This window comes from Carettochelys insculpta, chromosome 28 (assembly GCF_033958435.1).
Source record: "Carettochelys insculpta isolate YL-2023 chromosome 28, ASM3395843v1, whole genome shotgun sequence".
NCBI lineage: Eukaryota > Metazoa > Chordata > Testudines > Carettochelyidae > Carettochelys > Carettochelys insculpta.
Window position 1 is genome coordinate 15,440,627 of NC_134164.1, and position 281,520 is coordinate 15,722,146.

General features: G+C 54.0%; 4 protein-coding genes across 10 annotated transcripts; 2 read left to right on the top strand and 2 right to left on the bottom strand.

Moving 5' to 3' along the window:
• Positions 1–29,109: 29,109 nt before the first annotated feature.
• On the top strand, positions 29,110–66,511 carry GJC1 (gap junction protein gamma 1). 5 transcript variants are annotated; one of them, XM_074978840.1, is made up of 4 exons: positions 29,110–29,231; positions 51,734–53,538; positions 64,760–64,834; positions 64,973–66,511. In XM_074978840.1, the coding sequence occupies exon 4, from the start codon at positions 64,991–64,993 to the stop codon at positions 66,170–66,172; it is 1,182 nt and encodes a 393-aa protein (XP_074834941.1). In that variant the 5' UTR covers positions 29,110–29,231; positions 51,734–53,538; positions 64,760–64,834; positions 64,973–64,990; the 3' UTR covers positions 66,173–66,511. The 5 variants fall into 5 exon arrangements, with proteins under 5 accessions (XP_074834941.1, XP_074834940.1, XP_074834942.1 ...); XM_074978841.1 differs by lacking the exon at positions 51,734–53,538 and adding an exon at positions 39,406–39,441 and having other exon boundaries at positions 29,121–29,231; XM_074978839.1 differs by lacking the exon at positions 51,734–53,538 and having other exon boundaries at positions 29,112–29,231.
• Positions 66,512–113,972: 47,461 nt separating this feature from the next.
• Positions 113,973–166,962, bottom strand: ADAM11 (ADAM metallopeptidase domain 11). Of its 2 annotated transcripts, XM_074978772.1 has the most exons (27): positions 166,820–166,911; positions 166,574–166,721; positions 150,864–150,940; positions 149,963–150,029; positions 144,269–144,354; positions 143,931–143,990; positions 143,042–143,069; positions 136,675–136,741; positions 135,847–135,914; positions 135,338–135,412; positions 134,862–134,933; positions 134,551–134,717; positions 127,347–127,431; positions 126,925–127,015; positions 126,289–126,340; positions 126,083–126,182; positions 125,621–125,692; positions 125,135–125,227; positions 124,598–124,678; positions 124,285–124,335; positions 123,883–123,946; positions 120,886–120,985; positions 119,910–120,029; positions 118,413–118,581; positions 115,743–115,857; positions 115,164–115,254; positions 113,973–114,265 (listed from the first exon to the last, which is right to left on the bottom strand). In XM_074978772.1, exons 1-27 carry the CDS (start codon positions 166,909–166,911, stop codon positions 114,217–114,219), a joined length of 2,340 nt encoding a protein of 779 aa, XP_074834873.1. In that variant the 3' UTR covers positions 113,973–114,216. The 2 variants fall into 2 exon arrangements, with proteins under 2 accessions (XP_074834873.1, XP_074834872.1); XM_074978771.1 differs by lacking the exon at positions 143,042–143,069 and having other exon boundaries at positions 143,924–143,990; positions 166,574–166,764; positions 166,854–166,962.
• An 18,601-nt stretch (positions 166,963–185,563) lies between these two features.
• DBF4B (DBF4B-CDC7 kinase regulatory subunit) lies at positions 185,564–213,886 on the bottom strand. Of its 2 annotated transcripts, none has more exons than XM_074979007.1 (11): positions 213,668–213,886; positions 212,223–212,417; positions 210,294–210,344; positions 207,412–207,481; positions 205,676–205,746; positions 200,880–200,916; positions 194,265–194,310; positions 192,738–192,845; positions 188,694–188,820; positions 188,064–188,188; positions 185,564–187,523 (listed from the first exon to the last, which is right to left on the bottom strand). In XM_074979007.1, exons 1-11 carry the CDS (start codon positions 213,791–213,793, stop codon positions 186,173–186,175), a joined length of 2,307 nt encoding a protein of 768 aa, XP_074835108.1. In that variant the 5' UTR covers positions 213,794–213,886; the 3' UTR covers positions 185,564–186,172. The 2 variants fall into 2 exon arrangements, with proteins under 2 accessions (XP_074835108.1, XP_074835106.1); XM_074979005.1 differs by having other exon boundaries at positions 210,261–210,344.
• A 6,990-nt stretch (positions 213,887–220,876) lies between these two features.
• On the top strand, positions 220,877–237,321 carry CCDC43 (coiled-coil domain containing 43). Its single transcript, XM_074978876.1, has 5 exons — positions 220,877–221,062; positions 229,727–229,814; positions 232,740–232,875; positions 233,747–233,805; positions 235,755–237,321. Exons 1-5 carry the CDS (start codon positions 220,895–220,897, stop codon positions 235,940–235,942), a joined length of 639 nt encoding a protein of 212 aa, XP_074834977.1. The 5' UTR covers positions 220,877–220,894; the 3' UTR covers positions 235,943–237,321.
• Positions 237,322–281,520: the final 44,199 nt, after the last annotated feature.

Below are 281,520 nucleotides of genomic sequence, written 5' to 3' on the forward strand. Positions count from 1 at the left end.
TCTCCAGGTCAGCCCCCATCAGTACATCTGCCGGCAAATGGCTGTGCACGCCCACTTCCTTGGGGCCTTCCTTCTTCCCCCATTTCAGGTGCACCCTCGCCATGGGCACCTTGAAAGGGGTCCCATCAATTCCTGTTATCGTCAGGTGGGAATCGGGTATCATGCGGCCCGGTGCCACCACCCCGGGTCGGGCCAGCGTCACGTCAGCGCCTGTGTCCCAGAACCCCGTGACCTTTTTCCCGTCTACCTCGAGGTGTTTGAGACACTTGCTCCACAGAGGTAGCGCTGCCCCCACTCTGTAAACTGGCCTCTGAGCATTTGGTCCCCCTGAGGAGCTGGTCTGTGGGGCGGATTCGGCCCAAGCCGAGTGCCCATTGTCAGCACCACCCGCCTTGGCCGCCAGCCCCTCTGACTTCTGGGACCCCACCCAGTTGACTCCATGACCCCCCGGCCTGCTCAACCTGTCTGGGAGCCTGGGGCACTGGGCTGCTCTATGCCCCTTTCGCCCACAGCGGTAACAGCCTGGGTCTTGTTGTGTCCCTCGGGCCGGCTGCTCTGTCCGGGCTCTGTTTGGCTCTCTGGGGGGTGGGTGGCTGTCCCCTCTTTCCTGGGCTTGCCCAAGAGGTGGTCCCCTCTGTCGTACAGTTAGGGACCGGTCTCTCTGAGATTCTCGGTTTCTCCAGGACTCCCTCTCCCTCCGGGACTCCCTCTCTCTCCGAGACTCCCTCTCTTTGTGGGGCTCACTTTCAAACCTGGCCCGGCTGTTTGTGAAGTCATCTGCCAGTTTCCCTGCATCGTGTGAGTCCCCTGGCTTCCGGTCCACGAGCCACACCCTCAGGTCAGGTGCGCACATCTCGTAGAATCGCTCCCTGACCGCCAGCTCGATCAGGTCCTCTACGGACTGGACTCCCATTCCGAACGCCCACTTCTGGTAGTATTGCTTCAGGCGGGCAGTTGTATCTACGTGGGTTTCCTCTGGCCTCTTCTGCGCCTCCTGGAACTTCTTCTTGTACATCTCCGGAGTCAGCCCGAACTTATGCAGCAGGGCCTGTTTGAACCGTTCATAGTCCCCAGGCTGCAGCCCCACCAGCTGGCTGAGCACCGCTGCGCCCTTCCGGCCCAGCAAGGGGGTGAGGTGCCGGAGCCACTCATCTGGGGGAACCTCATGCAACTCACAGGCTCGCTCGAAGGCGGTAAGGAACTCGTCCATGTCCCCTGGGTCCTGACACTGGGCCAGCACACGCGTCTCCAAGTGACTGGCCACCCCGAGCCGTCTGGCCCTCTCCCCGCTTACCGCAGCTGGGGCCTCTTGGCGTCTCGCCTCTGCCATGGTTCGCTCATGCTCCCGCTCTCGCTCTCTCTCCTTCCGTTCTCGTTCTTTGTCCTCCCGCTGTGTCTCTTGTAGCTGGCGCTCGTGCTCACGCTCTCTTTCTCGTTCCTGGCGCTCGTGCTCACGCTCTCTTTCCCGTTCCTGGTGCTCCAGTTCCTTTAATTTCACCTCGAGTTCCAGCCGTCGCAGCTCTGCGGTGGGGGACTCTGCCCGCGATGGACCACCGCTAGCTGAGCGCGACCTGGCGGGCACCGCGTCTGTCTGACGGCGTCGAGCCCCCGCTCCTGTCGGAGAATCCGAAATGCTTCCCGAGGCTGACCGGCCACTTTCTGCCGGGACAGGCTCTGCCCCCCCGGATCGGTCATTCTCTTCCAGCTGTGCAATCAGCTGGGCCTTGGTCGCCTTCCCCACGGTCAGGCCCCTCTCTCTACACAGCCCCGCTAGCTCTGCCTTCAGGAGTCGGGTATAATCCATCTCCCCGCTATCTCCCGGGGTATCCACTCACCAGCAGCAGCTGCAGGAATGGCTCTGTTCTCCCTCTGACTCTTGTGAGACTCCTTCCTTCTCTGGTGCTCAGTCAGCCACTGCTGGGAGCTCATCCGTGAGTGCAGTGCATCCCACTGCTGACACCAGTGTGATGGGGTTCAGGGGTCCCCCTGCACTGCACCCCGCCCGCTGGCAGGAGAGACTCTCACTCAGCAGGCACAACAGCAGGTTTATTAGGCAACAGATGTCCAGTTTCTCACAGAAGCAACAGCATAGCAGCCCGAGACAGTCCTTCCAACCTGTCCTGGGGGGAAGACCCCGAGGGGTGCCCCTCTGGGGTGTAGCTTTCCCCTCCTCAGGCTGGCTGCCTTCCAGCTCTCCCTTCTCCTCGCCTCTAACTGCCGCCCCCGATTCAAAACCCAGCTCAGCTCCTCCCTGCTCTTTGTTCAGGCAGAGGTGTTACCTGCCAGTTGTAGCCCCAGGGTCATCCTTAGCCACTGGGAGCTGCTGCTTGCCTCGGACATCCAGCCTGACTCACACATGCACCCCCCCCACTCCATCACAGCCCCCAGTATAGAAAGGCTGTGGATGTACTGGGGCAGGGTCAGCGGAGGGCAACGAAAATGATTAGGTGGCTGGAGCACCTGGGCTATGGGGAGAGGCGGATGGACTTGAGCTTCCAGCCCCCAGTCACACTGCCCGAATCTGGCAGGGAGGGACCAGCCAATGATGCAACAGGATGCGACTGGAGCCAGTCGGGGCAGTGTGCGGAGCCCCTTTTCTGCTTGGCTCTGGCCTCAGCACTGCAGCTGAGCTGATGCATGCGACCTGCTGGACACTGCTAACCACCTGCCAGGGCCTGTCTGTGCTCCACACCGTCTCCTTGCCCGGCTGACGCTCCCCAGCTGCCTGGCCCCACACAGCTTGGCAGAGGGGCAGCACGGTGCCCAGTCGCGGCACGGCTCTGAGGGGGGAACAGGAGGCCTCTCGCAGCTCCATCCCGCTATGGGTGCACTAACCACAGCAGCTGTGGGTGAGGACAGAAGCTCTCCCCTGGCACTTGGTCTCCCTGGCCCAGGTCTGGGAGTGACAGGAGGCCCTTGGGGCTGGTCCCAATTTGATGAACCTCCCTGAGTGCTCCAGGGGCCTCCAGCTGCCCCCGCCCCCGTCCCTCTAGGTGTAGCAGCCGGATGGCGCTGGAGCAGCCCCAGGTACCCAGCATGACGGCTTCAGCCACCCAGGCCCAGGCAGCCCTGGATTGGGGCACTGGCACCTGCATCTTTCCTGCGGCTGGGAGCCCAGCGGCTGAGGTCCCAGGGGCTCTTCTGGCTCGCACGGCCATGGCTGAGCTGCTGGCTGAGGACTGCCCTGTGGCGTGGGTTTGTTTCATGCTTCCCGCCAGCTGTGCAGCTCTGCGTCCTGCAGCAGCGCCCGCCCTTGGCACCAGCAGAGCAGGGGGCCCCAGCCTGTGGGCCCCGGGGCTACTAGCTCTTCCCCTCCACTGGGCTATGAGGCTGGTCCTGTTCACAGGCCAGACCCCAGCCCTCGTGGGAAGCCCAGAGCTGCTCGGGGGCAGCATTTTTCACTTCTGTGCCCTGGCCATGCAGCTCGTGGGACGTGGGCAGGGCAGGTGCTAGAATTACTCTCCTGGCTCCAATCTGACCTGCCCCAACCCTGCCGCCCCTTCCAGCCCCTCGCTGAGTCGCAGGGGCACTCCAGCTCACCAACAGGTATGGATGGGGGCACATGCCTCCTGCAGGACTTGGGTGGAGACAGTGCCTTCGTGCTCAGGGACCCCCTGCCATGTCCCTCACCTGCTTCCCCTGCAGGCCAACAGGCGCCATGAGCCCCCTTTCCAACCCTCCTGCGGCACTTCCTTCGCACAGCCCCCCACAAGCTGTCAGCCATGGCCCTGCACAATCACAGCTCCCTGGTGCACAGCCGCAGGACTGGGCCTGCCCCTCCTGTGCCTCCTGCCCACAGAGCAAGCCCCACAACCCCCTCCCCCTGCGGCCCCACTGCGGCCCAGAAAGCAGCAAGGGTCGCCCTTTGGGATGAGAGCCTCGGATGGGGTCCAGAGGTCCACAAGCTCTGCACCCCGTCCGCTGGCAGGAGGGACTCACTCAGCAGGTAGAACAGGAAGTTTATGAGGTGACAGATGCCCAGCTCAGCACGGGTGTCAGTGCAGCAGTCAGAGACAGTCCTTCCAACCCGTCCTGGGGAGAGGAGCCCGAGCGGTGCCCCTCTGGGGTGTAGCTTCCCCCTCCTCAGGCTGGCTGCCTTCCAACTCCCTCTCCCCCCAGCTCCTAACTGCCGCCCCCAATTCAAAACCAGCTCGGCTCCTCCCTCCTCTTTGTTCAGGGCTGAGGTGTTACCTGCCAGCCCAGGTTATAGCCCCAGGGTCATCCTTAGCTGCTGGGAGCTGCTCTGCTTGTCTCCCACATCCAGCCTGAGTCCCACACATGCACCCCCCACACTCCATCACATCTCTCCCCCCTTCCAGACCGCACTGAGCAGGGTCACTCAGCCAGTGACCTGGGGAAGTTCAGGGGCCCTCCCTGCGTGACAGGGCATCGGCTATGGTGTTGTTGTTCCCCTTCACATGGACCACTTCCATGTCGTAGTCCTGCAGGAGCAGACTCCACCGCAGGAGCTTGGCATTGGCCCCTTTCATGTGATGCAGCCAGGTCAGGGGTGAGTGATCGGTGTACACGGTGAAACGCCGTCCAAACAGGTACGGCTTCAGCTTCCCCAGCGCCCACACCATGGCCAGACATTCCTTCTCTATAGCTGCGTAGTTCTGCTCCCGGGGCAGCAGCTTCTTACTCAGGTACACGATGGGGTGTTTCTCCCCCTTGTCATTCACCTGCATTAACACAGCCCCCAGCCCCACGTCTGAGGCATCGGTGAACACGAGGAAGGGTTTGTTGAAGTCTGGATTTGCCAGCACTGGGGCCCTGACCAGAGCCTCCTTCAGCGCGCAGGGGGCCTCTTGGCACTGCTTGGTCCAGACCACCATGTCAGGCTTCCCCTTTTTACACAGCTCCGTGAGGGGGGCTGCGATGGAGCTAAAGTGGGGCACAAACCTCCGGTAGTACCCCGCCATCCCAATGAAGGCCTAGACCTGTTTCTTAGTCTGGGATGTTGGCCAATCTCTGACAGCCTCCACTTTAGCTGGCTCTGGCTTTAAGCAGCCGCTGCCCACCTTGTGGCCCAGGTAGGTCACCTCAGCCATCCCCACCTTGCACTTCCCTGCCTTGATAGTCAGACCAGCCTTCTGAAGTCGGTCCAGCACCTGCTTGACTTGGGACACATGGTCCTCCCACGTCTGGCTGAAGATGCAAATGTCGTCCATGTAAGCCAGGGCAAAGCTCTCCATCCCTTTCAGTAGCTGGTCCACCAGACGCTGGAAGGTAGCGAGTGCCCCTTTGAGGCCAAAGGGCAGGACCAGGAACTCGTAGAGCCCCACAGGGGTGATGAAAGCTGACTTGAGCCGGGCATCTTGGTCTAATGGCACTTGCCAGTACCCCTTGGTGAGGTCTATGGTGGTGAGGTAACGGGCTCCCCCCAGCTTGTCTAAAAGGTCATCAGGCCTGGGCATGGGGTAGGCGTCCGATACAGTGATGGCGTTAAGCTTGCGATAGTCCACACAAAACCGAACAGACCCATCTTTTTTAGGGACTAACACCACGGGAGAGGCCCAGGGGCTGGACGAGGGTTGGATCACCCCCAGAGCCAGCATGTCTTCAACCTCCCGCTCTATGTCCTGAGCCGTCTTCCCTGTGGCTCTGAATGGCACACACTTGATAGGCGCGTGGGTGCCTGTCTCTATTCGATGGACAGCCAGGTCAGTGCGTCCGGGTCTGTCCGAGAACAGCTGTTGGTGCGAATGCAGCACCTCCTTGATCTCCGTCTGCTGGGCAGGGGTCACCTGGTCTGAGAGGGGAATAGACTCCAGCAAGGAGCCGGCTCCAGTCCCTGTGAGCAAATCCACCAAGGGATCATCCCCCTGCCCCTCCCAGTGTCTGCACACGGCCAGCACCAAGGTCTCTCTGTCCCAGTAAGGTTTCATCATGTTCACATGATAGACCCGGTGGCTGTGGGCCCGGTTCGACAGTTCCACCACATAATTCACGTAATTTAGCTGTTTGACGACCCTGAAGGGCCCATCCCAGGCCGCTTGCAGCTTGTTCCGCCGCACAGGTACAAGGACAATCACTTGATCCCCGGTGGCATAGGCTCGGGCCTGGGCGTTACGGTCATACCAGACCTTTTGCTTCCTTTGGGCCCTGGAGAGGTTCTCCCTGGCCTGGCCCATGAGCTCGGTGAGTTTTTCCCGGAAGGTCAGTACATACTGTACCACTGACTCCCCTTCAGGAGAGGCCGTCCCCTCCCACTCTTCTCTGAGCACGTCCAAGGGTCCCCGTACCCTCCTTCCGTACAGCAGCTCAAACGGGGAGAACCCCGTGGATTCCTGGGGCACCTCCCTGTATGCAAACAGCAGGTGGGGTAAGTACTTGTCCCAGTCTTGGGGTGCTGGTTCATGAAGGTTTTCAGCATCTGCTTCAGAGCTTTGCGACCGGGTGCTGGCAAACAGGGTGCGTGCTAACAGGAGGGAGTTTGGAGAGGCTCTCCTGGAGGAGGAGAAGGAAGGAGCAAACTAAAGCACCTTGGGGTAAGTGGCTGCTTATATTTGGAGGTTTTGGGCTTGTGTGTTTGTTTGGAGTTTGTTTGTTTGGAGTGCTGAGCTGAGTGTGTGTTTGTTTGTTTGAAAGGCCGTGTGCTCAGGCAGGCAGGCAGGCAGGCAGTTGGAAGCTGATTAGGTTTGAATTGAAACATCGTGTGCTGATTGGCTGAGCTGTAAGCAGAGGGAGGAGCTATCAGGGAGGCTGAGCACTTAAACCCTGCTAGTAAGCGACCAGGGAGCTTTGCGACCGGGTGCTGGCAAACAGGGTGCGTGCTAACAGGAGGGAGTTTGGAGAGGCTCTCCTGGAGGAGGAGAAGGAAGGAGCAAACTAAAGCACCTTGGGGTAAGTGGCTGCTTATATTTGGAGGTTTTGGGCTTGTGTGTTTGTTTGGAGTTTGGAGTTTGTTTGTTTGGAGTGCTGAGCTGAGTGTGTGTTTGTTTGTTTGAAAGGCCGTGTGCTCAGGCAGGCAGGCAGGCAGGCAGTTGGAAGCTGATTAGGTTTGAATTGAAACATCGTGTGCTGATTGGCTGAGCTGTAAGCAGAGGGAGGAGCTATCAGGGAGGCTGAGCACTTAAACCCTGCTAGTAAGCGACCAGGGAGCTTTGCGACCGGGTGCTGGCAAACAGGGTGCGTGCTAACAGGAGGGAGTTTGGAGAGGGGAGTTGAGAGGGGGAGCTTGGAGGGAGCCAGTGACTTACTTCTGTTGCCCTTAAACTAAATCCTTTATAACAACCTCTATCTGAAACATTTAATTAACCCTCGTATATAACTAGAGTAGGAAATGGAGGCAGAAGCCCAGCAGCAGAGTGGGGGCTATCCTGTTTATTGTGTCGAGTGCAGTATGTATGACTACCTACCCTGTGGGCGGGTGGCGTATGTGTGCGCTCGATGCAAGGAGCTCCTGGCCCTCAGAGACCGAGTGCGTGCTTTGGAGGCCAGGGTGGCTGAACTGGAGGAGCTAAGGAAGGCAGAGGTGTTTGTGGATGAGACTTTCCGGGACATAGTAGGGCTGTCCCACCTCCAATCTGACAGTCCTGAGGCTGTTACGGAGGATGAAAGGCTCAGGGAAAGAGAGCAGTCAAGGGGAGCAGAGGGAAACCATCCCGTAGTTGGGACCCTCCTTCCAGAGGGTGATGATGTATCCTCTCGTGCCGAGGATACTTCTCCGGGGGAGGGAGCGCCAGCTGTTAGGAAGAAGCAGGTTTTAGTAGTGGGGGATTCGATCATTAGAAATATAGATAGTTGGGTTTGTGATGACCGGGAGAACCGTATGGTGACTTGCCTGCCTGGTGCGAAGGTTGCGGATCTCTCGAGGCATCTAGACAGACTTATGGGCAGTGCTGGGGAGGAGCCGGTCGTCGTGGTACATGTTGGTACCAATGACATAGGGAAGGGTAGAAGAGATGTTCTGGAGGCCAAATTTAGGTTACTAGGAAAGAGACTGAAATCCAGAACATCTTTGGTGGCATTCTCTGAAATGCTTCCAGTTCCACGAGCAGGGCCAGATAGACAGGCAGAACTTCAGAGTCTCAATGCGTGGATGAGACGATGGTGTAGGGAAGAGGGGTTTAGATTTATTAGGAACTGGGGACACTTTTGGGGTAGGGGGAGCCTATACAGGAAGGATGGGCTCCACCTAAATCAAGGTGGATCCAGACTGCTGGCATTAAACATTAAAAAGGACATAGAGCAGTTTTTAAACTAAGAGGTGGGGGAAAGCCGATTGGTGCGGGGGAGCACCTGGATCGGACGGAGACTTCTCTTACACGAGGCTCCATAGACAGGGATTCCCTAGAAGTTAGTCAGATAGGGAACGTGGGAAATAATATATGGGCAAGATCAGATGTGAAACAATCGTGCATAAAAAAATCCACCACGTCTGTGAAAGGCGGACATATAAATAGTGGTAGTTTTCTAACATGCTTTTACACTAATGCTAGGAGTCTGTCTAATAAGATGGGTGAACTGGAGTACCTCATATCAAAGGAGGAAGTTGACATAATAGGCATCTCAGAAACATGGTGGAATGAGGACAATCAGTGGGACACTATCATACCGGGATATAAATTATATCGGAAAGACAGAACAGGTCGTGCGGGTGGCGGAGTGGTACTATATGTGAAGGATAATATAGAATCAAATGAAGTAAAAATCCTAAAGGAATCAAAATGTTCCATAGAATCATTATGGATAACAATTCATTCCTCTAATATGAATATGGCATTAGGAATATATTACCGACCACCTAACCAGGACAGTGATAGTGATGCTGAAATGTTAAGGGAGATTAGAGAGGCTATCAAAATAAAAAACACAGTAATAATAGGAGATTTCAATTATCCCCATATTGATTGGGTGCATGTCACCTCAGGACGGGATTCAGAGATTAAATTTCTTGATGCCTTAAATGACTGCTTCTTGGAGCAGCTAGTACAGGAACCCACAAGGGGAGAGTCGATTCTCGATCTAGTCTTGACTGGAACGCAGGATCTGGTCCAAGAGGTAACTGTTACTGGACCGCTTGGAAATAGTGACCACAATATAATAACTTTTAATATTCCTGTGTTGGGAAGAACACCGCAGCGGTCAAACACTCTGGCATTTAATTTCAAAAAGGGGAATTACACTAAAATGAGGAAGCTAGTTAAACAGAAACTAAAAGGTAGAGTAATTAAACTAAAATCCCTGGAAGCTGCATGGAAACTGTTTAAAGACACCATACTAGAGGCCCAACTTAAATGTATACCCCAAATAAAAAAACACAGTAAGAGACCTAACAAAGAACCACCATGGCTAAACAGCCATGTTAAAAAGGCAGTGAGAGAGAAAAGGGCAGCTTTTAAAAAGTGGAAGTCAAATCCTAGTGAGGAAAATAGAAAGGAACATAAACACTCCCAAATTAACTGTCATAATGTAGTAAGAAAAGCCAAAAAAGAGTTTGAGGAACAGCTAGCCAAAAATTCAAAAAACAATAGTAAAATGTTTTTTAAATACATTAGAAGCAGGAAGCCTGCTAAAAAAGCAGTGGGGCCCTTGGATGATAAAGATATAAAAGGAGCGATCAAGGAAGACAGTGCCATTGCGGAGCGATTAAATGATTTCTTTGCTTCAGTCTTCACGGCTGAAGATGTTACAGAGGTTCCTAAATCTGAGCCAGCCTTTTTAGGCGACAAATCTGAGGAACTCACTCAGATTGAAGTGACATTAGAGGAGGTTTTGGAATTAATTAATAAGCTGAATAGTAACAAGTCTCCAGGACCAGATGGCATTCACCCAAGGGTTCTGAAAGAACTCAAATGTGAAATTGCGGAGTTATTAACAGTGGTTTGTAACCTATCCTTTAAATCCACTTTGGTACCAAATGACTGGAAGACGGCCAATATAACACCGATATTTAAAAAAGGCTCTAGAGGAGATCCTGGCAATTATAGACCGATAAGTTTAACATCAGTACCAGGTAAATTAGTAGAAACACTAGTAAAGAGTAAAATTGCAAGGCACATAGAAGAGCACGAATTGTTGGGCAAAAGTCAGCATGGTTTCTGCAGAGGGAAGTCGTGTCTGTCTAATCTATTAGAATTCTTTGAAGGGGTTAATAAACATGCGGACAAGGGGCACCCAGTGGACATAATATACCTAGATTTCCAGAAAGCCTTTGACACGGTCCCACACCAAAGGCTTTTATGTAAATTAGGTGGTCATGGGATAGGAGGAAAGGTCCTTTCATGGATCGGGAATTGGTTAAAAGACAGAAAACAAAGGGTGGGAATAAATGGTAAATTTTCACAATGGAGGGGGGTAACTAGTGGTGTTCCCCAGGGCTCAGTCCTGGGACCGATCCTGTTCAACTTGTTCATCAATGATCTAGAAAATGAGGTAAGCAGTGAGGTGGCAAAGTTTGCAGATGACACCAAGTTGTTCAGGACAGTCAAAAGCAAAAGGGATTGTGAAGAACTACAAAAAGATCTCAGCAAACTGAGTGATTGGGCAGCAAAATGGCAAATGAAATTTAATGTGGGTAAGTGTAAGGTAATGCATGTTGGAAAAAATAACCCAAATTACACGTACTACATGATGGGGTCAAATTTAGCTACGACAGATCAGGAAAGGGATCTTGGAGTTATAGTGGATAGTTCTCTGAAGACATCCACGCAGTGTGCAGCGGCAGTTAGTAAGGCAAATAGGATGTTAGGAATTATTAAAAAAGGGATCGATAATAAGACAAAAGATATCATACTTCCCCTATATAAAACTATGGTACGCCCACATCTCGAGTACTGCGTGCAGATGTGGTCTCCTCACCTCAAAAAAGATATATTGGCATTAGAAAAGGTTCAGAAAAGGGCGACTAAGATGATTAGGGGCTTGGAAAGGGTCCCATATGGGGAGAGGCTAGAGAGACTGGGACTTTTCAGTTTGGAAAAGAGGCGATTGAGGGGCGATATGATAGAGGTATATAAAATCATGAATGGTGTGGAGAAAGTGAATATAGAAAAATTATTTACCTTTTCCCATAATACAAGAACTAGGGGACACCAAATGAAATTGATGGGTAGTGGGTTCAAAACTAATAAAAGGAAATTTTTCTTCACACAGCGCACAGTCAACCTGTGGAACTCCTTGCCCGAGGCGGCTGTGAAGGCCAGGACTCTATTAGGGTTTAAAAAAGAGCTTGATAAATTTTTGCAGGTCAGGTCCATAAATGGCTATTAGCCAGGGATAAAGTATGGTGCCCTAGCCTTCATAACAAGGGCAGGAGATGGATGGCAGGAGATAAATCACTTGTCTTCTGTTCTCCTTCTCTGGGGCGCCTGGCATTGGCCACCGTCGGCAGATGGGATGCTGGGCTTGATGGACCTTTGGTCTGACCCAGTATGGCCATTCTTATGTTCTTATGTTCTTATGTTCTTATGAGTCCCATTGAACCTCTCCACCAGCCCATTGGTCTGCGGGTGGTAGGCTGTGGCCCAGGTGTGCCAGACCCCACACTTGTCCCACAAGCTTTGCAGCAGGGCCGACATGAAGTTGGACCCCTGATCTGTGAGGACCTCCTTGGGGAACCCCACTCTGCTGAAAATGGACAGCAGTGCATCTGCCATGGTGTCAGCGTCGACAGAGGTCAAGGCCACAGCTTCTGGGTATGTCATGGCAAAATCTACCACCACCAAGATATATTTCTTCCCAGAACACGTTGCGTTACTGAAGGGCCCCACTATGTCCATAGCCACTTTCTGGAAAGGCTTCTCTATGATGGGCAGTGGCCTCAGGGCAGCTTTCCCCTTGTCCCGGCTCTTCCCCACCCTCTGGCAGGGATCGCAGGACAGGCAATACAGACGGACAGCTGCAAAGATCCCAGGCCAAAAAAAGTTCTGTAACAACCTTCTCCTGGTGCGGTGGATCCCCTGGTGTCCTGCAAGTGGGATATCATGGGCTAGGTGCAGCAACCTGCACCGGTACTTTTGGGGAACCCCCAGTTGCCTCTGGACCTTCCATAGCTCCGCTTTGCGTCTGGGAACCCACTCCCGGTACAGGAATCCCTTTTCCCACAGGAATCTCTCCCTGCAGCCCTCCCCCAGCTGTGGAGCTGGGCTGAGACTGGCCAATTCCCTCAGCTTCTGCAAGGAGGGGTCTCTTTGCTGCTCTGCCTGGAACTCTTTGGCCGGGGCAGAGGCAGAAGCCACTTCCCCTTCCCTGCCTGGCTCCTGGACCACCAGCCTGTGAGACCTGGTTTTTGGGGGCCCCCTTTCTCCCAAGGTTGGCCCCTGAGGCTTCTGTGGCTTTGGCTGGGTATCCACCCCCGAACCTGGGGAGAGCACCTCTCGCCTCCTTTGGCTGCGGGTCAAGACCAGGGCACGAGGTCGTTCACCTGGCCAGTGCTCCAGCTCACCCCCCATCAGTACATTCGCCAGCAAATGGCTGTGCACACCCCCTCCCTGGGGCCTTCCTTCTTCCACCATTTCAGGTGCACCCTCGCCATGGGCAGCTTGAAAGGGGTCCCGTCGATTCCCGTTACAGGCAGGTGGGAACTGAGCATCATCCGGCCCGGTGCCACCACCCTGGGTCGGGCCAGCGTCACGTCACCGCCTGTGTCCCAGAACCCCATTGCCTTTCTGCCATCCACCTCGAGGGGTGTGAGACACTCGCTCCGCAGAGGCAGCGCCGCCCCCACTCTGTAAACAGCCCTGTGCATTTGGCCCCCCTGAGGAGCTGGTCTGTGGGGCCAGCTCGGCCCAAGCCAAGGACACACTGTCGGCACCACCCGCCTTGGCTGCCAGCCCCTCTGGCTTCTGGGACCCCACCCAGTTGACTCCATGACCCCCCGGCCTGCTCAACCTGTCTGGGAGCCTGGGGCACTGGGCTGCTCTATGCCCCTTTCGCCCACAGCGATAACAGCCTGGGTCTTGTTGTGTCCCTCGGGCCGGCTGCTCTGTCCAGGCTCTGTTTGGCTCTCTGGGGGGGGGGCGGCCGGCCCCTCTTTCCTGGGCTCGCCCAAGAGGTGGTCCCCTCTGTCGTACAGCCGGGAACTGGTGTCTCTCAGATTCCCGGTCTCTCCAGGACTCCCTCTCCCTCCGGGACTCCCTGTCCCTCCGGGACTCCCTCTCTTTCTGGGGCTCCCTTTCAAACATGGCCTGGCTGTTTGTGAAGTTGTCCGCCATCTTCCCTGCATTGTGTAGATCCCTGAGCGTCCGGTCCTCGAGCCACACCCTCAGGTCAGGTGAGCACATCTCGTAGAATCGCTCCAGGACCGCCAGCTCGACCAGGTCCTCTACGGACTGGACTCCCATCCCGAACGCCCACTTCCGGTAGTATTGCCTCAGGTGGGAGGCCACATCTACATAGGTTTCCTCTGACTTCTTCTGCGCCTCCTGGAACTTCTTGTACATCTCTGGAGTCAGCCCAAACTTATGCAGCAGGGCCTGTTTGACCCGTTCATAGTCCCCAGGCTGCAGCCCCTCCAGCTGGCTGAGCACCACTGCGGCCTTCTGGTCCAGCAAGGGGGAGAGGTATTGGAGCCATTTGGCTGGAGGAACCTCGTGCAACTCACAGGCTCACTCAAAGGCGGTAAGGAACTCGTCCATGTCCCCTGGGTCCTGACACTGGGCCAGCACACGCATCTCCAAGTGACTGGCCACCCCGAGCCATCTGGCCCTCTCCCCGCTTACCGCAGCTGGGGCCTCTTGGCGTCTCGCCTCCTCCATGGCCCGCTCGTGCTCCTGCTCTCGCTCTCTCTCCTCCCGCTGTCTCTTGTAGCTGGCGCTCGTGCTCACACTCTCTCTGGTTCCTGACGCTCACGTTCTCTCTCCCATTCTTGGGCTTCCAGTTCCTTTAATTGCACCTCGCGCTCCAGCCGTCGCAGCTCTGCAGCGGGGGACTCTGCCCGCGATGGACCACCGCTAGCTGAGCGCGACCTGGTGGGCACCGTGTCTGTCTGACAGCGTCAAGACCCCGCTCCTGTTGGAGAATGCGAAATGCTTCCTGAGGGTGACCAGCGACTTCCTGCCAGGACAGGCTCTGGCCCCGTGGATCGGTCAGTCTCTTCCAGCTGGGCAATCAGCTGGGCCTTGGTCGCCTTCCCCACGGTCAGGCCCCTCTCTCTGCACAGCCCCGCTAGCTCTGCCTTCAGGAGTCAGGTATAATCCATCTCCCCGCTGTCTCCCGGGGTATCAACTCACCGGCAGAAGCTGCAGCACCACAAGGCTCCCAAGAATCGCTCTGTTCCACCTCTGGCTCTTGTGAGGCTCCTTCCTTCTACTGTGCTCAGTCAGTCGCTGCTGGGAGCCCACCCACGGGTGGAGTGCATCCCACTCCTGACACCAGTGTGATGGGGTTCAGGGGTCCCCAAGCTCTGCACCCCGTCTGCAGGCAGGAGTGACTCTTGCTCAGCAGGAGAACAGGAAGTTTATTAAGTGACAGAGGCCCAGCTCAGCACAGAGGTGTCAGTACAGCTAGCAAAGAGTCATTCCAAGACATCCTGGGGAGAGGAGCCCGAGGGGTGCCCCTCTGGGGTGCAGCTCCCCCCTCGCCAGGCTGGCTGCCTTCCAACTCCCTCTCCCCCCAGCATCTAACTGTCGCCTCCGATTCAAACCCTGCTCGGCTCCTCCCTGCTCTGTGTTCAGGGCAGAGGTGTTACCTGCCAGCCTAGGGTACAGCCCCAGGGTCATCCTTAGCCCTGGGAGCTGCTCTGCCCGTCACACACACATCCAGCCTGAGTCTCACACGCCCCCCCTCCATCACAGAGCCCCAGCGTGCTGGGCAGTGGTCGTGTGGAACTAGACTCTGCGTGCCGTGGGTCGCCCCCACCAGTGTTTGATTTAAAAGCGGAGCTATAAACTGACCCTGACTCTGACCCTGACCCACGTGGCGGCTGAGCAGCTGGTAAAAGGTATCTGCAGAGGGAATTGTGGCAGGCAGGTGTTTTGCCAGTGGTGCTGCAGGGAGCAGCGCCCAGCCCAGTGCTCCTTAGCGAACTGGAGCCGAGCCAGGGACCCTCCCTGGGCAGGGCTGCAGACGGCACCACGGGGGCAGGGGGAGCCAGGCCCGTCCCTGGTCCTTGCAGGACTTGGGTGCTGCATGAGCAGGCCATGTGGGGCTGTGGGTTTGCAACCCTCCTTCCAGCCGGGCTGGAGATGAGACCAGCCCTTGTGGGCCACGGGGTCTAAGAGGAGGCACAAGGCCTGAGCTCGGCCCTGCCAAGCCTCACACAGCAGGTCCAACGGGCGCACCCCAGCTCAGCCAAGAGGCAGCGTGGGGGGATTGCACTGGGGCCCGTCCGCGCACCAGTCCCTGCAGCTGGCACACGCCGGGCTGGGCCGTCATGCCCCTCTGCAGCTGGACCCTGCAGCAGCCTCCGGAGCTGCTGAGCAGCCAGGCCCTGCCTTGCTGGGACACGCTGGGCACTGGCAGGCCTGACCCAGGGCCCCGCACTTCCTGGGGGAGGAGAGTCTGCCCTAGTGGATCTGGGAGCCAGGCATCTTCCCTGGCTTGTCTGGCCCATTTCCCCCTCTCCAGTTCTACCCCCAGCCCACCCAGAGGAGCCGAGCTCATGCCCCAGGGAACAGCCGCTATGCCCTGGGTCCAGGCACCCGGCGGCATGTGCAGCTCAGCAGGCCGGGCGAGAGGCAGGCTGTGTCGGGCACAGCTGTGAGAAACTTGAGGGGCTGCACCAGGGGAGCACAGCTGGGGGGGCAGCCCCTCTGCAGACCCCGGTGGAGAATCGGGGGGCCGCACCCCGAGCCCCAGTTACCTTTGCAAAGAGCTCCTTGCTGCAGGCTCATGTCACGCCAGTGTTCTGGGCAGAGGCTCTGGTCCATGCTGCTCTCAGGTCCCCCCCAGCGCTGCCTGAGGAGCTCCGAGAGCCCTGCAAAGCCGGTCAGTGTCCATGCCCCTGGGGGAAACTGAGGCAGGGCGGTGGTGTGCTCAGGGTCACTCAGCAGGCCAGTGCCGGGAATAATCCCCAGGTCTCCCGATGGCCAGGTCTGTGCGCCACCCACTGGGCGACGCTGCCTCTCGAGACCTCATTCGAGCACCCGTGGCCGTAATATCTGCACCCCCGTCTCCGTGGTCTCCGGGCCGATGTCTCCTGCTCCGCTGTGTTCTCTGGGCGAGCGAGGAGCAAAGCTGTGAGTGGGGCCGGCCGGGGGGCGGTTCTGACCGAGGGGGAGCCTGACACGTTTCCCTCCCCCATGCCCTTTGCTGCTGTTCCCACCAGGCTGGGCCGGGATGGATGTTTACAGAGGGACCTGGGGGGCCAGCTGCAGCTGCCAACGTCCTGTCCCGCCCCGGCTGCCGGGAGCATGAGTGGAAAATGCGAACTGACTCCCAGCCCCTCCCTGGAGAGCAGAGCTGGAGCTGGGCCCAGCCCGGCCAAGCCCAGGCCATGGGAGGTAAACAGCCTTTCCTAGCTGGGCTCCCAGGGTGCATCCGCGGGGGCGGGAGTGAGCGAGGCTTCCTCTGGCTGCAGCCCAGAGCCACGCCTGCCCTCGGGCGGGCCGAGCAGGGCCGGGGCAGGAGCCCCTCCGGATGAGCCCTGCAGCCTGTGCCTGGCACGTCCCCCCTTCCCCACCCACACCTGTCGCTCGTTTCCTGCACCAATGCCTGGCTGCTTCCCTCGCGCCGGGAGCTCCTGGGGGGGCGGATGCCCCTGCCCATGGTCATCGGACTGTACGGGGCCGGATGCCTGGGCGACAGGCTGGACCAGGTGCTGTCCTGGGCTGGCAGATTGGCCCCACTCACTGTCCCCATCACAGTAACCCGGGGGAGCCCCTGCACTGGGCCCCGGAGCCTGCAGGGCGAGCAGCGTCCCTGTGAGCTGAGCGCTTGGGAGACTCAGGAGCTGCCAGCTGACTGGCAGAGCCCCACAACCGGCAGCCTGGTTCTCTGGGTGGTGCACATCTGCACCGGCCTGGCTGCACACAGCAGCATTTATCCCGCCTGGGGTGGACGCAATTAAAGGGAGCCCTGGGAGCAAGCGGCCCTGGGTAAAACGGGAGCCGCGCTCGCCCAGGCCGCCTCCGGCTGTCGCTGCTGCTGCTGCAGCTGCAGCACCGCGGGCAGGTCGGGGCGGGCGCTCTCGAGGCAGCCGCCTGGGCCCGTCTCAGCAGAGCGAGCTGCTCCCCCTCCCCCGCAGCGCCCCACAAATCGAGCTGGCCTGACAGCTGCTCTTGCACCCGGGGCAGGAGGCCCCACGTGCCTCCCCAGTGACGGGCCCCGGAGCCTGTCGTGCAGGCGTGAAGGGGGATTCCTTGGCCGTCTGCCCCAGGATCACCCTGAGCCCTGCTCCGTCCACGCCCCCAGGGTGCCCAGGCTTGTCCCTGTAACATCGCCCCTGAGGCCTGGGCAGGAGCCGGTCTGCAGGGAGAGCACTTGTGCCGGTTCCCTTGTGTAGCACCCAGAGGCACTGAGACCTCACCTGGGCTGAGTGAAGTCTCTGCTCTACAGCCGCAGCTGAGAGCCAGGTGGCCTTTAGCTCGTGGGATAGAGTGCAGGGCTCTAGACGTGGTGCCCGTAGGTTCTATTCCTGGGGCCGGCAACCCAGGTCTGTTGGCATTACACTTGCTTAGGCTGATCAGCCTGTGGTGCACTGAGGCCCAGGCAGTGGCTTGCTGGGGGAGTTGTGTCAGTGCTTTCAGAGCAGCGCAAACCAGTCTGCCACCTGCCCGCGAGGCCTTTGTGGAGCAGCTGGCTGGGCAGCAGGGCAGAGTGGCAAGTCTCTGGTTGTGGGGATGGGTCTGGCAGCTGCTGGGCAGCCCTGCATGCAATGGGTGGTTGGGTCAATGAGTGCATTCCTAGGGGGCAGGGCCTTCCCACCCTGACTCCACTGCTGCTGCCATAAGGGCATGGAGCCATCACCCAGTGTGGCATAGGCTGAGTTGGGATTGTGTCAGTATTTACTAGGTGCAGAAAGAGGCCCTGCCCCAGGCCAGGGCCCCCCTGAGCTGAGTGCTGCATGGGCAGAGGGAGAAATGGCCCCAGCCCTGCAGAGCTCCAACAGCCTGGGAAAACGGGAGCATCTTTGGCCTTGGGTGGGAAACTGAGGCACAGCCTCCCTTGCCCACAGTCCCATACGCTGCGGGGAACTGAGCCCAGCTGCCCCATGCGCCAGGCTAGAGCCCTGAGCCCTGGCCAGCCTCCCTCCAACTGCACCTCACTTTGCACAGCCCGAATGGAGCCTGTCTGCACTGCCTGCCCTCTGCCCGGGGAGTGTCCTTGGGGTGCTAGCGGGAGGAGGTGCTGGGCCCCTTGCATTTATCCCACCAGCCCTTAGCCTAGGGCTGTGCCTCTCTCCCAGGGGCCCTGCAGCTGGGGGCAGGCAGATCCCACCCTTGCTGCTCCCCACCAGGCGAGATTCTCTCCCTGCTCCTGTCCCCCAACCCCTTCCAGTGCAGCCCTGGGACGGGAAGCCCCAGCTTGGCAAGTCCAGTGTCGGGGAGCAGCCGTATACCAATGGGAGGAGCGTGTCCCAGCCCCCGCCTGCTCACCCCAACTGACCTGGACTGGGTGCCTGCCTCCAGCCTGGCCTCTGAGCTCTTAGGCTGCACGTTGAGCCTCTGCCTGGGCTGCTCTGTGGCTCGGAGCAGAGCCAGACAGTGAGACGCCGCCCCGGGGGCTGCCGGCTTCATTAAGTGCTCGGTTGACACTCTCCCCAGGGGCTGCAGATGGGCAAAAGCAGGCCGGGCAGAGGCCACGGAGCACCCTGTCTGTGGGGCAGGATGGAGCTGCTGAGCCGCTCCGGGCTGGGTGGGCCATGGCTGCTTGCTCAGCGCAGGCACCCAGTGCTCGGCTCCTGCTGCACCCGAGTGGCAGCGGGTCGGCAGCACCTGGGACCCTAGAGCTGCCCCCACACAACACATCCGGCCTGGGCCTCGCGGCTCTGGTGCCTTTCCTGGAGAGCAGCGAACGACCCCTCCCTGTGGCTGGCAGGTTCCAGACAGGGAGACAAGCCCAGAGCAGGATAAGACTGGGGCAGCATCAGGGCTTTGCCCTGGGTCCAGGCAGGAGGGGCGGCTGCAGAGCCATTCGGACGGCTGCTTTCAAAGGGGCTGATGGGCACTAGCCATCCCCAGCCCTCGGGATTCAGGGGTCTGACCCCCCATGGGGGGCCTGCCTCTGGCTCTCCGAGGCCCAGGGAGGCTGCACCAGCCCAAACGAGTGACTGGAAGCAGCATTAATGAGCCTTTCTGTGATCACACCCAGGGTGCCTCTGCCAACGCAGGCCCCCGCGGTGCCATCCCTCTGGGCCACGCTAGGAGGGCGCTGCAGAGCCGGGGCTGCCAGGGGCTGGGAGTTTGCACCTGGCCCGGACACCCTGCCCTGGTGGCGGGGGGGCGCTGTGAGCCCCCAGTGCTGAGCCTGGCAAAGGGAGGAGCGAGGCTTCGGCGTTAGGGAGCCTCAGTCTGAGCCGCGGCACGGGGAGGCGAGGCGAGCCCAGGGCAGAGCCGCCCTTTGGCCAGGAGAACCCGGGCTAACGAGGGCCGAGGTGCCGCTGTATCCCACGGCTGCAGGCTGCCTCGCTCTCTGCTGACAGCCGCCCTCGGAGCAGGACAGGGAGCTCGCAGGCCCTCCCGCGTCCCTGGAGCGCGCCCGCCGAGGCGCTGACGTTAACAGGAGCCCAGAGCCGTGCGCGCCTCCCCCAGTGGGGAGCGAAGTCACCTCGGTGCTAGGCAGAGCTCTGGATTTGTACCGACTCTGCTACGCCTGCCCCAGCCGTGCCCTGGGGACCTGGCCCTGCAGACGTCTGACGCTGTTCTGAGCGCCCTTTGAGTGGCTACTCTCCTGCTCTCCGAACTTCCAGCTGCCCAGGCGGAAAGCAGCTGGGACGGCAGGTGACACCCCCCAGCAGCCCAGGTCCAGGGACCACCTGCCATGGCCAGCAAAGCGGTCGGTGAAGCTCAGGTGGGTTTGCTGCCAGCGGCCTCGGCCATGGTGAACGCCAGCACCCGGCAGCTGCCCGGCCTTCCCTCTGTGGAGACCAGCCTGGCCAGGGTGGGCTACCCGTCGCCGGGCTGCAGGCTGGCCACCAGATGGGCTGCTCAGGGCGCCGGTGAAGCCCAGTCCAGAGCGAGCCCGGCACGGAGTCTGCTCGTGTTCGGCCAGCCCCGGGCTCTGCAGATGTCCCCTGGCGTTTGGGCTGACACCTCGTCACCCTGGCTGTGCGCTGGGGCTTCCCCAGGGCTCTGCTACCGCCTCTTCACCTCCAGCATGAGGGAGCCCTGCTGTCCCCCAGAGGTGAAGTGCTCAGGGTCACCAGTGAGTCTCCTCCTGTCCCTCCCACCGCCTGGTCTCTGCTCAGCCCAGGGCAGCTGAAAGCGCTGGGGCCAGGCCCCTGCAGGCCCCCGACCCATCCACGTTATCCCAGGGCAGGAGCGTGGCAAAGGGCTCTGGCCCCTGGGCAAAGCGTGCCTGGCCACATCGCCGTCCCCAGACAGTAGCAGGGTGGGGACAGAGCCCACGGGGCAGGGAGTCGCCCCAGGGGAGTGGGAGGGGTGGAGGGGAGCGGCGCTCACCAGGGAGCTGGGGGAAGCGCCCCAGGTGATGTGTCGGCTGCTGGGAGCTGGATGCGGGCAAGGGAGAGGCAACTCCAGGGCTGGCACCTCGCCAGGGACTGGGACCATTTTACCCCAGCCCACCCCAAGGCCACATGCCAGAGCAGGCAGGGGACCGTTCCCGGCGGAGGCAGAGCGCCCCTCCCACGGGAGCGTGGGCCGGTCTCTGGCGATGGTGCCTGCCCCACAGCGCAGGGTGGGAGCCTCACAGCCTGCAGCTCCTGGCTGGCGCAGGGCAGTGACTGCGCTGGCTGGGTCAGCACCAGGCTGCCCCGAGAGGGGAAGGGCCCCGGGTGCCGTAACCAGGTGCTTCCAGCTGGGACAGGGAGCTGACCTGGGGTCAGCCCACAAGGAAAGCTGGTCCTGGTCCTGGCCCTGGGCCGCTGCCAGGAGTAAAGGCAGGTTCTGCTGGCCCTGCGGCATCAGGCAAGGGCCTCGGCCGCCTCTGCCGGGCAACAATGAGCCAGTGGGGGGACAGAGTGAGCAGGGTGGGGCCTTGGAGAAGGGGTGTGACCATGGGCAGGGGGTGTGGCCTCAGACAAAGGGCGTGGCCTCAGGGAAGGGGTGGGGCCTTGGGTGTGGCTCAGAAATGGGTGTGGTCTCAGGAAGGGGAGTGGCCCCAGGGAAGCGGGTTTGTTCAGGGGAAGGCTGGAGCTGGGCTGAGGGAAGGCCCACGGGGGGGTGCAGGAAGCAGGAGGCCGTCCCAGCACCTCGGCCCTTGGACGGCCCGGCACTGGCCGCGGGAGGAGAACTGAGGCTCCCCGAGCCCAGGCAGAGGCCCTTTGCCAGCGCTGGGAGCCTGGCACACTGTGCCACCCCGCTCCACACAGGCACCTCTGCCAGGGCCCACGTGGCCGCCCTCCCCACAGGGCCAGCGCCTCAGGCCGTGGCTGTGGGACGGGGCAGGCGCCACGCAGGGGCCCCACCCAGCAAGACGAGACAAGACAAGGCACGGCCTTGAGGGGCTGAGGGTGCTAGCCCTCCAGCACCCATTGCTCGGCGACAAGCCTCCTTGCGGCCTCCCTGGAAGCCTCCCCTGGCCAGCAGCAAGGCCCGGGCCCCTGGCTTGTCTCTGCCACCCCAGGCTCCCACTCAGCCGTGTTGGCAGCCCCCCCAGCCTGTGCCAGGCTCTGCCCGCCAGCCAGTGGCCCCCCACAGCAGGAGAGCCGTCGGCAGGTGGGCGCAGCCCATGGAGCACAGGCGCGGGCTGGGCGTTCTCCCGCTGGCCGGGGGCAGCCACTGCCGGCGAGAGAAGAGACGAGTGGGGCACAGCTGGAGCACACGTCTGTCCTGCTCCCTCGCCCGGCTGCACCGCGAACCCAGCAGCTAAAACTGGAGCCGGCTGCCCCGGCAAGGCAGCGCCTCGGCCGAGCTCGGGCCTGTGCCGCAGGCCCCGCCAGCGCTGCAGAGCAGGACACGCGGAGGCCACCAAGACACCGGCAAGTTCTGCCGCCGCCGAGCCGTAGGCCCTGCAGTCCTTTCCGGGCCAGCTCTCCGCCAGGCCCAGGCGCGCCCGGAGGGACGCAGTCCAACCCCGCTCCCTCCCGGTGCTTTGTTGTGTGTGACAGTTGGCTCCCAGGGCCACATCGTCCACCGGGCATGTCCACGGCAGACCCCACGTCCCGGCCTGGCTGCAGCCAGGGAGGCAGCACTGGCGGCAGCCGGAGGGGAGCACAGCTATATACAGACATCCTGGAAAGGGCAGCCAAGGCAGAGTGCTGGGAAGTGCCGGTTCAGTCCGCGTCATGGCAACACCGTGCTTTCCCAGGCGCGAAGCCTCCCAGGGCACCAGCCTCACGCCCTGGGTCCAGAGCCCCCGGTAATCTGCCTGGGCCACTCCCTGCCTCGGGAGGCTGGTGGCAGTCTCAAGGGAGAAGAGCATGGTCTGGAGCCAGGCCAGAGATCCTGGGGCAGTGTAACCTACTGGTTACAGCAGGGTCAAAGGTGCCGCGTGCTTGAGTTCTCTTGCTGGCTCTGGGACATCTGGAGGGCACATGGGCCATTACTGAGGCCTGGGCTACACGAGCACAGCTAGAACAACACAGCTCCTGGGTCAAGAACTGTCTAATAGATGGGGCTCAAACTGTCCTTGTAACTAGGACGTAATCACTGAATCTGTTCCAGGGGGGTGGGTCCCACAAATCTCAGTCCTAGGGGCTGTGCCAGCGCTTCTCAGCCAGCGACCCAGGGCACTGGGGAGCCACGGGCAGGTCTCAGGGTGCTGCCCAGCACTGCACTTGAGGGGGCTCAGCTCAGAAAGCTGAAGCCCCACTGCATGAGGAGAAGCCTCAGTTTTCCAACCAGTCACTTACCTGCTTATAGTAGCTCCACCTAGGTTGTATTTCCCTAGTTTGTGTATGAGACATCATGCAAGACAGTGTCAAAAGCCTTACTAGAGTCTGTATCTAGCACATCTTCCACTTTCCACCATCCCCACGGTATCTTACCCTGGAGAAGAAGCTGTCACGCTGGATTGATATGGTCTGGGGTTTGACACATTCATGCTGCCTGTTCATTATCACCTTGTTATCTTCAGGTGTTTGTAAATGGTTGCTTATTTGCTGCATTATCTTTCCAAATACTGAAGTTAAGCTGATTTGTCTGTAATTCCCCGGCTTGTCCTTGTTCCCTTTATGTAGATGGGCACTCGCTGTGTCCTCTTCCACCTTCAAGAACATCTGCCTTCTCTGACTTTCTGAAAAGAATCACTAATGTTCCTGGTATCCCCCAGTCAGCTCCCGGAGTATTACAGGGTGCATTTCCTCAGGCCCTAGTGACTTCAAGAGTAATTTTTAACTTGTTCTTTCCCTGTTTTAGCCTCTGTTCCTACTTCCTTTGCACTATGTGAAATGCCCAATCACATCTAACCTTTCTGGTGAAAACTGAAAGAAAAAAGCCATTTAGCACTTAAGCTGTTTCCATATTTTCTGTTTCTGCCTCCCCACATCCTCCCCACTTAGTACTGGGCCTTCTCAGGAAGGAGACATCGAATGTTCAACGACAAAGGGGGGGATTACAGAGGAGAGGGTCGTGATGCTGAAAAGTAGCTTATACTGGGTCACAAATTAAATTCCCCCCTCCCCAACAAGCTGATGCCAGGGCAGGAGGAGCTGGTATCATCACACAGGGGGGCCTTGACGGCAGTGTCACATGTAAGATGGGAGAGGGGCGGCCTGCTCCCCTCAGCGCTGGGCGGGTCTCAGCTGGTGTACTGTGTGTGTGTCACTTCAGGCAAGATGTGGACAAACTGGAGCAAGTCCAGAGGAGCGCAGCAAGAACGCTAAAAGGGTTTGAATTCCCGACCTCCACAGAAAGGTAGAAAATGCTCAGCCCCGAGAATGGGGGCGGGGAGGCACGCGGGTAGCAGGAAGAGCTCCTGAGACAGCCGAACACCTATCGACATCTCACCGCAGGGGTCTGTAACAGACGTCAAATACATTAAGGGCTGTTCTAAAGTGTTCCCTGTCCTCACTGGGAGCAGGACAGGGAGTAACTGGCTTCATCAGTAGCAAAGGAGATTTAGGTTAGATATCAGGGAAACCGTTCTGGACATAAGGGTAGGTAAGCCCAGGAACAGGCTGTTACCCAGAGCAGAGTGGTCCCTCAGTGGGTGCAGGGCCTGGGGCAGACATCTCTTCCAGGACCAACCAGTCACTTCCAGAGCTGACTGCTCCGGCCAATCACGCTGGCCCACCGCGCCCTGCAAAGCCCAGGGCCCTGAGTGCGCACTCCTCTTTGCCCTGCCTTAAGGCAGTATCTAAGTCAGGGCAGGCTGCAAAAGAGAGAGCGGATGCTCCAAAACTGAGGGTTAACACTGAAGATAAATTCACTGACCAGTCACATCCCGCCTCTGATTCCTCACACTGGCTACCAAGAAGCTGAAAAAAGACTCACAGCCCCCTGCATATCAGTCCAGTTCTCTGGCTCCCCACTAGCACACAGGTCCAGTAAAGTAAGGAGTTATTTAAAACGCTCACTATACAAAATGTTCTGCTGAACTCAAAGGACCAGCCACTTTACCACGTCAGCATCAGTTAGGCTCTTACCCAAAATACCACATGGCCAGCCAATCCTTTAGTGGCTACAAATACTAGTTTATTATAAAGAAAAAAGAAGCAGAAGGTTGTTCAATGGTAAAGCAATCAGATGCAGAGATGTCAAAGTCCGTGTGTCAGGTTCTTAGCGGTGCTGGTGAATTTGCTGTCATGGAAGTCCCTGTGGAACATGGCCCAGCTTGGCTGGATCCCTCAGCCTTTTCTTCAGACTTTTAGTTATAGAAAATTTGCTCTAGAGGTAAGACGCAGGAATGGAGACGAGGAAGCTGCCTTTTAGAGGTGTTCATCATGCAGCTTGTGTGTCCTTTATCCCAAACACAAGTTGCCCAGCAGGTGGCATGGAAAAGCCTGGAGTTCTCTGTCCATAGGCATAGCACATGCCATGTTGATTCCAAAGGCGTGTACCCCAGTTCTTCCTCTCGGTGGGTTTATTGTCCAGCTGGGGACAAGTGAGGCAGTGCTGATGCCAGCCTGTCTGGGTGTGACACAAGCACAGCTCTGAAATACAGTTGTACCATACACCCCCCTAACTCACAGCCCAGAGGTGATCCAAACGCAGAAACAAGATTATCAGACTTAGCAGCTTAGAATCTCAGCAAACTGAGTGATTGGGCAGCAAAATGGCAAATGAAATTTAATGTGGGTAAGTGTAAGGTAATGCATGTTGGAAAAAATAACCCAAATTACACGTACTACATGATGGGGTCAAATTTAGCTACGACAGATCAGGAAAGGGATCTTGGAGTTATAGTGGATAGTTCTCTGAAGACATCCACGCAGTGTGCAGCGGCAGTTAGTAAGGCAAATAGGATGTTAGGAATTATTAAAAAAGGGATCGATAATAAGACAAAAGATATCATACTTCCCCTATATAAAACTATGGTACGCCCACATCTCGAGTACTGCGTGCAGATGTGGTCTCCTCACCTCAAAAAAGATATATTGGCATTAGAAAAGGTTCAGAAAAGGGCGACTAAGATGATTAGGGGCTTGGAAAGGGTCCCATATGGGGAGAGGCTAGAGAGACTGGGACTTTTCAGTTTGGAAAAGAGGCGATTGAGGGGCGATATGATAGAGGTATATAAAATCATGAATGGTGTGGAGAAAGTGAATATAGAAAAATTATTTACCTTTTCCCATAATACAAGAACTAGGGGACACCAAATGAAATTGATGGGTAGTGGGTTCAAAACTAATAAAAGGAAATTTTTCTTCACACAGCGCACAGTCAACCTGTGGAACTCCTTGCCCGAGGCGGCTGTGAAGGCCAGGACTCTATTAGGGTTTAAAAAAGAGCTTGATAAATTTTTGCAGGTCAGGTCCATAAATGGCTGTTAGCCAGGGATAAAGTATGGTGCCCTAGCCTTCATAACAAGGGCAGGAGATGGATGGCAGGAGATAAATCACTTGTCTTCTGTTCTCCTTCTCTGGGGCGCCTGGCATTGGCCACCGTCGGCAGATGGGATGCTGGGCTTGATGGACCTTTGGTCTGACCCAGTATGGCCATTCTTATGTTCTTATGTTCTTATGAATGTGGTCACAGATACCTCATGAGGCACATCTGACCAGATTCCTTCCAACTTCATAATATCGGTATCACTACCTGTGTAAATAGTCTCCCATCCTCCACAGGGCATCACACAGACTTCCAAAGAAAGTACATCTGTCACCCATCTTTGGGTGACACGTACACCTGTCCAAGACGGTCTTAGTTTACTTGGTCCAGTGCAGGGACTGGACTTGATGAGCTCTCGATGTTCTTTCCAGCCCAACATTTCTGTGATTTTGTCTTTCAGTGTTACAGCTGAGAAACGAACCCAAGAATCCAGCCACCCAAAGCCCTAATTTGAAAGCAAGAGGTGATATTGAGCCCCAATTAAATCAAGAGAAGTTTTGTCATTGGCTTCAAAGGGGCCAGGAATTCACCAAGAGAATACTGCATCTTTTTATAATGAAACAAACTAATTAAAACACCATATTATTTATTTGAGGAAAAAATTCCTGGCTAAGAGAAATCTTTATTTATAGATCTGAAGACAGAACCTCAGTTGATGTAAACGGTGATAACTCTACTGAACTCAATGGACCTTTGAAAACGTACATCTCTGCAGAATCAGCTCACTCCCTGCATGTTAAAATACAGCAAAGAATCCTAGTTAAGAGCTGAATGGAGAACATGGAATGTGGATTCTATTCCCAACTCAGATACTGACTCTGTGTGAGATGTTATGCCTCAGTTTTCTTATCCGTGAAGTGGGATTAATGCTACTTTGCTAGCTTTGTAAAGTGCTTTAAGATCCTTGGATCTTTTCTCGGGGCATATATTTTAATTTTAGAAATTGACTGTCTATTTAAATAAGATAGTTTGTTTTAAAAATCACCTTGACACTATTTTGAAATGAATGATTTTGACTTTATGAATGAGACTTGTATCTCATATTGATGTAATAAACATCTGGAAAAAAAAAAACTTACCAGTATCACTGCAGTGTTCTAGCAAAATTCTAACTTAGGCACTACATCCTGTCTTCTTACGCTATGCCTGCAATTTCAATTGGATACAGAATTCTTCTGCATTTCCCACCTTAAAGTGTAGCATTCTCTGCTAAAAAGCTGCTCTCGAACTCTGCAGAAACTCTGCTGTTTCTGTGCTGACTTACTTTATGAAAGGACTACAGTATAAATAAGGTACTAGTCCTGTCTTCTTCTTCTTCTTCTTCTTGCTGTTTCATATTTAGTGTCCAAACGACTGCCTAAGCAGAAAGATGCAGTTTAGTCCCAGGATATTAGAGAGCCATGGTGGGTAAGATGACATATTTTATCTGATCAATTTTTGTTGGTGTGAGAGAGATGAGTTCTGCATGTCTTGAAAACTTGTGTCTGTCACTAACAGAAGCTGGCTCAGTAAAATATATTACGATCTCCCACCCTGTCTCTCTGCTAAGTGGAGAGAAGCTAGTATAGAATAATTACTTTTTAAAATGTTTTATACAGTGCTTTTGTTGTAAGAAAAAAATGAGGAGCTGCTGCTCAGCTGACTCCCCACCAGCCAAGGTGCCACAAGTGCGGCACAAGGACAGCACTGGCTTTATATCTGTGGAGAGGGGGACAACTGGTAGAATATTGTCTATCATCCACTTTAGAAATGTGACTCTGGCTGTGAGTTTGTTTGTTCGAGAACTGCTAACAGTGAGAACTAGGACCCCACATTTGGTAGGCAGCTTTCCCTTGTTACAACTTAAAGCAAGGCCTGGGTTTGGTTGTGCCAGGACAACGGGATGTGCCTGGAGTCTGACTGTTTCCCATTCAACGGAAAGGGAGGGGTCTGATAGGGGGACAGTTATGCTCCCCAAGGGACGGGGGCAATTATACCGCAGAGGGACCGCAAGAGGGTGGCCGCACCAGTAAGAGAGCGGCCAGCTGAGGCCTCAGGACACAGGAAAGTGGCTCCCCTACCCCAAAGCCTCAGTCCAAACCATCCTCCTCCCTGGTCCTTGGCCCCAGCACTGAACTCAGGAGTGGGGGAAGCTCCAGCACCCAACAGCTGTGCCATTGTGCCCCACCCCCAGGAGGCAGCTGCCAGCCAGGGTTGGGCAGCACAGTCCCCGCTGCCACACCACCTCCCGCTGGAGGAGGCGCCGGCAGAGCAACACAGGCCAGGACCCCTGGGGAGCAGCCACCAGCTGGGACCAGGGAGCACAGGTCTGGCTGTACTGACTCCCTCAGACCCTACCTGTTAGCTGCCCTGAGCCCCTCCCCCCGCCTGACTCCTGCAAGCCCTCACCTGGGCCCCCCACACCTCCCAGTCCCCTGCCCACACAACCTGTACACACCACCCTGCCATGCCCCGGGCCCCCACCAGCCCTGAGCAGCAGCGGTACAGCTGCTAGCTTGTAATAAATTGCTTTCACCAGAAGATCTCGGGTACCAGCGTTTGCGCAGAAGCAAAGGAGAAGGGATATCCGGAAATAGAGGGCGTCCAGATTCCCAGCGGGACCCAGCTCTATGTAAATCGCTTAGGGGTCTGCAAATGAGAAGGTTGAGACCCCCAGGTTTAGAAGGCTGAAAGAGCCAAGTCCGTTGCGCCGTGTGCTGTAAGTGCGGGTGCTCAGAGGACTCCTGAGGCGCTTGGCGGCTGGGGAATACCTGTGCCGAGGTTGGCCAAACCACGGGATGAAATTAGCCGAGAGAAACGCCTTGCAAAGCGTAGCCGGCTTCAGGAAAGCCACGTGCAATGTGGCGGGAGATTACAAACATGTAGATGACACCATGTGCAAAAGCAGGTATCAGGCACGCTGTGTGCAACGACTCTCAGGTGTGCATCTGGCACCGCGCGTGCAAACACCCGACCGTGCATCTGCACTACGCGTGCAAACACCCAGCACTTCGTGTGCAACTGGCACCGCGCGTGCAAACCGCTGCGGCCGGCGGGCTCGGAGTCCGCGCGCCCGGAGCTGCGCATGCGCCGCGCTGCCCTCCCCGGCGGGGGGCGGCCCCGAGCCTGCCGCGCTACGACCCGGCCCCGGCCCTGGCCCCGGCCCCGGCCGGCTGAGGGAGCGATGGGGGCAGGGGCGGGTCCCGATCCCCGGGTCCGGCCTGGCCCCGCCCCGCCGGAGCGCCCGCCAGCCCGGTGAGCGACGGGGGGCAGGGGGGCTGGTGGGGGCGGCGGGCGGGGGGCAGGGGGGCTGGTGGGGGAGAGGCGGGCGGGGGGCAGGGGGGCAGGTGGGGGCGGCTGGCGGGGACAGGGGGGCAGGTGGGGGGGAGGCGGGCGCGGGGCAGGGGGGCTGGTGGGGGGGAGGCGGGCGGGGGGCAGGGGGGCAGGTGGGGGGGAGGCGGGCGCGGGGCTGGTGGGGGCAGCTGGCTGGGGCAGGGGGGCAGGTGGGGGGGAGGCGGGCGGGAGGCAGGGGGGCTGGTGGGGGCAGCTGGCTGGGGCAGGGGGGCAGGGGGGGGAGGCGGGCGCGGGGCAGGGGGGCTGGTGGGGGCAGCTGGCTGGGGCAGGGGGGCAGGTGGGGGGGAGGCGGGCGCGGGGCAGGGGGGCAGGTGGGGGGGGCGGCCGGCGGGGGCGGCCGGCGGGCAGTGAGGACGGGCATCCAGTGCATGTCTGAGTCTCGGGGTGGTTCACCAATTGCTCAGCAAAGCCAGTGCCGGGCACACGCAGACAGCAGCTGCCTGCCCGCGCCATGAATTACTCATAGGTGGGTTTGCAGGGGGTAAACAGGAGATATTCCTGCCTAGGGACCCCCGGTGGGCGAGTACCAGCCCTGTAGTTCTGGGATGGAGATTGTGGCAGCTGATAGACCAGGGTCAAACCCTGTAGGGCCAGTAAATACCCTGCTGATCACATGGATGTGATTCCTGCAGGGCGCTGGCTCTGGCCAGGGAGAGGGTGTGAAGAGGGGGAGGGAAAAGGGGGACCTTCTTGTCTCTTATAAATATGTAGAGTTTGGAAAGCAGCCCCACCCCGGCACCGTTCACAGCGCTCATGGATCATTTATTACGAACCGCTGTACGCAAAGGGGGTTATGGATAAAGTGTGGGGCTGCGCACAGAATCTTCAGATGGAGGGAAGCTGGTAAGTAACAAATTTGGAGGAAGGTTCTGATGCAGGAGAGAGCCAAGCTGGAGTTAGTGTCCAGAGTGAGCCTGGCAGAAGTCAAGAGGGGAAACTCTTAGGATGGAGCAAGCCATCTAGCTAGCAGCACAGTTTTTCCTCGTGGGGGCTCCCCATGATTCTATGGAGTTGGCAATGAGTTTCTTCTGCTAGGAACCTGTTGGTCCTGTTGCTTTCACACACTAGCTTTGGTGAGACCAGGTGAAGAAGTGAGGGCAAGTTTGGCTTGGATTCTGTTTTGTTGTGTTCAAGGTAATAAAGCTATGTTTATAATTTAAATTGTAATTTTAAATTGGTAGCACAGGTTTTTGTGTGTAAAGAAACCTATCAATCAACCCACACTTGTGCTTTTGGGTGAGGGTTGAAGTTGTTGGGATGTGGTGGTGTTAGCAGGTTGGTCAGTGTTTGGTGGTAGATCAGCATTGTTTTTTTCAACAGCTTTGTATCACTGTCTCTATCATGGTTGCAGTTTGCTTCCCAGTGGTTATATTTGCACACATGGGGTCTGAGATACCTGCTATTGTAATTAGAGGGGAGTGAAAAGATTAATAAAATTTTATTGTCTAAACTACTCTGCTGAAATAATTGTCTGGGAAAGGCTAGAGCTAGAAAGAGACTGGAGTGTCCTTTTCCCATCATTACTGATAATTGTTATAAAGATTTTCAGACTCCAGTATGAGAGGAAAACCCATAGTATCCCCCTGGAATTCAATCTGTCTGTACAGATTGAATAAGGGGAGGAGGCAGGGGGCTGTGCTAGGACATTCTCAAATAGTAACAGTGGAAAATGACTTTCATGTGTTTCAGCCTCTTCTGGCAGTATTTTGTCAATAGCACTTGCATGTTCACTCTAGTTGAAGTAGATGCTCAGAGATGATTATTTCTTCAGGTTCAACAATACAATTTTGAGAACCTTGTCCTCTTGACGTCTCCTTGCATTGAATTTAATGGTTTTTGCACTAGGAACCAGTGAGCCATGTGAGTAAATTTTAGCCGTATTTCTGTGCTGCTTCTGTCTTACCCTTTCCAGTCCACTTTTCTTACTTTTGAATGTGCTGGAATTTGAACAAAAGCTTGTTGTGATCACAGAGGTGAAAAGAAAGCATTAACAACATAACAGTAAATATAGTGAATTCAGCCATGTAAAATCATTCTGATAAAACATTCTCTTTTGTAGCAATGTTAAAAAGCAGCCTTAAATTTACTATTTTGAATTTAGTCTTCATAATTTTTATTTAAAAGGAAGATTTTGAAGTAATCTTAGCTGATGAGTGTGGGCCGAGTATATAGTGCTGTAGTTTTTCTTGTCTGAAAACATCCCAAAGTGCACCAAAGAAATTAGCTGTTGTTGATGTAATTTGATCATTTGAACTGTCAATAACTTGAAGTTTATTTTATCAAATTAATTCTCTGGACTATTAATAAATAACTACTAAAATGTACAAAAATAGAAAGTTTCAGGGAATAACCTGTACTAGATTTAGGAGGAGATTTTCAAAGGCAGACAAGGCACCTAACTTAGTGAAAATCAATAGGAATGAAGAGCCAACTGTAATTTGAAAATCTTTCCTTTGGATTTTAAATGTGAAAAATGCTTGCTTAGCGAGCAGAGAGAGAGAGAGATTCTTGTTGCATGGAAAACCTAAGCAGCTGACGCACATTAAGACAAAATGGATTCCCGAGCCAAAAAGTGTAGGAGAAACTTCTAGTTGAGAGACTACAACTGAGAAGGTCTTTTGTTAACACAGGCATTCTTTACTGAGCACCAAGACTAAATCTTTCCAAGTTCAGAACTTGCAATGTTTTTAATGATCTGTCTTTGCAGATTTATGTGACAGTGTTAAATGTTTGATGTCGCTCTTCCATAAATGCCATCTGGTTTTGTGGGTGGGAGGGTGGGCAGGCAAGCAAAGCTATAGTTTTATATATGAAAAAGGATTTTAGATATTATTTTTGAAACAGGCTGCTTGGCCATCATTGGAGGGAAAACTTCTGTGTTAGCTCTGAGTATTTGTATCAGATTGTGTAGGGGGACCAGACAATGGACTGGTGTTCAGGACATGCCCCCCAGAGGTACCCAGCTGCAGCTTGTCTGCTGTCTGGGGAAGTACACTATCCAACTAGCAGTGAATATGCCAAATGACTATTATATTATGGGCCTATAAACTTTAACCCTTGACTGACTCTGACTTACTTGCAATGCAATCTCTTTTCTGCATAAAACAATATTTATTTATATGGATGTTTTTGGAACTGGGGGTAATAACATCATTAGCATTTGCCTTTTTGCATCATAGAGAATATTTCCTTCAAATTACAGGGTTACCTTCTCTTGGTTCCAGTATGTACAAAGAAGTCTGTAATGTCCATCTGAACAGCAATAAGCAAATGGCCCTTTAATGCTCTTTCTTTCAAGGATGCATTTCTGGAAGCACGTCTGTACTACCTCTCCCCATCCCCACCCTGACCTCCAAAACAACCTTCAAGTGTGTGGTGCACGTACAAATCCCAGCATGGGAACTTGATCTCTAGGGTTTTTGGACCAAATTTTAAATGGTACCAATAGCGTCAAAATGAGGTTTCCGATAAATATCTTAAATCCCCTTTTCTTACCACATTTGTGTACAACTCTGAGACTGGTGAGCTGAGAAGAGCAGACACTGTTCCCAACCTGAGTTTAGCAGTAGTGAGCAGCACCATCTGACTACTGCTTCTCTCTGTGCCTCGACAGAAAATGTGGAAATACATAGTGGCACACTCTTTTCTCTGCCTCCTGAAGGACTACTGCACAGTCTGTCGTCTTCTCCCTCAAGCTCCCTGAAGTGAAGAAGGCATTTTTTCTGACTTCATGTAATGCTTAGCGGAGTAATTTAAAATGCAAGGTGTGAAAAGTTTTGTGTTTCTGTATGCTAAGAGGGGTAGATTTTGGGTGAGCAACTGCTTTTTTTCCCCCTTGTAATGAAACTATATACCATGCTTTTTCTCAAATTCAAGTTCTCAACTTTATTCTCAAGTTCGATGCTTTGCAACTACATCCTAACAGAGTTAACAATTACCTTAAGCATTACAAAGACAGCTTCACCATCTTTGCTATTGATAGGCATCTTAAGCAAGTCAGGTAATAGACACTTGCAGCCAGTAATTTTCTTCTCCCTCTTCCCCAGCCTTCACTCCCCTTTTGTTTTACATAGCTGATTTGTCAGTTTATCTCTTTTTCTTTTTTTTCTATTTGTCTGTTATATTTTTGTCCGACCAGTTTACTTTCATCAGAATTTCCAGATCTGAAGAAGTGGGTCTGTCCCACGAAAGCTCATCACCTAATAAATTATTGTGTTAGTCTTTAAAGTGCTGCATGACTGCTCTTTTGTTATATGCCAGGGGTCAGCAATCATTGTGAGGCGGAGTGCCAAAATTTGACCTTTTGACCTCCAGGTATGGTGCGAGTGTCGGTGATACTTTTTAAAGTCCCTAATAGTCCTACTTCCCACAACTTCATTAATGAATGAAGAAAGATGCAGCACTTTACTGTTTAGTGCAGTGGACAAAAAGGGTTAGCCAGCATGGCCCTGGGCCCCTCGTGCCTGCTGTCTGCAAGCTGTGCATGGAGTGGGCTGGGTCGTGCTGCTGCCCCAGCCCCATTCTTTGGCCCTGGCCTTGCATGCATGCTCTGGTGAGGGCCCTGTGACTGGGGCGCTGTGATGGGGTTCAGGGGTCCCCCTGCACTGCACCCCATCCGCTGGCAGGAGTGACACTCACTCAGCAGGTACAACAGGAGGTTTATTAGGCAACAGATGCCCAGTTCCTCACAGAAGCGACAGTACAGCAGCCAGAGACGGTCATTCCAACCCGTCCTGGGGAGAAGACCCCGAGGGGTGCCCCTCTGGGGTGTAGCTTTCCCCCTCCTCAGGCTGGCTGCCTTCCAGCTCTCCCTTCCCCAGCCTCTAACTGCTGCCCCCGATTCAAAAACCAGCTCAGCTCCTCCCTCCTCTTTGTTCAGGGCAGAGGTGTTACCTGCCAGTTGTATCCCCAGGGTCATCCTTAGCCACTGGGAACTGCTCTGCTTGTCTCAGACATCCAGCCTGACTCTCACATGCACTCCCCCTACTCCATCACATCTCTCATGCACTCCCCCCACTCCATCACAGGCTCCAACCTCAGCTCACGCTCCCGTGGGGGCCACACATCAGCCCCGCACTGTGGGAAGAGCTCTGTACCCCAGCCCTGTGCTACGGTGAGGGCTCCATGGTGGAGGCTCTGGCCCCAGCCCCGCACCATGGTGGGTGTTCCGACCCTGTACTACCAACCCCCCCCCATGCTGCATGAGAGAGGAGGGGCGGGGTGAGAACCCCCAGGCATGTGCCACTCTAAATCGGCCTGCGTGCTGAGAGTGGCACACAGGCTGGGGGTTGCCAACTTCTGCTGCATGCGGTACCAATGACAGCAATAGATTCTGTGGTCCGGTTGTGGGGAGGGGGAAGAAATGAACAAGGATATAATATGCTAGCATCTGTTTTAAGACTTTGAAACATCAATAGCAGCAAGTTTTGCTTGGGCAGATCAGAATAGTTTTAAACTAGCTATGGCCTGAGTAGTTGTAGAGAACCCTGAGGTTCTTTTGAAATGATTGCTAAAAGGCTCTAAATAGTGGTTCTCAATCAGGGCTGTGCAGGATACAGAGCAAAGTTGCAAGTGTTGTTCATGAACCAAGTCAGATGTTCATTCAGACTGATTCACATTTTAGAGTCTTTGGCTGAATTACATCTATTAGATATCTTTGTAAAAGACAATTTCCCATCTAAGCAAACTTTCTTCCCTGTTCACTTTGTCTTTCTTCCTATTTAAGGAAGTGGGTTTTACCCTCAAAAGTCAGAACCTAATACATTTGTTAGTCTCTAAGGTGCCACGGGACTGCTTGTTTGTAAAGTTGCAGACTAGCCTAGCTGCCTCACTAATTTGACTGTAATGCTTTGCTCTGAATTGAAATGCCACATGCCAGCTCTTGGCCCCACTTCTTTTGGTTGGTTTGAGAAATTGCTTTTATCTAATTATAGAGAAATCTGTTTTAAGAAACCATCAAAGATTCCACACACATTGAGTACAGTTTTGATATTAGACCCACTTCCGTTTGGCCACCAGTTTCTGTTAGTCTTGAGCGAATGGTCTCTTAAAAATGCTTTTTGCGGTGTTTCACATCAATCCAACTTTTCAAAACTTATGAAAGGAATTCTTTCTTAGACAAAGAAAGACTGTCTGTCTGATAAGGATTGGATTCTTGCACATGGTTTACTAAGGTGTGATGTGTGTGTTTGTTCTGAGTGTGGGATAGAGAACATAGGAATTTTAGATGTTTTGTTTTTTGGCTCTTTGTGTTTTGGCTTTTCAGGTTCAGAAAAACATAAAACGAATCATGAAATCAGATATTGCAAATATTCAAAATTTAATCACAAAATGAAAATGAGGGTAAAAGACCACAAAGTCTTTATGAACTATTCTAAATTATCATGCTGCCAAGTGTGTGTTGGTAACAGAAAACAGTGATATTCTAGTGAAATGATATTTTCAGAAGTAAAACTTTTTGGATGGGGGATTGTGTGTGTAATTTGAACTTTGAGGCTTTTCTCTGGCAGCATACAATACCTACCATTGCACCGTAGCAAAACCACCAACTGCATTTTACTTGGAAAAAATGTATATTGTTTAGTTAAGGGCTAGCTATCCAATATATTGGACTATGGCCTACTAAATATTAAGCACAATGGTGATGTTTACATTAATGTCTTGGGATTTATGAGACAAGGGGAATTAGAAGCTGCTTTTTTAAAGCTATAAGTAAAAATATATATTTGAGATAATGAATGGTGTATATATGATCATAGCTGTGTAAGAGGAAGTGCAATGGAAAATTTGAGTCAGCTTAGCTGATGTTTGAGGCATTTCCCTATGGAGTCACTGGACTGAAAAAAGTTTTATGTGCTTAAACTTGAACAGATGCTTCAAAACAGGCACACAATCTATTCCCATGTACGTTTAAAGTTAGCAATTCCATTTATTCTGCCAGGATTAATTTGTGAACACTTGCGTTTTAAATCCTTGTTTTCAGCGTCTTTTAATTCACCTCCAAGGCCCCAGTTCAGGAAAGTCTCTAAGCACGTCAGTCTTTAAGTGATCCAATTGATGTCAGAGGGATTGCTCACAAACTTAAACTTAGGCATATGTTTAAGTAACTTGCTGAACTGGGATGTAAGTTTCCACATAGGAAATATCAACGAAGGGTCCTGTGGCACCTTATAGACTAACAGAAAAGTTTTGAGCATGAGCTTTCGTGAGCACAGACTCACTTCTTCAGATGCTGGTCTTGGAAATCTGCAGGGCCAGGTATAAATAAGCCAGAGCAAGGGTGGGGATAACTAGGTTAGCTCAGTCAGTAAGGGTGAGGCTGACTACCAGCAGTTGATCTGGAGGTGGGAACACCAAGGGAGGGGAAGCTGCTTCTGTATTTAGCCAGCCATTCGCAGTCTTTGTTTAAGCCAGAGCTGAGGGCGTCGAATTTGCAGATGAATTGTAGCTCAGAAATTTCTCTTTGGAGTCTGGTCCTGAAATTTCTTTGCTGTAGGATAGCTACTTCTAAGTCTGCTACTGTGTGGCCTGGGAGATTGAAGTGCTCTCCTACGGGTTTTTGTATATTGCCATTTCTGATACCTGATTTGTGTGCATTTATTCTTTTACGTAGAGACTGTCCAGTGCGTCCAATGTATATAGCAGAGGGGCATTGCTGGCACATGATGGCATAAATTATATTGGTAGATGTGCAGCTGAATGAGCCCACGATGGTGTGGCTGATCTGGTTAGGTCCTGTAATGGCTGTAGACAATGGATCAATGAGCTTCCATCCCAGACACACCACACGATCCATTGTCTACAGCCAAGCACTAAGATATAACCGCATTTGCTCCAACCCCTCAGACAGAGACAAACACCTACAGGATCTCTACCAAGCATTCTTGAAACTGTAATACCCACCTGAGGAAGTGAAAAAACAGATCAACAGAGCCAGACGTGTGCCACGAAGCCTCTTACTACAGGACAAGCCCAAGAGAGAAACCAACAGAACACCACTAGCCATCACCTACAGTCCTCAGGTAAAACCTCTACAGCGCATCATCATGGATTTATAACCCATCCTGGACAATGATCACCCACTTTCACAGGCCTTGGGAGGCAGACCAGTCCTTGCCCACAGACAACCTGCCAACCTGAAGCAAATCCTAACCAGCAACTACACACCGCACCACAGTCACTCTAACTCAGGGACCCATCCATGCAACAAACCTCGTTGCCAGCTCTGCCCACATATCTACACCAGCAACACCATTACAGGACCTAACCAGATCAGCCACACCATCGTGGGTTCATTCAGCTGCACATCTACCAATATAATTTATGCCATCATGTGCCAGCAATGCCCCTCTGCCATATGCATCGGACGCACTGGACAGTCTCTACGTAAAAGAATAAATGCACACACATCAGATATCAGAAATGGCAATATACAAAAACCCGTAGGAGAGCACTTCAATCTCCCAGGCCACACAGTAGCAGACTTAAAAGTAGCTATCCTACAGCAAAGAAATTTCAGGACCAGACTCCAAAGAGAAATTTCTGAGCTACAATTCATCTGCAAATTCGACACCCTCAGCTCTGGCTTAAACAAAGACTGCGAATGGCTGGCTAAATACAGAAGCAGCTTCCCCTCCCTTGGTGTTCCCACCTCCAGATCAACTGCTGGTAGTAAGCCTCACCCTTGCTGACTGAGCTAACCTTGTTATCCCCACCCTTGCTCTGGCTTATTTATACCTGGCCCTGCAGATTTCCAAGGCCAGCATCTGAAGAAGTGAGTCTGTGCTCACGAAAGCTCATGCTCAGAACTTTTCTGTTAGTCTATAAGGTGCCACAGGACCCTTCGCTGCTGTTACAGAGCCAGACTAACACGGCTACCCCTCCGATACTTGACACATAGGAAATGCAGTTAAATACTGTATTGTTTTCTTAACATATGTTTTGCCCAAATAAGGATATGGGATTGGTTCTCAACTTTCACAGAAATTAGTTCCACCTTTTAAGGTACAGGTTTATCAGATAACAAAATTATAACAGTGTATGACATGTGCCTGGGCTGCTGGTTAAAAACACTCATAGGAAATGCAAACTTCCTAGCAGGCAATTAGCAAGTCTTACATACCCAACTGTCTTAGTCAAACAGCACATATTTGGTGCTGCTCACTACATGATTCATTGTATGTTATCATTCAGCTTTGCCCAAGGCTCACCTGTACTCTGATCACTAATCCTTGTCCCTCAGGGTTATTTTAAAACTTCTCAGTAGCATCAAACAGCTGCCATTTCTCGTTCAAGAAACGGCCAGTTGGAGAAGTGATTTCTCTTCACTCCCCAAAGGTGGAAATGTGTTCTGGTAAAAGGAGCAGAACAAATGACAGTCAGCACTGGATTAATAATAAGATATTACCTGATTGCCATATTTGCGTTTGAGAAGGAATTTTTTCCTGAATCGGATCGTCCAGGACCCTGGGGGAGGACAGGTTTCATCGGTCTCTGCACCATGGGATTTAAACTAGTGTGAATGGTGAATTCTCTATAAACTGAGACTTTAAACCATGAATTCGCAGCAATGATGAGAAGTCCTGTGGCACCTTATAGACTAACAGATTTATTGGAGCATAAGCTTTTGTGGGCAAAGACCTGCTTTGCCCACGAAAGCTTATGCTCCAGTAAATGTTAGTCTATAAGGTGCCACAAGACTTCTCAATGTTTTTGCAGATACAGACTAACACAACTACCCCTCTGATACTTGAAACTGTGAATTGAGGACTTGAGTAACACAGCTGGGGTAATAGGAGTATATTTCATAGGAGGGTAAGGTTCCATAGTCTGTAATATGGAGGAGATGAGACTGGATAGTCATGTTGGTCCCATTTGCCTTCAAAGTCTAGGAGCTGAGTACAGTTCAATAGCTGATGAAAGACTGGACTTAGGCACTTTGTTATTTGAAAGACTCCTGGAAACTCCTGAGGCATTAGGCTGTAATAGTATGATATTATTTTGGGATGGCCAATTTTTGTGTCACTTTATTCGAGGATTCTTAAATTTTTTACGTCTTTTTCCTCTGTCTGTGCAGTTGGATTGCTGTTACTAAAGGAGCTGGGCTTTACAGGTGAGGGGATGTGAAAAGTACACTTTTTAAAACTGAAATCAACTGACGTGTTATCTAAGGAATGAGTGATAGTTCCATTTGGCATGCCACCTTTATTGGCACTCACATGGGGAGCTCTGAATACCTCATTAGTGATTGGCCACTTGTGACTAATGTGAATTGCTAGCTTATTAATAAAGCACCTGTCCATGTATTCTCCACTGATAAAGTACACCAACGCTCCCCACCACATCCCGCCAGCCCCGCGCATTCTCATTCCCTCTCTTAGTTTCATTCATGGTCTAGAACAAGGCTGTGCTATCTAAAGGACCTGAGTGATGCATTACATTTCTAGGGTGCCATTTTTATTTTGAAGGTTAATGGTGACTCCTGAAAACCTTACTTATGCATATGCAGTAAACTCTTCCATATCCGGCACCCTCAGCACCGGGAGGTTGCTGGATATTAAATATTATGGGTAATAGAGAGGATCCCTTCTCCACCAGTTCTCTGACAGCAGGGGCTACACTACCTCCGTTCTCCCTTGTCCAAAGCCCTCAGCAGCCCAGCCATTGGAACTCTGCCTCTGTCTGGGCATAAGCAGCTCTCAGCCACTCAGGGCCCAGCCGTGCTGGCTCCACGTGCTCTAACCACCTGTCCCATCACTTCCCCGCCAGGGGTCAGTAGCTCCCCAGTGGCTCAGGCTGCTGTGGGGAGGGGGAGGAAGGGGGGCAGCAGCTGTCTCCTCGTGCTCTGGCCACCCATCTTGCTGCCTGGTCACAGGGGTTCAGCAGCCTCCAGTAGCTCAATACCCAGGCTGTGCTGCTGCAGGGGGCAGGGGCTGGCATGTGGTGGGGGCGCTCTCCCTTCCCACCCCACCCACTGGCAGTAGTTGCCAAGCAGCCCTGGAGCCTCTGCAGCCCAGGCCCAGAGAGGGATAGGGAGCAGCGGATGCAACAGCCTCGTCTCAGCTCCCCACATGCATCCCAGCAGCAGCCCGTGCTTAAGAAGGGGAAATGGCATCGATGTCTCGGGCAGGATAGGATCCCTTTGCTGCCTGCGAGCAGCATGTCTCCCCAGAAAAGGAAGAAACATAGTTGCAGGGTTAATGCCTGGTGGCAGTGCCAGTTATTTGAGAGTGCCAGTTGATTGAATACCAGTTAAAATAGAGTTTACTGTAGTCAGCCCTACTCATATAATTAAGTGTAGTAGGACCAGGCCAATTATTGGAAGAGGAACTTCCAGGAGATGGGTGTGATGATGCCTCCCTGCTGTCCAGTTAAACAATTGTATCAAATTGAAAGCACAAGCCCAAAGTTAACACTGACCAGGATTTGTGGGCATGAAGTACATTTGCCTTTAGTCTGTTCTCTCTTGTATAAAACAATTTCCTTTGTGATTGTATTAAAGTAAAAACAATCTTCCAGTTTTCATATCAAACATTTTTCAATATTTTTAAGAATACTGTGTATGCTTTGGGTTAAAAGCAGACACCCATTTAAAGTAGGTGCCTCAGCTAATGCAGATATTGAGGTTAAAACACTTTTAAAAGTAGAAATACTCTTACAATCGAAAACTCAGAATGCAAGTTTAAAAAAACTTTATTAAAATAAATCCAAGTGTACAAAGCTGTGTGTGGGTTTCTACTCCTTCAGTCTAAAAAAAAAGTGCTTCTCCATTCCCAATTCACATTTTTCTGTGTTCCCGCTGCCCCCTTCACTTGAACTCTGCATCTCTGCATTTTGACATTTCCAGGCCCCAATTCAGCCTATTTTGTATTCTTTGATCTGATCTACTCCCATTGCAGTCCATGGCAAAAGTCTTCCTGACCTCAGTTTCAGCAAGATGTGGTGTTCAGGGTGGTATATATATTACCTGGAACAAATCAGTGTGCTGCATTCTGAAAGAGGTGGGAAGTGAGATTCAGCTGCGAAGCAAATACTAATCAAGTAATTGTGACTTGTCTGCTGTTAATTACCAGTGGCACAGTTGCTTTTATGTTGTTTTGTTCCAGCTGGTTGGTTTGTGTATGTTGTTTTTATGTCTAGCACATGCATCCTGAGTTTTGCTGTCTTTTGTGCTCTTCTTGTGACTTGTCTCATGTGCACGAGGAAATTAACCCATGGCTGATGATAGTTATCAGCATGGAACCCCCCTAAACAGCACAGATGAAGTGATGGGAAGGAAGCTGTTTTCAGCACCCTTACGCAATTGGGACCTGATTCCATCAAATGAGGCAAGTGGAAATTTCCTGGTGTAGATGATATCTGAGAGACGATAAACCAACAGATTATCAGTGCTTCCTTTTTGTTCCCACATCCTGCTGGCAGCCATTATGGGTGAAGAGCTCACGCCTGTCCTCTCTCTTTCAGAGGGAATGAGGTGGAAAATGTAGCCGGGGATCAGATCTTTGTATTAAGCAGGCTTGCTGATGTCTCAATCGGAGAGCAGTTACATTGGTCAATACAGACCAATGCTGTTACCCTTCCAAATTACTGGTAATTCTGTTCTACCAGGTAAGGTGCACAAAGGGCGATCACCTGTATTACAACAGATAGTATGGATATATGTTGAATCTTTTAGAAGAAAGAACACTCTAGAAAAGAGATTTTAAAATTTTATTCTACTTTTACTGTCTCTGCTCAAGTTTTCATTGTTGTAAAGCAAGTAGGAGATTATTTGGATCCATATTTCATAGTGTAAACCTGGCCAGTCTTGGAACTAAAATGAGTTCTCTGAGGACCAGTGTTTCCTGTGAGAAGTGCGCTTGTGTGGCCACTGGGGAGAGATTCGTATGCCGCCCAGCTGATTAGCAGAGTCCCTTTGGCTAGATTTTGTGTTTCTCCTGGTGGTGCACATTTCAGCGTGCCTCAGTGCACATAAAAATATATTCTGCACATGGATGGACACGGACGTGGACGGACAGCGCCTCCTTGAACTCTGCTCCCAACATGACCTCTGCATAACCAATACCTTCTTCACCGTCAAACTCCAGCACAAAGTTTCGTGGCGACACCCAAGATCTAAACATTGGCACCAGCTTGACCTCGTCCTCACCAAATGCAGCCGTTTAGGTAATGTCAGGGTGACGCGTAGCTACCACAGTGCAGACTGTGACACCGACCACTTGCTCATGTGTAGTAAGGTGCACGTCCAGACGCGAGGATTCTTTCACTCCAAAAAGGACGGGAGGCCGTGCATTGACACTGGCAAGACTCGTGACCCTTCAAAAATATGCGAGTTTGTCCAAGCGCTTGAAGAGGCCTTGCCCCGTCCGGATGACGCTGATATCAGCAAGAGATGGGAACAACTACAGGACGCTATTTATAATACTGCGATATCTACCTTTGGGAAGAAGACAGTCAAGTCTGCTGATTGGTTTGAAGCCCACACTGAAGTGCTGACACCCCTGATTGAGAAGAAGAGACAGGCACTGGCTGCATACGGGTCCTCTCCCACTGAGGTGAACCTGCAGGCGCCCCAGTCTGCTCAGAGTCAAGTGCAGCAGGTTGCTCGGTGGTGTGCCAATGATTACTGGCTACAACTCTGCTCCAAGATTCAGCAGGCCGCGGACACTGGTAACATGCGAGGAATGTACGATGGGATCAAGCAGGCCATCGGTCCATCACAAAGAAAGACTGGCCCACTGAAGTCAGCTACAGGCGAGGTCTTGAAGGACAGAACCAAGCAGGTGGAACGCTGGGAGGAACACTACTCACAGTTGTACGCCAGAGAGACCGTAGTTGCAGAGAGAGCCCTGAATGCCATTGAGCCTCTGCCCACCATGACTGAACTCGATGCTGAGCCCACCTTGGAGGAACTCAGCGATGCGCTAAAAGCACTCTCTTCTGGAAGAGCCCCAAGGAAAGACAGTATTCCCTCAGAAATCCTCAAATGCGCCAACGGTACCCTAGTTTCAGAGCTGCATGGGATACTTTGCCAATGCTGGAGAGAAGGCAGCATACCGCAAGATATGAGGGATGCTAACATTGTTACTGTCTACAAGAACAAGGGTGACAAAAGCGATTGTAACAACTATCGCAGCATCTCCCTTCTCAGTACTGTGGGGAAGCTGTTGGCATGTGTTGTTCTGAAGAGGCTCAGTGTTCTTGCGGAGAAAGTCTGCCCTGAGTCTCAGTGTGGGTTCAGAGCTGAACGGTCCACCATAGACATGGTTTTCTCTGTTAGGCAACTACAAGAAAAGTGCAGGGAGCAGAACAAACCTCTGTATATTGCCTTCATCGACCTGCCCAAGGCATTTGACCTCATCAGCAGAAAAAGTCTGTTCGCGATTCTGGCTAAGATCGGCTGTCCCCCAGCTTTGCTCAGCATTATTAGGACCTTCCATGAAGGCATGAAGGGGACCGTCATATACGACGGATCCACATCCGAACCCTTTGAGATTCTCAGCAGAGTGAAGCAGGGGTGTGTGCTGGCTCCAACACTGTTCAGCATCTTCTTTGCAGTTTGCTCGAATATGCCTTCAGAACTGCTACAGAGGGCATCTCTCTCCGCATGAGAATGGACGGCAACCTCTTCAAACTGTTGAGGCTTAGAGTGAAGACCAGGGTGCTTACGAAGCGTCTAAGGGAGTTCCTGTTTGCTGACGATGCAGCTATTGCTGCTCACGCTCAGCAGGAACTGCAGTCACTCATAACTCACTTTGCGGATGCATGCATGGAATTTGGCTTCACAGTCAGCTTAAAGAAGACACAGGTGATGGGCCAAAATGTGGGTAACGAATCATCTAGCAGCATGCTAGACTACGAACTAGAAGTCGTCCATGAGTTCGTGTACCTAGGCTCGATGATCTTGGACAACTTGTCGCTTGATAGCGAGATCAACAAGCGCATTGGAAAAGCCGCCACAACATTCTCCAGGCTGACGAAGAGAGTATGGTCTAACAATAAGCTCACTGTACACACCAAGGTGCAGGTCTACACAACCTGTGTTTTGAGCACACTGCTGTACGGCAGTGAAACAGGGACTTTGCGCTCAAAACAAGAGCAGCGGCTCAACACATTCCACATGCGCTGCCTTAGGCGCACACTCGGTATCTCCAGCATCTGAAGAATATGTCCAGCATCTGAAGAAGTGAGTTAACTCACGAAAGCTCATGCTCTAAACTTTTCTGTTAGTCTATAAGGTGCCACAGGACCCTTCGTTGCTCTACAGATCCAGACTAACACGGCTACCCCTCTGATACTCGGTATCTCGTGGCAGGACAAGGTCCCCAGTAGCGCAGTGCTTGAGAGGGCAGGCACCGCCTCCATGTTCACCCTTCTCAAACAGAGGCGTATGCGCTGGCTGGGCCATGTCGCACACATGACGGATGGCCGAATACCGAAGCACCTCCTCTTCGGCCAACTGGCGTCTGGAAAGAGGCTGAAAGGGCGACCTAAATTGCTCTACAAGGACACATGCAAGCGTGACCTCAGTGCTCTCTCTATCAGTGCAAACACCTGGCATTCGCTGGCCTTAGACAGGCATGCCTGGAAACAGGGAGTGAAGGAAGCTCTTGCTATGTATGAAACTACCTTGGTGAAGGAAGTGGAAGACAGGAGAGCCCTCAGGAAGAGCCCTTGATACCAGAGTGACATCTGCCTACTGCTGCTCACAGTGCGGAAAGGACTGCCACTCCTGGATTGGATTGCACAGCCACAGAATACGCTGCTCGAATCAGTCCAACTGGGGTGCAAACCCATGATCCCTCGGGATCGAAGGATGCCTACTACTATATGGATGGAAAAAAATAAAGGGTGCATTGCTGAGAACGTGGCTGGAGCTCAGAGGCTGGCTATATAAGAGAATGTATGTTGGCTCCCCCCCCTTTTTTTTTAAACTGAGTTTTTAACGATTTGCTGCATTCTGGGTTGTGTGTTTATGGAGTCCCTTTTGTAAGGACAAACTACAGATCTGATCTGACTGCCACTTACATTTCTGTGCCCTGATTGCTCAGTGTGTCTATACTGAGGCTGAAGTTGAATAATAATGTTACTAAGCAGTAATTGTGTCCCATGTGGCACTTCAGATGAAGTGTGTATACATGTGCAAAAAAAAAAATCCTTTACTGAATGTTAAAGTTGTATCAGGATATATCTTATCCAGCCAAAATCTTGAAAGTGTGGAAATAAGAAGTTAAACAAGTCTCTTGTCTTCTGTGACATTTTCACGTTGCGACAGTGCTCTTGGTAACATGCTCCAGCAGAAAGCATTTGCTTCCTCTCTCCTAAAAGTGCTTTCACTTTGCTAGAAAACCTTAGCAGTGACTTTGTATGTTCTTTTATCTGCAGATCAGTGTATCTAACTGTTCCCCCATGTGCAGTTGGTATGTATTAAGTTTTTGGAGCTTACTGGGAGGTACATTGCCTTACTTATTAATAAGGGTGGTGAAATTCGTGGCAATATAAAGAGCACTGAGTAGAGGTTTGAAATGACACAAATCCAGGCTTATATCTTAATGCAGTTTTTCTCCAGGCTATGGGATATGGTTCATACATGTATTTTCCTTCTTCCCCTTCTAAATACAATGGATTGTCCTGTGTCACTTTTCTTTTTGGTTATTTTAAAAAATGAAAAATCATCAGCCAAGGCAAAACAAATATTTTAGATTAGCACATGAAGAATGTAGGGACTAAAGCGTAAGATTTCTGATATGTTATAAAAAGGGATCCAAAAAGGATAGGTGGCTCAATCAAACTTTTAGAAAGTGATAATTTTGGAATTTTTCTACCTAGTCTCCACCCATTTTTCATTTAAACCAGCATAAAAATTCTGATATTACTCAACTGTTCCATACCATATTAAGGTTGTTTTTATTTTATGAGTCTTTTAGAAAATAAAGGTTTTAAAACTCCTGTCTGACTAAAATTTGTGTCCCAATGTTGACGGTACAGTCCTGAGGGAATCCTGTAGTTTTACTGTGGCTCCACATGCAGCAATTGCAGAATTCCCTCAGGGCTAACTGTATTCCAGCAACCAGCTGCACTTACTATTCACTTTTTCCAAAACAGAGCATGTGGTACAACTGATTTAGTGGAACAGAAGCTTAAGATAATTCTGGTATTTAATAGCATTTACAAGGAAACTGAGGCAGAAGGCCAACATTTTTTGTGGAAGGAATGGAGGATTTCCCTTCCCAACCAGTTGCTTTGTTGATCTCCTCTTGTACCATTAAGTTATTTGCACTATACATTGAAACCCTTCAGTTACGTGGGCGTTTTGTTCCTGCAACCCCCACCTCAAATTTTGTGCAAGTTCGGCGGGGGTGGGGGGGTGGAAATGGGATCCAGGCTGCCCTTTAGTTCTCAGCTCCCCTCCGCTTGTGGACCTGGGAAACTGAACAGCCCACGAGGGCTTCTCCCTGCCGTCCCTCAGTGGCGTGGCTTAGTCAAGCCCAGGCAGCTAGGTGAGCTAAAAGCCTTCCCTCTTCCTTCCCCCAGGAGCACGGTGGTCAGGTTGACAGCCATGCGGCTGGGAGAAGGCAGGGAGAGGGGCTGCAGAGCAGCATCAAGTTGTGCTTAACTCATGTTAAAGCAAGTTACGTGCACCTTGAAGCTGCGTACGTCGAGGTTTACTGTATTGAACTTTGGAAAGAATGCTCATGGGCTAAACACATGGTGTCCATGTACTCCTGTAGGACAGCCACCTGGTGTGTGTGCCAGATATAATGTAGCTCAGAAAATTCTTCTGATGTTTTGTTATCACAGTGTAGTTGTCTTTTACTCTCATGAGTACATGTCCCCTCCCGGCACCCTGCTCATAAATCACTCTGGTATACAGTAGGGGTATAAAATCCCATTTAATTGGTTAACTGGTTAAATGTGATGATTGGTTAATCAATTAAAAGGGGAGCAAGTGGGGAGAGGCTGGGCTAGAGCAGCTTCTGCTGTGGCTGGGTTGGAGCAACCCCTGACTATGACACAGCCGCAGTGGACACGGGCTGCTCTGGGTGGCCGTTGCGCCCAAGCTCACCTCTGACAGGGGCTACTCTGGGCAGATGAAGCAACCCCTGTCCACAGTGCACCCTGTAAGGCTGGAGCAGCCCACTGCCTACAGTGGGCAGGGAGCTGGTAAGCATCATCCATTAGGTGTGTGCTTATTGGTTAACCTGTTAAGCTTTCACATCCCTAGTGTACAGACAACGTGCAGCAGATGAAGTACTTGTGAAGAAACCCATTCAGCTCATCTTGCTGGTGGCAACTACCCTGGTCAGAGCTCATTACTTGCTGTAGAAGGAGTCTTGCACCCCTGTACTGTGGTAGAGGTTTAGAAACTTTCCTCTCCTGCAAAGTCTAGACCAGCAGAGATTTCAAAGGGCTGAGCAGCCTCTTAAATCTGGGCTGTGTGCTCATATACAGACAGACTTCTCTGACAGCTTAGCTCACAGAGGTCACCTTAGTGACTGTCACCTGGTGTGCTGATCATACTACTGCGCCTGCCCACTTGCCGTCTGGGGTGTCCCACCAACCTGTCCTGCTGGACCGGAAGCTCTGGTCTCCCCCAGCCAAAGCACAAATTTGGGGTAACAGCTCCCCAGAGAGCTACACAGATGCTGAACCAGCTCAGCTCTGGGAGGTCTCAGCTATAGGGATTCGATAGCACCCAGGAATACACCCCTTAAAAGGGACCAATCCCCCCACCTTCTGCCCCCCCCCAATAAATTCATCTTACTCTTCATAAAAATTTTACATGGAGAGAGCTCTTAAGTTCATAAGAAATATTTTTATCTCTTTGTGTATGTACAGTGACATTTACAAACATTATTCATAAAATTCTGTTCCTTGCAAAGCCCATGTACCCCATGTGTTCAGCTCTTGTTTATAGGCAGGATGGGATCTAAGGTACAGTAGAACCCCAAGATACGTGCAGTCAAGTTCCACATACCTCTGTTTAATGCGACTCAGGGTGGTGGGGAGCTGGCGCCTGGCTCTGGGCTGCCCGCCACTCGGGAGCCAGGACACTGACCAGCACGCCGGTGCTGGTCAGTTTCCTGGCTCCTGTGAGCAGGGGGGAGCCAGGCTCTGGGCTGCCCATGGCTCAGGAGACAGGAAGCCGACCAGCGCTGTGGTGCTGGTCAGTTTCCTGGCTTCCCCAAGTAATGTGAAATTTGACTTACTTGGGGTTGCACAAGAACACAACCTTCGCATAAGTCAGGGGTCCACTGTATCATGAACTTCAAATGTTACAGGGAAACGATGTTGGGAATCAACAGAACCTTGTTACAATGCCCAGAGTCTGAAGGCAGAATAAGACAAATTGTCGAAGGTCTGTTTGGGAATCTTCTCCAAATTGATGTTGACAGTGTGGCTTTTTCTGAACCATTTTCAGTTTTTTACATGTCATGTGCAACTTGCAATATAGACTGAATAGCCCAGCTGTTGGAAAAACAGCAGTGTTTTAAAACTGTAACAGAATCTTCACTGAGAAATATTCTAGAAGCGCATAAATACAAATTATTTTGATAGGGTGCCTTTGGTTTTATGTGAATCTATTTTAGCTGTGTAAAATCATCTACTTTAAGGCTATGGTTACACTAATGAGTTTTGTCGACAAAACGGTGGTTTTGTTGAAAAAAACTCAGAGCATCTACACATAAAATGCGTTTTGTCAACAGAAAATGTCAACAAAAAAGCCATGTAGATGCTCCAGGACCCCTTTTGTCAACAGAGCGGATCAAAAGATCAACCCACTTTTATGGGTAGACACAATCTGTTGACAGTTTGGTTGGAACATCTCTTCTGACAGTAATTTTCTAGACTGATCGCTATTGTGTAACCGTAGCCTTACTCTTTAATAACCCTTGGGTAGGTGGCTCCAGGGATTAATGGTGAGTTGAAATCAAATGCTGTTTTATGTCACTATTGAAGAAAGCTTAATAATATTACATTGTCTCTTGCCAGTCTCCATTTATCAACGTTGCAAGACTCCTACACAGTTCTGCTTCCATTGTCTAATTCAGGAGGGACTTGGAACTGAATTGCAGGTCTATAAAGCTGCCTTGCTTTGTTGGGAAAGTTTGCACGGTGCCTGTATTGGGTTCAGCACAAGCCAGTGCCTTTCATTCCCTCTCTTCATGAGCAGTAAGATCTTGCCAGTTTTTAAATGAAAGAAAAGGAAGCCACTTCCCTTCACCTCAAGCGCTTGTACATACTGTGATCTCTTATGTTTGAACAGAAATGAAGTGTGAATGGATGGTCATAATTAGTCATTTTAATTGGCCTTTGGGGCCACTTTGTGTTTCATTCTGAATGTATTGAAAGCTCGTTTGGTTAGCAATGAATTTACTAAATGTTAACACCCACATTCTTTTTTCATAGCACATAGCTGCTAAATTGTCTGAAAGCAAAATGAAGTGAATGTGATTTGAAGATCATGAATGAACCTAATTTAATTGGGTAATATGTGATAAGATGTGGGTAGTGAAGGAATCCCCCTACTAGAGTGCTTTCTTCTTCAATGATTGTTAGATGTGCAAATGAGCAAGCACCCATGCAATTTAAGACTGAATTTTTCAAAGTAGTGCAAAAGAATTAGGTGCTTGTGTTTTATTAGCATTCAGTGAGAAATTGGCAGCCTAACCCCTCTTAGGCTCTTATGGAAAGTCCAACCCCCTAGGTAGGTAAGTAGGTCTCTTGGTCATATATGGCTTTTACAAGGAGTAGGGAAGCGCCAGTCCACATCTGGACTGCGGCTTGCCTGGATCCAGATCCCGAAGCTTGGGGCTCCCCTCCTCAGCATCCAGCTTGCCAGGGGGTGGGGAGCCCTGAGCCTTGTGGACCAGATCGGGTACGCCAGCTTTGCTGAGTGGGGAGGGGCTTCTTGTAGCCCTGCTGCTGTTCCCACCACTTGGATTGTATGGAATTCTGGCCAATCAGAGCAGCAGAGGGTGGTGTCTAGGAGCGGTGAGGAGGAAGACGCAGAGCCTTGTGGGTCTGTACATGCTACACTGATAAGTTACACCCCCGTCGCTCAGACCCTGCGCCCCCAGACAGCTCCTGTGCCCTGCTTCCCACTCTCACCCTGCTTCTACCCTCTCCCTTCCAGAACCCCACCCCAAGCCCTCCTTCACCCTTCCTCTCACCCAGACCCCACATGCCCAGCCTGCTCCTGCACACCCACATGCTGTGCCCGCCACCCCTTTTCTGCACCCCCTCATTGTCAGAGCCCCCAGCCCTCTCTTGCACCCCACTTCTGCCCAGGTCACCCACACTGCAGCCTGCTCCTTCTCCCTCCTTTCCTCCCAGCCCCCCAATCCTACCCCACTCTTACACCCTTGCTCCCGCCTAGCCCCATCTCACACTGCATTTCACCTGTATGGTCAGTAGCCCCCAATCCAAAAGAGGTTCCCTGTCCCTGTCTTAGAACCAGGGGAAGGTGGGCAGAATGTGGTGAAGTCTACACCAGGGAAGCTCTGTCCTCCTTGTAGCGGGAAATGTATGACTGTGTAGATCTGTTCCCTGAACTCTGTACATTGGGGCGTGTGTGGAGCAGCTTTACTTCTACTCCGTGGCCTCAGAACTGGGTAGATTCCACTCCCTGCCCAGCTGCTGCCCGACCCTTTTGTGCCAAGCCCATTTGGTCAGGCTCGGGCAAGCAGTAGGTTTGGCCCATAGAGTGTTGACTCCTGAGGAGCTTCTCCAGGGTCTGTCTTCTTCAGCAAAGTCAGTGAATAGTGGAGCTAATGTTATAAGTCACAGCAAACTGCCAGAGATGTCACACTAATTCTCCCAGCTCTGAGTCTGTTTATGCCAAGTCCATTTTTCAGTTCCTCCTCAGACAGCCATGTGAAAGTAGGTAGGCAAATTTGATTAATAATGGTGAGGGGGGAGAGAGAGCCAGAGAAGATGATCATGCTGACTGTATTGTCTACGCTGCCCGCTCAAAGCAGCCCTCTGCTGTTCTAAGTGGTGTTAGGAACTTATGACAAATACAGGGAATGAAGGGTTCTCTCAAATGCCTTGTGTGGCGTGACGTAAATTAGTGGAAACAGCTGACAGTTTGCCTTTTTCGGATGGGTGTCACTGTCTGTAAGCCTTTGTTTCAAACAATCAAGAGTTAGTCAGTTAAAAGTTCCCAGAACAGCAAATGGGGGTTGGGGAGAGATTACTATTGTAGCTGAGTGCTGCAGTACACATGTTGTGAAGGCAGGGACACGAATTCTTTTACTGCAGTCAGTTTAGTAAGGCTACTGAAAGATACCGTCAACTTAAAATCACACTTTTATTTGTAATTTTTTTATCTTCTGTTTTTTTTTGTCACCCCTCCGGTCACTATGGTTCTCATCTCCGTCGTTTGGTGAACACCAAGCCAGCTTGTGAATGTCGCGGTGCGGGAAGAGAGTCCCTCTGATGACTGAATTGTTGACTGAACAGAACCCTACACGTCTCTCACCGTTGTCATTCATGGTGGCACACCCACGTCTGCCCATGGCCCTGTCACAGTGTGTGTTGTTTCCCACTTCAGCAGTCAGATCACCCATAATGAGAGTAAGGTCATGGTGTGATGTAGACTCCATTTCTGCCTGAAGCTGCTCGTAGAAGGTGTCTTTAATTTCTTCACTACTGTCATTGGTTGGGGCATAAACCTGGATCAGGGTGATGTTCACTTGTCTTCCTTTCAGTCTGACCGTCATCAATCTGCCGTTGACAGGTTTCCACTCTGACGAGCATTTCTCAATCCCCTTCTTAAGGATAATGGCCACTCCCTCATAATGTTGGTCATCATCTCAGATGCTGTTGACAAGTCTCTGAGGAATGAACAAGCTGGATTTTGCAAGGAAAGGAGCTGTATAGACCACATTTTCACCCTGAGAAACATCATAGAGCAGTGCACAGAGTGGCAGAGACAGTTGTACATAAACTTTGTCGATTTTAAGAAGGCTTTGACAGCATACACAGAGAGAGCCTGTGGCACATTCTGAGAGTCTACGGAATCCCTCTGCAAGTGGTCCAGCTCATCAGGAGCTTTTAGACCAACTTCACGTGCAGCGTGGGATACTGCAATCTGCCCGGGGTCAGACAGGGGTGCGTCATGCCTTCACTACTCTTCAACATGGTGATCGACTGGGTGATGCGGAGAACAGCAGCAGATGCATCAAGGGGTATCAGATGGACACCCTTTTCCACACTGGAAGACCTTGACTTTGTGGATGACCTTGCGTTGCTTTCCCACACCCATCAACACATGCAGGAGAGGACACAAGGCCCATGCACCTTTGTATGCCAGGTTGGACTAAGAGTTAACCAAAGAAACCCAGAGACTGTGACGCCCAACAGATTCACCAGCACCAATTAAGATAGATGATGCAGACTTACCCAGTGCAGAGAGCTTTGTGTACTTAGGCGGCAGCATCCATCATGATGGAGGCACCGAGAACAGCATCCAGAGCAAACTAAGGAAGGCCAGAAATGTCCTCAGAAGTATGAACAACGTATGGAGATCTACATGCTACAGTGTCCACACCAAGCTTAAGTTGTACCAAAGCTGTGTCATATCGACACTACTATACATCTCAGAATGCTGGTGGATGACAGAGTGCAACTTTGCCATGCGCTCGTCCTTTCACACCACTAGCCTTCTCACGATACTTCGCATCTTTTGGCCGAAGACAATCTGCAACCACAACCTGCTCCTGCGATGCCACTAGGAAGATATGACCACTATCATCATGAGAAGATGCTGGAAATGGATAGGGCATGTGATGAGAAGGGAGGCAGATGCCGTTGTAAAGATAGCACTTCACTGGATGCCTGAAGAATGATGGAAACGTGGGAGGCCCAAGACAACATGGTGACACACTGTTGAGGCAGACGTAAAGAGAACGAACTACAACTGGGACACACTGGAGAAAAGGGCCAAAGACAGACAGAAGTGGAGGACCTTTGTTGCTACCCTACACACCAGTGGGCGTAACAGGCTTGAACTAACTAACTAATTGATCACTATAACTGACTGTTCAGAGAAAGGGGTTTTTATTATGTTTGGGCATATGAAAGTTCGGTGTCAAATTAGTCTGCTTCCCATTTTCTTTATATTGTTTTGACACACAGCAAGATTGGTTTTTTAAAAGGTGCTGTAAAATCACAAAAAAGTTGGCAGTGGAGGGAGGAGTCAAAGGTAGGAAAAGCAACTGAAAGGACTTAATTCTAAATTTGCTAGCTTTCATGATAAGCATTTTAAAAGTAGTGTTCCGGTTTCCTCTGTTGTACTGTATCCTGGTCTGTTTCAAATATGGCTTCTCTGTTTTCAGCTCTTGGGAATTTTGAATGAATATTGATGCAGAATGGACATTTAAAGGCCAAATTCTGCTTGCAATCTACATTTACACCCGTGTAGCTTCACTGACTTAAATTTTAAATGTAGATTGTCGCTACTTAAAGTAAACTTAGGGACAAATTTTGCTCCAAGACATCCTCCATTGAAAAAGAAAATGCATTTCATGACTCACTAGCCAAGATGCTAACTAGCATCATCTATGGTCCAGCTGTGCAATGACAGTTCCCAAGTAACTAAATTTGCATGGTTTAAAGCCAGAAGGGAGAATTAGGTCATTTCACCATTATGCTGTGTTGAGTCCAATAACATGTTTGACTAAAACATATCTTCGAGAAAGGCCTCCAGGTTTGATTTGAAGACATTAAGAGATGGAGAATTCTGCACTTGCCTTAGTACTTTTTTTCCTGTGGTTAATCAATCTCCCTGTTATAAAATGGAACCTTATCTCTAATTTGAATGTTTGTGGTTTCAGCTTTCAGCCACTGATTCTTGTTATGCTTTTCTTTGCTAGATTGTAGAGCCCTCTGCTACCTTGTAGTTTTTGCACATTCATTGTAATCCTGTCATCTCTCAGTCTCCTTTTGGTAGTCTAAATCGTGGGTGGCCAAACAGTTAGGGACTAAGAGCCATGGATAGAGTGCAGAGAGCCACGTATTATGTATTTGTTTTTATCTATCTTATCTGTCAGTCAGATTGATAGATATGTGGCTCAGTGCCCTCCCCCAGAATCAGGCACTCCCAGCTCCCAGCTGTAACTCAGTCCCTCACCCTTCCTCCAGAATCAGCCCCAGCCCCTCCCAGTCCCCTCCCCTGTTCTAATGCAATGCCTTCCCCCAGAGCCAGGCACCCCCATCTCCACCTGCTCTAACTCAATGCCCTTCTCCTCCCCCAGAACCAAGTACCTCCCTCTAATTCAGTGCCCTCCCCGAGAGCCAGGCACCCCTGCCCACTCTAAACTAGATGCCAGTGACTCACTGGAGCCAGCGCTGCCCCCGTGCATTTCTCTCACCAAGTGCTGCGGTGCATCTGCAGAGCGGCAGACAGAGCTCCCTGCATGCGGCTCCAAGGAGGGGCCACATTTAAAGGCTCAGAGATCCACACGAGGCTCTTGAGCCATGGGTTGGCCACCCCAGGACAGACTGAGCTCTCTAAGTCTTCCCGTTGTAAAACATTTCTCCAGCTCTGTATCTTCATTGATCCTGTGTATATACATCTCAGGATTGCTTTAGCCAGTGTGCCACATGATTATACTTGGAGCTCATGTTGAGTTGTTTGCTTATTATGACCCCATTGCTCCTTTTCAGGGTTCCTGCTTTCCAGGATACAGTCCCCTATTCTGTAGGTCTGGCTTGCATTTCTTGTTCCTATATGTAGAGCTTTGCATTTGGTGCCTCAAAACTAGAACAGGGTGAAGATATTTTGAGAAGTAGTAAATTTGCCAAAAAATGCATTCTTCAGAGCATCAAACCATTCTGAAATGAAATGGGATTTCGTTTGGCCATATAGCTGATTAGCTCACAGTGTGAAAACTACCTGAAAATGACTGAAACAAAACAAAATATAATTTTTGGTGAAATGAAGCATTCTGTTTGACCTGAAGCAATAGAATTTTTCCATCTTTTGTTTCTGTTGGATGAGGGGCTAGACTTGGCCTTGGAACCAAAAAAATCAATTATTCACCAGCTTTGATTAAAATTTCTTTTGGTTAACTAGATCTAGCTGACCAGGCAATTCATGCTGCTTTGTGTGGTTGCCCTATCCTCGTCGTTATTTACTGTTCTCCCAATCATTGTGTCTTCAAATTTTAATCATCAATTATTTTAGATGTGGTCCTAGATCATTGGAAGCCATTTAAAAACACCTCCATTTGGTGAAGGTTTCCTGTTGGTGACCATTTTGAGATCTGTTACTTCTGCAGTTCCTAATCCAGTTAATATGCACACTCTTGATATTCAAAGCCTCCCCTCCCCTCAACAAGCAGTTCTGTAGCAGTGTAAAGACTAACAATTTTATTTATTATTTAATAAAATTGTTAGTCTTTAAGGTGCTACAGGGCTGCTTGTTTTTTTGGTTTGGTTTGATTTTTTTTGAAGCTACAGACTAACACGGCTGCCTTGTGAGTCTTTTGATACTGTACAGTGCTAATGTTTTAACCATAATGCCATGCAGTAGGAAGTCAGATGCTTTACAGATGTCTTAAACCTATTCCGTCTGCATAGTTACCTTTATCAACCAAACTTGTAAGCTCAACAAAGAATGAAATTCGCTTTGTCTGACCTGACCTTTCCAAAAAACTGTGTTGCCCAGCATGAAAAGGAGAAAGAGTTGCGCTCTATGTGAGGGAGCAGTATGATTGCTCAGAGCTCCAGTATAAGGAGGGAGAAAATCCAGTTGAGTGTCTTTGGGTTAAACTTAGAGGCGCAAGTAACAGCGGTGATGTTGTAGTTGGTGTCTGCTATAGACTGCCAGATCAGCGAGATGAGATAGATGAGGCTTTCTTCAGGCAGCTAAGTGAAGCTTCCAAATCACAGGCCTTGGTTCTCATGGGAGTCTTTAATCATCCAGACATTTGTTGGGAGACCAATACAGCAGCACACAGACAATCCAGGAAGTTTTTGGAGAATTTTGGGGATAACTTCTTGGTACAAGTGCTGAAGAAACCAACCAGGGGCCCTGCACAACTTGACCTGCTGCTCACAAACAGGGAAGAACTAGTAGGAGAAATAGAAGTGGGTGGAAACCTGGGCTGCAGTGATCATGAGAGTGTAGATTTCAGGATCCAGACAAAAGGGAGAAGGGTGAGCAGTAACATACAGACACTTGATTTTCAAAAGTGCAGACTTCGACTCCCTGAGAGAACTGATGAGCAGGCTCTCTTGGGAAACAAAGATGAAGGGGAAAAGAGTTCAAGAGAACCGGCCGTGTTTTAAAGAAGTCTTACTGATGACACAGAAACAAAGCATCCCACTGCATAGTAGGAAATAAAAACATGGTAGGCAGCCAGCTTGGCTTAACAGGGAAATCCTTAGTCAGCTTAAACTCAAAAAGGGTGCATATAAGAAATGGAAATGTGGACAGTTGATGAAGGAGGAGTATAAACATACGGCTGGAGAATGCCGGGGAGTGATCAGGAAAGCGGAAGCACAGTTGGAACTGCAGCTGGCAAGGGATGTGAAAAGTAACAAGAAGGGTTTCTACAGGCATGTTAACCCATTTATTGTTATCAGAGAAGGTGTGGGACTGTTACTGGATGAGAGCGGTGACCTAGTGACATATGATGTAGGAAAAGCTGAAGTACTCCATGCTTTTTTTGCCTCGGTCTTCATGGACAAAGTCAGCTCCCACACGACAATCCTAGACAATGCAGTATGGGAAGGTGGAGGGCAGCCATCTGTGGGGAAGGAACAAGTTCTGAGCTATTTAGAAAAAGTAGACATACACAAATCCATGGGTCTGGATTCAATGCACCCAAAAATACAGAAGGAATTGGCAGATGTCATTGCTGAACATTTGGCAACTATCTTTGAAGACTCTTGGAGATCAGGAGAGATCCCGGCTGACTGGAAAAAGGCAAACCTAGTGCCCATCTTTAAAAAAGGCAAGGAGGACAATCCAGGGAACTATAGACTGGTCAGCCTTACCTCAATCCCTGGGAAAATGATGGAGGGTATCCTCAAGGAATCCATTCTGGAGTACTTGGAAGAGGAGAAAGTGATCAAAAGTAGCCAACATGGATTCACCAAGGGCAAGTCCTGCCTGACCACTCTGATTAGCTTCTATGATGAAGTAACGGTCTCTGTGGATGTGGGGAAGTCAGTGGATGTGATATACCTTGACTTCAGCAAAGCCTTTGATACGGTCTCCCACAACTTTCTTGCCCATAAGTTAAGGAAACATGGATTGGATCCTCAGACTATAAGATGGATAGAAAGCTGGCTTGACAGTTGGGCCCAACGGGTAGTGGTCAATGGCTCAATATCTGGATGGCAGTCGCTTTCAAGCGGAGTGCCACAAGGCTCAGTTCTGAGGCCAGTGTTGTTCAACATCTTTATTAATGACCTGGAAGAGGGACTGGATTGCACCCTCAGCAAGTTTGCAGATGACACAAAACTAGGGGGAGTGGAAGAGACATTGGAAGGTGTAGAGAGAATCCAGAATGACCTGGATAAATTGGAGGACTGGGCCAAAAGAAATCTGATGCAGTTCAAGAAGAAGTGTAGAGTCCTGCACCTGGGGTGGAAGAATCCTAAGCATTGTTACAGGCTGGGGACCGACTGGCTCAGCAGCAGTATGACGGAAAGGAACCTTGGGTTTATGGTGGATCAAAGTCTGGATATGAGTAAACAGCGTGGCCTTGTAGCCAAAAAGGCTAATGGCATACTAGGGTGCATTAGGAGGAGCATTTGGAGCAGATCTAGAGAAGTAGTTGTTCCCCTCTGTTTGGCTCTGGTGAGGCCATATGTGGAATATTGTGTCCAGTTTTGGGCCCCCCCAGTATAAAAAGGATGTGGATTTGCTGGAGCAGGTTCAGCGGAGGACAACAAAAGTTATTAAGGGGCTGCAACACATGACCTATGAGAATAGGCGGAGGGATTTGGGCTTGTTTAGTTTACAGAAGAGAGAGTTAGGGGTGATTTGTTAGCAGCCTTCAACTTCCTGAAGGGGAGCTCTAAAGAAGATGGTGAGAAACTGTTCTCAGTGGTGTCAGATGGCAGAACAAGGAATAAATGGTCTGAAGTTCAAGAGGGAGAGGTGTAGGTTAGATATTAGGAAAAAACTACTTCACCAGGAAGGGTGGTGAAGCACTGGAATGCATTGCCTAGAGAGGTGATGGATTCTCCATCCCTCGAGGTTTTTAAGTCCCAGCTTGACAAGATCCTGGCTGGGACAACTTACTGGGGGTTGATCCTGCTTGAAGCAGGGGCTGGACTAGCAGGGGGCTGGACCTCCTGAGGTCCCTTCCAGCCCTATGATTCTATGAATTATATTAATATCTTTCAGTCATGTTTTCATTGCATTCTCTATCAGTTTTTCCCCCATTATTTTGCCAGGTTTTTTTGCAAGACTAGCCATCCTACAGTGACCTCAGTCATCAGCTTGTCCTGTCTGAATATTGGCATAACATTATTATTCTTTCAGTCTCATGGTATTTTCCCATTATTTTAAGATTTATTAAAAATTAACACCAGCAGGGAAGCTATTGCCTCAGCCAACACTTGGAGGGCTTTTGTGTACACGTTATCTGGGTCTGTTGATTTATGTGTGTTTATCCTCAAAAAGGTTACCTAAAGAATATCATTGTGTAGCTTGATGAAAGCCTCTCTCTTTCACCAACAGAAGTTAGGCTAGTATTTATCTGTAGAAATACTTTATCATCCTTGTGATATGAGTCTGTTAGCATACTTCTTTCCAAGTACAGGACAGAAATATTTGTGGAACACTTCAGCTTTTTCTGCACCATTTTTATTCTGTCTAATAATGGCTGTATACCATTGTTAGGATTTCTTTTGTTCCTAAAATACTTTAAAAAATCCTTATTGTCCTCAACCTTGCAGCCATGGATTTTTCCTGATTTCTTTAGCATCCCCTAGTAATTTTCTACTTCATGTTGCTTATAATTGCTTATAATTTATACTGATTATGATTTATTTCCTCTTTTCATACAATCATAGAACTCAGTTTCACACATACAGAATGGGGAGAGACTGTCTAGGAATAATTACAGCAGAAAGGGATCTAGGGGTTATAGTGAACCACGAGCTAAATATGAGTTAACAGGTGTGTTGTGAACAAGACACAAGAAGTCATTCTTCCACTCTACTCTGCGCTGGTTAGGCCTCAGCTGGAGTATTGTGTCCAGTTCTGGGCACCACAGTTCAAGAAAGATGTGGAGAAATTGGAGAGGGCCCAGAAAAGAGTGACGAGAATGATTAAAGGTCTAGAGGATGTGACCTATGAAAAAAGGCTGAAAGAATTGGGCTTGTTCAGTTTGGAAAAGAGAAGATTGAGAGGGGACATGATAGTGGTTTTCAGGTATCTAAAAGGATGTCATAAGGAGGAGGGAGAAAACTTGTTGTTCTTGGCCTCTGAGGATAAAACAAGAGGCAATGGGCTTAAACTGCAGCAAGGGAGGTTTAGGTTGGATGTTAGGAAAAAGTTCCTAACTGTCAGGGTGGTCAAACAGTGGAATAAATTGCTAAAGGAGGTTGTGGAATCTCCATCACTGAAAATATTTAAGAACATGTTAGATATATGTCTATCAGGGATGGTTTAGACAGTATTTGGTCCTGCCATTGGGGTAGGGGGCGGGACTCGATGGCCTCTTGAGGTCCCTTCCAGTCCTAGCATTCTATGATTGTATGAATAGAGCTGGAAGAAACCTAAAAAGCCATCGTGTCCAGACACCTGCTCCACTGCTTCCCTGGGTAGACCATTCCAATGCTTTACCACACTCCTAGTGAAAAAGTTTTTCCTAATGTTCAACCTGAACCTTCCCAGTCGCATCTAGAGACCATTGTTCCGTGTTTTGCCATCCATGACCACTGTGAACAGCCCCTGTCTAGCCTCTTTGCAACCTCTCTTCAGTAAGTTGAAGGCTGTTATCAAGTCCCCCCTCAGTCTTCTCTTCTGCAGACTAAACAGACCCAATTCCTTCAACCTTTCTTTATGGGTCATATGCTCCAGCCCCCTAATTATTTTGGTCACCCTCCACTGGACCCACTCCAGCGTATCCGCATCTTTCCTATAACTGGGGGCCCAGAACTGGACACAGTATTCCAGGTGCGGCCTCACCAAAGCTGAATAAAGAGGAATAATCACTTCTCTGGATCTACTGGCAATGTTCCTCTTGACGCAACCTAATATGCCATTATCCTTCTTGGCTACAATGGCACACTGTTGACTCATGTCCAGCTTCTCGTCCACTACAACTCCCAGGTCCTTTTCTGCAGAACTACTAATGAGCCAGTCAGACCCCAGTCTGTAACAATGCTTGGGATTCTTCCAGTCCAAGTGCAGGACTCTGCACTTGTCCTTATTGAACCTCATCAGATTTCTTGCAGCCCAGTCTTCCAATTTGTCTAGGTCTCTCTGGACCCTGTCCCTACCCTCCAGCATATCTACCTCTCCTCCTAGCTTAGTGTCATCTGCAAACTTGCTGAGGGTGCAGTCCAACCCCTCGTCCAGGTCATTGATAAATAAGTTGAACAGAAATGGACCCAGAATTGAACCTTGGGGCATTCCACTAGAAATCGACCACCATCCTGACATCGAGCCATTGATCACTACCCGCTGGGCCCAACCTTCTAGCCAGCTTTCTATCCATCTTACTGTCCATTTATCCAATCCACATTCCTTTAACTTGCCAACAAGAATATTGTGAGAGACCGTATCAAAAGCTTTGCTAAAGTCAAGATAAATCACATCCATTGATTTTCCCCTATCCACAGAGCCAGTTATGTCATCATAGGAACTAGTCAGACTGGTCAGGCATGACTTGCCCTTCCTAAATCCATGCTGACTATTCCCAATCACCTTGCCCTCCTCCAAGTGCCTCAAAATGACTTCCTTGAGGAGCCCCTCCATGATTTTTCCAGGGACTGATGTAAGACTGACCGGCCTGTAATTCCCTGGAAAATCCTTCTTCCCTTTTTTAAAGACGGGCACTACATTTGCCTTTTTCCAATCATCCGGGATCTCTCCCAATCTCCACAATTTTTCAGAGATAACGGCCAAGGGCTCGTCAATGACATATGCCAACTCCCTCAGAACCCTTGGATGAATTAGGTCTGGGCCCATGGATTTATGTACATTTAGCTTTTTTAGATAGCTCCTACCTGTTCTTTCCCCACCAAAGGCTGACAACCTTCATCTCACAGTGCATCACATATCACATTAGTCCGGGAGCTGTCCTTGTCCGTGAAGACAGAGGCAAAGAAAGCATTAAGTACTTCAGCTTTCCCTACATCATCTGTCACTGGGTTACCTCCCTCACCCAGTAGGGGCCCCTCACCCTCTCTGATCACCTTCTTCTTGCTAACATGCCTGTAGAAACTTTTCTTGTTATCCTTCATGTTCCTCGCAAGTCGCAATTCCAGTTGCGCTTTTGCCTTCCTGATAACTGCCCTACATTCTCGAGCTATACATTTATATCCCTCCCTAGACATCTGTCCAAGTTTCCACTTTTTGTAAGCTCCCTTTTTGTGCCTAAGTTTTCCAAGGATTTCCCCAGTAGGCCAGTCTGGTCTCCTACCATATTTACTTCTCTTGCTGCGCATTGGGATGCTTTCTTTCTGCACCTTCAATAGGGCTTCCTTAAAATAGTGCCAGTTTTCCTGGACTCCTTTTCCCTTCATGGTAGCATCTCAGGGGATTCTTCCCATCAGGTTCCTGAAGGAGTCAAAGTCTGCTTTTCTGAAGTCCAAGGTGTGTAATTTATTGCTCTCTTTCCTTCCTTTGGTCAGGATCCTGAAGTCTACCATCTCATGATCACTGCTTCCCAGGTTGTCACCCACCTCTACCTTCCCTATTAGTTCCTCCCTGCTTGTAAGCAGCAGGTCGAGCCGTGCATGACCTCTGGTCAGGTCCTTCAGCACTTGTACCAAGAAGTGACCCCCAACATTCTCCAGAAACTTCCTGGACTGCTTGTGTACCACCGTATTAGTCTCCGAACAGATGTCAGGGTAATTAAAGTCCCCCATGATAACGAGAGCCTGCGATCTGGAAACTTCTCTCAGTTGTCCAAAAACAGCCTCATCTACCTCATCATCTTGATTTGGCAGCCTGTAGCAGACACCAGCCACCACATCTCCAGTGCTGCCTACACCACTAAGCTTGACCCATAGATTCTCAACAGGCTTTTCTCCTTGTGTGTACTGGAGTTCCAAGCAATTGTAGTGCTCTCTTACATACAGGGCAGCCTCTCCTCCTTTTCTCCCTTGCCTGTTCTTCCTGAACAGTTTATACCCTTTCATGACAGTGCTCCCAGTCATGCAAGTTATCCCAATCAAGTCATAGTTCTTGGAGTGGGCCAGGGCTTCTAATTCTTCCTGCTTGTTACCCAGGCTTCTGGCATTGGTGTGCAAACACCTTAGATAAGCAGTCGATCTCCCTGCCCTCTCTTCTCGAACCAGGGGTCCACCTTTGTTGTACATTCCTCTTTGCATTTCTTCCTGGCTTCCAAGTTCCTTTCTCCCCTCAGGGTTTTGGTCACTGTTCCCCAGCGAACCTAGTTTTAAAGGCCTCCTCACTAAGTTTGCAAGCCTACTTGCAAAAATGCTCCTTCCTTTCTTGGTTAGGTGGACCCCATCTCTACCCAATAATCCTTGCACGCAGAACAGTGTCGCATGATCGAAGAATCCGGAGCCCTCTCTCTGACACCACCTGCGTGACCCTGCATTTACTTCCTCAGTTCGACGGTCCCTACCTCGCCCTTTCCCTTCGACAGGAAGGATGGACGAGAACACCACTTGTGCTCCGAATTCTTTGACCCTTCTTCCCAGTGCTACATAATCCGCAGTAACCCGCTCAAGGTCATTCTTGGCCGTATCGTTAGTTCCCACGTGCGGAAATAGGAAGGGGCAGTATTCTGAAGGCTTGAGCAGCTTTGTAAGGCTCTCAGTCACATCCTGAATTTGAGCTCCCCGTAAACAGCACACCTCACGAGATTCCAGGTCTGGTCGGCAGATGGATGGTTCAGTCCCTCTTTCTCTATTTGTTATATATTCCTTTTTTCCTAACTGACGTTGCCTATTAATTTCATGATTACTTGAAACATGAAACAACAAAAATTTCAAAAATCAAATGGAGAGAGAAATCTCTAAGCTGCAGTTTGTTTGCAAATTTGACTCCATTAACCATGGATTAAACAGAGACTGGGAGTGGCTTGCAGCTTACAAAACCAGCTTCCCAGCCCTGGCTGTTAATATCTTCCCATTAGACTCTGACAAAGGCTCACATCCCCCTGTCTGATCTGACTTGCTTTTTCCTCTTTTGATAAGTGCTGTTGATACTGGGCGATTTCCACCTTGCTGAATAGACCTTGTCAGCTCTGGCCCTCTCTCTTACTGGGACCCCACTCTTTAAATACACCTCTGAAACCACCCCACCCCTGCCACTCATGCATCTGATGAAGTGGGTCTTTGCCCACAAAAGCTTATGCTCCAAAATATCTGTTAGTCTACAAGGTGCCACGAGACTGTTTGTTGTTCTCAAAGCTACAGACTAACACAGCTACCTCTCTGATACTTGTCGTGATTATTTCTGTCACTTCTTCAAATCTTTTGTGCAATGAATGGGAAATGTTATACTTACATTAGCCTCTCTAGGAGCCTAATTCAAATAGTGAAGTTGTCAGAAAGACTCCCATTGACTTTATTGTACTTAGAAATCTGGCCTAGGAATAAATTCCCTCTAGAAGTAAAGGTGCAGATATGTTTCTATTACAAGTTCTTGTCTGTAAGGATGTGCTTTCTAGTGTTCTTTAGCTTTCTCTGTACTGTATTTTTCCAAAATGGATTTTGTTAGATCTTTTTTTTTAATGCCAGTGTACAAGAGAGATGATTAAATGTTTTAGTAACAGCATACAATGAGATTTGGATATTCAATTCCTATTACATTCATAATAATTGGGCTTTCAATATCTTGTAAGCTCCTTTAGAGAATTTCAGCCCAGGAGCATATCTTCGCTAAGGACAGTGATCGAGCCAGTGGGGGTAGATTCATAACGTCTATAGTAGGCACAATAAATTGACTGCCGAATGTTCTGTGAATTCAAGTATTCCACCCAAATGAGAGGAGTAAGAGGAATTTGATGGGAGAGTGTGGGCTGTTGACTTATCACTGTGAAGATACCGCAGTAAGCAGACCTGAGCACATTATTCGCATAGCTGTAGTTGCGTAACTTAGATTGACAGCCCGCAGCAAGATAGGCAAGGCCTGAATTTCTAAACAGTCATTTTTATTCAAATATAAGATCAACATGTTTGTTCTGCCTTTTTGAAATAACCTTGGGAACAGTTGATTGTGGATTGAGACTTAAGAATGTTGTTTGTTCTATTTGTAGTGGCATCCTTGAAAACCTATGAAGGAAGCTTAGACTCATCAAGCAAATCGGGCTGGTAGACATTCTGGATAATAGGTGAGACAGCAAAAAAGTATAAATATAGAATTTTTGTATGGAAGATTAAATTTCCTTCTCCCTTGTCTAGATATTGGCAGTGTTAGTGCTGAGCATTTTAAATGCTTAACATCTCTCTGTCTCTCCTTTTTTTTAAAGAAAAACTATTTGACCATCATGAGTTGGAGCTTCTTGACCCGTCTGTTAGAGGAAACCCACAATCATTCAACATTTGTTGGCAAAATTTGGCTGACAGTTTTGATTGTCTTTCGGATTGTCCTTACTGCTGTTGGAGGGGAGTCCATCTATTATGATGAACAAAGCAAGTTTGTGTGCAACACAGAACAACCAGGATGTGAGAATGTTTGCTATGATGCTTTTGCTCCTCTTTCGCATGTGAGATTTTGGGTATTTCAGATAATTCTTGTAGCCACTCCATCTGTGATGTATTTAGGCTATGCCATTCATAAAATTGCCAGAATGGTGGAACATAGCGAACCTGATAAAAGAACCAGGAACAAAACCTTTTCAATGCGCTGGAAACAACACCGTGGCTTGGAGGAGACAGAGGATGACCATGAAGAAGATCCAATGATGTACCCAGAAATAGAGCTAGAAAGCGAGCGTGAGAACAAGGAGCAGCCAGCCCCTGCTAAAGCTAAACACAATGGCAGGAGGCGAATCCGAGAGGATGGGCTCATGAAAATCTATGTGCTGCAGCTGCTGTCTAGGACCATGTTTGAAGTTGGCTTTCTTGTTGGTCAATATTTTTTATATGGGTTCGAAGTCAGCCCAACATTTGTGTGTAGCAGAAAGCCATGCCCACACAAGATAGATTGTTTCATTTCAAGACCCACTGAAAAGACCATTTTCCTGTTAATAATGTATGGTGTAAGCTGCCTGTGTTTACTTTTGAATATCTGGGAAATGCTTCACTTGGGATTTGGTACAATCCGAGACACATTGAACAATAAAAGAAAAGAGCTGGAAGACTCTGGTACCTATAATTACCCTTTTACTTGGAATACTCCATCTGCTCCTCCTGGCTATAACATTGCAGTCAAGCCAGATCAAATCCAGTATACTGAATTGTCCAATGCCAAAATGGCCTACAAGCAAAACAAAGCTAATATAGCTCAGGAACAGCAGTATGGCAGCAATGAAGAAAACATTCCAGCCGAACTAGAAAATCTACAGAGGGAAATTAAGGTGGCTCAGGAACGTCTGGACCTTGCAATCCAGGCTTACAATAACCAAAACAATCCCAGCAGTTCCAGAGAGAAAAAATCCAAAGCAGGCTCAAACAAAAGTAGTGCTAGTAGCAAATCAGGAGATGGAAAAACCTCTGTCTGGATTTAAAGTTGCCTGAACTTGTACCTATCTTAGTTTATGATAACCAGCAATTCACTGAATTGTTACTTTCATTAAGTAAACATTCGGCTCTGTTTATCTTCAGGGATACTGTTGGCTAGTGATCCAAGCTCTCAAAAGTGTTTATGAACATGCCCTAGAGTTACGGAATTTTATTCTTTTGTCTTCAAGGTCAGTAGAAGACCAGGTATATTTAAATCATTCTTGTTGAACAGTTTACACTGTATGTACAGTATTATGGTACATTTATTATGTACAGTTTTTTGTATTTGTACATTGGACGTTTGCAGTTATACTTTTTATATTAAAAGAAAACAATACAGGTAACTTCGCATTTTGCTAGTTCTGTTACTGTGGTCAACAGACTTATTCTTCTCTTTTCTGTTTTAAATATGAAGCTCTGTCCTGTTTTTCAGAAGTGCCTTGTACGTGCACACAGGGCAAAGGGTGCTTCAGTTACCTGGGAGTCTTTTTAGGGTTGACTGCTTGAAGCAGAGTTGTCACAGGGTTGGAGAATATTTGTTAACAGTGCCACTGGTTACATCTTTCTACAGTTCTATGCACCTCACAAAATGGAAATGTCATATGCTAACCAGAATGCCAGAATGTTGCACCCTCTGGTTTAAATTATTTAGATAAACATATGTAGGTTGAAAGGCATCAGTTCAAAGCAAGAATGCCATGCATAATTGGAGAGGACATGATTTATCCAATAGGGGCAAGAGAAACTTAGATCTGCTATAAAATGTTCTTTTAAAATGCGCAGAAATAGTGTGCATTCAATAACTCCATGACATATATGCAAAATCCATGATAAAGTGTTTGTTTCTTAAGGTCTTGTTATAACGCAAAAAACAGTGTAGGCATTACATTGTTATAGTAACTTCTGGATTACTGGGGTTTTTTTAACAAAATGGTCTGAGTTTATGTAGTCCTTGTAAAGTGTATTTGTAATGTATTATATTAGAAGGAAGCTTTTGAGAGACACCCTCCCCAAATAAAAACCAACCAAACCTTTGTATATAGGAATACATTGGAAACTTGGTAAAGATGCTTCACCCCCAAGCCCTCTTTCTTCCACTGTGTCCTAGGAACTCAGCTCAGACGGAGCAATATGTAAATTTCTGCTTGAGAGACTAGTTGGATTTAGCATTCTGAGGGCTTGGCATTAAGTTAAATGTATAATTAGAAAAAGGAGAACACAGTATTCCTGCCTTTGGCAGTGTCTTTGTGGCAAGGGCAAGCATTCATGTTTGAGAGATGCCAATGAGTTGTATATGCCTATAGCTGCTGTTTACAATATAGCCAAGGCCGCGCTCTGTTTTCTGTTCTGTGAAGTTTTACTTCATTTAATATATTGGGGGGGGGCGGTATACTGGAGGAAAACTCCTGTTCTGTTGTGAGGCTCCCTCTTCCCCATGCCACCCTCGATATGCTAATCAGGAGCACAAAGCAAGAGCTGAGCCAGTAAGGGAGCTTGTTCCCCATTGCAGCAGAGCACTTCAGTACATAAGTCCATTCCTGTTCATAATGCACCGAAGCATATGATTAACATTAAAATTAAACTAATGGGACATAAGCGTATCACTGCAGTGTCTTGCTAGGGGACAGTTTGTGAAACTGAGACTTGAAAGTACAGGTTCCCTAGCAGGCCAGGCTTTTCCCTCTTGCATTCTCTCCTGAGCGTTATTAGTGTTCAGGTCGGTCTACATGGCAATGAAAGAACCACATCAGTGAATCTCAGAACCAGGTCAACTGACTCAGGCATGTGCTGCTGGGCTAAAAATAGCATTACATACACTGCTGCTCAGGCTGGAGCCTGAACTTTGAAACCCAGTGATGGGGGGTGAGAATCTGGGAGGGCTTAGAACCTGGACTGCTGCTAGAGTCTGGACATCTGCGTAGCTATTTTCATCCCTGTAGCTTGAGCTGATGTGAGTCGCTCTCAGCTATTTTTACTCTGTAGATATTCCCACAGGGACTGGTCCAGCTCTCATTAAAGTCAGTGGAAAAGCAGCATTCATTTAAATGGGACTGGGATAGAACCCTTCTTCCAAAGAGCAGCCCAAGCCAGTACGGAGCCCTGTAGGTGAGGGTCAGGACCAGGTTCACAATGGCAGGCTGTGTCTGTTCCCTTCAGGCTGCTAGAAGCTCTATGTGACAAATATTAAACTTGCTTGCTGCACTCTTCTTCTCTTGTCAGTCTGAGAAGTGAGTGTCTGGTGTGTGTATTTTAGTACTTCATCCCTACAGGATAGAAGTTCTTGGGGATGGCCAGTTTTAAGTGAAGAATAAACCAGGCTGTGTAGTCATCCTTAACACAGCAAGTGAAATTCCAGACCACATGGTCAGCGAGAAGCAAGAAATGGGTTTGTGTCACTGTGGTGGAGAGACAATAACAGTGATCTTCTGATTAAGAAGCAGGAATCTGAAGGGGAGTATGAGATGGAGGGTGGACAGAAGGGCTTAGCCAGTGGGAAGATAACCAGTGATGAGGCATCTGGGTGAAAAGCAGTGATGTCTGAAAGAACTGGGGAAACACATTTGGAGCCTGGAGATAAACATTATCCACAAATGCTGCAGCTTGGTTCTTCTCCCCAAGATCCCAAGGGCTTATACTGTTCTTAACCCCTTGTAGTTACTTCACATGCTGTCTAATAAGCAGGATTGCAATAATTTAAAATCCTTTGCCCTGGCAGTTATTTACATCTCTGGTACCAGTGCATTATACCTGTAATTTTAAATTATCTGACAGTCACTTACTACCAGCTGCTCCATATGCTGTCTGTATCAGTCATCATTGCTTATTTTTTGGGTGCAAGTCATCTTTCCATTTGACCCTAAACAATTATCTGTTTAAAAGCATAGCTCGTGCTTATCCTGTGAGATTTCCTTCAAAAACAGGAAATAATCCCATTCCTTTACTGCTCTGTTTTGTTTCAAAATATATACATAATTTGCACCACGAGCACTGAGCTCATTCCAAAAATGCAAAATAATTGCACTTATTTTTTGCATCTATTTTGTATTTCAATTTTGTAAGAAGTGCATAATTTACATGAACCCACGTCTTTGCTACTCTCTAGATGGATGTCTTTAAAGCTGTACATTTTCATGTTTATGATGACATTGAGTTTCAAAGAACATTTTAACTTTCCCTTGGAAGAAGTGTCACATACTTTGCTTTAAAATGTTGCCCTCTATGGAAAAGGCCAGGAGGTTTTGGGTAAAATCTGGTACATCTGAAATAAACGTTCAGGAGACTTTAAACAAAAAAAAAAAAAATCAAATATCACTTGGAGTTTATTAACAGAATTCTGTATCCGTAGACCCAATTTTGAAAGCAACTACCTGGCATTTGCTAAAAATCCACTCTGGATTCTTCTCTCAGTGGTGTGATATGGATGTGCCTGTGTGTTGCGATGCTTTGTTTTTTAGCTCATAGACCCACATCTTGGAATTTTTCTTGAAGTTGTGTTGGGATTATTTAAAGTCATGTGGAGTGGAATGTGCATTAGAAACTAACAGGGCCTTTTTCCAAATGACTGGCGGTGCAGAAACCACTGGGCCAATAGCATATAAAAAAACTTCAAACTGTGTGGGGGCATGTCTGCAGCAGAAACTGAAGTCGACCTCTGTTAGGTAACTACTGTGGTGGCTGACATCCACACTACCCTTTATCGGTTGGTAGGGCACTTCCTCACTAGGGCTATGTCTACACTAGAAACATCCGTCGACAGACGGTACTGTTGACGGGGAAATCTCAGCAGAACCTCTGTCAACAGACTGCATGGACACCCGACTTGCTCTGTCCACGGAGAGCTGCCAGACTGCACTGCCCTCTGGTGCTAGAAAGCAGAATGGCAGCTCTGCAGAGAGGGCTGCCCAGCAACTGGAACCCGGTGTTGAAGGCACAGAGATGAACAGCTTTCACGGGAGAGACCCACTTCTTCAGATCACGACCATACCAGAGCAGACTCAGTGTTTAAGGCACAGAGATTAATTCTGAGGCTGTCCTGGTGTGGCTATGATCTGAAGAAGTGGGCCTGTCCCACGAAAGCTCATCACCAATGTGATGGAGTGGCGGGAGTCCGAGTGAGAGTCAGGCTGGATGTCTGAGGCAAGCAGCAGCTCCCACTGGCTAAGGATGACCCTGGGGCTACAACTGGCAGGTAACACCTCTGCCCTGAACAAAGAGGAGGGAGGAGCCGAGCTGGTTTTTGAATCGGGGGCAGCAGTTAGAGGCTAGGGGAAGAGAGAGCTGGAAGGCAGCCAGCCTGAGGAGGGGGAAGGTACACCCCAGAGGGGCACCCTCGGTGTCTTCTCCCCAGGACAGGTTGGAAGGACTGTCTCTGGCTGCTGTACTGTCGCTTCTGTGAGAAACTGGACATCTGTTGCCTAATAAACCTTCTGTTGTACCTGCTGAGTGAGTGTCACTCCTGCCAGCAGACGGGGTGCAGTGCAGGGGGACCCCTGAACCTCATCACAGAGGTCTATGATGGACCCCTGATCTGTGAGGACCTCCTTGGGGAACCCCACTCTGCTGAAAATGGACAGCAGTGCATCCGCCACGGTGTCAGCGTCGACAGAGGTCAAGGCCACTGCTTCTGGGTATCGCGTGGCAAAATCTACCACCACCAAAATATATTTCTTCCCCGAACTCTTTGCCTTGCTGAAGGGGCCCACTATGTCTATAGCCACTTTCTGGAAATGCTCCTCTATGATGGGCAGTGGCCTCAGGGCAGCTTTCCCCTTGTCCCGGCTCTTCCCCACCCTCTGGCAGGGATCGCAGGACAGGCAATACAGACGGACAGCTGCAAAGATCCCTGGCCAGAAAAAGTTCTGTAACAACCTTCTCCTGGTGCGGTGGATCCCCTGGTGTCCTGCGAGCGGGACATCGTGGGCTAGGTACAGCAGCCTGCGCCGGTACTTTTGGGGAACCTCCAGTTGCCTCTGGACCTTCCATGGCTCCGCTTTGCGTCTGGGAGCCCACTCCCGGTACAGGAATCCTTTTTCCCACAGGAATCTCTCCCTGCAGCCCTCCCCCAGTGTGATGGAGTGGGGGATACCTGTGTGTGTGTGGCTCACAGAGGGTGTGGGGCTCCTGCTGAGGGTAACCTGGATGACCAGGTAACACCTTTGTACTGCAGACAAAGGAGGAGGTGGAGCCTGAGGGGTTTGAATTGGAACTGGGAGTTAGGAAGCAGTTAGTCTGGGCTGAGGGAGAGAGAGACAAAGGAGGGGGCAAGGCCCCGGCTCTGGGGGCCCCTCGGGGCGTCCTCCCCCCAACATGGATTGGACTGGCTGTCTCTGCCGGCTGTACTGACTCCTCTGTACGATGCTGTGTCCTGTCGGCTAATAAACCTGCTGTTTTCCTGCTGAGTGAGAGACTCTCCTGCCTGCGGACGGGGAGCAGAGCTTGGGGGACCCCAGAACCCCATCACACTGGTGTCAGGAGTGGGATGTTCTGCACCCCGAGGATGGAGCATCCAGCAGTGAGTGACCGGGGCCCTGAAAGAAGTGGGGCCTGCGAGACCCAGGTGTGCTGAAGGGCAGTGAGGTGCAGTTCCCCAAGGCGGAGGGGCCTGCGGCCGAACCCCAGCAACTGCGGTTGTGGTCCTCGAGAGGGGGTGTCACACCCGAGGAGGGGTTACTCCTGGGAATCTGTTGGAGTCGGTCCCAGAAGCTGGAGGGGCCGAGAGCCCAACCCCCAGGAACAAGTGACCCCTGAGGAGGCTGACGCCGAATGAGTCCTTCCCAAGACAGGGTGCTCATGGTCCCTGAGAGCGGGTGTCACACTGAAGAAGGGGTTCCGCTGGGAGTCTGTTGGAGTCGGTCCCAGAGGGCAGAGGGGCCTACGGCCTAATCCCGGGCAGCTTGTGACCCGCAAGAAGCCTGGCACACTGAAGGATTCTTCCAGGAATTGTGGGGTGCAGAGGGCATCAGCCTGAGAGCCTGCAACCACGCTGAGCAACTCCGCTGTGAAGTGGCAGCACCTGGAAACCGATGCGAGATTAAAGCAGCTGGACAAGGCAGCGTGGATGTGCAGTGGCAGAGCTAAGGGCTGGGGAGAATCCTGCAGAGGTGAGCCCGAATCGGGGCAGGAGACCCTGGACTGCCTGGAGCTCTGAACCGAGTGGCCTGCCGCAGCTCAAGGAGGGAAGGAGCGATTCCAACCCATCATCTACTAGTGGCCAAGACAGACCTGCGGACAGTTTTCCAGGCCTGGGCCGAGGAAGGTGCCTGTGTGTCTGTGCAGGAAAGCAGCTTGTCCACTGGGAATGGCAAGTTGTCTCTGAGAGAAGCTGCTTCACCTTCTATGTGTGTGTGGAGACCAGCCGGGGGGCTGGGAGAAAGAAGAAAGTGTCTCCCATTGTCTGTGTTGAACAGCAGCAGCAGCAGCCTGGGGAGAGAGCAGAGCCTGCGTTTGGAAAAGGTGCCAATGAGGAAACTAGCCCATTGTCTGAGGAAGATTCCCCAGCCTGGGGTGGCTGGAGAAGGATCCACCAGAAAAGAGCATTCCAGGTGTGTCTCTGAATCCAGCCATGGGGGCTGGAGCAGAGGGAATGGCTCTGGGATGGGCAGTGGTATCCCTGCTAAGGACACTGGTCCTTGGTGCAAGAAAAGTGCTTCTGCTTCTGGGGAAGTGAATCCTTTGCCTGAGCCTGTGGGGGCTCGAGATGGAGCCAAGATCCCAGAGCTGGATCTGAGGGCAGCTGAAGCCCAGATGGGAAGTGGGCCTACCTCTGTGTCTCTCAGGGGGGATGATGCTTTAACTTGGTCTAATCCAGTTAGGATCATCAGGGAATCCCAGAGACCAGACGATTCTGGTACTTGTTCTTTGCCTGATGCTGAGGTGTTACTGGGAGGGGGTGAGAGGACTCTGTCCTACCAGAGTCGTCCTCTCGCCAGGACACAAGAACAGACGGGCAATGGAGTTACGCTGACTGATGAAGATAAAGGAGCTGGTAGCAGAAGGGAGGAAAGGGATCCTGACCTTCTGTCCGGTGGTACTGGCTGTCTGCCTGGAGGCGGATTACGTGGGAATCTGCCTAATGGGCCAGAAGTGATCCTGGGTGTAGGTGAAACCCAGGAGCTGGTTGTGGCTCAAGGGAGCAGTGCCCCTGTGGAGCCAGACAGGGGTGAGTTGTTGTTTGGGGGAGCTCTTGAGGAAGAGAATTTCCCTGAAACTTTTCCTGACCCGTCTGTGGGGACTGCAGAAAATGGGAGTGAGGTGGAGGAGAGTGAACAGAAAAGGTGCTTGTCTGTAAGAGCCAGAGCAGCCCTTTGCCTGGGGAGAAGTTTGTTTCAGCTCCTGATGGCCAGGACCTGCCTGAGTGTGAAACCACTGGCTGTGCTCTGGAAGGGTCCAAAGCAGGCAGTGTAAAAGTTTCTCAGGAATTGGAAGCTGGTGCAAGTAAAGTAAAAACTATCAGGGAATGTGAGCAGCCCTGTGAGAACAAAGTAAAACAGCTGCACAGCCAATCTCTGTAGGATGCAGGAGAGCGCCAGCAATTCCCCATCTCCAGATGGTGGAAACACTTATATTCTTATACTGGATTCGACTTCTGATTCCATGGGGAGGCAGTAGTTGGAGGTGGAAGGACGAAGGAGCTGTGGGCCTGGTGGGCCAGTAAGGGATAAACAGGGATTCCTTCATGTGGATTCTGCATCTGGGACTCACAAAACAGCTCTCAGAAAGCAGTTTGGATTGCAAATTTCCAGGCTGGCTGGGAGGGGGCCGTCTCCCTGAGATCATCAATGGCCCAGCTCTTGTTAGAAGGGAGGGCACAGCCAGAGAGATCAGATTTCCACCCCAGGGGGCAAGGGAGAAGATTAGAACTTGATGGTGCTAAGAAAGGCTTCAACCATTTATCCCCAAAATACCAGATTCTCAAGGAGGTTACACAAAAGTTGTGGTCTACCAAAGAGCAACGTAAATGTGCAGTTGCAATGGGTTTGTTCTGTTACTCACGCTGACTGCTTTATCCAAGGGGTGCTGCTACCAAAAGCTGTAAAATTGTACCATGTACTAAAGGTTTAAAAAGAGCCATGTAACATAATAACATTGATGTAGAAGCATGAATTGTATGTTGAAGGAGTCTGTAACTCTGAAATGTCACCTTTGTTCCCTGTAACTAGTCTTGCAACCTCTGACATGAGAAGGAACATTCCAAACCTATTGTGTGGCATGGAAGGGGAAACTGAGGCACACAACCATTGCGGTGGTCTGGCTGAATGCCAAGGATAAAAGCATTTGTACCTTCCGTTACCGGACTGTAACTGAATTCCAGACATTGGCTGGAGCAGCTGTATGAACTGGTGGTAAGATGGGGCAGGACCCAGACCACAAAAGACCTGTTTAATCTGTTGGTGCTGCAGCATCTGTATGGGCTCTGCCCGCCCGACTTGAGAACGTGGCTGACGGACCGGGGCCGAAGCAGGTAGACCAACCAACCCAAGGGAACTAAAGGAACTTGCCCGGCTGCATCACATGAAAAGGGCCAATACCAAGCTCCTGAGTTGGAGCCTCCCCCAGCAGGATTATAACATGGAGGTGGTGCACATCAAGGGGAGCACTGAGGGTGCAGCCGATGCCCAATCACGAGGGGAGGGCCCCAAACTTCCCCAGGTCACTGGCTGAGTGACCCCGCTCAGTTCGGTCTGGAAGGGGGGAGAGATGTGATGGAGTGGGGGATACCTCTGTGTGTGTGTGTGTGTGTGTGTGTGTGTGTGTGTGTGTGTGTGTGTGTGTGTGTGTGTGTGTGTGTGTGTGTGTGTGTGTGTGTGTGGGGCTCACAGAGGGTGTGGGGCTCCTGCTGAGGGTAACCTTGATGACCAGGTAACACCTTTGTACTGCAGACAAAGGAGGAGGTGGAGCCTGAGGGGTTTGAATTGGAACTGGGAGTTGGGAAGCAGTTAGTCTGGGCTGAGGGAGAGAAAGACAAAGGAGGGGGCAAGGCCCGGGCTCTGGGGGCCCCTCGGGGCGTCCTCTCCCCAACATGGATTGGACTGGCTGTCTCTGCCGGCTGTACTGACTCCTCTGTACGATGCTGTGTCCTGTCGGCTAATAAACCTGCTGTTTTCCTGCTGAGTGAGAGACTCTCCTGCCTGCGGACGGGGTGCAGAGCTTGGGGGACCCCAGAACCCCATCACACCCAGCTGTGGAGCTGGGCTGAGACTGGCCAGTTCCCTCAGCTTCTGCAAGGAGGGGTCTCTCTGCTGCTCTGTCTGGAATTCTTCGGCTGGGGCAGGGGCGGATGCTACTTCCCCATCCCTGCCTGGCTCCAGCACCCCTGGCCTGTGAGATCTGGTTTTTGGGGGCCCCCTTTCTCTCAGGGTTGGCCTTTGTGGCTCCTGTGACTTTGGCTGGGCCTGTACCCCTGAATCTGGGGAGCGCACCCCTCGTTTTCTTTGGCTAGAGGTCAGGACCAGGGCACGAGGGCGTTCACCTTGCCAGTTCTCCAGGTCAGCCCCCATCAGGACATCCGCCGGCAAATGGCTGTGCACGCCCACTTCCTTGGGGCCTTCCTTCTTCCCCCATTTCAGGTGCACCCTCGCCATGGGCACCTTGAAAGGGGTCCCATCAATTCCTGTTATCGTCAGGTGGGAATCGGGTATCATGCAGCCCGGTGCCACCACCCCGGGTCGGGCCAGCGTCACGTCAGCGCCTGTGTCCCAGAACCCCGTGACCTTTTTCCCGTCCACTTCGAGGTGTTTGAGACACTTGCTCCACAGAGGCAGTGCTGCCCCCACTCTGTAAACTGACCTCTGAGCATTTGGTCCCCCTGAGGAGCTGGTCTGTGGGGCGGACTCGGCCCAATCCGAGTGCCCATTGTCAGCACCACCCGCCTTGGCCGCCAGCCCCTCTGGCTTCCGGGACCCCACCCAGTTGACTCCATGACACCCTGGCCTGCTCAACCTGTCTGGGAGCTTTGGGCACTGGGCTGCTCTATGCCCCTTTCGCCCACAGCGATAACAGCCTGGGTCTTGTTGTGTCCCCCGGGCCGGCTGCTCTGTCCGGGCTCTGTTTGGCTCTCTGGGGGGTAGGTGGCTGGCCCCTGTTTCCTGTGCCTGCCCAAGAGGTGGTCCCCTCTGTCGTACAGTTAGGGACCGGTCTCTCTGAGATTCTCGGTCTCTCCGGGACTTCCTCTCCCTCCGGGACTCCCTCTCTTTGTGGGGCTCACTTTCAAACCTGGCCCGGCTGTTTGTGAAGTCATCTGCCAGTTTCCCTGCATCGTGTGAGTCCCCTGGCTTCCGGTCCACGAGCCACACCCTCAGGTCAGGTGCGCACATCTCGTAGAATCGCTCCACGACCGCCAGCTAAATCAGGTCCTCTACGGACTGGACTCCCATTCCGAACGCCCACTACTGGTAGTATTGCTTCAGGCGGGCGGTTGTATCTACATGGGTTTCCTCTGGCCTCTTCTGCGCCTCCTGGAACTTCTTTTTGTACATCTCCGGAGTCAGCCCGAACTTATGCAGCAGGGCCTGTTTGAACCGTTCATAGTCCCCAGGCTGCAGCCCCACCAGCTGGCTGAGCACCGCTGCGGCCTTCTGGCCCAGCAAGGGGGTGAGGTGCCGGAGCCACTCATCTGGGGAAACCTCATGCAACTCACAGGCTCGCTCGAAGGCGGTAAGGAACTCGTCCATGTCCCCTGGGTCCTGACACTGGGCCAGCACATGCGTCTCCAAGTGACTGGCCACCCCGAGCCGTCTGGCCCTCTCCCCGCTTACCGCAGCTGGGGCCTCTTGGCGTCTCGCCTCTGCCATGGTTCGCTCATGCTCCAGCTCTCGCTCTCTCTCCTTCCGTTATCGTTCTTTCTCCTCCCGCTCTCGCTCTCTTTCCTCCCGCTGTCTCTCTTGTAGCTGGCGCTCGTGCTCACGCTCTCTTTCCCGTTCCTGGCGCTCGTGTTCCCTCTGCCGTTCCTGGGCTTCCAGTTCCTTTAATTTCACCTCGAGTTCCAGCCGTCTCAGCTCTGCGGCGGGGGACTCTGCCCGTGATGGACCACCGTTAGCTGAGCGCGACCTGTTGGGCACCGCGTCTGTCTGACGGCGTCGAGCCCCTGCTCCTGTCGGAGAATCCGAAACGCTTCCCAAGGCTGACCAGCCACTTTCTGCCGGGACAGGCTCTGCCCCCCCGGATTGGTCACTCTCTTCCAGCTGGGCAATCAGCTGAGCCTTGGTCGCCTTCCCCACGGTCAGGCCCCTCTCTCTGCACAGCCCCGCTAGCTCTGCCTTCAGGAGTCAGGTATAATCCATCTCCCCGCTATCTCCTGGGGTATCCACTCACCAGCAGCAGCTGCAGGAATGGCTCTGTTCCCCCTCTGGCTCTTGTGAGACTCCTTCCTTCTCTTGTGCTCAGTCAGCCACTGCTGGGAGCTCATCCGTGGGTGCAGTGCATCCCACTTCTGACACCAGTGTGATGGGGTTCAGGGATCCCCCTGGACTGCACCCTGTCCGCTGGCAGGAGTGACTCTCACTCAGCAGGTAAAACAGGAGGTTTATTAGGCAACAGAAGCCCAGTTTCTCACAGAAGCGACAGAACAGCAGCCAGAGACAGTCCTTCCAACCTGTCCTGGGGAGAAGACCCCGAGGGGTGCCCCTCTGGGGTGTAGCTTTCCCCCTCCTCAGGCTGGCTGCCTTCCAGCTCTCCCTTTTTCTAGCCTCTAACTGCCGCCCCCGATTCAAAACCCAGCTCAGCTCCTCCCTGATCTTTGTTCAGGCAGAGGTGTTACCTGCCAGTTGTAGCCCCAGGGTCATCCTTAGCCACTGGGAGCTGCTGCTTGCCTCAGACATCCAGCCTGACTCACACATGCACTCCCCCCACTCCATCACAACCTAATAAATTATTCTGTAAGTCTTTAAAGTGCTCCTGGACTGCTTTTGTGTTTTGATAGTCCTAATTGCAGAGTTATGTCGAGACTTTGTCCACAGAATGCTTTAAGTGTGTGGCCGTTCCCTGAGTTGTGTCAACAGAAGGCCCTTTCTGTCAACAATGCTGTCTAGTGTAGACCCAGCCTAAGAGTGATCCCAGCAACTTGTGAGGAGCAGAGGATGGCCCTCAGCTCCACATACAGCCTCTGCGGGGAGCCCAGCTGCTCTCGTCCAGGGCTTTTGGTTCTCTCCACTGGGACCTGGTTGCTCCCTAGTCTCCCAGTGAAGAGCTCTATGCCTGGAGTCTGGGTGGCTTCTGGGATCCCCACAGGGAGTTGGGAACCAGGGGGCAGCAAGGCTCCAAGTGGGGCAGGTACAGCTCAGCTGTGAGGAGGGGCACAGGGGACAACCAGGCAGGGAGTGGGACAGGTGCAGCCTGACAGGGAGCAGGGAGCTCAGACCCAGGAGACTTCTAGGATCTTGCTGGAGTCCCCCCTCCAACCAACCAATCCCACCCCAGTGACAGCCCAGCTTTCTTGTCTCCAGCACAGAGCCACAAAATTGATAAGAATGAGAACAGACAGCTGATGTGAGAAACTCAGTGTCAATATGGACATAGTATCGCCCTAACAATGATATAGGCCCTTTGCCTCTTCCGGAGGTGGAGCTCGGATGTCAAGGTAGAGCGCTTACATCAGCCGGAACAAGGCTGTCACATGCGCACTGACATAATTAGGTTGACATAAGCTGCTTCTCATTGACCCAGCTGTGTTGTGTAGACAGGCCTGAGGGGCTGTCTTGGACAAGAGGGACCCTTGCGGAAACATTTGCCTGTTTGTGAATGGGTACATTGAAATCTGGTGGTGGAAAGTGCAGTGCTAGCTGCAATAGCTGAGGCTGAACTTTCTCTGCCCACCTCCCTCTTTGAAACGCCTCAGTCTGGCATGCCAGTGCAATCTATAGGTCAGTGGTTTGAGCATTAGCTTGCTAAACCCAGGGCTGTGTGTTCAGCCCTTGCAGGGGCTATTTAGGGGTCTGGGACAAATAGATTAAACAAAAAAAAATCTGTCGGGGTTGGTGCTTGGACTCAATGGCCTCCCATGGTCCCTTCCAGCTCTGCGAGGTGTGTATCTCCACAGATTTGTGAGCCAGCCTTTGTAGGCGCATCCAGTGTCCTCCCTCCTTTGAAAATTTGGCCTGGGGTATATTTGCTGCTGTGTGAATAAAGAGCCTGTAGCGAGGTTGCCATGTTGGAAGAGTTGTGTGGCAGCTTATTAGTAAAATGACTGGTGAAAAGAGGGAGAATGGGCAGCTTGTTCTTAGCAAAGCTCATGGGTTAATATAGACCTTCTCTGTTGTCCTCAGAGTAAGAAGTGACTTATAGCTGAGGACTTTATTTCTCTACTTCCTGGGGCACTTTGCATTCAGACCTGCTGCTGTCCATGTCCAGGGCAGGACTCTCCCAATGACTTAAGCAGGCAGGTTTCCAGGGCTCAAGTATGTAATTATATCAGCAGGACAGTAACCTCCCCCACCTTCCCCCCATCCCCCATATGTTAAGCTACGCCTCCTTTTAAGTGTTTGTCGACTCGTGATCTAGTTCAGCCAGTACTCAAATGGTATCTGGTTATGTTGCCAAGATCCTTGCTTTGGGAGCACATTTTCAGAACTAATTTTAGGCATTTCCTCTTACCTTGAAGAAAAAGTAGCAAGTGCAGGACTTTACCTGGCATGTGCTTGCTGGGAGGTTGTCTGATGGAGAAAGGCTCGGTCTTGTGGTCAGAGGACAGAAATGGGAGCCAGGATTCCTTTAGGTCTCAGCCTGGCTTTGATACCTGGACTCACTCTGCATCCTTGAGTAAAGCTCTGCCTTGTTTTCCAATGAGATTGTGTGATCTACCTCACGCAAGTGTTATGAGCACGAATTGGTTGATAGAAAGCACCATGTAAGTGCTTTGCATTCGGTAAAGAGTAGATGTTTCCTTTTCCTTCATTTTTAGTTACATGCTTGTTATTGTAGTTACACACATGCTGTGACATTCTAGCTCAATTTGTAATCAGATTGACAACTGAAGAATGCACAGAACTGGTCTGGTAACCAGGTAGCTTTGTGGACTGCTAGTCTCTGAATTGAGTGCGCTCTCCTTTGCAATGTGTTGGTTTTATTACCACTGAGGCGTAATGATTCCTGGAAGAGGTATATCCTGTATGTTTGTGTGTCTATAAATTGCCTCAGTCAGTAAAAGCATTCTCCAGCAGCATGGGATAAGTCTCTGGCATTTGGATGCTAGTCCTCAAGGGAGTTGTATGGCTTGTCTTTCATTTTCAAGGATCAGGGTTTGTCATGGAGGTCGTGGATTCCATGACTTTCAAAGACCTCTGTGACATGTTCCACTTCAGCCCTGTGTCCTGGGACTGCAGAGGCCCTGCAGTTGTTAGCCACTGTGGCCCCAAAGCTCTGAGGTGGACCTTGCAGCTGTCAGTGAGGACTAGCTTCCTGTCATTCCTTCCCTTCACCACCCACCCCCACATCAGCCCCCTCCTCCCATCCTCCCTTCTTTTAGTAAAAGTCACAGACTGACTTCTGTGAATTTTTGTTTATTGCCCATAACCTGCCTGTGATGGTTACTAAAAATAACCGTGACAAAATCTTAATCTCCACCTTTTGTGTACATCATGGGGAACCTAAATGTCTTGGCCTGGAAAATAGCATCCTGCTTTCTGTAACATGAGGCTGTGCTTTTGTTCGTGAACCCTCCTTTCTAATTAATGTGCAGCCAGCCATTCCTTTTCATGCCTTAGGAATGGGGTTTGAGGCACCAATTTAGCTCTAACCCTGGGCACTCTATTTGAAGTTGTTACACAATTTGGGCTGTGCTCTCTCTTTTGTGGTGAGTGGATTGTGCTATCCAGCATTTTGGCAATGGAATCTGGCTTGCCTTTCCTTACTAGGGTCCTGTTTGTGCTCTCATTGATTTCCCCGAACACAGTAATGAGGCCCTAATGCCAGAGTACTGTGTCTGTTCAGTGACCAACCTCCCCAGAAGCAACCCTGAATACAAATTATAAACAAGATGTATAAGCCTATATTGAACAAAAGCTGCTTCTCAAGATGACTGCACCCTTATTCTCCAAAACATCTAGTACTGTGTGTGTTGTAAATTATATAACTACACACCCCAGGTTCTGAACTATCTTTTTTGTTATGTTTTGCAACTGATAACATGGGTTTTCATTGCAAGCTAGGCAAGAAGCCCTCTGCATTCTCTCAGCATCCAGTCGAAAGAAATTCACTGCATGTGTGAAAGAATTGTTCGTTAGTTCTGAATACATTTTTCAAAGATTTGTGGTTTGTGTGTGTGATGGGGTTCAGGGGTCCCCATGCACTGCACCCTGTCCACTGGCAGGAGTGACTCTCACTCAGCAGGTACAACAGGAGGTTCTTCGAGTGGTCCCTGTGGGTGCTCCACAATAGGTTTCGGGCTCGCCCAGCACCGCAGATCGGAATTCTTCTAGCAGTTTCTATTGGATCGCGCATGCGCCGACACGCGCCGCTCCCTTGCGCGCTCCCAGCCATGTGCCCGATCCAGTCCCCGCCAGTTCCTTCTCAACCGCCACCAGCTACAGACGAAATCCGCTCCGGCTAAAGCCAGAGACAGATAAGAGAGTTGTTTTTACGTGTAGTTTGTTTTTGTCACTATCCAAAAAAAAAAAAAAAAAAAGAAGAGAGAGAAGAGGAACGAAGGAGAGAGGGGCGGACAAGAAGGCTAGTTAAGCCGTCCGCTGCCCCGCAGGCCGGTGACTGTTATTTTGGGTTAGAAAGCACTGATTAGTGGCTAAGTACCCTATGAACAGTAAAGACTCATCGCGATGGCCTGCTCGGGGTTTAAGAAGTGTGAGTCATGCCACGAAGCTATGCCGGCCTCCGATGGGCAGAGTGAATGCATTCACTGCCTGGGGGAGTCACACGTTACCCAGAAGTGTTCCCACTGTGCTAAGCTTACAGCCAGGGCCAGGAAAGACAGAGAGATGAGGCTCAAAATGATCTTGTTTGATAAGGCCCTTCAGCCTGAGCCGCCAGAGAAGCCTCACGCAGAAGGGCCCTCTGGGTTGCATAAAAGGAAGGCGTCTTCTTTGACCCCCTCTGTGCAAAAGAAGAGGAAACTCTCCCTGGCTCAATCCTTGCCGGCGGGCCCAGCGGGCAGGACGAGCGGAACGCAAAGCCCCCAGCCGCGAGCTCATGAAAGCGGCAGCGCAGCAGCGCATGTGGCAGAGGCTGAGCCTCCGATTACACAACAGGTGGCATAGAAGGCACCGCGAGTGCCAGCGAGGCAAGCGCCGGAATCGGCGGCACCAGCCCCCGCAGCGCCGACGGTGCAGGGGCACCCGGCATGGAGCCTATCGGCGCCGGAGGAAGCTACCCGCACGGCTCTGCCGCTGACTGTGCCAAGCCCAGCGCTGACAACGGGGCCGGGATCCCCAGCACGGGAAGGGATGGCGCCCACCCCGCAGGGGAGGGGCAAGGCAAAAACAAAAACTCGGCACCTCAGTCCATCTCCAGGCAGGGCCGCGCTGCCCTTATCTCCTAGCCCCACCCCCCCACCCCCCGAGATACACACGCCGCACCGACGGGCTGTAACTCCACCGGCTTATTTAGGGCCTCCCTCTCCGTTCCTCCAACCAATTTTGCCGTGGCTTGGGCCACCTTCACCATTTCTGGGCATGGATCCCCTTGAGTACTATCACAAACCAGCTTCACCACTATCTATGTCATCGCGGAGGTCCCGCTCTCCCAGACATCATGGGTACACTCCCCGATCGCGGTCCAGGTCTCCATCACCGGGCCCTTGCCCATGCTGCTATGGTCATCCTCATCATGCTGAACACAGACACCGCAGGTCTAGATCCAAGGGCAGGTCCTCCCCTGCTACTCGTCAATACTCCCGTGTACACTGTCACTCTGGGACGGGAACACAGTTGTCTCAGGGGGAATTAGGTCCAGAATCCCGAGACTTCCCTTCACAGTACTCCAGGGAGCAAGTATATCACCGAACTCGGGAGCCAGAGGATTTGAGAGAGGTGTACCCCAGTGGTTCCTCCTCATCCTCCCCAGATGAAGCCATGGCCCCCGGGGATGTTTCCCCCCTGGATGCCCTTAAACAATTCCAGGAGCTGTTCAAAAGAGTAGCTTTCACGCAGGACATTCAAATAGCAGAGGTGCAGGAGAAGCATCATAAACTCCTGAAAAATTTGAGACCCCCGGCTTCATCTAAAATTGCTATCCCGCTGGACGAAGCCATTATGGAGTCAGCCACTAACATATGGCAGACCCCGGCCTCTATTCCACCTACAAACAAGAGAGCAGATAAGAAGTACTTCGTCCCAGCCAAGGGCATGGAGTTCCTCTTTAGTCACCCGCAGCCCAATTCTTTGGTGGTTGAATCGTCCCAGCAGAGGTCGAAGATGTCTCAGTACAAGTTGGGGGGGTTGGATAAAGATGCTAAGAAGCTAGAGCTGTTTGGCAGGAAGGTATAGTCCTCCTCTACCCTATTATTGAGAGTGGCAAATTACGCGGCACATCTATCAAACCACAACTTTGACAATTACTCTAGACTCACTCCCCTCATGGATTCACTCCCGGAGGACAAGAAGCCAGTGTTAAAGGCGATTGTCCAAGAGGGCTATGCGGCATTGCGGATGGGAGTCCAGATTGCCCTGGATGTGGCGGACACAGCGGCACGTTCAACAGCTGCAGCAGTGGTAATGCGTAGGGAATCCTGGCTCCAGATGTCTGGTATCCCCAGGGACCTACAGGCGAAGATTGTGGATTTTCCCTTTGATAAGCAAAAGCTGTTTGCGGACTCGACCGACTTGGTCCTCCACTCCAGCAAAGACTCGAGGGCCACACTTAGGACCTTGGGTATTTATACTCCCCCATACAAGAAGAAGAAATTTTATCCTCAGCAAAGACGCTACGCTTACCAACCACAGCGTGCTCAATATCAGCGAGGCTATGACCAAGGGCGCCATCAACAGCAGCAGCAATACGGGACCCCCAGGTGACGTTCTTAACAAAGCCGTACGCCCTTGGGGCAGGCCCAGAGACAGCAAGTTTGACGGGTATGTCGGGGGCTGCACTATCAACACCATTGCTCAATGCCACTCTCATCTCTTGTTCCATCATCACCTCAAACCGTTCCACTCCCGATGGCAAAAGATCACCACAGACAAATGGGTGCTAGAAATTATAGCCACGGGTTACACGATCCCTTTCCAGTCACTTCCACCGACGAAGCCTCCCGCCAGGCCTCATCTCAGGGACGCTGCCCATGAGGCGAGGCTCAAGCAGGAGGTGGATCACCTCATGTTCATAGGGGCGGTGGAAAGAGTGCCAGAACAATTCCAAGGGAAAGGTTTTTATTCACGCTACTTCCTAACAGAGAAGAAAACAGGAGGCTGGAGGCCAATCTTGAATCTACAGGGCCTCAACTGTTACTTGCGCAAGCAACGCTTTCGGGTGATCACAGTTGCCTCCATACTTATGGCACTGGACGATGGAGACTGGTTTGCAGCCCTCGACTTACAAGACGCTTACTTTCATATAACAATCCACCTGGCACACAGACGCTTCCTCCGCTTCACGGTCGGCAGGGAACATTTCCAGTACAGGGTTCTTCCATTCGGCCTATCCTCGGCACCCGGAGTCTTTACCAAAACCCTGGCAGTGGTATCAGCCTACCTGCACAGGCAGGGGGTGTTTATTTTCCCATATCTGGATGACTGTCTGCTGAAAGGGGCCTCAAAGGCAGAGGTCTTACATATGATATGCGTCACCGTGAACACGTTTACTTTGCTAGGCCTAGTTATCAACCTCGCAAAGTCAAAGACCGAACCCACACAAGATAAGCCTTCATTGGGATGGCGGGGTACTACCGGAGGTTTGTGCCCCACTTTAGCTCCATCGCAGCCCCCCTCACAGAGCTATGTAAAAAGGGAAAGCCTGACAAGGTGGTCTGGACCGAGCAGTGCCAAGAGGCCCTCTGCGCACTGAAGGAGGCTCTGGTCAGGGCCCCAGTGCTGGCAAATCCAGACTTGACAAACAAACTCTTCCTGGTGTTCACTGATGCCTCAGACGTGGGGCTGGGGGCGGTGCTAATGCAGGTGAATGACAAAAGGGAGAAACACCCCATCGTGTACCTGAGCAAGAAGCTGCTGCCCCGGGAGCAGAGCTACGCGGCCATAGAGAAGGAATGTCTGGCCATGGTGTGGGCACTGGGGAAGCTGCAGCCGTACCTGTTTGGACGGCGTTTCACCGTGTACACCGATCACTCACCCCTGACCTGGCTGCATCACATGAAAGGGGCCAATGCCAAGCTCCTGCGGTGGAGTCTGCTCCTGCAGGACTACGACATGCAGGTGGTCCATGTGAAGGGGAACAACAACACCATAGCCGATGCCCTGTCACGCAGGGAGGGCCCCGAACTTCCCCAGGTCACTGGCTAAGTGACCCTGCTCAATTCGGTCTGGAAGTGGGGAGAGATGTGATGGAGTGGGGGGAGTGCATGTGTGAGACTCAGGCTGGGTGTGGGAGACAAGCAGAGCAGCTCCCAGTGACTTAGGATGACCCTGGGGCTACAACTGGCAGGTAACACCTCTGCCCTGAACAAAGAGGAGGGAGGAGCTGAGCTTGGTTTTGAATCGGGGGTGGCAGTTAGGAAGCTGGGGAAAGAGGAGCTGGAAGGCAGCCAGCCGGAGGAGGGGGAAGCTACACCCCAGAGGGGCACCCTCGGGTCCTCTCCCCAGGACGGGTTGGAAGGACTGTCTCTGGCTGCTGTACTGTCGCTTCTGTGAGAAACTGGGCATCTGTTGCCTAATAAACCTTCTGTTGTACCTGCTGAGTGAGAGTCTCTCCTGCCAGCGGACGGGGGCAGTGCAGGGGGACCCCTGAGCCCCATCACAGCTCTCCATTCAGAGGTGACTAATGTGGGGTGTTCAGGGGAGACACCATCCCTGTGCCCTCTCCTGACTCCTGCCCAGCCCTTACTCCTTCCCCTCCTGTCCCTGCTGAGCCCTGTTCCACGCTCTCCACCTCTTGCCGCAGAAGCGCTGCGCCACTTCCACGATTGCAGGGGCAGGCGGTGCCGTGGCGTGGCCGCAGAGCGGTGCAAGCTAGGAAACTGCGCTGTTCTTGGCCGTGCCATTCTCAGGGAGAGGCGGGACGGCCGCCACACTCCCCAGAGGAGGTGCAGTGCAGGGGGGCCCTCAAGGGGGCACGTGACCCCCCTCCACCCACGTACTCCCCATGCATCACCTTAGTCTCCATTGGCCAAATGGGGAAGTAGTGCTTTGGGGGGGTCCTTGTTCCCTCACTTTGCAGTCTCTCGAGGGCAGGGTCGTTCTCTCGGTGTGGAACAACACAGCAACAGTTTTGGCTCTGGATACTCCTGTGGCCTGAATGAAAATACAGGACAGGAGTGCATTAGCTAGTCCCTACTCTAGGGAGGCTATTGAAAGGAATGGATGTTTTCCCTGCGTGTGATATGGAGCCTCTTGTAACTAAGTTGTTTCTCATTGTATGTCGGCTTGCTCCACGCTTGGTGTCTGCTGACTCGCATTGCAGATGTCTGTACACCTGTGTTCACAAACCATGAGCGGAGCTCACAAAGGACGGGTCAATCAACAGCTCTTAGCCAGGAAGGGCAGCGACGCAGCCCCACGCTCTGGGTGTCTCAGCCTCTCACTACTAGAAGCTGGGAGTGCGCTGTCAGTACTCTCCCGCTCTGAAGCCGCCGCCATTGGCTGTTGCTGGAAGACGTGATACTGAGCTAGACGGACCATTGGTCTAACCCACTATGGCTGTTCTGATAAGCTTTTTGCACTGAAAATGCTACAGCAGCCCAGCTGTGCCCGTGCAGTGATTCAGCGTATACACAACCTACATGGATGGGGCGGAGGCGGTTGTCCCCCATCCCCCCTTGAGAGGCAGTAGCTATGTCAACAGGAGTATTCTTCCGTTGACCTAGTGCTGTCTACACAGGGACTTCGGCTGGCTTGGCAGCACCATTGAGGGGTTTGGATTTTTCACGCTCCTGAGCAACATAGTTAAATCAACTAATTTTCAGTAGGCTTTCTGCTTGCCTTTGGGCAGGTGAGGGGGAAGAAGACAGCGCAGTTAGCACAGGACATAGACTTGGAAACTTTCATAGCATGGTGTGATGGGGTTCAGGGGTCCCCCTGCACTGCACCCCGTCCGCTGGCAGGAGTGACTCTCACTCAGCGGGTACAACACAAGGTTTATTAGCAACAGAAGCCCAGTTTCTCACAGAAGTGACAGCATAGCAGCCAGAGACAGTCCTTCCAACCCGTCCTGGGGAGAAGACCCCGAGGGGTGCCCCTCTGGGGTGTAGCTTTCCCCCTCCTCAGGCTGGCTGCCTTCCAGCTCTCCCTTTTCCTAGCCTGTAACTGCCGCCCCGATTTAAAACCCAGCTCAGCTCCTCCCTGCTCTTTGTTCAGGCAGAGGTGTTACCCGCCAGTTGTAGCCCCAGGGTCATCCTTAGCCAAATCGCTTATGTTGAGAAGTAACAGTAATGCTGTGAGTGTTTGACTGGGTTTTACCTTTGGAGTGCAGTTATCCCCGAGAATGACAAGGCAGATTCCATGTGCAACTGACTGTCCACAGCCCATCAGTGCTTCATGGCTACCAAGTGGTCCACGCACTTGAAAACTGATGACGCAGAATAGCCCTTGGCTCCTCTTTGAGTGGGTGCTTGTGTCCATCCCATCCAGGTGCCGGAAGGTTTTCCCTCAGAGGTACCAGCAGAGGACCGCCTCCAGCAGCCCCTCGAGTGACGCAAATATGCCGTGCTGCATGAGGCGCCGCCGGATCCCTTCCTCCTCGCCACCAGGGGTAGTGCTTGGAACTGCAGCGCTGCAGGCCTTTGCTGTAGCTCTCCTAGTGTTAATCCCCCAAGGCCGAGGACAGCTTCCAGCCCATTCTGGGCCTGCACAGCCCGAACTGCTTTCTGGTGAAACTCAAGTTCCATGTGGTCTCCCTGACCTCCACCCTTCCCACTCTGGATGCAGGGATTGGTATGCTGCCCTCGAGCTCAAGGTGGTGTCTTTCCACATTGTGATTTTCAAGGGACACCGGTGCTGCTTCTAGTTTATGGTAGGTGCCAACCATACCTGTAGCTCTGGCTACAGCCCGGCAGGTATCTATGAAACGTATGTCACCAGTAGCAGCTAACCGGGGGCAACAGGGCATTCAGGTGTATCCGTATTTGGACAGCTGGCTGCTCACGGGTGACTCCAGGTCCAATAACCACAGGGGTGTCAACCTCCTGCTTTGCACCTGTTGCCAACTGGGTCTGCTGCTAAATCACAAGAAGTCAGCATTAGTGCAGCTGCAGAGGATGGAATTCACTGGCGCAGAGCTCGAGCTGATGACCTCACCCAGGACATTGCTGCATTGTCAGATCTCATCACAGAAGTGTCTGCCTCTCTGCTGACCTCTGCCAGGGTCTGCCTTCATATTCTGGGCCACATGGCAACATGCACCCATTTGGTGCACCCTGCCAAACTCAGACCGCACCCTATACAGCAGTGACTGGCATCAGTCTCCTGGCCCTTCAGGCACCCCTGAGTTGGGTAGTGACCATCCCAGCAAAGATCCTAGACTCGCTGATTCATGGCTCATCCCAAAGGATCAATTCTTTTTGGATGGGGTGTAATGAGCAGAGCTCCTTGTAAGCAGCACGCCTGTGCAGTCAGGAGCCATTCAGATGCCACACAGCTGATCTGCAGAGCGCCCACGTCTTGGGTGGGTTTTTTTTTGTTTCTGTGGGTGAGGCCATTTGCACAGGCCTTGGTGCACTTAAAAGGTATTCCACACAAGGATGGAAAAGGTTAGAGTGAGCATTGACAAGTCATGGAAAGCCGAAAAGCAACAACCAGGCAGACGTACTTGGCAAAGTGGACTAGGTTCTTGGTGTGCGCCAGACAGAAAGGGGTTTCCCCCTTAAACATCTTCCAGCCAGCTTGGACTAATTCCTCCATGTGCAGCATGAGGAGCTGGTGAATGCATCAGTTAGGGTATGCTTAGGAGCAGTCTTGGCTTTCCATTTGCCAGTTCAAGGCCACCAGTGTTTTCTTATGATGTGTGTGATGGGGTTCCAGGGTCCCCCTGCACTGCACCCCATCCGCTGGCAGGAGTGACACTCACTCAGCAGGTACAACAGGAGGTTTATTAGGCAACAGATGCCCAGTTTCTCACAGAAGCGACAGTACAGCCGGCAGAGACAGTCCTTCCAACCCGTCCTGGGGAGAAGACCCCGAGGGGTGCCCCTCTGGGATGTAGCTTTCCCCCTCCTCAGGCTGGCTGCTATCCCGCTCTCCCTTTACCTAGCCTCTAACTGCCGCCCCCGATTCAAAACCCAGCTCAGCTCCTCCCTCCTCTTTGCTCAGGGCAGAGGTGTTACCTGCCAGTTGTAGCCCCAGGGTCATCCTTAGCCACTGGGAGCTGCTCTGCTTGCCTCAGACATCCAGCCTGACTCACACATGCACCCCCCCCACTCTATCACATCTCTCCCCCCTTCCAGACCGAACTGAGCGGAGTCACTTAGCCAGTGACCTGGGGAAGTTCGGGGCCCTCCCTGCGTGACAGGGCATCGGCTGTGGTGTTGTTGTTCCCCTTCACATGGACCACCTCCATGTCATAGTCCTGCAGGAGCAGACTCCACCGCAGGAGCTTGGCATTGGCCCCTTTCATGTGATGCAGCCAGGTTAGGGGTGAGTGATCGGTGTACACGGTGTAACGCCGTCCAAACAGGTACGGCTGCAGCTTCCCCAGTGCTCACAGCATGGCCAGACATTCCTTCTCTATGGCCGCGTAGCTCTGCTCCCGGGGCAGCAGCTTCTCACTCAGGTACACGATGGGGTGTTTCTCCCCTTTGTCATTCACCTGCATTAGCACCGCCCCCAGCCCCACGTCTGAGGCATCAGTGAACACCAGGAAGGGTTTGTTGAAGTCTGGATTTGCCAGCACTGGGGCCCTGACCAGAGCCTCCTTCAGCGCACAGAGGGCCTCTTGGCACTGCTCGGTCCAGACCACTTTGTCAGGCTTTCCCTTTTTACATAGCTCCGTGAGGGGGGCTGCGATGGAGCTAAAGTGGGGCACAAACCTCCGGTAGTACCCCGCCATCCCAATGAAGGCCTGGACCTGTTTCTTAGTCTGGGGTGTTGGCCAATCTCTGACAGCCTCCACTTTAGCTGGCTCTGGCTTTAAGCAGCCGCTACCCACCTTGTGGCCCAGGTAGGTCACCTCAGCCATTCCCACCTTGCACTTCCCTGCCTTGATAGTCAGACCAGCCTTCTGGAGTCGGTCCAGCACCTGCTTGATTTAGGACACACGGTCCTCCCACGTCTGGCTGAAGATGCAAATGTCGTCCATGTAAGCCAGGGCAAAGCTCTCCATCCCTTTCAGTAGCTGGTCCACCAGACGCTGGAAGGTAGCGGGTGCCCCCTTGAGGCCAAAGGGCAGGACCAGGAACTCGTAGAGCCCCACAGGGGTGATGAAAGCCGACTTGAGCCGGGCATCTTCGTCTAATGGCACTTGCCAGTACCACTTGGTGAGGTCTGTGGTGGTGAGGTAACGGGCTCCCCCCAGCTTGTCTAAAAGGTCATCAGGCCTGGGCGTGGGGTAGGCGTCCGATACAGTGATGGCGTTAAGCTTGCAATAGTCCACACAAAACCGAACAGACCCATCTTTTTTAGGGACTAACACCACGGGAGAGGCCCAGGGGCTGGAGGAGGGTTGGATCACCCCCAGAGACAGCATGTCTTCAACCTCCCGCTCTATGTCCTGAGCCGTCTTCCCTGTGGCTCTGAATGGCACACACTTGATAGGGGCATGGGTGCCTGTCTCTATTTGGTGGACAGCCAGGTCAGTGCGTCCGGGTCTGTCCAAGAACAGCTGTTGGTGTGAATGCAGCACCTCCTTGATCTCCGTCTGCTGGGCAGGGGTCAGCTGTTCTGAGAGGGGAATAGACTCCAGCAAGGAGCCGGCTCCAGTCCTTGTGAGTAAATCCACCAAGGGATCATCCCCCTGCCCCTCCCAGTGTCTGCACACGGCCAGCACCAAGTTCTGTCTGTCCCAGTAAGGTTTCATCATGTTCACATGATAGACCCGGTGGCTGTGGGCCCGGTTCGACAGTTCCACCACATAATTCACGTCATTTAGCTGTTTGACAACCTTGAAGGGCCCATCCCAGGCCGCTTGCAGCTTGTTCCGCTGCACAGGTACAAGGATCATCACTTGGTCCCCGGTGGCATAGGCTCGGGCCCTGCCGTTACGGTCATACCAGACCTTTTGCCTCCTTTGGGCCATGGAGAGGTTCTCCCTGGCCAGGCCCATGAGCTCGGTGAGTTTTTCCTGGAAGGTCAGTACATACTGTACCACTGACGCCCCTTCAGGAGAGGCCGTCCCATCCCATTCTTCTCTGAGCAAGTCCAAGGGTCCCTGTACCCTCCTTCCGTACAGCAGCTCAAATGGGGAGAACCCCATGGATTCCTGGGGCACCTCCCTGTATGCAAACAGCAGGTGGGGTAAGTACTTGTCCCAGTCATGGGGGTATTGATTCACGAAGGTTCTCAGCATCTGCTTCAGAGTCCCATTGAACCTCTCCACCAGCCCATTGGTCTGCGGGTGGTAGGCTGTGGCCCAGGTGTGCCGGACCCCACACTTGTCCCACAAGCTTTGCAGTAGGGCCGACATGAAGTTGGACCCCTGATCTGTGAGGACCTCCTTGGGGAACCCCACTCTGCTGAAAATGGACAGCAGTGCATCTGCCACGGTGTCAGCGTTGATAGAGGTCAAGGCCACTGCTTCTGGGTATCGCATGGCAAAATCTACCACCACCAAAATATATTTCTTCCCCGAACGCGATGCCTTGCTGAAGGGGCCCACTATGTCTATAGCCACTTTCTGGAAAGGCTCCTCTATGATGGGCAGTGGCCTCAGGGCAGCTTTCCCCTTGTCCCGGCTCTTCCCCACCCTCTGGCAGGGATCGCAGGACAGGCAATACAGACGGACAGCTGCAAAGATCCCTGGCCAAAAAAAGTTCTGTAGCAACCTTCTCCTGGTGCGGTGGATCCCCTGGTGTCCTGCAAGCGGGACATCATGGGCTAGGTACAGCAACCTGCGCCGGTACTTTTTGGGGAACCACCAGTTGCCTCTGGACCTTCCATGGCTCCGCTTTGCATCTGGGAGCCCATTCCCGGTACAGGAATCCCTTTTCCCACAGGAATCTCTTCCTGCAGCCCTCCCCCAGCTGGGGAGCTGGGCTGAGACTGGCCAGTTCCCTCAGCTTCTGCAAGGAGGGGTCTCTCTGCTGCTCTGTCTGGAATTCTTCGGCTGGGGCAGGGGCGGATGCTACTTCCCCATCCCTGCCTGGCTCCATCACCCCTGGCCTGTGAGATCTGGTTTTTGGGGGCCCCCTTTCTCTCAGGGTTGGCCCCTGTGGCTCCTGTGACTTTGGCTGGGCCTGTACCCCTGAATCTGGGGAGCACACCCCTCGTTTTCTTTGGCTACGGGTCAGGACCAGGGCACGAGGGCGTTCACCTTGCCAGTTCTCCAGGTCAGCCCCCATCAGGACATCTGCTGGCAAATGGCTGTGCACACCCACTTCCTTGGGGCCTTCCTTCTTCCCCCATTTCAGGTGCACCCTCGCCATGGGCACCTTGAAAGGGGTCCCATCAATTCCTGTTATCGTCAGGTGGGAATTGGGTATCATGCGGCCCGGTGCCACCACCCCGGGTCGGGCCAGCGTCACGTCAGCGCCTGTGTCCCAGAACCCCGTGACCTTTTTCCCGTCTACCTCGAGGTGTTTGAGACGTTTGCTCCACAGAGGTAGTGCTGCCCCCACTCTGTAAACTGACCTCTGAGCATTTGGTCCCCCTGAGGATCTGGTCTGTGGGGCGGACTCGGCCCAATCCGAGTGCCCATTGTCAGCACCACCTGCCTTGACCACCAGCCCCTCTGGCTTCTGGGATCCCACCCAGTTGACTCCATGACCCCCCGGCCTGCTCAACCTGTCTGGGAGCCTGGGGCACTGGGCTGCTCTATGCCCCTTTCGCCCACAGCGATAACAGCCTGGGTCTTGTTGTGTCCCTCGGGCTGGCTGTTCTGTCCAGGCTCTGTTTGGCTCTCTGGGGGGTGGGTGGCTGGCCCCTCTTTCCTGGGCTCGCCCAAGAGGTGGTCCCCTCTGTCGTACAGTTAGGGACCGGTCTCTCTGAGATTCTCGGTCTCTCTGGGACTCCCTCTCTTTGTGGGGCTCACTTTCAAACCTGGCCCAGCTGTTTGTGAAGTCATCTGCCAGTTTCCCTGCATTGTGTGAGTCCCCTGGCTTCCGGTCCACGAGCCACACCCTCAGGTCAGGTGCGCACATCTCGTAGAATTGCTCCACGACCGCCAGCTCGATCAGGTCCTCTACGGACTGGACTCCCATTCCGAACGCCCACTTCTGGTAGTATTGCTTCAGGCGGGCGGTTGTATCTACATGGGTTTCCTCTGGCCTCTTCTGCACCTCCTGGAACTTCTTCTTGTACATCTCTGGAGTCAGCCCGAACTTATGCAGCAGGGCCTGTTTGAACCATTCATAGTCCCCAGGCTGCAGCCCCTCCAGCTGGCTGAGCACCGCTGGGGCCTTCTGGCCCAGCAAGGGGGTGAGGTGCCGGAGCCACTCATCTGGGGAAACCTCGTGCAGCTCACAGGCTCGCTCAAAGGCGGTAAGGAACTCGTCCATGTCCCCTGGGTCCTGACACTGGGCCAGCACACGCGTCTCCAAGTGACTGGCCACCCTGAGCCGTCTGGCCCTCTCCCTGCTTACCGCTGTGATGGAGTGGGGGATACCTGTGTGTGTGTGTGTGTGGCTCACAGAGGGTGTGGGGCTCCTGCTGAGGGTAACCCTGACGACCAGGTAACACCTTTGTACTGCAGACAAAGGAGGAGGTGGAGCCTGAGGGGTTTGAATTGGAACTGGGAGTTGGGAAGCAGTTAGTCTGGGCTGGGAGAGAGAGAAAGACAAAGGAGGGGGCAAGGCCCCAGCTCTGGGGGCCCCTCGGGGCCTCCTCTCCCCAACATGAATTGGACTGGGTGTCTCTGCCTGCTGCACTGACTCCTCTGTACGATGCTGTGTCCTGTCGGCTAATAAACCCGCTGTTCTCCTGCTGAGTGAGAGACTCTCCTGCCTGCGGACAGGGTGCAGAGCTTGGGGGACCACAGAACCCCATCACAACCGCAGCTGGGGCCTCTTGGCGTCTCGCCTCTGCCATGGCTCGCTCATGCTCCTGCTCTCTCTCCTCCCGCTCTCGCTCTCTCTCCTCCCACTGTCTCTCTTGTAGCTGGTGCTCGTGCTCACGCTCTTTCCCGTTCCTGGCGCTCGTGTTCCCTCTGCCGTTCCTGGCGCTCATGTTCCCTCTGCCGTTCCTGGGCTTCCAGTTCCTTTAATTTCACCTCGAGTTCCAGCCGTCACAGCTCTGCGGCGGGGGACTCTGCCCGCGATGGACCACCACTAGCTGAGTGCGACCTGGCAGGCACCGCGTCTGTCTGACGGCATCGAGCCCCCGCTCCTGTCGGAGAATCCGAAACGCTTCCCGAGGCTGACCGGCCACTTTCTGCCGGGACAGGCTCTGCCCCCCCAGATCGGTCATTCTCTTCCAGCTGGGCAATCAGCTGAGCCTTGGTCGCCTTCCCCACGGTCAGGCCCCTCTCTCTGCACAGCCCCTCTAGCTCTGCCTTCAGGAGTCGTGTATAATCCATCTCCCCGCTATCTCCCAGGGTATCCACTCACCAGCAGCAGCTGCAGGAATGGCTCTGTTCCCCCTCTGGCTCTTGTGAGGCCCCTTCCTTCTCTTGCGCTCAGTCAGCCACTGCTGGGAGCTCATCCGTGGGTGCAGTGCGTCCCAGTCCTGACACCAGTGTGATGGGGTTCAGGGGTCCCCCTGCACTGCACCCCGTCCGCTGGCAGGAGTGACACTCACTCAGGAGGTACAACAGGAGGTTTATTAGGCAACAGATGCCCAGTTTCTCACAGAAGCGACAGTACAGCCGGCAGAGACAGTCCTTCCAACCTGTCCTGGGGAGAAGGCCCCGAGGGGTGCCCCTCTGGGGTGTAGCTTTCCCTCTCCTCAGGCTGGCTGCCTTCCCGCTCTCCCTTTTCCTAGCCTCTAACTGCCGCCCCCGATTCAAAACCCCAGCTCAGCTCCTCCCTCCTCTTTGTTCAGGGCAGAGGTGTTACCTGCCAGTTGTAGCTCCAGCGTCATCCTTAGCCACTGGGAGCTGCTGCTTGCCTCAGACGTCCAACCTGACTCACACATGCACTCCCCCAACTCCATCACAATGTGAGCTACAGGTTCTTGACAGGTCGCGAGAGGCTCTTTCCACAGGTTTGAGCCCAATCCCTCAAGGGGGTATTAACCTGGTCATTGACAGGCTATGGGGCTGCACTCTGAATCCATGGCCTCCAGCTCCCTCTCACACTTATCATTGAAGGTAGCCTTCTTAATATAGTAAACCCTCATATCGAGCAGCTGGGGACCGAGGGAGTGGTTGGTGGATCATAAAATCATAGAATTCTAGGGCTGCAAGGGACCTCAAGAGGTCATCTAGTCCAGCCCCTTGCCCAAAGCAGGATCAACCCCAACTAAATCATCCCAGCGAGGACTTTTGTAAAGTCGCAACTTAACCTCTAGGGATGGAGATTCCACCACCTCTCTCGGCAACACATTCCAGTGCCTCACCACCTGCCTGGTGAAATAGTCTTTCCTAATATCCAACCTACACCTCCCATTCTGTAACTTCAGACCATTGCTCCTTATTCTGCCATCCATCACCACTGGGAACAGCCTCTCTCCATCCTCTTTAGAGACCCCCTTCGGAAAGTTATAGTGGATAGTTCTCTGAAGACATCCGCGCAGTGTGCAGCAGCAGTTAGTAAAGCAGATAGGATGTTAGGAATTATTAAAAAAGGGATAGATAATAAGACAAAAGATATCATACTTCCCCTATATAAAACTATGGTACGCCCACATCTTGAGTACTGCGTGCAGATGTGGGCTCCTCATCTCAAAAAAGATATATTGGCATTAGAAAAGGTACAGAAAAGGGCGACTAAGATGATTAGGGGTTTGGAACGGGTCCCATATGGGGAGAGGCTAGAGAGACTGGGAATTTTCAGTCTGGAAAAGAGGCGATTGAGGGGCGATATGATAGAGGTATATAAAATCATGAATGGTGTGGAGAAAGTGAATATAGTGAATTACCTTTTCCCATAATACAAGAACTAGGGGACACCAAATGAAATTGATGGGCAGTAGGTTCAAAACTAATAAAAGGAAATTTTTCTTCACACAGCGCACAGTCAACCTGTGGAACTCCTTGCCCGAGGAGGCTGTGAAGGCCAGGACTCTATTAGGGTTTAAAAAAGAGTTCGATACATTTTTGCAGGTTAGGTCCATAAATGGCTATTAGCCAGGGGTAAAGTATGGTGCCCTAGCCTTCAGTACAAGGGCAGGAGATGGATGGCAGGAGATAAATCACTTGATCATTGTCTTCTGTTCTCCTTCTCTGGGGCACCTGGCATTGGTCACTGTCGGCAGACGGGATACAGGGCTGGATGGACCTTTGGTCTGACCCAGTATGGCCATTCTTATGTTCTTATGGTCTTAAGTTGGCAGCTGCTATCAAATCACCCCTCAGTCTTCCCTTGTGCAAACTAAACAAGCCCAATTCTCTCAGCCCCTCTCATAGCTCATGTGCTCCAGGCACCTAATCATGTTTGTTGCCTTCCGCTGAACCTGCTCCACTGCATCCACACCCTTTCGGGGCGGGGTGGGGTGGGGGGCAGAACTGGATGTAATACTCCAGATGTGGCCTCACCAGTGCCGAAGAGCAGGGAATAATAACGTCTCTAGAGCTGCTGGAAATGCTTCTCTCATGCACCCCAATATGCCATTAGCCTTCTTGGCTCCCAGGACACACTGACTCATACCCACCCTCTCATCCACCATAATCCCCAGCTCCTTTCTGCTGCACGGCTACTGAGCCCGTCAGGCCCCAGCCTGGAACAAAGCTTGGGATTCTTCCGTCCCATGTGCAGGACTCTGCACGTCTCCTGGTGGAACCTCCTTGATTTCTTTTGGTCCAATCCTCCAATTTGTGTAGGTCACTCTGGACTCCATTCCTACCCTCCAGTGGCGGGGGGGACTCGGGGAGAAGGGAGGTGCAGGAGGACAGGATCTCAGGGGAAGGGATGGGGGTCTGGGAAAAGGGCGGTGCAGGAGGGCAGGACCTCTGGGGAAGGGATGGGGGTCTGGGAGAACGGCGGTGCAGGAGCACAGCACCTCTGGAGAACATGTAGACCACCTTGGGAAGGGAGGCCAGAGCTGTGCCTTGTCTTTGAAGGAGGCAGCATAAGGCAGCTCTGATATCGAGGTGTGGAGTTCAGAGCCCATCCTAGCGGGTGTTAATTGTTACAGCAAATTCCTTCCATCGTGCAGAACCCTCCCGTAACCCACACTGTAACCAGCAGGAAACTTTCGTTGCCTTTTTCGAAACTACCGTACAGTGACAGAAAATGCGAACACAGGAAATCCAGCGTCGGTCTGCAGCGTAGGGTGCTCCGGCTGTGGGTAAACAGAGCTCGCGCAGACATTCGTGTTTCTCCCGTCATAGCTCGTCTTGTTTTTCTTGAGTGTTATGCACTGCTACGTACACGTCTCCAACCTAGGTCCTGCCCTCCTGCACCGCCCTTCTCCCAGACCCCCATCCCTTCCCCAGAGGTCCTGCCCTCCTGCACCGCCCTTCTCCCAGACCCCCATCCCTTCCCCAGAGGTCCTGCCCTCCTGCACCGCCCTTCTCCCAGACCCCCATCCCTTCCCCAGAGGTCCTGCCCTCCTGCACCGCCCTTCTCCCAGACCCCCCATCCCTTCCCCAGAGGTCCTGTCCTCCTGCACCGCCCTTCTCCCAGACCCCCCATCCCTTCCCCTGAGGTCCTGTCCTCCTGCACCTCCCTTCTCCCAGACCCCCATCCCTTCCCCAGAGGTCCTGCCCTCCTGCACCGCCCTTCTCCCAGACCCCCCATCCCTTCCCCTGAGGTCCTGTCCTCCTGCACCTCCCTTCTCCCAGACCCCCATCCCTTCCCCAGAGGTCCTGTCCTCCTGCACCTCCCTTCTCCCAGACCCCCCATCCCTTCCCCAGAGGTCCTGCCCTCCTGCACCGCCCTTCTCCCAGACCCCCCATCCCTTCCCCTAAGGTCCTGTCCTCCTGCACCGCCCTTCTCCCAGACCCCCCATCCCTTCCCCTGAGGTCCTGTCCTCCTGCACCGCCCTTCTCCCAGACCCCCCCATCCCTTCCCCTGAGGTCCTGCCCTCCTGCACCGCCCTTCTCCCAGACCCCCCCATCCCTTCCCCTGAGGTCCTGTCCTCCTGCACCGCCCTTCTCCCAGACCCCCCATCCCTTCCCCTAAGGTCCTGTCCTCCTGCACCTCCCTTCTCCCACACCCCCCATCCCTTCCCCTGAGCTCCTGTCCTCCTGCACCGCCCTTCTCCCAGACCCCCCATCCCTTCCCCTGAGGTCCTGTCCTCCTGCACCTCCCTTCTCCCAGACCCCCCATCCCTTCCCCAGAGGTCCTGCCCTCCTGCACCTCCCTTCTCCCAGACCCCCCATCCCTTCCCCTGAGCTCCTGTCCTCCTGCACCGCCCTTCTCCCAGACCCCCCATCCCTTCCCCTGAGGTCCTGTCCTCCTGCACCTCCCTTCTCCCAGACCCCCCATCCCTTCCCCAGAGGTCCTGCCCTCCTGCACCTCCCTTCTCCCAGACCCCCCATCCCTTCCCCAGAGGTCCTGCCCTCCTGCACCTCCCTTCTCCCACACCCCCCATCCCTTCCCCTGAGCTCCTGTCCTCCTGCACCGCCCTTCTCCCAGACCCCCCATCCCTTCCCCTGAGGTCCTGTCCTCCTGCACCTCCCTTCTCCCAGACCCCCCATCCCTTCCCCAGAGGTCCTGCCCTCCTGCACCTCCCTTCTCCCACACCCCCCATCCCTTCCCCTGAGCTCCTGTCCTCCTGCACCTCCCTTCTCCCAGACCCCCCATCCCTTCCCCTGAGGTCCTGTCCTCCTGCACCGCCCTTCTCCCAGACCCCCCATCCCTTCCCCAGAGGTCCTGTCCTCCTGCACCTCCCTTCTCCCAGACCCTCCCATCCCTTCCCCAGAGGTCCTGTCCTCCTCTGCTTCTTCCTGCCCCTTCCAGTTGCTCCCCTTTACACCTGGCAGGTGGTAGTGACACTCCCTTCTGATTTTCCCGGGGGGACTGTGCATCTCCTCACAGCTTTCTGGCCGGCTGTTCCTTTGGGGTGCGGGGGCAGCCGCTGTGCATCTCACTTTCTGCAGCTCCTGTACCTTTATGAGACCAGCAGCCTGAGAACGTGCTCCCTGGGCTGACCCATCTCCTGGGAGAAGCTGCTCCCATGCTAACCCTGGGGGGGGCACCATGGGGAGGTGCAGCCCAAGCTGTTGTGTGCCAGATCATTGTGCATGGCCCAGACACAGGGCTGCCCCAGCGCCCCATTCGCTGGGCTCCTCCTGCTTTTCCTGTCCTCCCTGCTCTTGCACGCTGTCTGGCAGCATCTTCCCCTGCCTGTGCTGGCAGCCGGGGAAGGCGCTGCAGGGGACAGGGCAAGCGGCTGAGGATTATGGCTGTAATGAGCCGGGGCTGCTTTCACCCCCTCGGCTAATGCAAGGACATTTCCCATGTGGGGCCCCAGACAGCCCAAGAGCAGAACAAGGAGGGCCCTGAAATCCCTGGGGTGCCATGGCGCCCACTGCACCCAGAAGGGGGTGTGTGAGCCAAGGGCCATGGAGTTCCCTGCATGCGAGGAGCCAGCTGTGCCACAGGGCCCCTGCCTGGCGCACCCGGAGTGCACAGATGGGGGCGAGGGGGGGAGAGCAACACGCCCTAACCTGCCTCCAGCCATGTGGAACAACCTTTATGTGCCCTGAGGCCTGGACCTCACCCATAGACATGGCTCTTCAGCTGGTGGTGACTGAATCCCTGGGGGAAGGGGACCCAATTTCTCCTGCCTTCCTACAGCCGGAGGAGTGGGATGTCTGGGTCCTGAGCGCCCCGTGGACCCCGAGGGGAGCTCCACGGTGTCAGCCTTGGATTTCCTGCAGCTGCCAAGCCTGGGAGTTCTGGCCCAGGTCCAAGTGTCGCTGCATCTAGCCCCGGCCAGAGGCACTCAGCTGCCAGCGCCCCCATAACAAACCCCGTGGCCCAAAGCAAAACTCGCAGCAGATGCTGAGCCCGCCCCTTCCCCAGGCCCAGCTCGTTCCACGGCCAGGACAGGCCTCCCCGCCTCGGGCCTCAGTCTCTGCTGCTCTCCTCAGGATGACAGTGCCTCTGGGCGCGCCTCCTGCCTGGCACAGCTTGGCCCTGCCTGCGAGTCCCTGCACCCAGCTGCGCTGCACCACAGGGGGTCTGCAGGACTCGGTGTGTGGCACCAACCTGCACTGGCCCGGGGGGTGGGGGGGCGGCTGTGCTCCAGGGCTCTTTAGGATGGATGCGGGGGGGGGGGGGGTCCCTGCTCCTTCCCAGACCTGTTCTCTGGGTCTGTTGGCACCAGCCTCAGCTCCCTCCACCTGCCCCTTGCATGGCCTCTCCTGGTCAGCAGCGTGCGCCCTGCCCCGCTGCCAGAGGCTGGCAGCCCAGGAGATCCCACAAAACCCAGCAGGCTGCCTGAGCCACTGGTGCACTGCTCCGCCCAAAGCTGGGCAGGGACTCAGCCCCAGGGGAGAGCAGGGACTCCACCGGACCCAGAGCAGAGCAGGGCAGGGCAAGGAGGCAGGTCCAGGCCCAGGGCAGGAGGCAGGATCGGGCCCAGGACAGGGCAGGGAGGCAAGGCAGGGCTGGGCCCAGGGCAGGAAGCAGGGCTGGGCCCAGGGCAGGGCACTCACACTGTAATCAATGCACACAACCTCTGATGAGGTTTCCCAGTTCCCAAGAGGCACCCTGGGTGCTCCAGGGTCCATTTCCCGCCCCCACCCGGTCTCACCAGCCTGCCAGCAAGGGATGTGGCGGGTTGGCTGCTGCCAAGGAGCCAGCCAGCCCCGCCCCCAAGAGGCCTGTGCCTGGCCATGCCGAGGCCGAGTGCAGCCAGCTGGCCGGCAGTCACAGGCACAGCACCAGGGGCATGGGCTGGGGTCCGCTACGGTCCAGGGCCATGTGCCGAAGGGGGTGGGACACTGCACCTCCATCCCGGGGCACGGTCATGCTGCACGTGGCAGGGTGGGGGCTCAAGCGTGAGGTGGTGCAGCTATTTGGGGGGCGGGGGCGGTGCGGGTGGGGATGGGGTGGCATGTGGGAAGAACTGGCCCAGAGCACAGCTGGCTTTACAGGCCGGCTTGCCTCACAAAGCCTCTATCTGCAGCCTCCCTAGGCAGCCCCCAGCCGGCCACGCTCGTGTTCACGTTCGCTGGTCTGTTGCTCACAGAGCCTGGGCCACGCTAGTCTGGCTGGCACTCACCCCCATAGCAAATCAGGCACCCCCCCCCACCCCCCACCCCCCCCCCAGCCCATAGGCCACACAGTCCCACCCGGGGCAGCGCTATGGAGTCCGACCAGTAGGTAACACTGCCCTATAGAGAAGCGCTACCCCGTGACTTGGCTCATAAAGTCCTACTGCCCTGGGGAGCGGGAGGATGTGCTAGACTCCAGCCACTAGGCCGTACTGCCTGTGGCTCAGGCTGACTCTGCCGTCAGCCCCTTAAAGGGACAGCACTCCTCCTCTTCTGCAACCCAGGCGCCCTTTCACTGCCGTTTGAGGCGTTAAGAGGCACTCCCCCACCAACAGCACCGTTCTAAGGGGTAAAAACCCTTTACTGCACTGCTAGGCTTTGGGAAGAGTGCAACATAAACATGCAGTGACATTTTATAACCATGGCCTGCACGGACACCCCCCCCCCCCCACACACACAGAGTGTGTCCCGGTTGGGGGCCGGGGGGGGGGCAGTAATGCTCTTTATTGTGAACGCACGACATGGGGGTGGTTACCCTACCATTGTGTCTGTGCGGTTACATACGACGGACTCGGGAATAATTACTTTATGGCGGGGCCCACTGTATTTAAAACAGGTGCTGGTGGAGCAGGGCAGAGGGCACAGATTTCTGTGGCTGGGGGCTAGCCTGGCTCCCTACACATTAAAGCCAGAGGCCGGGCAGGGCAGGAGGGCAGTTCGGGCAGGGCCTGCCGTCTCGGCCCACCGTCCCAGGGCTGGCCAGAGCGGAGAGGCAGCTGCGCAGCTGGGGCACTGCCAGTGTGGGCAGAGGGCAGCCAAGCTGTCCGGCTGGGGTCCTGCCACATGGGGTGGCGTTGGGGTGGGGTCCTGGGCCCAGCTCATCTCCCTCACGCTCACCCGGCTGGGACCTCAGGCGCAGCACCCAGGGCCTGACACGGGTGTGTGTGTTGCATGGGGCTGACGCTACCAGCTGCCTCACAGCCCCTGTCCACTAGTGGATCCCGGTGCCCAGCAGTGTGAGTTGGGGGGGGGGTGGCGCCTGCCAGCTGCCTCCTGGGGAGCTCTGGGGTGTCCTGCACGTCCCCCCCCCCCAAGAGAGGCTGAGCTGGGCGGTGGGAGACGTGGCTGAACAGCTCTGGGCACCCCCAGGAGGTTGGGGGGGCTCTGCACCCTGGCAGGGCCAGCGAGGACAAGGTGCTGCACGGACCCGGAGCCCCCTCTTGTGGTGGCTGGTGGGTGAAGCACATCTGCCGGGCCCGGTGTTGTGTCGTCTCCCCAGCCGCGGGGCCGGGGCAGGGGCAGGGGCAGGTCTGCCAGGGGCAGCCAGATGTCGGCCACAAAAATACCGGACACAAGCAGTGGGGGGTGGGGGTAGGGAAAAAAGTGCATATTCCTCATTACTGTCAAATTGGTTCATTAGATGCTTTATAAAATCAGTTAGTTATATGGATAAATAACACTTTCACCGGGAAGTAACAGCGCAACCAATTTACAAATAACATTGAAAACATTTAGGGAGTGATGAAAAGAAATCAACTGTATCTGCATTTAACTTTGATTCAAACAAAACTACATAACATGCACAAAATTCCATCCAATTCAGCACTGTGAAGCAACCCACTTTACCAGATCGCAACACAAAAACATGTAACATAAATACTGACTTTAAAAACAAGAGAAATTATGGATAACAGGGCAGAGCCTCAGCACCAGTCACAGAGCAGATAACCGAAAAAGCAGACGATCTGTTAAAGCTCCACCTAATAACAAAAGAAAACCCCACAATGACAAACACAATTTTATGTAGGCTTATGTACCACAGAAGAACACAAAAAGAAGTTTTTTTAATGTAGCTACATTGATCAATATACTATGTATTTAAAAATTAAAATGAGGCCTCCAGAAATTAGTGAGGGCAAACACACAAAATATGACTGTAATATAAAATATTTAGAAATTGAACAATAATATTTCAAATTGGATTGTGCAGGTTTTATAAGTTTTACTTCAGAACAACTGCACGGAATGTTGAAGAAAGTGCAGAGTTCACTTTTTACTGATTTCACACACAATCTATTTCTGTCATTGGTCCGTACGTTGTTCATTATACTAAAAATTCTTTCTAGGCCCACATTCGAGGCAGGAATTAATGTACAATACTGAAACCATTGCAACAAACTTGGAGCTGATTCTTTACTTATGAAATGCTTCCACTTACCTAGGGACCTTGTGCCCTGAAGGGAAATACATAACTGCATCCTAAGCATGAACAAGACGACAACATCCAAATTTCTCTAACTTTGTTGAACGATGGAGATGTATTTTGATTTGCCAGGTTTGAAACACTAAAAGCATGCTAGATCAAATTATCGAAAGACAACCACTTCTCTAGGTAACTGAGGGCTCTCGTCTACATGTTCAGTGCTTCTTTTGGAAATGTATTGATTAAGTGGACTGGTAAATAATTTTTGCACAAGCAAATGTGACACATGCCAAAAAATTTCTCGGCAATTTTTTTTTTTTTTGGCAAAGAACTGTAGAACTTTTCCACACTCAGATATATATCACAAGGAAGTGTAGACTGATTTTCCAATTTGAGCAATGTATCGTGGAACAACGACATGAAAAAGTGAGTGAAATAAAGGTAAAGCTCTAAAAATGTTGGTTGTTCATTGCTTGCCACTTCGTCTTCCTGCTCAGAAATAATATTCCACACTGCCATATGACAATCATCAGAGCCAAGCGAAAGAAAATAAGCTTTTGGTGACTGCCAGGTCAATAACACTTGCTCGACTCCATTAAACAAACTAAGCCGTGGAGTCGGAACACGCCTAGTGCCTTTGTGGAACTCGGACTCGCGAAATTCAAAGTATTTCAACTCTTCTCAGGTTTTAGCTGAATTAGAAAATTCTGCAAATGCTTTTAAAACGAAGTTTTCAATGTCAAAGGACAAAAACCTTCAAAGCACTTTTTGCCCATTTGTGTAAAATGGGGTTATTGCAAACGAGCTGCAATAATATATATGTGTGTGTGTGTGTGTGTGTGTGTGTGTGTGTGTGTGTGTGTGTGTGTGTGTGTGTGTGTGTGTGTGGCTCACAGAGGGTGTGGGGCTCCTGCTGAGGGTAACCTTGATGACCAGGTAACACCTTTGTACTGCAGACAAAGGAGGAGGTGGAGCCTGAGGGGTTTGAATTGGAACTGGGAGTTGGGAAGCAGTTAGTCTGGGCTGAGGGAGAGAGAGACAAAGGAGGGGGCCAGGCCCCAGCTCTGGGGGCCCCTCGGGGCCTCCTCTCCCCAACATGGATTGGACTGGCTGTCTCTGCCTGCTGTACTGACTCCTCTGTACGATGCTGTGTCCCGTCGGCTAATAAACCTGCTGTTTTCCTGCTGAGTCTCCTGCAAGAGACTCTCCTGCCTGTGGACGGGGTGCAGAGCTTGGGGGACCCCAGAACCCCATCACACATACGCCGATACATTTGTCACCATTACTCCTTTTTCATTCAGCACGCAACACAGTTGATCTTCGATGGACTGGGAATCTTCAAATGAATTGTCATAAAAATCTAACATTTTGAAACAAACAAAGTCCGTCTGAGGGGTAAACTACTGTAGAGCAACAGGAAAAATTTTAATTTCCTTTGTCAGCTGCATTGGTAGCAATGCAAAGGGGATGCCATTCTTTGTTTGAAAGCAGTTTGACTGAGAAAGGAAATGAGACATTATTGACAACAGCAGAAGCTTTTGTGCGTCCAGCTGTCACTCCCTTGACAATTTCGGAGTCTTCAGTTAATTGCTTCATCACTGGGGTGCTGCAGTCTTGAGCGAGAAAAGAAATGTGATGCTTCACTCCATGACGAACGTGTCAGTTCAGCAACACTTACTTTTTCACTCTGTGCCCTGTCTTTGATGACGAGGAAGGAACGCATTCTCTGGGACGCAGCTGGGGTTAGCGTGCTGTGTTGACGAGTTAATGCCATTGTATGCTACAGTACAGGACAAACTGCACATTTTGCGCCTGACTTCGTTTTGTCATTGTGGTCCGTAACAACCCAAGAAAATTTAGTTTCCCAATTTTCTTCTCTCTCCTTTTTGGCGCTCTTGGCACATGAAGTTGAAAGTGTATTTTCAGGAAAATTGTGATCGTCAAGGGATGGAACAGGTGAGCAGCCAGCCCCTTCCCCAGCTGGGATGGGAACCGGCTAGCGAGGGATTCCCAATACCTAAGACACAGCAGCGGCAGCCAGGAGCAGCAATTTGCACAGTGGATTCACAAGCTCAGACTCTGCATGTGCTACAACTTTGCCTCCGGCTCCTGCACCGTACAGAGGGTGAAAGGCTACAGGCCCATAACCCTGAGCTTCTAGGTATTACAGCGCAGCCTTTCCTCCCCACCCCGCCGCTTAGCAACCCCGGCTGCTCCCCGGAAGCTGCTGCCCCCCAGCAGGGACTGGGGAGGACTCTGCCCTGAGCTCAGAGAACGGGGCGGGGACGGAGAGCAGTGGCAGCTCCTGATACCGGAGGATGGAAGCCAAGGCAATGAGGTGTCCACTCTCCAAATCCCTGCAGTGCCTCCTGCCAGCGTCTAACCCCCTCCGCCCCACTCTCCCACCACCCCAGGGTTCCTGAAGCACCCGGGGGGGGGGCCTCCGTGCTGGCAGCGCCAAGGCCTGGAAAGCAGAACCGGGGCTCGCGTTACCGTAGGAGGCGGCCGCAGCGGCAGGTCCCTTGAGTCCGAGCGGCAGCACCATGCGCCTGGCCGGGGGCACTGCGGAGTGGTGAAGTCACCGCAGCGCCGCACCCCCGCGTCCCCGACAAGGGCCGCTGCCCAGGTGTCTGGCCCGACGCCCCAGCACACTGTTTGTGCCAGCTGGAGCAGCGCTTCAGGGCGTGGTCCAGGCGCAGGCGGCCAGCGAGGGGCGCACCAGCCCTTAAACAGCCAGGGCGCCCGCCGGCCGCTCAGCAGAAAGGGCGACCTTGTGGTCCAGGCCCTGGCCTGACCCGCAGCTGAGGCTGGCTAGGTCAGGTCATGGCTTTGCTTGGGACTCGGCCATCTGCGTTGGGTGCTGCCGGCTGAGCACGTGGGAAAACCTCACCTGCCTCTAGGGCGCGGAGCGAGACCTGAGCACCCCCACAATGTGCCTAAGCTCGCTGGGGGTGGGGGGGGGGGTTGGGCGCTGGGAGACACAGGCCTCGCGCCCCCCCCCCCGCCTGCCGGCTGGCTGCCTTAGCCAGCAAGCATGTCCGGGCAGGACTGGCTGTGCGCCTGGGCCCTTGGCGTCTCTGGGCCCTGCTGGGATACGCCTGAGAGCAGCTACTGGCTCCTTCTTAAACTTACCTCTGGCCTACCTGCACCTTCACCACCGCTGGCAGGGCCAGGCTCTGCCCCCTGCTTCCCCAGCAGCACCCGGGACCTCACCACCACCCTCAAGGGCCCCTAAGGTGCTCAGACCCCTGGGTGAGGTGGGCCCCACTGGGCCTGGTGCCAGGGGACTCTGCTGGTCAAAATGGAGGCATAGCTGGAGGGAGTCAGGCTGGCCAGAGCAGGGGTGGTGAGTGTTAACTGGGAATGGGGGGTGGGGGCTATGGGAGCTGGGAAGGGTGGGGCTAAGGGGGGGATGGGGCTGGCTGGGGTGGGATGGGGCAGGCTGGGAATGCGGGGGTGGGGCTACTGCAAGCAGGGCTGGGCCAGGGTGGGAATTGGGGGTGGGGCGTATGGGGGGCAGCCTGGCTAGAGTGCAGGGGCTGGGCAGGGTGGGAGTTGTGGCTGGAGAATATGGGGGACAGACTAGCCAGTGAAGGGGCTGGGCAGGGCGCGACTTGGGAGTGAGGAATATAGGGGGAGTTATGGGGGGACTGGCCAGAGCGAGGGGTGTTTGAGGGCGGGGCTATGGAAGGCCGCAGTAGGGCTATGGGGGCGGGGCTGGCCAGAGCGAGGGGGGGGCTTGGGGGTGGGGCCGGGGGCACCGTGGGGCGGGGCTCCCCCGGGCAGGGGCGGCTCCATGGCACCCCGGCCCGGCCTGGCCACTCCGCCGCACGTGTTCGCGTCCCGCAGTCAGAGCGCCCAGGGCCCGGCCCGGCCCCTCCGCTCCGCGGCCGGACACGCGGCGAGCGGCCTGGGGCGGCTCCGGGCACGAAGGCCGTTGCGACAGCCCCCCCGCCCCCGCCGGTACGAGCCGGTTCCCACCTCCCCGACCTGACACCCCCCCGGGCGGTCCAGTGTGTTCAAACCTCCCCCCCCCCCCCCGCCGGCACCGCCCCGCACCCCCCCCCTGCACGCAGCGCCCCCCCCCCCCGCCCCTAGCGCAGTGACCCCCCCCGCTGGCAGGTGGCACCGGGCCGGACACAGCGCAGGGCGCCGCGGGGCTGGGCCGGACCTGGAGGCGGCCCGTGCGGGGGGGAGGCCGAGGCCCGGGCCCGGGCTCCCGCTGGGGGATCTCACGGCGCCCCCGTCGCTCCTGGGGGCAGAGCCTGCGCCCAGCCCCGGTACGAGGGGCCATCCCCGGGGGCCCCCAGCAGCGCCGCCCGCCCGGCTCTGCAACCCTCCGCCCGAGGGGGCTGGCGGGGGTCCGCTGCGCCCGGCCCCGGCTGGAGCCGCCGGTGGGAGCCTGTCTCCAGCGGCGCCCCCCGCAGGGCCGAGTCCCCGGTCCCCCTGCAGCCGAGGGCAGGCTGCGCCCTGCCCCCCAGAGCAGTCCCCTGCCCCGGCTCTGCCTCACCGGGGCTGCCGGGCCCCAGGCCGGAGCGCCGCAGCGGTGGACGCCAGGCAGCTGCCGGCTCCGGGCAGCGGGGAAGCCGCTGAGCCCCCGGCAAGGATTTGTGCTGAGCGTCAGGCCTGGCCCCGGACGCGCCCTGGACAGGCAGCTCACAGCCCAGCCGCGCATCTAGCGCGGGGCGGGGTCTGCACTGAGGCGGGGTGCGGGCAGGGGACCGGGGGCCGGGGCGGGGGTCTGACCTGGAGGAGGGGTGCAGGGCCCAGGAGGGGGCTGGTCAATGGGGTACCCGGTGCAGACTGTGGCCAGGAGGCCAGTGCCGTGCGCTGTGAGCGTCCGGCTGCGGAGACCCTGCGCGCACCGGAGGCGCCCGAACACGCGGCCCCAGCAGCCGCTCCCTTTGCGCAGCCGGCGGGGGGTCGAGAAGCAGGCGGCTGCCGAGCTGCGGGTGGGACCGGCCGGTGGACTCCACAGCTCTGACCCAGGGCTGTGGCTGGAGACGGGCCGGAGCACAGGCTGGTGCGGCTGGTGGAGGTTCACGTATGGGAGCTGTGACCCTGCCCCGGGTGGGGCTCAGCACCGGGGGGTGCACACGCCGCTCGCTCCCTCTGACCCCCTGCGCTGGGGGGGAGCCTCGTGCAGCGCTGCCTCCCCGGACAGCCCTGGGCGGCATCGGGCCCACGCCGCGCGGATGCACCTTTGGGGGGGGGTTGGTGTTCTGTCCCCACCGCCACGGAGCACTCGGGACACGCGCACACCGCGCGCGCTGCGGGGCCCTCGGCCGCGTTCTGCTGGTGCGGTTACGCGCGGAGCTGCCCGGGCGCCAGGGGCGAAATGAGGCGTGAGCCGGATCGGGGGCAAGGCCCTTGTGCTGCAAACGCTCTTTATTGTGAATGGCCTTGAAGAGTCCAGAGGAGCTTCCCGGCCGCCGGGGCTGGAGGTGCTGCTCGCGCGGGGCTGCCAGCTTCACCGCGCCTGGCTGCAGCCTGCTGCGTGGGGCACCAGTGTGCAAATCCAAGCCCGTTGGTGCCTGTGCGGCCTGCAGCTCTCGTGCGCGGTGCTGGGGCAAAGGCACCCCCGGGGGCTCTGCCGAGGAAGGGGAACATGCAGCCCGCTGGGAGCCAGAACCACCTGGGCTCTGGCTTCCTCCTGCTTTGTGGCCCAGGCCCAGGCCAGTCCTCCTGCCTCGGGCTCACTCCTCAGGCACAGAGCTGCAGCCCAGCCAGGGTGTGCTGGGCCCGTGGATGCGCACCGGGACCACAGGCTGTGCGGGAGAGACACCACAGGCCTCTCTGTCCCTACAGGCAGGACCTGGCACAGAGGTTGGCCAACACCCAGCAACAGCCCTAGCCCCTGCGATCCCACCGCCTGGAACCCCTCCCCCATCAATGAGCCCAGCCTCCGAGCCCCACCCCCACATCCCGACCCTTGCACGTGGGCACCGGTGGCACAAGCCCCACCCAGCCCGTCTCCACTGTCCAAACCTGGAGGAACTGCTGCTTCTCAGCACCTGCCAGGCCCCCACCCAAGCTGCCTTCACCCTCGTTGCCAACCTCCGCCCCACCACCCCGTGCACCAGCGGGGCCCAGTGTCAGTCAGGGCAAGGCTGAGCCATCCCCTCTGCAGAGCTGTCACGGCCGAGCGCGGGCTTCTGCCCACACCGGAAGCGGCAGCACAGGAGGTGGCGCTTTACGCTGGGTGTTGTACCTGCAGGATCCAGGGCTAGTTGCTCACCATCTGGACGATGCCGATACCTGACCCACTGCCTGGATTCAGCACGATCTGACCCAGTGCCATGTCCATGCAAGGGCAGTACAATGGGGTGCACGACCCCAGCAAGCTCTTTGTAGCCAGGGCCATGCACTGGCGCGACACCCAAGTTTCAGCCTATGGCGCAGCCCCTCCAGCCTGGCTGCGCTGCCCCACCCGTCCTGCTGTGGGGCTCTTGTTTGGACCCCGGCAGACACAGCAGCACTGCAGGGTTGGGACAGCAGAGCTATGCCAGAGGAGCCGCATGGTGGGGCTGGCAGTTCACTACGGAGAGGGCGCAGGCAGTGCATGGGGCCCCAGTGTGGGAGTCACTTGGATGGCCACATGGATTCCACTCACACCCCACGGTGTGGAACTGGCGAGGACGTGGCTGATCTGTGCGTGTGGCTGGCACCATCCCGTCCACGCATCGCTGGAGCAGGTGCCTGGGGCCAGGCCCAGTGCGAAGGTCGGGCACTGGGCTCAAAGGCACTGAAGCAGACACCCCCCCGCGCCCCCACGCTCAGTGTGGGACCAAGTCTGCAGCCCACATTAGCCTGCATCCTCCCCAGGCTGCTGCTGTCTGCCCCCACACCAATGGCAGGTAGAGCCGCCTGGTCTCGCTGGGCCTGGCCTGTTCCACCAGGCTGTGCTGGAGACAGCTCGGGCCTCGCTGCAGCCATGGCCCCCAGGTTCGCAGATGGTCCCAGGTATCCCCGAAGCCGACGGCTCTTTCCTCTGGGGGGGCCTGGCCCATGCTTTGTGTGCACAGGCGCCCCAATGCAGGCTGCTGCTGAGGTAGTGAGCCAGGGTCTCCGTGCGTTTACTGCAAGCAGCCGAGAGGGCCTGAGTTCAAGTGAGGCACCAAACACTGACTCAGCATCCACAAAACATGTGTCCCCAGCACAGCTGAGCCTGCCAGCTGGGAGAGCTGTGGCCTTAGGCACCTCCGGCGAGTCCCCACTGGCTGCCTGGCTAGGCCCAGCATGTTGACCGAGCAACGCCTGGAGGGGCCCGTTCTGGCTCAGCGCCAGCGCTGGCTGCCATGATCAGCCCCACACAGAACCCCGACAGCAGCTGGGCCCCAGAAGCCACGTGGATGAGTGGCACCTTGCGCACCAACCCAAGCTGGCCCCACAGGCCCAATCCTGCCGTCGTCCCCAAGTGCTCAGAGCTTCGGCCACACTCCCACCAGCAGAGCCACCAGCAGACCCAAGTGAGCTTTGCTGCTGCCAGTGGAACTGCTCTCAGTGGCCCCAGGCGCACCCCAGCTGACCGATCCGGCCGCCAAGGCCCGACTCCCCAGGCTTACGGGCTGCCTGCCCCCCCCCTCGCTCTGGGGGCCAGGCGACGCTGGCGCGTGGGCAGAGGGGTTCCAGCTGGTGGGGCTGCCTGGGCTCCGGGGAGCAGCACAGGTCACAGCTCTCCTCTTGTGCCCAGCCAGAACGGTGTTGGGGAAGTTTGTACCCAGGCCAGCAAAGCCCCCGGCCTGAGCCCACCCCCAGGGCCGGAAACCCCCCTGAGCGCCCCTCACCAATGGCCAGGAGGGGGCTTTGCCGGTGCTTTTAGCGTGGCCTGCTAGGCCAGTTCTGCAGTGGCTGAGCTGAGGGCCCTGGACTGGGCACAAGCTTCACCCGGCCTTTCCCCAGGGAGTGGCAGTGTGTCATTCCCCCACAACAACCTACCCCCCCAGAGGCTCCTTTGGCCCCCAGACCACCCAGCCACACACAGCAGGTGCCACTCAGGGGGGGCAGGGCCAAGGCATTTTGCCTCCAGCCTCACCACTCCCAGTCTGGAGGCCGGGACTGGCAGACACACAGCTCAGGCTCAGTGCAGTTCAGGTGAGGTTGGATGGACCCGCCTCTTCTAGGCAAGGTGTGCAGGCCTGGGCAGAGACGGCAGTGCCAGCATCATCACACCCAGGAGTTGTGGGGAAACTGAGGCACAGGTAAGGGATGTGATCTGCATGAGGCTGCAGAGACCCCAAGAATCCTGACTTTGCCCAGCCCCTGAGGCTGGGGCGGGGGGGTTAGCTGCTAGCCGGAGGAACCCTGCTGTGCAGCAGGCACCACCAGGTGCCAAGGGGCAGCCACCTGCCATGGCCGTGGCTGCAGTGGTGTGGCTGTGTGGGGCCAGGAGCCAGCAATACAATGTGGGGCTGGGGGGGGGCGGGGAACGCTGGTCTTGGCCCCTTGGGTGTTGGGGATGCCAGGAGCCATTATCACACACCACATTGCATGGCTGGCTGGGTCCCACTCATCCCTGTCCTCAGGACTGCGGGGGGCTGTGTGGGGTTGTTGGGGGCGCCAGGGGGCTGTGCAGGGGGCCAGCAGGCTGGGGAGTTTGGTGGGCTGTGCGGGAGGGAAGAGGGCTGGGCGGGGCTGTGTGGGGGTGCTGAGTGCCCATGCGAGCAGACCCCTGAGATGCTAGGGCTGGGCTGGGCTGGGCAGGGCTGAGCTGAAGGCACAGCCACACCTTCGCCACCCACCGGTCCGCAGCCCCCGGTGACACGAGAGTCGAACCCCCTCTCCTCGCGCCCCCAAGTGCCCAGCTCCAGGCTGCCCCTACATTCACTGTGTTGCTTTGCATGGGACACGCCCTGGCAGAATCCCAGGCCCCGGGGTCCAGGCAGCTGTGGGCTCAGGGGTGGTGCCGGCCCCTCCCGGGCGGCCGCAAACAGCACCTCGCCGTGCCAGCACAGCGGGGAAGAGGGCGGGTCCCTGGCTGGCTGGGGCCGGTACATTCGTGGTGGCGGTGCGGTGCCGCGGAAGTGGAAGCTACATTCAGGCAGGGCCGTGCGGCTGGCGGCCTGCAGAGGAGCCAGGGTGCACGAGGCTGCAGCCCTGCGCCCTCCAGCCCCTGCAGGGTGAGGCTGGCAGCCCCCGGCCGCGCCCGGCACTGGGCCGCAGCGGAAGACATCGTCACTCAGGGGACACCAGCTGGGCACAGCGCGAGGCAGTGGCTGGTTGGGCGTAAGGCGCTTTCGGCCCTCCCCGGCGCAGGGCTGGTGGCAGCCAGCTGCCAAGCGGGGGCCAGGCTAGGCCCCTCCCGACCTGCAACAGAGATGGGCGGTGCGGTGTTAGAGCTGGCAGCACGGCCTGGGGAGGGGCCGGCCAGCCCCCTCCCCCAGAGCAGCAAGGGGCCCGGACGCCAGGCTCTGATCCTGGGTTACCCGCGGTGCCCCACACGCCCCGGGAACCCCTGAGCAGTACTGGCCCCAGGAGCAATGGGCCAGCTGGGGTTGGGGGGGCGGGCAGGTGCTGGGCTCTCCTGGCCCTACCGCTGCAGTGAGGCTCCAGCACCGCCAGTCTGGCGAGGTGCAGGCTCCAGGCACCAGCCAGCCAGCACATCCCTCCACCACATGCTGGCCCCACAGCCCAGCCCCAGCTCTGCCTCCAGCATGACCCAGTACAGGCCCCTGCTGCCAACTGGACGAGGTGGGGCTGGATCCAGCCACCCTCCCCAGGGCTGGAGCACAGCTGGGGAAAGCAGCCTGGCCTGGGGGCGAGGGCCAGCAGCTCTGGGGTAGCTCCGGCCTCAGCTAGTGAGCCAGGAACCCCTCTCCCCACGCCCGGGGCAGCCACATGGCCGGGGGGTGAAGGACGAGGCACACAGATGCGCATGGCCCCGGGGGGTGAGACGGACACACAGACACAGATGGAGGGGGGAGGACACAATCCCACCCGCCCAGTCCCTGCATGTGAGTGGGGCGCACAGAGGGAGACTGTCAGGCGCCAGGCGCTGCTGCGGGCAGGGAGCGGCCGCTAGGGCACCGGAGGAGCAGAGGGCAGGACCCCTCCCTGCCCAAGAGCCGGTGCCCCCGGCAGCATGGGGCTGATGATGCAGCACAAGCCAGCAGTGGTGCAGCCCATCCCCAGAGCCCCAGCCTGGCCCTGCCCAAGCGCCGCAGCTGCAGAAGGGCTCTGCTGCCTGCAGGCTGGAGGGAGCCCGCAGGGAGGGTTGTGCCCATGCGGAGCTGGCAGCTGAGCCGGGGCTAGGCGTGGTGGGGGCAGTGGGGATGGCCCGAGCAGCAGGTTCCAGGCAGGCAGGCACAGTGAGGCGACGGTAGCATGGCAGCAGCCGGAGGAGCGCATGAGGCGGGATGGGATGGTGGTGGGAGACAGATGGGGGGGCTAAGCCAGCCCCGGCTGAGCAGGGTCGTACCTTCCTCTGCGGATGTTCCTGGCGGGGCGAGAGGGGAGGGCCACAGTTAGCGAGAGCTGGCAGGTGAGTCTGCCTGGCCCTACCCCGGCGGTCTGTGGCCGTGTGCCAGGCCAGCTACCTTGGGGGGCGCCGGGCGCTGGCTGGGCTGGCTCTGCAGCTGGGGGTGGGAGACTGGACCCAGGGCTGCTGGCGCGAGAGCTGCCCTGCACTGTCTGATCCCTGCAGCACGGGGCCGGGGCCAGCTTGCCCAGGGAGCGCTGTCACAGCCCTGGGGCTCTCGCGGCGGCCAACAGTGGTGTGTGGGTGCAGGACCTGGTCTCCCGTCACCCCTCCACAGGGTCAGGGCAACAGCGCAGTCTGGCCAGGCAGGCCGTGAGCAGCAGGGCTCCCCCCTTCTCCCCTGCCCTGCCGGAGCACTGGGAGAAGGGCCAGCTCCCTCCTGCCCATGGGGCCAGTGTCCCTGCCCCCACCAGCTCCATGCTGCTCCTTCAGTCCTGATGCCCACCTGGCCCCTTCCCAGGGCACTCTGCCATGCCAGGCTCACGGCAGCCAAGCTGTCCCCTGGCTGGCAGGGCGCAGGCATGGCCCCAGAGAGTGGGGTGCCCCCAGGCTGGGCAAGCCCACGACGCCTCTCCAGGGCCCCTCTCCCAGCTAAGGGTCAGCTCCCCCACACAGGGACAGGGACAGGGACAGGGACAGGGGATAGCTGGGGGGCCCTCCCTGGCCCTTGCTGCCCCACAGGGATCCAGCACGAGGGCCAGGCCCTCTCTCGCCAGCCGTGGGCTCCTCCCACAGGCCAGGCTGGCCACGCTCATGGTCACGGCGTGCCAGGGCTCCCTCCTCCGGTGCTGCGCAGTGCCAGCCTCAGGCCACAGCAGGCCCAGGAGAAAGGCTGCAGCCCGCAGCGGTGACTTACTTGAATCCCCAGCCTGTGCCCCCGAGGACAATGGCGGCCACCAGCACGGCGCCAGCGATAGAGCCGATAATGATGTTGGTGCCGCTGGGACCTGCGAGAGAGGGACCCGGTCAGGGCCTGGGCGCTGCAGCAATGGGGCCCTGACGGGGTGCTGGGAGGGGCAGTGCAGCCCAGCTCTGTGGCCAGCTGTGCCCAGCCGTGCCACCCCGGCTCCCTGCAGCCAGCCCTAGGGATGCCACCGGGCAGCTGCAGGCAGCAGGGGGCGCTCTCCTGGGCACCCGGCCCACGCCCTCCCCACGGCATGGCGGGCTCTGCTGCCCTTTCGCGACCCCAGCCAGAGTGTGTGGCTCTAGGTCTGGGGCAAACGCACAGTCCCTGCCTCTGCTGGGGAGACAGCCCCAGCTGAGCTCCGGCCGACCCAGCAGTGGCATGGTTTTAGGGATAGCGGGTTGGCAGAGGCCAGGGAGCTCGGAGCTGGGGCCATGGCTGCTGGGGCAGGCTGGCTTGGCGGGGGGTGCAGGGCAGGACTCCACGTCCAGCTGCAAGCAGCAGTGGCTGGCACTGCCGTGGGGCACGCACCCTTGTAGCGCTCGGTTTCGCCGGTGGGCTTGGGCTCCGGGACGGGGTCGTACATGCTGCAGTCCTTCCCCGTCCAGTCGGCCTGGCAGATGCACTTGCCCTCGCTGCTGCAGACCTACGGGAAAGGGAGGCAGGTGAGGGGTGCAGGGAGCCGGGGCCTCCCTGCAGCTGTGCTGGGGCACTCTGCTTTCTGACAGCTCTGCACCTCCATTCTGGGGCTCCCCTGGCAACACCCTCTAGACTGACTGCCCTGCGCACCAGAGTACCAGGGCCCCGCCAGCCACCTAGTCTAATCCACTGTCCTGGGTGGTGCTGGGACCAGGGCTCTCACAGCGTCACCATGCAGCGCCCCCCTCAGGCAGCAGCGCGTGCGCACCTTGGGAGAGGCCAGGCAGCGCGCTGCTCCCGGAGGTGTGTGTCTTGGGGTCCCAGGGGCAGTGCAGGTGGGGGTGCCTCAAGCAGTCATCTCTGCGCTCCCGGCTGGCATGTTACCAGAGTTTACAGTAAATGGGAAGCCGCTTCTGCACCTGCTGTGTTACATCTGCACCAGATCTCAATGCCAAGTGAGGTGTCTGGCGAAAGCTGGTAATTCACTGAACCTGCCTCACACGTCCAGATCAGCACCTGTCTGAGAAACATGCTGGAGCTGGGACCCGTGGGGGGTGTGGTCACCTCCCAGCCAGGAAGATGGGCTAAACAGAGACTCAGACCTCACGCCCCATCTCAGGAGTTTGCCTGACGTGTCACCTGGGAATCAGCCAATGGCAGAGGCCCCCAGCTGGGGAAGGACAGCTGACCGAAGCATGTACCTCTCCATCGCCCACGTGACTAAGGAAGGGGTTTTCCCTCCGCAGGGAGCTGAGCCTGGCTGTGGCCATCACACCGTTAGTCCTGGAAACACTGCTCTCAGCCTCCGCCTTGGGAGCAAGAACATCTCTGCTATGAACTGAAGCCTGCATGGACTGAGGATCCCTCCCTCAGAGGACGTATGTGCAGAGACTTTCAAGAGAGCAGCTTGTACCATCGGCTGTGGCCTGCACCAATAGCTCTGACTGAAGTGTGTAATTTAACCACTCTCACCCTCATTCTCTTTCTCTCTTTCTTAATAACCCTTTAGATGTTAGATTCTAAAGGATCGGCCCAGTGTGCTGGTTTGGGTAAGATCTAAGCACACACTGACCTGGGGACATGGCTGGATCCTTTGGGCTCCAGAAGATTGTGTGTGGATTTGGTGAAATAGGTCTGAGTAAGGAGGGTTACTGGTTTTAGGCACAGGAGCAACTGGAAGATCTGTGGGATTTGCTTGTGTAACTTCTGGCTGGCCAGGGAGGCTGGCAGAGGAACTTTCGTGGGTGGCTTGGTTCACCTCACTGAGAGGGAATCTCCAGCAGGGCTGTAAGTAGCCCTGGCTTAAGCAGTTTGCCTAGGCGTGACGTGACTGGATTTTTATATTGGCTATGGAAGCCATTTCATGTGCCTAGCTTATCTATTGGCCCCAGATATTGTGCCGGGGGCCGTGTGAGGTGTCTAATGAAAGCTGAGCATGCCCTGGACCTGTGCATGCTACAGAAATGTCTGTGCCAGGTTTGCAGGTGGAGTTATAGATTTTAGCTCTGTAGTTGTACTAGGAACATTCAGAGCCCAAAGTGCACAATGGGAGGTGCGATTGCCAGCCCAGCCAGAGGTTTCTGACTGAGACACAGGACAATACACGTCTAAGACCTTGAGACTGTCTCCTGGGATTCATCCAATGGCACTTTGCCAGAGCAGCTCATCTGGGCCAGGTGACTTTCGACCCTCAAGGGCCAGATGGGAAGAAGAAAGGGCTTCGTTGCTGAACGCAAGAGAGAATTGTGAGTGGACCAAGCAATGTCTATCTCGGATCTTTTGTCTTTTTGTACCTGGGCCTGTTTCTAGGGGTCCGTGTTCAGCATGGGGACCCCAGCGGCCGGATCTACAAAGCTCCAGTAACAAACCAGGGAACCGGAAATGGACTTTCAGAGAATTTCAAGAATCAGCAAATAGTGTCGCTGGCCTGCATCAGCAGCTGTAATTGATGGATGTAAAATATCGCATTAACAGTTCTTCTCTCTAACCCTGTTCTTCCTCTTTTATTAATAAACCTTTAGATATTTAGATCTAAAGGACTGGAGGGTGTGGTGGTTTGGGTAAGATCCAGGTATATATTGACCAGGGTCCAGAAGAATCTGTGTGGAGCTGGTGAAACAGGCTTATGAGCCCCTCACCTGAATTTGATCTGGGCTGGTAGAGCAGCTGAGAAGTCTGTGGGTTTGCTTGTGTGGCTTCTGGCTGGGCAGTGGGGCTGGCAGAGGTGCTGTGGAGGCTGGCTGGATTTGCCTTAGTGAGAGGCAAATCCCAGCCTGGGGCTGTAAGTTGCCCAGATTTTAAGCAGTTACCCTGGAGTGATTTCTCCAGCTGTGCCCAGAAACCCCCTCCTATCACACTAGGGCCATGTCTACACGTGCCCCAAACTTCAAAATGGCCACTTGCATGGCCATTTCGAAGTTTGGGGCACATGTAGATGTAGCCTCTGTTTGGCGCTCTCAGCAGTGCCCAGGGAAACCCCTGCGTATTCCACAGGCTGTGAGGTTTCCTGCCACACGCACAGGGAGGCCTGGCAGGGCTGGGCCCAGCCCAGCACGGACTCACCCCGTGGCTGAAGCAGATCTTCCCGTCCCAGCTGCTAGGGCAGGAGCTGAAGTTGAAGGCTGCTGCTGGAAGGCATTTGTGGTCCAGACACAGCATGTTGGGGCCGCAGGGCGTGCCGTCCTCCACGTAGCTCAGGTCCGAGCCGTCCACCAGCTGGACGCGCCCACCTCTGGGGAGAGGGAAGTAGCTGCGGGAGGGGCAGGTGACGCTGCCCGTACCTGGAGGTGTGGCTGACGTGTCTGAGGCGCCACGCTCCAGTGGGGGTGCAGGCATGGGGGCACAGCTGGGTCAGTCCCAAACCCCTCATGTACCACAACCTGCTGGGAGGATCATCCACCGCCTCCCTTGTGCAGCTGGGGGCTCGGCTGACTCTGGCTGGGCAGTTACCGATGAGCTCCCTAGAGCAGCCGGCGCTGACTGACACCCCAGAGCAGCAGAAAGGGGGCTGGAGCAGAGGGTACAGGGCACCCCACTGCCGTGCGAGAGCGCTGCCTGTTGGTGACACCCAGGCATCCCCGGGGGCCCAGCCAGGCTGCTGGGCAGAGGCCAGGGCAGGCTCCCAGCGAGTGGAAGTGCATGTGGGTAGGGCCCAGGGCGTGGACCCAGTTCTCTGCAGCGAGCTGCGAGCGGGCTGGGGCAATCAGTGAGGAAGCTGGAACACCCCACGCAGGGTGAGCAGCCGGCCTCACCCAGGGCTGCCCAGCGAGGGCACCGGCAGGACGCTGCCATTTCCAGGTGATGGAGGAACTGCAGCGAGGGACGTGCCCCTCCCAAGGCTGGGGGAAGCTGCAGCGCCCAGCACCGAGCGGCAGTTCACACCTGCCCTGGCCTGCGTCTCCCTGGTGCCTGGCAAGGGCTGAAGCCCAGAGCTTTGGGCCACAGGAGCCCTGCGCCGGGGTCACCTGCCCGAGACAGGGGTCTGCAGCGCACCTGGAACCCCAGAGTAGGTTCATCGACGTCCTAGGTGAGGGCTGTGCGCAGCATGACCCCGACTGACGCCCGCGAGGGCCACAGGGAGATGCTGGCCGCTTGCGGGCACCATGAGAAGGCAGGGCAGGCTGGGAGCGCCAACCGGAGCCCTAACGGCTGGCTCAGTGGTGCTGTCAGGAGCCCCTGCAGCCGTGCCCAGCGGCAGGGGCTGAGCAGCAAGCGCCCAGCGTCAGGAGAGTTAGCACAGGAGAGCCCTGTGCCAGGCTGTACGGGCAGTGCCCACAGGGGAATCAATGGGCCTCGCAGGGGTTCTCCCGAAGCCCAGGTCAGCTGCCCCCGGCCTACACCAGCCAGAGATCGTGCCAGGCCCTGGGCGGGTGCTCCCAGCGCGCACTGCGGGATCAGGCAGGCGCGCTGAGCTGGGCGAAGGCCAGGAGCCAGTCACGCTGCGGCCAGCCTGGCAGAGGGAGAGGCGCCTGCAGGCCCCCCGGCCTGCCCAGGAGCAATGCTGAGACGTCCGCCAGGGCCCCAGCACTGGGGAGGGCCGGGGGCTGCAGCCACGCCCACCTGCAGTCGATGTACCGGTTCTGGTGGTAGAAGGTCGTGGCTGTGACGTCGCCGGTGAGCTCGCCCAGCCGCGGCGTGCCCGACAGGTTGGTGCAGAGCAGTGACCCGCACAGGACGTCTCTGCAAGGTGCAAGCAGAGGCAGCGAGGTGGGCCCAGGGCAGGGAGCCCAGACTGGCCGAGCGACCCCTGCCCCCTCCATTCCAGCCTGCCGAGCACTACCCTGCCCTGCCCTGCCCTGCCCACCCCATCCTGCCTGGCCTGGCCCAGTCCCAGCCTCACCTGGTCAGCAGCACCCCCACCACCACCTGCCACCCTAGCTGGCCAGGCCCAGCCTCAACTGCCCCACTTGACCCAGCGCCACCCACCTGGCCTAGCCTTGCCCACCCCCAGCCAGCCGCAGCCCAGTCTGCCTGGCCCAGCCTTGCCCACCCCCAGCCAGCCACAGCCCAGTCTGCCCGGCCCAGCCTTGCCCACCCCCAGCCAGCCACAGCCCAGTCTGCCCGGCCCAGCCTCGCCCACCCCCAGCCAGCCACAGCCCAGTCTGCCCGGCCCAGCCTTGCCCACCCCCAGCCAGCCGCAGCCCAGTCTGCCTGGCCCAGCCTCGCCCACCCCCAGCCAGCCACAGCCCACCTCACCCAGCCTTGCCCACCCCCAGCCAGCCACAGCCCAGCCCTCCCAGCCCACGCCCACGCCCACGCCCACGCCCACGCCCACGCCCACCCCGCCTGGCTCAGCCCAGCCCAGATGCAGGAGGGCAGAGCACAGGCAGGAGAAGGAGCCCCAGCAATGCAGCTGCCAGTGGCTGCGGGGCCATGCAGAGTTGCCAGGCTGGCGCTGGGGTGTGGGGGTGAGACCCTGGCACAGAGCAGGTGCCAGACAGGCGGTGGCAGTGAGGGGGGAGGCCAGCGCAGGGGAGCAGCTGGCATGGACAGAGGGTGGGGCAGTATCACCCCAGCAGAGTGGCCCCTCACTTACTGCTTGCTGCACTGCACCCAGGCCGGGCCCTCACGCCCACAGTTCCCCCTCGCGCTCCCTTCCACGTTCAGCTTCTCGTAGCAGAACCTGTCGGCCGCAGCTGGGGCGGGAGGGAGGGAGGGGCGGGATTACCCACCAATACGGCTCTGCTTTCGCCCTCACCCTCGCCCTCCCCACCGGCGCTCTGCCGGGCCAGCCGAGCCGTGTGCTCCTGGCACAGATGGGCTCAGCCCCCCCAGAGCACAGGGGCCCAGAGCAGCTGTGTGGGGCGGCCATCACGCCCGCTCGGCGCGCACAGCCCTTAGTGGTGTGGCAGGCCCAGGCCAGAGCCACGCACAGAACCAGGCTTCCCAGGCCCCAGACCTGCCCGCTGCAGCAGCCCAGCTGCCCCCGGCCCCACGGCTGGGATTTCACAGGCACACAGAGAGGAAGCGGGTGAGCAGGTGAGTCGCTCACACGGGGTGTGAGGTCCCTGCTGGCCGGGACCTAGGCGACCAGGTGACCTTTGCTTCCCGGCCCAGCTAGACCGGGAGGGGTGGGGCCTGGCTGGTTTGGAATTAGTTAGGGGGAGTTGGGTGGGAGAGGAGCAAGGGAGGCCGGGCCCCAGGCCTGGGTTCCCTCTGGGGGCCTCCTCCCACCCACAATATGGGTTGCACAGACCACAGCTGGTGTCTGTGCTGACAAGCCTCTGCCACGCTGCATCCCTGTCACCGAACAGCCCTGCTCCCCAGCCTGCTGAGCGCAAGTCGCCCCAGCTGCGGGCAGGGTGCAGAGCTTGGCGATCCCTCAACCCCGTCACAGCCTGCGCCTGGGGGCGGAGGGTTAGAGGGCCGCCCAGTGAGATGCAGCAGTGCTGCTGCTGGGGCAGTGCACCAGGAGCTTCCCTGGCACAGACTAGTTCACAGGGCTGGAACCAGGAGCTGCCACCTCACACTGCACAGCACTGCACTTGTTGCTCCCGGGGCATCGCCAACGCACTGTGCACTGCACAGCACTGCACTTGCTGCTCCCGGGGCATCGCCAATGCACTGTGCACTGCACAGCACTGCACTTGCTGCTCCCGGGGCATCGCCAATGCACTGTGCACTGCACAGCACTGCACTTGCTGCTCCCGGGGCATCGCCAATGCACTGTGCACTGCACAGCACTGCACTTGCTGCTCCCGGGGCATCGCCAACGCACCTCACACTGCACAGCACTGCACTTGTTGCTCCCGGGGCATCGCCAACGCACTGTGCACTGCACAGCACTGCACTTGTTGCTCCCGGGGCATCACCAACGCACTGTGCACTGCACAGCACTGCACTTGCTGCTCCCGGGGCATCGCCAACGCACCTCACACTGCACAGCACTGCACTTGTTGCTCCCGGGGCATCGCCAACGCACTGTGCACTGCACAGCACTGCACTTGCTGCTCCCGGGGCATCGCCAATGCACTGTGCACTGCACAGCACTGCACTTGTTGCTCCCGGGGCATCGCCAACGCACTGTGCACTGCACAGCACTGCACTTGTTGCTCCCGGGGCATCACCAACACACTGTGCACTGCACAGCACTGCACTTGTTGCTCCCGGGGCATCACCAACGCACTGTGCACTGCACAGCACTGCACTTGCTGCTCCCGGGGCATCGCCAACGCACTGTGCACTGCACAGCACTGCACTTGCTGCTCCCAGGGCATCACCAACGCACTGTGCACTGCACAGCACTGCACTTGTTGCTCCCGGGGCATCACCAACACACTGTGCACTGCACAGCACTGCACTTGCTGCTCCCGGGGCATCGCCAACGCACTGTGCACTGCACAGCACTGCACTTGTTGCTCCCGGGGCATCACCAACGCACTGTGCACTGCACAGCACTGCACTTGCTGCTCCCGGGGCATCGCCAACGCACTGTGCACTGCACAGCACTGCACTTGCTGCTCCCAGGGCATCACCAACGCACTGTGCACTGCACAGCACTGCACTTGTTGCTCCCGGGGCATCACCAACACACTGTGCACTGCACAGCACTGCACTTGCTGCTCCCGGGGCATCGCCAACGCACTGTGCACTGCACAGCACTGCACTTGCTGCTCCCAGGGCATCACCAACGCACTGCAAAGTGCTGCACTTACTGCTCCCTGGGCATTGCCAACGCACTGCACAGCGCTGCACTTGCTACTCCCTGGGCATTACCAACGCACTGCACAGTGCTGCACTTACTGCTCCCTAGCCATTGCCATCGCACCGCACAGTGCTGCACTTACTGCTCCCTAGCCATTGCCATCGCACTGCACACTGCTGCACTTGCTACTCCCTGTGCATTATCAACGCACTGCACAGTGCTGCACTTACTGCTCCCTGGGCATCGCCAAAGCACTGCGCACTGCATAGCGCTGCACTTGCTGCTCCCTGGGCAATACCAACGCACTGCACAGCGCTGCACTTGCTACTCCCTGGGCATTACCAACGCACTGCACAGTGGTGCACTTACTGCTCCCTAGGCATTGCCAACGCACTGCACAGTGGTGCACTTACTGCTCCCTGGGCTTTGCCAACGCACTGCGCACTGCACAGCGCTGCACTTGCTGCTCCCTGGGCATCGCCAACACACCGCACACTGCACAGTGCTGCACTTGCTGCTCCCTGGGCACCGACCCCACTCAGCACCCACGCCAGCTCATCTCACTACAATTCTGCACCCCTGGCCATCATCATCATCAGTCCCTTGACCGAGGTCGCTGGGGCGCCTCTGAGGCATGTCTTGGGCAGATTTGAAACCTGGAGGAGCCCATCCCTCTACAGGTGGCCAGAGCCCCGTTAGCCTGCGTCCTGACGGAGGCAGTTGCCTGTGCGCACCACGAGGAGGTGGGGTTCACTTGTGTGGACTCGGGTCATCAGCAGGCTACAACTTTTCGCTTTTCACCCTCCTGCAGTGGGGTGAGCCCGCTGATCCTGACGCTGCTGGCTGCAGCGCCCAGCGTGCACCACACCTTGCAGACCAGGCACTTACCATGCCCCCAAAGTGCATTGCACTGTCTGTCCCTGGTTTTGCACCTGCCCCCGTAGCACCGGCCCTGTGGAGCAGAGAGCGCTGATTTCACACCACAGCACTGGCAGATGTTGCCCTGCTCCAGGTCCTGCGTGTGCTCTGTGGTGCAGGGACTGCAGCCAGGAGCAGGCACAAAAGAGCTCATGGGAGCAACTGTACCTGGGGGTGGCCATGCAGGGGGCGGGGGCTTGTCTGGCTGTGGGCTTGGGGCCATGTGGCAGGGCACAGGCCTGTCTCATCCCAGCTGTCCAGGATACTGGCACAGCCCATGGCCACCAGCCTGTCCGAGGGAGCGCGTATGGGTCAGCTGGGGCAGGGGCAGGGGCATGGGCGGGCAGCACCTGCTCTCTGCAGGGCTGTTACCTGCTCGTGGTCGCAGAAGTAGCCGTCCAGTTTGTGCAGGTTGGGTGGGCACTGCAGAGACAAAGGGAGTTTCCATGGGCCCTCTCCCACATGGCTCTGCCAGTGCCCCCCAACCTTGGCCCCTCCACACCCCCAGGTCTGCCCCTCAGTCCTGGGCCCTGCACCTGCTCTGCCTAGGCACCCCAGGCTATTGCAGGGCCAGGACTGGGGCTCGGGCGTCAGGCAGCCGGGAGCAGCGCCAAGCGTGGCACAGCCTGTGTGCTGAAGGCAGCAGCTGCCAGGCAGCCGCCCAGCTGAGCCCCAGCCCCCTCACCTGGCTGGAGTCCCCGGTGCAGCTCTCTGGGATGTCACACTCATTCACGGCCTCCCGGCATGGCGTGCCCCGCAGCACATACTGAAAGACACAGGAGCAGAGGCCACGACTGGCACCAGCACTGCTGAGTCTCTGGGGCAGAACTCCCCCTTGAGGCTGGCTGCCCCCCACCACGCCGGGCTGTGCCAGCCAGGGCACAGGGACGGGAAGGGTGTGTGCTCAGCCCCAAGAGACCAGTGCTGTGCCCCCGGGTCTCCTGGGCATACCATCTGCAGGGGGCCACCGGCAACTCGCTCCCAGTGGACGGAGGGGCCCCTTGGCTGGCTCTGGCCCTCCCTGCCCTGCAACTGAGCCAGGACCCCAGGGTACCTCTGGCACGGGAAGAGTTCGCTAACAGCCGGGCCTGCTCCTGGAGGCTGCTGTGCTCAGCTGGACAGGCCCTGCCCCGCACCTGTGGCCCCATCAGCCTCCAGTGCCGCAGGCTGGGGCAGCCACAGGCGGGCCGGGTGCAGGGCAGGACAGCGGCCTCCCCCTCACCTGGCAGTCTCTGCAGCACAGCCCGTCGCTGCACATGGCGTCGTGGGTCAGGGTGCACTTCTTGCAGCAGCTACCTCCGCCTTTTGCACACTCCTGCCAAGGACAGACACAAGCAGGTGCCCCAGAGCGATGCGGCGCCCCGGGGGGCAGTCAGGGTGAGCCTGTGGGCTGCAGGGTGAAGGCTGCAGTGCTGGCTCCAGAGGGCTCCCCCATGCCCAGCTGCCCTGATCTGACCCATCCTGTCCCTGCCTCCTCGGTTCCTGAGTGCTGGATGCTGGCAGGGAGCAGCAGGGCCAGGCCCTGGGAATCCTGCCCGTGTCTTGGCTCCTGCTGAGCTGCAGGGTGGGGCCTGGCCCCAGGGTGCACCCCGAGGCATGACAAGGGCCCCAGCATCCCAGCCCCCTCCCCACATTACAGCCCAGCCCCCTCCACAGCAGTCAGGCTGCAGGGGCTGACAGCTGGCACTGCCCCGTCCGCAGCTCTCACCGTCAGCGAGCCACAGTCGCACTCCTCTCCGGCCTCCACAAAGCCGTTGCCGCACTCGGGGGGGTCCAGCAGCTGCAAGGGGCCAGGGAAGAGAGAGGGGCAGCTGCTTGTCCCTGGGGCTGCGCAGACACAGGCGACACACCCCGGGCCCAGCGGGACAGGCAGCAGGTGTCTCCAAGCCCTTCCGGGCACCTCTCCTGGGCTGGGCTGGGCCAGGCCCTGGGGAAGGCCGTCTGGGAGACCAGCGTCTCACGCTGCAGGAGCCTGGGGGTCCCTGCCCGGCCCCACTGCTGGGGCCTTTCAGACTGGGACTCGGTCGGCTGAGCAGGGGCTGTGCTCAACTGTGGACACTCACGGCCCCAGCGCCCAGCCAAGGGGCACGGCTCTCACGATGGTGCTGCCCAGCCTGGTGCAGCAGCTCTGCCCGGGACGGAGGAGTCCAGCACGCCCAGCCAGGGTTACCTTGAGGGGCTTGTTGAAGAGGCAGCTGCCTCCGCCCTCCTGCAGGAACTGGCCGTACTCCTCCACGCTGCACCGGGAGAACTTGCGAGGGAGGTAATACCTGCCGAGAGGAGCCAGCGCCGCCTTAGCCGCCGCCCTCGGTGCCCTGGGATTGGTGCCCGGGGCGAGGCGCTGCCCCTCCAGGCGCCCCCCAGGACGGGACTCACCCCGTGTCTTCCATGATGCAGCCCAGCCAGGAATCCGGACACCGGCAGTCCCCTGCAGAGAGACAATGGGGAACCCTGGCACCAACCTCAAGCCTGCCTTGTAACTCCGCCAGGGGCTTCCAGAAAGTGCCCCCTCCCCCGGCACTCCCCAGGCGCCCTGCATCCTGCAGCAGGGCTGGTCGCCTCAGAGCCAGGAGCTGCGTGTCTGCTGCTCACACTTGGGTGGGACGCCGACCCACCCAAGTGTGCTTTAACCCCCCTCCCCAGCCCTCCTGGGCTCTGTCCCCGGCCTCACTAGGCAGGGAGAGTTGCTGTGAAGCCAGCACTGGGGTCCCCCCAGGACCCAGCCCAGCTGAGAGCACACAGCCAGGAGCTGAGCTGATGGCTCACCTGCAGGAGGTACCAGTGCCCCAGCCCCTCCCGGGACAGGGGGTCAGTAATGGCTCTGAAGGACAGGTGCCAGCACTCTGCCCACAGCCCCAATACTTTGCCATCAGGCCTGGCCTGGCTGTCCCTGCTTAGCCCAGGCTCAGCCTGTGCTGGAACAGCTGCAGCCTGGGTCCTTGCCACATGGACAGCAGTGCCAACCAGCATTCCTACCGGTGCCAGTGCCTCCCCTGCCTGCTCAGCGCCTACCTGCAGCGCTCCGGTGCTTGTTCCACATCATGCCCATGTTCTGCCCCAGGGTCTGAGCCAGTGTCACAGCCATGGCACCGACGTTCCCGTACTGCGGGCAAACCACGGAGCCGTCAGAGCGGCTGGTGTGGAGGCGTTCCAGCAGCCCCGGCTGAGCGCTCAGCCCGTGGGGGCCTGGACTCTGCAGTGCAAGCCTGAGCTCCCAACAGCCTCTCCACAGCCCCCACCCCCAGGTCCTGCAGCCCCACATCCTCCCAGAATCCTGCCCAAAAGCCCATGCCCTCTCAGTCCTGCAGCCCCACAACCCCACGGCCTCTCTCTGCTGGCCCCATCTCCAAGCTGAGTTTGCCTAAGGGTCCAACTGCGTGCAGAGGATCACAGGGTCCTCTCCCCCAGCACAGGCAGGACCCTTCTGTACTCACCTCGTTGACACCCCCACCCCGGGAGAGCGAGCAGATGCCTCCGACGTAGGCGGCCCCACTGCGGCTGCTCTGGAACGTCCTCCCGCTGCACGGGAGCACAAAGAGAGGCGGTGAGGCAGTGGCAGCCCAGCTGCATGGCTCTTTCAGTCCCTTGCACCAAGGCGTCAGCCCGGCAGGGAGCTGGAATCGTACAAGAGACCTCAGGAGGCCATCGAGTCCACCCCACTAAATGATCCCAGCCAGGGCTTTGCCAAGCCAGGCCTGACAGTCCTCTCGGGAGGGATTCCACCCCTGCACTAGTAACCCGGTCCAGCGCCTCACCGCCTCCTGGGAAAGGCTGAGGAGAAAGGGAGAGACTGTACATGGTGACAGCCCACCCCCCCCCCGCCCCCGCGCCGTAGGGAGACTGGCTTGTGACTATAAATATGCAGAACTCGGGGATGCTTTGGACAAAATACCCCACGTGGCCCCCCGTGGTACACGTACAATCGGCTGGATCTGCGTATTCCAGTTTGGTGCCTGGCTCGTTCTTCTGCCGTAAGTGAGAAACACAGCACCCAAGTCTGTTTATCGTTTTCAGTGTGGAGCCATCACTCCTGACCCACCCTAGTGACTGGGTGATCAGCGTAACGACTTGTAAATGGCCTTTCCTGTCCTGCAGGCCTAGAAGGTGGTGGGTGCTAGAAAGACCCGTCATCATCTAATCTGATAGCTTTCTTTGATAGGATAACGAACCTTGTGGATAGGGGAGAAGCGGTAGATGTGGTCTACCTAGACTTTAGTAAAGCACTTGATACAGTCTTGCATGATATTCATAAGAACATAAGAATGGCCATACTGGGTCAGACCAAAGGTCCATCCAGCCCAGCATCCCATCTGCCGATGGTGGCCAATGCCAGGTGCCCCAGAGAAGGAGAACAGAAGACAATGATCAAGTGATTTATCTCCTGCCATCCATCTCCTGCCCTTGTTCTGAAGGCTAGGGCACCATACTTTATCCCTGGCTAATAGCCATTTATGGACCTAACCTGCAAAAATTTATCGAGCTCTTTTTTAAACCCTAATAGAGTCCTGGCCTTCACAGTCTCCTCGGGCAAGGAGTTCCACAGGTTGACTGTGCGCTGTGTGAAGAAAAATTTCCTTTTATTAGTTTTGAACCTACTACCCATCAATTTCATTTGGTGTCCCCTAGTTCTTATATTATGGGAAAAGGTAAATAATTTTTCTATATTCACTTTCTCCACACCATTCATGATTTTATATACCTCTATCATATCGCCCCTCAATCGCCTCTTTTCCAAACTGAAAAGTCCCAGTCTCTCTAGCCTCTCCCCATATGGGACCCGTTCCAAGCCCCTAATCATCTTAGTCGCCCTTTTCTGAACCTTTTCTAATGCCAATATATCTTTTTTGAGGTGAGGAGCCCACATCTGCACACAGTACTCAAGATGTGGGTGTACCATAGTTTTATATAGGGGAAGTATGATATCTTTTGTCTTCTTATCTATCCCTTTTTTAATAATTCCTAACATCCTATTTGCCTTACTAACTGCCGCTGCACACTGCGTGGATGTCTTCAGAGAACTATCCACTATAACTCCAAGATCCCTTTCCTGATCTGTCGTAGCTAAATTTGACCCCATCATGTAGTACGTGTAATTTGGGTTATTTTTTCCAACATGCATTACCTTACACTTACCCACATTAAATTTCATTTGCCATTTTGCTGCCCAATCACTCAGTTTGCTGAGATCTTTTTGTAGTTCTTCACAATCTGTTTTGGTTTTGACTGTCCTGAACAACTTGGTGTCACCTGCAAACTTTGCCACCTCACTCCTTACCTCATTTTCTAGATCATTGATGAACAAGTTGAACAGGATCGGTCCCAGGACTGACCCCTAGGGAACACCACTAGTTACCCTCCTCCATTGTGAAAATTTACCATTTATTCCCACCCTTTGTTTTCTGTCTTTTAACCAATTCCCGATCCATGAAAGGATCTTTCCTCCTATCCCATGACCACCTAATTTACATAAAAGCCTTTGGTGCGGGACCGTGTCAAAGGCTTTCTGGAAATCTAGGTATATTATGTCCACTGGGTGCCCCTTGTCCGCATGTTTATTAACCCCTTCAAAGAATTCTAATAGATTAGTTAGACATGACTTCCCTGCGCAGAAACCATGCTGACTTTTGCCCAACAATTCGTGCTCTTCTACGTGCCTTGCAATTTTATTCTTTACTAGTGTTTCTACTAATTTGCCTGGTACTGATGTTAAACTTATCGGTCTATAATTGCCAGGGTCTCCTCTAGAGCCTTTTTAAAATATTGGCGTTATATTGGCCATCTTCCAGTCATTTGGTACCAAAGTGGATTTAAAGGATAGCCAAAGTGGATTTAAAGGATAGGGTTAGGGTGGATTCAAAGTGGATTTAAAGGATTCCTATCAAAAAACTAGGCAAATACAATTTAGATGAGGCTACGATAAGCTGGGTGCATAACTGGCTGGATAACCGTACCCAGAGAGTAGTTATTAATGGTTCTCAATCCTGCTGGAAAAGTATAACAAGTGGGGTTCCGCAGGGGTCTGTGTCAGGACCGGTTCTGTTCAATATCTTCATTAACGATTTACATATTGGCATAGAAAGTACACCTATTAAGTTTGCAGATGATACCAAGCTGGGAGGGGTTGCAACTGCTTTGGAGGATAGGGTCATAATTCAAAATGATCTAGATAAATTGGAAAAATGGTCTGAGGTAAACAGGATGAAGTTTAATAGGGACAAATGCAAAGTGCTCCACTTGGGAAGGAACAATCAGTTTCACACATACAGAATGGGGAGAGGCTGTCTAGGAACAACGACAGCAGCAAGGGATCTAGGGGTTATAGTGGACCACAAGCTAAATATGAGTTAACAGTGTGATGCTGTTGCAAAAAAAGCAAACATGATTCTGGGATGCATTAACAGGTGTGTTGTGAGCAAGACAGGAGAAGTCATTCTCCCGCTCTACTCTGCGCTGGTTAGGCCTCAGCTGGAGTATTGTGTCCAGTTCTGGGCACCGCAGTTCAAGAAAGATACGGAGAAATTAGAGAGGGTCCAGGAAAGAGCAACAAGAATGGTCAAAGGTCTAGAGGATGTGACCTATGAAGAAAGGCTGAAAGAATTGGGCTTGTTTAGGTTGGAAAAGAGAAGATTGAGGGGGGACACGATAGCAGTTTTCAGGTATCTAAAATGGTGTCACAAGGAAGAGGGAGGAAACTTGTTCTCCTTGGCCTCTGAGGATAGAACAAGAGGCAACGGACTTAAACTGCAGCAAGGGAGGTTTAGGTTGGACATTAGGAAAAAGTTCCTAACTGTCAGGGTGGTCAAACAGTGGAATAAATTGCCAAGGGAGGTTGTAAGAACAGGTTAGATAGATGTCCATCAGGGACGTTTTAGACAGTACTACGTCCTGCCATCGGGGCAGGGGGCTGGACTCGATGGCCTCTCGAGGTCCTTCCAGTCCTAGTGTTCTGTGATTCTATCATCGTGTCTCTTGGGACTGGAAGCCATTTTAAGCCAGTGTTTTTCCATAGGGCAGGGGTTATAGAAGGAAGGTTCCCTGCCTATGGCAAAGTCTATGTAAGCAATGGGAAGCGGTCAGGTTTTGTCATCTGTCTGCCAGGGGGACTGGGTGGCAGGGGGAGGGAGAGCTCGGTGGCTTGAGCACTAGCCTGTTAAGCCCAGGGCTGTGAGCTCAGACCTTGAGGGGCCATTTAGGGATCTGGGGCAAAGAGTTTAAAAAAAAAATCTGCCAGGGATGGTGCTAGGCCCTGCTGTGAGGGCAGGGGACTGAACTCAATGACCTCTGAAGGTCCCTTCCCGCTCTATGAGACAGGTACATCTCATATAAGAGAAACAACCGGCTCTGAAATGCTGCTGACCCAAATCGAAGGAAGAGAACTGCTCTGGTTTGAAGGTTTTCCCTGACAGGGTTCGAAGCTCTCTGCTGCCTGCCTCTGAGCAACCCTGGAGCTAACAACGCGCTTTCCTTTCATTTCAGTTTAGTGACTTTCTTTGTTTCCACTCAAACACTGAAACCTGCTACTTCCGCTTAATTAAACTCTTGTTTATGATCAAGGCCAGTGTAAATAATTGTTACCGGGGCAAGGGGACACCACCGGGCACATCTTCCTTTCACTGAGGCAGGGGGCTTAGCACATGAGAACACAGGAAGGACCACGCTGGATCAGACCAAAGGTCCATCTAGCCCAGCATCCTGCCCCCCAGGAGTGGCCGGTGACAGGCGCCCCAGAGGGAAACGGTTACTCTGTGATTCTGCGAGACGCGCTGCTCATCTCTAGTCGGGTTAGGCGCGTGTGCTGAGTGTGACTGTCAGAAAGTTCCACCCCAGCTGCCACCCACTGGGGCGGCTGGGGAGCCCCCTGCGGTGCTGCTGCTGAGGAGCCCTATATACGACCCTGCTGACCCGACACCCCTCAGTTTCTTCTTGCTGCCTACTCTGCCAGTGGGGCAGGAGGGCAGGCTTGGAACACACACCAGCAGCACACCCTGAAGAGCAATGGCGACAAGAGGGAAGCACTTGCTCCTGTCTATTTAAGTTAGGAGACTCACAAGAAGGGGTCAAAGTCACCACGTGGCTGACCCAAGGACAGTGACCCTGGAAGACTGTGTCCCATCTAGAGTGCTGCACGACAGCGGAGTACGACATGCAAGCACACGCTGTCAGAGACCACGCGGTGGCACGACAGACTGCCATTTCCAGGTGCGCCAGGACGGTGGCTGAAGAGGCCCGAGGCTGGGAAGAGTGTGCCGTGACAGGTGGCAGGTGTCCCCCTAGCAAGGCCACAGCACGTTCGCATACAGGACGTGATGCAGGAAGAAATGCACTGTGACAAACCTGAAGTCCCTTCATGCGGCCAGCAGCAGTCGCAAAGAGCTGTGAGCTCTTGCGGCAGGGCTTGGGCTGTTTGAGAGAGAAGCAAGCGCCCTCCTCACATCAAGAGTTCAAGTGATGTCCCATTGGGAGCCATGAGGTATAGCACAGAAAAGGGAAGGAAAATGTCCTGGACGGTATGGAGGCCAGAGACCACCTCCAGGAGGAAAGCTGGATGAGGGCAGAGCTGGATGTGGTCCTTATCAAACGCTGTGCATGGGGCTCTGACTCGGAGCTCAGATACTCCCCTGGCAGAGGTGATAGCCACCAGGAAGGCTACGTTCCAGGAGAGGTAAAGGAGGAAACGTGGCTAAGGGTTCAAAGGGGGGACCCATGTGCACCTGGAGGACCAAGTTATGGTCCCAGGCAGGAGATGGCTGGCCGGCCAGTGGGTGAGGGAGGCCCATACCCTTGAGAAAGCACCAGCCATGGGATTAGCAATAACAAAACACTGGTCTTTCCCTGGATGGAAGGCCGAGATGGCCACCCCGTGGACCTTGAGCGAAGAAGAGGCAAGACCCTGCTGCTTCAGAGAAACACGGCAATCCAACACCTGCGGGACAGAGGTGCACAGAGACATGAGGTCACGCTGATGACACCAGCAAGAGAAGCATGTCCAATTTCTCAAGTCTGACTGCTGTGTGGATGGCTTCTAGCTGCTGAGGAGCACCTAACGCACGACTGTTCGACAGGGTTTCACCACGAAGCCGCCACACCGCCAGGTGAAGGGAGTGAAGGTCGGGATGGTGGAGATGACGGCAGTCCTGTGTGATGAGGTCCAGAAGCAGAAGAAGCTGAGTGGGAGGAAGCTCTGAGAGCACCACCAGCGTGGGATACCAGTGTCAATCAGCCCAAGTCAGGGCTACCAGGATAACGTCCGCCTGGTCCCTGCAAAGCTTGGGGAGCTCCTTGTGCACAGGAGGGAAGTGGGGAAGGGCAGAAAGCCGCCCCGAGGCCCACAGAGTCAGAGCGTCTCCTAGGAGCTGGGACTGAGGCCCCGGAAGGAGTAAAACTGAGGGCACTCGCAGTGGCGCTGATGCCGCTGGGAGAGGCCCTAGTCTGAGCAGCAGAGGGGAGTACGTCCACACAACCCGACCACTGGCGAGCAAGGGATCAGCAGTCGAGACGGTTCTGGCCCCCGGGAGAGGAGACCCTCCAGGTGGGCACAGTGGGCCGTGCAGAGCTTTGAGCAGCGCGGGGAGCAGTGTGCACCCCCCATGGCTGATGTAATACGTGGCTGTCAGGTAGTCTGTCAGGACCATGACACAGCGGCTGCAGAGGTGGGGTAGGACGGCGAGACAGACGAGGTTAACTGCCCCAAGCTCAGCTCCTCCGCAGGCCACATGGCCTGAGTGGATCGCTTCCCTAGACGAGCTGCCCAGCCCACGGCGGACACGCCCGTCACTAGTGGTGGGCTGTCCCTAAATGCCTCCCCTTGTATTCTGCACTACCCCATTTCCATTATTCCCGTGATTCCTATCGGGTAGGAAACTCCCATCCTCCTCCACACTGGCCACCCCTCCAACCTGGTGGCACATGCAGACTGACTAGCAAGCTCCACTTCTTGTGCCAAAGTCACTGAAAATGTGCCATGAGTTTGTCCCAGGGCCAGTCCTGGAGGAATGCCACGAGTGACCCCCAGCCAGCCTGAGAGTTCACCTGTCCACGTGCCCTGTTCTAGCCTCCTCCTTAACCAGTTCCTCACTCACCTCTCAGTATGCGTATTAATCCCCAGCTTCTCCAGACTGGCTAGTAACTTCCCATGTGTAACAACTAGATCTATGCTTTGCTGGAACCCAAGCAGAAGAGAGCTGGTGTATCTCCTCAGTTTCCCCATCTATAAAATGGGGGTGACAACCCTGCCCTACCTCATGGAGAAGTGCAAGGGTTAGTTAATCAGACTTAACATGGCAAAGTACCAGTTCTCGCAACGTGAGCCTCTCCCAGCAGGGGGCGCTGTGGAGAGCGGGGCAGGAGGGCTTGCTGTGGGGGGCGCTCCCAGCTATTCCAGTCCCCGCCTCTCCCAGCAGGGGGCGCTGTGGAGAGCGGGGCAGGAGGGCTTGCTGTGGGGGGCACCCCCAGCTATTCCAGTCCCCGCCTCTCCCAGCAGGGGGCGCTGTGGGGAGCGGGGCAGGAGGGCTTCCTGTGGGGGGCGCTCCCAGCTATTCCAGTCCCCGCCTCTCCCAGCAGGGGGCGCTGCGGAGAGCGGGGCAGAAGTGCCGGCGGGGGGCGGGGGGAGGGAGACGGCACCGCTGTCCCAGCTCTCACGAGAAGAGGTGGGCGGCGTCGCTTTGCTCCGGCAGCGTGTCCCTCCGGTATCTCATGAACTCGTGCAGCGTCTGCAGCGAATCCTCCTCCACATGGATCTTGTCCTCAGAGGCCCACGTTTCCATGGCCACCAGCACGATGCGTGTGTTCAGCTGCTCCTTGTAGATCTGCCGAGGCAGAGAAGGGGGCGTGGCCACTACAGTCCCAGGTGCCTGTCAAGTGAGCGATGCCCCGGTCCTGCTCCAGGCACCCCGCTGCCCCCAGCCCCGTCCCAGCAGCTGAGGCGGCGACCCCGCCCAGCTGGCACTCACCATGTCAGCCAGGTTCACCACGGACTTGGCAAAGGTGCTGGTGAGGACCACGGACTGGCGCAGCTGCTCGAACTGGAGAAGAACACGCAGACAGCCATGGACGGTGGCTCTCAGCTGGGAGAGGCTGAGTCTGGGGTAGCCAGAAGAGCCCCCCAGAGCCACCACTCCCACCCCTGGGAGAGCATGAGGCTGGGGGGCCACAGTGCCCCCCTGGAGAGCGCCCTGCCTGGCCCGCCACCGTGCACCCAGCTGGCAACGGCTGAAATACGTGGGGTCTGCCCTGCAGTGCACAGCGCCCCCTGCTGGGAAAGGGCAGGACTGCAGCACCGGCGAGCTCCCCACAGGGCCCTTGGCTGGAAGAGGCTGGGGCAGGGGCAGACGGGGGCTGAGGCTTGGGCAGTCTGTGGTGCTCAGCCTGCCTCTGCCCCCTGGCTGCCCCCTCGGCAGGGGCGTGGCGCCCTGGGCCACGCACTCACCAGCTGATGGTCGTTCACCACCACCAGCTCGATGTACTTGGTCTCGCTGTGCACAGTGTGCTGGGCCCGCCGGACCTGGGGGCGCAGAGAGAGACGTGAGGGGGAGCGCAGGGCCAGGGGAGTCCCTGGGTATGTCAGACAGACAGGGCCCCACAGACCCCTCTGGAACCCCCAGCCAGCCTGCCAGCCTCCCACTAGGACTGCACAGCCTGGGCAGGCCCTGGAAAGCTCGGTGCCCCTCCCCCGCCCCCACCCTGAGCCTTCTGCACCCCTCCCCCACCCCAAGCCCTCTGCGCCCCACCCCCACCCTGAGCCCTCCCCTGCCATGAGCCCTCCGCACCCCTCCCCCACCCCAAGCCCTCTGCAACCTTCCTCCACCCCGAGATCTCTGCACCCTTCCCCTGCCCCGAGCCCTTTGGGCTCCTCCCCCACAAGCCCAAGTGCTCAGCTGCCCACCCTGACCCACCCCGAGCGCACCCCCCAAACCCGCTGGCTGAGCAGAGCCCTACCTGCCGCCTCCTCCTGCGCCTGGGCAGGGGTCCTGGGCTGGAGGGCATCAGGGTGGCGAAGAGGCAGCCTGGGCAGAGGGGGGTGATGGAGGGCAGTGAGAAGGCAGCAGGGCCACGGCAGACGGGCCCAGGGCCGGGGCCAGGAGGGGCTGCTGCAGCCCCACAGCGGAGTGCCAGGCATGGGGACCCTGCGAGTGCCTGGCCAGGGCCCAGCTGGGGGAGCTCAGCCCTGAGCAGTGGCCCTGAGAAACCAACCGGGACAGGCCAGGGCCACCCTCGCCAATGGGAAACCCAAGCGCTGCGCCCTGCACCCGGCCACCCACAGCCCAGCGGGCCGGTCCTGCCTCTCGGCAGGAAGCGGAGCAGAGACACAGGTCAGGCCAGGGGGGCTCTGCAAGGCGCCTGGGGCCTCTCAGCTGGGAACCAGCAAATGCAGGTCACTCCAGCAGGCAGGGCTCCGGCTGCGGCCCTCGGACTGCAGGACTGGGGGCCCACAGATGACCCAACTCGCCTGGGCTGAATACCCGGGGAGGGGCAGCCCCAGCCAGAGTGCACGGCAGAGCCCCCCAGGGATGCCGGGAGGACCGGGCTGAGGAGGCGGGGGCTCGGCTCAGCTCGCCGAACTGGGGCATAGCACAGACCTGGGGCAGGAGGCCAAGCGAGGGGAGCCAGCTCTCCGCAGGCTGGGGGCCGGGCGCGCCGGGGCGGGGGGCAACCCCCAACAGACGTGGGGGGCAGAAGCAGCTTCCACAGAGCTGCTCCCCACTGGGCCCCCGACGAGTTCAGGCTGGGGTGGGGGCTGGGGAGGCACTCGCAGGCAGCACTCACCTGGCTCTGTGCACCCCGGAGCTGGGGCGGGAGCTGGCGTCCGCTGGATGAGGTGAGGCTGAGGCCCCTGTGCAGGGAACAGAGAGCAGGAGGGTACCGGTGGCTTCGCAGGGCGGGGCCTGGCGCCAGCGTGAGCAGGTATCCTGTGCGTGGCAGGAGGAGCACTCCCCGCCTGGCCTGGGTGGGCACCGCCAGTGCACGGCCGCCATCCAGGCAGTACCACCTGCCCCCGTTGGGGTGTTGGGGCTGGGACGACCCCCCCTGCGCTCCTCCCCAGGCCCTGCCCCTCCCCACCCCACTGCACCCTTCCCCCAGGTCCCATCCTCTGAGCAAGATGGCCCAGGGGACACTGGGGTCCTGGTGCCAGCAGCAGGGACCGGGCCCAGGGGTGTGATGAAGTGGGGGATACCTCTGTGTGTGTGTGTGTGTGTGTGTGTGGCTCACAGAGGGTGTGGGGCTCCTGCTGAGGGTAACCCTAACAACCAGGTAACACCTTTGTATTGCAAACAGAGGAGGAGGTGGAGCCTGAGGGGTTTAAATTGGAACTGGGAGTTGGAAGCAGTTAGTCTGGGCTGAGGGAGAGAGAGACAAAGGAGGGAGCAAGGCCCCAGCTCTGGGGGCCCCTCGGGGCCTCCTCTCCCCAACATGGATTGGACTAGCTGTCTCTGCCTGCTGTACTGACTCCTCTGTACGATGCTGTGTCCTGTCGGCTAATAAACCTGCTGTTTTCCTGCTAAGTGAAAGACTCTCCTGCCTGCGGACAGGGTGCAGAGCTTGGGGAACCCCAAAACCCCATCACACTGGTGTCAGAAGTGGGATGTTCTGCACCCCGAGGATGGAGCATCCAGTAGTAAGTGACGGGCACCACGGAAGAAGAAGAGGGGCCTGCGAGACCCAGGTGTGCTGACGGGCAGTGAGGTGCAGTTTCCCAAGGCGGAGGGGCCTGCGGCCAAACCCAAGCAACTGCAGTCGTGGTCCTCGAGAGGGGGTGTCACACCTGAGGAGGGGTTACTCCTGGGAGTCTGTTGGAGTCGGTCCCAGAAGGTGGAGGGGCCGAGAGCCCAACCCCCGGGAACAAGTGACCCCTGAGGAGGCTGACACGCTGAATGAGTTTGTCCCAAGAGAGGGTGCTCATGGTCCTTAAGAGCAGGTGTCACACTGAAGAAGGGGTTTCTCTGAAAGTCTGTTGGAGACAGTCCCAGAGGGCAGAGGGGCCTACGGCCTAACCGCAGGGAGCTTGTGACCTGCAAGGAGCCTGGCACACTGAAGGGATTCTTCCAGGAATCGTGGGGTGCAGAGGGCATCAGCCTGAGAGCCTGCAACCACGCTGAGCAACTCCGCTGTGAAGTGGCAGCACCTGGAAACTGAATCGAGATTAAAGAAGCTGGACAAGGCAGCGTGGATGTGCAGTGGCAGAGCTGAGGGTTAAGGAAAATCCTGCAGAGGTGAGCCCGGATCGGGGCAGGAAACCCTGGACTGCCTGGAGTTCTGAACCGAGTGGCCTGCCGCAGCTCAAGGAGGGAAGGAGCGATTCCAACCCATCATCTACTAGTGGCCAAGACAGACCTGCAAAAAGTTTTCCAGGCCTGGGCCGAGGAAGGTGCCTGTGTGTCTGTGCAGGAAAGCAGCTTGTCCACTGGAAATGGCAAGTTGTCTCTGAGAGAAGCTGCTCCACCTTCTGTATGTGTGTGGAGACCAGCCAGGGGGCTGGGACAAAGGAGAAAGTGTCTCCCTCCCATTGTCTGTCTGTGTTGAACAGCAGCAGCAGCAGCCTGGGGAGAGAGCAGAGCCTGCATTTGGAAAAGGTGCCAATCAGGAAACTAGCCCATTGTCTGAGGAAGATTCACCAGCCTGGGGTGGCTGGAGAAGAAACCACCAGGAAAAAGCATTCCAGGTGTGCCTAAACCCAGCCATGGGGGCTGGAACAGAGGGAATGGCTCTGGGATGGGCAGTGGTATCCCTGCTAAGGACACTGGTCCTTGGTGCAAGAAAAGTGCTTCTGCTTCTGGGGAAGTGAATCCTTTGCCTGAGCCTGTGGGGGCTCGAGATGGAGCCAAGATCCCAGAGCTGGATCTGAGGGCAGCTGAAGCCCAGATGGGAAGTGGGCCTACCTCTGTGTCTCTCAGGGGGGATGATGCTTTAACTTGGTCTAATCCAGTTAGTATCATCAGGGAATCCCAGAGACCAGACGATTCTGGTACTTGTTCTTTGCCTGATGCTGAGGTGTTACTGGGAGGGGGTGAGAGGACTCTGTCCTACCAGAGTCATCCTCTCGCCAGGACACAAGAACAAATGGGCAATGGAGTTACGCTGACTGATGAAGATAAAGGAGCTGGTAGCAAAAGGGAGAAAAGGGACCCTAACCTTCTGTCCGGTGGTACTGGCTGTCTGCCTGGAGGGGGATTACGTGGGAATCTGCCTAATGGGCCAGAAGTGATCCTGGGTTTAGGTGAAACCCAGGAGCTGGTTGTGGCTCAAGGGAGCAGTGCCCCTGTGAAGCCAGACAGGGGTAAGTTATTGTTTGGGGGAGCTCTTGAGGAAAAGAATTTCCCTGAAACTTTTCCTAAACCGTCTGTGCGGACTGCAGAAAATGGGAGTGAGGTGAAGGAGAGTGAACAGGAAAGGTGCTTGCCTGTAAGCACCAGAGCCAGCCCTTTGCCTGGGGAGAAGTTTGTTTCAGCTCCTGATGGCCAGGACCTGCCTGAGTGTGAAACCACTGGCTGTGCTCTGAAAGGGTCCAAAGCAGGCAGTGTAAAAGTTTCTCAGGAATTGAAAGTTAATGCAAATAAAGTAAAAACTGTCAGGAAATGTGAGCAGCCCTGTGAGAACCAAGTAAAACGGCTGCACAGTCAGTCTCTGTAGGATGCAGGAGAGGGCCAGCAATTCCCCATCTCCAGATGGTAAAAACACTTATATTCTCATACTGGATTCAACTTCTAATTCCATGGGGAGGCAGTAGTTGGAGGTGGAAGGACAAAGAAGCTTTGGGCCTAGTGGGCCAGTAAGGGATAAACAGGGATTCCTTCATGTGGATTCTGCGTCTGGGACTCACAAAACAACTCTCAAAAAGCAGTTTGGTTTGCAAATTTCCAGGCTGGCTGGGAGGGGGCCGTCTCCCTGAGATCATCAATGGCCCAGCTCTTGTTAGAAGGGAGGGCACAGCCAGAGAAATCAAATTTCCACCCCAGGGGGCAAGGGAGAAAATTAAAACTTAATGGTGCTAAAAAAGGACTCAGCCATTTCTCCCCAAAATACCAAATTCTCAAGGATGTTGCACAAAGGTTGTGGTCTACCAAAGAGCAACGTAAATGTACAGTTGTAATGGGTTTGTTCTGTTACTCACGCTGACTGCTGTAACCAAGGGGTGCTGCTACCAAAAGCTGTAAAATTGTACCATGTACTAAATGTTTGAAAAAAGCCATTTAACATAATAACATTAATGTAAAAGCATAAGTTATATGTTAAAGGAGTCTGTAACTCTAAAATGTCACCATTGTTCCCTGTAACTAGTCTTGCAACCTCTCACATAAGAAAAAACATTCCAAACCTATTGTGTGGCATGGAAGGGGAAACTGAGGCACACAACCATTTTGGTGGTCTGGCTAAATGCCAAGGTTGGAAGCATTTGTACCTTCCTTTACTGGATTGTAACTGAATTCCAAACATTGGCTGGAGCAGCTGTATGGACTGGTGGGCAAACAGGGCAGGGCCCAGACCAGAAAAGAACTATTTAATCTGTTGGTGCTGCAGCGTCTGTATGGGCTCTGCCTGTCCGACTTGAGAACATGGCTGATGGACCAAAAACAGAAGCAGGAAAACCAACCAACCTAAGGGAACTAAAGGGACTTGCCCGGCTGCATCACATGAAAAGGGCCAATACCAAGCTCCTAAATTGGAGCCTCCCCCAGCAGGATTATAACATGGAGGTGGTGCACATCAAGGGGAGCACTGAGGGTACAGCCGATGCCCGATCACGAGGGGAGGGCCCCGAACTTCCCCAGGTCACTGGCTGAGTGACCCTGCTCAGTTCGGTCTGGAAGGGGGGAGAGATGTGATGGAGTGGGGGATACCTGTGTGTGTGTGTGTGTGGCTCACAGAGGGTGTGGGGCTCCTGCTGAGGGTAACCCTAACAACCAGGTAACACCTTTGTACTGCAAACAGAGGAGGAGGTGGAGCCTGAGGGGTTTAAATTGGAACTGGGAGTTGGAAGCAGTTAGTCTGGGCTGGGAGAGAGAGAGAGACAAAGGAGGGGGCAAGGCCCCAGCTCTGGGGGCCCCTCGGGGCCTCCTCTCCCCAGCATGGATTGGACTGGCTGTCTCTGCCTGCTGTACTGACTCCTCTGTACGATGCTGTGTCCTGTCGGCTAATAAACCTGCTGTTTTCCTGCTGAGTGAGAGACTCTCCTGCCTGTGGACAGGGTGCAGAGCTTGGGGGACCCCAAAACCCCATCACAGGGGGACACTGAGGTCCTGGTGCCAGCAGCAGGGGCCGGGCCCGGGGGACACTGGGGTCCTGGTGCTTGCAGCAGGGGTCGGGCCCAGGGGACACTGGGGTCCTGGTGCTGGAAGCAGGGGCCGGGCCCGGGGGACACCAGGGGACACCCCTGCACTCACCAGGGCAGCGGGAAGTGGAGTGAGTTGGTACCACATTGCTGCACTCCCCCGAAGCCAGCTCACAGCTGCCTCACTTGGGAAAGCAAAGCAGGCTGGGTCTGGGTCACTCCACTTGCCAGGGTCCCTACCACCACCGGCATGTGAGGCAGGCCCAACCCCTGCTTCTGGTGCCAGGCCCCCGGGAAGTCCCTAGGCCTGGAGCGGGGGGTGGTGGGGACACCTGCCCTGCACAGTCCTGCGGCCAGCAAGGCTCTGCTCCCCGGGCCTTGCCTGCACCACCTGACTGCTCGGTGTTTCTCATTGGGGTCTCGACACCTGCAGCGCAGGTGACTGTTCCTCCCAGGTGTTGCCCTGCCCCACCCCAGAGTGGCTGCACCTGTGGGATCCTTCAGCAGGAGAGAGGCCCCCACAACATGGGCGGAGAGTTGCCAGCCTACCCAGCTCTCTCCCCAGGGAGCCCTCTGGGATCAGTCTATGGGAAAAGGTCCTTGATACTGCACCAGCCAGACCCATCCATGGTGCTAAGCTCTGGGCTATAAAAACAGGTCCCAGGTCCAGGTCTTACCGACCCCTCAGCCAGCAGGAGCGGGAGCCAGGCCCTGCGTGACTGGAACTGGTGGGGGGCCCAAGCACTGACTGGCCAGGGAGATGGTGCACGGCACCAGCTCCACTTGCCTATGCTGGCTGCAGGATCCCTCCCCAGGAAGTCTGGGAATGAGAGTGTCACCACCGGCCCATACACAAGGGCTGTCTCCCTACACAATCTGCACTGGTTGTGCCTCCATCACACCCACACAACCCTGTGCAGGGACCAGCACCAGCTCCATGGGAGCTGCCCCCACCATGGGGAGGGGTTCCCAGGACAAATCCTGGCAGCCACACCCAGAATCATAGACTCAGACTCCCAGGAGCCATTGAGCCCCTGCCTGAAGCAGAATCAGCCCAACTAACTCACCCCAGCCAGCACCTTGTCAAGCTGGGACTTGAAAACCTCCAGCAGGAGAGATACACATCTCCTAGGGCTGGAAGGGACCTCAGGAGGTCACCTGGTCCAGCCCCTGCCCTCTTGGCAGGACCAAGCACCAGCCCTGACATCTCTTTACTCCAATCCCTAAATTGCTTCCTCAAGGATTGAGCTCACAACCCTGGGTTTAGCAGGCCCATGCTCCAACCACTGAGCTCTCCCTCCCCCAGGCACCGCCTCTCTAGGCAGCGCATCCCAGGGCTTCATCACCCTCCGGGGGAAGTAGTTTTTCCTAACATCCAACCTAGACGTCGCGCTCTAACTTCAGACCATCGCTCCTTGTTCTGCCATCGTCACCACTGAGAACAGCCTCTCTGCAGCCTCTTTAGAGCTCCCCCCCGGAAGCTGAAGGCTGCTGTCAAATCACCCCTCACTCTTCTCTTCTGTAAACTAAATAAGCCCAAGTCCTTCAGCCTCTCCCCACAGGCCATGTGCTCCAGCCCCCTCACCGTCTTCACTGCCCTGCGCTGCACCCTCTCCCGTGCACCCTTTCTGCACTGGCCCCAGCAGTGCGAGTCCCGGAGGCCGAGTCAGCCTCCCGCCCCAAGGAGGCATCGCCCAGCCCGGTTCCGGCCCTCGGCCCCCAGGGGATCGTTAATGGACGACCCCTGGGGCTGGCAGGGACAGTCTCCTTGGCCTGGGCCCGCGGCAGGGACAGGATTTCAGCTGTTCCGGGCTACCGGGGGCTGGAGGTTCCGGGGGGGCTGGGATCCTGCACAGACCTAGCAGCTTGAGGGGAGGCCCCCCACGGCCCAACGCTGCGACCTCACCCACGGGTGCTTGAGGGGATCAGAGACCCACCAGGCTCCCACCTCAGCTGCCCTAGTAACCCATCCACCGGCTAGGCCTGGCCCTGGGGAAACCGAGGAAAGCCTGGGGGAGGGGAGATGCTCCAGGACTGAGGGCATGTGGGGGGAGGGGAGGCTAAGGGCTGTATGGGGAGCAGACGTCAGTGGAATCTCCTTCAATTTGCTGCCATGGCAACAAGGGAAACAAGGCACTCTGGGAAATCCCAGGGCTGCAGGCTCAGCAGCAGGGCTTTGAATTCAAACAGGGCAGTGCAGGCAAAACCAGCACCTGGCACCAGCTGCCCAGCGCCCAGAACCGGGGTCCAAACACCTGGCACCATCTTCCCAGCGCCCAGAACCCAGGGCCCGAGCACCTGGCACCAGCCTCCCAGCGCCCAGCACCAGTTTCCAAACACCTGGCACCAGCCTCCCAGTGCCCAGAACCCGGTGCCGGCGTCCGAACATCTGGAACCAGTGTTCAAACACCCAGAACCCAGGGCCCGAGCACCTGGCACCAGCCTCCCAGCGCCCAGCACCAGTTTCCAAACACCTGGCACCAGCCTCCCAGTGCCCAGAACCCGGTGCCGGCGTCCGAACATCTGGAACCAGTGTTCAAACACCCAGAACCCAGCGTGGGTGTCCAAGCACCTGGCACCAGTGCCAGCGTCTGCCCCGGACAGCTTGGCTTGTGCTCCTGGGGGCTGGCAATGCTGTGACCCGGGGCCTGCCCTTGTCCTGCCCTTGTCCTACCCGGGAAGAGGAGCCGGCTGAGCAGGAACCCTAGTACGCAGCACAGGGTGATAGAATTCCAGCCCTGCCCTTACCTGCCACTGCTGGGCTGCTCGGTGCGGCTCAATCAGGTACAGGTCCCTGCCATCGGAGAAGACGCCGCTGCAGGGAGAGCAATGCCCTTGTCAGAGGGATGCAAACCACTCCCCTGCCCCAGCAGCCTCCAGTACCACTGGGCACCGAGGGACCTGCCAACCCAATGCCCCTCCCACTCCCTTCTCCCAAAGCCAGTGCAGGCTGATTGCCCAGCAGGGCAGGGTCATGACACCCACCTGGTCTGAATCTCCTCCCAGGAGAGCAGCCTCTCTCCCCTGCCACTCCCCTCGGAGCCTTCAGGCTGTCCTGCCCCTGCCCCTGCCCCTGCCCCTCCAGGTACTCACTGCAGCCCGTGGCAGCTGGATAGAGCTGCCAAGGATCTTGCCTCCCCTCGGAGTCTGCCCTGGTAGTAGCAGTGCTCCCCTGCTCCCTGCAACAGAGCAAAGGGGCGAGGCGAGCCGTCAGCCAGCAGGCTAGTGGTGGGAGGTGGTGCTTGGGTGCCAGGGCGTCTGGGTTCCAGTCCCAGCTCTGGGGAAAGAACATGGGCTAGACCAGAGACAGGACTCCCGGGTGCCCCTGGCCTTAGGCAAGTCCCTGCCCTCAGTTTCCCCAACTGCAACATGGAATAGCGACTTGCTGCCCCTCCTCGGTTTAGGTGCCCTGTGTTTACTCCCACGAGCCACGGGTCCCCTGCACACCTCTCACATTGTAACAACGGCGTTAGGGGCTGGCAGAGGGACAAGTCCAACTGGCCACGCACTGCAGGTGTGCGCCGAGGCTTGTGCACGTACTCGTGCAGGCGTGGGAGGGGGACATCTTGGGTCTTTGCACGCAGTGGTCCACGTGCATGCCAGAGCGTACGTCCTTGGCTCCCATGTCACTGTCCCTGTGCATTCAGAGCGCTGTGCCCTGGCTGCATAGCGGGCTGCGTGCACACGCACACGCCTGTCTGCATGTGTGATGTAGACGCGTGTGCAGGTCCGTGTTTGCACTCGTATCTGCATGGGTGCCCATCCACATGCAGCCCCATCACCACACGCTCCTCGGCGCTGGAACGGAGCCGATTCTCCCGCACCAGCCCTGCCTCGGCTGGGAAATCCCCTCGCTCCACGTGTCTGTTTATAGACAGGTTACAGAGCCCAGCCATGGGCAGCCACAGAGACAGCTGGCGATGCCCACTCCCCACAGCCCAGGCTGGCGCTCGGAGAGGCCAGGCATGAGCAGGCAGCCCCCCCCGTCGCATTCTCTCGGCAGTACGGCTGCTCCGCTGGCAGGCTGGCTCCCTGCGGCGCAGCACCGGGAAATCCGCACGCCGGCTGGGCCAGCGACTGGCCTGGCTATTTATGGACGGTCCCATTCATCTTTTTAACATGGCAGCACCCACCACAGCCAGAGCAGCTGCACCTGCTCCCCTGCCCCTGTGCTGCAGCCCAGCGACCCAGCAACCAGGTGTCACTCTGCTTCCCTCCGATGGGCACAGCCGGGGCAGGGTGGCCAAGAGCACAGGCGTTGCCCAGGTGACACCCTCCTCACCCCTAGGTCCTCCTCCTGGCAGGGAAACGCCTGCACTACAGCCCAGCTGAGCTATTCTGGGGGCAAAATCCAGATGCACCAGGGGCCTCCCCTCTTGCTCTCCTGGCTCCCCCCCAGCATCACCCAGCACCCCTCAATCCTGACCCGCAGCCCCCCTCCTTCAGCCCTGGGCTCCCCCCCGGCATCACCCAGCACCCCTCAATCCTGACCCGCAGCCCCCCTCCTTCAGCCCTGGGCTCCCCCCCGGCATCACCCAGCACCCCTCAATCCTGACCCGCAGCCCCCCTCCTGGGCTCCCCGATGACAGCTCAGCCAGCACCCCTCATTCCCGACCCGCAGCCCCCCTCCTTCCAGCCCCGGGCTCCCCAGTGGCAGCTCAGCCAGCACTCCTCATTCCCGACCCGCAGCCCCCCTCCTTCCAGCCCCAGGATCCCCAGTGGCAGCTCAGCCAGCACGCCTCATTCCTGACCCGCAGCCCCCCTCCTTCCAGACCCGGGCTCCCCAGTGGCAGCTCAGCCAGCGCCCCCCATTCCCGACCCGCAGCCCCCCTCCTGGGCTCCCCAATGACAGCTCAGCCAGCGCGCCTCATTCCTGACCCGCAGCCCCCCTCCTTCCAGCTCTGGGCTCCCCAATGGCAGCTCAGAGCCCTCAATCCCGACCCGCAGCTCCCCTCCTTCCAGCCCTGGGCTCCCTGATGACAGCTCAGCCAGCGCACCTCAATCCCGACCCGCAGCCCCCTCCTTCAGCCCTGGGCTCCCCCCCCAGCATCACCCAGCACCCCTCAATCCCGACCGGCAGCCCCCCTCCTTCCAGCTGTGGGCGCTCCCTGGCATCACGCAGCACCCCTGAATCTCACGGCCCTATGTAAGGGCACTCCTTCCAGCGCTGGGAGCCCCATACAGCCCCGCATTGTCCCATCTCTCTGTGCCCTTCCCTGGGCCCTGAGAAGCTGCCAGCAGCCTTCGCCCTGCGCTCCCTCTCCCCAGCTCTGGGACCACTGTGGCATGGCCATGACCAGGCATGGCCATGACCTGCTTGGCTCTGGCCTTGTGTGTCCCAGCATTCAAAACTTGCTTTGCATCCCACCCCAGTGGAAGCACCACTCCTGGGCCACTCACTGCCTGGCCTGGGAATGACTTGCCCAGCAGCACGGGCAGCACCAAGCTGGGTCAGCCGCAGGCCAAGCTCGCCCAGTGTCCTGTCTCCAGCCGGGCCAGTACCAGCTGCTGCAGAGGACGTTGGAGGCCAGGGATGATCTGTCCCCATGAGAGGTCCCATCCTACCCAGAGATGGGTTCAGGCCTCATAGCCCAGGCCCAGTCACTGAGGTGCTCTTTTTGGTGTGTGACCCCAGAAGCACTGGGGCCACCGACAAGGTAGCGCACACATGGTAGAGCACAAGGCTTTAGCCCCTGAAGTCACAGGTTCGTTCCCTCCTGCTGATGACCCGGGTGCGTTGGCCTTACAAGTGGGGGCTTCTCTGGGCTACCTGCCTCAAAGGCAGTAGGGGAGCTTTAGCCATGGTAGAGCAGCCAGTTGAAGGAGGACTCCCTGAAGGAATCCTGGTCCCCAGTGGAGTCACAGTCCTACCTGCGGAAGCCCAGGAAAAGGCGACTGTGCTGTTTGCCAATGAAACAAGACAGTACTTGGTCCTGCCATTGGGGCAGGGGGCTGGACTCGATGGCCTCTCGAGGTCCCTTCCACTCCTAGCATTCTATGATTCTATGATACGATGTTGTTGTGAAGCCAGGGCAGAGGCTAGTGGAGCCTGAATCAGGTTAAGGCCTCAGTGTGACACTCCGCCCCCATGGCAGATCCGGTGAGATTTGACTTTGGAGATTCACCATTGTCCGCGAAGTGGAAAAATCGCCTAAGGGAGAAGCTTTGTGAGAGATCCCAGGTGTTCTCACCGCAGGAATGGGATGTGCAAGAGGGGTTGAGCAGAACATCAGACCGCATTACTCTCGACCTTTCCGGGAAAGATCTAGGAAGATCGCTCTATCTGAGATGGAAGACCTCTCCACAGCACCTGGTGGAGAATGGCATCATTACAGAATCCAGCAGCCCCAAGAAGCCTCACCCATTATGGTGGCCTGTAAAAAGAATGGGAAAATTAGGATGTGTATTGACTACCTCACTCTAAATAGCTGTACCGTGGTCAACCACTACACTGTGCCTTGGATTCAAGATGCCTTAGATAGTTTGCTGGGAAGCCAGTGGCTCTCAGCTGTAGTCCTTCAAAGTGGATACTATCAGATCGCTTTGTGAGGAGAAGATACGGCGAAGACAGCCTTCCTCTGGCCCTTAGGGTTTTACCAGTTCAAACGCATGCCTCAAGGGATTTCTGGGGCACCAGCCACATTCCAGCGTCTTATGGAAAAAGTCACGTGAGGCACAAACTTATTGCATGTTTTGATTTATTTGGATGACTTCACTGTATTTGGAAGGACCTTGGAGGAGCATAGAAGCCTATGGGCTGAAGCGTTCTATCAACAAGTGCCAGTTCTGCAGAACATCAGTGAAGTTATGTGGGTCACGTTGTGTCCCACGAAGGTGCGAGTACTGACCTAGATGAGACAGAAGCACTTGTCACATCCCAAAAATTACAGGGAGCTTAAAACCTTTCTAGGATTTAGTGGATACTATCGTAGGTTTCTGAAGAACTATGCTACCCTTGTCAAGCCTCTGAATGATCTCACCCAGGGATATCCACCCAACAAGAGCATGTCTAAGACCCGGGGCAGGGGGAGACTCCCGAAACCTCTAGAACAGAGGTGCTGTGGTCCCTTAAAGCCCTTTGGATCGCAATGGGATGAGAGGTGTGAGAGAGCATTAACTGCCGAACTCACGTTCCAGTCCTAGTGTTTGCTGACCCAAACGAGCCATTTCTCTTGCACACAGATGCCAGTTTGGAAGGTTTAGGAGCAGTTTTATACCAAGAAGTGGCCAGCAAATGTAGACCTGTGGCCTTTGCCAGCTGAGGGCTGTCTGACAGTGAAACTCGTTACTCCACCCACAACTCCTTGAAGTGGGCCATCACTGAGAAGTTGTGTGACTACCTGTGTGGTGCTAAGTTCCAGGTATGGACAGACAACACTCCATTGACATACGTGTTGACCAGTGCTAAGCTGCACACTCCTGGGCAGAGGTTGGTGACCTCCTTGGCCAGCTGTGAGTTCAGCATACTGTACCGATCTGGGAGAAGCAGCGTCAATGCAGGTGCATTGTCACAGTGCCCACAGCCGCCAGAAACTGCTGAGATTCCTTTAGATGGAGTGACAGCCATTTGCAATGGAAATTATCACAGGTCAGAGCACCCTGCGAGGGGTATTGCTGAAACTTGGCTTTACCACCCGAGGGTGTGCCATGGGCCTCCGTGAACTGTATCGTGTCGGATCAGTCTCCACTGCCCAGGCTCAATGCTGTGGACTGGCAAAAAGCCCAGTTGCAAGATGCTGACATCTGTGACCCCCTACTTGCAAAAAGAGAGGAGCAAAACCCTGTGACCATCGTTCCCTCCACTCCTGGAAGTAAACTACTGTTGAGGGAGTGGAACAAACTGAGACTGACGCAAGATGTGCTGCACTGGGTCACAGCAAATCCACTGCAAAAATCGACGGACACAACTGGTACTGCCAACAGAGTACAGAGCCCAGCTATGAGGGCCCTGCGTGACGATTCTGGGCACTTGCAATGGAGAGAACCCTTGGGATTATCCACGGTAGGGTCTACTGGGCCCGGCTGGCCAAGGATGTACACGGGAAACGTGAGACACGTGCCCAATGCATTCAAAGGAAAGTTCTGCCCACTAGAGCAGCCCATCTGCAGAACATCACGAGCAGCCTCTGGCGCTGGTACGCATCGATTTCTCGGTTCTAGAACCAGACAGGAAGAATATTGGGAACATCTTAGTAGTGACCGACCACTATACCTGGTGTGCTCAGGCCTATCCTGAGTGTGACCAGAGAACCAGCGCTGTAGCTCCAGTATAGTGGGAGAAGCACTTTTCAGTGCCTGGCCTCCCAACTCGGATACTCTCTGCCCAGGGGCAAGACTTTGAGAGTCCCCTCCGGAAGGGGGCAGGAATCCAGAAGCCCAGGCCAAGCCCCACGTGTAGGGCCGACACACCCGGGTCGTCGGCAGGAGGGATTGAACCTGCGACCATGAGCTAAAGGCCAGCTGGCTCTCAGCCAAGGCTATGGCAGAGACTCCCCTCACCCTTGTCAGTGGGCTCGGTGCCTCTGGGGCTGCAAGCGGAAACGCCTGGTCCCTGTGACCGGTGCCCCGGGGCCCCGCCCTGGCTAATTATCATGGTGCACCGGGATGTTCTCTGCTGAGTTTCAAACGTGCCGGACGTGGACTCGGGAGACCCGCCCTCACTCGCTGAGCGTCGCCGGTTCCATTCCCACCCCCACGCTGGGGCCCCCGCACAGCGACGCCTGCCCCTGGGCTGCTCCGCCACTGCCTCGGCCTGGCACCTTGGTGCCCGGGGCCGCTCCCACTCACCGGGCGGTGGCTGCTGTTCCCATCCTTGCCCAGGTGCCGCTCCACATAGTGCGAGGAGAGCAGGTGGCTGCCATGGAAACGAGAGGGGCAGCGGTGAGGAACTGCTGCCGGCTGGGGCGGGTACTGGGGGGAGGAAATTAACCTGGCCCCCAATGTGCTGGGCCGGTGCCCTCCATTGCCCATTCCCCTGCGACTCCGCCCCTGATCCTGGCACGCTGCTGTGCCCCCTGGGACCCAGGCAGGGCAGCAGCTGCTCTTCTCTGGGGCTCCCCAGCAGGTGCCTTGGAGTGAAGTGGGGCAGGTGGGCTGTCAGGGGCCCAGACCCCACTCCCAGCCCTGGGGAGCTGTGCAGTGCTGGGCAGAGGTTCACCTCCTGGCACAGAAACCCAATCACCAGTCACTCCAGCTGATCACCCGGCTCCCGTTACACCCATGCTCTGCAGCTCACCTCGCCCTGCTGACGCCTGGGCCTGGGGCTTCGGTGTCGGAGCTGGAGGCTCCAGAGGGTGCCATGAAATATTAAGGGGGCAGCGTTCACCTGATGCCGGAGCTGGGAGCCAGCCCAGCACGGTGCCAGGGCACACGACGCACAGCCCTCACCCCCGAATGCCACCTGCAGCTGTGCTGCCAGCCTTTCTGGGTCCAGCTAACGGCACTGAGCCTACAGCCCCTCGGCTGTGACCATGGGGGAGGGCCCACGGCCCCTCAGTGCTGGGGACACGCGAGCACTGTCAGCCGGGTGGAGACCCAGCAAGCTCACACCCGCCCCACACGCCAGCGCTGCAGCGCGGATCCCTGCTGCTGGAGCTGCCGGCTCCTGCCCCAGCCCACCCTGTACCTGGCTCCCGGAGGCCGCCCAGAGCCCTGAGCCAGCCGGCCCACGGCCCAGGGGAGCACTTACTGGTTCAGCTCCAGGTCCAAGGTGAAGGCTGAGCCGAAGGCGTGAATGAGGAAGCTCACCTGGGCCATGTGCGCGAACTGCAAAAACCAGAGAGAACAGAGTTAAACTTCACCCTGGCCAGCAACACAACCTGCTGGCGCTGCATCCCCAGCAACGCAACCCCGGCACCGTGTCCCCAGCATACACAACCCCAGCACCACGCCCCCAGAGTACACAACCCTGGCACTGTGTCCCCAGCACTGTGTCCCCAGCAACACAACCCCAGCACCGTGTCCCCAGCAACGCAACCCGCTAATGCTGCGTCTCCTGCATACACAACCCTGACACTGTCCCCCAGCATACACATCCTCAGCACTGTGTCCTCCTAATTGCAACCTCCAACAAAACACCCCCTGCAGTGCATGCCACTGGCACTGTAACCCTCACAATGGATGCCCTGGCACTGAAATCCCCAAGAAAACACCCTCCTGGCACTGCAGTCCCAAGGAATACATGACTCTGGCACTGCATCATCCTCAATATACTTCCTAGCACTGCACCTCTGCAGAGCATGGCCATGGCAATGTACCCTCTGCAAAGTACCCCCTGGCACAGCAAAGCCCCTGCACTGCAAACTCCTGGCATTGCACTGCCCCAGCACTGCATCACACCAACACTGTAACCTCCCTGCTCCTGTATGGCAAACCCCTGAGGGGCTTGCTCTTGCTGGCTGGGGTCACTGCAGAGCCAGCGGGGGTGCACTCCCTGCAGGGACAGTGCCGTGGCTGGAGAGACCCTACAGAACATCTTCCCTTCCAGTGGTCCTGCAGAAATGGTGTCTCCTGCCTGGGGAGGCTAGTCCAGCCTGCTAGCCCACCACATGGCCACCATGACCACACTGAGTCAAACCCCTTTGCCTCAGCCCACCTGCCTGGAGACACTGCAGTTTTCTCCCAGCAGCCAGGAAAAGACAACCAGTACCCTGGCCCCCCAATGCAAAGCACAACCTGCCCCACACAACTTCCCCACAGAATCTCTGTCTAACTCCAAGGGCTCAACGCCCAACACTGTCCTCCTCGGGCGGTCGTGCTGGTCCCAGCTCCAGGCTGCACAAGCCAGAGAGCTTCCCGTCACAGCTGGCAGGTCTGGAGAATCAGCAAGTGGGGACAGCTTGGCTTTGAGGGCAGGAACACAAAACATGAACGGGACAGAGCCGGGCAACAGAGTGCCCCCACTCTCTTAGCAGACGCCCACAGTGACAGTCCATGGAAAACACACCGCTAGCCAGAAGAGTGGACAGAGGCCGAGAGCTTAGCAGGGCTGATGTGGCATGATAAGGAGGAAGGCTGATGTGTTGAGTTGGTCCCACTTTCTGATAAGGAATATTGAGCCTCGTGCTTCAGGCTGTCAAACACGAATTGACCAGGAGGCTAATCTCAGCTGCCCACTGGAGAGAAGGTTCTTGCACCTCTCCCAGGAGCTGGTGCTGCTCGCAGCGGGAGACAGTCACCTGCAGGAGATGGACCTCGCACTCGTCCTGTCTGGTGAGTTCCACCTTCTGCAGTTGTGAAGAAAAGCCCGAGTGTGAGCTGAGCAGTCGTGCCTGAGTCTGCTGAGAGCCTGACACTCCAGCTTGGAGAGGAGGGAGGTGCCCTTGTTCATTGCAGGGGGTTGGCCGTGGAGCCTTCTGCCCACAAAGAAGTGCCCATGCAGAGTGAGGAACAGCCCTGCCCTAAAGAGCTCCCAATCCAACTAGACAAAGCAGGTGAAGAGAGGATGGACAGACCGTCCTCAGAATCACAGAATCACAGGGCTGGAAGGGACCTCAGGAGGTCATCTAGTCCAGTCCCCCGCTTCAAGCAGGATCAACCCCCCACTAAATCTTCCCAGCCAGGACCTTGTCCAGCCGGGACTTAAAAACTTTGAGGAATGGAGAATCCACCACCTCTCTTGTCAACGCATTCCAGTGCTTCACCACCCACCTGGTGAAGTAGTTTTTCCTAATATCTGACCTACACCTCTCCCTCTTCAACTTCTGACCATTACTCCTTGTTCTGCCATCTGACACCACTGAGAACAGTTTCTCACCCTCCTTTTCAGAGCTCCCCTTCAGGAAGTTGAAGGCTGCTATTAAATCACCTCTAAGTCTTCTCTTCTGTAAACTAAACAAGCCCAAATCCCTCAGCCTCTCCTCCTAGGTCTTGTGCTCCAGCCCCTTAATCATTTTTTTTGCCCTTCACTGAACCTGCTCCAGCAAATCCACATCCTTTTTATACCGAGGGGCCCAAAACTGGACACAATATTCCAGCTGTGGTCTCACCAGTGCCAAATAAAGAGGAATAATTACTTCTCTAGATCTGCTCAAAATGCTCCTCCTAATGCACCCTATTACTCAAGATGACCCAGTCTTTCCACGAAGACATGAGAGGAACCGTCCAATATGACGGCACATTATCGGATGTTTTCAGTATCAGGAGCGGCGTCAAACAAGGATGCGTCCTTGCTCTGACATTGTTTGGGATCTTCTTTGCACTCCTCCTGAAGCATGCCTTTGGATCTTCAACAGAGGGCATCTTTTTGCACACAAGATCTGATGGTAAACTGTTTAATCTTGCAAGGCTGAAAGCTAAGTCTAAGCTGTGGGAAGTCCTCATCAGAGATATGCTGTTCGCAGATGACTCTGCTGTAGTGTCACACACAGAAGATCAGCTTCAGAAACTGCTGGATCAGTTCTCCAAAGCATGCAAGGACTTTGGGCTTTCCATCAGCCTAAAGAAGACAAACGTACTTGGTCAGGACGTTGCTGACCCTCCATCAATCAGCACTGACAACTATACGTTAGAGGTCGTCCACGAGTTCGTTTACCTCGGGTCCACCATCACTGACACCCTATCATTGGAGACAGAGCTAAATAGGAGGATCGGAAAAGCAGCCACAACTCTGTCCAGACTCAGCAAGAGAGTGTGGAACAACATCAAGTTGTATACCCACACCAAAGTGCAAGTCTACAGAGCCTGCATCCTGAGCACCCTCCTTTACAGCAGTGAGTCTTGGACCCTGTACGCCCACCAGGAAAAGAGGCCAAATGTCTTCCACTCGCGCTGCCTCAGGCGCATCCTTGGAATATCGTGGAAGGACAGAGTGCCCAACACCACCATGCTTGAGCAAGCTGGAATCCCAACCATGCACACCCTCCTCAGGCAGCGGCGGCTCCGCTGGCTTGGCCACGTCCACAGGATGAACAATGGAAGGATTCCAAAAGACATCCCGTATGATGAGCTAGCCTCTGGCAAAAGACCTCCCGGACGCCCCCAGTTGCGTTACAAAGATGTCTGCAAGAGAGACCTCAGAGAGGTAGACATCGAGCCGGACAGTTGGGAGGAGCTGGCAGACAATTGCAGCAGATGGAGGCAGGAACTACACAAGGGCCTTCAGAAGGGTGAGATGAGGATCAGACAGCTAGCAAAGGAGAAACGAGCCCACAGAAAGCACAGTAAGGACCTGCCAGACACCCATTACACATGAAACAGATGCAGCAAGGACTGTCACTGTCATGTGGGCCTTCACAGTCAACACTGCAAATGATGATCCCAAATGGAACTATGAAGGGCGTGATCCATAGTCTACATAGACTGAAGGATGCCTACTACTACTATAATGCACCCTAGTATGCCATTAGCCATCTTGCTTACAAGGGCACAATGTTTACCCATACCTAGCCTTTCACCCACCAGAACCCCTACGTGCCTTTCCATCGTACTGCTGCTGAGCCAGTCTGTCCCCAGCCTGTAACAATATTTGGGATTCTTCTGCCCCAGGTGCAGGACTCTACAATTCTCCTTATTGAACCGCATCAGATTTCTTTTGGCCCAGTCCTCCAATTTATCCAGGTCCCTCTGGATTCTCTCTCTACCCTCCAACAAATCTACCCCTCGCCCTAGTTTTGTGTCATCCGCAAACTTGCTGAGGGTGCAATCCAGTCCCTCACCCAGGTCATTAATAAAGATGTTGAATAACACAGGCCCCAGAACCGAGCCTTACGGCACTCCACTTGAAACAGACTGCCATCCAGATATTGAGCCATTGACCACTACCCGTTGGGCCCAACCATCAAGCCAGCTTTCTATCCATCTTATAGTCCAAGGATCCAATCCATATTTCCTTAACTTATGGACAAGAATGTTGTGGGAGACCGTATCAAAAGCCTTGCTGAAGTCAAGGTATATCACATCCACTGACTTCCCCATGTCCACAGAGCTTGTTACCTCATCATAGAAGCTAATCAGATTGGTCAGGCAGGACTTGCCCCTGGTGAATCCATGTTGGCTACTTTTGATCACTTTCCCCTCTTCCAAGTGCTCCAAAACGGATTCCTTGAGGATTCCCTCCATTATTTTCCCAGGGATTGAGGTATGGCTGACCAATCTATAGTTCCCTGGATTGTCCTTCTTTCCTTTTTTAAAGATGGGCACTACGTTTGCCTTCTTCCAGTCATCCGGTATCTCCCCTGATCTCCAAGAGTCTTCAGGGATAATGGCCAAAGGCTCAGCAATGACCTCTGCCAATTCCCTCAGTACCCTGGGGTGCATTAAATCCAGACCCATGGATTTGTGTACATCTAGTTTTTCTAGATAGCTCAGAACTTGTTCCTTCCACACAGATGGCTGCCCTCCACCTTCCCATACTGCATTGTCTAGGACCGTCATGGGGAAGTTGACTTTGTCCGTGAAGACTGAGGCAAAAAAAGCATTGAGTACTTCAGCTTTTCCTGCATCATCTGTCACTAGGTTGCCTTCCTCATCCAGTAACGGCCCCACACCTTCTCTGATAACCCGTTTATTGTTCACACGCCTGTAGAAACCCTTCTTGTTACTCTTCACATCCCTTGCCAGCTGCAGTTCCAACTGTGCTTTCGCTTTCCTGATCACCCCCCAGCATTCTCCAGCCGTATGTTTATATTCCTCTTTAGTCAACTGTCCACGTTTCCATTTCTTGTAGGCATCCTTTTTGAATTTAAGCTGACTAAGGATTTCCCTGTTAAGCCAAGCTGGTTGCCTACCATGTTTGCATTTCTTACTACGCAGCGGGATTGTTTGTTCCTTTGCCTTCAGTAAGACTTTAAAATACTGCCAGTTCTCTTCAACTCTTTTCCCCTTCATCTTTGTTTCCCAAGGGATCCTGCTCATCCGGTCTCTCAGGGAGTCAAAGTCTGCTCTTCTGAAATCAAGGATCTGTATGTTACTGCTCACTTTTCTTACTTTTGTCCGGATCCTGAAATCTACGATCTCATGGTCGCTGCAGCCCAGGTTCCCTCCCACTTCTATTTCTCCTACTAGTTCTTCCCTGTTTGAGCAACATGTCAAGTTGCGCAGGGCCCCTGGTCGGTTCCTTCAGCACTTGTACCAAGAAGTTATCCCCAACATTCTCCAGAAACTTCCTGGATTGTCAGTGCGCTGCTGTATTGGTCTCCCAACAAATGTCCGAATGATTACAGTCTCCCATGAGAACCAGGGCCTGTGATATGGAAGCTTCACTTACCTGCCTGAAGAACGCCTCATCTATCTCACCTCCCTGAGCTGGCGGTCTACAGCAGAGACTAACTACAACATCACCTCTGTTACTTCCACCTCTAAGCTTAACCCAAAGATGCTCAACTGGATTTTCTCCTTCCTCATACTGGAGCTCTGAGCAATCATACTGCTCCCTCACATAGAGCGCAACTCCTCCTCCTTTTCTCCCCATCTGTCCTCTCTACGGTGCAGGTGGGGAAACTGAGGCACAGAGCTGGATGGGCCCTGTGATCCCCCCCACTCCTTCCCCCCGCCCAACAGAGCGGTGAGGCCCCACTGCACAGATGTGCCAGTGGCACAGAGGGAAAGAGCCTCGGCACAGGGCAGCCAGCAGGTCAGCCCCCAACAGCAGGCCCAGGGTAGTGGGGGAACAGGTGGAGCATGTGGGGCAAGGAGGATATTGGAATCTGCCTGCAGCCAGCCCCTGGGATGTTCTCCAGTGGGACAATGGGGCAACACCCTGCGTTCTCCTGCAGGGAGGGATGTTGGAAGCCACTTGGTTTGCAACCCACCGAGTCTCCTGCTCCAAAGCCTCTCGCAGAACATGCAGCCGCCGCGGCACTGGCATGCGGAACGGCAGGGCCACCCCTCGGGTAGCACCCGTGGTGGGAGTGGCAGCGGCAGCCTCGCGGCGCGCAGGCTCCCCTCCAGGAAGTCGGAACGCAGCCATTGTGTGGGCACTGCTTCAGGCTTGGGGGCAAGCCCCTGTCTGCTGCTGTGTGCACAGGCGACAAACGCGCTGAATTCTCCCACGGCGCTGGGGGAATTGTACACTCTTCCCGCTGGGTCAGCTGCACACACTCAGTTCCCAGCCAGGCAAAAGGCGTGGCCTTGAAGAAGCTCTGTGACACTCGGTGGGCACGGCAGGGTCTGCTTCCAAGCCTCTGAATGGCAATTTCACGCATCTTGTGATGCCCGCTGCCCTCTCTCAGGGACTGTCTGGAGGTTACGGGGCAGTAGGTGCAGAGGATCTTAGGTCAACAGTTCATTCCACTGTCCTCCTTTGTGACCTCCGGTGGGCATTTAGGTTGTGGACCTCGAGAGACCGGGGTTGAAAAGCATTGTAAAGTGGGGAACCAGCCATCAGAACTCCACCCTCCCCAAACCTGCAGGCCAAAGTTACGGCGGCTAAGAAAGCTGTCTGACAGACAACAGGAGGGAGCAGGACACCGCTGACTTCTCGTCAGGTGGCTGGGAACCAAGTTAAGATCCCAATACAGGGTGCAGAACCCAACGTGAGGGAAGAGTTTATGCAGACTATGGCAGAGTAGATTAGGTCTAGAGCCCCACTGCTGGAGGCCTCGGGGTCCTGCCCCACCCTTCCACAGGAGGGAGCAGAGAAGTCCTCCAGGCAGCCTAGAGCGACTACTGAGGAGCAGCCAATCTGAGTGGCTACTGAAGTGACCAGTCAGAGGCCAAAAGGACCATATAAAAGGAAGCAGCGGCCCGGCCTTGGAGGCTCGGCGCTTCCATGGTGCACGGTGTGCGGAGGTAGAACCCTGAACATGGCCAGAGCAAGGGGCTCTCAAGGAAAGCATTCCCTCTGGGAATGGAGCCTTGCCACTGCAGCCCCGCAGCGGGGAGACCTGGATATGACGCAGTGGCAAGGCTGAGTCACGGAATCACGTCGAAAGACCTGGGGGAGCCCGTGGGAGAGGCGGGTGCCACCCTTTTGTAGGGAGTGAATGGAAAACAGGCTCATACCAAACCTGGATGGGGGCACTCACATGAGATGGGCCCTGCCCTGTTCCACAACTGGCCATATGCAGACGCCAGCTCCTCGTTAAAGGCCGGGGTGTGTTCCAGCGAGGAAAGCTGCGTTTGGCTGCATCCGCCTGGCGGCACACGAGCTAAACCTGCAGGGCTCCCTACAGGCTGCACTGTTACCCAGGGGTGGCAAAGGGAACAGCCAGGCTGAGAGACATGGGCACCCCACCCCCAAGTCTTGTACCAGGAGACTTCAGTAAGGGGGAGCGGGTTCAGCCGACCCGGCGCACTCCCTCGTGTCAGGCCTGCATCAACGGACACACCCAGGACCGAGCCCTAGGTGAGGTGGGCACGGCTGCAGCCCACGCTACCAGTGACAACAGGGGAGCTGCAGCTGCCACATACCGTAAGTGGCATGGGCCGAAGGGACCACTCCACAGTTACCCCCACCTGCACCGCTCACACTGGCAGGGGTGGCTGGGTTACAGCTCACAGTGGCATCCTGTGCTTGCCCTCCTTACTGGAGCAGGGCACCGGTGTCTGTTCTTACAGCCCCAGGGCTTCACGGGCTCATGAGCACCAGAGGAAGAGTCGGCGGCCTTACGGGACACCAGCGTTCCCTGGACACTGAGCCTTGGGCAGCCTCCCAGGAGCGACTCAGGTGCCGCACAGCAGATGAGCCAAGCGCCCACAGCCACCGGCAGGCAGCCTCTCTTCTATCAGCGGTGCACATCTGCACAAGCCTCAGGGCGCACAGCAAAACTTATCCTGCCCATGGATGGGAAAAACCAGCAGGAAATCAGCTGGAGACCCAGGCCTGAGGGGGAGCGGGTCTCTTCTGGCGGGACAGCCCGGAGGGAGTCCTGTGTAGGAGACGCACACTCAAGGTTGCTGGGTGCCGGGGGCAGGCCGTCTCCTGACTTGGCCCAGAGGGTGGCTGCAGGGCGTGCGGCGTAGCTGACAGTCTGAGACAAACACTTGGAGCACCAGCTGAGCCAGGAGAAGACAAACTTCTCCCTCAGTGCACACATCAGCCAGGAGATGAGGCTGCCCCAGGGGGCCATGGGAGGTGGTAGAAAACAACTCTCTCCCCTGCTGCCCTGCAGTCTCCCTGTCGGCCACGAGGCAGGTCGGGGCCAGAGAGGTGTGTGGGCACCTGCTGTGGAGCAGCCGGCAGGACAGGACTCGAAGAAGAAAGGAGAGCTCAGGACCCCGTGTGGCCAGCGATCGAGCCGATAACTGGGGAACGTCACAGATTTTCTGAAAATAAATCCATTCTTGGCAGCACAGGACTGGACGCACTGGCCCAGACCAAAGGTCCATCTCACCCAGTGTCCTGTCTTCCAACAGTGGCCGACAGTAGGTTCTTCAGAAGGAAAGAACAGAATCATCACATGGTCCCTCCTCCGTCCCCCATTTTACAGAGCTCCACCATAATCCCCCACACTCATCTCCTTCCCGAGTTAGAGTCCCAATCTCCCCTCCCGTGGCAGCTCTTCTATGGCCGTGGTCATTTTTGTTGCCTTCTCTGAACCTTTCCCAGCTCCACGGTATCTGATGTGCGAAGGGGCGATCAGATCTGCCAGTGGCATTCAGGACGCGGGAGCACCAGGGATTTATAGCGCACCGATACAGTATTTTCTCTCTCCCTTTTTTAATGATTCCTGGCTTGTTGTTTCCTTCTTTGATGGCTGCTGCACTCTGCGTGGATGTTTTCAGAGAACTAACCCCGCTGTCCCCCAGATCTCTCTTCTGAGTGGTCACAACTACCTTACACCCCCTCATTCCGTGTGTAACGTTGGGAGGATGTTTTCTTATGTGCACTACTTTGCATTTATTGACACTCAGTTTCATCCGGGAATTGCCTTAGCCCAAAGCAGGAGCAGCACTGCCACTCGCGGAACAGGGACAGTTTGGAGATGGGATGAGAGCGCTCCCAGTACAACTGGGGGCATGGAAGCAGAGCAGAGGGCAGGTCCGATGGTTTGCTGCAGCTGCTGCCTTGCAGATAAATACAAAGCTTGCTCAGTCATGACCTGCAGACCCTCTGTGCCAGGGCCGACTTGTGATCTGGCGAGAGAGGCCAGTCACATGCTTAGAGGAGCAGCAGGTTATGGGAGGAACTGCGTGACACAGGTTAAGGGACCTGGCTCTCGTGGGCTATCGGAAAAAAGCATCAGGCTCTTGCTCAGCAGAGATTTGCTGCTGCTCCTCACAACACTCCACACCCCCGGCTTCCAGAGGGGAAGTAAATGGTCCCCACCACTCTATGCTCATTCCACAGCGTATGAGTAGCAAAACCCTTGTTCCCCCCAATAGCAAACCCCTCCCCTTCTGGTTACTCCAGCAGCACCTGAGCCCACATGTTCGCTTGTTATAACGCCCACGTCCTGATCTGCAACACACGAGGCGCACCGCAACCGTGTCACACCATCTGGGGGCACAAAGACAGGGCAACACCACAACGGTCCCACCAGTTCCTTCCCCGGGCAGGAAGTCCCAGGGCCGGGAGCGCAGCAAGGTCCAGGAAAGGATCAGTCACAGAGGAGGTGAGAACTACGGCACCTGCCTACACACTGGCTGGCTGCACTAGCGCCCTGGCAGAAGCCAGCTAGGGTCGGACTTGGCTGATGTCCCTCGGAGGCTTGGCAGGCCCACGGGAGCCTGGAACGACCCCCCAGCTTCCCTGACTTCAGCCCCAACGGCAGGGGCGTGCTGAGCAGAGCTGAGCAAAGCATTTCCGGCCAGCGTGTACACACACCCTCCTCGGCTGCACACCAGTGCGCTTCACAAACCCAGCTCGCCAAACAGTTCCGTCCCCCAAACTCCACAGAGCGGTGGTGGGGCCGTGGGAGCCCGTTCAGTCCGGGGCTGCTTTTCACTTTGAAATTTATAACACACCAGAAAATGTCCCCTGATGAAAAACCAACCCTGCCCCCAGTCAAACCAGCCACCGTTTGTACCACTTGGCCCTGGCGCCCGGCCCTGCCCGACTCACCCCACCTGGCGCCCGGCCCTGCCCGACTCACCCCGCCTGGCGCCCGGCCCTGCCCGACTCACCCCGCCTGGCGCCCGGCCCTGCCCGACTCACCCCGCCTGGCGCCTGGCCCTGGGCGGCTGCGCTGTCAGAACTCAGCAGTTCCTCTGGCCCCTGGCAGTGCCCACAGCCCCACAAGGAGCCTGCCAGCTGCAGCAGTCAAACAGCAGGCGGGTGACAGGGCTGTGCACTGGACTTAGGGACACAGAGGCAGAGATTCTAGGTCCGTTAACTGGAGGAATCAGGTTCCGACTCCTTCCCTGGATGATTCAGTAACCAAAACCCACCGGGCGTGCGGAGTGACAGCACTGGGTCTTTCTCAAGGCCAGAGGCCAAGGAGGATGCAGCTGGGAGGGGCAGGCGGCCGGGGACCGGGGCAGGGCTCACCTGGTGAGAGAGGTTCTGCCGGCTGCATGAACACGGCTCTGTTCCGTTCTTTCCCTCCTCCCCCCCGCCCGGAGACACTGGCACAGGCCCCCGGCCCTACAAGCTAGGAACGGCGCCCGTGTCTCCCCAGGGTAGCGCACGGCCCCAGCATTGGTGCTCCCCTTGCAGGTTCTCTTCCAGCTCTTGGGACCGCACCTCCTAGGGTCTGGCTAAAGGGCCCAGGGTGGAAGCAGCCCTCCCACAGGAGCTGAGCGAGCTGCTCCAGGGCACCCTCAGTCCAGGTGAACAGCACCTGTGCCCAGCACTCTGGGACTGGGGATGCAGGCCATGGACCCTCACGCGTCAGGCTCACCCTCTGACGCACACAGCGCCGGATCTCTCCTGGGACGCAAGAGCCAGGCTCCGGCTAAACGGCAGCCCTACTTCCAATCAGAGAGCGGAACCAGCTAGTTCGAATACCTCACTTCGAAATGAGCCGGCTCCACACAAACCGTATTTCGAAATGGCGTTTCTGGACACGCGGTGCTATTGCGAGCCTGGAGCCTGTGCCTTGTCTTAACAGTGCGTCACCCCTCCTCAGGCAGGGTCACCAGCTCCTAAATAACACAGCCGCCGTTTCGCTTTTATCCAGAAGTGGCGCGTGCACCGTCTAGACACCAGCAGAGTTCCTTCGAAATACCTCTGTGGCGCAGACATAGCCCCAGAGGAGCCAGCAGCGACCCCTTCCATCCCCAGCCTCCTCCCCTCCCCTCTGCTGCCAGATCCAGGGCCACAGGGTGTCTCTCACTCGGACGTATTCCTAGGGCCTGATGCCCAGGTTCTAGGACAAATGCCAGTGGAATGCAACAGGGATCTCTCCACCCTGAGGTAGCTCAGTATTCTCCCCACTTTGCAGATGGGCAAACTGAGGCACTGAGCTGTAGTCCTTGCCCAAGGTCACACCACAATTTAGTAGCAAAGCTGGGAACTGAACCCAGGAGTCTGGGCTCCCAGTCCTCAGTTCTGTCCTGTCCACCGCACACCCTCTCCCAGGGGCCCATTCCTTACGACATTTAACATTCTTGTTACAGGAAAAGCAACCCTGCTGCTGTCCTGGGAACAGCTCCCTTCAGGGTTTGGAACAGGGAAAAGACACCCTGAGAATCCAGGCCAGCTTTTACACTCAGCTGGGTAGGACTTGGGGGTGGGCCGGGCTGGCTGTGGGCCACAGCTCCTGGCTCTGACCTCTGCTAAGCAGCTCCAGGCTGCTGGGTATTCCTAGGTCCCCAGGCCAGAGGCAGCATCTGCTCTGAGCTCGTGTAGCCCAGGCTGGAGACCTGCCCCGAGCTAATCCCTAGAGGAGTTCCAAGCTGCCAGGGCTGGAGACCCGTCCTGGGCCCTTCCACCTCTGAACAGCAGACGCCCGATTCCAGCCGGGATCTGACCAGCTCCAGCTCCCGGCGCTGGCAGGTTCTGCACCTCTCTCTGCCGAACTGCTGAGGCCCTCAATAAATCCACGCAGGGGAGGGACATACGGGCTGGGACCAACTCCCCCTTCCCCGGGGGGACAGTCCGGAGCTCTAAGATGGCTTCTCTGGCCCTTACTCGCTCCCGGGGCTCTTTGATCAGGCTCCCTCTAACCCTGTGTGCTGTGGCCCGTGCGGCTGCGCCCCACCAGTACAGACGCTCTGCTCACCAGCCGGGCGGTACCACAGCTCCCTGCGGACGGCCGCCCAAGCGCTCACTCAGCTTCCAGGGGACGCTGCTCTCGCCGTGTGGGCCCCCAAAGTGGGCCCGGCAGCAGCGCTAACCCCCGGAGCACCAGTGGAGCACACTGGTGCTCCAGGCCACCCCGACCGGAGCGTTACAGGGAGCTGCCGCCCGGTGACCGGCTGTCTGCACAGCAGCCGTGTTAAAACGCAGGCTGTTTGCTGGTGCCTGGCGATCCAGCGACCTGCCCGCTGCGCTGCTTCCCTCGCCCATTTGTGTGGGTCTGCAACCGTTACCGTGCCGCGTCTCTGCCTTCGCGAGGTCGGGCACAGAAAGCTGAGGGCCCAGAGCCAGCCCCTGCAGGGAGCAGACCCGTTTGCTGACAGGTGTCCCCCACCCCCCAGTTACGCTGCAAGACCCGTCGGCTGTCCAAGTGGAGGGAAAACACGGCGCGTGGGCTGGATCTGGCCTGTCACGGCACAGTGGGAACCTCGGGCCCCCTGCCCGGTACAGCCCCACACACCGCACAAAGCATCCGGCTGCTGTGGCCCACGTGTGTCTCTCTGCGCCCTGCCCCTGCCCCCAGCACCATCCTCCCAGCCTCCCATTCGCCCAGAAACCAGCCAACGGGAGCCGGAAGGGCAGTTCTTGCAGCCACATGCAGCACCTAGACACCCGCACCCCATGTACGCTGCATTGGGCAGGGAGCCTGCCTGCTGGGCCCAGGGGACGCCGGCCAGGAGCCCCCTGCAGTAAGCAGGTCCCAGCCTGAGTTTGCACCTGCTCCCCTCCCCACCCCAACCCCGGTCACAAGCCCCTCCTGAACCCAGACCCCACACCCCCCGTTAACAGCGTAGGAAAGTGCAGCCCCCACCACTTAGTGCCTTCCTGGCGAGTCTGCACCCCCACTGAAAAGGGTAACCCGGCTGGCTCTGGGCTGCACCTTCATCTGTGTAGCGCACATGGGCATTTTATCTCGCGCTAAGTATTTACTCAAAAGGCACACACCGGCCAGAGGCCTATATCTGTAGCAGGCCCTGGCACTCCCGGCCTCAGGACACATTGCGGGCAGCCTGGCGCCCCCAGCCTTGGCACCCCCACGAGGGCAGCCTGGTGCCCCCCGGACTCAGCACCCCCTCCGAGGGCAGCCTGGCGCCCCCCGGTCTTGGCACCCCCTCCGAGGGCAGCCTGGCGCCCCCCGGACTTGGCACCCTCACCGAGGGCAGCCTGGCGCCCCCCGGTCTCGGCACCCCCTCCGAGGGCAGCCTGGCGCCCCCCGGTCTCAGCACCCCCTCCGAGGGCAGCCTGGTGCCCCCCGGTCTCAGCACCCCCTCCGAGGGCGGCCTGGCGCCCCCAGTCTCAGCACCCCCTCTGAGGCTAACACTGGCTGTGGGGCCCATTCCCAGCTGCCCCCAAATGACCTGTAATTGCCAGAGGAGCAGAGTGGGCAGGAGAGGGGTGAGCCTGGCGGCGGGGGTGCTGAGCCATGTAAACACTAGCCCGAATGGAAAGGCTCCCCTGAGCCTGCCGAGTGACTGGGGGACCTTTACCTGGGCCCTGGAATCCCAGCTTCGGGCAGGTCTGGTGCCCGCTGGGCAGCGTGTGGGTCCCTGGCATAGTGTCTGTATCACCACACGGCAGGGCCCCCACTAGCCCGCTCTGTGCACTGCTGGTCCTTCAGCATCCCACCATGGCCTGGGCTCACTGGGGTCTGCCCAACCCTGCCCCTCGGCATGGGAGCAGCAGCCACCGCAGCAGGGGGGCCAGGGCTCGGGCCTGCCTGGCTCTGCACAAGGCTCAGGAGGGGCTTTAGTGGCTCCTGGAATCTGCAGCCCCCATCCCCCAGGGCCTGCAGCCAGTGGAGGTGCTGTCTGGGTGACACCCCAGGGGTCCAAGGCCGCCACCATCAGAGTCCCAGGGCGAGGGAGTAGGGAAGGGTGCTGCCTAACGGGGACACAGCCCAGCTGCCATAGGCACTCCTTGCCTTTTCCAGCCTGTGCGGCTCACCCCTGGGCACTTCAGCAGTGCGGTTCCACAGCTCTCTGCTACCCCCAGGGAGAAGGAGCCAGCTCTGCTGCGTGCCAGGGCCCTGCTCTGACGACCCCCATAGGGCTTGAACCTGGGTCCTACCCCACAGCCTCCCAAAGGAACAGCTCCATCGGCTGCCGGCAGAAGTAGGCTGTTACCCTCGGTGACTCAGGCAGCAGAGGGAGAAGACAACGCCCGGCCTGTACCCAGAAGTCCTCTGCTGTGAGAGCCCCACCGCTTCCTGGGTGACCTCCAGAGCCAGTGGGTGCAGTGGGGCTGGAGTGGCAGGGGGGCCACTGGGCACGCTGCAGGGGAGGTGGGATGAGCTGGGGGAGGCCTGGTGGGGTTCCACCATTCAGACGCCTGCATTCAAAGCTGGGCTCGTGGGATCCTTCCATCGCGAGCTCCAGGTGGGCTGCAGCCGCCTGGGCCCAGGCCGTGTGCACTCACGGGGCCCAAGCAATGACTGCCCATGGCTGGCCGAGGCCCTACAGCCGTGCCTCAGCAGACGGCCGGAACCGCCAGCCCCAGAGCTGTGCAGGGAGCAGGGTCCCTTCCCTGGCTCAGCCAGCGCTGGGGGCGTAGTCTGTGCAGGCCAAGGCACAGCCTCCCTGCAGCCTGTGTGCACCCAGGGTGGGGCCCGGCCCCGGCCCAGGCAGCGCTCCCCGTGAGCTGAGTGCTTGAGCCGCACCCCGGAGAGAGTCGGGCACCCCCACCTGATGAGCAGAGCCCCTCAGCCTGTGCTTCTAGGGACGGTGCACATCCCCACAGGCCTCAGGCCATTCTGCACACAGGTGGGACAAGGTGGGAGCAGGGGCCCTACGCCCCGCGTGCTGCAGCCCGGGGGAGCCCGGCACACGGTGGGACCCGCCGGCAGGGAAGGGCGCGAGGCTGGCGCAGAGCTGCTGATCCCAGCTCCCAGGCAATGCAGGCCGGGGGTTCAGCACCTCCCCGGCTGCCTCCACCCACCCGGCACGGCAATGCAGTGAGCTGGGGAGGCTCTGACAGCTCCTCCCGCTTGCAGCAAACCTGCTTCCTCCCCCAGCCCCAGGAGTCTCCCATTCATTATGCATGAGCCCTGCCTGCTCGCAGCCGCCCTGCAACCGCCCCAGCCCTGCAGCGCTCAGCCCCCACGGTGGCCGCCTTCGGGGTTCCGCAGCTGGGGGCCCCCCAGCCCAGGGCACGCTCAGCGAGGGCGGCGGCGCCAGCGGCTGGCTGGCAGGAGCAGCGGGGTAGTTAGGCGGGGAGGGCGCCCCGCGGGGACCCCTCTCCGCCCGGCCGGGGTGCCGGGGGTGCTCGGCGGATTCACTTACAGGGCGGCCTCCTCCGCGAGGCTCATTCCTGACCCTGGTGTCCAGCTGGTGCCTCTGGACTTCTCCTCCCGCGCTCTGCCCCACTAGCCTGCTGGGGTGGCTGATTTCGGACGCCGCCGGCCGCGTGTCCCATCGGGGGCCGGGGAACCTGCCCTGCAGAGCACCGGGCTGCGCCTCCGCCTTAGCGCGACCTGCCAGGCAGAGAGAGCAACGCTGCAGCGGGGCTCGGCCCCCGGGCACGGGCGCTGCAGGGGGGCCGGGGGCCGCGGGCGGCGCTTACCTGGGTGAGGCGCCAGGGAGAGGAAAGCGGCGAACACCCACCGCCGCAGGAGGCTCATGTCTGCCGCATAGTCCGGGCGGGCGCGCGGGCGCGGAGCCCCGGGCGCCCCCGGGGAGCGGACGGGTCGGGGAGCGGCGCGCGGCGACGCCCCGGGGGCTGCAGGCGCCAGCGAGCCGCGAGCGAGGCGAGCCCAGCATGGCAGGGCGAGCGGCCCACGTGAGCGGCTCCGCGCCCGGCCCGCCCAATGCACCAGCGCCGGGCACGGCCCGCCCCTGCCGGGCAGAGCCTCCAGCGGCGCAGCCTGGCGGGGGGGCGGCCGGGCTGGGGGGCAGCGGCCGAGCCGGGGGGGGGAGCAGCATTCCTGGGGGGGGCAGCAACATTCCCGGGAGGGGGCGGCCAGGCTGGGGGGGAGCAGCATTCCCCGGGGGGCAGCGTCCGTGGCTGGGGGGGGAGCAGCCGGGGCTGGGGGGGGAGCAGCATTCCCGGGGGCGGAGCGGCCGAGCCGGGGGGGGAACAGCATTTCCGGGGGGGGGGGGAGCAGCATTCCTGGGGGGGGGCGGCCGAGCCGGGGGGGGGGAGCAGCATTCCCGGGGGGGAGCGGCCGAGCCGGGGGGGGAACAGCATTTCCGGGGGGGGGGGAGCGGCCAAGCCGGGGGGGGGAGCAGCATTCCTGGGGGGGGGGCGGCCGGGCTGGGGGGGGAGCAGCCAAGCCGAGGGGGAGCAGCATTCCTGGGACGGAGCAGCCGAGCGGGGGGGGCAGCAGCATTCCCGGGAGGGGGCGGCCAGGCTGGGGGGGAGCAGCATTCCCCGGGGGGCAGCGTCCGTGGCTGGGGGGGGAGCAGCCGGGGCTGGGGGGGGAGCAGCCGGGGCTCGGGGGGGGAGCAGCATTCCCGGGGGGGGGAGCGGCCGGGGCTGGCGGGGGGAGCAGCCGAGCTGGGGGGGAGCAGCCGGGGCTGGGGGGGGAGCAGCATTCCCGGGGGGGAGCAGCCGAGCTAGGGGGGAGCAGCCGGGGCTGGGGGGGAGCAGCATTCCCGGGGGGGGGGGGGAGCGGCCGGGGCTGGCGGGGGGAGCAGCCGGGGCTGGGGGGGGAGCAGCCGGGGCTGGGGAGGGGAGCAGCATTCCCGGGGGGAGCAGCCGAGCTAGGGGGGAGGAGCATTCCCGGGGGGGGGAGCGGCCGGGGCTGGCGGGGGGAGCAGCCGGGGCTGGGGGGGAGCAGCATTCCCGGGGGGCAGCGGCCGTGGCTGGGGGGGGGAGCAGCATTCGGGGGGGGAGCGGCCGGGGCTGGAGGGGGAGCAGCCGGGGCTGGGGGGGGAGCAGCCGGGGCTGGGGGGGGAGCAGCATTCCCGGGGGGAGCAGCCGAGCTAGGGGGGAGCAGCATTCCCGGGGGGGGGAGCGGCCGGGGCTGGCGGGGGGAGCAGCCGAGCTAGCGGGGAGCAGCCGGTGCTGGGGGCAGGAAAGCGGCACCCCCGGGTGGCCAGGCGGGCAGGGGAAGCGGCATTCCCGGGGGGAGCAGCGGCACGGGTGGGGAGTGACGGGGCTGGGGCAGTGCCCAGCCCTGCAGCGGGCGTAGCCCCGAGAGTGGGGGCCGCGCTGCCGAGGGCAGCCCCGCCCAGAGCCCTGCTCCAGGGAGAAGCCTCGGGGAGCCACGCGCAGCGGCGCAGACCGGGCGCTCCCCGAGGGACGCTGCTGCCGGCGGCTCTGCTGGGGATTCTGAGCCCCCGGCGGCCCCGGCACAGCTCTGCCCGGCGAACGCGCGTCGCCTCAGGAAGAACGTGGCTGGTTGTGAAGGTGCTGCAGGGCCCGTCTACCACCTCTCCGGGTCTTACACTGACGGAGGCTTCGTGAGCGCACTAGCGGGCGAGCGGAGCGCAGACGAGAGGGGGCCCTGGCTGCCGGGCCTGGGGAGAACGGGAGCAACGCCTAATCTGGCTTTGCAGCTGCAGGAGTTACCAGGGTTTCTTTGGACGTCTGAGCAAATCTTTCCCAGGGTGTCCAGGAGCCGCCTGTCTGCAGGGCTGCCGCAGGGCAGCCACACAGGAGCTCCCTCCACCCCTACCTCTCCCGGGGGCCTGCGCCCCTGGCTCCCACATTAGGATGCTTCTCCTCAGAGAGCTGTTGTTTAACTACAAACACCTAGAATCACAGCATCCGAGGGCTGGAGGGGACCTCAGCAGGTCATCAAGTCCAGCCCCCTGCCTAAAGCAGGAGCAACCCCAACTAAACCATCCCAGCCAGGACCTTGTCAAGCTGGAACCCAAAACCGCCAGGGATGGAGATTTCACCACCTCTCTAGGCAACGCACTCCAGTGCTTCACCTCCCGCCTGGGGAAAGAGTTCTTTCTGCTATCCAGCCTACACCTCCCACTCTGTGACGCCTTGTGCTGCCATCTGCCACGACTGAGAACAGCCTCTCCATCCTCTTTAGAGCCCCCCGTTAGGAAGCTGAAGGCTGCTATCAAATCACCCCTCACTCTTCTCTTCTGCAAACTACATAAGCCCAAGTCCCTCAGCCTCTCCTCGTAGGCCATGTGCTCCAGCCCCCTCATCATTTTCATTGCCCTCTGCTGGACCTGCTCCAATTCATCCACACCCTTTCTATACAGAAGGCCCAGAACTGGACACAATACTCCAGATGAGGCCTCACCGGTGCCAAACACAGGGGAATAATAACTTCTGTAGACCCGTGGAAATGTTCCTCCTAATGCACCTCAATATGCCGTTATCGTTCTTGGCTACAAGGACACACTGTTGACTCATATCCAGCCTTTCATCCATTGTAATCTCCAGGTCCTTTCCTGCTGTACTACTACTTAACCCATTGGAACCCAGCCTGTAACAATGCTTGGGTGGGACTATTCCATCCCAAGTGCAGGACTCTGCATTTGCCCTTGTTGAACTTCATTAGATTACGTTTGGCCCAATCCTTCAATTTGTCTAGGTCACTCTGGACCCCGTCCCTACCCCCCAATGTATCTCCCTCTCCCCCTGTTTTAGTGTTATCCGCAAATTTGCTGAGGGTGCAACCCCTCCCCTCATCTGTGTCATTAATAAAGATGTCGAACAGCACCAGCCCTAGAACTGATTCCTGGGCACTCCACTTGAAAGCAACCGCCAACCAGACATTGAGCCATTGATCACTACCCGTTGGGCCTGACTGTCTAGCCAGCTTTCTATCCTTACAGTCCATATATCCAATCCACACTTCCTTAATTTATGGGCAAAAATGTTGTGGGAGACTGTATCAAAAGCTTTGCTTAAGTCAAGGTATATCACATCCATTGACTTCCCCATGTCCAAAGAGCCAGTTACCTCATCATAGAAGCTAATCAGATCGGTCAGGCAGGACTTGCCTTTCGTGAATCCATGTTGACTGCTCTTGATCACTTTCCCTTCTTCCGAGAGCTTCAAAATGGATTCCTTGAGGATCCCTCCATGATTCTTCTGGGGACTGAGGTGAGGCTGACCCGTCTATAGTTCTCTGGATTGTCTTTTTTTAAGGATGGGTGCTATATTTGCCTTTTTCCAGTCATCCATGACCTTGCCTGAGCCACACAAATTTTCAAAGATTATAGCCAAAGGCTCTGCAATGGCATTTGTCAATTCCCTCAGTACATTTGGATGCAGTAAATCTGGACCCATGGATTTGCATGTGTCTAGCTTTTCTAAATAGCTCTTAACCTGTTCTTACCCCACCACAGGATGCCCACCTCCTTCCTGTACTGCATTGCCTAATGCAACAGTCTGCGACCTGACCTCATCCAAGAGAGAGGGAAAAAAAGCATTGAGTACTTCCACCTTTCCCACATCATCTGTCACCAGGTTCCCTGCCTCACCCAGTAATGGCCCCACACCCTCCCTGCTCACCTCTTATACGTAATATGTCAGTAGAAACCCTTCTTGTTACCCTTCACATCCCGTGCTAACTGCAGTTCCAATTGTGTTCTCGCCTTCCTGATTACTCCCCTGCATTCTCCAACAATAGATTCATACCCTTCCTTATTCATCTGTCCAAGTTTCCACTTCTTATATGCATCCCTTTTGAGTTTAACCTCACCCAGGATTTCGCTGGTCAGCCAAGCTGGTTGGCCACCATACTTGCTTTTCTTACTCCACCTTGGGATAGTTTGTTCCTGTTCTTTCAATAAGGCTTCTTTAAAATACTGCCAGTTCTCCTGATCTCCTTTCCGCTTAATATGAACTTCCCAGGGGATCCTGCCCATCAGTTGTCTCAGGGAGTCAGAGTCTGCTCTTCTGAAATCAAGTGTCTGTATTTTACTGCTCACCTTCCTTCCTTCCTTTTGTCAGTATCCTGAAATCTACCATTTCATGACCACTGCAGCCCAGGTTGCCTCCCACTTCTATTTCTCCTACTAGTTCTTCCCTGTTTGTGAGCAGCAGGTCAAGTTGCGCAGGACCCTGGTCAGTTCCTTCAGCACTTGTGCCAGGAAGTTATCCCCAATATTCTCCAAAAACTTCCTGGATTGTCTGTGTGCTGCTGAATTGGTCTCCCAACAAATGTCTGGGTGATTAACGTCTCCCATGAGAGCCAGGGCCTGTGATTTGGAACCTTCTCTTAGTTGTCTGAAGAAATCCTCATCCACCTCATCTACCTGGTGGTCTGCAGCAGACACCAACTGCAACATCGCCTCCGTTACTTCTGCCTCTAAGCTTAACCCAAACAGTCTCAACTGGCTTTTCTCCCTCCATATACTGGAGCTCCAGGGCACTCCACTTGAAACTGACTGCCAGCCAGACACTGAGCCATTGAGCAGTACCTGTTGGGCCAGACCGTCTAGGCAGCTTTCCATCCACCTTACAGTCCGTGTATTCAAGCCACACTTCCTTAACTTATAGGCAAGAATGATGTAGGAGACGGTATCAAAAGCTTTGCTGAAGCTGAGGTGTATCACAGCCACCTCAGCTTGTATTCATTGTCAAAAACAAACTCAGCAAACTCTGCCCCAAGTGGGGCCCCAGGAGCTGTGACGCTGCCCTGCCAGCAGCTTCCCTGACTGGCTGGCTGGCAGGCTGCAAAGGCCCTGGGCGTGCTGGTGTTGGAGACTGCAGGGGTGCTCCAGGGCACAAGGCTGTCTGCTGTTCAGCTCAGCCATCAATCAGCTGATGCTGCCAGCGGCCACATTTAGTGCCACAGGGCCAGGGCATGCGGGTTTATAACACGAAGTCGAGACTGAAGAAAAGAGGAGGGTCACACCAGCTCCCTGTTGGTGGGAACGCCCAGGAAGCAGGTGGGGGCCGTGACGTGGTAGATGGTGCTGTTCTTACTGGATCGATTTGGAGCCAAAGCCTCGCCATGGAGCTGGGAGCCGCTGTGCCGCTGGCAATGCCAGCTTTCCAATGGCATGAAAACCGTGAGCCCTGGTGCTCAGTCAGGACCCTGTGAGCTCAGCCACACTCCAGCTCAGGTAACCATGCCTCCTCTGTATGGCCGCATCATCTGGGTCTGAGAGCCTCCTTCACTTCCTGACTGAGGAGCAGTGTTACTGCATGCCGCACTCCACCCGAGACGGCTGCATTGCAGGGGTGGGTCAGTGATCCTGAGCTATTTCCTGCATATCTCAAGGCACCTTGTCAGCTTCTGCCTAGTGCTTTGCGAGGACGGACTGGGCATCTGCATGCAATGGGCCATGCAGGAGCATGGCCAGCTACTTCTGCAGCTCCCTGGGGAGAAGCGCTCCAGCCCCAGGAGCGCAGGGAAGAGAATGCTGGCAAAGGGCCTGGTTGGTAGGACAGTGGCGCAACAGGGCGGGGGGGTGGAGAGTGCGGGTGAGTGCCCAGCGCTGGGGCTCTGCTGCCTGCACGCCGAGAAAATCGGTTTTATGCCAATCGCTCCCCTTCCTCGCCCCCGCAGGACTGTGCAGCACAGGGGCCAGTTCAAAGCCTCCCAAGGAGAAGCAGCAGCTGCTGTGCTCACCCAACATGGAACCAGCCACTGCCCCGTCTGTCCAGCTGCAGCACCAGCTGTTTCCCTGGGTCAGGGGTGGGCTCAGGCTCCACGGTGGGGAGGGGGCAGCCAGGAGATTCTTGGGCCAGATGCTGCCCAGGGTCAGCCCCATTGAGCCCGACGCCAGCCCCAGCTCAGCGGTTACGTGCTGCTCCGGATGCTCTTGGAGACAGGGCTTTGCCGCATCTGGCTGCAGAAGGGGGCTCCCTGGCCCTTGGTGCTGGAGGACCCACATGGGACACAGCTCGGGCAAGGCAGCTCTGGGTCCCACAGTACCTGGGGTGCGGAGCTGCTGCATGTCAGGGGCACCTCCACCAGCACTAAACTGCTTAAGCCCAGGGGCTGGGGGGCTCTCTGGGGCCTGCTGGCAGCAGCAGCGCACACACCTCTGACACCCCCTTACTGCTGGAACGGCTCCTGACACACCAGCTGCTGTAACAGGGCCAGGCCCCGGCACAACACGGTGAGCAAGGCCTGGCCCCAGGAATAAGCTAATGGGAGGGTGGGGCTTGGGAAGGCACCATCAGCCTCCAGCCAGCCCCATGCGTGGGGGAGCGCCCGCTCCCACACCGGGACACAGCAGCATTAGCACCAGGGTCGCCCACCCTCCAGCACTGGCCTGGAGTCTCCTGGCATCAGGCTCCCGGCCCCTGCGGAACCATTGTTGGGGGAAAAGGAAACTCGTGGACTCTTGCAGCCGGAGTTGGAAAGCCTCTTGGTCACCAAAAGGGGGTACAGCCGGGGGCCAGCACCCTCCCATAGCGTAGCAAGGGGCAGGGCACCAATCCCGTCTAATGTCACCCCTTCTGCACTCCCCTAGCCAAGCCCACCCGCTGCTAGGGTCACTTACCCACTGGGCTAGGGGGCTGTGACCTATGGCCTAGTCTAGCCTCCTGTGGGAGCCCAGTGCATGCACCCACCACAGCACAGCACCCCACCCAATAGAGCTGGCAGGGCCCAGGATCCCCAGGGAATAGGCTGGTCCCATGCATCAGGGCAGGCTCCAGGGAGCACCAGCATAAGGCCGCACACGCTGGGACTGCAGAAAGGAGTCCAGGAACCAAGCATCTTGCCCAGCCCCACCCCCGCACTGCCTTGTTAGGTGTATCCTGCTCTGCCAGGCGCCAGCACAGCCCCCAGCCCAGCTGGGAACGGGGCAGTTGCCTGGCTTCACTGAGGTGGTGTAAGCAGTGAATGGAGCAGTGCAAACCGGAGGCCCTCCTCCTCCTCCCCAAGCCCCACCAGTGGGTAGTCAGGCTCCCTAGTCCCATGCTACAGCTGGAAATACTGAGGCACAGAGCAGGACCAGGTTTTCCCCTTACCCAGAAAGAGGGACAGAGCTGGAGACGGAGCCCAGCTCTGCCTGCTTCCAGGGCAGGGCTCTGTCCCGAGCTGAGCCAGGCAGGTTCTTTTATCATCCTCCAGCCACACAAGAGTATCCACACACACCTCTACAGTCTGCAGGAGCTGAGCATGTCCCCCAGACTTTACAGAGGGTGAACCAGCTACTGAGAGATTAAGGGCCAGTTAGGGTGTGCACTAAATTACACCCACTCGGTATCTACTGCACGCACACAGCTGTATGCGTACGTCATGCGTATGCAAACGGGGGCTCACAGGTGCCATGTGTGCACGCATAAGAGCATAAGAACGGCCATACTGGGTCAGAGCAAAGGTCCATCCAGCCCTGTATCCTGTCTGCCGACAGTGGCCAGTGCCAGGTGCCCCAGAGGAGGTGAACCAAAGACAATGATCAAGCGATTTGTCTCCTGCCATCTGTCTCCAGCCTTTGACTAAAGGCGAGGGGCACCATACCTTACCCCTTGGCTAATAGCCATCTATGGACCTAACCTCCACAAATTTATCAAGCTCTATTTTAAACTCTGTTAGAGTCCTGGCCTTCACAGCGTCCTCTGGTAAGGAGTTCCACAGGTTGACTGTGCGCTGTGTGAAGAAAAACTTTCTTTTATTAGTTGTGAACCTGCTACTCATTAATCTCATTTGGTGTCCTCTAGTTCTTATATTATGGGAGCAAGTAAATAACTTTTCTGTATTCACTTTCTCCACACCATTCATGATTTTATATACCTCTATCATATCGCCCCTCAATCTCCTCTTTTCTAGACTGAAAAGCCCCAGTCTCTCTAGCCTCTCCCCATATGGGACCCTTTCCAAACCCTTAATCATCTTAGTCGCCCTTTTCTGAACCTTTTCTAATGCCAGTATATCTTTTTTGAGGTGAGGAGACCCCATCTGTACGCAGTACTCAAGATGTGGGCATACCATAGTTTTATGCAGGGGAAGTAAGATATTCTTTGTCTTATTTTCTATCCCTTTTTTAATAATTCCTAACATCCTATTTGCTTCACTGACTGCAGCTGCACACTGCGTGGATGTTTTCAGAGAACTATCTACTATAATTCCAAGATCCCTTTCCTGATCTGTTGTAGCTAAATTTGCCCCCATCATATTATATATATAATTGGGGTTATTTTTCCCAATGTGCATTACCTTAAACTTACCCGCATTAAATTTCATTTGCCATTTTGCTGCCCAGTCACTCAGTTTGCTGAGATCTTTTTGACGTTCTTCACAATCTACTTTGGTTTTGACTATCCTGAACAGCTTAGTATCATCTGCAAACTTTGCTACCTCACTGCTTACCCCTTTCTCTAGATCATTGATGAACAAGTTGAACAGGATCGGTCCCCGGGCTGACCCTTGGGGAACACCACTAGTTACGCCCCTCCATTGTGAAAATTTACCATTTTACACCCTTTGTTTCCTGTTTTTTAACCAGTTTCCAATCCATGAAAGGATCTTTCCTCCTATGCCATGACCACCTAATTTACATAAGAGCCTTTGGTGAGGGACCGTGTCAAAGGCGTTCTGGAAATCTAAGTATATTATGTCCACTGGATCCCTCCTGGCTGCATGTTTGTTAACCCCGTCAAAGAACTCTAATAGATTAGTAAGACACGACTTCCCCCTACAGAAACCATGCTGACTTTTGCCCAACAAATCATGTTCTTCTATGTGTCTGACAATTTTATTCTTTACTAGTGTTTCTACTAATTTGCCAGGTACTGACATTAGACTTGCCAGTCTGTAGTTGCCAGGGTCTCCTCTAGTGCCATTTTTAAATATTGGCGTTATATTAGCTGTCTTCCAGTCATTGGGTACCAAGGCTGATTTAAAGGATAGGTTACAAACCACCATTAGTAGCTCTGCAATTTCACATTTGAGTTCTTTCAGAACCCTTGGGTGAATGCCATCTGGTCCTGGAGACTTGTTACTGTTTAGCTTATCAATTAGTTCCAAAACCTCTTCTACTGACACTTCAATCTGGGACAGTTCCTCAGATTCGTCACCTACAAAGGACGGCTCAGATTTGGGAACCTCTGTAATATCCTCAGCCATGAAGACTGAAGCAAAGAAATCTTTTAGTTTCTCTGAAATGGCATCATCTTCCTTGATTGCTCCTTTTATACCTCTATCATCCAGGGGTCCCACTGCTTTTTTAGTGGGCTTCCCGCTTCTGATGTACTTAGAAAACATTCTACCATTGGTTTTTGAATTTATGGCTAACTATTCCTCAAAATCTTTTTTGGCTTTTCTTATTACATTTTTACACTTGGGTTTATGTTCCTTTCTATTTTCCTCACTAGGATTTGACTTCCACTTTTTAAAGGGTGCCTTTTTATCTCTCACTGCCTCTTTTACATGGCTGTTAAGCCACGGTGGCTCTTTTTTAGGTCTCTTAGGCTACATCTACACTAGCCCCAAACTTCGAAATGGCCACGCAAATGGCCATTTCGAAGTTTACTAATGAAGCGCTGAAATGCATATTCAGTGCTTCATTAGCATGCGGGCGGCCGCGGCACTTCGAAATTGATGCGCCTCGCCGCCGCGTGGCTCATCCCGACGGGGCTCCTTTTCGAAAGGATCCCGCCTACTGCGAAGTCCCCTTATTCCCATAAGCTCATGGGACTTCAAAGTAGGTGGGGTCCTTTCGAAAAGGAGCCCCGTCGAGATGAGACGCACGGCGGCGAGGTGCGTCAATTTCGAAGTGCCGCGGCCGCCCGCATGCTAATGAAGCACTGAATATGCGTTTCAGTGCTTCATTAGTAAACTTCAAAATTGCCATTTGCGTGGCCATTTCGAAGTTTGGGGCTAGTGCAGACATGGCCCTACTGTGTTTTTTAATTTGAGGTATACATTTAAGTTGGGCCTCTAATATTGTGTCCTTGAAAAGTTTCCACGCAGCTTGCAGGGATTTTACTTTAGTTACTTTACCTTTTAATTTCTGTTTAACTAACCTCCTGTAATTCCCCTTTTTGAAATTAAACGCCAGAGTGTTGGACTGCTGCAGTGTTCTTCCCAACACAGGAATATTAAACGTTATTATATTATGGTAACTATTTCCAAGCGGTCCCATAATAGTTACTTCTTGGACCAGATCCTGCATTCCAGTCAGGACTAGATCGAGAATTGACTCTCCCCTTGTGGGTTCCTGTACCAGCTGCTCCACGAAACAGTCATTTAAGGCATGGAGAAATTTTATCCTGAATCCCGTCCTGAGGTAACATGTACCCAGTCAATATGGGGATAATTGAAATCCCCTATTATTACTGAATTTTTTATTTTAATAGCCTCTCTAATCTCCCTTAACATCTCAGCATCACTATCACTGTCCTGGTTAGGTGGTTGATAATATATTGCTAGTGCCATAGTCCTGTTAGAGGAAGGAATTGCTGTCCATAATGATTCCATGGAACAAGTTGATTCATTCAGGATTTTTACTTCATTTGAGTCTATATTATCTTTCACATATAGTACCACTCCACCACCCGCACGACCCGCTCTGTCTTTCCGATACCCCGGTATGAGTGTGTCCCACTGATTGTCCTCATTCCACCAGGTTTCTGTGATGCCTATTATGTCAATCTCCTCCTTTGATATGAGGTACTCTAGTTCACCCATCTTATTTGACAGACTTCTAGCATTTGTGTAAAAGCACTTTAAAAAACTACCACTATCTATATGTCTGCCCATCACTGACATGTTGGATTTTTTTTTTATATGTGACTGTTTCTCATCTGATCTGGCCCATACTTTACCATCTCCCATCCTCTCTTTCTGACTGAGTTCTAGGGAAGCTCTATCAATGGAGTCTCGTCTAAGAGAAGTCTCCGTCCAATCCACGTGCTCCCCCGGACCAATCAGCTTTCCCCCATCTCTTAATTTAAGAACTGCTCTATGACCTTTTTAATGTTTAATGCCAGCAGTCTGGATCTACCTTGTTTTAGGTGGAGCCCATCGTTCTTGTATAGGCTCCCCCTACCCCAAAAGTGTCCCCAGTTCCTAATAAATCTAAACTCCTCCTCCCTACACCGTCGTCTCATCCACGCATTGAAACTCTGAAGCTCTGCCTGTCTACCTGGCCCTGCGCGTGGAACTGGAAGCATTTCTGAGAATGCCACCATAGAGGTCCTGGATTTCAGTCTCCTTCCTAGCAACCTAAATTTGGCTTCCAGGACATCTCTCCTACCCTTCTCTATGTCATTGGTACCTACATGTACCACGACCACCGGCTCCTCCCCAGCACTGCATATAAGTCTATCTAGATGCCTCGAAAGATCCACAACCTTCGCACCAGGCAGACAAGTCTCCATACGGTTCTCCCGGTCATCAGGTCTGTGTCCATGTGAACACATGAACATGTTGAGGCCAGTGCAAGGCAGGGATCAGAAGTGTGCAATTTACCAAGTCTGCACGCTGGAAAATTTGTCCCCAGATACCTGTCTGTAAGAACTGGATCTGGAATCCAGAACCCGGGGCTCCTGGCTCCCTTTGTGTGCGTCTGCCCCTAATGCACCCTCCCTTCCCCTGCTGGAGAATTCGGTGCATAACCGGCACTCCTCTTCCACCCCTTCGGCTGCCTGGGAGTGGCTGGTGTCCTTTCAGGGGGCAGGGCCCTCTAGCCAGGCCCCTGCCTGTGGAGAGCACCCTTTCCTCAGTAATGAGGCACCAGCTCCTGGGCTGAGCCAGGCTCCTTAGCCCTTTGAGCTACAATGGAGCAGCTCAGCAGGGCTGGAGAGATCCTGCCCCAGCAGAGCCAGGCCTGCAGCCTACCCCAGGTGCCGTGGTCACCCCTGCTTCCCGAAAGCAGCCAGTCTCTGCCTAGCAGCTTCCAGCTCCCTTGAGAGTGGCCAATGCTCTAGTAGACTTGGCTATGTGAGCCCAGGTGAGCAAGGCTCCAGGCACCAGACTGTGCTGTGGGGGTGGGGGAAGGCAGGGGAGATGCAGCCCATCTCAGCACAGCATGAGGACAGATGGACCCTGGCTGCTAGGGCCTCATTTATGCACTGCAGAAAGCAGCAGGGCAGGAAGCAGCCTAGCAGCACCATTTATCTCAGCCCAGGGCAGGGTGCAAAGGGCTGAGTTTTGCAAGTTACTAGCATTGAAGGCCAGCTGGGGCTGTCCTACATGGGGCAACTGGTTTTGTGACAAGTGTGATGCGGTTCAGGGGTCCCCACACTCTGCACCCCGTCCACAGGCAGGAGTGACTCTCACTCAGCAGGAGAACAGGGGATTTAACAGCCAACAGGGCACAGTGTCTTACAGAAGAGTCAATACAGCCAGCAGAGACAGCCAGTCCAAGCCACACTGGGGAGGAGCCCCCGGAGGAGCCCCACAGCCAAGGCCTTGCCCCCTCCTTTGTCTCTCTCCCAGCCCAGACTCGCTGCTTCCCAACTCCCCATTCAAACCCCTCAGGCTCCACCCACCCACCCACACACACACACCTACCTCTCCCCCCTTCCAAACCGAACGGGGTCACTCAGCTGGTGATCTGGGGAAGTTCGGGGCCCTCCTCGCTTGATAGGGCATCGGCTGTACCCTTGGTGCTCCCCTCAGTGTGTACCACCTCCAGGTCATAATCCTGAAGGCAGAGGGTCCACAACAGGAGCTTGGTATTGGCCCCTTTCATGTGATGCAGCCAGGCAAGTTCCTTTAGTTGCCTCAGGTTGGTTGGTCTCCCTGCTACGGCCTCCAGTCCATCAGCCACGTTCTCAAGTCGGGCACGCAGAACCCATACAGATGCTGCAGCACCAGCAGATCAAACAGTTCCTCTCTCATCTGGGCCCTGCCCCGTCTGCCCACCAGCCCATACAGCTGCTCCAACAAATGTTTGGAATTCAGTCACTGTCCAGTAAATGATGGTACAAATGCTTCCACCCTTGGCATTTAGCCAGACCACCAAAATGGTTGTGCACCTCAGTTTCCTCTTCCATGCCACACAATAGGTTTGGAATGTTCCTGCTCATGTGAGAAGTTGCCAGAGTAGTTACAGGGAACACCAGTGACTTTTCAGAATTACAAACTCCTTCAACACACAGTTCATGCTTCTACATCAATGTCAACATGTTACACAGCTCTTTCCAAACATTCAGTACATGGCACAATTCCACAGCTTCTGGTAGCAGCACCCACTGGTTACAGCAGTCAGTGTGAGTATCAAGAACAAACCCCCTGCAATTGCACATTTACATTGCTCTTAGGTAGACCACAACCTTTGTGTAACATTCCTGAGAACCTGGCATTCTGGGGCTAAATGGCTGAAGCCTTTCTTCGCACAATCAAGTTCTGATCTTGCCCTTCCCCTGTGGGGTGGAAATCTGATCTCTGGCTGTGCCTTCCCTTCTAGCAAGAGCTAAGCCATTGATGATCTCAGGGAGACTGCCCCCCTCCCAGCCAGTCTGAAAATTTGCATACCAAACTGCTTTTTGAACAGGGATGAGCATTTTCTGAGTCACTAGAGGGGCTTGTTTGCATACTTGGCTTAATCTAATTCTTGACTCCCCCCACCCCCACTCTCTGATTTGCTCACCTTGATAATTTTTTTTTCTGATTTGTCCACCTTGATTACGGTTTTTGGTTCTCTGTGCCTTAAATATTGAGTCTGTTCTGGTCTGGCTATGGTCTGAAGACGTGGGTCTGTCCCACGAAAGCTCACCTCAGATTATTTTGTTAGTCTTTAAAGTGCTACTTGACTGCTATTTTGTTTTGATAGTATACAGACTAGCATGGCTTCCTCTCTGTTGCATTCTGAAAGTTGTTTTGTGAGTCCCAGAGGAAGAATCCACATGAAGGAATCCCTGTTTACCCCTTACAGGCTCACCAGGCGCAAATCTCCTTTGTCCTTCCACCTCCAACTTCTGCCTCTGCATGGAATCAGAAGTGGATTTCGTTACCAGGATACATGTGTTCCCAGAATCTGGAGATGGGGAATTTCTGGTGCTCTTCTGCAAGTGACCTGGCTGAGGACCACAGTCCCAGTATGCTGGTCACACCCAGTGACGTGGTTATCACAGGGCTGCTCACATTTCCTTATAGTTTTCACTTTACTTGAACCAACTTCCAATTCCTGAGAAACCTTTGCCCTGCCTGCTTTGGACCCTTGCAGAGCACAGCCAGTGGTTTCACACTCAGGCAGGTCCTGGCCATCAGGAGCTGAAACAAACTTCTCCCCAGGCAAAGGGCTGCTCTGGCGCTTACAGACAAGCACCTTTCCTGTTCACTCTCCTTCACCTCACTCCCATTTTCCGCAGTCCCCACAGACGGGTCAGGAAAAGTTTCAGGGAAATTCTCTTCCTCAAGAGCTCCACCAAACACCACCACCACCCTTCTCTGGCTCCACAGGGGCACTGCTCCCTTGAGCCACAACCAGCTCCTGGGTTTCACCTACACCCAGGATCACTTCTGGCCCATCAGGCGGATTCTCACGTAATCCCCCTCCAGGCAGACAGCTGGTACCACTGGACAGAAGGTTAGGATCACTTTCCTCCCTTCTGCTACCAGCTTCTTTATTTTCATCAGGCAGCATAACTCCATTGCCAGTCTGCTCTTCCTGTGTCCTGGCTGGAGGATGACTCTGGTCAGACAGAGTCCTCACACCCCTCCCAGTAACACCTCAGCATCAGGCAAAGAACAAGTACCAGAATCGTCTGGTCTCTGGGATTCCCTGATGAAACTAACTGGATCAGACCGAGTTAAAGCATCATCCTCCCTGAGATGCACAGAGGAGGCCCACTTCCCATCTGGGCTTCAGCTGCCCTCAGATCCAGCTCTGGGATCTTGGCCTCATCTCAAACCCCCAAAGGCTCAGACAAAGGATTCACTTCCCTAGAAGCAGAAGCACCTTTCTTGCACCAAGGACCAGCATCCTTATCAGGGATACCACTGCCCATCCCAGAGCCATTCCCTCTGTTCCAGCCCCCATGGCTGGATTCAGAGTCACACCTGGAATGTTCTTTTGTGGTTCCTTCTCCAGCCACCCCAGGCTGGGGAGCAACAAGAAGTCTCGTGGCACCTTATAGACTAACATATTTTGGAGCATAAGCTTTCGTGGGCAGACACACTTCATCAGGTGCTTGAGTGGGGGGTGGTTTCAGAGGGGTATTTAAAGAGTGGGGTCCCAGAAAAAGGGAGGGCCGGAGCTGACAAGGTCTATTCAGAAAGGTGGAAATGGCCCAGTATCAATAGTAAGCATCAAAAGAGGAAACAAGTCAGATCAGACAGGGGGATATGAGCCATTGTCAGAGTCTAATGGGGAGATATTAACACCCAGGGTAGAGAAACTGTCTTTGTAAGCTGCGAGCCACTCCCAGTCTCTGTTTAATCCATGGTTAATGGAGTCAAATTTGCAAATGAGTTGCAGCTCAGAGATTTCTCTCTCCATTTGATTTCTGAAATTTTTTTCAGGACTGCCACCCTTAAATCTGCCACTGAGTGTCCAGGGAGATTGAAGTGTTCCCCCACAGGCTTCTATATATTACTGTTCCAGATGTCTGATTTATGTCCATTATTTAAATGCCCCTCTGAAACCACCCCCCCACTCGTGCATCTGATGAAGTGGGTCTTTGCCCACAAAAGCTTATGCCCCAAAATATCTGTCCCACGAAAGCTCACCTAATAAACTATTTTGCTAGTCTTTAAAGTGCTACTTGACTGCTTTTTGTTTTGACAGTGTATAGACGAGCACGGCTTCCTCTCTGTTACTACCCAAAATATCTGTTAGTCTATAGGGTGCCACAAGACTTCTTGTTGTTCTCGAAGCTACAGACTAACACGGCTACCGCTCTGGTACACCCCAGGCTGGGGAATCTTCCTCAGGCAATGGACTAGTTTCCTCACTGGCACCTTTTCCAAACGCAGGCTCTGCTCTCTCCCCAGGCTGCTACTGCTGTTCAGCACAGACAGACAATTGGAGACACTCTCTCCTTTGTCCCAGCCCCTGGCTGGTCTCAGACACACGCCCAGAAGGCGAAGCAGCTTCTCTCACAACCAACTTGCCATTCCCAATTGACAAGCTGCTTTCCTGCACAGACACCTTCCTTGGCCCAGGCCTGGAAAACTCTTCACATGTCTAGTCTTGGCCACTAGTAGACGCTGGGTTGGAATCGCTCCTTCCCTCCTTGAGCTGCGGCAGGACACTCGGTTCAGAGCTCCAGGCAGTCCAGGGTTTTCTGCCCCAATCTGGGCTCACCTCTGCAGGAGTTTCCTTAACCCATAACTCTGCCACAGCACATCCATGCTGCCTTGTCCAGCTCCTTTAATCTCAATTCAGTTTCCAGGTGCTGCCACTTCACAGCGGAATTGCTGAGCATGGTTGCAGACTCACAGGCTGATGCCCTCTGCACCCCACGATTCCTGGAAGAATCCCTTCAGTGTGCCAGACTCCTTGTGGGTCACACGTTCCCCGAGGTTAGGCCTCTCAGACTGACTCCAACAGGCTCCCAGGGGAACCCCTTCTTCGATGTGACATCTGCTTTCAAGGGCAACAACCACACTCTCTTGGGAAGAACTCATTCAGTGCGTCAGCTTCCTCGCAGGTCACTCATTCCCAGGGGTTAGGCCCTCGGCCCCCTCTGCCTTCTGGGACCAATTCCAACAGACTCCCAGGAGTAACCCCTCCTCGGGTGTGATACCCACTGTCAAGGACCCTGACCACAGTTGCTTCGCTTGTGTTCAGCCATAGGCCCCTCTACCTTAGGGAACCGCACCTCCCTGTCCATCAGCACACCTGGGTCTCCCTGGCCCCTCTTCTTCCTCCTAGGCCCCTGTCACTTATTGCTGGATGCTCCATCCTCGGGGTGCAGTACATCCCACTTCACACACCAGTGGGATGGGGTTCAGGGTCCCCAAGCTCTGCACCCCATCTGCAGGCAGGAGTGACTCTCACTCAGCAGCAGAACAGCGGGTTCAGCACAGCAGGCAGAGACAGTTAGTCCAATCCCCGTTGCCGGGGTGGGGAGGAGGTCCCAAGGGGCCCCAGAAGCCGGGCCCTTGCTCCCTCCTTTCTCTCTCTACGCCCCAGCCCAGACTGCTTCCCAACTCCCAGTTCCAATTCAAATCCCTCAGGCGCCACCTCCCCCTTTGTCTGCAGCCCAGAGGTGTCACCTGGTTGCCAGGTTACCCTCAGCAGGAGCCCCCCCACTCTCTGAGAGCCACACACATACACATGTATCCCTCACTACATCACAACCAGTCACCTCTCTCAAGCCTGCAGGCAGCAGGGGACATGCTGGGGCAGGGCCAGGCTGCATTTCAGATGCCAGGTGGGTTCCCCAGGGCAGGGGCAGAACTGTACCCACCTGACTGCCTTCCTCCTGAGTCCCAGGGACAAGCAGCTGCGGCTTCTGCTATCCAGGGGCTGGGATTCACTGGCTTGGGTGCCAAGTCATGCTCTTGAGTGCCAGGGCCACACCTGCTCCCACAAGTCCAGGACCAGGAGTGGGGTGGGGGGAGGGGGCGCCCTGGTCCCACGCTCCACAGCCCTTGTTCCCCACCCAGCACCATCCACCAGCTGGAGGCCTGAGGTCCCTGGACCCAGTCTGCTCCTGTCTGCACAGCACTCTCCCTCTACTTGGCATCTGGCACCACGTGTGGGAGGTACCGGGGTGCCAGTAAGGATCAGGCTCAGTAAACATTGGGGGTGCCGCCCAAGGCGTGGTTCAGGAGAGCAGGGCTAGTGGTCTGTGCCTACTACAGTCACTTATCAGCTGGAGCTGGGGGGCTGGAAGCAGCAGCCACGGAGCAGACAGCATTGGGCTGAGCCTCTGGCAGAGCCACGGCTCCCAGGAGCAGAGGAATTCCCTCCTGCTCAGGTAGGCAGAGCTGCTGTCTGGGCTCCTGGGTAGCAGAGGCCTGGCAAAAAGCAGGCCAGGACTAGTGAGTGCAGCTGACCTTCCCCCCGCAAGCCCCTGCCCGGGGAAGGGGTGCCAGTGCACCACCTCTCAAAGGCACAACCCTATCCCACAGGGCAGATGGTGAGGTTCAAACCTACCTCCCCAGGAGATAGCTGGGCCCCTGCACCACCCCGTTTGGACTCATGCAGACAGGCCTGGCCACCCCACCACCACAGGTGCCAGCCTTGGCTGGCAGGGCTCTGCACTTACAGGGCCCTTCTCTGGCTCCCCTGGGCCTTGCACAAGGGATAGCTCAATGGCACCTGGAGCAGACCGCCCCAGCCAGCCGCACAGGGAAGCTGAGTCTCACGGGATCTTCACTCAATTTATTTGGGTTTTATTTTTTCCCTAAAATACACAGAAAGTTTTGAACTCCAAGTACCTGCAGGGTTCAGTGCAGACAGGTGGGGAGCCCCAGCCCACCCCGGAGAAGCTAGACAATAGCAAAAAGGAATCACTCCCCCCCACCCGACCCCACCCCCATGAACTGCACCGCAGGGAGACAGAACCTTGTGAGCCCGCTGGTCCCAGCTCAGAGCAGTCACCAGCCAAGGCCGGCAGCAGTGAGGGCCTGCTGTTCTGCCACAGAAAGAGCTAAAAAGCCTTGCTCCAGCTGCGGGCCAGGCCAGGCCTTGCCACTGCCACTGGGGCGTTGCTCACTGAGTGAGGGGTCAGGCCTTCCTGCCACCAAGGGCTCCCCCCAGCAAGTTAGCACGCCTGCGCAATGCTAACAAAATACAGCAGGCCCTTAGAAAGCCACTGCTGAGCAGCTGGCCACAGGGTGCAGTCTAGTCTGGGCAAGGGAGTCTTGAGGCGAGGTCAAGCCCAGCCCGTGTTGCTCAAGAACAGCCTCATGGGAAGCCTGGGCTCGCATGGCCATACCAGGTAGAGCCTCAGGAGACCTCCTGGAGCACATGACTCACCAGCTTGGTCTTGCCCAAAGCCCCCAGGCTGAGTCCCCCTCCCTGTAGGGCCAGTGATGATTCCTGTAATAATGCCAAAGCCCCAGCCTACATGGCAGCCCCAGGAGAGGTGGTTGGCCAGAGCCTCAGCAGCAGGGCTCGGGGGTGAGCTGTAGCACTTGAAGGGGCGCATGCAGCTTGTGGCTAACTAGTCCAGCTACCCAGGCAGGCCTCAAACAGTGGGAACGGGGCTCCTTCCGTTTCTGCACGACAGTTCCAACAGCTCTGGTCGTCTCTGCCCGCCCAATCCCACTCCGACTTCTGCTTCAGGACCGAGTAGAGACGGGACTCATAGGTGCTGTCTCGGACATTGACGCAGGTCCTCTGCAGCACCTCCAGGTCCACAGGCTTGTTCTTGGTGCGCTGGAGAGCATCCAGTGAGCAGGGCAGCTGGACATCCCAGTCCGACTCTGAGGAAGGGGGCGATGGTCCCAGATTTGGGCCAGTGGGGGAGCTGGGATGGCTGGCCGTGCTTTGACCAAGGGCTGTAGTGCTGGGTGGCTCTGGCAGTGCTCCTTCAGCTAAGCACAGGTAGGGGGAACAGCAGCAGTGCCTGGGCTGGGAGACTGGCAAGCGTGAGAGGGCAGGACAGACAGCAGGGCAGCTGGCCTTGTCCCAAGTAGGCGATTGCAGCTCAAGGCCCTGCCCAGGGGCACAGCAGGAAGGCTCCAGGGCCTTCTCTGTACACTGCCCCTCTTGCAGGCCCGTAGTCCCTGTGTTCCAGCCCTGCTGAGCTGCTGGGCTGGCCAGGGCAACCTGGGGGTTGTCTGTGATCAGGGGAACAGGCTCTGGCAGCACATGGCCACTGTCCTGAGGCGTCACTGAGGCAGGGAAGCAGCAGAGCCTGCTAGAAGGCAGCAAGCGCTGTGCTCCAGGTGCGCCAGATGGAGCAGTGGCAGCAGCCCCTCCTGCAGCGAGCCCCACACCTTGAACTGAGCTGTAGCGCACAGAGCCTGACCGCTTCTCCAGATACAGGGGATCGCTGCTCAGCCGGATCCTCAGCTTCTTTGCCAGCTGCGGGGGACAGCTGTCGGAGGGCTTGCGTTTCCTGGAGCAGGGTGATGTCCCCAGGGGGCGACCAGGGGCCTCAAACACATCCTGGAGAGCATGTTCAGGGGAGCAAGCAGCCGCCTCTGCACTCACCCCATTGCTGGCATGGCTGCATGGGCTGAGATGAGCAGCAGTGGCCAAAGCAGCAGAGTGGGCTGTGTTCCAACACCAAGCCTGGTGCCTCCCAGCTGGCCTGGGTCGCGGTGGCTGCTCAGCCCACAGACCCAGCAGGGGCTGCCCAGCTGGCCATTCTGGATCCAGAAGATGCTCACTAGCCTTCTCCTTCTGCCCCTCCTCTGGGCCAGCAGAGCATTCCCCAGCAGGCATGCCCAGCCCGGCCACTGGATGGAGTCGCAGCTCTGCTTTGGCTGCAGCTGGCACGCCCACGCTGGCCATGGGCTTTGCTCGAGAACCATATTCTTCAGCAGCAGGAGAGCAGGGAGCCCTGGTAGAGAAAGTCTGCTTTGAGGTGGGAGCCAGGGATGTGCAGCACCCTGCTGGGAGCTGGCCCAGTCTGGGATGTGGAAAGGTGAGGCAGGGTAGGTTACGGGGCAGCAAAGAGGGGCTGGGGAAGGTGGAGGAGTTAGGCACTAGCTGGAAGTGCAGCTGTGCACAGCTCCAGCCCAGGAGGGAGGTTCACCAGGGTTACAAGCTGGCTGAGCTGGGCAGTGAGAACCAGCCCCAGCCCTCCTGAGGTCCACAGCACAGGCAGAAGCAGGAGGAGTCCTGTATCAAAGAGGCACAAGGGCCCAGGAAGTCTCCCCGGGAACCAAGAGGACAGCCCTGAGGGGCTCCTGTGTCCAAGGCTGCAGCAGGGAAGGAGCCTGAGGCATGGAGGGGAACTGCACTCCCTGTCCCTCCTCTGCCAGGGAAGTACGGCCCCTCCACCAGATGCTGAGCTGCTGACCAGCTGTGGACTCTATCCCGTGCAGCAGGCTGAAAGCCAGACCCCAGGCGGCAGGGCAGCAAGCCCCATGCGTGTTACCTGGGGGTTGAGGACCAGGATGAGAGCTCTGCAAAGTCGTTGGTGAGCTGGGAGATGACTTGATCCACAGCCGCATACTGAGAGGCATCCAGCGCAAACTGCCTGTGCCGGGGGCTCTGGAGGTGCTGGAACATAGAGCAGTGAGGGACCCAGGCTAGCAACTTCAGCAGCAGCAGGCGGCACGTGGGAGTAGGGTGCACCTGGGCTAGGGTACCGTGCTGGGCAGGGTTCCAAGGAGCAGCTTGCTCCAGATGGCAGCTACTGGCAGAGGCTAGAGGCTCTCAGGGACAGCCTGTGGGGATCATGGGGGACACAGATCTGGGTACAAAGGGAACGCTGTTCCACCCAGTGCTGCCCACCAAGCTGCACTGGGCTGTGGTTCCTGGAACATCCCGGGGCCAAGACAGGACAGATATGGGGCCAGAGTAGTGGCATCCACAGCTTGCTAGGCTCCCCCGGCCTAGGACGGGAGCTGCGAGGGTGCAGTCCTGATAGCCTAGTGCTGTTCCACTGAGCGCCCTTGAGCCGAGGCCAGACCTGAAGGACCTGCTGCTTCCCTGCTAGGCCAGCCTGCAGTGGAGACTCTGGCAGAGGCTCTGCCTGCATTGAGTGGGAGCCTGGCCTGCTTACCATCTGCAGCTCACCGAAGCTCTCCTGGCAGCACTCACAGTAGCCCTTCCTCCTCTTGGGGACCACAGCTGGGTGGGACTGGGGGCTCTCCTCTCGCTCGCTGTGTGTCAGACAGCCCTCGGGAGCTCTGCAAGGACACAGACCAGGATTACTCCTATGTCTAGCACAGCCACTTCCTAGGTGCCATACATACTAGGTGGCCTCTTCCCCCAGAGGCTGCCAGTCTAAGTACAAGGCAGCAGTTAGAAGGCTGCTCAGTGTGACAGGCCAGGACCTCTGCATGCCAGCAGCCTGGTCCTTGTCAAGGCCTGTGCAGGAACTGCAGCAAAAAGATGAGGGTCTGAGGGCAGCTTGTGAGGTAGCTGTTGGAGGTCTACAGCAGTGATGGACAACCCAGACTAGCAAGGGGGCTGCATGAGTGGCCCTCTGTCTCAGTGGGCCACAAGACTGCTGTAACCAGGACGGTCTTCCAGGAGAGGGCAGCTTTGCTAAATGCACTGGTGCCCCTACAACTGGTTGACCAGTTAGTCAACATTTTAATGGAATGGACCATTCTGTCAATGACCTCAAGGTATGTGTGTTACTGAAAAGAAATTATTAGTCCTTTGTAGAAAGGGAAACGGACAAATTGATATTTATATTCAAATTTGGAACATTAACACATGGTTTAAATCGGGATGTGAACTTTGAGTCACTATAGGGGCTCGTCTGCATACTTAACTCAATCTAATTCTTGATCTTCCCGCCCCCCTCCACTCTCTGATTTGCTCACCTTGATTATCTTTTTCTGATTTGTCCTCCTTGCTTACTGTTTTTGGTTCTCTGTGTCTTAAATATTGAGTCTGTTCTGGTCTGGCTATGGTCTGAAGAAGTGGGTCTGTCCCACAAAAGCTCACCTAATAAACTACTTTGCTAGTCTCTAAAGTGCTACTTGACTGCTTTTTGTTTTGATAGCGTATAGACTAGCACAGCTTACTCTGTTACTACACACATGAATACCGTGAGAGGATCTGGTCATCCCACCTCAAAAAAGATCTACTAGAGCTGGAAAACGTTCAGGAAAAGGCAACAAAAATGATTAGGGATAGGGAACAGTTTCAGTATGAGAAAAAGTTAATAGGATAGACTTTTCAGCTTGGGAAAAAAGACAGCCAAGGGGGAATGTGAATGAGGGCTATAAAACCACGTCTGATGGGATGAAGGTAGTGTTATTTTCACCTCAACACAAGAACAAGGGATCACCAAATGAAACAAATAGGCAGCAGGTTCATAACAAACCAAGGGAAGTGTTTCTTCACACAAATGCACAGTCAACCTGTGGAATTTCTTGCCAGAGGACATTGTGAAGATCAGGACACTAACAGGGTTCAAAAAAGAACTAGATAAACTCATGGAGGTTGGTCCATCAATGGCTATTAGCCAGGATGGGTAGGAATGGTGTGCCGAGCCTGTTTGTCAGAGGCTGGCATGCATGGCTGGCATGCATGACAGGAGAGGGATCACCTGTTCTGTTCACTCCTTCTGGGGCATCTGGCAGTGGCCGCTGTCAGAAGACAGGACACTGAGCTAAACGGATCTTTGCTCCGACCCAACATCACAGCTCCAGTCATGCACCCTTATGCTCCAGAATTCCTGACTGACCGAAAGCGGCCTGTATTCATGTCCTGCATGCAATTGTAATGGTCTCTACACAACAGACTTTGTGAGGTACCAATAACTTGTGGCAATTAATATTCTTCTGTGATGTCTGCATGCAACAAGTATTGACTCAAGGATCATCATCAGAAAGTTTGTGAAGCCAGGGGTGTGTCAGGGAGGTGCTGCAGGTCTGCACCAAAAAAAAAAGGTGCGAGTTCCATGTTTGTGTGCAGATTGGTGTCCACACCCAGCAAGAGACAGACATTTGGCCTACCTTTCACTTTCCAGGAGAATCCCATACAAAAGTTTGCTGGGCTGCGAAAGACAGGAGCTGAACCTCCAGAGATAAGCAGCTGAAGCAGCAGATGGTGCATGGCAGTAGTGTAATACAAGGGCATTGAATGAGGCCTTTTCTGACAGCTAAGGACACTGGTGATTTAGATCACTGAGAACTGGCAGTGTTAACATCAGATGAGGAATGACAGCTACTCACCCTTCCTGGCTTTACAGTCTGCCCACACAGGAGGGGACATCTCAGCTTCCTGCCTCCTATGTATTTTACACACAAGGGCATCAGCAGCAGAAGCTGCTTTCCATATAGAACTCGCACAGGACAGGAAGAACAGCACGCAATCATCCCACGACTGGAAACAAGATCCCTGACCTTTGGAAGTTATAAGCAAGGGCTGAAGCCATCTTCGGCATCCATCGCAAGATGGAGGAGACTAGAGTTGTTCAACCAAGCAGGGGCAGGGGAAGTAAAGTTGCTGGAACTGAATATAGGTGAGAAATCTGCACAGAATTTTTCACCTAAGCCAACCAGGGAAGCCAGCACTGCGTACTATTGTGGAAGGAGCATGAGTGAGAAACACTGAAAGCCTGTATCTTGGCAGGTTACATTTCAGGCTTTTAGAAGCACATTTCATGGTGTTTAACTTGTCACTACCTTCATTCCTTGCACATATTAGGGAAGGATACACAGGATCAAGTGAGATCACCAACACTTTATTTTCACCACCAACTCAGAGCCATATTTAAAAGGAAGGGTGAATTCACCCCCAGTTCAGTTAATAAGCTGTGTTGTGTCTATGTCTTGAACAGTGACCACATTACACCTCTGAGCAGCGCAGGGGAGGACTGGATGCTGGGAGCACGTTGGGGTCACCCTGAAGGGACTAATCCGGGCTGGTGCAAGCCCCCTGGGGCTGCTGGACTCAGCGCTGATTCAGTACCCTGGCCTTCGCACATGCAGTGACTGTGAGCAGCCCAGCTTGGGAGCTACACAAGCAAAGCAGCAAGAGGTTCCAGGGCAGGTAGTGCAAAGCCCTCACTGGGGTGACATGGACTCCTGCAGGTGACCATTCGGGTCCCACACACAGGTTTATAGGAACACACACTGGAAGCGCCTGGGGCTGCTGCCTCAGACAACTGCACCCAGATGGGTCCAGCTCTCTTAAAAGTAACCATGTTGTTCACCCCAGCAGCCCAGGGACAGGTACGTGGGTGGGAAGGAGGCTGTTCCAGAACCTCACTCCTCTGCTGGTAGTTAGAAGCCTGAATGTGTGTTCATGGCCAGTTTGTCCCCATTTCTCCTTGTGCTTACATTATCCTTCAGCCACAGCCCATCTTCACCCCCAGCTGCAATCACAGACCAGTCGTGCCCACTGGAGCCTCCTCACTAGGCTAAGCAAACCAATCCCCCACATCATCAGCCCAACAGCTGTTCCCTGCGCCTGCTCTGCCCTGAATTTGCCTTTCCTGAACACATGACCAATAAGCCAGCAGGTCCCACCATTGTCTGGCCCCATGGTGTGGTGCAGAGAAGAGGTAGCAGGAAGGATTGTAGGGCCAGGATCAGGAGTCCATATGGGTCACACTGAGACCAAGCGGATGGCTAGACAGTCACGAGGAGAGGCCCACAGGAGACTGCCTAGAGCAGAGAGAGGAAAGCCTGCGTGTTGTCCGTGCAGCAAGTACCTGAATGGGCTGTGGATCAGATTAGACAGAGGGAAAAGCAGGGGAAGAGACGAGGACCAAGGGCAGTCCAGAAAGCTGGTGGAGTGGAGCAGTGAGCCCCCGAGTTCTCAGGAGGGCTGCAGCTGAGTGATACAGACCCTGCCTGAGAGGGTCTTCCTGAAACGGGCTCAGGCATTCGCCATTGGCACAGCAAGGGCTGGGGGCTCTGAGGCCACCTCCAGCCTGGGCTCTTCCCCTCCCCTGCCAGCTGGCAGTTTTCACCTGGACAAGGTTAACCTGATCAGGTGAAAAAGCAGCTCAGAAGAATCTTTGCCTCTGTGCAAAGGAGCTGGTCGTCTCTGGTGGCCACAGGGAGCCTGGGATGCCAATAGCTCCCAGGCAGCAGAGAGGCTGTAGCCACCAGGCTCCCTGGCAGCTTGCACCACCTACCTATGTCTGTCGGAGCTTTTTAGAGGCTCAAACGGGCTGGATCTATTTGGTGCCAGGAAGTTCAAGTCAGGGAAACTCTTGAATTGGTGATGGAAGGGCCGGAATTTCCTGTAAGAGCCAGAGTCATTCATTAGACATGTCCTGGGTCTCACTTACCTGGTCCTCCAACTCTGCCCCCTCCCCAAGCCTTTGTCCAAGCACAGGGCTATAGATGTGTCTCCTCTGCTTGGGGCTTCCACTGCCTGCTCCCCTGCCTAGACTGAGGTGAAGGGAGACCTGGGTGAGCTCAGGATTCAGTGTTTATACCAGGCCTTGACTTGGCCCCAAGACTCTGCCTTGGGAGACTGTTGGGGCAGGCAGCTTCCTAGAGCCCACAGGTCACCAGTTCTCTGCTTGGACTGAGAAGAAGGCCGAGGATTCAGTTCTGGAGACTCCCTGGGCCAGGTCCAGCCTCTGCCCCCCATTTCACCAGGTCCCTTCACTTCCTTACTCCTGACAAAATCCAGTCTCCGCAGCCATGGAGGATGCCAGGGCTGCAAGGGGCAGTACTGGACTCACCTAAGTTCTCCCTCACGAAAGAAGGATTTCACGCCTGTTCGGGGACAGTCAGCATCCTGCGTCCCACGCAGCGGATGTGCACCAGCGGCAATTATGAGACCAGGTGGGGGAGGGGGATTTGAATGCAGCTGTTGACCACCCACCACTTCCCTGAAAAACCCACCCTAGTGTTTCGTCACCCTCCTGGTGAAACAGCTTTCCCCAATATCCAACCTAGACCTCCCTCACTGCAACTTGAGACCACTGAGTCACCAACTGAACAGCCTGGCCCCACACTCTAGAACCCCGCAGGAGATGAAGGCTGCTATTAAATCCCACCCCCCACCACACATCCTTTGCACCTGCAGACTAAATAAGGCCTGTTCCCTCAACCTGTGCTCAGAAGTCATGCGCTCCAGCCACCAAATAGTTTTCATTGCCCTCTGCTGGACTTGCCAATTTGCATCCACTACGGAAAGGGTGTGGATCCCAAACTGGACACAGTACTCCAGATGTGGAGTCACCAGTGGCACATCCAGGGGGATGATTATGCCCCTTGATCTGCTGGCAGTGCTCCCACCAATGTGGCCCAATATGCTGCTCCCTGTGGCCTTCTGCTTATCACTGGCTTCCAAATGGACATCAAGCCACTGATCATACCCTGTGGAGCCCCAAGACCTAGCCAGCTTTCTAGCCACCTTGCAGCCCATTCATCAGGGCATACTACTTTAACTTGCTGGCAGGAATACAGAGCTCACCTGTGGCCTTTACACTTCAATCACACAGGGCAGCCTGGGCTACATTTAGGGACCCCACTTACTTTCTCCTGCTCACAGCAGCAGCCCTGCTCCAAGCCCCACATTCACAGCATTCAGATAACAGATCAAAGGGAGGGAGCACTGCTCTAAGGGACTCCTTGCAGTCCTTCGGCCAGGAGTGCAATGTTTGGCCACAAAGATAAGGAGCATCAGAGTGAACTGACACATTTACCTGCTCTCGTCCTCAATCTTCAGAAATGGGGGCTTCAGTTTTCTCACTAGAAGGAGAATTTCACAGTTAGCAGCTTCCTGGCATAGTCTCCCCTGTCCTGTGCACATCCCAGCCCCATCTTTCAATCCTGGGTTACCTAGAACTGGGCTCTGAAATCTACTTTTTTCCTCTGCCTCCCTCCAGTATTTATAGCATGTCTGGATGCTATGAAGTCCCGAAACAAGAGTCAAGACCTGTTTGCCAGAGTCTGCCAGCAGTCTGAAACAATAGCACTGAGCAGCATCAACTGTCCACTGAGCTCCATCAGCGGACTCTGCAGCCCAATGAGAAGGAAACTAACAGCTCAATGGACAACTGTCACAGTAGACTGTATAAAACAGAACAGCAGAAGTGTGGCACTTTAAAGACTAAAACTGATTTATTCAGTGACGAGCTTTTGTGGGACAGACCCACTTCTTCAGATCAAAACAGACTGGCATTTATAAGTACAAAAGACCAAAAAACTGCTATAAAAACTGACAAATCAAGTACATAGAACTGAAGGAAGGAGATGTGGGGAGGGCATATGTTAAGTGTCCTGCCTGAGATCGTTATGAGCATCTGTGATGGGGTTCTGGGGTCCCCCAAGCTCTGCACCCCATCCGCAGGCAGGAGAGTCTCTCACTTAGCAGGAGAACAGCGGGTTTATTAGCCGACAGGACACAGCATCGTACAGAGGAGTCAGTACAGCAGGCAGAGACAGCCAGTCCAATCCATGTTGGGGAGAGGAGGCCCCGAGGGGCCCCCAGAGCTGGGGCCTTGCCCCCTCCTTTGTCTTTCTCTCCCTCAGCCCAGACTAACTGCTCCCAACTCCCAGTTCCAATTCAAACCCCTCAGGCTCCACCTCCTCCTTTGTCTGCAGTACAAAGGTGTTACCTGGTCATCAAGGTTACCCTCAGCAGGAGCCCCACACCCTCTGTGAGCCACACACACACACACACACACACACACAGGTATCCCCCACTCCATCACATCTCTCCCCCCTTCCAGACCGAACTGAGCGGGGTCACTCAACTGGTGACCTGGGGAAGTTCGGGGCTCTCCCCTTGTGACAGGGCATCGGCTGTACCCTCTGTTCTCCCCTCGATGTGCACCACCTCCACGTCATAGTCCTGCTGGGGGAGGCTCCAAGTCAGGAGCTTGGTATTGGCCCTTTTCATGTGATGCAGCCGGGCAAGTCCCTTTAGTTCCCTTGGGTTGGTTGGTCTCCCTGCTTCGGCCCCGGTCCGTCAGCCACGTTCTCAAGTCGGGCGGGCAGAGCCCATACAGATGCTGCAGCACCAACAGATCAAACAGGTCTTTTGTGGTCTGGGTCCTGCCCCATCTGACCACCAGTCCATACAGCTGCTCCAGCCAATGTCTGGAATTCAGTTACAGTCCAGTAACGGAAGGTACAAATGCTTCCACCCTTGGCATTTAGCCAGACCACCACAATGGTTGTGTGCCTCAGTTTCCCCTTCCATGCCACACAATAGGTTTGGAATGTTCCTTCTCATGTCAGAGGTTGCAAGACTAGTTACAGGGAACAATGGTGACATTTCAGAGTTACAGACTCCTTCAACATACAATTCATGCTTCTACATCAATGTCATCATGTCACATGGCTCTTTTCAAACATTCAGTACATGGTACAATTGTACAGCTTTTGGTAGCAGCACCCCTTGGTTACAGCAGTCAGCGTGAGTAACAGAACAAACCCATTGCAACTGTACATTTACGTTGCTCTTTGGTAGACCACAACCTTTGTGCAACATCCTTGAGAATCTGGTATTTTGGGGATAAATGGCTGAGGCCTTTCTTAGCACCATCAAGTTCTAATCTTCTCCCTTGCCCCCTGGGGTGGAAATTTGATCTCTCTGGCTGTGCCCTCCCTTCTAACAAGAGCTGGGCCATTGATGATCTCAGGGAGACGGCCCCCTTCCAGCCAGTCTGGAAATCTGCAAACCAAACTGCTTTCTGAGAGTTGTTTTGTGAGTCCCAGACGCAGAATCCACATGAAGGAATCCCTGTTTATCCCTTACTGGCCCACCAGGCCCAAAGCTCCTTTGTCCTTCCACCTCCAACTACTGCCTCCCCATGGAATCAGAAGTCAAATCCAGTATGAGAATATGAGTGTTTCCACCATCTGGAGATGGGGAATTGCTGGCCCTCTCCTGCATCCTACAGAGACTGACTGTGCAGCTGTTTTACTTGGTTCTCACAGGGCTGCTCACACTACCTGATAGTTTTCACTTTACTTGCATCAACTTCCAATTCCTGAGAAACTTTTACCCTGCCTGCTTTGGACCCTTGCAGAGCACAGCCAGTGGTTTCACACTCAGGCAGGTCCTGGCCGTCAGGAGCTGAAACAAACTTCTCCCCAGGCAAAGGGCTGGCTCTGGTGCTTACAGGCAAGCACCTTTCCTGTTCACTCTCCTTCACCTCACTCCCATTTTCTGCAGTCCCCACAGACGGGTCAGGAAAAGTTTCAGGGAAATTCTCTTCCTCGAGAGCTCCCCCAAACAACAACTCACCCCTGTCTGGCTCCACAGGGGCACTGCTCCCTTGAGCCACAACCAGCTCCTGTGTTTCACCTACACCCAGGATCACTTCTGGCCCATCAGGCAGATTCCCATGTAATCCCCCTCCAGGCAGACAGCCAGTACCACCGGACAGAAGGTTAGGATCCCTTTCCTCCCTTCTGCTACCAGCTCCTTTATCTTCATCAGTCAGCACAACTCCATTGCCCATCTGTTCTTGTGTCCTGGCGAGAGGATGACTCTGGTAGGACAGAGTCCTCTCACCCCTCCCAGTAACACCTCAGCATCAGGCAAAGAACAAGTACCAGAATCGTCTGGTCTCTGGGATTCCCTGATGATCCTAACTGGATTAGACCAAGTTAAAGCATCATCCCCCCTGAGAGACACAGAGGCAGGCCCACTTCCCATCTGGGCTTCAGCTGCCCTCAGATCCAGCTCTGCGCTCTTGGCTCCATCTCGAGCCCCCACAGGCTCAGGCAAAGGATTCACTTCCCCAGAAGCAGAAGCACTTTTCTTGCACCAAGGACCAGTGTCCTTAGCAGGGACACCACTGCCCATCCCAGAGCCATTCCCTCTGCTCCAGCCCCCATGGCTGGATTCAGAGACACACCTGGAATGCTCTTTCCTGGTGGTTCCTTCTCCAGCCACCCCAGGCTGGTGAATCTTCCTCAGACAATAGGCTAGTTTCCTCGTTGGCACCTTTTCCAAATGCAGGCTCTGCTCTCTCCCCAGGCTGCTGCTGCTGTTCAACACAGACAGACAATGGGAGACACTCTCTCCTTTGTCCCAGCCCCCCGGCTGGTCTCCACACACACATAGAAGGTGAAGCAGCTTCTCTCACAGACAACTTGCCATTCCCAGTGGACAAGCTGCTTTCCTGCACAGACACACAGGCACCTTCCTCGGCCCAGGCCTGGAAAACTCTTCGCAGGTCTGTCTTGGCCACTAGTAGACGATGGGTTGGAATCGCTCCTTCCCTCCTTGAGCTTTGGCAGGCCACTCGGTTCAGAGCTCCAGGCAGCCCAGGGTTCCCTGCCCTGATCCGGGCTCACCTCTGCAGGATTTTCCTTAACCCTCAGCTCTGCCACTGCACATCCACGCTGCCTTGTCCAGCTCCTTTAATCTCGATTCGGTTTCCAGGTGCTGCCACTTCACAGCGGAGTTGCTCAGCGTGGTTGCAGGCTCTCAGGCTGATGCCCTCTGCACCCCACGATTCCTGGAAGAATCCTTCAGTGTGCCAGGCTCCTTGCGGGTCACAAGCTGCCCAGGGTTAGGCCGTAGGCCCCTCCGCCCTCTGGGACCGACTCCAACAGACTCTCAGAGGAACCCCTTCTTCAGTGTGACACCCGCTCTCAAGGACCATGAGCACCCTGTCTTGGGAAGGACTCATTCAGCGTCAGCCTCCTCAGGGGTCACTTGTTCCTGGGGGTTGGGCCCTCGGCCCCTCCACCTTCTGGGGCCGACTCCAATGGACTCCCAGGAGTAACCCCTCCTCGGGTGTGACACCCCCTCTTGAGGACCACGACTGCAGTTGCTTGGGTTCAGCCGCAGGCCCCTCCGCCTTGGGGAACTGCACCTCACTGCCCTTCAGCACACCTGGGTCTCGCAGGCCCCACTTCTTCCGGGGCCCCGGTCACTTACTGCTGGCTGCTCCATCCTCAGGGTGCAGAACATCCCACTCCTGACACCAGTGTGATGGGGTTCTGGGGTCCCCCAAGCTCTGCACCCCATCCGCAGGCAGGAGAGTCTCTCACTTAGCAGGAGAACAGCGGGTTTATTAGCCGACAGGACACAGCATCGTACAGAGGAGTCAGTACAGCAGGCAGAGACAGCCAGTCCAATCCATGTTGGGGAGGAGGCGGCCCCGAGGGGCCCCCAGAGCTGGGGCCTTGCCCCCTCCTTTGTCTTTCTCTCCCTCAGCCCAGACTAACTGCTTCCCAACTCCCAGTTCCAATTCAAACCCCTCAGGCTCCACCTCCTCCTTTGTCTGCAGTACAAAGGTGTTACCTGGTCATCAAGGTTACCCTCAGCAGGAGCCCCACACCCTCTGTGAGCCACACACATACACACACACACACACAGGTATCCCCCACTCCATCACAGCATCAAAGGAAGGGAAGCAGTCCCTGTAATGTGTGAGGTAGTTGGTGTCTCTGTATGTTTTGCCTTCGAAAGGACAGAGCCGTGGTGGGGACAGTTAAGCCTAGAGATTTAAAAGGCAGCTGAGAGATGTGAAATGTTAAAAGCTGCTGGAGAAGAGTGAGCAACGAGGTGTTTAGTTCTGTTAATAAGGGGCCCACCTTGTGGTCAGGCTCAGAGCCAAAGCGCTGCTGTTGTCAGGCCACCCACCATGGCAAGTGGGCAGCAAGTACCAGCATGCACTGGCGGAGTGGTAGCGAACTTGGCCACAGCAGGCTTCAGGACACAGCCACCCTCTCCTGAGACATCAGGTCAATTATTCCCAGGTGGAGGATTTTATCGTGAGCCCAACTGCCCTGGGCTGATGCCAAAGCTTGAGGGCTTCAGCCCTGGGGGGCAGGGCTCACAAGCATGCTCCCCATTGGGGTTGCAGGCCCTTGGGTTTCACCTTTGCACCTCCCCTCCAGCCCAGGGCAATGGAGTTCAGGCTTTGGCCCCTTACCCACAGCAGGGCTCATGTGGGCTCAGGCTTCACTTCCCCTTCTGGTATTGCAAGTAACAGGGGGTCAGAGTGCAAAGAAGTGCAAAGAATCCTAGTCTAGGGAACTGGGAGTTGCACCCTCCTTGCTTGAGATGGGCCCAGTCTTGAGAGGTGCACTGCCCTCCCCAGCCTGGAGAGATCCAGGATACCAGGTCTGACCACCCCTGCCTCGGCTGGAGTGACCCAGGGACCTCCGAGTAGGTCTGAGGATGGTAAGTCACTGAAGAGAGGTAGCTGGGAAAGCATGAGGCCGAGATTGTTCCCAGGTAGGTGCTGGGTGTGCAGGACTTTCCCAACTCAACCCTATGTGAGGGCCTAAAAGGAGATTGGGAGCAGAATGCCATTTGGCACCCATGTGAGCCGCCTGGCCAAAGGGCTTTGATCAGTCACAAAACTAAACCCCCACAGCATAAGTACATCCCCCCGCCGACACCCTTGCCACTGTATGCTGCAATCTTCACACTAGCGCTCAGGCACTGGAGGTCCTTCCCAGCCAGACCGAAGGCTGGTGCCAGCTGGCAGCAAGGGGTCCAAGGAAACTCCAGCAATCTCCATCCCCCTGTACGGGAGCCAGGGAGGCACAAGGCCAGGTGCCCCAGCTTTGGAGTTCACCTTAAAAAGAAAAAAAGCTGCCTTCAAGGTTTAGGAGACAGACTTGCCTCCAGCCTGAATGCTTTGCAGGCAGCAACAGTTCTCCCAACAGCCCCTGTCCATCAGGGGGAGGTTTGGCCTAGGCTGCACGGCTTCCAGGCCAGCCCAAGAGTAGCACTGTGCTGCTGAAGTGCAGCCACACCCCTGAGGTGCCATGTACTGCAGGTCCCAACTGTGCAGAAGTGAGTCAAGTACATGACAACATGCAGTGGAGTTGGGGCGTGGATTTTTAAGGCAGGGTCAGTCCTCCTGTGGCAGCACAGTGGCACATTACAGCCTCCTGCTGAACAGCAGTGAGAGATGTAGAGAACACGTGCTCCCCTGAGGAGAACGTGTTATTTGAGACTTCGTCTTAGAGCAAGAGCAGAGTCAGAAAATGAAGCCCCAGTAGCACAGTTCTTACCCTGACTCAATCCCAGAAGCCCTGCTGTAAAGCTTCTCAAGGCACAGAGGAGACAAGACAAGCAGACAAATGATTAATGTGATCCCACTGGATACCAAGAGCATGAAGCCAGTCACACAAGAAATGGTTTAGCTATGCTTTCAAAATGCTGCACAGGCTTTAAAGCACTCCGAAGACAGCCGGCAAAGATTTTCTGTCTGAGCTTGAGTAGTAAATGGCTTTGATGGAACAGAAATTTTGAACAAAATTGTTTTTGCAAAATGTCAGTGTAGGATGTTTTCCTGAAGTCACACAACTGACCCAGCACCATCTTCTGCACTGACCTTTAAGGACTCCTGGCCCCATTGAGAGAGACTTCACCTAGACAGAGAAAAAAAGAGACAGCATTTAGGATGAGGAGACCTTTAGACAAGTCTGGTACTTCACTGATCACACAGCAGTTGGGGGGGAGATGGAGATGGCCTTAAGGCAATCCACAGTTGCTGTGACACTGGAGTTACTGGCCCCTCACAGGTCTGACAAGGTTAGTGTAACTCAGCAGGACCCACACACGTATGGCTGGCCTTCCCAAAGCAAGGCCATCCTCACCTGCCCTGACTCCGGCACAAGCCTGCTGGCAAACTGACTGTTGATTGCATTGCAGCTTTACCGCCCTTGCAGTTTGGGGGACAATGCTGGAGTTTTCCTTGTAAAGTGGTTGAGATCACGAATGAACGGTGTGGAGAAAGTGAATACAGAAAAGTTATTTACTTGTTCCCATAATATACGAACGAGAGGACGCCAAAAGAAATTAATGGTTAGCAGATTCAAAACTAAAAATAAAGTTTTTCTTCACACAGTGCACAGTCAACCTGTGGAACTCCTTACCAGAGGACGCTGTGAAGGCCAGGACTCTAACAGAGTTTAAAAAAAGAGCTCGATAAATATTTGAAGGTTAGGTCCACAGATGGCTATTAGCAAGGGGTAAGGTATGGTGCCTCGCCTTTTGTCGAAGGAGGGAGATGGATGGCAGGAGACAAATCGTTTGATCATTGTCTTTGGTTCACCTCCTCTGGGGCACCAGGCATTGGCTACTGTCGGCAGACAGGATACTGGGCTAGATGGACCTTTGGTCTGACCCAGTATCGCCGTTCTTATTTTCTTATCTGGGCACGTTGTAGGTTGAGCGCCCAGCTGGCCATGGAGCCATTCCAGCCTAGCACTAGACCTGGGCTGCCCCTGTACTCAGCTTGCTATAAGATTTCAGGATGGGTGTACTTTAAACCAACCTAGATATACCAGTAACAGCCCGAGTACAGGCCCAGTTACACTGAGCTAAAGGTGCCTTCTCCTTCTGCACAGAACACACACTTCTCACCATGTTGAATAGTAACAGAGAAGGAGCCGTGCTAGTCTAGACTATCAAAACAAACAAACAAACAAAAAAAAGCAGTCAAGTAGCACTTTAAAGACTAACTAAACAACGTATTAGGTGATGAGCTTTCGTGGGACAGACCCACTTCTTCAGACCATAGCCAGACCAGAACAGACTCAATATTTAAGGCATAGAGAAACAAAACAGTAATCAAAGTAGACAAATCAGAAAAAAAAAAATGATCAAGGTGAGCAAATCAGAGAGCAGAGGGGCCAGGGAGTAAAGAATTAGATTAAGCCAAGTATGCCAAAGAGCCCTTATAATGTCCCAGAAAGTTTGCATCCCAGTTCAAACCACGTGTTAATTAACATTAACATGTGGTTTGAACCGGGATGCAAATGTTAATTAACACATGGTTTGAACCCAGATGCAAACTTTCTGGGACATTATAGGGGCTCTTTGGCATACTTGGCTTAATCTAATTCTTTACGCCCTGACCCCCCGCCCCCCGGCTCCTCTGCTCTCTGATTTGCTCATTTTTTTCTGATTTGTCTACTTTGATTACTGTTTAGTTTCTCTGTGCCTTAAATATTGAGTCTGTTCTGGTCTGGCTATGGTCTGAAGAAGTGGGTCTGTCCCACGAAAGCTCATCACCTAATACATTATTTTGTTAGTCTTTAAAGTGCTACTTGACTGCGTTTTTGTTTTGACTTCTCTACCAGTGTAAGTACACCCCCACTGGGGCACAGAATCCTGGTTCCACTATACCAAGCACATTGGAATTTAAAGCCAGAATCTGAAAATCATCCAATTTGTCCACACATCAGACCACTTGGCCTCCTGGATATACCTGTACTGAGCCCAATAATTCATTAGACTAAAGATGTGAGGCCTCAGGAGACTAAACAGCTGCAGGCCACATGTAGAGAAGAGAAGAGTGGTGCTTCACTCTCGTGGTCCCTACAATGGCAGGGAATTGATCATGTGACCTGCCCAGATGCTCTGGTGTGTGACCCAGATTGCACAAGAAGGTGGGGGGAAAATATCCCAAGATCTCTGCCAGTCAGAGCTTGAGGAAAATTCCTTCCCAACCCCAAAGCTAGTGATCAGTAAGACCCTGAGCATATCTGAGCAGCCAGGCAATGAAGAAAATCATTCCACACACCACCTCACAGCACTATCCAGTCACCTCCAGCTATGGCCAATCCCTGCTGCTTCAGAAGCAGGTGAAAAGCCCTGAACACCTCTGGACAGTTGCACCCCATGGAACAGATTCCTTCCTGACCTCTGCAGGCAACTTGCCAAAGCCCTGAAACCTTAGGTTAGATTTGATAATCAGTGCGTCTGCACATCTGCTGGTGTTAAACATGCAGAGGACAATGCCAAGGGCAGTGCAGAACTTCCTGTTCTCACCATAGACCATGAAGGAAGGGGATGAACAGGTGTTTAGAGATTCACAGATACCAAGCCCAGAAAGGGCCACCATTACCATAACACAGGCTGCAGCATTGCTCCCACAGCAGGATTAAAAGATTTTGTAGAAGGATTCTAATTGCACATTAGAGACTCCAAGGGCAGGCAAGTTACCCACCTCCTCCAACGTTCAGTCACCCCCAGTGCTAGCCAACTGCATGCCACATCAAGGTGGAATTTGCCCACCTTGATCTTCCAGGCATTGGATCTTGTTACGCCATTAGCAGCAGAGCTGTAAAACCCCTCTCCTAATCTGAGACCCTGTCCACCTGTCGGTACCTAGGCACTCACTGTGAGCAAGTCACCCCTCGGTGCTCCCTTCTGTGGAATGAAGAGATTGAGTTTAAGCCTCAAATCACAAGGCTTGTTTTCCAGCCCTGGCTCATTTCTGTCCCCTTTGAACTCCTCCATTATGTCCACACCTTTTTTGATGTGTGGACACCAGAACTTGGCAGTGTTCTAACAGCTGTCTTACCAATGCCAGACAAGCAATTATGAAGGTCTGGAAGGACAATTAAGTTACACACTAACAAGAGGATTAAGCAAGCCTGGACCATTCATGACAAACGTTCATCTAACCAGTTCTTAAATGGAAAAACAAAACAAACCATTGCTTCCCTACTTGTAACTGATATTCGTCTCTGTATTTGTCCTTTGTCACACTTTTATAGTGAGATCACGTTGAGAGAGATACTAACACACACCATGTCATCGAGTCACTACTTTCCCTAAAACAGTGTTCTATACGTATAACCTGAATTCTTGATTCAGAAAGGTATTACTTACATTTGGCTATATTAAAATCCATTGCTGGATTGTGATCATTTTAAATATTTAGATCACTAACAGTACCCTGTTCTCATAAATTACCGCCCCAGTCTTTATCAAAGACTTTGAATCGTCACCTAGAAAGTTTATAGAAAAACAAACATCAAATTAATTTGATTTTTTGTTGTGCTTACAAGAGTGGCTGAAAGAGGTAACAGTGTTGACATTACAGTTTTCTGTACAGCACCTGACTGTGCACTGCATGATACTTTGATTAAACTAGAATATAAAATGAACACAGCCCACACTATATAGATCAAAAACTGGCTAACAGATGACTCAGTGTAACTAAACCTCATCCAGGAGGAACCATTCTCCAGAAGGTGCACCTTTAGGGAGGTTCCACAGGGATCAGTTTTTGGCCCTACATTATTTAGCAGTATTTACGTTTTCTATCAGGTCATTGGTAAGTTGTCATGGATAAAGTTTGCAGATAACAATAACAGAGGGTGGTAAATAAAGAGGACAGCATGGTCTGGGATCATTTAATAAGCCGCATGCAAGCGTACAATGTGGGTTTTTAATATGGCTAAACATATATGCCCACATGTAAAAATAAAGAACGTAGGTCTTACTTATACAGTGGGGGATTATTCTGCATGATCTGGTGACTAAAGATGTGGGGGTCATAGCAGATAAACTGCAGACCATAAACTCCAGGTGGATTGTGGCCAGAAGGGCTAACCCTTGGCTGCATAAACAGGGAAATCTTGATTAGGAGCAGAGAAGTTATTTCACTTCTATTTGACATTGGTGGGACTGCAGCTGGAATTGTGTCCAGTTCTGGACTCTGCAGTTCAAGGAAGACGTTAACTTGGAAAGAGTTCAAAAAAGAGCCACAAGACGATTAGAAAGTCTCCCTTGTAGCAAAAGGCTCAAGGAGCTGAAACAATTCCTCTCAAAGAGGTCAAAGGGGTGTCTGGAGCACAGCAGATAAATATCTACCTCAAGAAATACTATTTAATCACGGGCTCTTTGATCTAAGAGAGGAAAGTAATGCTCCAACACCTGGAAGTTGAAGCTAAAGAAATTCAGACTAGAAATAAGGCTCACAGTTTTAACTGTGAAAGTAACTAACCCTTGGAACAATTTACCCAGTGTCATGGTGGAGTCTCCATACCTGACAGGTTTTAAAGTGGAGAGACTGGATGTTCTTCTAAAAGCTCCTGCTCCAGGAAATACTGAGGAAGTTCCCTGGCCTGTTTACACAGGAAGTCAGACTAGATCACTGCAGTCCCTTCTGGCCTTTGAATCAAGAAACTGCTGATAAAAATACCGTTCACCACCAGGCAAAACTGATCCCTGTGGGGCCCTGACCATTGACCTCCTACATTCAGAGACGCCTTGAAGTGACTGAGCTGTAAGAGGGTTGCACCCTGGGCTAGCCAAAAGGGCAAAAGCCACTTGCTTTCATTCCTGTTACCACAACACCCTGGGACTGGGGGCAAGCGTTAGGCCAGTTACCGTCATCTTCTCATTCTTCTTCCTGGCTCCTGACATCCGGAACAGCAGCTGCTGCACATAGGCCATCATTTCTGTGTGGGATGGGATGTCAAGGAGCCAAAGCCCAGAGAAACAGCAGCCCTTGTTACTCCTCAGCACCCATAGTGAACAGAGGAGGAAACAGAACTCCACATACCTACTCACCCTCCTAGGGAAAGTGATTTAGCACCTTCCTCCGCCACATTTGGAAATAACGATACATACGTCCTTCTTCTGTAGAGGACATCTGACAAGAGCTAGCGGCCAAATTGGAGGACACTGTGCGTTGGGTGCTGCAATCTACCCCAAGAAGAACTGATGTGCTGTGACCAATCCTCCAGTAAGCGTAAACAAACTTAGGCAACACAGGGTCTATGTCTACACTTACAAAAAACTTTGAAATGGCCCTACTAATGGCCAAATCAAAGCATACTAATGAGGTGCTTTTGGCTCTAGATGGCTGGCTGCTGTGTGGGTCCTGGGACACAAGCTGGGCAAGGGACTCTGTTCTTAGACCAACTTCTGTTAACTCTAACCCAGGCAGGCGTAGCAGTATTTCCCTTGCAGAGAAGGGCACATCACACCTTGGGACTGGACTGGCTGAACAGTCCACTTCAGCCCACAGATGCTCAGCTTGTGTTGGACAGAGGCTCGGTGTGCATGAACCTAGGGTACAGAGCCCCACTGCTTGGCTCCAGTTCAGTACAGGTCAGCAGGGTCTTAGCCCCCCCAGCCCCTTTGTTAGGGAGACCCTACCATTGTTCTCCTCCCTCATCAAGCTCCTCTCAAGGAGGTTGCTACACACCAGGGGTCTGCAACCTGTTGCTCCAGAACCACACATCTCTTTAAGGACTTTGTTATGGCACCTGATGCTATAATTGCAAAGTAAAAGAACTCTCCTAATTATTTCAATAAACTGTGCATGTCCCGCAGTAAACATGCATCACATTACAAATCAGGGTGGGTGCACTGGTTTTAAACTTGGGGTTACAGGAAGTACGGTTTGACATTATTTATTAAGGACCATCTGACACGGTGCATAGAGGCTCTTCGTTATTGAGTTTCACTGAATTAAAATAAATGGTGGTTCTTGCTATTTTGGTTGCCAACCCTTGGGTCTGGGCACCTCCACAGAGCTCACTGACTGAGGCTAAACGTGGTCTGTGCTGACATAGGCCTTCAGGGCTACCAATCCATTACAGATGTGTCTTTACCATACAGGGCCAAGGTTACGCACGGGGTAGCGGAGGTTCTGTGCCACTGCTCGGAAGGAACGGTTGCAGTCAGATCTCTAGGACAGCGTTTCCTAAAGCGTGGGACAGGTACCACTGGTGGTATGTGAAAGTATTTCAAGGGTTACGCACAGAAAATAAATGACTAATCTCAGAAGATAAGTACTGGGAGAGGGGGTACACCAAAGTCACAGAAGGGGTATGCAAATATTTTAAGTTTGGGAAACACCATTCTAGGAGAACAGAGATGGCTCTGACCAAACCCACACCCTGCACACAGACCTTTGAAGACCTCCGCCCCCCATGAAAGGCTTTCCCCAGGCCAGTGAAGCCTCCGTCAATGGGATCTCTTGTCAGATAAAATCTTGCCACCCCCATAACCAGTGACTTATAACATTTCCCCAGGTCATTAATTTCTCACTTCTGAATATGTTCGTGAAAAAGTCAGAATCTCATCCCCACAACAAAGCTTTTGTAGAAGGATACCATCCACATGCAATATCTGGACCCCCCAGGAGCGAGCATTGGCAAGGATACTACTGCCACTGCTGGAGTCCTGTATGAACAAGAAGAGAGATTCAGTGATGTGCTATTCCGTGTGGAGTGGTCATCTAAGTCTGACTGCTGCCACGACAAGCTACAATTACACTGTGAATCACTTCACCGGCCATTAACACTGATCTGTCTTGTCTCATCCTCAGGCAGCAGCAGGATGTTAGCAGATGTCATTTTGAGACCTTAGAGCTCGAAACCTGCCTCCACTGGTGGAAAAGGCTGCAATCCTACTACTCAGGCTAGAAAACTCTGCTCTTGATTGACCAGAGGTCAGTGAAAGCTAAGGCTATGTCTACACTTGACATAGAAGTCTACTGCAGATAAGCAATTTTAGTGATGCCAATTGCATAGCTAAAAATCGACATAGCTGCGGTCATCTTCCATGTCTGTCTATAGAGGGGAAGGTCCACGGGAGACTCTCTCCTGCTGACCTTCCTTATACCTTGCCTCTTGCAAGGAGCACAGGGGTCAACTTTGATCCTGAGAGCACCATTTTGTGCATGCACAAAACCAAACCCCGGAAGATCGACCCTGAGCAGGACAATCTGCCGCAGCAGTGTAGATGTAGCCTAAGATCATCGTGGTATAGGAGTGGCTACCTTGCTCTTTCAAGTCTACAGCAAGAGTTCTAGTCTCCAAAGATGGAATTTTTGAGTAGCCACTTCTACCCTTGTATCAGGGGTAGCCCTGTTAGTCTGTATCCACAAAAACAACGAGAAGTCCTGTGGCAGCTTATAGACTAACAGATTTATTGGGGTATAAGCTTTTGTGAGCAAACGCCCATGAAAGCTTATGCTCCAATAAATCTGTTCAGCCATGTCTATGCTGGCATAAATCTTCAAAAGAGCCATGCTAATGGCCATTTCAAAGGTTGCTAATGAGGCACTAAATTGAATATTCAGCGCCTCATTAGCACGCTTCCAGCCATGGCGCAGCTACACAGTGGTCCTTTTCAAAAGGACCCCACACATTTCGAAATCCCCTTATTCCCCTCAGCTGAAGGGAATAAGGGGATTTCAAAACGTGCAGGGTCCTTTCGAAAAGGACCACCGTGTAGCTGTGCCACAGCCATTCAAAAGCGGTGCTTTCAAAGTGCTGCGGCCAGAAGAGTGCTAATGCAGCACTGAATAGTCAATCCAGCACCTCAGTAATCTTCGAAATGGCCATTAGCATGGTTATTTTGAAGGTTTGTGCCAGTGTAGACACGGCCTTAGTCTGTAAAGTGCTACAGGACTTCTATCCTTGCAATTTGCAAAAGGTCAGCCATGGGCCTGCTCCTGCCCCAGAGGGAATCTGCGTCTTTGGGGACAGAGGATATTGACCAGTCTTAGGGCACACAGTGCAGGGCAAAGGAGAAATGTTCTCACCATGTTTCAGAGCTGTAAGTGTGACGTAGACAAGGGGTTGGCAACTTGCAGCTCCGGAGCTGCATGTGGCTCTTTAAGGAGTCAGTTGCGGCTCTGGACACCGTAATGAGACAAATGCAGAGGCTGCTTTGCAGTGTGAGCTGTGCATGCTGCCAGGGACCAGGCACAGGGAGCTCCCTTTCCCCCAGCCCAGACTCAGGGGCCGGGGGGGGTGAGGTGTAGGAGAAGGAGCAGAGAAAGGAGGATCAAGGGGCAGCACTTGGGGGCCCTAGTCTCAGGCAGTGCAAAGGCTCAGAGCCAGAGCTAGGATGGGAAACCAAGGGGGAGGGAGTAGTGGGAAAAACCAGCAGTCAGGGCAGGGGTGAGAGTGGGCTGTAGCAAGAGCCAAGTGCAGGCAGAGAAGGCCTGGGGCTGCAGCAGCTCCCCCTGCCAGGTTCTGGGTGACACACCCCTTCTCCCAGCACAGCTGGGTGGAGAAGCACATAGCTCGGGGGCTAGCGCTTGCAGCTGCCAGCTGTGGGGTAAATGCAGCCCCCCCACCACAGGCAGAGAGGAGAGCTCTAGAGCTGCTGCTGCAGCAGGAATGTGGCTACTTTTTCTGCTCCCACCTGACCCTCTCCTTCAGTAGCCCCACAATGATCTCTCACTCCCTCTCAACATCAGGGGAGGGGCAGCTGTGAGTGAATGTGAGCATGGGGGAAGTGGTCAGGCTATGGCCCTTTGGTGGCACATTACTTGTGGGGGAGGGCAGACTGCAGCCAGAGCATGCAGTGCTGGGGAACAGCCATGGCGGGGTGGGAGAAGGGAGGCAGTTTCATGGGAGGCAGCTGTAGGAGATCAGAAGCCTTTCAGCCTAAGCATCCCCCAACTTCCCAGTCAGGCTATGTATCAGAGTCCCTGTCACCCAGCACTTTAGTGTTCCCTAAACTATGCTCCAGATGCCATTGGATGCTCTCACAGGTCCGGTCTATACCTGCAAACTTCATGTTCACCTGGCTGTGTCACTCAGGGCTGAGGGATTTCATACCCTGTGTGGCACACCCAGGCCTACTGACCCTGACTGTAGTAACCCACTTACCCAAAGCAGGTCAATAGGCAATCTCCGTGGATGAAACCCCCCCCGCCTTCTGTTGATCTAGGAAGCAGCTATAGTGCAGTGCTGCCATGGTAATGCAGTCATACACAGTGGGTTAATACGCAACAGCAGCAGAACTACTTGTGACCGTCCAGGCCAAGGCCAGCTCTGGGAGGCAGCACATGGGAAAAGAAGAGACCCCCTAAGAGACTGAAAGGCTTTTAGGATGGCAGATTTGTAATGGTAATGGCCCACATGGCGTCTCAATAGTCCAAGTCTGCACTGTTACCCAAGCACAGGGCCGATGGCTGTTGTGCTCAGGAACACCCAGCACCTACCTGGGTAGAGAAGCCCATCGGGGTAGTGCTCACCTGGTTCCTCATGGCCTTCTGCAGCAGCTCCTTCCCCCTGCTGATCAAAGCCTGTGGAAGATACAGGCCAGGTAACGTTTAGACTAAAAGCTCTTGAGCAACCGGCCAGGTGGGGCCAGCACACTGCTGCCCAGAGCACTTTAACGCTCAGCGTCTTTAGGCACTATGTCCTTCACACTCCAAACATCACTCCCATCCAGACTGCTGACCTCTAGGGAGGCACAACAGGGTTTAAAGACAGCTTTCTTTCAGGCAGCAGCAGCAGAGTGGCATTTGAATTTTGAGGCTCTGTCCTACAGGACTGAAAGCTGGCTAGTGATGCCTGGAGTCCCCAGCCAGGCCAGGCCAGGCTTCAGCAGAATGGACAGAGACTGCAGTGCTGGTCAGGTTAACAGTGCAGCAGGAAAGCCTTGGGACTCTGGCTTGCATAGCAGACCTAGCAATTTGGCCTCCACATAGCAATGCCCAGCAGAGGCAGTGTTGCAGTAGGCTGCCCTTTCTGGTCTTATGGAAAGAGCAACATTGCTTCTAGCTGGGGGCAGAACCCAAGCCCTGGCTAGCATCCTGCCTGGTGCTGTTTTTTCTATTAACAGTTCAGGGTGTCCCTGATTGTTTTACAGGTTGGGAAGATGGGCATTATTGTGCAACTAAAACCCTTTCCCTTGACATGCCAGCTCCCCTCTCTGATGGCATAGCTGCTTCCCAGCCTACCCATCTCTTACCCCTGCTGCTTCCACTCTCTTCTCCCTCTGCCTCCTTTCCATTGTATTCTACCACTTTGGAGAGCATGCAGCATTCAGCTTAGATCCGCTGAGTCTGCTCCCTGCCCCACATAGGGGTTTGCTGACTGTGAGCTGAATTTGGAGGATGCTTTTCTTGCAAGTTGGAAGTTCAAGGTAAGGGACCTGGAGAACATCCTACCAGCTCCAGCTTCCTCCGCAAGACTTCTGAGCCAGGTCAGAGCTGGGGCCTGCACTAATTATATCTGGAGCAGAGGAGGGGCATCATTCCCATCCATGCCACCAGCCATATGGGAACAAGAGAAAGTTAAAACCAAGTTCATGCAAAAAACCAAACCCCTATTATCTTTGCTGAGCAGCAGAACTAATCAGCCAAATAATTTCTTCCAGAATTTAGGCTGGCACAGAGGAACATCTACATCCTCTCGCAGAGACAGGGAGGCCTGCCATGGTTCCAGTCTGTGGCCAACCTGAAGGGAAGTATCAGCTTCTATGCCAACTTGCCCAACAACGCAGCTGGGTAAATTCCTGTGGTATTTATCCATGCCCCACTGACTAGCAAGAGCCTGGGTGAGCTGGCTATGCTTAACATTTCCTGGTTTGATTGTGTTTGATTATAAAATGACGGACACGCTCTGTCTTACCACTGCGTGCTGTTGATGTTGCGCTGCGGAAACAGCTCAGCCAGTTTCTATAGGCACTTTGTAAAATGTTTGGAGATCAAAAGTGCTACAGAAATACAAGATTTGGCATCCTGAGCCACTGCTCAGGAGATAGGTCTTATTAATCAGAGTGTGAGCAGCACCAGGAACTGGGACAGATGAGTATTTGCAGTGGGGCAGAAACTCTTCTGTAGTCACTGCTTTCCGGCTCTGCTCCCCACCAGCCACTACCCCAAGGTTTATGCATGCCTAAGATACTCCACAGGCCTTATACTAGCGTTTCCCAAACTGTGGTCTGCAGCCTAGTGTGGGTCCTTGGGTGGGGGGGACAAACACAAAAAAAACCTGGTCCTTAGAAAATATACAAGTTATTACTATGTACTATTATTATTGTGAATAAATAACAGTGGAAATTTTATTCATTTTTTCTTGGTTTTTTTTAATATGTGCTTATATTTTTGGCTCACAAAAAAGGTACTGAAAAAACTGGGTCCCAATTATATAAAATTTGGGAAGCTTTGCCTTACACTATCTGCTGGCTTGTGGCGAGGCCCTGCATGGCTCCCTTTGGGTACAGCAGACGGCAGAGTCTGTGCCTTGGCATCCCCTGAAGCTGCGCTGTGCTTTTTCTCAGTCTGTCTCCCAGGTTCACTGTCCAGTTTGGCCTCTTTGCTGCTGGAAACCACATAACTGACTTCTTTACACAAGAAGCTTTCAACCACCTGGACCAAAGACAAAAACAGAGTCAGCTGCAGAGCAACACAGCAAGATTTTGAATACCTTGGTAATCAGTGAAGCAAAGAAACCACCATTTTCAGCTGCTTCGAGGCAAGAACAGTGCTACATGAGACTTTATACTGTAAACTCTCTTAACCGTCATTCTATCATCCAGAACACTCCAATAATTGGCATTTTAACTAGAAGTAAATTTTAGTAACTTTTTCCAGAAGTACAGTACAGTGATAATAAATAAAAATAAATACAGCAAACAGAATAAAGTTTATAGGGCATAATACTACTGTCATTGGTAAATACACGGCATAATTTTTTTGTTTCTTAATATCTAATCTTGTTTTCCTTTAATGTTATGCACTGCTAGGGATACCTTTCCATTACCCAGAATATTTGAATATCTGGCAACCGCCTGGCCCCGGGGGCTGCCAGATATGAAAAAGTTTACTGTATTTAAGTTATCAGAGGGGTAGTAGACAAAAAACAACTAGAAGTCCTGGGGCCATTCCACCTGATGAAGTAGGCCTATGCCCATGAAAGCTTATGGTCCAAAATATCTCTTAGCCTTTAAGGTGCCTCAGGACTTCTTGCTGGTTTTGTATTTAAGTTAGACATTCTTCCCCTTCCAGCTCCATCCCTTGCTGCCTTTCAACCTTAAGGCTTCCAGCCCAGTCGTGCAAGCGGAAATATACCACGCAGCGATTATAAGGGCCAGTGGAGTGAAGCGGAACACTTCAGAACCTGCCGACATGCGCCTCCCCGTCCCTTTGTACAGTGCGTGGATCGGCGCCATCCAGCCTCCAAACGACCTTCTCGAAAAATTGGTCCTCAGAGACTCTTGGAGTCACCGCCACAAACCTGGCTCAACGCCCGCGTCTCTGTCCACGCGCCGCCGATTAGCGACCGCCGAGGTGAGCCAGCCACGCCGAGCTACTCTGCCTCCCATCCTACGGCAACTTACCCAGCCGCGTAGCCGCCGCCTCGAGAGCTCCGCTCCCCGCAAGAGACCGGCACCCGGCGCGTCCAGGGCCGGAGCGCCAGCAGCGGCGTCGCCGGGGGCAGCCGAGCTCTCCGGCAAAGCCACCACGGGAGGGGCAGGCAAGTGGCACGTGATGCGCTGCCCCCCGCCGGGCCCCGGCTCGGGCACAGCCCCGAGGCCCGCGGGTGGGAGCACGAGCGGCGCGCGGCCCGAGCGCGCCTCCCCACGAGCACTTGGCCCGGGGGCGCGCCCCGCACTCACCCCGCCCAGCTGCCTGATCGTGGCCGCCAGCAGCCGCGCGCTCCTGCCGCTCGGCACATCCAGGTAGAAGGACTTGCCCAGGAAGGGCGGGGGCTTGTGCGGGCTCTCCGCGGCGTGGCAGCCCATCCGGCCGGCGCCGGGACCCAGGACCCGGGACCCGGCCCCGGGCTGGCGGGGGGTCCCAGCGGGCCGCTACGGCGCGGGCCGGGGCCAGCACTCGGCCGCAGCTGTCAGGGCCGGGCACGGCGCGAGCCCGAGACCCCCCGCCCCCGCCGCCGCCGCCAGTAACCGCCGCGGCCCGGCCGCCCCGCTCGCGCTCCGAAGCCCGCCCCCGGTCCGGTCCGGTCCGGTCGCCGCCCGCTCCCTCACAGCGCGGCGCCCGCCGCGGCTCCCGATTTAAATTTCCGCCCCGCCCCCTGCGCTACGGCGGCCGGGGAGGGACCCACCGCGCGAGGGCGGCCTGCAGCGGCGTGCGCGGAGCTGAGCCCCGCCCGCGCCGGTGCCCGACACTGCCCCTGCCGGGACGCCGGGCGCATGGCCGCCGCGTGGGGCACAGGGATGGTCCCTGGGGCGGAACCCGCGTGCCCGGCCAGGGGGCTCCGGTAGCCCCACGCCCAACAGCTTGCGGCGGCTCTGCTCGTCTCTGGCTTGCCCGGGGTCGGCTGCCGCGCTGCCGCCCGCGTGCCGGCGTAGCCACCCGGAGCAAGGCGGGGGGACCGGGACTCCCTGGCCGCAACCCTCGGCTCGGCCCCGCAGGCGGCTGGAAGGGGGGTCGAGGGGCAGGTTTTTGAACACTGGCGGGGGCAGCTGAATTGGCTCATACGATGGGCCCTGAAAACCAGATGTCCGGGATGTTCCGCGTGGCCAGAAAGCCCCCAGGGGCCTCTTGCTGGGGGTGGCCGCTTGGCCTGGCCTCAGCTTGGCTGGTGTGCGAAGAGTCCTTTGTCCGTGCAGGCTGGCGGCAGGGCGAGCCAGTGCTGCACCCCGAGGGTGGAATGCTGCGGGGCAATGACCGGGAAACTCTTGCCACAAACTCTTGGATGGAGGAGAAAACCAAAAAGCAGTCAAGTAGCACTTTAAAGACTAGCAAAATAGTTTATTATGTGAGCTTTCCTGGGACAGACCCACTTCTTCAGACCATAGTCAGACCATAGCCAGACCAGAACAGACTCAATATTTTAGACACAGAGAAGAACCAAAAACAGTAATGATCAAAGTGAGCAAATCAGAGAGGGGAGGGGTAGGTGGTGGGGAAAGGTCAAGAATTAGATTAAGCCAGGTATGCAGACGAGCCCCTATAGTGACTCAGAAAATTCCCATCCTGGTTCAAACCACCTGTTTATGTGCCGAATTTGAATGTAAAAGACAGCTTGGCTGTTTCTCTTTGAATAGCAGTGCGAAATTTTTTTTTCAGTAACGCATACTCTTAAGAAAAGCGGTCAAGTAGCACTTTAAAGACTAGCAAAATAGTTTATTAGGTGATACTCTTAAGTCATTAACAGAATGGCCCACTCCATTAAAATGCTGACTAACTGGTTTGTGGATCTGGAGTGTTTTGATGTCTGTTTTGTGCCCATTAACCCTTTGTCTGAGGGAGTTAGAAGTCTGTCCAGTATACAAAGCATCTGGGCATTTTTGGCACATATGATGTTAGTAGAGGAGCATGAGAAAGTGCCTGTGATTCTGTGAGTAACCTGGTTAGGTCCAGTGATGGTATTTCCAGAGAAGATATGTGGACAAAGCTGGCAGCGGGCTTTGTTGCAGGGAAAGGTTCCAGGACTGGTGTTCCTGGGGTATAGACTGTGGCTGTTGGTGAGGATCCTCATAAGGTTGGGAGGTTGTCTGTAGGAGAGAACAGGCCTGTCACCCAGGGCCTTCTGGAGTGTGGCATCCTGATTAAGGATAAATTGTAGGTCTTTAATTTGTTGCAGTGGTTTGAGTTGGGGGCTGTAGGTGACGACCAGTGGTGTTCTGTTCTTGGCTTTTTTGGGCCAATCTTGAAGTAGCTGGTCTCTGGGTATTAGTTTGGCCCTGTCGATTTGTTTTTTTATTTCTCCTGGTGGGTAATTCAGGTTTATGAATATTTGGTAAAGATCTTGTAGTTTTTGGTCTCTGTCAGTTGGATCAGAGCAAATGCGATTGTATCTAAGAGCTTGACTGTAAACAATGGATCTAGTTATGTGTACAGGATGGAAGCTAGAAGGGTGTAGGTAAGTATAGCGATCTAGGTTTTCGGTACAGTGTGGTACTGATCAGGCTATCCTTGATTAGTACTGTAGTGTCCAGGAAATGTATCTCTTGCGTGGAGTAATGGAGGCATAAGTTGATGGTGGGGTGTAGATTGTTAAAGTCTCTGTGGAATTCTTCTAGACTCTCTTGGATGGAGAGTTATACGTTGGAAGTACAGCTAGGGAGTGGGGCCTCACAATGCCTGAGTGCTATTCCTAGGGTGACCGTATTTCCCTATGCTGAATACAGGAAGAGGGTAGGGAGGCAGCTCTGCAGCTGCAGCTGCCAAGCAAGTGCAGCTCCTTGGCTGCCCCATGCCATGGGGTGCCGGAATGGGGCTGCCACCCCACAAGGGGAGCTCCCTGGTTGCAGGGGCGGTTGCCCTGAGAAAGCCTGGGCTCTGGGAACACTGCAGGGATGCTCCCTGACCCAAGCAGTGGCTGCTCTATGGGGGCTGCTGCCCTGCAGGGGAGGGAGAGAAAGTGTACTCCCTAGTTGTGGGGAGCAGCTGTGGCTCCCGGCTGGCTTACCCCCGCCAGGCACTGGGAATGGGGCTGTGGCCTCACTGAAGAGCTTCCCAGCTGCCCCACACCTCTGGGCAATGGGGCTGCCGCTCCGCAGCAGAGCTCCCTGGCTGTGTCAGCTCCTCAGCTGTGGAGGCAGCTGCCTTGCAGGGGGTGAAGACACTCACAGGGGGAGGGGGTGCCACACATGCTGTCCATCCAGCTCCTGCTGCAGCTGCACTGACTTGGGGAAAGAGCAGCTCAGCAGCGAGTGAATATGTGGGACAATTAGCTTTTTTGTTAAAAAATCATCATCATCAACACCACCATGGGCTCAGCATCTGTTGGTGACCTGTGCCTCCCTCACTATTTCTTTCCATCTTTCCCTGTCCAGGGCAGAGTGACTTAGTTTCCGTAGGTTAGTTCTGCACTACTGTATCATCCACCCATCCTCTGGGGGGTCTGTGTCTCCTATTCGAGCTGTACATTATGCCGAATAGTAGGGTCTTGATTTTTTTGTTTCTCGTTCATTCTGCAGATATGCCCAAATAGCTGTTAAATTGCATTGTATAGCCTTCTGCAAGAGGTTCTCTTTCGGCTGTATCTTCCTATATAGATCCTCATTGTGACCTTCTGCATCCATCCTCTTCTCAAGATCTTTCTGTAACAATTCCTCTTGAATGCCAATATCCTTCTCTTCAAATCTTTCATTATCACTCATGTCTTGTATCTGTACAACATACTGCTCAGCACGTTTTCAAGATGCTCAGCTTTGTTCCTAAACTAATCTCTTTGCTTTTCCAGATTGTTGAAGCACAAGACTTCTCTGTGTTTTGGCGGCTAACATTCAGCTTTATTGAATTCAATAAGGCAACAGATGAGCCAAACTGGACACTAGTAAAACCAGGTCCAGCAAGGCTGCTTGATGCAGCTAACTCTAGTATTTTATGCCCTTCCACAAACAAAGCCCAATGTCAGAGGCAATTAGTTAGAGAATCGTAAATCGCTTCTCCAAGAAAAACCGTTATCAGCAAAGAGAAACAGGTACCGGGGAGCTGGAGCCTTAACTCCAAACAGTTCATTAACGCATTCCATGGAGCTCATCCTTCCTGCTATTCCCAAACAGGTCAAGGAAAGTACAGGCTCTTGTGTGTGTGCAGAAGTAAGGGATGTGAAATGGCTTCTTATACAAGATGGTTTCCACAAGATCTTATTATTGCCTTCAAACTCGCTCCTGCTTTCACTAGTCTAGTCACTATTTCCTTCTTCCAGTCTAGATCTGTGTTTCCCAAAGTGTGGTCCGCAGCCCAGTACCAGTCCTCGGGGAAAAAAATCCCGGTCCTTAGAAAATATACAAATTATCACACACAATCCTATTAACTTGGTAAATTTCATATTTTCCTGCAAAATTATGGTAATAAGTTAGACACTTAAAGATTTATATTATGTGCCATTATTATTGTGAATAAATAATAAACAGTGAACATTTATTCATTTTTCATTTTTTAATATGCAGTTATATTTTTGGGCAGCAAAAAAAGGTATTGAAAAAAACTGGGTTCCAACCATACAGAGTTTGGGAAACCCCGGTCTAGGTCATATGTTATGTTGGTTCACAGATACATGAATTTCTATTGTCTCTAGTTTGATCCCATCTACAATGATCTTCCTTCCTATTTCCTTATCTCCAAATACCATTGTTTTTGTTTAATTGATGTTCATAATCAGTCTGTACCGCTTCCCTTCTTCATTTAACACCTGCACCATTTTCACTAGCTTCTCTTCATCTTCTTCAATGATAACTATATCATCTGCGATCCTTGAGTTGCTGACTCTCATCCCATGCACAGATATTCCTTCTACCTCTTCCTTGATCTTGTCCTTCACTCTCTCTAGGTGTGTGACGAAGATACTTGGCAATATTGGATCTTTGTATCATACCTCTACTCATTCTAAACCAACTTCCCAACTCTCCACGCATTCTCACCACTGACTCTGCATTGTCACTGATACACTTCAAGAACTGTATCAGTCTGCTAGCCACTCCATAAAACTTGAACACCACCCAAGTCGCTCTCTGATCTATACTGTCAAATGTCTTCTGAATATCAACAAAGTAATTGTAAATATTTCTTCTTTTGTTGAGCTTTCTCTGCTGTCAGTCTTAGTGCCAATATCTGCTGTATGCTACTTCTGTTTTTCCTGAATCCTGGTTGCTCATCTGTTAGATGTTGTTCTATCTGCAATCTCAGTCTCTCCATCGGTATCATCAGCACCTGGCCTAGATGATTCATTAGGGCAATCATTCTGTAGTTCTTGCACTCCAATGTGCTTCCTTTCTTCTGTATTGTCACTAGCATGGATCATGTCCATTCCTTAGATGTTATATTACATAGCTGGTGTATTTCCTGAATTGTACATCAGATTTCATTCACGTTGTTTCACAATCAGGGCCTCGACACTCATCTGACCAACTGTTGGAACACAGCTGGACACTGTATGAAGGAAGCAGGGGGTTTATTTTACACACACACACACCTGCTGGTGGAGTGCCACTCCACTTATTAGGCTCAGTGACCACTTCCAAACAACAGGTTAGAATCGATTATATAGAACACTGATGAGCGGAGATGGAGGCAACGGGGTGGGGGTGGGGGCGGGGGTGGGGCAAACGGGGTTTGAGAGACCCCAGAACCCCTGGATCGAAGCTAACAGCAAGGGAAATTTGCACAATTAGCACAATGAGCTGACAATCTAAGACTGTTACAATAGTGCTCTCCACCCATAGCTTACAGAAAGTTCTTTGAACAAAGCAAACATCAACTGACAATAGTGTGTAAAGCGGTGATCTCTATGTCCGCGTTGCAATGTTATTCTCGCACAGATATGACCATTTGTGTTATATCTAAAGACTCAAAGAAGAGGGTAATGAAGGTAAGTGACACTTAAGCATTTGTTCCTGCCCCTCTCTGGGACATCCTAATTGCTCACCCTAGGGCTCTCTTCCTGGAATGTAGTTGCCAGGTGACTACCTCTGTCTTTGTTTAGGCCGAGATGACAGTCCAGGTGGGCGCAGTGGGGTGCGGGGGTGGTGGGAGAACAGACTCATGCTACAAGTATAGGCCTTGTTTCCAGAACCAAGTGTAACCCTTCTGTTAATGCCAGATGCCTGCCAGAAGGGCCGAGTTCAACTCTTGTGGGGTTTTCCTGTCAAGGATACAACCAACCGGCTCGAGCCCCCACCCAGTGGCCTGGGACAATTTCACCCCCGTGCTGGGTGCCTGTAAGGCGGTTCTCCCCTCCCCCTCGCAAGCACAGAGTCTGAGATAGAAATGGCTTGTTTGATGACCATAACCTACCCCAAGGTTACAGTGACAGATGCAGTGTATCTCAGCACAGAAGAGACAAACCCCCTTCACCCAGATACGATCCCCATTTGCAGTAGAACCCAGTCTCTTTCTGGGGGCTCTTGGCCCTTTACCCCACACACAGTTACAGGATGTACCTTCTGTGGTGCAGTCCCAAACCCAAAGCCCACAGATACATCACCAGGGCAATACTAGCTGTCCACTTGTCTGTAGCCTCCCCTTGCTGCCACCAGCCGTAGCCCGCCATCGCGCCTACCGGCCACCTGCCGGTTGCTGTCATCCACTGCCATGCTTACCAGCTGCCTGCCACTCCTAACCCCACTGCTTGGGATCACCCTAAGGCAGAACCCTGTGATTTCAGCTCTGCATGGCCTCAGCTGCCACTCTGTGATTTCAGCTCCTGGTATCTCTCACATGGGGTTTTACAAACACCCTAGTACCCAGCTCTACCTTTCAACAGGTGGGGAGGGTTAGTTAAGCCAGGCTTATAGCTATACGGCCAAGGCATAAGCAGGGCCATGGCACTCAGCGAGCTGGCTCAACCAGTGCCCCTCCCCTTCTCTCTCACAAGGCTTTAAACCAGGGAGCCCTGTGCAATCAATGTCTCACGCAGCTAAGGCGACTGCCCTGTCCCCCACAACAACCCAGAGCGTTGGTGAGATCTCACAACTCCCACACTAAGTGTCAGCTTAAATTGTGATTTTACAACTACATGTTCACAACAGACCAAATCTCACGGCTGACTTGCTGCCCATTAGGCTTTGCCTGGAAAGGTATCACACCTGCCGCCCTTTGCATTCTCATGCAGATGACCTCTGGGAGACTCACTCCTCCCGGCCTTCGGCAGCGCTGCGCGCTCCTGCTCCCCGCTCCCCACACGCGTTTAGAGCAGCGGTTCTCAGCAGAGTGTCCTGGCCTGTCCCGCCCGACACCAACCCTCCTCCCAGCAGCTCCGGGCGGCCGGCCGGACCGCTGCTCACTCGCCGCCGGCTCCAACTGCGGCCAGGGCCGTGCACGCGCGGAGGGGGCGGGGCCGGGCCGCAGGCGTTTGGCCCAAGCGGCCGCCGTCGCTGGCGGGGGCGGGGCAGGGACTCCCGCGCGGCGAGGAGGAGCTGCCGGAGGCCAAGATGGCGGCGCTGGGGCCGGGCGGTTTCGAGCCGTGGCTGGCGGGGCGGCTGGAGGTGCTGGGGCTGGACCGGGCTGTCTACGCCGCCTACATCCAGGGGCTGCTGCGCGAGGAGGAGAGCGACGAGGAGCGGCTGGACGCGCTGCACGCGGTGCTGGCCGCCTGCCTGGTGAGGGCCCCGCCGCGCCGCCTCCCCGCCCCCGGTGCCTGCCGGGTCCGCAGGGCTCGCGCCTGGGGAGGTGGGACGCGAGACGGGCCCCATCCGGCCCCGGCGCCAGGTGCGCGGAGGGGGCCAGCCGAAGAGGCTGCCCGTGACCGGGCCCCGCCGGCCCTGCCCAGCCTCTCACTGGACTCTGGCTCGGGTGCTGAAGGCGGCCCCCCACCCCGCCCCAGTGACCCCCGAACTGTCGCGCCTGTCTGGATCCGTCTGCTCGAGTCCTGTGGCACCTTCCGGACTAACAGATTTTCGCCCAGGAAAGTTTATGCTCCAAAATACCCGTCGGTCTGTAAGGTGCCGCAGGGCTCCCCGCTGGCTTCGGGGCTGCCGACAAACCCGGCTAACCCTCTAGCGCACGTCCCGCTGAAGCGTATGAATCCCCAGCGCCTTTTCCTTCGTGTTCTGGTAGGGCTGCCTGTAAGGGGAGCTAACCCCTGGCTTGTCTCTCTTCAGAATAGTTCCCCGATGGGAACAAGAAGTCCTGTGGCACCTTATAGACTAACAGATATTTAGGAACATAAGTTTTCATGGGCAAAGACCTGCTTCGCCAGGGTCTTCAGAGTGCGTTTTTCCCACGAAAGTTGGTGCTCCAAAATCTTTGTTAGTCTGTAAGTTGCCACAGGACTTCTCGCTGTTTTTGAAGATACAGATTGACTTGGCTACTTTCTGATTCTTGTTCCCTGATGGGGTTAATCTTGGGCACCATGTGGCCATCCCATGTTTTACTATAATTTCCCTGACCTTGATCTTCTTGGCTGTACCCTGGGACTTTCCTTTGAACTCCTCTGATACACTCTTACTGTGACCGGTTTGCTTTGCTCCACAGAGAAGGACTCGGTCCCAGTTGATTTCTCTGGAGACTCCATGCAGTTGTCTGTATGAGGCTGGGTGCTTAAGGCTTTACAATTCTGCTTATTTACCAGTTCTGTGGAGTTAAGTCATCTTTGATTCTGAGTCAGATAACGTAGTAATAGGCACTTAAAAGTACTTAAAACAAACGTTGTCTGTCATGATAATCTAATAATTGAGAAATATTCAGAACTTATGAAAGTTTGACTTATGAATCTATCCATTTCTGAACTTCAGGGCTGTTGGTGTCTGGTGAGCTGTTGGGTGATCTTTCCTTTAGACCAGAGGGTCTCAAATGGGCTGAGGAGCAGCCATGTGTGCAGGGGAGGAAACTGCACATTTACCCGCAACAGTGAATAAATGCCAAAGCTGATTCCTGCAGACATATCAGGCCCTTAGACGGCACTGGGCATTTTGATAGATTTCTGTTAACTTTCCATAGCAGCACATAAAATTGTTGGCATTTCTGGTCAATCCATTTGCTGAGATGCTGTGTGCATTGATCACAAACACAGTTTTGCTTTTGCCCTTATTACAGTGGATCATTGGCTCTGTGTGAATTGCTGCCTTACTGCATATTGATTTTTTAACCAGCATATGTACTTTTTAGGTGGGGATGCAGTTATCTACTTACAGACACAAAGAAGGGGAGCACATCAAATAAGGGAGCAAAACACTGCTGTAGACTTTTCTGAATGAAGAGATTCAGTGTGAATTCTGCTGGTGTTTCCCTATTTAAGAAATGATTGCCTGCCCTCTGAGTTCCCTTTTTAGGGGGAGACGATGGAGAAACAACTGGTAAAGCACCTCTGCATTCCTTGGCTGAACTGTGACGGATAGCACTCTGTAATCTGTCACTCCTATCCAGTACTGGGCTAGTACCTTTATCAGTATTTGTTTTGTTCCTAATAGATTCAAAAACCAACCTCCTTGTCTTAACTCTCTTGCCCATTGATTTCTCTTTGCATCCATCTCCCCTTATCTATTTTTTACAATCCCTAACTTATGTTTTTCATTCATTATCAGCTTCTCCCTTCTTCCAATCGGAGCATAAGCTTTCGTGGGCAAAGACCCACTTCATCAGATGCGTGAGTGGGGGTGGGGAAGGTTTCAGAGGGGTATTTAAAGAGTGGGTTCCTGGTAAAAGGGAGGGCCAGAGCTGACAAGGTCTATTCAGCAAGGTGGAAATGGCCCAGTATCAATAGTACTTATCAAAAGAGGAAAAAACAAGTTAGGTCAGACAGGAGTATGTGAGCCTTCCTCAGAGTCTAATGGGGAGATACTAACACCCAGGGTTTTGTAAGCTGTGAGCCATTCCCAGTCTCTCTTTAATCCTTGGTTAATGGAGTCAAATTTGCGAATGAATTGCAGCTCAGAGGTTTCTCTCTCCATTTGATTTTTGAAATTTCTTTGTTTCAAAACTGTCACCCTTAAATTTGCCACTGAGTGTCCAGGGAGATTGAAGTGTTCCCCCACAGGCTTCTGTACATTACTGTTCCTGATGTCTGATTTATGTCCATTTATTCTTTTACGGAGAGACTGTCCAGTCTGGCCAATGTAAATTGCAGTGGGGCATTGCTGGCACTGATGGCATATATTATATTAGTAGATGTGCAGGTAAAGGAGCCCCTGATGGTATGGTTGATGTTAGGTCCTGTGGTGATGTCACTGGTGTAGATATATGAGCAGAGTTGGCAGCGAGGACTGTTGCAGGGGCGGGTTCCAGGCCTAGAGTCACTGACATTGTTGTCCAGGGACGCGCTGTTGTTGTCATGAATAGGACAGACTACCAAAAGGAGGCTGCCAGGCAACTCTCCAGTACCACATTCTACAGGCCTCTGTTCAAGGATCCCACTGAGGAATACACAAAGAAACTACAGCATCTGCTCAAAACCTTCCCTATAAAAACACAGGAACAGATTTACACAGACACACCCCTTGAACCCCAATCAGGTTTATTCTACCTGCTACCCAGGATCCATAAACCTGGAAATCCTGGACACCCAATCATCTCAGGCATTGGCACCCTCACCCCAGGATTGTATGGATATGTGGACTCTCTACTTAGACCCTATACTACCAGCACCCCCAGCTTTCTTCGAGATACCACTGACATCCTCGGGGAACTACAGTCCATTGGTGACCTTCCTGAAAACACCATCCTGGCCACCATGGACGTACGGGCCCTTTACACCAATATCCCACATGAAGATGAACTCCAGGCTTATTAGGAACATTATCCCTGATGAGACAGAGGCACAAATGGTTGTGGAGCTTTGTGACGTTGTCCTCACTCACAACTATTTCAGATTTGGGGACAAATTATATCTTCAAATCAGTGACACTGCTATGGGCACCGGCATGGCCCCACAGTATGCCGATGTTTTTATGGCTGACCTGGAACAAAACTTTCTCAGTTCTTGTCCTCTAGCGCCCCTCCTCTACCTGTGCTACATTGATGACATCTTCATCATCTGGACCCATGGGAAGGAGGCTCTTGAGGAGTTCCACAGTGATTTCAGCAGTTTCCACCCCACCATCAACCTTAACCTGGACCTGTCCACCCAAGAAATTCACTTCCTGGATACTACTGGGCAGATAAGCAACGGTCACATAAATACCACCCTATACCAAAAACCCATGGACCTCTATGCTTATCTACGCATCTCCAGCTTCCATCCAGGACATACTACATGATCCATTGTATACAGCCAGGCACTAAGGTACAACTGTGTTTGCTCTGATCCATCAGACAGAGACAAACATCTACAAGACCTTTGCCAAGCTTTCTTCAAACTACAATACCCACCTAAGGAAGTGAGGAAACAGATTGATAGAGCCAGATGGGTACTCAGAAACCACCTGCTACAAGACAGACCTGGCAAGGAAAACAAGAGAACACCACTGACCACCACATACAGCCCCCACCTCAGGCCTCTCCAACGCATCATCAGTGACTGCAACCCATCCTGAACAATGATCTTTCACTCTCACAGACCTTGGGAGGCAGGCCTGTCATCGCCTACAGACAGCCTGCCAACCTTAAACAAATCCTCACCAGCCACTACAAATCACAAACCAGTGACTCTAGGCCTGGAACCAGCCCCTGCAACAGTCCTCACTGGCAACTCTGCTCATGTATCTACACCAGTGACATCATCACAAATCCGCCATGAAGCCAGTGAGAGCTCCATGCCAGTCCCAAGCCTGGATGAAGGAGGAGGGTTGGTCAGAAGTGTGTTGATGCGCTGACCGTCAAACAACAATACGAATGAAATCTGATGCCAGTACAACCAAATGTTGAAAGATGCTGGCTCGGACGTCACCCGGTCGGTAAGCTGGCTACCAAAAGAAAATTACACCTAACACGTATGCTATCCATTGAGCATGGAATGTCCGAACACTGTGGGCAACTGGAAAATTAGAGCTGCTTCGGAAGGAAATGGGGAGATATCGATGTGATATGCTTGGACTGGCAGAGATGCGTTGGACGGGTTCAGGAGAGAGATGCAGTTGCAAAGTCATTTGGTCAGGAAACGAAACGAAGCATGAAGCAGGAGTTGGATTCCTTCTTAGCAAAACAGCTAGCAGAGCATTATTAGGATACAAACTGGTGAGTGCAAGAATGATGGTCACGCAATTCAAAGCAAAACCGTTCAGCATCTCAGTCATTCAGGTGCATGCACCCATGTCACTGAGGAGGAGATTGAACTATATTATAAAAACTGACAAAGACGGTGGAGGAGATACAGAAGAAAGATGTGTTGATCATTGGAGGAGATTGGAATGCGAAGGTTGGAACAGATAATGAAGGTTGGGAGAGAGTCATGGGAAGGTTTGGATATGGAAAAAGAAACCAACGAGGTGAGAAACTGTTAAAAGTTTGCTAGAGGGCGTGAGATGGTGATTTGCAACACGAGATTCCAACAAAAGGACTGTAGGAAGTGGACATGGTGATCAAATGACGGGAAGTCCAAGAACATGATAGATATGATTTTGATAAGAAGATGGATAATATCAGTACCAAACTTTCCAAGGAGTGGATATAGACTCAGACCACAGTCTAGTGATCACAAACATCAAGATAAAACTCAAAAGAAAATGTAAGACAGTTTAAGAAAAGAGACGTGGCGAGGCTATGTGAGGAAGAAACAGGGAATGCATACAGAACAGTGCTCGAAGAAAAGATTAAGAATATTGCCACAGAGAAAGACCTAGCTAAGAGAGTTGCAGGGATAGCCACCGCTATAGAAGAGGCAATTGAGCAGACTGTTCCAGAAGAAGAAAAGATCAATAAGAAGTGGATTACCCAGAAGACACTGAAGTTGGTTCAAGAGAAAAGAGCGTTGAAGATCAGAAGAGATGTTTCTGAGATGGCAGAACAGCAAAATAGGGTGAAATGCAATGAGGTAAGGAAAGCAGCCAGAAAGGATAAGGAGAAATGGTTAGAGGAGCAATGTGAAGATATCGGGAGGTGCTATACACCTCCCTGGTCTTACATTCGCCATAAGACAATTGGAAATATTAATAGCAAATGGCAACCAAAGCAGATGGCAATGAAAGATGAGAACAAAGAAGTGCTCATGAACAGGGAGAAGATTGTACAGCAGTGGACGAGATATTGCACTGATCTACACAAAGCACAGTTAGACCCGAGTGTCTCAGAGAGACTGATTGAAGAATTGAAAGAGATGACCCCCCCCCTCCCCCCGAGTATTGAGAGCAAGACTGATGTTTCAAAGGAGGAAATAGAAAAAGCAGTGAAACGACTTAAGAACAACAAGATCCCTGGAAATAAGATCACGGGGAGATGATCAAATATGGCGGAGAAAGCATGATTCAGGAAATACACCAACTATGTAATATAGCATGGAAGGAAGGGAAGGCACCTAAGGAACGGACAAGATCTGTGCTAGTGACAATACCCAAGGAAGGAAGTACATTGGACTGCAAGAACTACAGACTGATTGCCCTAATGAGTCATCTAGGTGAGGTGCTGATGATGATACTGACTGAGACATTAAGATCGCAGATAGAAGAACATATAGCAGGTGAGCAAGCAGGATTCAGAAAACATAGAAGTACCATACTGCAGATATTGCCACTAAGACTGATAGCGGAGAAAGCTCAACGAAAGAACAATAACTTGCTTCGTCAATTTTCAAAAGTCATTGACAGTATAGATCAGAAAGTGACTTGGGCAGTGACTTGGGAATAGATAGCAGACTAATACAGTTGTTGAAAGATATCAATGATAATGTAGAGGCAGCGGTGAAAACATACAGAGAGTTGGGAAGTTGGTTTAAAACAAGTAGAGGTACGAGACAAGGAGATCCAATATCGCCAAGTATCTTCATCGCCCATCTGGAGAGAGCGATGGACAAGATCAAGGAAGAGGTAGAGGAGATATCTGTGCCCAGGAAAAGAATTAACAACTTGAGGTTCGCGGATGATATAGTTATAGAGGAAGATGAGGAGAAGCTAGCGAAAACGGTGCAGGTGTTAAACGAAGAAGGGAAGCAGTACGGACTGATTATGAACATTGATTTAAAAAAATGGTATTTGGAGATAAGGAAATAAGAAGGAAGATCAGTGTGGATGCTATTGAACTAGAATATGTAGAGAAGTTCGCATATCTGGGGAGCAACATAACGTATGATCTAGACTGTAAGAAGGAAATAGCGGCTAGAATAGCGAAAGGAAGAGCGAGTTTGAAGGCGATGGATAAGATCTGGAAAAGCAAAGCAACTAGCTTAAGAACGAAGCTGGGTGTCTTGAAAACGTGTGTATTCAGCAGCATGTTGTATGGATGAGAGACATGGGTGATAATGAAAGATTCAAAAAGAAGAATATTGGCATTTGAAAGGAGTTGTTATAGAAAGATTCTGAGAATAGGATGAATGCAGAAGGTCACCAGTGAGGAATTATATAGGACGATACAGCCGAAAGAGAACCTGCTGCAGAAGGTTATAAAATGGAAGCTACAACTATTTGGACATATTTGCAGAATGAATGACGAACGAACAGTCAAGACCCTGGTATTCGGCATAATGGATGGTTCGAATAGGAGAGGCAGACCCCACAGAGAATGGATAGATAACGTAGGAGATTGGTGAGGATCTAGTCTACAGAAACTAAGCCGCTCTGCACTGGACAGGGAAAGATGGAAGGAAATAGTGAGAGAGGCATCAGACACCAACGGACACTGAGCCCATGGTTATTGATGATGATAATGACATCATCACAGGACCTAACATCAACCATACCATCAGGGGCTCCTTTACCTGCACATCTACTAATATAATGTATGCCATCATGGGCCAGCAATGCCCCACTGCAATTTACATTGGCCAAACTGGACAGTCTCTCCGTAAAAGAATAAATGGACATAAGTAAGACATCAGGAATGGTAACATACAGAAGTCTGTGGGGGAACACTTCAGTCTCCCTGGACACTCTGGCAGATTTAAGGGTGACAGTTCTGAAACAAAGAAATTTCAAAAAACAAATGGAGAGAGAAATCTCTGAGCTGCAATTTATTTGCAAATTTGACTCCATTAACCATGGATTAAACAGAGACTGGGAGTGGCTCGCAGCTTACAAAAACAGCTTCCCTGCCCTGGGTGTTAGTATCTCCCCATTAGACTCTGAGGAAGGCTCACATCCCCCTGTCTGATCTAACTTGTTTTTTCCTCTTTTGATAAGTACTATTGATACTGGGCCATTTCCACCTTGCTGAATAGACCTTGTCAGCTCTGGTCCTCCCTTTTACTGGGACCCCACTCTTTAAATATCCCTCTCAAACCACGCCCCCACTCATGCATCTGATGAAGCGGGTCTTTGCCCACAAAAGCTTATGCTCCAAAATATGTTAGTCCATAAGGTGCCACAAGACTTCTTGCTCTCGAAGCTACAGACTAACACGGCCACCCCCTGATACTTTCTTCCGATTGTTCTATATTATTTTTCCTTTTTAATTGTTCCCTTAATTTCCCCTCTAAACCAGGATGATTATTTTTAACTAGGACAGGCTTCTTCCTAAGTTGTGGGCAGTTATCTTTTGGTACATCTCATAGGCTGTTTTTCAATGATTGAGTACATTTCTGTCCCAGCTCATTTGGCTCTTATCTGTGTTCAGCTGTGTGCAACTGGCCCTGTTTAAGTGCCAAGCATGTGTACTGCTGGTGTTGACTTTATTCTGCTTCTGCATTATAAATGGGAGCAAGTCATGATCACTTGTACCTAGGCTAGCATTAATTTTTAGTTCTGTGACCAGCTAAGCTCCCTGTCTGCACAACCTGTTAAGCCCCAGTGAAGGGTCATGTCTGCAGCAGAGAGTGGTGCCTACCCTCAGCCCCTGAATCTGCTGTGGCTGAGGCACTCATTGTGACTGGGAACCCAGCACACCTAGCCAGCACTGAATCTCACTCAAGTAAGAAAAATCCCTGTGCAGGATCTCCTGAAATGCTGCAAAGTGGTCAGAACCTTTGTGCTGATATTTGTGTGGTGGTCATGTGAACACACACCTGAAGATCATGATAGATATTATGTAAGGACCTTGGCAGATTTCTTTGGTTAGACCAAAAATGTTTGTTACTCCCATTCAATAAAGTGCCTATATCCCATGAAGTATAGTGTGAAGAATTAAATTTCTGCTTTGGACTTGGCTCTTGCTGTTCTGATTCTTTAAGTCTTTTATTCATACTGATTTTGCGGCAGGCTAATTTTTTTAGTTCAGAAGCTGAAAATCTCTTTCTTCCTTATTAGGAAGAAGATCTGTTACAGGATGTCTGCAGGGAAATAGTCGTGAAGTGGTCTGAAGCTCGGAATGTTGGCATAAGAGAGGAAAAAGAAGGTAGTGTTGATGCTTTGCATGTCTTGATCAAACAGCACATGTAATACAATGGTCATTGTGAGATGAGACTTGCCCCTAGAAACTCCTTTAGCTTTATTAGCAGTAAATCCTGAGATTACAAATATGGTTGCAAATCTCATTGACTGTTCATTGCCATTGCTGCATTTTTGTTTTTCGCTCACCTGGGGACATGAAACATGGCTGGTTTTACTGCTGCTGTTTGGTTTCATAGTCCTCCATGAGGAAGAGAGTACTATCTCTACTGGATTTTGTAAAACATAACTTCACAAAACTTGCAGCTTAGGTTACACCTAAGTTTTGTCTTGGGTGATCGGGTGCTTAGCATGCAACCCACCTTGGAGGTGATTGTCTCTGTTTAAAGAAACATGTAACTAAGTTTTACTGCCATAGCTGTGTGGTTAGGAGCATGATTGGTATCAGAATGGTCATACCAGTAAAGTTCGTTGGCTCCCTAAGCTGGCGTACGCTTTAGTGGTATGAGCTCTTTTACACTGATGAAAGTGTTTAAAAAGCACTTTCATGCTTTTGCCCATGTTGCTCCTCATGTTTGGGAGGAGTGCCATGTAAACATCTCCAGAGCTATCCCATTGCCGCCTTTCAAATCCCTCTTTAAAACTCCTTTGTTGTGATCATTGCAGAACACTTGAAACTAGTTAAGCAGCTGGTCTGGTGAGACCACAGCCCATCACGAGCACTGTTGTTGTGTCAGTGTTTCCTTGTGCTGCTCTTTCTATACCCACTGCTATTTCTTCTTACCTTACACATGGGTAATAAGGTCCAAGGACACAATCCTCAAGAGTATCAGAGGGGTAGCCAAGTTAGTCTGTATCTTCAAAAACAACAAGAATTCCTGTGGCACCTTATAGACTAACAGATATTTTGGAGTATAAGCTTTCATGGGCAAAGACCCACTTCATCAGATGCATGAATAGGCGGGTTTCAGAGGAGGATTTAAAGAGGTCCTCAGTAAAGGGGAGGGCCAGAGCTGATGAGGTCAGTTCAGTCAGGGTGGATGTGGCCCATTAGTGGCAGTTAATGTGGAGTTGTGAACATCAAGAGAGGAGAAATCCAGTCAGTTCAGTCAGGGGGATGTGGCCCATTGTCAGTTCCTAGTGTGGAGGTGTGAATATCACACCCCATTACAAAAGCAGTTTCTCCGCTCTTAATGTTCACGTCTCCACATTAGCACCTGACAATGGACCACATCCCCCGGCTGAACTGACTTGACTTTTCCTCTCTTGATGTTCACAACTCTGCATTAACTGGGGCTAATGGGCCACATCCACCCTGACTGAATAGACCTTGTCAACTCAGGCCCTCCCCTTTACTGAGACTCCCTCTTTAAATCCTCCTCTGAAACCACCTCCACTCATGCATCTGACAAAGCAGGTCTTTGCCCACGAAAGCTTATGCTCCAAAATATCTGTTAGTCTACCAGGTGTCACAGGAATCCTCAAAAGGAAGCAAAACCCCAAATAAATCCATCTAGCTCTGTCTGTATAAAGTTTTACAGAACAAAAGCTTGTAAGGTCAGCCCTCTATCAGTGAAACAGCTATCTGCACAGCTGTGGTACACCCCCACCCCCCCGGTAACAATTATTGACACTGGGCTTGATGATAATACTTAGTGTAAAAAGTAGGATTTATGTGATTGTAAGTGAAAACAAATCAAAAGAAGTTACTAAGACAAAATGAACCAAATGTGCTAGTTAAGCCTAATACATTAGAAGAAGTTGTTATAAACCCTATTCCTCACCCTAATTCTTAGATGTGATTCTTCACCAGCCAGAGTTGATCTTTTCTCTGGCCTGGGTCAACAGTTTCTTAGAGTGTGTTAGTCTTTTGGGTTATCTTCGTGTGTCTCTTCTTAGGGTGGGGAGGCAGTCTCAAAAGCCAGCTGATGACAAAGCTAATTGCTCCCCATTCATTGAATAGAGTTTCTCAAGGGCAGAAACACCCTGTTTAACACAGGATTCGAGGTGGAGTCCAGTGCCAGGTGGCACGGTCACATGTCTGCAGGACAACCACACTTTAGGCTTAGAAGATAAACTTGGAGGGGTAGCCGTGTTAGTTTGTAGCGTCACAAAAAACAAGCAGTCCTGTAGCACCTTAAAGACTAACAAATGTATTAGGTAATGCGCTCTTGAAAGCTCATTACCTAATAAATAAAATTACTAGTTTTTAAGGTGCTACAGGGCTGCTTGTTTTTAGGATAAACGAAGCCATTTACCAATCTTTTTCTTGGTCACTGGGCCATTAAATTCCTCAAGTACCACTGATCGCTTTCACTGGAAGACTCGCATTAATAATGGGTTTCCACTTAAGATTTCTAACTTCATGTACAAGGATGATACATGCTCACAAAGAGAATATACACACTCAGCAGATTGTAACTTTAAAAGTCACATGGTGCATTTTGCCTAAGGCGTCCTTAAGTTATGCATATTTGTAAGCCAGTTCTAATAAAGCATGGGGGGAGAGGGTGACAGTGACCTGTCCCTGACTTTCACCGTATACCCCTGACTAAAATTTGGCAGGAAAGGAATATTTACCTGCGGTTTCAGCTGAAGGTTGTGGTACTAAGGAGACATACAGTGAAATTGACTGTAAACAAAGGACTGCCTTAACTTGTACTGTCCAATGCGTGAGAGATTGCAGGGGGCGGGGAGGGGCAGAAAATTTGTTGGGTGGCTTGGGGTTTTAGAAGGCATTCAGTTGTTAACCTACCATACTAGCAGTGTAGGCAAAGGCACTTGTTTGTGAGCAGGGTAAACTCCAGTGGGAATGACACACCAGCCATTGCCTATAGAGAGAACATACGTGGCCTCCATCTGGCCATGTGGGACCCCAGCTGTTAGCAGCAACGGAAGCTCTTGTTAATACCCTGATTTCTCCCCTTCTCAGATGAGATCCAGGCAATCACCAGCATGATCGAAAAGCAGGCCCAGATCGTCGTGAAGCCGAAGAAGGTTTCCCAGGACGAGGAGCTGAGGAAAGCTGCCCTCCTGGCTCAGTATGCCAATGTAACTGACGAGGAGGAATATCCTTTCCCTGTCACAAGCGTCATGCTGAGAAGATCCTGACCGCCTTCCTGGGCTACTTTTAGGGTGAAAGTGCGCATCCGCCTCCCCTGCCTTTCCTTTCCCTGGGGATTTTAGTTAGTGACCTAGGGCTGCCCATGCCCCTTCCAGTCATTGCAGCTGATTTGGCAGGAGCCGCATTGCCCAGTGTGGTGTTCTGCACAGGCTGCTTGAGCCATGGAAGCAAACAAAGGCTGGGAGCTATTGCTGTGGGAGGCAGTTTCATTTTCTGTCCCTAGCACCCTAGGTCCTGCTGGATCAGAGCACTGGGCCTTGGAGCGTGATACTTGACTGCTTGCAGCAGACCTGAGGGTGTAGAGACCCCTCCAATGCACCTAGCCAATTGTACAGTGCAGGGCAGGGTTAGGTGGCAGTGGGAAGAAACTTCCTGTCCCCTGCTGTGCATTGACCTTGGGATCCCCCACCTCCACCCCAGACCCCAGTAACAAAGTGGCTGGGCTGCAGCTTGTGGTGGCCTATGGGAGCTGTCCTTGGAAGCAGGGATAGAATGGTCTGGCCACAGCAGCCTGCTTGTGCAGCATTCGCTGTCTGGAGAAGAGTCTCAAGTGACTCCTGACAAGAGTGACTGGGTGGGGCTCCTCCTGGAGCGAGCTGGGTGTGTTCAGCAAAGGCCACTCCTACAGCAGCCAGGAGACCTGGCTTCCATTCCTCACTCTGCCGTTCTGAGTGACATCCATTTGGTCGGTCTGTGCCCAGCTCCTGGCGCCTCGCCCGCTGTGTTGAGGGAATTACAGTCCGGCCTGTTTTGAGCTCCTTGGACAAAAGTGCACAGGTTCATTCCTAGTCTGCAGGTTTCCTTAGTTCTCTCACTGGAGCAGATGAAGAGGATGGTGCTGCTGCAGTATCGCTACCGATTGGATCAGAAAAATGTATCCTTTGAAAATCCCAGCTTGCTTGCCTGCAGAGGTGTTTCTGGAGGGGCACTTCTGCGTGGAATTTCCATGTCCTCTTTCTGAGCTGCCACTAACTGCTTCTTGTGGGCTCCCAAGTGTGTTATTCTCAGAAGTGCCCTGTCTCAGCCTGACTTTGTCCCCATTGACATCTAAGGTAAATGCTGATTCCAGTGGGGGCAGAATTGGCCAGTGCTCAATGGTCCTGGAGAAACCCCACCCTAAGGAGACAGAAACAATTGGGGTGACACCTGCATGCCCTGCAGGGCAGCTGGGATTCTGGTTCTGTGCACACTGGCCATGGTGTCAGATGCCACCTAGCTGGGGTTGCAATTAGCCGGTTAATCAGGTTACCAAGGGGCACCTCTGACTATAACCTGTGTGTCAAGAAGTGAAAAGTACCCTGCATAGCTACAGTATCCTGTGTGCTCTGCATAGCTGTGGCTGTAAATCACGCTGTGCCCTGAGGCTCATGTTCCAGTGGGCAGGCTGGAATAGGGTGGCCCACTGTGTAGGGTGCAAAGGGGTGTGAGTTCAAAGGTGACCTGCCGCAGCACAGCATGGCAGCGGTGCCCTGGCTTGTCTCCTGCAGCGTGAACTCTGAAAGGTTTCAGGGAGGGAGCAGTTAGGCTGGTGCAGCAGAAAGAACAAGAAGTCGGTAGCACATTAAAGACTAATGCACTTACTAGGGCATAAGCTTTCGTGGGACACTACTCACTGCTGCAGATGCTTCAGACGATAAGATCTGCGGTAATGAGTAGTGTCTCACGAAAACTTGTGCCCTAATGTGTTAGTCGCTAAGGTGCCGGGCTCCTTGTTTTTGCAAAACTCTGGAAGTTCCCAGCCCCCGCTGTTGGCTTTTGTTCCCTTGGGAGCACAGCTCTTCCCTGGCCTGGTTTGCTGGAGGCAGAGGACCAGGTGTGCCCCCTGAGAACGGAGGAGTGACTTTTTCAGGTCATTGCCTGTTACCAAATACACTTTCCCTTAGGCATCTTACTGTGGGAGGTAGGGAGGAGGGGCACGTCTTGAAAGATTCAGCTCTCCACCCCCCTTCCATTATGAAACGGGAGAACCCAAGCCACATCTGGGACGGTCTCACAACTGGTGTAAGTCAGTGGTGCTGATTTCCCCCAGCTGAGGATCTGTCCCAGTGGGACGTTCTTGCACAGTGCTTTGTGTTGCCATCATTAGATTGGTTCAGAAACAGCCCAGTCGGTGGTGGGTTCTGCAGCTGATGACAGCTGAATGCTAGGCCAGCAGGAGCACTTCTGCATTGCTGCCCCTGTGCCCACAAAGGGGTTAGACCACTTTACTTGTTAGTTTAGATTTAAAATCATTCAAATGCTGCTTCTCCACCAAGGCTTTGATAAAAATCCCATGCCCTTGCGCAGGCGCTGCCAGCTAGAAACAGACCAGTTTTTCAGAGGTAACCCGCAGGGTTTGAAACCTGTGCGCTGCAGCCTTTGTCTTAGAGCAGCAAATGCTCTTGCAGCAACAGAGGGGTAAGCAGACTGCCATTCCTGGAGGTTCTCACATGAAAAACAAGCAGCACCCCCTTTCCTTCCCGTGCTACCCCTCCAGGCCAAACTCACTGGCTTACTTCATAATGAAGCAAAAACCCTATGCACACCCCCTGCATCAGAAGAGTTGGGCATCTGCTTTCTCTTGGCTGGGGAGAGGGCAGTCCACTGCAAAGCAGGCCTGGCGAGGGTGCAGCATGGGCTTCTAAGACCTGGAGAGAGCAGCTGCAATATTAGGTGCTACTGGAAAGTGGGGTGGATATCTGGAGTATGGCAGTCGTCCCCCCCCGTCCCCGTCCCCCCCCCCGCACAGCACACGTGTACTAATGCCTACTTATATGCCTTTTGGCGGAGAGCATTGCGGAGAGGCCAGGCAAAGCAGATCTTTTATCCTTACCTTGCATGCAGCGCTGTTCCGTAACACAAACCTAGAGGATGTTGTGAATGCCAGGAAGCTGGAAAGAGATTCTCTGCGGGAGGAGTGCCAGAGGAAAAGGGAGCAGGACAAGCTCCAGCGAGAGAAGGACAAGCTGGCCAGACAGGAGCGCAAGGAGAAGGAGAAGAAGAGGACACAGAAGGGCGAGCGGAAACGGTAGCTGCGATTGGTCCTGTCGGACTCCTCCAAAGGAGAGCAGAACTTTTGCTTGGGGGTGTGTGAAACAAAGTGGCTGGGGAGGGCGCTGGCCGGGGGGCTGGGAAGCCTTTTCCCTTATGTTTACACAGGAAAAAAGGAGAATTGCAAACCCGTAAATACAAAATGTGCCATGTGCTTGTGGTGTCGGTGTGCTGGGGCCAGGTCCACCGAAGGACTGGGGAGAGGCTGCATTGTTCTTTAATAACAGGCATTGTATTGTTGACCACTTAAAAAAAGGGGTGGCAGGGGCGGGGCTTGGAAAAGCTTCAATTCCTGCCTCCTCGTACTGACCTAGCACCCCAGAGATAACTTACTACTGGCTGTGACTGTAAGCAAAGCCCCAGTTTCCAGGGGGCAACCTGGGGCCTTTGATCCTGGGGCTGGGCTGCTCTGGGGTGGGTGTGTAGTTATTGCCAACTTTGACTTCCCTGGGGCAAGCAGGCTGCAAACAATGACTGCGATCTGTGACTTCCTTCTCCGGCTGCGGGGCTTGCCTGGCATTGGTGCTGCAAGGCTGAGAAGTAGGGCTAAGGAACAGGAGCGGTTGCCTACAGGCCCATACTTGTTTCTGTACCAAGCCTTGATGCTGGTAGGGTGAAGACCAGTTGCTGTCTCTGGGGTGGGGAGTGTGTGTGGCTGTTGTGGGGTTTGTGAAAGTCCCATGAGGCTTATCTGTTCTGGGACTTTTTTTCTTAAAATTTCCTACAGCTCCTCCAAGTCCTAGCCCCAGGGGGTGTTCCAGAACACGCGGGGTCTGGGTCTTCTGCCCCTGCCCTGCTGCCTTACTCTGGAGCAGCTCTAGAAAGCAGGGTCATTACAGTGCGGCTGGCCTGTGAGCACCTTGTCTCTTCTAGCACTCGTGCTGCTGGAGCTGCCGCGATGGGCATGTGGCTGTGGCCTACGCTGTACCGGCTGGCGATCAGAGACGCAGCCTTTCCCGGAAAAGCTTGTCAGGCTTCTGCAAGGGGGCACAAAACCAGGGCATCTGACTACAGTGCAGGTTTCCGCCCTCCCACGAGCAGAGCTTCAAAGTGGCAGGGAAGGAACAACACTGCATTTGCCCTGGGCACCTGCAGCCTGTGCTCCTGCTTGGTCCGTGTGTGCTGCCCTTGCAAACCCTTCCTCTGTGACACTCGGCACCTCTTGTTCTTCACTGAATGCTTTCTGCACAAAGGGCAGTGTGTTCTGTTCAGCTGACTGCTGGGAATGTGACTTATCTACCTGTGTTCCCTTTTGACTCAGACAATAAAATGGTGCTTGGCTGAGATTAAGGAATCTTTTACTTTTTCTTGGTTCCATTTCTGTCAAATCAGAGCAAATAGGGATTAAAAGTCTGCACCACACCGGCTCGCTCAAGTGAAGTGTTGATCTGTTTGATACTTCCAATCTCTTCTAAACATCCTCAGCGTTTTAGAGCACTTTATACACTGCCGACTATCTGTATGTAAAGCGAAAAATAATTTTCCTATTTTCTCCAACTGCTGCAAGCTCTCCGATGATTGATTACATGCCCCACTTTGTATAGAGCCTATTCGAGTTCATAGAATCCTAGGGCTGGAAGGGACCTCAGGAGGTTATCAAGTCCAGCCGCCTGCCTAAAGCCCTAACTAAATCATCCTGGCTTGGATTTTGTCAAGCCAGGACTTCAAAAACCTCTAGGGATGAAGAATCCACCACCTCTCTTGTTAACACATCCCAGTGTTTCACCACCCTCCTGGGGAAATAGTTTTTCCTAATATCCAACATACATCTCTCCCTCTGTAACTTCAGCCCATCGCTCCTTGTTCTGCCATCTGTCACCATGGAGAACAGCCTCTCTCCATCCTCGTTAGAGCCCCCCTTCAGGAAGCTGAAGGCTCTCTCTCACTCTTCTCTTCTGCAAACTTAATAAGCCCAAATCCCTCAGCCTCTCCTCACAGGTCATGTGCTCCAGCCCCCTCATCATTTCCATTGTCCTCCGCTGGACTCTCTCCAATGTGTCCACACCCTTTGTGTAATTGGGGAGGTGGGGTGTGTGCAGAACTGGAAGCAATACTCCAGATGAGGCCTCACCAGTGCTGGATCCAGGGGAATAACAACTTCTGTAGATCTGCCAGAAATGCTCCTCCTAATGCACCCCAATGTGCCTATTCATATTCAAAAACATAGTTCCCTAATACGGAGGTGTAATGTAACCGAGCTGTGTCCTGCACACAGCCCAGTGTCCCAGTGGGCCTAACGGGCGGGGCAAGGGTTTGCGTCCATGGGACTCCCTGGAGTGCGGCAGAGTAAGGCCAGTAAGTTGGTGTCAATCAGCTGGTGCTGAGGGCGCAGGAGAATGTCGTGAATCACTCCTGTCCCCCTCGCCATCAGAAGGGAAGGACACGTGGTGAAGGGGCGTCGCCTTGAGGCCTTGGTGGCCCTGTGTTGAAGAGCCCGTGGGGCTGTCACTGGTGCCTGGAACGCTGTAGCCTGCTATACTGGCACCAGTGCTGCTTGCTCTGAACTGGAAAGCAGCGGCGCCAGTCCTTGCCCTGCCCCATGCTCCAGCGCTGAAGTAGTGGTTGGGCACGCCAGCAGCTGAGCCGTCACGGCTGTGAGTGAGGTCCCTTGTGGCATCAAGAGTCCGGGGTTGATGGGAAGTTGTCCTCCTCCAGCTGTTCCTGCAGCCAGGAGACTGGGATGACCAGGCTCGGTGGCAGAGCTGCAGTCAGTGGCACTGGGGGCTGCAACAGAGTTGCCGGGTGCAACCCGCTTGAGTCCGTGCGTGGTGCCGTGTGCAGCACTGGAGCTGGGGAGCAGCGCCACACGCTTGATCCCGCCTGGTGAGCCAGTGAGCAGTGCCTGTGGCTGGAGTGCGTCTTCGGCACCCCGACAAGCAGGAGCGCTACGCACCAGCAGTGCTGAGGCTGGCTCCCTGCCAGTTAAGGTCGGTGCGCCACTTCCGTCTAGCCGGTGATCTCGTTCCTTTGTTCGGGGATGGAACTTGTGACAAAAGCACCTATTGCTCTGCTGGCCCCCACCTGCAAAGGTGAGCCAGTTAGTGGGAGGGTCACCCTGGGGCATGAGATTGCTGCAGCTCAGATGGGTGTTAAGCCCTTGAAAGCAGGACATTCCCCAGGAAGGGAGCTAAAGGGGGTGGATCCCCAAACAATTAACAACTTACACTGCTAAGTATTCTACTATAACCAGAACGAATAACGAGCGAGAACCACAACCAGCGTAACTGCCAGGTGCTTGCAGGGCAAAAGACTGGAGCTGTTTCAACGACCGTCATGGTTGTAAGAAGGCATTGAGGGGTTGTCAATGTCTTACATACACAGCCATGGAGCCGCCACTCTGGGGCCTCCCCAGCCAACCTGCCTGGTATTGCTAGGGTAGAGGCTTTCTGGTGAGTGGCCACCGGTGCCCGCACACACCTGTTGGAATGCGCATGAGCCATCACTCAGAGAGCAGTGACACGTGAAAGGTTTTCGTGATTTTTCCTCTGCTCGTGTTTCATAACCGGCTCCATGTGTTTTGTTCACTAACGTCCTTGTACGTTTGTGTGTGGGATTGGAATCCCATATTGTCTTGGCTGCAAGGGGCCCACTGCAGCCCGACTCCTGCAGCCCACAGAGCAGAACCATATCCCAGCACCGGGCCAGATACATCTATATTGAAACCCATAGAAAGTGACCCTCACACCTACCTGCAGGTACACACCTGGATTCACATGTGCATGTCCAGCATGTGCCAACACACACAGTCCACCACATCATTTATTGTTACAATTGTTTGGTGCCCTCAGCAAAGCGCAGAGCCCTAAGGGGGCAGGTGCTGGCCAGACACATCAAAGTGAAGCATGTGCAACCAAGAGTTTATTCTCTAGCTGGATAAAGGTGAGCAGAAATGTACGATACGTTGGCTCTCCTGCAGGTACTAGTCCATGTTTCCTTTTGCAGCTGAACATTTCTGTTAGTTCCCCCTCGGTCTGAGATGAACACAGCCCTAGTTCGTGTGAGCGTGTTTGTGCACATGCCAGCAAAGGTCTGTGTGGCAGAATTAGGCTGCAGATTTTGTTCATGGCTGTACACCACCTCCTGCCACAAAGCCTCACACACGTAGCCAAAGCATGCGCACACTTGCAGCAGTGACACTGTTCCAGGGGCTGCCAGGGGGAGGCTTGGCTGGAGGGAGGGAGGCCAGCTGGATGGGTGTGTGTGTGAGCGGCGAAGGAGAGGTGGAGTGGGGCAGGTAGGTGGGGTGGATGTGGCTGCTGGAGGAGGCTGAAGGGACCAGGTGCATGGAGATGTGAGGGACACAAGGGTGCATGGGGGAGTGCAGTAGCTGGAGACGAAGAGGTGCAAAGATGTGAGGGACTTGGTCCAGAGCTGTAAGGGACGTGGCTGGCGGAAGCAGGACAGGATGGGATGGAGGAGGGATGCACAGAGCCACAGTGGGGCAGGGGTGGGCAGGGATTAGGGAGGCGAGGTGTCAGGTTTTGGACCAGAACACACAGTTACAAAGGAATCCTGGAGGCTCTGGTCAGCACTGCTGACAGAGCAGGTGACTATCTGGTTCATGGTGCTGCAGCAGGGCTGGCAGACGCCCTGCAAGCTGCTGTGCAGCCACCCCAGGAAGCAGCGGAGCCTGAACGTACATCTCTTAGCCTTAGGGGTTGCTGCAGGAGAGGTACCTCTGTGTTGTCCTATTTCCTGTTGCAGGTGCATCTCCTGCTGGGGGCTTGGCTAGGGAGGAACTCCTTCTGGGGAGCCCCGGGAGCAGGGGTGCCCTGTGCCTGCCCTTCTGGCCCCCTCACACAGATACAGGTTCCCCGCGTGTCTAGGTAATGCAGTTGCCGTGCTGCCAGACCCAGCCAGGGACAGGGGGCAGGATGCATCTGAGGGAGGGGGAGTCCCAAGAGGTGGTGAGCAGGGGGTTGGCTAAAGGGCGGAGGGCCTCAGGGGCCACTTGCAGGGTGTGCTGGATGGGGGGAGGGGGGGGGGGTCAGACCCTGCCTGGCTGTTCGGGGCTGCACCGTGTGACAGGGTCAACCAGCCCTGCACGGTTACTGAGGGTTAAACCTGTGCTTTGGGCTGAACAGCCCATGCCCCAGCCCCCCAGGTCCTGCTGGGCATGCTCCTGCTGGAGAGCAGGTGTAAAAGGTAGTACCACTCTCAGGCAGGGGCTGGGGGCTGGAGAGGGTGGACCTGTGATGGAGACTCTTGCTGCAGCACTGCTGGTGCCATGGTTGGAAAGCGCTGCCTGTCCCTGGAGCCCAGAACCCCACGAGGACTGGAATCTGCTTCGCAGTGGGACCCACTGACCCCAGCAGGCTGCAGATGCCAGGCTCAGGACGTGGGACAGGAAGGGACGCACAAGGAGTGGTACCTGTGATGGAGTGGGGGATGGGGGGGTGCTCCTGCTGGGGGTAACCTGGTGACCAGGTGACATCTCTGGGCTGCAGACAAAGGGGAGGTGGAGCCTGAGGGGTTTGAATTGGAACTGGGAGTTGGAAGCAGTGAGGCTGGGCTGGGAGAAAGAGAGACAAAGGAGGGGGCCAGGCCCCGGCTCCCAGGGCTTCTCGGGGCCTCCTCTCCCCAGCGTGGATTGGACTGGCTGTCTCTGCCGGCTGTACTGACTCCTCTGTATGACGCTGGGCCCTGTCAGCTAATAAATCCGCTGTTCTCCTGCTGAGTGAGAGTCACTCCTGCCTGTGGATGAGGTGCAGAGCTTGGGGACCCCTGAACCCCATCAAACTGGTGTCAGGAGTGGCATGTTCTGCACCCTGAGGATGGAGCACCCAGCAGTAAGTGACTGTGGTGCAGGAGGAAGAAGCGGGGGGCCAATGAGACCCAGGTGTGCTGAGGGGCAGTGAGGTGTGGTTCCCCAAGGTGGAAGAGCCTGTGTCCAAACCCGAGCAACTGGGGTTGTGGTCCTCGAGAGGGGGTGTCACGCCCGAGGAGGGGTTACTCTTGGGAGTCGGTCCCAGAAGGTGGAGGGGCTGAGGGCCCAACCCCCAGGAACAAGTGACCTGTGAAGAGGCTGACATGCTGAATGGGTTCTTCCCAAGACAGGGTGCTCATGGTCCTTGGGAGCGGGTGTCACACCGAAGAAGGGGTTCCTCTGGGAGTCTGTTGGAGTCGGTTCCAGAGGGCGGAGCTACCTACGGCCTAACCCTGGGGAGCTTGTGACCTGCAAGGAGTCAGACACACTGAAGGGATTCATCCAGGAATCGTGGGGTGCAGAGGGCATCAGCCTGTGAGCCTACAACCACGCTCAGCAACTCCGCTGTGCAGCAGCAGCAGCTGGAAACTGAATCGAGATTAAAGGAGCTGGACAAGGCAGCATGAATGTGCAATGGCAGAGCTGAGGGTTAAGGAAACTCCTGCAGGGGTGAGCCCGGATCGGGGCAGGGAACCCTGGACCACATGGAGCTCTGAACTGAGTGGCCTGCCACAGCTCAAGGAGGGAAGGAGCAATTCCAACCCAGCGTCTACTAGTGGCCAAGACAGACCTGCAAAGAGTTTTCCAGGCCTGGGCCGAGGAAGGTGCCTGTGTGTCTGTGCAGGAAAGCAGCTTGTCCACTGGGAATGGCAAGTTGTCTGTGAGAGAAGCTGCTTCACCTTCTGGGTGTGTGTGGAGACCAGCCGGGGGGGAGCTGGGACAAAGGTGAGAGAGTCTCCGATTGTCTGTCTGTGTTGAACAGCAGCAGCAGCCTGGGGAGAGAGCAGAGCCTGCATTTTGAAAAGGTGCCAGCGAGGACACTAGTCCATTGTCCAAGGAAGATTCTCCATCCTGGGGTGGCTGGAGAGGGAATCACCAGGAAAGAGCATTCCAGGTGTGACTCTGAATCCAGCCCTGGGGGCTGGAACAGAGGGAATGGCTCTGGGACGGGTGGTGGTGTCCCTGATAAGGACGCTGGTGCTTCTGCTTCTAGGGAAGTGAATCCTTTTTCTGAGCCTGTGGGGGCTCACAATAGGGCCAAGATCCCACAGTTGGATCTGAGGGCAGCTGAAGCCCAGATGGGAAGTGGGCCTACCTCTGTGCCTCTCAGGGAGGATGATGCTGTAACTTGGTCTGATGCAATTAGTATCATCAGGGAATCCCAGAGACCAGTCAATTCTGGTACTTGGTCTTTGCCTGATGCTGGTGTTACTGGGAGAAGGTGAGAGGACTCCATCTGACCAGAGTCATCCTCTAGCCAGGACACAGGAAAAGCAGACCCACAATGGAGTTATGGTGCCTGATGAAGATAAAGGAGCTGGTAGCAGAAGGGAGGAGAGTGATCCTAACCTTCTGTCCAGTGGTACTGGCTGTCTGCCTGGAGGGGGATTATGTGAGACTCCACCTGATGGGCCAGAAGTGATCCTGGATGTAGGTGAAACCCAGGAGTTGGTTGTGGCTCAAGGGAGCAATGACCCTGTGGAGCCAGGCAAGGATGCGTTGTTGTCTGAGGGAGCTCTTGAGGAAGAGAATTTCCCTGAAACTTTTCCTGAGCAGTCGGTGGGGACTGTGGAAAATGGAAGTGAGGTGCAGGAGAGTGAATAGGAAAGATGCTTGTCTGTAGGAGCCAGAGCAGCCCTTTGCCTGGGGAGAAGATTGTTTCAGTTCCTGATGGCCAGGACCTGCCTGAGTGTGAAACCACTGGCTGTGCTCTGCAAGGGTCCAAAGTAGGCAGGGCAAAGGTTTCTCAGGAATTGAAAGTTGGTCCAAGTAAAGTGAAAATTATCAGGAAATGTGAGCAGCCCTGTGAGAACCAAATGAAACAGCTGCACAGTCAGTCTCTGTAGGATGCAGGAGAGGACCAGAAATTCCCCATCTCCAGATGCTGGAAACATTCTCATAATGGACTCCACTTCTGATTCTACGGGGAGGTGGAAGGGCAAAGGAGCTTTGGGCCTGGTGGGCCAGTAAGAGATAAACAGGGATCCCTTCATGTGGATTCTGCATCTTGGACTCACAGAACAACTGTCAGAAAGCAGTTTGGTTTGCAAATTTCCAGACTGGCTGGGAGGAGGAGGCCTTCCCAAGGATCACTAATGGCCTAGATACTGTTAGAAGGGAGGGCACACCCAGAAAGATCAGATTTCCACCCCAGGGGACAAGAGAGAAGATTAGAACTTGATGGTGCTAAGAAAGGCCTCAGCCATTTATCCCCAAAATACCAGATCCTCAAGGACATTACACAAAGGTTGTGGTCTACCAAAGAGCAATGTAAATGTACAGTTGCAATGGGTTTGTTCTGTTACTCACGCTGACTGCTGTAACCAAGGGGTGCTGCTACCAAAAGCCGTAGAATTGTACCATGTACTGAATGCTTGGAAAGAACCATGTGACATAACGACATTGACGTATAAGCATGAACTATATGTTGAAGGAGTTTGTAATTCTGAAAAGTCACTGTTGTTCCCTGTAACTAGTCTTGCAACCTTTCACATGAGAAGGAACGTTCCAAACCTATTGTGTTGCATGGAAGGAGAAACTGAGGCACACAACCATTTTGGTGGAATGGCTAAATGCCAAGGGTGGAAGCATTTGTACCTTCCTTTACTGGACTGTAACTGAATTCCAAACATTCCTGGAGCAGCTGTATGGACTGGTAGTCAGACAGGGCGGGGGCCCGAACCAGAGAAGAACCGTTTGATCTGTTGGTGCTGCAGCATCTGTATAGGCTCTGCCTGCCTGACTTGAGAACGTGGCTGATGGACCGGAGACTGAATCAGGGAAACCAACCAACCCGAGGGAACCAAAGGAACTTGCCTGGCTGCATCACATAAAGGGGTAAATACTAAGCTTCTGTTGTGAAGCCTCCCCCTGCAGGATTATGACATGGAGGTGGTACACATTAAGGGGCGTACCGAAGGTAAACCTGATGCCCTGTCACGCGGGGAGGGCCCCGAACTTCCCCAGGTCACCAGCTGAGTGACCCCGCTCAGTTTGGTCTGGAAGCGGGGAGAGATGTGATGGAGTGGGGGATATGTGTGTGGGCAGGGGGGTGCTCACAGAGGGTGGGGGGCTCCTGCTGAGGGTAACCTGGCGACCAGGTGACACCTCTGGGCTGCAGACAAAGAGGGAGGTGGAGCCTGAGGAGTTTGAATTGGAACTGGGAGTTGGGAAGCAGTTAGTCTGGACTGGGAGCGAGTGAGACAAAGGAGGGGGCAAGGCCCCAGCTCCAGGGGCCCCTCGGGGCCTCCTCTCCCCAGCATGGATGGGACTGGCTGTCTCTGCCGGCTGCACTGACTCCTCTGTACGACGCTGTGTCACGTCGGCTAATAAACCCGCTGTTCTCCTGCTGAGTGAGAGTCACTCCTGCCTGCGGACGGGTGCAGAGCTTGGGGACCCCTGAACTCCATCACAGCACCTTCCACCCAACTGAGTAAGGCTATGTCTATGCTCCAGCCTTAGTCTGGAATACATTATTTTGCTCCAGATATTACAAAATAATTTACCCTAGAATAATGCGCCCACACTTGAACACTGTTGCAGAATAGCAATTTGCTAATTCAAAATAGCGCGTCCACACCTATTGGACACTAACCCATATGTAAGGCCATCTGGAAGCTGTTCAGGCAGGGCATCAGGCCAGTCATTACGTCCCATGGCTGCTGTTTGACACTGCCTGAGGCTCATGCTTAAAGGGCCCCTGACTGGGACAGCCACACCTCAGGTCTCCCTGCTTGCTTGCCTACTTCCTCAAGGGACAGGAAAGCATTCTCACTGTCTGCTGTGGTTACCTTGTGTAATAGGCCAGGGTTTCTGGGCCCAGCTACAGAAAACCCTCCAGGGTATCGTTGCGTAAAGTCTGGGCTACTCACAGCCCCAGGCTGGGACTTCCTTTCTTACTAAGGCAAATCCAGCCAGCCACAACAGCACTTCTGCCAGCCCTACTGACTACCCAGAAGCCCCACAAGCAAACCCACAGACTTCTCAGCTGTTCTACCAGCCCAGACCAACAACCCCCAACTTCAGGTGAGAGGCTCTTAAGCCTAGTTCACCAAACACCATGCAGCTTCTTCCAGACTCCAAAGGGCCCAGCCCCAGACCTTGGTCAATATATACTTGGATCTTACTCAAACAACCACGCAAAAGCCAGAACTTTAGATCTAATATCTAAGGGTTTATTAACACCAAAGACAGACCAGGGTTAGAGGGAAGAATTGTTACAGCAATACTTTATATGCACCAGACATAAGTACTGAAGCAGGCCAGCGATGTTACTTGCTGATTCTTCATCTCTGAAGGTTATTTCAGGTGACATAGATTCAGTCATTGGAACATTGTTGATCTGGCCCGCTGGGGTCCACATTCTGGGCCATGGACCCTTGGAGATCACAAGACGACAGATCCAAGAGGGACACTGCTAAATCCACATCAGCCCTCTAAGGGATGGGTCCTCCCTCAGTCCAGGCAGGCTTAATTCATGATGCTTGAAGAGCAAAGAAAATACCTGCCAGGGCTCAGCTTATAGCTTTTCATATGGGCTGTAGCTACACTTGCATTCCTTTTTTAAAAGAGGTATGCAAATGAGGAAAATAAAAAATGCAAATGAGGTATAAATTTGCATATCTGGCACCTCATTTGCATATTATTCAAAAGAGCTTCTTTTGAACAAAGAAAACCAGTGTAGACACTGCTTTTTCAAAAGTAAACTCCCATCTTCAAACGAATCCTTCTTCCCTTCTTTTAATGGGAAGGATTCGTTTGAAGATGGGGGTTTATGTTTGAAAGAGCAGTGTCTACACTGATTTTCTTTGTTTGAAAGAAGCGCTTTTGAAATAAGAATAGGCAAATGAGGTGCCAGATATGCAAATCTGCACCTCATTTGCATTTTTGATTTTCCTTATTTGCATACTTCTTTCAAAAGAGGAATGCAAGTGTAGACACAGCCACGCAGAGGGAAAAATTCCATTCTTCTCCCTAGGTCTTGTCTTGACACCTGACCAGGTGGGCCACTGTGCTGAGTTTCCATTCGTTGCAGGCCCAGTGAGAAAACCCACCATCACAAAATGGGTGTTGGCAGTCTGGGCCTTTGCTCAGTCTATTGTACTGGCTGGGGTGAAGTTCTATCTCCCTTTGTGAACCTCAGCACTGAAACATTTCTCATACAGCTGTAGAGCTAAACAGCTATACATATGTACCAGATACAGCCACATGAGTAGCAGACAAAGATTCAGGGCATCATCAGCTTTCATTTGACACATGGCACCCCCTGGCACAATATTTGGGGCCAAGAGCCACAGTGGGCATTAAAATGGTTTCCAAACCCAATATAAAAGTCCAACCACCTGACACCTTGCCCCAGGATGGAGCAGCCTCCACTGCGAATCATAGAATCAGATAGAATTCTAGGGCTGAAAGGGCCCTCAGGTGGTCAAGTCCAGCCCCCTGCCTAAAAGCAGGATCAGCCCCCAACTAAATCATCCCAGCCAGGACTTTGTCAAGCCAGGACTTTAAAAACCTCTAGGGATGGAGATGCCATCACCTCGCTTGGTAACATCTTACAGTGCTTCACCAGCCTCCTGGTGAAATAGTTTTTCCTACTATCCAACCTACACTTCCCTCACTTTTTCAGACCATTGATCCTTGTTCTGCCACTGGTCACTGCTGAGAACAGCTTCTCGCCGTCTTCTTTAGAGTCCCTGCTTCAGGAAGCTGAAGGCTGCTACCATATCGCCCCTCAGTCTTTTCTTCTGCAAACTAAATAAGCCCAACTCCCTCAGCCTCTCCTTATAGATCATGTGCTACAGTCCCCGCATCATTTTCACTGCCCTCTGCTGACCCCACTTCAAAGCATCCACATCCTTTCTATACTGTGGGTCCCAGAACTGGCTGCAATAGTCCAGATGTAGCCTCACCAGAGCTGAGGAGAGGGAAATAACTTCTCTAGATCTGCTGGAAATGCTTCTCCTAATGCACCCCACTGTGCCTTCTTAGCTACAAGCGCACACTGTTGACTCATATCCAGCCTCTCGTCCACTGTAATTCCCGGGTCCATTTCTTCTGCACTGCTACTTGTCCTGATGTGAGGGCAGGGGACTGGACTAGACGACCTTCTAGTTCTAGCCTGTAACAATGCTTGGGATTCTTCCACCCCAAGTGCAGGACTCAGCACTTGTCCTCTTTGAACCTCATCAAATTACTTTTGGCCCAATCCTCCAATTTATCTTGGTCACTCTGGACCCTATCCCTACCCTCCAATGTATCTACCGCCACAATCATCCACAAACTTGCTGAGGGTGCAATCCAGTCCCTCATCCAGGTCATTAATTAAGATGTTGAACAATACTGGCCCTAAAACTGATCCTTGAGGCATTCCACTTGAAACCTACTGCCAACCAGACATTGAGCCATTGAGCGCTACCTATTGGGTCCAACCATCTAGCCAGATTTCTATCCACTCTACAGTCCACGTGTCCAATCCATACTTCCTTACTGCTCAGAACTGTCATTATTATTCAAACACGACACATTAACACATGGTTTGAATCAAGACAGCAATTACCTGGCCCATTATAAGGACTCTTACATATTTTGTTTTATCTAATTCTGAACTTCCCCACCCCACGCCCCCTCCTGCTGCCCCTCTGCTCTTCTGATTTGCCAATCTTGGTTACAGTTTTTCTGATTTGCCTATCTTGGTACCAATTTTTGAACCTCTGTGCTTTATATATTGAGTCTGTTCTGGTAAGGCGATGGATGATCTGAAGAAGTGGGTCTGTCCCACAAAAGCTTATCACCTAATAAATTATTTTGTTTGTGTGGCAAGGCTCGCTCCGCTCCCAGGCTCTGGGCCTCTGTTTAGTCCACTATCCCATGGCCAGGATACCGTTGCCCTTCTTGAGACGTGGGGGGGGAGATGGTGGTCTGAGGGAAACCCGGGTCCTACCCACTTGTTCCGGGTTCTGGCTGAGGGACACTGTGTGGCTGCTAGTGGTGGGGGAGGGCTCCCCTCGTTATGAACACCGCAGCTCTTCCCTGGGCCACTTCCCCAGTCAATTCCTCCCCCTGCCGTACCTCCTCCAGTTAGTGGCAGCGGCAGCAGTACGTTCTCCCTCCTGGTCTGGCTCCTCTTGTGTGATCAGTCTGCTTGGCCTTTCTGCGAATCTCAGAGCCTCCTGGGCAAGGCCTTAGCCCTTTGCGTCTGAGCACTCCTCTCCTCCTCCGGTGCCTCTAGGAAAACTCCTTTTTCTTTCTTTCCTTCCTTCCTTTTCGTCTTTTCTCTTCTCTTCTCCTCTCCTCTATCACTTTCCTCTCTCTCCCCTCCTCCTACTGGGCAGTGGCTTCTTTTAAAAGCAGGCTTAAGTGGGACCAGCTGCCTCAACTGGCCCTGGGGTGGCCTCCTTCCCAGCTGCTCACACTTTGTTTGCCAGCCCTGCTTTTTCCTCTTGTTCTCACCCCTTCTCAGCCTTACCTTGTCACATATATCCCTCCCCAGCTCAACACCACGGGGTTGGGCTACCTGGGATGGCATACAGTGTACCCAGGATGGGCCATCGGCACTCCTGTGCTGGGCCCCGGCCCTATGCTGCACTCTAAAGTGGAACAGCTGCAAGGACAGGAACCGCCGGGTTATTCTTGCATTCCTGTCTTTGTTTCTGTGCATCCCCTGTAGGGGCGCATGGTCTGTGACAAGGGTAAACTTCCGTCCGAGGAGGTAGTACCTTAAGCTTTCCACTGCCCACTTCACTGCAAGACACTCCTTTTCAATGATGGCACAATTCTGCTCTCTGGGAAGGAGCTTGTGGCTCAGGTGTAGGATGGGGTGTTCCTCTTCTCCAACCATTTGGGACAGCACGGCTCCCAAGCCCACATTGGAGGCAACAGTTTGTAGTAGGAATTCCTTCTCGAAATCCGGGGCAGGAAGGACTGGGTTACTACACAGGGCTGTCTGTAAATCCAGAAACGCCTCCTCTGCCACTGGGGTCCAGTTCAGCATGTCAGGGCCACGGGCTTTAGTGAGGTCTGTCAGGGGGCATGCTCTAGATGCAGAGTGGGGGATGAACCTTCGATAGTACCCCACGAGTTCCAGGAATGCCCAGACTTGTTTCTTCTGGAGCGGTCAAGACCACTTTTGTATTGCCTCTACCTTGTTTAGTTGGGGTTTCACTACGCCCCGGCCCACAATGTATCCCAAATATCTCGCTTCTGTTAGCCCTACAGCACATTTTGTCGGGTTTGCTGTGAGGCCAGCTTCCCTCAAGGTGTTTAATACTGATTCTACCTTCTTCAGGTGGATGTCCCAGTCTCGGCTATGGATAACAACGTCACCGAGATAAGCTGCAGCATAGGTGCGGTGTGGTTGTAATAACTTCTCCATTGGCCGTTGGAATGTTGCAGGGACCCCATGTGACCCAAATGGGAGGACAGTGTACTGGTATAGGCCTTCTGGGGTGGAAAACGCTGTCTTTTCCCTGGCTTCTCTGGCCAGGGAAATCTGCCCTTACCCCCTGGTCAGGTCGAGGGTGGACAGGGCCTTTCCCAACTGATCTGTCAATTCATCAATACAGGGCATGGGGTATGCGTCAAATTTGGACACTTCGTTTAGCTTTCTGAAATGGTTACAAAACTGGAGGCTGCTGTCTGGCTCAGGCACTAAGACAATCGGGCTGGACCACTGGCTGTGAGACTCCTCAATAACGCCCAGTTCCAGCAACCTCTGCACCTCCCTTTGTACCGCCTCTTGTTTTGCCTCTGGAAGTCTGTAAAGTCTCACATGCACCCTTACACCTGGGTCTGTGATGGTGTTCCACCTCTGTGGTTCATCCAGGGTTTGCTGAGAACTCATCTGCATGTTGCTTCAACATGTTGAGGACCTCCCTCTGTTGGTTGGTGTTTAGGTCTGGGGAGATTCCCACTTGTCTCTCCTGGTCTTCCTCTGGCACCAACATGTTCAGGGCAGTCAGCTGCTCTTCCTGGTCCCACCAACGTTTTTGTAAGTTAATATGGTAGACCTGCTCAATTTTCTGATGACCTGGTTGTTGCACCTTGTAGTTCACCTCCCGTATGGCCTCGTAGGGGCCCTGCCACTGGGCGAGGATCTTGCTCTCAGAAGTCGGGACCAATACCATCACCTGGTCCCCCACCTTGAACCTCTGAATGGCCGCCTGTCAGTTAGAGTATGCCTGCTGGGTTTCTTGGGCCTGTTCCAGGTGCTCCCGGGTGATGGGTGTAACCTTGGTGATCCGGTCCTTCACCTGAAGGATGTGCGCCATGATATTGCGCCCATGGTTTGGCTACTCCTCCCAGGTCTCTTTGGCAAGGTCCAGGATACCTCGGGGGTTCCGCCCATACAATAGCTCAAATGGAAAAAGCCCTGTGGAGCCTTCCAGCTGGCGAACATTAGGTATGGGAGCAGGGCATACCAGTCTCTCCCATCCCTGCGAATCATGCTTTTGAGAGTGCGACTGAACTGTTCTATGAGGCCATCTGTCTGTGGATGGTATACTGACGTCTTCAGGGACTAGATGTGGAGCAATGGGCACAAATCTTTCATCAGCTTGGAGACACAAGGTGTACCCTGGTCTGTTAATATCTCTCGGGGGATTCCTACTCTGGCAAAGACCTGTGCTAGCTCCCTCACGATAGTCTTTGAGTAGGCATTATGCAGGGGTACTATGTATGGGTATCTGGTGGCGTAGTCCAGGACTACCAATATGTACTGGTGTCCTCGGGCTGACTTTTCCAGTAGGCCAACTAGATCCATCGCCAGCTGCTCAAAGAGGACTTCAATAATGCATAGGGGCACCAATGGGGCTCTCAGATGTGGCTGTGGCCCATGCAGCTGCACTCGGGGCAGGAGGCACAGTAACGCTGGACTTCTACATATACCCCAGGCCAAAAGAACCTCCACAAGATCCAGTTTAAGGTCTTCTCAACCCCAAGGTGACCCCCAACAGATGGCTATCAGCTAAGTCCATCACCGCCCTCTGATGTCCTTAGGGCACCAGGAGTTGCTCTATGTACTTTCCCTACACAGTATAGTAGGTCCCCCCGATTATATAGTATGGTCTCTGACCTTTGGTTCTTCCTTCCACAGGTACCCAATTCACCTCCACTACCTCCTGGCATATATTTCGATATACTGGGTTTTTGGCTTGTTCCTGTGCAAAGTTTGGGAGGGAGGACCCTATGTCCTCAAGCTCAGAGGAGCTCCTTCCTCTTCTGACTCAAGGGGCTCTACAGTGCTGGGCCCGACCTCAGGCTCTTCTATGCCTCGGGTCGCCCTCCTCCCTGTGGGTTCAGCCTCTTCCCCCACCAGGGCTGGTTCTGCGTTCTGGGACAGGATTTGGGTGCCCAGTTGTTTGGCTGCCCTCCTCTCACGCCTCGACTTCCGTGGCTTCCCAGGTGCAGCAAAGAGGTCCTGAGAGAACTCATGGAAGGTTGGGGGTGGTCCCTCTATTCTACTTTCCTCTACGGGCAGCAGATTGCTGAAGCCAGGGAAGTCCTGCCTGATCACTACTGGGTAGGGGAGCCTTGGTGCCACCCCTGCTGTCACTCTTGCAATGCTCCCTTGGAACTCTATTCGCACAGGGATGACTGGGTAATAACACACCTCCCCATGTGCACAGGATATTCCAGTGTGCTTGGCTCGGGTAAGCTGGTCTTGCCCCACCAGGGCTACGTCTACATGTGCCCCAAACTTCGAAATGGCCATGCAAATGGCCATTTCGAAGTTTACTAATGAAGCGCTGAAATGCATATTCAGTGCTTCATTAGCATGCGGGCGGCAGCAGCGCTTTGAAATTGACGCGCCTTGCAGCCGTGCGGCGCGTCCCGACAGGGCTCCTTTTAGAAAGGGCCCCGCCTATTTCGAAGTCCCCTTATTCCCATGAGCTCATGGGAATAAGGGGACTTCGAAGTAGGTGGCTTCCTTTCGAAAAGGAGCCCCGTCTGGACGCGCCGCGTGGCGGCAAGGCGCGTCAATTTCGAAGCGCTGCCGCCGCCTGCATGCTAATGAAGCACTGAATATGCATTTCAGCGCTTCATTAGTAAACTTCGAAATGGCCATTTGCATGGCCATTTCGAAGTTTGGGGCACGTGTAGACACGGCCCAGGTGTCCTGAGACTAATGCGAGGGCACTCCCCGAGACCACCAGGGCTGTGGTCTCCACACCATTAATTTTGACAGGCTGGGTATACCAGTGGGGAGCTGTTGCCATACCCACATCTATCAGGCTGCAAGAACCCCTCTGGTCCCCAAGGTTGCACTGCATGGGTTCATCCATGCCTGGGCAGTGGGCCACTATGTGCCCCAATTCCCCACACGCATAGCACTTATATCCCACATGGGGCGTCCGCTTATCCCTGGGACTGCTTGGTTTCACACTCAGATTCTCTTTCTCTGGTCCCCCACGTCCCCAGGGGACATCCAGTTGCCTATCCCTTTCCTTTCTCCTCCCCACTACCCGGCCTAGGGGCTCTAATGGCCAGGTCCAGGGAGCAGGAGCAGGCCGCTTGCCCCGCTGGGCTTCCTCAGCATGGGGCAGTGAAAGACCCCGTGTTGTTAACTGTCTCTCCATGAGAGCCACTATTTTGTCGTATGAGGATGGGTTAATGACCTCAGTCATTCTGGCTGACCCATCCCCCTCATGTACCAGTCCAAGACAATAGTTTCCAGGCTTTTCTCTGGGTCATGGGTCTCGGGCCGTAGCCATCTCTGGGCCAAGTGGATTAATTTAAACAGTTGGGACCTCAGTGTTTTCCCCTCCCTATACCTCCATTCATGGAACCTCTGGGCTCTGATGGCTGTTGTCACTCTGATCCGGGCCAAGATCTCTGCCTTCAGGTGGGTGTAATCTGTGGCCACCTCCTCAGGTAGGTCGAAGTAGGCCTTCTGGGCCCCTCCACAGAGGAATGGGGCCAGGATGCTGGCCCACTGGTCTCAGGGCCAGCCTTCCCGAATTGCTGTCCTCTCAAAGGCCAAGAGATATGTTTCTACATTATCTTCTGTCATTTTCTGGAGGTAGTTGCTAGCCTGCAGGGGCGAGTCCCATCTGGGCTGTGCACCCAGGCAGTCAGGGCTTTCAGCCGCATTATGACCTCTCCAAGTGTGGCTTGGTCCTGGGCTGCCTGGCTCATGAGCAGCTGATTAGTTTCTTGCTGTGGCCGTAGGTCTTCCTGCTGGGTAGCTGCAAATGCCTGGGTGGCCGCCTGCTGCGCTGCGGTGGCTTGTACAAGGGCCTCCACTCCTCACACCATGTGTGGCAAGGCTTGCCCTACTTCCAGGCTCCAGGCCTCTGTTTAGTCCACTACCCCAAGGCCAGGATACTGTTGCCCTTCTTGAGACGGGGGGGGGGGAGAGATGGTGGTCTGGGGGGAACCCGGGCCCCACCCACTCATTCTGGGTTCTGGCCCAGGAACCCTGTGTGGCTGCTAGTGGGGGGGAGGGCTCCCCTCGTTATGAATGCCACAGCTCTTCCCTGGGCCACTTCCCCAGACGATTCCTACTCCCTGTACCTCCTCCAGGTAGTGGCAGCAGTACATTCTCCCTCCTGGTCTGGCTCCTCCTGTGTGATCAGTCTGCTTGGCCTTACCCCGAATCTCAGGACCTCCTGGGCAGGGCCTCAGCCCCTTGCAGCTGAGCACTAGTCTCCTCCTCTGGTGACTCTAGGAAAACTCGCTTCGCTTTGCTTTGCTCCATCACTCTCCTCTCTTCCTTCCCCCCCCCCCACCATTTGGCTGAGGGTTCTTTTAAAAGCAGACTTAAGAGGGACCAGCTGGCCCCAATTGGCCCCGGGGTGGCCTCCTCCCCAGCTGCTCACACTTTGCTTGTTTGCCAGCCCTGCTTTTCCCTCTTGTTCTCACCCCCCTCGCAGCCTTACCGTGTCAAAAATGCTACATCACTGCTGGTTTGTTTTCATAGAATACAGACTAACACTCCTATCTCTCTGTCACTATACTTCCTTAATCTATGGGCAAGAATATTGTGGGAGACTATATCAAAAGCTTTGCTAAAGTCAAGGTATATCACATCCATTGATTTCCGCATGTCCACGGTGTCAGCTAATTAGATTGGCTAGGCACGACTTGCCCTTTGTGACTCCATATTCACTACTCGTGATCACTTTCACTCCTTCCACGTGCTTCAGAATGGATTTCTTAGGGATCCCCTCCATGACTTTTCTGCAGACTGAGGCGAAGCTCACTGGTCTTTAGTTCTCTGGCTTGCCCTTCTTTCCTTCTTTTTAAAGATGGGCACTACATTTCCCTTTTTCTAGTCACTCAGGACCTCTCCTGCTCTCCACAAGTTTTTAAAGATAATAGACAAAGGCTCCGCAATGATATCTGCCAATTCCCTCAGTACCCTTGGCTGCATTAAAGCCAGATCGATGTATTTGTGTGTGTCTAGCTTTTCTAAACAGGCCTTAACCTGCTCTTTCCCCGCCGAGGGCTACCCAGCTCCTTCCAATACCGCATTGCCTAGTGCCATGGTCTGGGAGCTGATCTTGTCCATGAAGACAGAGGCAAAAAAAGCATTGAGTACTCAGCTTTTCCCACATCATCTGTCACCAGGTTACCTCCCTCATCCAATAACAGCCCCACACCTTCTCTGATCACCCTCTTTTTGTTAACATGTTTGTAAAAACCCTTCTTGTTGTCTTACACAACCCGTTAGCTGCAGTTTCCTATTGCACTTTTGCCTTCCTGATTACTTCCCTGCAGTCTCCAGCAATAGATTTATAGTCCTCCTCCGTCATCTGTCCAAGTTTCCACTTCTTATACACATCCCTTTTGAGTTTAAGCTCGCCAAGGATTCCCCTGGTCAGCCAAGCTGGCTACCTACCCTATTTGTGCATTGGGATGCTTTGTTCTTGTGCCTTCAATAAGGCTTCTTTAAAATACTGCCAGTTCTCCTGGGCTCCTTTATATTAGCTTCCCAGGGGATCCTGCCCATCAGTCCCCTGACAGAGTCGAAGTCTTCTCTTCTGCTCTCTTCTTGCTGTGCATGCTGCAAGTTCTGGGAGACCTACTGTAGCCTGACTCACAGGATCCCCACCCCAAGCCTGTGTTGCAGACCCTACTTGGCCAGCTGTGGGAGCTGATTCACCAGCTGGAGGCTGCCCACCAAGGACTGAGGCCTGGGGGGACCACTGTAGCAATGGCTACAGAAATTCTGCATGACAAGGGCCGCCTTCCTCGAGCTCTGTGAGTGGCTCATCCCTGCCCAGCAGCGACAGGACATGCACCTGAGGCCCAGCCTCCCACTCCAGAAGTGGGTCGCCATTGCCATCTGGAAACTCGCCACACCAGACACTTACTGAGTGGTGAGGAACCAGTCTGGCATGGGGGCCAGTTCACAGATGTCAGCATTGGGTGGCTGGGGAAAGGCACACTACCCGCACATGTTCTGCAACTCCTGTGTCTACCAAAAGCTGCACACCAGGACCTCCTTCCCCAACTGCACCATCAGGATTGGGGATGTGGACACGCTCATCTGCCTCATGGGGTATGCAGCCTATCCCCTCATGCCGTGGCTCATGATGCCCTACTTTGGCCACCTGAACCCTTCCTGGGAGTCATTCAATGCCTGGCTGGCCAGGGCCCGCATGGTGCTCAAGGGTGCCTATGGCCACCTCCAGGGACATTTCCAGTGCCTCCTCACCTGCTTGACCTCATATCCCATAGATAGTGGCAACCTGCTGTATGCTGCATAACCTGAGGGAGGGAGGTGCTGTATGTTAACAAAGGAGCAGTTACTGTTACTCAGGCCTTATTGTCAGGCCCTCTTATTACTACAACAGCCATGCACAGCTGCCCTCCGGGAGGCTCAACAAGGGGCTGTGCGCATCCAGGAAGCCCTGAATGCGAGTTTCACCCAGAAAAGCAGTGATACTGTTTCCTGGGCTGCTCCACTGAGGATTTCAGCTACACCCATCCATGCCATCCCCCTACCACTCCTACACATCTTCCTGAAGATGCAACAAACAGTCTTGGTTGTTTGCAAACAAATGGGGTCTATTTACAAGGGTGGGGTGAGGTAACTGGGGGGAGTGGAGGTGACTGATGGTACAGGGGCAGGGTGGGGGGAGCTGGAAACGGGGTGGGGGGGGACTCAGGGCTCTGTGGGGCACTGGGCCCCAGGGGCCCACCACCTTGAGTGCTGGAGCTTCACCATTCCTGGTGGGGGAGAAGATATGGAAGGGAAGGCAGAGGGAAAAAGGGATTGAGGGAGGAGTGGGGTGGGTGAGGGCTCTGCTGGGGTAGGACACCAGGGCATGCATGAACATGTGCACCATCAGCAGCAGGGCCCACTCATGCTCCTGGTACCTCTGCAAGACCTTGCAGTGGATGCAGAGGTCCTCCCCCATCCAGTCCTGCAGCGTGTGGTGTATGGCCTGGAGCTTGCCAAGGTGCTGCTGCTGGAGGCCCTCTGAGCCCTGTGCACACCAGCAGTGTCTCCAAATCTGGGGGGTGCGGGGGTTGGTCTTGGGGATGCAGCTTGCCCTCCAGTCAGAACTGATCTGGCTGTGGAGAACAAGGGTACATGGGGGCTGGAGCCTGGTCCCCATGTGAAAGTCAAGAGTGATGGTTCCCAGCTGTTGTGTGGGGAACCAGGCCATGTGTGCTCATGCTGCTGGCCCCTGGTGTCCCTGAAAGTGGGGGATGGCATGGGGCTGTGGGCATGCCCATATGTGGGACTGCTGGGTGTGTGTGCATTGCACTGCCCCCTGCCTCCTTCCCATAGTGGCCTGTGGGGGCAGAGTGTCCCATCCAGGGGTCAGGGGCATGGCAGGCCTCTCCAGCTACCCCATGCCCAGTAGCCAGGGGCCCCCTACAGCAGCCTCCTGGGGCCACATGCCCAGGAGCAACACAGCATGTGGTCCCATGCGCACAAGTGGCTGAGTGCACTGCGGCCAGTGGGGTTTGGGCATGGGTGCCCCTCCATCCATCCTGCCCCTCCACCTCCTGCATGGGGAAGGGAAGTGGCACTTACAGGATGGATGACACTTACAGGATGACACCTGGGATGGCTTCCCAGTGAGGCCTCCGTTCACCAGGTTTGCCTCGCTGTTGTCTCTCAGGTCCTGGTCCAGGTCCTCTGGTACATCCTCTGCATCGTCCTAGTCCCAGCTGCCCAGCTCCAGATCTGCAATGGGCAGGTCATGGCTGGACTCTGCCATGAGGGGTGGGTGTGCTCTAGGTCCTCGTAGTGGAGGCATTTGATGGGCACTGCCCTGGATCTGCCCTCCCTGGTGCTGGCATAGGCCTAGCAGAGATTAACTTTCAGGTGCACCTGCTCATATATGCATGTGGCCATATGCTGCCAGACCCTCCGCCATGTGGCTGTACACAGCTGTGTTCCTGCATTGGGTGCATAGATCCTGGGAGATGATGTCATCCCCCCAGGCAGCAATGAGGTCCCAGATCTCTGCCCCACAACCAAGAAGGCACCAGCCTCTTCTGGGCCAGGGTAGGCTCCTGGCTGGCTTGGAGAGGCTCCAGAGGAGCCGTGGGGGCAGCTCAGAGCCATCCCTCTGGCTCATGTTGCTGTGTCCAACCTGCTGTGCTCGAGTACGCTGCTGGCTGTACAGCAGGTCTGGAGCACAAACTCCTGCCAACTGTTGTGCCTTTAAGGGATGGGAGAGGCAGTGGGGAGCATGGAGGTTTCCCTGCCTGTGACCAGAGAGGCCACGTAGCCAGAGCAGGACATCCTGGGAGTGCTGGTGCCTCTTAAATCAAAATAACCCTTGTGTCCTGGATTGACAGCACTTATTTCAAAATATCTATTTTGAACTGTGTGCTATTCCTCATGGAATGAGGGTTACCAATTTGGGAATAATGGCCCCAGTATTCTGAATTTATTTTGAAATAGCATGTGCATAGTCTAGATCAGGGTTTCCAAACTTTTTTGTTGGAACCTGTTTTTTTTCTTCAGTATCTTTTTTTGTGGCCCAAAAATATAAATGCATATAAAAATGAACACATTTGTACTGTTTATTATTTAGTCACAATAATAATAGTACATAAGTATTTTATATCAATATTTACATTATTTAATATATTTATATTTAATATTTTATATATAATATTTATTTATATCAATATTTATATTATTAAGTGCCTAACATTGTTATCACCTTAATTACGCAGGAAAATATGAAATGTACGAAATAAATTGGATCGTGTGTGATAATTTTTATATTTTCTAAGGACCAGGATTTTTTTTTCCAAGTGCCAGTGCTGGGTCAAGGACCACACTTTGGGAAACGCTCGTCTAGATGACAGAAAAGTTATTTCTAAATAACTACTATCTTGAAATATCTTTGTAGTGTAGCCATAGCCTAAAAGTGTTGCAGTTGGATTCCCCGCTGACCCACTGGTGTATGTATGTATATTACACAGTCGGTGTATTTCCTGAATCATACTTTCTCCATCAATTTTGATTGTCTCTCCTATGATCTTATTTCCAGGGTTCTTGTTGTTCTTTAGTCATTTCACTCCTCCTACTTTATCTGAAATATCGGTCTCACTCTTGATGGTTGTTGGTTGTATCTCTTTCAGTTCCTCCATAAGTCTCTCTGAGACGCTCAGGTCCAACTTTGAACAGGTTGGTGCAATATCCCATCCCTCCCTGTACATCCTTCTTCTTGTTCATGAGCACCTCACTGTTCTCATCTTTGATCACCATCTGCTTCGGCTGCCACTTCCTATTAATATTCCTGATCATCTTATACACCTCCCTAGTCTTACACTCATCGTAATACCTCTCTATATCTTCACACTGCTCCTCTAACCATTTCACCTTATCCATTCTAGCTGCTTTCCTACCTTGTTGCATTTCACTCTATATTGCTGTTCCCCCCGCCTCAGAAACATCCCTTCTGATCTTCAACGCTCTCTTCTCTTGCACCAACTTCAGCATCTCCTGTGTAATCCACTTCCTACTGATCTTCTCTTCTTCTGGAACTGTCTGCTCAATTGTGTCTTCTATCGCTGTGGCTATCCCTTGAACTCTCTTATCTAGGTCTTTCTCTGTACCTGCATTCCTGATGTTCTCTTTGTGTGCTGCTCTATACACATTCCCTATTTGTGCCTCTCCTAGCCTCCCCATGTCTCTTTGTTTCTTGAACTGTGTTTTATACTTTCTCTTGAGTTTCATCTTGATGTTCGCAATCACTAGGCTATGGTCAGAGTCTATATCTGCTCCTTGGAAAGTCTGGCACTGCTGTACTGATGTTGCCCCTCTTCTTCTTATCAAAATCATATCTATCAGGTTCTTGGACTTCCTGTCGTTTGATCGCCACATCTACTTCCTATAGTCCTTTTGTTGGAATCTCATGTTGCAGATCACCACCTTGTACTCTGTAGAAAACTCTAGTAATTTCTTGCCTTGTTCGTTTCTATCTCCTTATCCAAACCTTCCCATGACTCTCTCCCAACCATTATCTGTTTAGACCTTCGCATTCCATTCCAATCTCCTCCAATGGTCTTCAGTATCTCCTTCAGCATCTTTGTCAAGTCGTTACAGAATAGTTTGTTTTCTTCCTCTGTGCTATCCAACTTGGGTGCATATACATCAATGACTGAGATGTTGAACGGTTTTGCTTCGAATCTCGCTACCATCATTCTGTGTTTGGAGAATGTCAGGAAGTTTTTGGAGAATGTTGGGGATAACTTCTTGGTACAAGTGCTGAAGGAACCGACCACAGGCCCTGCGCAACTTGACCTGATGCTCACAAACAGGGAAGAACTAGTAGAAGAAACAGAAGTGAGTGGAAACCTGGGCTACAACGACCATGGGATTGTAGATTTCAGGATCTGGACAAAAGGAAGAAGGGTGAGCAGTAACATACAGACCCTTGATTTCAAAAGAGCAGACTTCGACTCCGAGAGAACTGATTAGCGGGATTCCTTGGGAAATGAAGATGAAGGGGAAAGAGTTCAGGAGAAATGGCAGTATTTTAAAGAAGATTTACTGAAGGCACATGAACAAACCATCTCCCCGCATAGTAAGAAACATGGTAGGCAACAAGCTTGGCTTAACAGGGAAATCCTTAGTCGGCTTAAACTCAACAAAGGTGCATGCGAGAAATGGAAACGTGGACAGCTGACTAAGGAGGAGCATAAACATACAGCTGGAGAATGCTGGACAGTAATCAGGAAAGTGAAAGCACAACTGGAACTGCAGCTGGCAAGGGATGTCAAGAGTAACAAGAAGAGTTTCTACAGGCACGTTAACAATAAAGTGGTTATCAGAGAAGGTGTGGGGCTGTTACTGGATGAGAGAGGTAACCTAATGACAGATGATGTAGAAAAAGATAAAGCACTCAATGCTTTTTTTGCCTCAGTTTTCACAGACAAAGTCAATTCCCACACGACAGTCCTAGACAATGCAGTATGGGAAGGTGGAGGGCAGCCATCTGTGGGGAAGGAACAAGTCCTGAGCTATCTAGAAAAACTAGATGTACATAAATCCATGGGTCTGGATTTAATGTACCCAAGGGTACTGAGGAAACTGGCAGATGTCATTGCTGAACCTTTGGCCATTATTTTTGAAGACTCTTGGAGACTGGGTGAGATACCGAATGACTGGAAAAAAGCAAACACAGTGCCCATCTTTAAAAAGGAAAGAAGGACAATCCAGGGAACTATAGATTGGTCAGCCATACCTCAATCCCTGGGAAAATAATGGAGGGAATCCTCAAGGAATCCATTTTGGAGCACATGGAAGAGGGGAAAGTGATCAAAAGTAGCCAACATGGATTCACCAGGGGCAAGTCCTGCCTGACCAATCTGATTAGCTTCTATGACGAGGTAACAGGCTCTGTGGACATGGGGAAGTCAGTGGATGTGATATACCTTGACTACAGCAAAACTTTTGATAGTCTCCACAACATTCTTACTCATAAGTTAAGGAAATATGGATTGGATCCTTGGACTATAAGATGGATAGAAAGTTGGCTTGATGGTCAGGCACAATGGGTAGTGGTCAATGGCTCAATATCGGGATGGCGATCTGTTTCAAGCAGAGTGCTACAAGGCTCAGTTCTGGGGCTGGAGTTGTTCAACATCTTTATTAATGACCTGGATGAGGGACTGGATTGCACCCTCAGCAAGTTTGCAGATGACACAAAACTAGGGGGAGAGGTAGATACGTTGGAGGGTAGAGAGAGAATCCAGAGTGACCTGGATAAATTGGAGGACTGGGCCAAAAGAAATCTGATGTGGTTCACCAAGGAGAAGTGTGGAGTCCCGCACCTGGGGTGGAAGAATCCCAAGCATTGTTATAGGCTGGGGACTGACTGGCTAAGCAGTAGTACAATGGAAAGGCACCTAGGGGTTACGGTGGATGAAAGGCTGGATATGAGTAAACAGTGTGCCCTTGTAGCCAAGAAGGCTAACAGCATACTAAAGTGCATTAGGAGGAGCATTTCAAGCAGATTTAGAGAAGTGGTTGTTCCCCTTCTGGAACACATCTGGAATATTGTGTCCAGTTTTGGGCCCCCCAGTATAAAAAGGATGTGGATGTATTGGAGCAGGTTCAGCAGAGGGCAACAAAAATGATTAAGGGGCTGGAGCACAAGAACTATGAGGACAGGCTGAGGGATTCAGGCTTGTTTAGTTTACAGAAGAGAAGACTGAGAGGTGATTTAATAGCAGGCTTCAACTTCCTGAAGGGGAGCTCTAAAAAGGAGGGTGAGAAACTGTTCTCTGTGGTGTCAGATGGCAGAACAAGGAGTAATGGTCTGAAGTTGAAGAGGGAGAGGTGTAGGTTGGATATTAGGAAAAAATACTTCACCACTAGGGTGGTGAAGCATTGGAATGCGTTGCCTAGAGAGGTGGTGGATTCTCCATCCCTTGAGGTTTTTAAGTTCCGGCTGGACAAGGTCCTGGCTGGGATGACTTAGTGGGGTTTGATCCTGCTTGAAGCAGGGGGCTGGACTAGGTGACCTCCTGAGGTCCCTTCCAGCCCTATGATTCTATGATTCTTGTACTTACTGGTTTGTATCCTACCAATGCTTCTCTAGCTCTTTTGCTATGAAGGAATCTGACCTCTGCCTCAGACTTCGTTTCGTTCCCGGCCCAAATGACTTCACAACTGCACATCTCTCACAGTGCTGTCCAATGCATCTCCACCAGTCCAAGTATCTTGCATTGGTATCTCTCTATCTCCCTTCAAAGTAGCTCTAACTTTCCAGTCGCCCACAGCATTCAGATGTTCCACATTCCAACTGACAGTATGTGCTTTAGTTGTAATTTTCTTTTGGCAGCCAACTTATTGATCCAACCCCAATCGCTCGATTAGTACTGTGGACCTTGTTTAGCCAAGCAACGTCCAAGCTGGCAGCTCTTACCAGTTAGTCATACTGGCATCAGATTTCATTTGTTTTATGACCAACGCTCGACACTGATCTGACCAGCCCTCCTCCTCTATCCAGGCTCGGGTCTGGCATGGAACTCCTAGACACTGGAGGACTTTTTCTTTAGTGATTGCTCATATCTATTCAAGTTAGGTGATTCGTAAGCCAAACTCAGGAGGAGGGGTCAGAGTCAACGCGTGGCCCACTCAAGGACAGTGGCTCCAAAGGCTGCCATCTAGATTGCTGCAGAGTAGCATAGTGAGATGTGAAAGTGTGTACAGAGGACCCCATCATGGCATGACAGATTTCCTGAAGAGGCACATGAGCCAGGAAGGCAGTTGAAGAGGCCTGAGGCTGCGCAGAGTGTGTTGTGACAGGAGGTAAGGAAACCTTAGCAAGTCACAGCCCAGCTGCATACAGGATGTGATCCAGGAAGAGATACACAGCCACAAAACCCAAAAGAGAAGTTACTCACTTGTGTAGTAACGATGGTTCTTCGAGATGTGTCCCCATGGGTGCTCCACATTAGGTGATGGGCTCGCCCTGGCGCCGCAGATCGGAAATTTTCAGCTGTGTCTCGTCGGGTAGCACATGCACCGATAAGCATCGGTCCTTCATGCGCTTTCGGTCATGTGCGCGATCCGGTCCATGTCAGTTCCTTGATCAACTGCTCCCGATGCTCCTGAAAGACACAAAGCAGAACTCCAAAGCGGGGAGGAACGGGTGGATAGTGGAGCACCCATGGGGACACATCTTGAAGAACCATTGTTACTACACAAGTGAGTAACTTCTCTTTCTTCTTCAAGTGGTCCCCATGGGTGCTCCACCTTAGGTGACTACCCAGCAGTGGCCCCAAAAATGGAGGTGGGTACCAGATTTTATGTGCAGCTTGCCCTTGAAAGGACTGCTGCCGAGAGACGCATATCCTCATTCGACACCCGGTGCATCGCACAGCGTCTGGCGAAGGTGTCGGATCATGACCATGTCGCCACTCTGCAGATGTCTTTTAATGTGACTCCTTTGAAGAAGGCCGTCAACGTCGCCATCGCTCTAGTGGAGTGAGTCCTGCGCAGAGCTAGTAGAGGGGTCTTACGGAGCTTGTAGCACAGTTTTATGCAGGATACAACGTTGTTTGAAATTCTTTGTGAGGATAGACCTTCCCCTTTTGATCTGGGTGCAACAAACACCAGGAGTCTGTCCGTTTTTCGGAAGGGCTTAGTTCTGTCTATGTAAAAGGCCAACGCCCTCCTCACATCGAGTAAATGCAGCCGCGCTTCCTTACTAGAGGTATGCGGTTTCGGATAAAATGAAGGTAAAACTATTGGTTCGTTAATGTGGAACTCTGAGGCAATCTTGGGGATGAAGGCCGGGTGTAATCGTAAAATCACCGCCTCCTTTGAAAAGATTGTATAGGGTGGCATTGCCATTATTGCTGCAAGTTTGCTCACCCTGAGGGCTGATGTAATTGCGAGAAGAAAAGTTGTTTTTATGGTAAGTAGCTGGAGGGGTACCATGGCCAATGGTTCAAAGGGGGGTCAAGACAGTGTGTCTAGAACCAACTCCAAGCTCCATGAAGGCGATAATGGTTTCTGCGGGGGGTACAGGTTTGCCAGCCCCTTTAGGAACCGTGTGCTAATGGGATGGGCGAATATGGTTGGCCCCTCCTCTATAGGAGGCTGGAGGCCAATCCTGGACTTACAGGCTCTCATTCGGGAGTAGAAGCCTTTCCCTTGGAATTATTCCGGGACACTCTCCACGGCCCCTATAAATGTGAGGTGGTCTACCTCTTGCTTCAACATTGTCTTGTGAAAGGGGTCCCTGGGGAGGGACTGGGTAGGGGGTTTTGGTGGCGGCAGGGATCGGAAAGGGATGGTGTATCCCTTGGCTATAATTTCCAGCACCCATTTGTCTGTCGTGATGCTTTGCCATTGAGGATAAAACGTTTTGAATTGGTGGTGGAACATATGCTGTGATTGGCAGTAAGGGATGGTCTTGGTATTGCAGTCCTCGACATGACCGTCAAACTTGCTGTCTTGGGGCTTGCCCCGCCTGGATGCCCTATGCTGTTGTTGTTGTTGGTGGCGCCCTTGACTATAACCCTGCTGATATTGCGAGCGCTGGGGTTAGTAGGCATAATGCCTTTGTTGAGGGTAAAATTTCTTTCTCCTGTACGGGGTGGCTGGCGGGGGGGTACATCCCCAGTGTTCTAAGTGTGGCCCTGGAATCCCTACTGGAATGTCGGACTGAATCAGTTGAGTCAGCGAACACTTTTTCTTTATCAAATGGGAGATCTATGATTTTCATTTGCAGGTCTTTGGGGATACCAGATGTCTGGAGCCACGACTCTCTACGCATCACCACTTCTGTGGCTGTGGAGCGTGCCGCTGTATCTGCTACGTCTAGGGAAATCTGGACGCCTGTTCGTGAAGCTGCATAGCCCTCCTGGACTATTGCCTTCAAGACTGGTTTCTTATCATCCGGGAGGAAGTCCATAAGAGAGGTAAGTCTAGTATAGTTGTCGAAGCTATGATTTGACAGGTGGGCAGCGTAGTTAGCCATTCTCAACAATAACGTGGAGGAGGAGTAAACCTTCCTTCCACATATATCCAGTTTCCTTGCATCTTTGTCAGACCCCAGAGACTTGTATTGTGGTGCCTTAGATCTGTGCTGCGAAGATTCGACTCCTAGGGAATTTGGTTGGGGGTGGTTAAATAGGAATTCCATACTCTTGGATGGACCGAAGTACTTCTTATCTGCCCTTTTGTTTGTAGGTGGGATGGACACAGGGGTCTGCCATATATTTGTGGCTGCTTCCATAATGGCTTCATCTAGTGGGATGGCTATCTTAGATGATGCTGGGGGTCTTAGATTTTTGAGGAGTTTGTGATGTTTCTTCCGCACTTCTGCAATTTGTATGTCCTGAGTGCGTGCCACCCTCTTGAAAAGCTCTTGAAATTGTCTGAGGTTGTCAGGGGGAGAGCTATCCCTGGGGACAACTGCCTCATCTGGGGAGGACGAAGAGGTGTCACTGTGATAAACCTCCTCTGGTTCCTCGGCCCCCTAGTGTGTTCATTCCCTTGAGGGTTCTGGGGGAGGTCCAACGACTCTGGACCCATCCCCGCTGGAGAGGCCTGTGATCTTTTTGAGGGGGGAGGAGGGATGTAGGTGCGCACTGAAGGTTGAGGCGGGGATCTGCCCCTCAGTCTTGAGCCCCGGTGCTGATAATGTTCGCTGTGATATGAGTGGCCGTAACAGCAGGGGCAGGGTCCCGGTGATGGAGATCTAGACCAAGACCGATGTTTGTATGTATAGTGCCAAGAGGAGTGTGATCGCCTTGATGATGTTGAAATCGGCGGGGATACTCTGTAGAAGTACTCATGCGGTTCCGTTGTGGAGACCAGTGAAGGATGTCTGAGCCAGGGAGATGGTGGTTGAAGAAAAGGAGATGGAGGCCTTAGGAAAGCTGTTGGTGTTGCTGCCCATTGTGGCATACCCATCTCGGGAGGAGAGCTAGGAGACAGCGGCTTTCCAAGAATGTCAGGGGATGGACTACGGTACCAGGTCTTGGATCTTGCTTTGCCCAGCCCGTGCATTTGAAAGGTGGGTGCTGTCATCTCCGGTGCCGGGGACGTCGGCGTGGCTGTCGGTGCCGCGCCCGGTGCCGTTGCAAGCGGTTCCGTGAGAGTAGCTTCCTCCGGCACCGTCGGGTCCCATGCTTGGGACTCTGGTTCTGGCGCTGTTGGTGCCGCAAGACTCAGTGCTGTGGCCTCCAGTGCCTGCCATGTCAGCGCCTGCAGAGTTCTCGGTGCCGTCTGTTTACTGGTCGGGGCCCCAGGCACTGCTCCATGTTGTGCGACCTTTCTGCTGCTTTGAGCAGCCAGCGGTTCATGGCCTTGTGCCTCACTCGTCCTGCCCACAGGTACCACGGCAAGGATCGAGCTAGGGAAAGTCTCTTTTTCTTATGCGTAGGGGACGTTAAGGAGGTAGCCTTCCTCTTATGCGGCCCTGAGGGCCCTTCCTTCTGGGGCTCCTCCGACGGCTCAGTCTGGAGGGCCTTGTCGCACAGGATCATCTTTAATCTCATTTCCCTGTCCTTTCTTGCTCTGGCTGTTAGTTTAGAGCAGTGAGGACATTTCTGGGGAACATGCGCCTCTCCCAGACAGCAAATGCATTTACTATGGCCATTGGAGGCAGGCATGGCCTCGCGGCACGACTCACATTTCTTAAACCCTGGCGAAGACATCTCTTCCAGGGTGCTTAACTCCTTTCAATGTTAAGGCAGTTAACAGCTATTAGCAGCTACAAAAGAGATAACGTTTACAGTCTCTAAGATAGTGAACTGGCCTGAGGCAGCCACCTCCTTTTCTCATTCTTTGTTTCCTCCCCTTTCTTCTCACTTTTTTTTTTAAAACTATATAAAAGAAAACAACTTTAACAGTCTTAGAAATGAGAGAAAAAACTAGTAACTATATTAAAACGAATTTATCTGTCTCAGGCGTTGGAGCTGGAGTGGATTCCGTCTGCAGCCGTTGGCAGTTGAGAAGAACTGGCGTGGACCGGATCGCGCACATGACTGAAAGCGCACAAAGGACCGACGTGCATCGGCGCATGCGTGACCCGATGAGAGACAGCTGGAAATTTCCAATCTGCAGTGCCAGGGCGAGCCTGTCACCTAATGTGGAGCACCCACGGGGACCACTCGAAGAAGAAGTTCCTTCATGCGATCAGCAAAGGCTGCAAAAAGTTGCGAAGTCTTGCAGAAGGGCTTGGTCTGGTCAATGGAGAAGGTAAGCACACAGAAAGTGCAACTGCTGCTTCTGCTGGGAGCTATGAGGCTTAGGGTTGAAGACAGGTGAGAGGATGTTCTGGCTTGTGTGAAAGCCAGAAACCACCTCTGGCAGGAAAGCTGGGTGAGGGTGGAGTTGGACCTTGTCCTTGTGGAATACTGCATACAGGGCCTCAGACATGGGAGGCCAAAGCTCAGATACCCTTGTAGCAGAGGTGACTGCCACCAGGAAAGAGAAGTTACTCACTTGTAGTAATGATGGTTCTTCGAGATGTGTCCCCGTGGGTGCTCCACAGTAGGTGTCAGGCTCGCCCAGCACCGCAGATCGGAATTCTTCTCGCAGTTTCCACTGGATCGTGCATGCGCCGATGTGCGCTGCTCCCTTGCACGCCCTCGGTCATGTGTGCGATCCGGTCCCCGCCAATTCCGTGACCAACCGCCCCGGATGCTCCTGAAAACAGTGGACAGAGATCCGAAGCGAGGAGGATGGGCGGGTAGTGGAGCACCCATGGGGACACATCTTGAAGAACCATCGTTACTACAAGTGAGTAACTTCTCTTTCTTCTTCGAGTGGTCCCCGTGGGTGCTCCACAGTAGGTGACTACCCAGCAGTAACCCCAAGTAAGGAGGTGGGTACTCGATTCATGTGCAGCTTGCCCTTGAGAGGACTGCTGTCGACAGACGGGTATCCTCATCGAACACCCGATGCAGGGCATAATGCTTGGCGAAAGTGTCGTAGGATGACCAAGCCACCGCTCTGCAAATGTCTTTCAACGCGATTCCCTTGAAGAAGGCCGTTGATGCCGCCACTGCTCTGGTGGAGTGAACCCTGGGCGGGGCTAGCAAAGGGGTCTTTCGAAGCTCGTAGCACAGTTTTATACAGGACACAATGTGATTTGAAATTCTCTGGGAAGAGAGGCCTTCCCCTTTCGACCTGGGAGCGAGAGACACCAGAAGCCTGTCCGTTTTCCAGAAGGGCTTAGTTCTGTCTATGTAAAAGGCCAACATCCTCCACACATCTAGGAGGTGCAGGTGCGCCTCCTTGCTGGAGCTGTGAGGCTTCGGGTAAAACGAGGGTAATACTATTGGTTCGTTAATGTGGAACTCCGAGGAAACTTTCGGAACGACGGCTGGGTGTAACCGTAAGATCACCGCCTCCTTTGAGAATACTGTGCAGGGCGGCGTTGCCATCACTGCTGCGAGCTCGCTCACCCTGCAGGCTGACGTAATCGCAAGAAGGAAGGTCGTTTTCATGGTAAGTAGTCAGAGGGGTACCGTGGCTAACGGTTCGAAGGGTGGTCCCGATAGCGTGTGGAGTACCAAGTACAAACTCCACGACAGTGGTAGCAGTTTTCGAGGAGGGTACAGGTTTACCAGCCCCTTCAAGAACCCTGTGACGAGAGGATGGGCGAATACGGTGGGCCCTTCCTCTTTGTGCCAAAAAGCCGATATAGCTGCAAGGTGGACTTTTAGCGAGGATAGAGAGAGCCTGTCTCGTTTGAGGTCCAGAAGGTATTCTAGAATTACAGTTATAGGGACGTCCAGAGGAGCTAACTGTTTGGCAGAGCACCAGGCGGTAAAGCGTGTCCATTTCTGTTCGTAAGTCCTCCTGGTGGAGGTCCTTTGGCTACACTCTAAGACTGGTCTTACTCCCTCCGTACATGTGCTCTCTAAGGCGCTGAGCCATGGATTAACCATGCTTGTAGGCAGAGTCCCTGAGGGTGCGGGTGCCCTATGGACCCCTGAGCCTGTGTGAGTAAGTCCGGTGCTACCGGTAGGGGGGGTGGTGGATGATCTGTCATGTGCAGAAGCAGGGGAAACCATTGTTGTCAGTCCCAAGTTGGAACTATGAGTATCATGCGAGCTCTCCCCCTTCTGGCTTTCTGCAGAACCTTGTGGATAAGTGTTGTGGGGGGAAACGTGTAGAGTAGAGGGCCCTTCCATGAGATCATGAAGGCGTCCCCCAGGGGTTAGGGTTAGGGTTAGGGACCCCCGCCCTATTCCTGCTCTGGAGCAGTACTGAGGGCATTTCTTGTTGTGCTGGGTGGCAAACAAATCGACTTGGGGAAACCCCCAGGTGCGAAATATGCGTCATAGCAGGTCGGAGCGGATCTGCCATTCGTGCATGAGTGCAAAGCACCTGCTCAGGTGATCTGCCTTCACGTTGTGGGCACCCGCCAAGTATGAAGCTTTCAACGTTATGTTGTTGGCAATGCACCAATTCCACAATCGGACTGCTTCAGCACATAGCGCATGGGACTGTGCCCCTCCTTGTCGATTGATGTAGAACATGGTGGAGGTATTGATCCCAACTACTTTGCCGTGCAGGTATTTCCGAAAATGTCTGCACGCATTGAACACTGCTCTGAGCTCCAGTATGTTTATGTGCAGCATCTGTTCCGCGGGGGACCATAGCCCTTGCGTCACCTTGCTGCCAATGTGCACTCCCCCTCCTATGTGGAAGGGAACGGTTGTGAGAAAAATGGAAATTTGTGGTTGGTGGAAGGGCACTCCCAGTAGCAGGTTCTTGGGATCTGCGCACCACGCAAGTGACTTCTGTACCTCCGTTGTGGGCGATACTACCCTGTGAACGGTATGGGCTGCTGGTCTGTAAATGCTTGCCAGCCAATGCTGCAGGCTTCGCATGTGTAACCTGGCATTCTGTACCACAAACATGGCGGCAGCCATGTGCCCCAACAGTTGCAGGCATGTTAGGATTGGCACCACGGGGCTGTACATCATGACTTGCACCAAGGATTTGATGGTGTGGAAGTGGGCGTCGGGCAGGTATACTCTCGATGTGATAGAGTTTATGCGCGCCACTATGAACTCTATATCTTGCGTGGGTTCGGTCTTTGACTTTGCAAGGTTGATAACTAGGCCCAGCGAAGTAAACGTGTTCGCAGTAACGCGTATCATGAGTAGGACCTCTGCCTTTGAGGACCCTTTCAGTAAGTAGTCATCCAGGTATGGAAAAATAAACACACCCTGCCCGTGCAGGTAAGCTGATACAACTGCCAGGGTTTTGGTAAAGACTCTGGGTGCCGAGGATAGGCCGAACGGAAGAACCCTGTATTGGAAATGCTCCCCGCCGACTGTGAAGCGGAGGAAGTGTCCGTGGGCCGGGTGGATTGTTATATAAAAGTAAGTGTCTTGTAAGTCGAGGGCTGCAAACAGTCTCCATCGTCCAGTGCCGTAAGTATGGAGGCAACTGTAATTATCCCGAAGCACTGCTTGCGCAAGTATCTGTTGAGGCCCCGAAGGTCCAAAATCGGCCTCCAACCTCCTGTTTTCTTCTCTGTTAGGAAGTATCGTAAGTAAAAACCTTTTCCTTGGAATTGTTCCGGTACTCCTTCCACCGCCCCTATGAACATGAGGTGATCTACCTCCTGCTTCAGCCTTGCCTCGTGAGAAGGGTCCCTGAGAAGAGGCCGGGTGGGAGGTTTCGTCGGTGGTACTGACTGGAAGGGGATCATGTAACCCGTGGCTATAATTTCCAGCACCCATTTGTCTGTTGTGATATTTTGCCATTGGGAGTGGAACAGTTTGAGGCGATGATGGACATGAGGTGAGAGTGTCATTGAGCGATAGTGTTGATAGTGCAGTCCTCGACATAGCCGTCAAACTTGCTGCCTCTGGGCTTGCCCCGAGGTTGTGCGACTTTGTTGAAAACGTCACCTGGGGGCCCTGTACTGTTGCTGCTGTTGATGGTGCCCTTGGTCATAGCCTCGCTGATATTGTGCGCATTGTGGTTGGTAAGCGTAGCTCCTTTGCTGAGGATAGAATTTCTTTTTCTTGTATAGAGGAGTGTAGATACCCAAGGTCTTAAGTGTGGCCCTCAAATCTTTGCTAGAGCGTAGGACCGAGTCGGTTGATTCTGCAAACAGCTTTTGCTTGTCAAAGGGAAGATCCACGATCTTCGCCTGTAGATCTCTAGGGATACCAGACATCTGGAGCCACGACTCCCTACGCGTTACCACTGCTGCAGCTGTTGAGCGTGCTGCTGTGTCCGCCACGTCCAGGGCAATCTGAACTCCCGTTCGTGAGGCCACGTAGCCCTCCTGGACGATCGCCTTTAACACCAGCTTCTTGTCTTCCAGGAGGGAATCCATGAGAGAAGTAAGTCTAGAGTAGTTGTCAAAGTTATGGTTTGATAAATGTGCCACATAGTTTGCCATTCTCAGTAATAAGGTAGAGAACGAGTAGACCTTCCTGCAGAACACCTCTAATTTCTTAGCATCTTTATCTGACCCCCCTGATTTGTACTGAGGCGTCTTCGACCTCTGCTGGGATGATTCGACCACCAAAGAATTGGGCTGTGGGTGGCTAAAAGAGAAGTTACTCACCGTAGTAACGATGGTTCTTCGAGATGTGTCCCCGTGGGTGCCCCACGATAGGTGTCGGGCTTGCCCTGGCGCCGCAGATTGAATCTTTCCAGCAGTTTCTGCCGGACCGCGCATGCGCCGGTGCGTGCCGCTCCTGGCCACGTGCGCGATCTGGTCCCCGCCAGTTCCTTGACCAACCGCCTCGGATGCTCCTGAAAACCACTAAACAGAGATCCGAAGCGGGGAGGATGGGCGAGTGGTGGAGCACCCATGGGGACACATCTCGAAGAACCATTGTTACCACGGTGAGTAACTTCTCTTTCTTCCTCGAGTGTCCCCGTGGGTGCTCCATGATAGGTGACTACCCAGCAGTAACCCAAGAAAGGAGGTGGGTAATCGGGTTATGTGCAGCTTGCCCCCGAAAGGACCGCTGTCGAGAGACGGGTATCCTCTTGGAATACCCTGTGTAGGGCATAATGCTTAGCGAAGGTGTCATAGGATGACCATGTCGCCGCTCTGCAGATGTCTTTTAGTGCAATGCCCTTGAAAAAAGCTGTTGATGCCGCCACTGCCCTGGTGGAGTGAGCCCTAGGCGGGGCCAGTAAAGGAGTCTTTCTAAGCTCGTAGCACATTTTTATACAGGATACGATGTGCTTTGAGATTCTCTGCAAAGAGAGACCTTCTCCTTTTGATCTGGGAGCGAGAGAGACTAGGAGTCTATCCGTTTTTCGGAAGGACTTAGTCCTGTCTAAATAAAAAGCCAGCGCCCTCCTCATGTCCAGGAGGTGTAGGCGCGCCTCTTTGTTGGAGTTATGAGGTTTTGGATAAAACGAGGGTAAGACTATAGGTTGGTTAATATGAAACTCTGAAGAAACTTTTGGAACAAAGGCTGGATGCAGCCGTAAGGTTACTGCTTCCTTCGAAAATACTGTGCAGGGTGGCGTTGCCATAACTGCCGCGAGCTCGCTCACCCTGCGAGCTGACGTGATTGCAAGAAGGAAGGTTGTCTTTATCGTAAGGAGACGGAGGGAAACCGTGGCTAAAGGTTCAAACAGTGGTCCCGTTAGCGCGTTAAGCACCAGGTCCAAGCTCCACGAAGGTGGAAGCGGTTTCCGAGGGGGGTACAGGTTTACTAGCCCCTTCAGGAACCTGGTAACCATGGGATGGGCGAACACCATGGGCCCTTCCTCTTCGTGTCGGAAAGCCGATATAGCAGCAAGGTGGACCTTCAACAAGGATAGGGAGAGTCCGCCTCTCTTGAGGTCCAGTAAGTATTCTAATATTACAGGTATAGGCACAGCAAGGGGAGCTAATTGCTTGGTAGAACACCATGCAGTGAATCGAGTCCATTTCTGTTTGTAAGTCTTCCTGGTGGAAGTCCTTCTGCTACTTTCTAGGAATTGTTGCACTCCCTCCGTACATGTGCTCTCTAGGGAGCTGAGCCATGGATTAACCATGCTTGGAGTCGCAGGCCTCGGGGGTGTGGGTGCACTATAGACCCCTGAGCTTGTGTCAGCAGGTCCAGCGCCACCGGAAGGGGCATCGGTGGGCGGTCCGACATGCGCAGGAGTAAGGGGAACCATTGCTGTCGATCCCAAGTTGCGACTACTAGGATCATGCGGGCTCTCTCTCTCTCCTGGCTTTCTGCAAGACCTTGTGGATGAGCACTGTGGGAGGAAATGCGTAGAGCAGGGGGCCCTTCCACGAGATCGCGAATGCGTCCCCCAGGGACCCCCGTCCCAGTCCTGCTCTGGAGCAGTATTGTGGGCACTTCTTGTTGCGATGAGTGGCAAACAGGTCTATCTGGGGAAACCCCCATGCATGAAAAATCGGTCGTAGCAGATCGGAACGGATCTGCCACTCGTGTGTGAGTGCGAAGTGCCTGCTCACCTGGTCCGCCTGCATGTTGTGAACACCTGGTAAATACGAGCTTTCAAAGTTATATTGTTGGCGATGCACCAGTTCCACAGGCGGACTGCTTCCGCACGTAAGGCACGGGACCGAGCTCCTCCTTGTCGATTTATATAAAACATGGTGGAGGTATTGTCTGTATTGATCCCGACTACTTTGCCGTGTATATGGTCTCGAAAGTGTTTGCAGGCATTGAACACTGCTCTGAGCTCCAGTATATTTATGTGCAGCGACTGTTCCGTAGGGGACCACAGTCCCTGCGTCACCTTTTCGCCCATGTGTGCTCCCCATCCTATGTGGGAGGCATCGGTGGTGAGAAAGATAAATATTTGTGGTTGATGAAAGGGTACCCCTGTTAGCATGTTCTTGGGGTTAACCCACCATTGCAGGGATCTGCGCACCTCTGTCGTGGGCGACACCACCCTGCGGACGGTGTGTGCTGCCGGTTTGTAGACGCTCGCCAGCCAGTGCTGCATGCTGCGCATATGCAATCTGGCGTTCTATACTACGAACGTTGCTGCTGCCATATGGCCTAGCAGCCGTAAGCACGTTAGAACCGGCACCGTGGGGCTGAAGGTGATGACTTGTACAAGGGAACCAATGGTGCAAAAGCGGGCATCTGGTAGATAAACCCTTGCTGTGATGGAGTTTATGTGTGCCCCTATGAACTCTATGTCCTGTGTGGGGTCGATCTTTGACTTCACCAGGTTGATGATCAGGCCCAGTGAAGAGAACATGCCTGCTGTAACTCGTATCATGCATAGTACCTCGTCTTTCGAGGCCCCTTTCAGTAGGCAGTCATCCAGATATGGGAATATAAACATCCCCTGTCTGTGCAGGTAGGCTGACACCACTGCCAGGGTCTTGGTAAATACTCTGGGGGCCAAGGAGAGGCCGAACGGCAGAACCTTGTACTGGAAATGTTCTTTGATGACCATAAACCGTAGAAAACGTCTGTGAGCCGAGTGGATTGTTATGTGGAAATACGCGTCTTGTAAGTCGAGGGCTGCAAACCAATCTCCATCGTCCAGTGCCGTAAGTATAGAGGCGACTGTGATAATCCGAAAGCGTTGTTTGCGCAAGTATCGATTGAGGCCTCGAAGATCTAGGATGGGCCTCCAGCCTCCTGTTTTCTTCTCTGTAAGGAAGTATCTTGAATAGAACCCTTTCCCTTGGAGTTGCTCCGGCACTCTTTCCACTGCCCCTAGAAGCATAAGATGGTCCACCTCCTGCTTGAGTTTCGCTTCGTGGGAGGCGTCCTTTAGATGGGGCCTGGGTGGATGTCATGGCGGTGGGAGCCACTGGAAGGGGATCACGTAACCCGTGGCTATGATCTCCAGTACCCATTTGTCTGTGGTGATCTTTTGCCACTGGGCGTAGAATGGTCGGAGGCGATGATGGAACATTAGTGTAACCCTTCTGTTAACGCCAGATGCCTGCCAGAAGGGCTGGGTTCAACTCGTGGGGTTTTTCTATTAAGGATACAATCAACCGGCTTGAGCCCCCACCCAGTGGCCTAGGACAATTTCACCCCCGTGCTGGGTGCCTGTAAGGCGGTTCTCCCGCCCTCGCAAGCACAGAGTCTGAGATAGAAATGGCTTGTTTAATGACCGTAACCTACCCCAAGGTTACAGCGACAGATGCAGTATATCTCAGCACAGAAGAGACAAAACCCCTTTTACCCAGATACCATCCCCATATACAGTAGAACCCAGTCTCTTGCTGGGGCTCTTGGCCCTTTTCCACACACACACAGTTACAGGGTGTACCCTTTGCGGTACAGTCCCAAACTCAAAGCCCACAGATACATCACCAGGGCAATACTAGCTGTCCACTTGTCTGTAGCCTCCCCTTGCTGTCACCAGCCGCCCGCCGGTCGCCGCCGTCGTCTGCCGCCGCCGCCGCTCCTACCGGCCGCCCGCCGCCGTCGTCTGCCGCCGCCGCTCCTACCGGCCGCCCGCCGGTCGCCGCCGTCGTCTGCCGCCGCCGCCGCCGCTCCTACCGGCCGCCCGCCGGTCGCCGCCGTCGTCTGCCGCCGCCGCCGCCGCTCCTACCGGTCGCCCGCCGCCGTCGTCTGCCGCCGCCGCCGCTCCTACCGGCCGCCCGCCGGTCACCGCCGTCGTCTGCCGCCGCCGCTCCTACCGGCCGCCCGCTGGTCCTGCTGCTGTCCGCCAGTCCTAACCCCACTGCTCGGGACTGCCCTAAGGCAGAACCCAGTGATTTCAGCTCTGTGTGGCCTCAGCTGCCACTCAGTGATTTCAGCTCTTGGTATTTCTAGTGTGGGGTTTCACAAACACCCTAGTATCCAGCTCTATCTTTTAACAGGTGGGGAGGGTTAGTTAAGCCAGGCTTATAGCTATATGGCCAAGGCATAGGCAGGGCCAAGGCACTCAGCAAGCTGGCTCAACCCATACCCCTCCCCTTGCTCTCTTACAATGCTTTAAACCAGGGAGCCCTGTGTAATCAATGTCTTACACAGCTAAAGCGACTGCCCTGTCCCCCCACAACAACCCAGAGCATTGGTGAGATCTTACAACTCCCACCTTAAGTGTCAGCTTAAATTGTGATTTTACAACTACATGTTTACAATAGACCAAATCTCATGGCTTACTTGCTACCCATTAGGCTTTGCCTGAAAAGGTATCACACATGCACACCTTTTGCATTCTTATGCAGATGACCTCTGGGAGACTCATTCCTCCTAGCCTTTAGCAGCACTGCATTCCTTCTGCCACATTCCCTACATCAGCTGTGGATGACATTGCGCGATGGTGGTGATAGTGCAGCCCTCCATCTGTCCGTCAAACTTGTTGCCTTTGGCCTTGCCCCAAGGAGACATGGCTCTGTTGGGAACGTCGCCTGGGAGTTCTGTACTGTTGGTGCTGTTGATGCTGCCCTTGCTCGTAGCCCCTTTGGTAGTGAGCACGCTGTGGTTGATACGGGTATCATCTTTGCTGAGGGTAATACTTTTTCTTCCTGTACGGAGGGGTATAAATCCCCAAGGTTCTGAGAGTAGCCCTTGAGTCCTTACTGGAATGAAGGACCGAATCAGTTGATTCAGCAAACAACTTCTGTGTGTCAAAGGGGAGATCAACGATCTTCGCCTGTAGATCCCTCGGGATACCCGATGTCTGAAGCCAGGATTCCCTGCGCATGATCACTGCCGTAGCTGTTGAGCGTGCTGCCGTATCTGCTACGTCGAGGGTGATCTGAACTCCTGTCCTCCAGGCTGCGTAGCCTTCCTGCACGATGGCCTTCAGCACTGGCTTCTTATCCTCTGGAAGCGAGTCCATGAGGGAAGTCAGCCTGGAGTAATTGTCAAAGTTATGGTTCGCTAAATGTGCTGCATAATTTGCCATTCTCAACAGTAGGGTAGAGGAGGAGTAGACCTTTCTGCCGAATAACTCTAGCTTCTTGGCATCTTTGTCCGTTCCCCCAGTCTCGTACTGAGAAGTTTTCGACCTCTGTTGAGACAATTCCACCACCAGAGAATTTGGTTGTGGGTGACTGAACAGGAACTCCACGCCCTTCGCTGGGACGAAGTATTTCTTATCTGCTCTCTTGTTTATAGGCGGAGCGGACGCAGGGGTCTGCCATATCATGGTAGCGGACTCCATAATTGCTTCGTCGAGCGGAATAGCTATTTTGGAAGAAGCCGGAGGTCTCAGGTTTTTGAGGAGCTTATGGTGCTTCTCCTGCACCTCTACTGTTTGGATGCCTTGCGTAAAGGCCACCCTTTTAAACAGCTCTTGAAACTGTTTGAGATCGTCCGGGTGGTGGACATCCCCTGGTGCCGTAGCCTCGTCAGGGGAGGACAGAGAGGAACCACTAGGGTAAGCCCCTCTGGATCCCTCTGGGTCCTGTTGACGGTGATACATCTTCTCGCTGGAGGCTTGCGAGGGGAAATCTCGGGGTTCCAGAATCGACTCCCCCTGAGATATTTGCGTTTCCGTCCCCATCCGCGATTGCCCTCAGGGATAGTGAACCGTCTGAGGGGACCTGTCCCTGGGGGTATGCCTATGGTGTCTATGCCCCGCATGATGGGGCGACCATGGCAACACGGGCACGGTTCCTGGGATGGAGACCTGGACCACTCTCGAGGCGCATACCCCCGGCGTCTGGGGGAGCGAGATCGCCTAGCTGATTGAGACAATGGTGAGACTGATTTGCGATAGTACTCCAGGGGGTCAAATCCCAGAAAAGGCGAGGGTGGCCCAAGCCATGGTGAGGCTGGCTGGAGGAACGGGGAGGGAGGCTCAGGGTAGACTGGGGGAGACCCCTGCCTCCTTGTTGGAGTTCGCAGCATCAGGGGAGGGCTTAGGGAGAGCAGCTCTGCAGCCCTGTCTGGAGAAGGGCTGCGGTGCCGGGTTTTCTCTGCTGCCTTTCCCCTCCCCTGTGGGGCTGACTCCGCCCCTTTCCGCGCTGGGGATCTCAGCCCCGCTGTTGGCGCCGCGCTCAGCATGCTTTGCTGCAGTGCAGCGCGGGTGGTCTCCCCCGGCGCCTGCAGGCCACGTGCCTGCGAGCTCTTTACCGTCGGCGCCCCGGGGGTCTGTGCCGCTAGCTGCGGTGCCGGTGGTTCCGGCGCTTGCCTGGCCGCCGCTGTGCCCGCGGTGCAGGCCGGCTGTTTGATTATCGGAGGCTCAGCCTCTGCCATGTGCGCTTCCGCACCGCCGCCGCTTGTCTGTGATTGCGGCTGGGGGCTATGTGCTGCACCCGTCCCGCTCGCTGTGGCTGCCGGCAGGGATCGGGTTGGCGAGATTTTCCTCCATTTCTGCACTGACGGGGTGAGGGAAGCCGCCTTTCTTTTATGGCCCCCTGCGGATCCCTCTTGTTGGGGCCGCACCGGCATGTCTGGCTGGAAGCCCTTGTCAAAGAGCAGCATTTTTAGCCGCATTTCTCTGTCCTTCCTTGCTCTAGTCGTGAGCTTTGTGCAGAAGGGGCATTTCTGGGTGACGTGAGATTCCCCCAGGCACCTAATACACTGACTGTGCCCATCGGAGGCCGACATAGCTTTGCGGCATGACTCACACTTCTTGAATCCTGAAGAGGACATCGCGGTGAGTCTTTGAGTTGTTAATAGGGTACTTAGCACCTTTTCTGTGCGTGTTCCCCTCTTGGACCCAGCCTGCCACGGCAGGAGGCCTAATGGCCTTACGTCCCCATGTCTCCGCTGCTCCTCTTGTTACTAAGGCTTTTATACACTTTTTTTTTTTTTTTTTTTGCAATAAGAAAAACAACAAGCTAACTTAAAGACTGAAAAGAAATTCTAAAAACACTTAAAACATTAAATACGCTGACTCTGGCCGCAGCCTGAGCGGATTCCGTCTGCAGCCGATGGCGGTTAAGAAGGACTGGCGGGGACCGGATCGTGCACGTGGCCGGGAGCGCGCAAGGGAGAGGCGCGTGCCGGCGCATGTGCGGTCCGGCAGAAACTGCTGGAAAGATCCGATCTGCGGTGCCGGGGCGAGCCCAACACCTATCGTGGAGCACCCACGGGGACACTCGAGGAAGAACAGGAATTCCATGCCCTTGGCTGGGATGAAGTATTTCTTATCTGCCCTTTTATTCGTAGGCGGAATAGAGGCCGGAGTCTGCCATATGTTAGTGGCTGACTCCATAATGGCTTCGTCCAGTGGAATAGCGATTTTAGATGAAGCCGGGGGTCTCAAATTTTTCAGGAGTTTATGATGCTTCTCCTGCACCTCTGCTATTTGAATGTCCTGCGTGTATGCTACTCTTTGGAACAACTCTTGGAATTGTTTAAGGTCATCCGGAGGGGAGACATCCCCGGGGACAATTGCCTCATCTGGGGAGGATGAGGAGGAGCCGCGAGGATAAACCTCCCCCAAGTCCTCTGGCTCCCGAGTTCGCTGGTATGCTTGCTCCCTCATGGGCTGTGAAGGAAAGTCTCGGGACTCCGGACCGAATTCCCCCTGGGACAGCTGCGTTCCTCTCCCAGAGCGAGAGTGTACACGGGGGTATTGGCGAGGAGTGGGAGGGGATCTGCCCCTGGATCTAGACCTCCGATGTCGGTGTTCAGTATGATGAGGACGGCCATAACAACATGGACAAGGGCCCACTGATGGAGACCTGGACCATGATCGGAGTGTGTACCCATGATGTCTGGGAGAGCGGGATCTCTGTGACGACATTGATAATGGTGAAGCTGGTATGTGATAGTACTCATAGGGATCCATGCCCAAAAAGGGTGAAGGTGGCCTGAGCCGAGGCAAAGGTGGTTGGAGGAATGGAGAGGGAGGTCTGAAATAGGCCGGTGGAGTTGCTGCCCTGCAACACGGCGTGTGTATCTCGGGGGGGGGGGGGGGGGGGGCTGGGTGATAACGGCATTGCAGCCCTGCCTGGAGATGGACTGAGGTGCCAGGTTTTGGCTCTAGCTTTCCCCCGCCCCTGCAGGGTGGGCGCCGCCCCCTCCTGTGCCGGGGATCTCGGCCCCGCTGTCGGTGCTGCGCTCGGTACCATCATAAGCGGTGCCACGCGGGTAGCTTCCTCCAGCGCTGCCAGGCCCCGTGCTGGGTGCCCGTGCGCCATCGGCACCGTGAAAGCCGGTGCCATGTGAGGAGGTGGCGCTGCCGCCGATTCCAGTGCTTGCTGCGCTGGCGCCTGCGGTGCCCTCAGTGCTGACTGCTGAGTAGCCGGAGGCCCGGCCCCGGCCACGTGCGCTACCGTGCTGCCGCTTTCATCAGCCCGCAGCTCAGGGCTCTGCGTTCCACTCGTCCTGCTCGCTGAAGCCACCGGCAAGGATCGAGCCGGGGAGAGTTTCCTCTTGTTTTGCACAGAGGGGGTCAAAGAAGCTGCCTTCCTTTTATGTGACCCAGAGGGCCCTTCTGAGTGAGGCTTATCTGGCGGCTCAGGCTGAAGGGCCTTATCAAACAAGATCATTTTGAGCCTCATCTCTCTGTCCTTCCTGGCCATGGCTGTAAGCTTAGCGCAGTGCAAACACTTCTGGGTAACACGGGACTCCCCCAAGCAGCGAATGCACTTACTATGCCCATCAGAGGCCGGCATAGCCTCACGGCATGACTCTCACTTCTTAAACCCTGAGGAAGACATTGCGGTGAGTCTTTACTGTTAATAGGGTACTTAGCTGCTAATCAGTGCGTTCTACAACCCAAATAACATTCATGGCCTTCAGGGTAGTGGACGGCTTAACCAGCCTTTGTCCACTCCCCTTCCCTCCGTTCCTCTTCTCTCCTACTATTTTGTATGGTTTTTTTCCCACTTTTTTTTTTTT

What these genes read in the sequence shown, in the direction of transcription:
- ADAM11 (XM_074978772.1), bottom strand. Translation starts at nt 166,911, where the DNA reads ATGAGCCTCCTGCGGCGGTGGGTGTTCGCCGCTTTCCTCTCCCTGGCG. An exon ending in GGAACAGCAGCCACCGCCCG is followed by an intron (nt 144,355 to 149,962) that starts GTGAGTGGGAGC and finishes GCTCTGTTGCAG; the next exon opens with GGAGCAGGGGAGCACTGCTA. An exon ending in GACGCCGCCCACCTCTTCTC is followed by an intron (nt 127,432 to 134,550) that starts GTGAGAGCTGGG and finishes GCTCCCGTGCAG; the next exon opens with CGGGAGGACGTTCCAGAGCA.
- GJC1 (XM_074978840.1), top strand. Translation starts at nt 64,991, where the DNA reads ATGAGTTGGAGCTTCTTGACCCGTCTGTTAGAGGAAACCCACAATCAT.
- CCDC43 (XM_074978876.1), top strand. Translation starts at nt 220,895, where the DNA reads ATGGCGGCGCTGGGGCCGGGCGGTTTCGAGCCGTGGCTGGCGGGGCGG. An exon ending in CATAAGAGAGGAAAAAGAAG is followed by an intron (nt 229,815 to 232,739) that starts GTAGTGTTGATG and finishes TCCCCTTCTCAG; the next exon opens with ATGAGATCCAGGCAATCACC. An exon ending in ACCGATTGGATCAGAAAAAT is followed by an intron (nt 233,806 to 235,754) that starts GTATCCTTTGAA and finishes CCTTGCATGCAG; the next exon opens with CGCTGTTCCGTAACACAAAC.
- DBF4B (XM_074979005.1), bottom strand. Translation starts at nt 213,793, where the DNA reads ATGGGCTGCCACGCCGCGGAGAGCCCGCACAAGCCCCCGCCCTTCCTG. An exon ending in CGATGGGCTTCTCTACCCAG is followed by an intron (nt 207,482 to 210,260) that starts GTAGGTGCTGGG and finishes TTGTTCATACAG; the next exon opens with GACTCCAGCAGTGGCAGTAG. An exon ending in TCCTGGTCCTCAACCCCCAG is followed by an intron (nt 187,524 to 188,063) that starts GTAACACGCATG and finishes TTTCTCTACCAG; the next exon opens with GGCTCCCTGCTCTCCTGCTG.